At 32.4% G+C, this 280267-nt stretch overlaps 35 protein-coding genes, 1 long non-coding RNA gene and 5 other non-coding genes across 63 annotated transcripts; 22 read left to right on the forward strand and 19 right to left on the reverse strand.

Annotated features, from left to right (window-relative positions):
* Positions 1 to 2913: 2913 nt before the first annotated feature.
* LOC101215834 (beclin-1-like protein) lies at positions 2914 to 10874 on the reverse strand. Of its 2 annotated transcripts, none has more exons than XM_004140483.3 (10): positions 10519 to 10874; positions 9756 to 10081; positions 9475 to 9645; positions 8817 to 8941; positions 8139 to 8187; positions 7412 to 7570; positions 7225 to 7310; positions 6625 to 6693; positions 4369 to 4518; positions 2914 to 3556 (listed from the first exon to the last, which is right to left on the reverse strand). In XM_004140483.3, exons 1-10 carry the CDS (start codon positions 10661 to 10663, stop codon positions 3307 to 3309), a joined length of 1530 nt encoding a protein of 509 aa, XP_004140531.1. In that variant the 5' UTR covers positions 10664 to 10874; the 3' UTR covers positions 2914 to 3306. The 2 variants fall into 2 exon arrangements, with proteins under 2 accessions (XP_004140531.1, XP_011656818.1); XM_011658516.2 differs by having other exon boundaries at positions 9756 to 10073; positions 10519 to 10715.
* A 513-nt stretch (positions 10875 to 11387) lies between these two features.
* Positions 11388 to 13387, forward strand: LOC101222083 (pentatricopeptide repeat-containing protein At1g05600). 2 transcript variants are annotated; one of them, XM_011658517.2, is made up of 2 exons: positions 11389 to 11617; positions 11836 to 13387. In XM_011658517.2, the coding sequence occupies exon 2, from the start codon at positions 11938 to 11940 to the stop codon at positions 13279 to 13281; it is 1344 nt and encodes a 447-aa protein (XP_011656819.1). In that variant the 5' UTR covers positions 11389 to 11617; positions 11836 to 11937; the 3' UTR covers positions 13282 to 13387. The 2 variants fall into 2 exon arrangements, with proteins under 2 accessions (XP_004140638.1, XP_011656819.1); XM_004140590.3 differs by having other exon boundaries at positions 11388 to 13387.
* Positions 13388 to 13452: 65 nt separating this feature from the next.
* On the reverse strand, positions 13453 to 13524 carry TRNAC-GCA. Its single transcript has one exon. It is a non-coding gene; the product is annotated as a tRNA-Cys (tRNA).
* Positions 13525 to 15496: 1972 nt separating this feature from the next.
* On the forward strand, positions 15497 to 18406 carry LOC101215598 (pyruvate dehydrogenase E1 component subunit alpha-3, chloroplastic). Its single transcript, XM_004140482.3, has 3 exons — positions 15497 to 15984; positions 16350 to 17130; positions 17817 to 18406. The coding sequence occupies exons 1-3, from the start codon at positions 15757 to 15759 to the stop codon at positions 18092 to 18094; spliced, it is 1287 nt and encodes a 428-aa protein (XP_004140530.1). The 5' UTR covers positions 15497 to 15756; the 3' UTR covers positions 18095 to 18406.
* Positions 18407 to 19114: 708 nt separating this feature from the next.
* LOC101221847 (conserved oligomeric Golgi complex subunit 4) lies at positions 19115 to 23669 on the reverse strand. Its single transcript, XM_004140589.3, has 2 exons — positions 21793 to 23669; positions 19115 to 19981 (listed from the first exon to the last, which is right to left on the reverse strand). Exons 1-2 carry the CDS (start codon positions 23416 to 23418, stop codon positions 19352 to 19354), a joined length of 2256 nt encoding a protein of 751 aa, XP_004140637.1. The 5' UTR covers positions 23419 to 23669; the 3' UTR covers positions 19115 to 19351.
* A 677-nt stretch (positions 23670 to 24346) lies between these two features.
* LOC101215358 (28 kDa ribonucleoprotein, chloroplastic) lies at positions 24347 to 27323 on the reverse strand. Of its 3 annotated transcripts, none has more exons than XM_011658519.2 (5): positions 26856 to 27323; positions 25719 to 25820; positions 25332 to 25637; positions 25185 to 25246; positions 24347 to 24805 (listed from the first exon to the last, which is right to left on the reverse strand). In XM_011658519.2, exons 1-4 carry the CDS (start codon positions 27249 to 27251, stop codon positions 25190 to 25192), a joined length of 861 nt encoding a protein of 286 aa, XP_011656821.1. In that variant the 5' UTR covers positions 27252 to 27323; the 3' UTR covers positions 24347 to 24805; positions 25185 to 25189. The 3 variants fall into 3 exon arrangements, with proteins under 3 accessions (XP_011656821.1, XP_011656820.1, XP_004140529.1); XM_011658518.2 differs by having other exon boundaries at positions 25167 to 25246; XM_004140481.3 differs by lacking the exon at positions 24347 to 24805 and having other exon boundaries at positions 24828 to 25246.
* Positions 27324 to 29435: 2112 nt separating this feature from the next.
* On the forward strand, positions 29436 to 30974 carry LOC101215113 (protein CURVATURE THYLAKOID 1B, chloroplastic). Its single transcript, XM_004140480.3, has 6 exons — positions 29436 to 29849; positions 29937 to 30049; positions 30134 to 30220; positions 30342 to 30404; positions 30509 to 30546; positions 30683 to 30974. Exons 1-6 carry the CDS (start codon positions 29681 to 29683, stop codon positions 30738 to 30740), a joined length of 528 nt encoding a protein of 175 aa, XP_004140528.1. The 5' UTR covers positions 29436 to 29680; the 3' UTR covers positions 30741 to 30974.
* Positions 30975 to 37594: 6620 nt separating this feature from the next.
* LOC101214878 (protein LHY) lies at positions 37595 to 50959 on the forward strand. Of its 2 annotated transcripts, none has more exons than XM_011658523.2 (9): positions 37595 to 38125; positions 38468 to 38493; positions 38721 to 38948; positions 39057 to 39168; positions 39688 to 39749; positions 48299 to 48511; positions 48587 to 48769; positions 48862 to 50052; positions 50135 to 50959. In XM_011658523.2, the coding sequence occupies exons 3-9, from the start codon at positions 38910 to 38912 to the stop codon at positions 50543 to 50545; spliced, it is 2211 nt and encodes a 736-aa protein (XP_011656825.1). In that variant the 5' UTR covers positions 37595 to 38125; positions 38468 to 38493; positions 38721 to 38909; the 3' UTR covers positions 50546 to 50959. The 2 variants fall into 2 exon arrangements, with proteins under 2 accessions (XP_011656825.1, XP_031743530.1); XM_031887670.1 differs by having other exon boundaries at positions 48871 to 50052.
* Positions 39756 to 46650, forward strand: LOC116404617. The gene is made up of 2 exons (XR_004217579.1): positions 39756 to 43218; positions 43299 to 46650. It is a non-coding gene; the product is annotated as an uncharacterized LOC116404617 (long non-coding RNA).
* A 2858-nt stretch (positions 50960 to 53817) lies between the features above and the next one.
* On the reverse strand, positions 53818 to 60818 carry LOC101221622 (serine/threonine-protein kinase ATG1a). Its single transcript, XM_004140588.3, has 13 exons — positions 60176 to 60818; positions 59957 to 60074; positions 59666 to 59724; positions 59361 to 59425; positions 57197 to 57290; positions 57027 to 57107; positions 56767 to 56878; positions 56533 to 56587; positions 56035 to 56393; positions 55589 to 55938; positions 55105 to 55402; positions 54950 to 55020; positions 53818 to 54532 (listed from the first exon to the last, which is right to left on the reverse strand). The coding sequence occupies exons 1-13, from the start codon at positions 60425 to 60427 to the stop codon at positions 54299 to 54301; spliced, it is 2148 nt and encodes a 715-aa protein (XP_004140636.1). The 5' UTR covers positions 60428 to 60818; the 3' UTR covers positions 53818 to 54298.
* Positions 60819 to 61302: 484 nt separating this feature from the next.
* Positions 61303 to 64582, reverse strand: LOC101221381 (probably inactive receptor-like protein kinase At2g46850). The gene is made up of 3 exons (XM_004140587.3): positions 63648 to 64582; positions 63346 to 63429; positions 61303 to 62609 (listed from the first exon to the last, which is right to left on the reverse strand). Exons 1-3 carry the CDS (start codon positions 64402 to 64404, stop codon positions 61549 to 61551), a joined length of 1902 nt encoding a protein of 633 aa, XP_004140635.1. The 5' UTR covers positions 64405 to 64582; the 3' UTR covers positions 61303 to 61548.
* Positions 64583 to 68889: 4307 nt separating this feature from the next.
* LOC101214636 (soluble inorganic pyrophosphatase 1) lies at positions 68890 to 72423 on the forward strand. 3 transcript variants are annotated; one of them, XM_004140478.3, is made up of 10 exons: positions 68890 to 68982; positions 69933 to 69991; positions 70144 to 70266; positions 70373 to 70401; positions 70956 to 71021; positions 71309 to 71416; positions 71551 to 71616; positions 71711 to 71831; positions 71949 to 72030; positions 72122 to 72423. In XM_004140478.3, exons 3-10 carry the CDS (start codon positions 70146 to 70148, stop codon positions 72162 to 72164), a joined length of 636 nt encoding a protein of 211 aa, XP_004140526.1. In that variant the 5' UTR covers positions 68890 to 68982; positions 69933 to 69991; positions 70144 to 70145; the 3' UTR covers positions 72165 to 72423. The 3 variants fall into 3 exon arrangements, with proteins under 3 accessions (XP_004140526.1, XP_011656831.1, XP_011656830.1); XM_011658528.2 differs by lacking the exon at positions 68890 to 68982 and adding an exon at positions 69681 to 69817; XM_011658529.2 differs by lacking the exon at positions 69933 to 69991 and having other exon boundaries at positions 68891 to 68982.
* A 13573-nt stretch (positions 72424 to 85996) lies between these two features.
* Positions 85997 to 88280, forward strand: LOC101221141 (B3 domain-containing transcription factor NGA2). Its single transcript, XM_004140586.3, has one exon. It carries the CDS (start codon positions 86868 to 86870, stop codon positions 87951 to 87953), a length of 1086 nt encoding a protein of 361 aa, XP_004140634.2. The 5' UTR covers positions 85997 to 86867; the 3' UTR covers positions 87954 to 88280.
* A 13235-nt stretch (positions 88281 to 101515) lies between these two features.
* On the forward strand, positions 101516 to 102770 carry LOC101220906. The gene has a single exon (XM_004140585.3). The coding sequence runs from the start codon at positions 101724 to 101726 to the stop codon at positions 102639 to 102641; it is 918 nt and encodes a 305-aa protein (XP_004140633.1). The 5' UTR covers positions 101516 to 101723; the 3' UTR covers positions 102642 to 102770.
* A 782-nt stretch (positions 102771 to 103552) lies between these two features.
* LOC101214395 (pentatricopeptide repeat-containing protein At4g01570) lies at positions 103553 to 106241 on the forward strand. 2 transcript variants are annotated; one of them, XM_031887834.1, is made up of 2 exons: positions 103555 to 104177; positions 104553 to 106241. In XM_031887834.1, exons 1-2 carry the CDS (start codon positions 103653 to 103655, stop codon positions 106062 to 106064), a joined length of 2037 nt encoding a protein of 678 aa, XP_031743694.1. In that variant the 5' UTR covers positions 103555 to 103652; the 3' UTR covers positions 106065 to 106241. The 2 variants fall into 2 exon arrangements, with proteins under 2 accessions (XP_004140525.1, XP_031743694.1); XM_004140477.3 differs by having other exon boundaries at positions 103553 to 106241.
* A 3070-nt stretch (positions 106242 to 109311) lies between these two features.
* On the reverse strand, positions 109312 to 112324 carry LOC101214155 (probable inactive purple acid phosphatase 29). The gene is made up of 4 exons (XM_011658531.2): positions 111779 to 112324; positions 111135 to 111529; positions 109810 to 110260; positions 109312 to 109662 (listed from the first exon to the last, which is right to left on the reverse strand). The coding sequence occupies exons 1-4, from the start codon at positions 112065 to 112067 to the stop codon at positions 109649 to 109651; spliced, it is 1149 nt and encodes a 382-aa protein (XP_011656833.2). The 5' UTR covers positions 112068 to 112324; the 3' UTR covers positions 109312 to 109648.
* Positions 112325 to 113715: 1391 nt separating this feature from the next.
* On the reverse strand, positions 113716 to 117138 carry LOC105435775 (probable inactive purple acid phosphatase 29). The gene is made up of 4 exons (XM_011658530.2): positions 116675 to 117138; positions 115419 to 115813; positions 114076 to 114529; positions 113716 to 113945 (listed from the first exon to the last, which is right to left on the reverse strand). The coding sequence occupies exons 1-4, from the start codon at positions 116961 to 116963 to the stop codon at positions 113932 to 113934; spliced, it is 1152 nt and encodes a 383-aa protein (XP_011656832.2). The 5' UTR covers positions 116964 to 117138; the 3' UTR covers positions 113716 to 113931.
* A 1295-nt stretch (positions 117139 to 118433) lies between these two features.
* On the reverse strand, positions 118434 to 118963 carry LOC101213913 (major pollen allergen Ole e 6). The gene is made up of 2 exons (XM_004140475.3): positions 118592 to 118963; positions 118434 to 118474 (listed from the first exon to the last, which is right to left on the reverse strand). Exons 1-2 carry the CDS (start codon positions 118815 to 118817, stop codon positions 118446 to 118448), a joined length of 255 nt encoding a protein of 84 aa, XP_004140523.2. The 5' UTR covers positions 118818 to 118963; the 3' UTR covers positions 118434 to 118445.
* Positions 118964 to 123739: 4776 nt separating this feature from the next.
* Positions 123740 to 124516, reverse strand: LOC101213666 (major pollen allergen Ole e 6). Its single transcript, XM_004140474.3, has 2 exons — positions 124246 to 124516; positions 123740 to 124007 (listed from the first exon to the last, which is right to left on the reverse strand). The coding sequence occupies exons 1-2, from the start codon at positions 124472 to 124474 to the stop codon at positions 123988 to 123990; spliced, it is 249 nt and encodes an 82-aa protein (XP_004140522.1). The 5' UTR covers positions 124475 to 124516; the 3' UTR covers positions 123740 to 123987.
* Positions 124517 to 127283: 2767 nt separating this feature from the next.
* On the forward strand, positions 127284 to 129599 carry LOC105435776 (glycine--tRNA ligase, chloroplastic/mitochondrial 2). Of its 2 annotated transcripts, XR_004217684.1 has the most exons (4): positions 127284 to 127806; positions 128763 to 128880; positions 128998 to 129099; positions 129263 to 129599. XR_004217684.1 is itself a non-coding variant. In XM_011658532.2 (3 exons), exons 1-3 carry the CDS (start codon positions 128792 to 128794, stop codon positions 129360 to 129362), a joined length of 291 nt encoding a protein of 96 aa, XP_011656834.1. In that variant the 5' UTR covers positions 128571 to 128791; the 3' UTR covers positions 129363 to 129598. The 2 variants fall into 2 exon arrangements, 1 of the variants encoding a protein (XP_011656834.1); XM_011658532.2 differs by lacking the exon at positions 127284 to 127806 and having other exon boundaries at positions 128571 to 128880; positions 129263 to 129598.
* A 5249-nt stretch (positions 129600 to 134848) lies between these two features.
* On the forward strand, positions 134849 to 139543 carry LOC101213029. Its single transcript, XM_004140472.3, has 3 exons — positions 134849 to 135059; positions 138686 to 138768; positions 139084 to 139543. The coding sequence occupies exons 1-3, from the start codon at positions 134981 to 134983 to the stop codon at positions 139111 to 139113; spliced, it is 192 nt and encodes a 63-aa protein (XP_004140520.1). The 5' UTR covers positions 134849 to 134980; the 3' UTR covers positions 139114 to 139543.
* Positions 139544 to 141999: 2456 nt separating this feature from the next.
* On the forward strand, positions 142000 to 143254 carry LOC101220673 (uncharacterized protein At4g00950). The gene is made up of 2 exons (XM_004140584.3): positions 142000 to 142612; positions 142950 to 143254. Exons 1-2 carry the CDS (start codon positions 142103 to 142105, stop codon positions 143019 to 143021), a joined length of 582 nt encoding a protein of 193 aa, XP_004140632.2. The 5' UTR covers positions 142000 to 142102; the 3' UTR covers positions 143022 to 143254.
* Positions 143255 to 145449: 2195 nt separating this feature from the next.
* Positions 145450 to 146839, reverse strand: LOC101212788 (dof zinc finger protein DOF3.7). Of its 2 annotated transcripts, none has more exons than XM_004140471.3 (2): positions 146609 to 146839; positions 145450 to 146448 (listed from the first exon to the last, which is right to left on the reverse strand). In XM_004140471.3, the coding sequence occupies exon 2, from the start codon at positions 146407 to 146409 to the stop codon at positions 145666 to 145668; it is 744 nt and encodes a 247-aa protein (XP_004140519.1). In that variant the 5' UTR covers positions 146410 to 146448; positions 146609 to 146839; the 3' UTR covers positions 145450 to 145665. The 2 variants fall into 2 exon arrangements, with proteins under 2 accessions (XP_004140519.1, XP_011656836.1); XM_011658534.2 differs by having other exon boundaries at positions 145450 to 146452.
* A 3317-nt stretch (positions 146840 to 150156) lies between these two features.
* On the forward strand, positions 150157 to 156641 carry LOC101212381 (RNA-binding KH domain-containing protein PEPPER). Its single transcript, XM_011658535.2, has 9 exons — positions 150157 to 150649; positions 150834 to 150935; positions 152320 to 152541; positions 153720 to 153778; positions 153958 to 154049; positions 154168 to 154280; positions 154372 to 154434; positions 154584 to 154660; positions 156160 to 156641. The coding sequence occupies exons 1-9, from the start codon at positions 150323 to 150325 to the stop codon at positions 156173 to 156175; spliced, it is 1071 nt and encodes a 356-aa protein (XP_011656837.1). The 5' UTR covers positions 150157 to 150322; the 3' UTR covers positions 156176 to 156641.
* Positions 156642 to 157142: 501 nt separating this feature from the next.
* TRNAT-AGU lies at positions 157143 to 157216 on the reverse strand. Its single transcript has one exon. It is a non-coding gene; the product is annotated as a tRNA-Thr (tRNA).
* Positions 157217 to 158247: 1031 nt separating this feature from the next.
* LOC101220435 lies at positions 158248 to 160050 on the forward strand. The gene has a single exon (XM_004140583.3). The coding sequence runs from the start codon at positions 158248 to 158250 to the stop codon at positions 160048 to 160050; it is 1803 nt and encodes a 600-aa protein (XP_004140631.1).
* Positions 160051 to 160822: 772 nt separating this feature from the next.
* Positions 160823 to 171864, forward strand: LOC101220196 (nucleolar protein 6). 3 transcript variants are annotated; one of them, XM_031887086.1, is made up of 27 exons: positions 160823 to 161271; positions 162003 to 162190; positions 162393 to 162554; positions 162904 to 163069; positions 163322 to 163444; positions 163555 to 163688; positions 163773 to 163923; positions 164598 to 164665; positions 165058 to 165156; positions 165840 to 165955; positions 166116 to 166290; positions 166375 to 166485; positions 166562 to 166640; positions 166762 to 166908; positions 167378 to 167491; positions 167957 to 168081; positions 168165 to 168247; positions 168318 to 168442; positions 168580 to 168664; positions 168739 to 168876; positions 170048 to 170144; positions 170226 to 170351; positions 170681 to 170773; positions 170873 to 170978; positions 171083 to 171225; positions 171310 to 171396; positions 171466 to 171864. In XM_031887086.1, the coding sequence occupies exons 2-27, from the start codon at positions 162062 to 162064 to the stop codon at positions 171595 to 171597; spliced, it is 3114 nt and encodes a 1037-aa protein (XP_031742946.1). In that variant the 5' UTR covers positions 160823 to 161271; positions 162003 to 162061; the 3' UTR covers positions 171598 to 171864. The 3 variants fall into 3 exon arrangements, with proteins under 3 accessions (XP_031742946.1, XP_031742945.1, XP_031742947.1); XM_031887085.1 differs by having other exon boundaries at positions 160824 to 161271; positions 168544 to 168664; XM_031887087.1 differs by lacking the exon at positions 160823 to 161271 and having other exon boundaries at positions 162063 to 162190; positions 162403 to 162554; positions 168544 to 168664.
* Positions 163130 to 163251, reverse strand: LOC116404844. The gene has a single exon (XR_004217942.1). It is a non-coding gene; the product is annotated as a U6atac minor spliceosomal RNA (small nuclear RNA).
* A 1339-nt stretch (positions 171865 to 173203) lies between the features above and the next one.
* On the forward strand, positions 173204 to 177053 carry LOC101212139. The gene is made up of 7 exons (XM_011658536.2): positions 173204 to 173553; positions 173714 to 173783; positions 173971 to 174026; positions 174128 to 174203; positions 174317 to 174353; positions 175920 to 176034; positions 176554 to 177053. Exons 1-7 carry the CDS (start codon positions 173273 to 173275, stop codon positions 176630 to 176632), a joined length of 714 nt encoding a protein of 237 aa, XP_011656838.2. The 5' UTR covers positions 173204 to 173272; the 3' UTR covers positions 176633 to 177053.
* Positions 177054 to 177395: 342 nt separating this feature from the next.
* On the reverse strand, positions 177396 to 182526 carry LOC101211660 (cationic amino acid transporter 9, chloroplastic). Its single transcript, XM_004140468.3, has 8 exons — positions 182173 to 182526; positions 181355 to 181764; positions 180011 to 180187; positions 179650 to 179874; positions 179385 to 179561; positions 179073 to 179297; positions 178309 to 178398; positions 177396 to 177928 (listed from the first exon to the last, which is right to left on the reverse strand). Exons 1-8 carry the CDS (start codon positions 182435 to 182437, stop codon positions 177797 to 177799), a joined length of 1701 nt encoding a protein of 566 aa, XP_004140516.2. The 5' UTR covers positions 182438 to 182526; the 3' UTR covers positions 177396 to 177796.
* Positions 182527 to 184224: 1698 nt separating this feature from the next.
* TRNAG-GCC lies at positions 184225 to 184295 on the forward strand. The gene has a single exon. It is a non-coding gene; the product is annotated as a tRNA-Gly (tRNA).
* A 6-nt stretch (positions 184296 to 184301) lies between these two features.
* Positions 184302 to 184392, forward strand: LOC116404860. The gene has a single exon (XR_004217957.1). It is a non-coding gene; the product is annotated as a small nucleolar RNA snoR114 (small nucleolar RNA).
* Positions 184393 to 184788: 396 nt separating this feature from the next.
* Positions 184789 to 193945, reverse strand: LOC101211893 (COP9 signalosome complex subunit 7). 5 transcript variants are annotated; one of them, XR_004217489.1, is made up of 10 exons: positions 193496 to 193945; positions 191029 to 191104; positions 190668 to 190756; positions 189898 to 189987; positions 188539 to 188583; positions 188385 to 188455; positions 187661 to 187799; positions 185755 to 185843; positions 185369 to 185435; positions 184789 to 185267 (listed from the first exon to the last, which is right to left on the reverse strand). XR_004217489.1 is itself a non-coding variant. In XM_011658538.2 (9 exons), the coding sequence occupies exons 1-8, from the start codon at positions 193652 to 193654 to the stop codon at positions 185789 to 185791; spliced, it is 741 nt and encodes a 246-aa protein (XP_011656840.1). In that variant the 5' UTR covers positions 193655 to 193945; the 3' UTR covers positions 184789 to 185267; positions 185755 to 185788. The 5 variants fall into 5 exon arrangements, 3 of the variants coding, with proteins under 3 accessions (XP_011656840.1, XP_011656839.1, XP_004140517.1); XR_004217490.1 differs by having other exon boundaries at positions 185755 to 185863; XM_011658538.2 differs by lacking the exon at positions 185369 to 185435 and having other exon boundaries at positions 185755 to 185860.
* Positions 193946 to 197429: 3484 nt separating this feature from the next.
* LOC101211412 (protein STABILIZED1) lies at positions 197430 to 200820 on the reverse strand. Its single transcript, XM_004140467.3, has one exon. It carries the CDS (start codon positions 200738 to 200740, stop codon positions 197669 to 197671), a length of 3072 nt encoding a protein of 1023 aa, XP_004140515.1. The 5' UTR covers positions 200741 to 200820; the 3' UTR covers positions 197430 to 197668.
* Positions 200821 to 203301: 2481 nt separating this feature from the next.
* LOC101211161 (elongation factor G-2, mitochondrial) lies at positions 203302 to 215332 on the reverse strand. The gene is made up of 20 exons (XM_004140466.3): positions 214789 to 215332; positions 214109 to 214330; positions 213211 to 213332; positions 212948 to 213098; positions 212492 to 212563; positions 211510 to 211605; positions 211340 to 211428; positions 210665 to 210731; positions 209585 to 209623; positions 209069 to 209129; positions 208676 to 208785; positions 208508 to 208582; positions 208355 to 208423; positions 208102 to 208223; positions 204978 to 205103; positions 204734 to 204854; positions 204465 to 204565; positions 204312 to 204372; positions 204006 to 204059; positions 203302 to 203703 (listed from the first exon to the last, which is right to left on the reverse strand). The coding sequence occupies exons 1-20, from the start codon at positions 215185 to 215187 to the stop codon at positions 203599 to 203601; spliced, it is 2262 nt and encodes a 753-aa protein (XP_004140514.1). The 5' UTR covers positions 215188 to 215332; the 3' UTR covers positions 203302 to 203598.
* Positions 215333 to 216809: 1477 nt separating this feature from the next.
* Positions 216810 to 226581, forward strand: LOC101210913 (leucine carboxyl methyltransferase 1 homolog). Its single transcript, XM_004140465.3, has 13 exons — positions 216810 to 217046; positions 217532 to 217620; positions 217714 to 217850; positions 218143 to 218190; positions 218397 to 218478; positions 220663 to 220765; positions 221168 to 221288; positions 221443 to 221490; positions 222888 to 222971; positions 223437 to 223501; positions 224432 to 224483; positions 225030 to 225068; positions 225936 to 226581. Exons 1-13 carry the CDS (start codon positions 216967 to 216969, stop codon positions 226002 to 226004), a joined length of 1017 nt encoding a protein of 338 aa, XP_004140513.1. The 5' UTR covers positions 216810 to 216966; the 3' UTR covers positions 226005 to 226581.
* Positions 226582 to 235369: 8788 nt separating this feature from the next.
* LOC101219960 (nitrate regulatory gene2 protein) lies at positions 235370 to 241984 on the forward strand. The gene is made up of 4 exons (XM_011658539.2): positions 235370 to 236884; positions 237192 to 237376; positions 238758 to 238981; positions 240856 to 241984. The coding sequence occupies exons 1-4, from the start codon at positions 235630 to 235632 to the stop codon at positions 241637 to 241639; spliced, it is 2448 nt and encodes an 815-aa protein (XP_011656841.1). The 5' UTR covers positions 235370 to 235629; the 3' UTR covers positions 241640 to 241984.
* Positions 241985 to 243679: 1695 nt separating this feature from the next.
* Positions 243680 to 254214, forward strand: LOC101210671 (probable helicase CHR10). Of its 4 annotated transcripts, none has more exons than XM_011658540.2 (17): positions 243681 to 244071; positions 244975 to 244982; positions 245906 to 245984; positions 246090 to 246247; positions 246350 to 246478; positions 248243 to 248423; positions 248851 to 248986; positions 249059 to 249176; positions 249518 to 249607; positions 250209 to 250316; positions 250437 to 250634; positions 251395 to 251520; positions 251596 to 252239; positions 252597 to 252739; positions 253394 to 253552; positions 253750 to 253864; positions 253935 to 254214. In XM_011658540.2, the coding sequence occupies exons 1-17, from the start codon at positions 243891 to 243893 to the stop codon at positions 253957 to 253959; spliced, it is 2598 nt and encodes an 865-aa protein (XP_011656842.1). In that variant the 5' UTR covers positions 243681 to 243890; the 3' UTR covers positions 253960 to 254214. The 4 variants fall into 4 exon arrangements, with proteins under 4 accessions (XP_031743556.1, XP_011656842.1, XP_031743555.1 ...); XM_031887695.1 differs by having other exon boundaries at positions 243682 to 244071; positions 244975 to 245135; XM_011658541.2 differs by having other exon boundaries at positions 243682 to 244071; positions 244975 to 245984; positions 246090 to 246264.
* A 342-nt stretch (positions 254215 to 254556) lies between these two features.
* Positions 254557 to 260996, reverse strand: LOC101210427 (autophagy-related protein 3). 4 transcript variants are annotated; one of them, XR_969727.2, is made up of 11 exons: positions 260675 to 260996; positions 259810 to 259880; positions 259495 to 259611; positions 259260 to 259426; positions 258795 to 258880; positions 257671 to 257722; positions 256973 to 257038; positions 255986 to 256113; positions 255535 to 255637; positions 255046 to 255153; positions 254557 to 254928 (listed from the first exon to the last, which is right to left on the reverse strand). XR_969727.2 is itself a non-coding variant. In XM_004140463.3 (10 exons), exons 1-9 carry the CDS (start codon positions 260833 to 260835, stop codon positions 255538 to 255540), a joined length of 948 nt encoding a protein of 315 aa, XP_004140511.1. In that variant the 5' UTR covers positions 260836 to 260996; the 3' UTR covers positions 254557 to 254928; positions 255535 to 255537. The 4 variants fall into 4 exon arrangements, 2 of the variants coding, with proteins under 2 accessions (XP_004140511.1, XP_011656844.1); XR_969726.2 differs by having other exon boundaries at positions 255520 to 255637; XM_004140463.3 differs by lacking the exon at positions 255046 to 255153.
* A 9173-nt stretch (positions 260997 to 270169) lies between these two features.
* On the reverse strand, positions 270170 to 271057 carry LOC101219717 (ethylene-responsive transcription factor ERF039). Its single transcript, XM_004140580.3, has one exon. It carries the CDS (start codon positions 270997 to 270999, stop codon positions 270358 to 270360), a length of 642 nt encoding a protein of 213 aa, XP_004140628.1. The 5' UTR covers positions 271000 to 271057; the 3' UTR covers positions 270170 to 270357.
* A 6842-nt stretch (positions 271058 to 277899) lies between these two features.
* On the forward strand, positions 277900 to 280067 carry LOC101219480 (transcription factor DUO1). Its single transcript, XM_004140579.3, has 3 exons — positions 277900 to 278413; positions 278835 to 279075; positions 279413 to 280067. Exons 1-3 carry the CDS (start codon positions 278214 to 278216, stop codon positions 279875 to 279877), a joined length of 906 nt encoding a protein of 301 aa, XP_004140627.1. The 5' UTR covers positions 277900 to 278213; the 3' UTR covers positions 279878 to 280067.
* The last annotated feature ends 200 nt before the right edge of the window (positions 280068 to 280267 follow it).

The raw sequence follows: 280267 nt of genomic DNA on the forward strand, positions 1-280267 counted from the left end.
CACTTGCTGTCTCCTTTGACTGGCCATTAATACAATTAGATGTCAACAATGCATTTCTTAATGAAGACTTATTTGAAACCGTATACATGGATCTTCCTTTCGACTATAAACATAATGTATCCTCAAGTCATACCAAACTTGTATGCAAACTTAATAAATCAATTTATGGCTTAAAACAAGCATCGAGACAATGGTTTGAAAAATTCTCCACTACTCTACTACAACTTGGTTTTACACAATCAAAGTCCGATTATTCTTTATTCATTAAAGGAACAGGGGAATCTTTCTTAGCATTATTAGTCTACGTGGATGACATAATAATTACTGGCCCATCAACATTCCATATTGAAGTCTTAAAGAAATACCTCCATACTTGCTTCAAACTCAAACACCTTGGCACCTTAAAATACTTTCTTGGATTGGAACTTGCAAGATCATCAGATGGTCCCTTTCTTTCACAGAGACAGTACACCCTTCAACTACTTGAAGACACTAGTTTCTTAGCTTTAAAACCATCACTTTTACCCATGGATCCCAACCTAAAACTTCAATGTGATTCTGGAGAAGTACTTTCTGATCCATCAGCATACAAATGTCTCATTGGCAGACTTCTATACCTCCCTGTCTCACGTCATGACATTACGTTTGCAATACATAAGTTGAGCCAATATGTAGCTCAATCTCGACAGACACATTTGCTTGTTGTTCAAACACTCTTACGGTACCTAAAGGGTTGTCCCAACCAAGACATACTTCTCAAAAAGTCCTCATCCTTTCACCTAAAAGCGTTCAGTGACGCAGATTGGGCGTCATGCATTGACTCCCGAAAATCTACCACTGGATTTTGCATATTCATAGGAGAGGCATTAATATCCTGGAAGGCAAAGAAACAAACCACTGTATCACGCTCTTCAGCAGAAGCAGAATATCGTGCTCTTGCCACAACAACTAGTGAACTCACCTGGATAAATCAATTGATGAAGGACTTTTACATTATGTCTCCATCACCTGCTGTCATGTATTGTGACAATGATGCAGCCATCCACATTGCCTCCAATCCTATTTTCCATGAACGAACGAAACACATCGAGCTTGATTGTCACTTTGTTCGTGAAAAGGTCCTCCAACATCAGATCAAATTGCTGCCACTACGTTCCAGTCAACAACTTGCTGACATCTTTACCAAACCACTTCCGTCCCATGCTCTTACTCCTTTACTTTCCAAGATGCGTGTAGTCACTCCATTAAGTCCATCTTGGGGGGAAGGGGTATTAGAGTTAACTAACCCAATTAGTTTTTAGTCGTCATCATTATTGTTACACTGGCATATTTTTGTTATTAAAGCAGTTGTAATAATTGTCTATTTATATGCCCTATTCAATACAAATAAATCAGGAAAATGTTTATTTACATTATGCCTTAGTACTTTCTTTTATATATATATATATATATAGTAACTAAAATCTAGAAATGAAATTTGATACATGTTTAATCGTGGGGTGAAGTTAAAAAATTTAAGCTGATAGGCTATGATATAGTTAATTAAATATATTGTTAAAAGAATTGAGAACTAAAAATTTAATAGAAGGAAGATGAACACTAGGATTTAGTTAAGTATTTTTTATGGGCCATGATGTCTCCATTTTTAATTATTGTAAATTGGACTAACTTGCACTCATTATTTTGGAAGATTACAAGATTGGGGAAGTTTTTTCCACCAATAGTTTTTAGGATAGGGATGTGGGGGATAAATTCCTTGACATAACCCATTTTTCAAATCTGTTTTTAAACAACTTATATATCTAATTGTTAAATTAAAAAATTAGTAAAAAAATATCTTTCATGTTTTTTAAAATTGAATTATTTGGACTAGCTACGGAACAGTATTAGTCTACATATATATATATATATATATATATATATATATATATATATATTTTTTTTTTTTTCTTTCTTGTATACAAAATTTTCTACATTTAAGATTTTTTTAAAGGAAATTTCGGTAATCATATCCCTCTTTAGTCCAAGATTCTTATATGATTGAAAATAATGGAGGTTCCAAATTGAGATGTTTCAATTAAGATTACTAAAAATTATTAGAGATTGTTGTGTTTGATTATCCAACTTTTTGATATGTTTTAATAGTGGATGTGTGACCTTGATGAACCCTTTGGGTTTGGCTCAAGGGTCAGCAATCAAATGGCACCACATAAATAATTATAGAAGAAAAGAAAAGTGATTATGATTCTTTTTTTCAATAAATTTTAAACATATATTAACTGAAAAATCCATCTCCGTGTAGATAAAAAAAGTGAAATGAACACACATCTGTTTTTCAGCTGGCTTCAAATAAACCAAAACCTGACTAATAAGTCAAGGTGCTCTTGTCTCTAAACTAGTTTAAGTACTTGTGAGATTCTTAGTCAAGCCCTAGCATCATGTAATCTTTTCAAAGCGCTAACATTGTTGACTCCAATACTCTAGTAAGGACGTATTAAAGTCAATAACATTCTCGCAAGTTGCAACATCGCTTGTTTGTTGCTTTCGAGCTCAAGTTTACATTTATTAGTCAGCTTAAGCGGCACCAAAGGTTGCTTTTCAAATGAGATAATAGAAGAAGCTGTAGAAAGATTCATCTAAAATGATAGCAGTGTCTAATCTTCTAATGCAAATTTGCATTGAATTGGACGGTCAATTAATTTATTTTCCACTCACAATTTCAGCTGCATTTGGCTTCACTATTATTTCTTCCCGGTGTCTCAATCTTCTCACTGCCAAACTTTCTATATAAAGAAGCCCTCATTGTAGGAAGCAATACAGATATTTTTTTATATTAAATGATGAGGGCAGCTCTCATTTACATGTGACTTTATTGTCAGCCAAATCAACATTATTCAATGATGTAGGGTGTAATAACATTAAACATCAAAGCATTATTTATTTCACTAATTCATATTGTGAAAAAAATGGAGTATGTACTACGACAATACTAGAAAATTGTCCCAAATGTAGAATAGAGTTCAGCAAGCTAGAAGCTCACAGAACATGAACATGCACACAAACACACACGGTATTCTTCTAATTCAAAGGTTCTTTTAAATTGACATTATGGCCAATCATTATCTATTCAAAAAACAAGACAAGCATCATCAACCTATTGTCTTGCTATCTAGTTGAATAGTTAGTGAAGAAACAGCAATGAACCTCTAAAAGAATACGACTTCATGTGTGCACGGACACAGAGAGAGAGAGAGAGACTAAATCCTAGACTTCCTGTACAGATTCAGTTATGCTTGCAACTTGTCATCACCTGCTTGAAGAATTTCTATAGTCAGACTTGGAGTCGGCCCCGCGCTTTGTATAAAAAGAGCCAACCGAAGGAACTTTGTCGTGTGATGAGGTGATTGCAGAAAGGGGCTGGAAATTTGTATTGCCAACAAACCAGTAGAGAGCCCATTTCAAATTGCAGAGAGTATACTTGAGAGCTCTTGTCCAATACTCTGGTTTGTTGAAGCTTTGCGTGATGGAATAATTTTCGACCTTGTCGTTCTCAATCCTGCAGCATTGTTCGATGATGATCAGAAAGCAAGCTAGGTTTTGATGCCACAATACAGAGATTAGGCACAAACAAATGAACTACCGTATTGTGCTAAATACATTATGATTCCAGTACTTGTACCTGCATGACTTTTCGATCTTAATTACTTGTACCTGGATGGTTTTCAACCTACTACTTGGGATAAAAAGCCTATTTCGATCATCTCTGTGTCCTCTAATATGTTTCTAACGTTGTTTCTTGTTGTTTCGTACCTTATCTTTGCTGGTCATTATGTGTTAGACTTAAACATGGTGCATTTAACAAGTGTCATGAGATAAACATAAACTCTGTTTATTTCCGGAATGAAACTACTTAATTGGAACTCCATTTATCCCCAATACGAATCTGCTTAATCATCCTAACGTCTACGTTTCATACACAGTTTTCCGAAGACTTTTTCTTTTTCTTTTAATAATAATATTGTGCCTTAATGTAGCCAAGTAATAGGAAGAGCAAGAAACTATACATGCATAAACACAGTAAAGAAATATCGTAGAATAAAAATATATTGAGAACTGAACTACATGATAACTCAAACAATCCACGTCATTGGGCACGTTCACTGAAGTCTAAGTTAAATCAACCAAAGCACTTGTTTATATTTGTTGTTACTTGTGTTAGAAAAATATTGTTTCAGCAGTAAGCACATAGAAGATTCCTAATCGACACCCAAAAATAAATACTACAATTAAACATCAAAACATAATCAAATGAAATAAATGCAATCATACACATGCAGGATAAATGATATCCAAAATAATGGAACTTACTTATATGGCAATTTGAAACATTTCTCATGCGGTATGTTGTTCTCCTGATCCCTAGAATTGGCAAACTCAGCAAATTCCTTTAAGCAAGTCAAGAACAACGTCATGGCTTTATCATAACGTGTGCTCCAAAACAAGTTCACTGGTCCAAACCTATTGAATTACTAACATATCAAATCAAGAGTCCTGAAGAACGTTTCAAAAAATTGGAAACTAAAACATGAAAAACGTGGGCATTAATATTATTTATTGTTATTAAAAATAATAATATTTAAAATAAATAAACATCTATCCTTGTATTTGAGTGTTTCACCAAATGTCTCCAATGTGTCTTGTCCACAAAAGAACGGGAATCAGACTGGAGCATTATAGTAAGAAATATTATTCTTTTTTTCTTTTTTTCTTTTTCAATATATGGGAAGAATATACTTTGAGCCATTCAGTTTCATTGCATTAATGAAACTTACAAAATTAGAACCAAAACACTCTTTACTGCAAGTCTATAGACTATAACGTTTTATATTTTTTTTTTTAAAAAAGAAAACAGACTTTTCCTAGATAAAATGTAAAAGAGGCTAATGCTAAAAAATACATGATACCAAGAAACAAAAACAAAGGCGAATAATAAGATAATAGATACTATAAAACTTAAATGGAGAAAATAAAAGCATTGAATGCAAGAAAATGTTTTGAGTAGAACAATAAGTATAATTATTCCCTTTGGAATTCTAGGGGGAGTATGGATCAGCTTTCAAAGGGAGGAGGTCGCATGTATTCTTCCTGGAAGGGAAAAATGGCTCAGGCTGGAATGTGATAGCTGAAAAAATTTCTAGATTATTGCCCACTTCAAACTCAGGTAAAAGGAAGGTGGAGGGAGATTTTTCCCTAACTATTTTTTTTATGACTTTGATGGCGAGGAATTTTAAATGGACCTCCACAAACTAGGGGTAGGAAAGCTGTAGTATTAGCTAGGGAGCCTCTTTTGTGTTAGACCACCAATAATCCACCAGTATAGTAGGAGGAAAAAGAAAATAGAAAATTAGGAGGGAGAGTAAGTTAGTTATTATGTTATTATGTAACTGAATAGGAGGGGACCACAATGAGTGGGAGGTAGTTTATAAAGAAGTGGGAGAGAGAGAGAGAACATTGAGTATTTTGTAGTGGAAGGCATTTCTGGAAATTCTTGAAAGAGAGAATTACAGAGAGTGGGAGTTTTATTTTCTGCTTGTTTCATCGAATTGATTCTTTTATCAATTTGATTTCTATCTTGTATCGTTTACTATATCAATACAGTGATCATATATTTTTAAACACTCTTGTTGGAGGGTTGAGTTCCAACATTTTGATACTGCAGTTTCAAGTGCTATGTGGCTAGTGATCTTAATGCTGTCAGCTATCCAGGTGGAAAAGGCTTCAGGATGCAGGATTACCAAATCTATGAGGTACCTTAGTTTCATTTACGAGGGTAAACTATTTTACCCTCCTTAGCTGAATGGGAAGTATACTTTAGGCTAATTGAAGAGCACCAACAAAGATGGATAGACCTCGCTTTTAGAAGATTGGATTATTGGTAGTCCTAGACAATCGAGGGTGCTGAGAGTCACTTTGGATCACTGGCCTATTATTTTGACTCAAGGTTCTCAGAGTTTGGCTCCGAGTTCTTTCCACATTGAGAATATGTGGCTTTGGCATCTTTCCTTTAAGGCTAATATTTTTTTTGGTGGAGGGTCTCCATTCTACGAGAGTGGAAAGGTTATTGCTTGGAATAGAATCGAGGAGATTGATCCTAAGGAGCTGGAAAACCCTTTGGAACAGAATCAAGGAGATTGTTTGTGTTTGGAGTCATAATCTTCTTGAGGGTTTTCTCCCGGTCATTCTTTCATTTCTTGTTGGACCCCTCCCCCATTAGTGGGACCCTACTGAGGTTTGGTCCTCAGTAAGATTTCATATTTTCTCTTTGGATTTGCTTTCGAAGGCTTTTTGAAATTACTATCTAGGCAACATTGTACTTAGATAGCCAACCTCTCCAATGAGGTTTTTTTTTAGGGCTGACGTTTTATATGCCCTCCTAAACTTTCATTTTCCTTATGAAAGCAATTATTTCTATAAAAACATAAATAAAACAAAAGGTAAAATAGATTTTATTTTCCTTTTTTTAATTTCTTTTCAATATATAAGCAAGAATATACACTGAAACCCAATCAATTTCATTATAGTAATGGAATTTACAAAAATAAAAATAAAACACTATTTACTTACAGTTCATATGTATTGTTATTGTCCATGATGCGAGGATAGCTTCCCATTGGAAGTATTTTTATCCGATATCTATGAAGTAACAAATTAAAGAAAAGAGGTTCATTATTTAATCTGGATCCCTAAATTAGTTAAGCTGATTCTAGACACCAAAATATCCTATTGGTTCACAGAATGAAAGTTCAAAACAATCAACTGTAAATATTTTATCCAACAACGTTCCAAGACCAGAATGCCGAGTGGAATTCACCTTTCTAAGTCATCTTTTTCATTTGTTGTTGTTAAAGTTACCAATTTAACTAAATTATTTAGAACCTATTTTTCTAATATGTTGTTCATTACAAGAAACAACTCTCTAATGCACAGATTTTTGGTTTTCTTTTCCAAAAAATTTCCATTCTAAAATAGCTGAGCAACTTGCTTTCTCTCAGACCTTGGGTTTCCACTATGTTAAAAGTTTAAACATCCTTTCATCTCAATCAATCCAGAACACCAATGCCAAAGTAATAATCAAAGGACGATTCTCAAGAAAAAGCAACTTAAAGATTGTGCAGAACTGAATATTTCTAAGCTTCACAAAAATTATTACTCAGAAAAGGATACTGAAATCTTGGCCTGAAATACTGGCACATTGTATGAAGAAGAAGGCTAGCTTGTCCCCATGCAGCATTTATTTCATCCCATTCAACCTAAGTGTTTCAACATAAAAGTTAGCAGAAAAAGAAGTTAAAGTCTAATGACTAAAAATTCTGAAAACACAGGTACAATGGAATGTGCTTAGTTTCCATACTGGGATCTTAGGAAGACGTCCAAGCCGGAAATTGTTAATCGTTCCAAAATCTCCGTCATGCCAAATGGGAAATGCATCATTGAGCACATTTGTTCGCTTCAACAATTCCAAGTGTGCTTGTGAAACTTCTATTCTTGCTAAAATTGCATCTCTCTCTTCCTGTTAAAGTCATCATTTATTCAACGATGTAATAAAAAAGTTGCTCAAAATGTCAAGATTAGGTAGAAATTCATTTTTGTTTCAGCACTCAACATTGTCACGTAGAGGATGATTATGAATTAATTCATAGTTGAAAAATTAATCGTTAATGGGATCCAATTATATATATACATATATATACGCTGTAGCTAGTTAAAGCTAGAAAACTACTGCAACGTAGTCTCAATCTTCACAAGGTTAAAAAGATCAGGTCATCATCTAACTCCTTTAATAAAATATTCTGAGAATATTTTATATCCAATGCATGTAACTCCATAATTGGATGATCAAAGTTAGTCCTATAATTAGAACTTAGACATTTGTTACAATCAAGCTAGACCAAAACAAGATATCAGGCCGATTCTACATCTCCCTCACCATATAAGGCTCCATTCACTTCTTTGGGCTTTATTGAAATTGAAATCATACAAGACTTGGTTGAGTCCAGCAACAAAATAGAAACACAATTATTTACACCATCATTGTTCCTATGAAATTTAAATGCTTAGAAAATAAATAAAGGGCATACCTGATGTGAAGTTAATTGAAACTGAAAATTATTATATTCATGCCAATACCTGTCATTCAATGAATACAAGAAGCAGTCACCAACCTAAAAGTATCTCAAGAACTTCTTTGTCAACCAAAAAGATCTAAAAATTGAAAGATATAAACCGTAAGTGGAGGCATGGATGAATCTAAACACCAGTAAAAGAAAACATCTTGACTAGGGGATCAAAGCAAGGGGTTAGGAGTGATTAAGCTAGTAGGAACATTATTTGTAATTTGCTTTATATTGTTTTAATCAGTATTAACTTTTTCCAGCATAATTAATTTCAGTTATTAGGTTTACTTTTTAGCCTAGGTCAAAGGTTGGTTCATCATAGTAATGGTTTCCACAGATTCAATGATCTGACCAACAAATATAAAGGTTGGATTCCCCTCGTATAGTTCTTTTTTCCAAGATTATCAATTACTCCCCACTTTTCTGATAGCCTGAAGGGGAAAATGGGATCTCCGAAAATTGTCTATAGAAATACAAATACCAACGGAGGTTTGGTTACTCTCTTATTGTTTTGAAGATTAAGTTTTGAAATTCATTGGTGACTTAGCACTCCTTTAATATGGTTTGGTTACTTTCTTATTGTGTACATTTACAATAACCAATAAAAAGCTTAGGTTCCTAATAAAACAAAATGGCAATTACCTCTCTTCCAATTCCTTAAATCGAACAGACTTAAGCTCCAGTTCTTTTAGTTCAGCATTTACTTCCGTAAACTGGTTCTCTGTCTCTTTAATGGCCGCTTCAAGCCTTCTCTCTTCTTCCTCAATCTAAACCGGAAAAGGTAGAAGATAAAAACAGCCAGATTCAATCTATCGATTAAAATTCATATGCCCTGTTTCTTTTAAATAACTGATTCAATTTGAATCTTTACCAAAAATATGAGTAAAAATTATGAACTTGACAATTGTTTGAATACAAAAAGACTTCTATCTCTTAAATAAAAAATATAATAACCATGATGCTTAAAATATACAATTTTAGGTATTACAATAATATAATTAAGATCATAATAGCAGAGATGTATGTTTTTTTATAACAATAATATAATAATCATGACGCTCAAAAGCAAAGACATTTTTTTTATCTGCGCAGTTGTATTCTTCCATATGCCTGAACAAGGGGAAAAATACATCTCTGCTATTGAATCTTTAGACAACCACAAACCTTAAACTCAAATAAAATAAATATCTCAAGAAAATTTTGTCCATAACTTTCAAAGTCATGCCATCGTTTCAAAATAAGAGAATCAGCATATGTTGATTAGAAAACAAAATGCCTAAATATATATCTTGAATTGTACCTTTAATTTCTCCTTAAGAAAATCAGCTTCAGAGAGAATGTTTCGCGACTCCCCCTCTAAGCGTTTGAGGCAGGCTTCATATGCCTTAATATCCCTGTTCACATCTTCAACCTCCTTATCAAGTTTATCAGACAAAATCCTCATGCATTCCAGGCACAAAGGCTGATCGACCTGGAAAAAGAAATATAGGCATACAGTTTTTAATCAGTTCCTCAAAACTTTCAAGAAATCTAATCAGAATGAAATTGAAACAAAGTTCAAGTTCCTTTGCTTTAGAGTACCTGAGTTTGAGTTTTCGCAATGTCAAAAGCACGTTTTAAGATAGTTATAGTAGAGTGAAACCCAGAATTATTTGGCTGCATTGCCCCATCAGGTGATGGTATATGCATTCCACCTCCATCAGATGGAGATTCATTCTTATACACAACCACAAAAGATTCATCCATTGCCTTTCCAGTTTGTCCCATATCAGCCTGACCAGCCCCCTCACGAGGACGAGGAATTCCATGCGATTGGGGCCGTTGCTTTGGCAACACAACAAAGGAATTATCCATACGCGTTGAAGCTAACATGCTACTGGCCCCATGAGCTGCAGACCCCTGCATCCCTGATCGTGTTTATCACCAGAACATATTCATTAAAAGAATCATACAACTTGACGTCTAAACATTAAACTAATCCCCAAACATGCCTTGCTACTTAAGACCCCAGAAGGTTAATTGATTGCCCATACGTAAATTATCAAACTTAAAATCATTCACACATCTTTTTCCCTCTCTTTCCGCCGGGCTTTATTAATTTAGGCCACAATCTCTCCCATATGGTTTCTTCAACAACTAAGACAATTTCGCCAAAATTTTTGTAAGTTCCCCCATATCCAGTATAGCACTATCATTCAACTGAGCTATAACGTTCAAATTATCGCACCACAATCTGGAGCGAAGGGCAAGAAATTGCGTAAATAACTACATAAATTCAAAGTACTATTAGACACCAAAAGCGCGAAGATAAAAAACACATTAAATTAAGAGTAGAGAGATTCACCGGATCGAGCAGAAGGATCATTAATGAACTTATCAGCATGGGTGTCGACGCCGACGAAGCATAAAGACTGGCCGCAGTTCTGGCAGCCGAATCGAGGAAGATTCGGGTCCGCCGGCGGGATCCGAACGGATTTTCTGTCACCCATCGATCGTTGGGATTGAAACGTGAAAAATGAGTAATTGTTGTTTATCCAAACCTTTGCGCGGAAGAACGAAGAAAACCAACAAAATGATTAATAATAATCTTTACGTTGAGATCATTCATTAAACTAAAATTAGGGGATAAAAATAAAATTTGTAAAATATTAAGACCCTAATCATTTTTCCTCTATAATCCAAAATTTTAATTTATCTCTCCTTCGGTCTATTAAACTAAAACACCTATATTAAATGTTATATCAATTTATTATTTTCTAGATTATTTTAAAATAAATCAAAATACAAACATATTTTTAAAATAGTAAAATCTACTATTTTTATAAAAATTCTATCAAAATATTTATAAATTTCTAATAGAGTATTATATATATATATTATAATACAATATAAAAATAGTAATATTTTATTATATTTGTAAATATTTTTACAAGAAGTTTTATTATTTAATTATATTTTCTTAAAACTTAAGAATATTGAAGTTTAGGGATAAGAAAGAAAATTGTAAGTAATACCTTTTAATTTTGAAAAATATTTAACTTTGAGATTGATACAGTATGACACTTAAGTTCAATTTGACACTATTTTTTTTTTATTTAACCAATAAAACAAAGTAGAAATAAAGCATTTTCATATATTACAAAATAAAACTAAAACATTCATAAAGAGAGAAATTATAAAAAAAAAAAAAAAAAAAAGTAAATTTTATATATAGCAAAAGTTTAAATTATATGATAGTTTCGTAAAAATAAAAATGATATAAAAGCAAGTTGAAATTGAGTATTTAGGAGGCGCGCCCGAATTCCATTGAAGGGAATCAGCTGAAGAGTTTCCGTCTCCGGGAAAAGGAGAAGGCCATATTCTTAGCCAAATTCGATCCAAGATACCTTTTTTTCAAGCGCTGAAGTTGATTATAAGATAGGACAGATAATCCCACCTAGCTGGTAAATTTCAAAGCTCTCAACTTCCTGTCTGCCCATTAGGTGTTTGTCAAAAAGTCTTGCCTAAAATTCGTCAAATTTCTCTTCATTTTTTATGAAGTTCGATAAGATTTTGGTCACTTGTTTCAAATATAAGTATGTTATTGATTAAACATACCACCAATTAAGTAGGTATGAGTATTAGGTGGCCAAGGATTTTAACGCCCACATGTTTATCTCAGATTATTAGGAAGCAGAATAATCCCCAAACAGCTTACCAACTGTTTAAGGAAGCCAAATGTAGGTACCCAGATTATCGGCACAATGGTCCAGTGTATGCCACAATGATCAATATACTCGGAAACTCGGGCAGAGTTTCCGAGATGAGAGAAGTGATGGATCAGATGAGAGATGACTCTTGTGAATGCAAAGATTCTGTATTTTCATTTGCAATTAAAACGTATGCTAGTCATGGATTATTGGAAGATGGTATATCTCTTTTTAAAAGTTTTGGGAGATTTAACTGTACCAATAGAACACAAACTTTCAATACTCTTTTAGAAATCCTGTTGAAGGAATCTCAGCTTCATGCTGCTTGTCAGCTTTTTCAGGAGTGTTCTTATGGTTGGGGAGTGAAATCCAGGACTCAGTCCTTGAATTTGTTGATGCAATCTCTCTGCCAAAGAGGTCAGTCGGAGCTTGCTTTACATGTCTTTCAAGAAATGGATTACCAAAGTTGCTATCCAAATAGACTGAGTTATTTGATTGTAATGAAAGGACTGTGTCAAGATGGTAGGCTTAACGAGGCCATCCATTTGTTGTATTCCATGTTTTGGAGAATTTCCCGAAAGGGTGGTGGCGGGGACATAGTAATTTATAGAACCCTTCTGTTTGCTTTGTGTGATAATGGAGAGATCGAGCAAGCTGTGGAAATACTTGGCAAGATCTTGAGGAAAGGACTAAAAGCCCCTAAACGGGCTCATTACCGAATCGACTTAGATCAATGCAGGAATAGCAACCTCACCATTGAGGAAATCAAGAGTTTAATCAATGAAGCTTTAATCAAAGGCGGAATTCCCAGTTCAGATAGCTATTGTGCCATGGCTGTTGATCTATATAACGAAAACAAGACTGATCAGGGAGATAAAGTGGTTAGCCACATGATAGCTAAAGGCTTCAGGCCACCATCCTTGATCTATGAAGCGAAAGCAGCTTCATTATGCAAAGAAGGCAAAGTTGACGATGCAGTCAAAGTAATTGAAGAGCAAATAGTGGGAGGCTGTGTTCCAACTATTGCATTGTACAACATCGTTCTGAAGGGTCTTTGTGATGATGGAAAATCAACAGTGGCTATGGAGTATTTGAAGAAAATGGCAAAGCAGGTCGGTCTTGTTGCCAACAAAGAAACTTACAGCACTTTAGTACATGGACTTTGTCTCGAAAATCGATATATTGAAGCATGTAAGGTTTTAGAGGAGATGGTAATCAAATCGTTTTGCCCTTGCTCTAACACATTCAATACACTTATCAAAGGTCTTTGCTCAGTTGGAAAACACTATGAAGCTGTGATGTGGTTGGAAGAAATGATTAGCCAAGGTCAATTGCCTCATGTTTGTGTCTGGAATTCTTTGGTTTCATCTTTGTGTTGCGATGTGGCTGGCATCGATATGTGTTCCAGGGTTTTATGATACTGGAGTATTTACTATAAAAATCTCATTCTGGTTCTTTCAAAATATTGAATGACACTTCATTTTGTTTTCATTTTTTGATATATTGATTAATGAGTTTAGTTAATTGATTTTGCTGTTAGTTTGTAGCAACAAATCAATTATTTAATATATAAAGCAGGAGGAAAAAAAAGGGCCCAACCGGGTTCGAACCGGTGACCTCTTGATCTGCAGTCAAATGCTCTACCACTGAGCTATGGACCCGTTTGAAACTCATATTAATTGTATCATATTTATTTTATTTACGTTTTTTGTTGCATAATTTTAGTGGCCATAATTCAATGCTACGTTTGAAGTGAACTCATTCCCTATCCATTAATTTTTCTTCTCCATTTTATCTAATATTCTATCCAACTCCATTTATATATACATTGTGAAATTTTTAATAAATATTGATTTTGATGAATATTGGTAAAACAATTTCAAAAATTATTTAATTTAGTATTTCCAATTTATACCCTTAAACTTTTAAACTAAGTTTGTATCATTTAAACTTTGAAACTTGAGATCAATTTTAATCCATTTGATATGTATATAAAAGTTTGGAGTCTAAATAACAAATTTGTGGCTAGATAAAAATTTATAATTTATTCGTTGTGATTTTAATATTAATGTATTGCTTTCTTTGTTTTCTCTTCTCGAATTTATTTCTCTTCATTCTCTCAATTTTTCTCTCGATCTTCCTACTACGATTGCTTCCTTGTATTTAGAATTTTATGTTCTTTACTCTCTCTATTTCTTCTCGCTCTTGCTAGGTTTCACTCACTTTGCCCCTTTTCACTTCTCTTATTTTGATAGTTTGAACATTTTGTTCCTTATTCTCTCTATTTTCTCTAATTCTTTTGATTTGCAGTAGCCAGAGCCCAACACACTCGGACAATAGTAACTGTTTTGATAATCTTTTTTAGATACACGAGCAAACAAAAAAGAAAATCGTGTTTAAATTTGCATTGATAATATACCATTTGAGTTTTAAAAAACCATAAACAGAATAATCACCAAACATGACTTTTAGAGACGTTTTTTATTATGAAAGTTGATGAATCTTCTGTGTTTACATAGGACATATGAAACTAAGGGTAAAGATTCGTGTGAAAACAAACAAAAATTTCAAAACCAAATGATTATATTTCGACTTTAAAGTTTTCATTGCAATAGGAAGCTTGAATATCACTTTAAACATAGAACCTTTGTTTTTTAGGGATCTTTTGTTTTATGAGAATCTGAGATTCATATAGAATGGGTATATAGATTATCGCTTTTGTTTTGTTGTAATGTAAGATGTCTAGACATTTGAAAATTTTCGAGCATCTTATAATATCTTTTAAAGAGAATATTTTGACAGTTTCATATGTCTTTATGAAACATGAGTTTTCTGAATTATCATATCAAGAGTAACAACGCTTTTTACCTTTTTAATCTTTTCGTCGATATAATTATAAATTTGACGTTTCTTTATTTTAATTTTATAATTAACGTAAATGTTATCAACTATGCATGTCTTTTGAAATACTCAAATTCAAATTTAAATGGTTCAAATTAGTACATATTATTTGGTCAAGAAAACTATATTAATTTTTAAATATAGACCTTTTAAAATTAATAAAAGCAAATACGTTAAATGAGTTTAAGGTAATTATTTTAAATGACAAAACTGTAGAAGTATTTACAACTATAACAAAATATATCAATGAAGGACTATTATTATCTACCATTAGTAGACGAATATAAATGTTTATCACTAATCGAGAGTAACATTTTACTATATTTGTAAATATTTTACTCTATTTTATCATATTTGAAAATATCTCTTAGGTTAAACTCATGTTAAATTAATGAATAGTCCTAAGAACAAATTGAAGATATTTTTGGCTAGAAATTCCATAAAACAAACAAAATTTTGCAAGTGTTCTCACACATCTTTAAAATATTTGCACAAAACAAACATGATTATCGAAGAATAGTCGTTCTCGAGAAAGGAAGACCCTTGGAGTGTAATGTCAAGAAAGGTTCAAAGTTGGATTTGGAAAAATTAACCTAACAAAACATTACACAATTGTTGTTTGAAGGTAGGAGTAAAGAGTAAAAAGTTTCGATATTTGTGATTTGGTTTGAGAGTAAAATTCTCATAAATACACACACTTTAATATTTAGATAAATATGTGAAGAAAATTAGGAAGTAGTTGGTTTTAGTTGAGTGGCTTTCTTCTTTCTCCTCCGTTTCAATTTCATCTTTGTGGCTTTTGCAGTGAAAAAACGAACACCAAAATCCTCACGCCTCAGAAAAGGCGGCGATTTCCAAGCTCCTTCTCCTCGTTTCCTCCGCCCCTTTCTTCATTCTCTTCCCCTTTTTATATCTTTCTCTTCTTTTCTCTTTTCTTTCATTTTCCCATCTCTCCTTTTTCCCATTTACTCCCTTCTTCTTTCTCACACACAATGTCCTTCTCTTCATCACTCAAAATCCTCCAACCCCTTCCTCTTAACTCCACCAGATCCAATGACAAACCCCTTTTATTTGATCCCTTTAGATCCACCTCCAAGTTTCTTGGATCTCGATTTCGTCTCCCTTCTCTCTCTAAATCCAATACTCGTTGTCGATCTTCCCCTGTTGTTGCCGTTTCCGATGTTGTCAAGGAGAAGAAGCTCAAACCCAGTTCCAATTTGGTACTTTTTTTTTTTTTTTTTTTTTTTAATTCTAGATTCTGAATTTGTTGTATTGATTGATTTGTTATTTGGGTTTTTAATGTCCTGCAAATTATGGGGGGATTTGGTAATGTTGCATGACATTTTAGCTTTAACGATTTTGCTTTTGTTGGTTTTGGTTTCCCTGTTGTTATTTTCTTTTGGAAAATTGGATGGTTTGATTGAGATTGTCTTTTTGAAATTGGAAGTTATATTGTTCTTTTGTCCCATCAGTGGAATTAAAATTTTACTCTACTGAAGCTTTTGTGTGCATTGCTTTGCTGCATGAAGCATCTTGGTTTAAAAGTTCTTCACTTTTTTTGGTTCCTTTTATTGTCTCCACACAGCTGATTACAAAAGAAGAGGGTTTGGTACTCTATGAGGACATGATATTAGGCAGAGAATTTGAGGATATGTGTGCACAGATGTATTACAGAGGCAAAATGTTTGGTTTTGTTCACCTTTACAATGGCCAAGAAGCTGTTTCCACTGGGTTCATCAAGCTTCTTACACAGAGGGATACTGTAGTAAGCACTTATCGTGATCACGTTCATGCTCTCAGTAAGGGAGTTCCATCTCGTGAGGTCATGAGTGAGCTTTTTGGAAAGACCACTGGGTGCTGCCGTGGCCAAGGTGGCTCAATGCATATGTTCTCAAAAGAACATAATCTGATTGGGGGATTTGCCTTCATTGGAGAAGGCATACCAGTGGCCACTGGTGCTGCATTCACGTCTAAATACAAGAGAGAAGTTTTAAAAGAGGCAGACTGTCAAGATGTGACATTGGCATTTTTCGGGGATGGAACTTGCAACAATGGCCAGTTCTTCGAGTGCTTGAACATGGCAGCTCTGTGGAAATTGCCAATCGTATTTGTTGTGGAGAATAATCTTTGGGCAATTGGAATGTCGCATTTGAGGGCTACTTCAGATCCTGAGATTTGGAAAAAAGGTCCTGCATTTGGAATGCCTGGTGTTCATGTTGATGGTATGGATGTTTTGAAGGTGAGAGAGGTTGCAAAGGAGGCAATTGGAAGAGCCAGAAGAGGAGAAGGACCGACTCTCGTGGAATGTGAAACCTATAGGTTTAGAGGACACTCTCTGGCTGATCCAGATGAACTCCGTGACCCAGGTTAGTGCTCTTAAATCCATACCTACAATTGGGTCTGTCATATTCAAAATATGCCTTTGCTTGGCCTTCTTGACATTTATTATTACGGCTAGTCAAAGTTCCTTAATTCATTTCTCGTGAATATGATAGCTGATCTCTTAATTCGTACTCCATCATAGCCATTTAAGGATAATTCATTCAGGGTTGTTAATGAGCTGCACCGCTTGCAATTCACTCATTAGTTAACTCGAAATTTTTTCTCATTTGTTAATTAGATTTTTTGTTTTTCTTTATTTTTTAAATGGAATCAACTAACTTTGATTGAAAAAAAAAATGTAAGAATACAAGGACATACGTCCACCAAAGCACCCCTTCTAAAGAAAGGGCTTCCACAACTGAGTAAGATATTACTTAGAGAATAATTACAAAAGAAAAAAAAGCTTTGAAACTGAAGCACGAAGCGAGACATGAAGACTCACGAGGAATCAAATCTCACTCGTGTTCCTGTTCAAACCTCTAAACACACTAGTGTTCCTCTTCCCTCGAATATCCCACAATAAAGCTGATTCTTCATAGATGATAGAAATTGATGTCCCCATCAGGTTCTTCATTGTACCTTACACGCACAAATGTAGTAGTTTCTTATCTAAGTATAGTAACTCCGGAAAGTACAAAGGATTAAGAATTCCCTGATTTAACCATTGCAGATGAGAAGGCTCGTTATGCTGCCAGAGATCCCATTGCAGCTTTGAAGAAGTACATGTTGGAGAATAAACTAGCCAATGAACAGGAGCTAAAGGCAATAAAGGATAAGATAGTTGAGGTGGTTGAGGAGGCAGTTCAATTTGCAGATGAAAGCCCCCATCCAGCAAGAAGCCAGTTATTAGAGAATGTCTTTGCCGATCCTAAAGGCTTTGGAATTGGGCCTGATGGAAAGTACAGATGTGAGGATCCCAAGTTCACAGAAGGAACTGCACATGTCTAAACTTCACGAACTTTGTTGTCTATCTAAGTCTTTTTATTTATTTTTATTTGTTTTCTTTACTGTTCCTGTTGGGTTATTTTCTGATTATTTGTAATTGAATGTTAAATTAGCTTTTTTCTGAAGCAACTAGGAATTTCCTTCCTTTCTTCAGGTTGTGCTGTAGTTTTTTTTTTCTTTCTTTTTCTTCTTTTTCTTTTTACCAATTTTGATTTAGTGTATGATACAAACATTCCTCTACTAATCTAGTTATGTGGGAGATGGAAGCATTGTTTAATGCTTTACATATTATGATCATGAGCAGTTTAAACGCTATCGTAGTTTTGGAACTTTTATACTTCATACTTCATATTCTGTTTTCATCCTTCTACTCTGGTTTTTGCTCCTTTTGCCCTAAATTTAATTAGGCCGAGGTGTAAAGTTTTGAAGGTTTCAACTGTAGTTTGTCTTCTCAAGTATTTTTTCAAACATGAAAGTTGAAGCACATCTATAATAATGTTTGGATTTGGATTCAAGGGAGAATTTCCTCAGTCAGTGGACGGAGTTGCTCCATATGTAGCTCAATGCATGCACTTAGTGTTTGGTATGCATTCTCTCCTTTACGATTGTACATGTGTCTGAATTGAGAGCCTTTCACTTTTTAGATAAGATTTGAGAGTCTTTCAGCTTTCCAGTTATTAGCCAAAATAAAAAATAATAAAGGTAATTTAACATCCTCCCAATTAGAATCGATTATATGGTTTGACATGATTATGAAATAATTACAATCAATTTTGCACATCTTTAATGAGTCTAGAGATCCACTCAAGCTTTAATTTTTTTGGTTTTAAATGATTAAATTTTATTTTAAAAGATTAAAAACATCTTTTGAGTGATTTTGAAAATAGAAAAATGACTTAACTAATTTTACAGTCCTTTATAAAACAAGTACAGTCTATACTTCTAAAAAGGAAAGAATTATCAATTTTTCTGCAATTGTATATCTGAGAATGCATTATTTATTTAGATAAAATGAGGAATGGATTTGGACCAGAAGTTGCTTTCATAGTTCTTTTCACAAGAAAAACAACAAAAATTTTAGCATTAAACGTCCAAGGTACATCTGCTTGCCTTAAGAATCTGTGATTAAAATTTCAAGTAACTAAAGTTGAAAAAATCAACCAAAAAAAGGAAAAGATAAAGATAAAACCAAGAGAGCTATTTCTTGACATGAAATAACCAAAGAATTATAAGGTAATATTGTGAGTATAGAAAATAAGCTTACAATTTAAGAGCAGCTATTGCTTCAGGTTTAAAATCAACTCGGAGACCCAATACACGCCTAACCTCTGCTGGAGTAAGTCTCCATGTCATAGGTCCCGAGTTCTCTCCCCAGAAGTCTAGAATCTCTGAAACCTTCTCTAAATTGAGAATCGTGGCCATTTGAGTGAGACGAGCAAACTTATCTCGAACTGTTCTTTGAGTCATGCTGGAAAAGTGGCTTACTAATGCCCTTGCATCTCTGTCAAGTTGAAGCCCTCCAAGCTGACTAAACCTTTTCTGCACCATAATCACTTCAAGCCTTTTGACAATAAAGTCGATGACCAAATGCACGAATGAGTCGTAATTGTTGGCAGTCATTAGAGGCTGAAGCCATGCCACATTGGTTTCCACTGCATGGAGAAGTCTTTGGACCCATGGGTCATTCACTTCGTTATCAGCATACTCAGTCTCAGACAATTCATAGCTAATTGTTGCAACCGTATCTAAAACTGGGCGAATCCGTGGTGCTATAGTTCCAACTAATTGTTCCAGGCCAGCATTCAAAGCTTGCTTGAAAGTGTTGCTCATGTCACCCAATTCAGATAAACAAGATTTCACTTTTTCTCTTTCTGCGGGCGCAGGAAATACCTGGCAAAAGTGGTTCCAGACAATTTGTGTTAATTAACATATATTGGGAGAACACTGCAAAATCAGAACAAATTATGGGACCGGGCAGGTTCAGATGGAGCAAAGAACAGTAATTGAAGTATCCCAATCGAGACGTAATTAATTTCGGGGAGAGATGAAATATGAGAGAATAAAAAACACTACATGTCGATGTTGTCAACACACGATTGTCATTCCTTCATTGTGAAACTATTCATCCAGAGCTACTTCATAAGTCCCCATAAGAATTACACATTTCTATGGCTGAAAGTAGCATTGTATAGCATTACCGAATTATGAAGGTCTAGAACAAGGAAACAGACTAAAAAATTAGTGAAGACCAAATTCAGGGACAACAATTTGATTCCATCTTCTGAAGGTAAAAAAACTGACAAAAAGCTCTGAAGCTCTCAAACCTTCCCAAAACATTCCATCTCTCATCTCACTGTTATTAATTGATGTAAAGCTCTTGAAGAGGTCTGAGCTATACTCCCAGAATTCTCTAAACTAAAATTCTCCAAATCCCCTTGGCTTCCTATCCTCCCTAAATTCCATAAACTGCTGTTACTAACTTTCATGTTACTACAAAATTCGGCCTCACATTAGGGATGTCAGGATTATGGCAAGGTAATTCCTCCCTCTAGGTGTCAACGATAAAAAAGTTCTGTACTTATCTTTTGTCTATAAGCTAAATAATTTGAACAATTGAACCCTTTTTTTAGGAGTACTAATTTCATTAATGAATGTAATAAAAATGTGACGTCAATTGAAAAACAAAGAAAAAAACCTATAATATTTAGGGCTGTTTAATAGAACCCTTTTTTGTAACGGCTTCATTCTTTTTTGGCTTTTGTCATAGCTGCTTTGGTTTTAACTTCCTTATGTGATGAGTTGTTCTTCATTTGTTTTATGGGAGTATGATTTTTCTAAGGGCTTCCAGGCACAAAATGGTCCCTTCCTAGAAACAAAATAACTAAGGGCGCTATTTAATCTAATAACATATAATTGGAAACTACAGATTTAACGAAAAATAAAGCTTTATGTCATGTTTTAATTGTTTTTTGAGGTGTTTGGCAGCAGATTTAGAAAGTCCCAATTTAAAAAACTATTCAAAATGTGTTATATTTTGAAACTATATTATCAAATACGTCTCCAATAATATGTTTGGATCGGAAATCTGCTGTGATGGCACATCCACAGTATGAACTGGAAACATCCCCCCTAAGCCATGGATTTTCGGGAGTTTTTAATATTCCCGAATCAAAAGAAGCATCGATTGCTGAGGTTGGAAATACTGGGGTTTGGAAATCAGTTTTGGGCTTTGAACTTCGGAGGGAACCTCAAATATGAGAAGATTGACGAATGGGCCTCTTTCTCTCAGCTCATTCCTAGTCTTGGGTTGAGACTACACTTGGGAGACAAGGAGGGAATTAATGACTTCTACGATGAGGTTACACACTTGATAGTTTAACTACTCTTAAACAAGAATGGAGGATATATCCAACTCAACTAGTGAAACTAAAACAAAACATCAGTTGTGGAAACTGCAGTTTAATAAATTCACACAACAGACGTATCAGCCGTATGATGAGCTAAGTAATGTCAAAAGCAATACTCATTGGCCAAGAGTGTAATGCACACAACAGATTACGAAGTTAACAAAATGGGTTTGTCATCTCCAAGGACCTTTTAAACAATAAGCAAAGAAGGCATAAAACGTGAAAAATGGAAACTAAAAGTGTAAGAACAGCAGTAGTTATCTTTGAAGTAAATGTTAAGGTGAAGTATTATACCTCCGCACATTGCTCCTCAATCTCATGTTTCAGTTTCAAAACATATTCACTACTCACGTCCATGTTATTCAAGGCTGTTGCAATCTCTGTCCCTGTCTTTTGTACACCAACACCCCCCAAAAATAGTTTTGCGCCTAAATTTGGTTCTCGCATTTTTTGTTGTAAGGCCTCTTGGTACTCATTGCTCAATAGACTACTAGCACCACTCAGAACTGCAATCAATGAGCTGATATTCGAAGTGGAAATTGCACGTCTTAAGCAACTCTGTAGAACATAGAACACGTCGTCCACCATAGAAGTTGTAAGACTATCAGGCACCGGCTCATCTATCTTGATTGCTTTTCTCACATTTTCAACCATGAAAAATCCCTCCAGAATCACATAAAATCCTGTGATATCTTGAACTGCTTTACTAAAACTTCCACTTCTGAAAGCCTTTGTAGCTCGGGGAACCAACTCTGGATCTATAGAACTCAAACCCTTGATTTTGGAGACCATGAATTCAGTGTAATCCTCACCTAACTGCATCAACATCAACAATTCTTCCAAGTATAACTCGACCTCCCTAGGATCAGGTCCTTCTGGTCCACCAACAGCTAGCAAATTCTTATTTTGAGCATTGATTTCAGACGACAACTGAGCCAATTTCCTATATTCCATATACTTCTTCAAGAGTAAAGATCCACGCGAATCGCACTCCTCCTGAAGTTCACATATTGCATATACAATCCCATCCTCACCACAAAGACTCCTCAAAATCTCATCATTTTCTTCTATAGCCAAAACAATATCCTTGAACAAATTCGTCAAACCCCCAACAAAATTAATTTGGTTTTGATTGCTTCCCACATTATGATTTTGGTATTGCTGCTCCATCAGCTCCACCAAATTCTCAAACTCAAGCCTAGACCTCATTCCAATCACCTTCTTCAAGTACCCAACATAAACCTGCAACCCTTCCTCCTCCAAACCTAACGGAGAGTAAAGCCGTATGAATCGCAAGATCATTGAATGATCCCGTTGATCCACAGCCGCAGAGAGCTTCTTCCTAACAATTCCCTCCAACAGTTTCTTCGATTCCAACAATTGTTCCCTCTGATCCGACCCAGAATCCTTGTACTTATCATCAATTTGGAGAAACGTCTGCACATACTTAGCCGCAGATTCATAATCCTCGGAATCAAGCGCTTTCTTAACTCCTTCAATACAATTCCCTCTCTCAACAATGGCATCGATACGAAGCAAGGTGGAATTAACCCGCGACTGGGCGAGATCAAGATCGCGAACCTTGGCACTAACCTGGTCAGCAAGGTCACAAGTGGATGTGACATTGGAGAGCATATAATCGGCATCGGCTTCAACAATGCCGATGACTTCAGCAGAGCGTTGAAGCTGGACAAGCTGCTTGTCGAGGTCGGAGCGTTGAGAGAGAAGATTGTCGAGATTGAGGTCTAGGGCACGCTGGTAAGCAATACATTCATGAAGAAGACGAGTCATGGCTCCGACGTCGGTGAGGGTTCGAATGTGTTCGAGTGCTTCCGTTGAGCCGAATTTGATGGAGTCTTGATGATCGAGGTGATGGTCATCTTCGATGGCGGTGATAGAGCCGGTGGGAGTGGAAGCCATATCCTGGAGATCTGGGTCTCAAGGTGAAAAGCCTTCTTCTTCTTCTTCTACAAATGAACTCAAGCTGCTTCTTTAACTATTCCATTTCCATTTCCATTTGCAACCATGAACAAGAACATACAGAAATCGAGTTTCGTCTTACCGGCAGTTTGACGAAGAATAGCTTAAGTTTTTGTTTTGGATTAATGGACCTATTTGAAGAAAAATTGAATTTTTAGATTACATTAAGTGAACCGTGAAGATACAATTTTTACCTTTACTATTTGTACACAATAATTTAATTAGAAGTTTCCTTTTCAAATGTGAATTTGTTGTTTATTTGCTACAATTTATTCAGATTTTAAATATAATAAAAAAAACCACAAAATGTTGACAAGTCCCAAAATGTGTGTGTAAACATTTTGTTAATAATTTTATACACAATTCCTCGAGATTAAATGGGTTTTCATTGTAAATACGAACACATCACACACATGCATTAGTAGTCAATCTATCGAAAAAATTAAAAACGGACCATTTACTAAAAAAATCACAAGTTCTAGCCAAAACTCATTAATCTTCATTAACATGGATTGACCTCATGAATTTCAAAATCATGAATCTCAATCAAAATAAATCATTTTTTTTTTCAATCTTTCCACAACATTCTTTTTTTCTCTATCTCACTTGTATCTTCTCCACTCTTTTTTTACTCGAGCACTGCAAACCAAAATGTGCAATCTAAATCTAAACTTAGGATCTTTTCAAGGTTGATTCTTAAATTTTGGTTTAAAGAAAATTAGAGTTCAGTCTATAGAATTTAAGTGTCCCACTATTTGATAAAATCCCTATAAATTGTTCCTAAAAAAAACTGTATCTTTTTTTCTTGACAGCGGCTTTCCAAAGCAAATCATAAAGTAAAATCAGTTTCTACGTTGGAGCGAGGAGAGAGAGCTAAAACCCATTAGGACACATTGAAAAAGCAATGGAAGAGTACTTCAAATTCTTACATTTCAGTCCTACCATTTCGTATATGCTTAAATTGACTTTCTATGTGTTTAAAAAAAAAATGTTTATAAATACTTAAAAATCCAATCCAAAATGCACCAAGTAGTCCCTTCTTCCCTAAGAAAAAGATAAAAGATTAATATATATATATATATATATATATATAATAAGGGATATTTCTTGCGAGAGGCGTGGTTCCTTAGTAATTTTCTCACATTGATAACGCCAAATTCATTTTGCTTGGAGGGCTCTATTCCGATCGTTTCAGCCGAGCCCTTCTTTCTCCTTGGGATGAAGGAGATTTTCCTAGTCGACAAGATGAAGACTCTTACCATCATTGTTACCTTTGCAGAGGAAGTTTCTGAATAATTCTTCCGTAGTGTTCATTACTTTAGTTGGCCTTCAAAGTTAAAATAAAGAAATGATCTCAAAGAGTGACTTTTTATTCATATACAAATGATCAAAAGAATCAGTCAATTTATAGAAGGATGGCTGCTCAAGAGAATTACAAGTAGCAGAAACCGATTAACTAGCCCACTCTTGTTAAACAATAATCAAATTTAATACAAAACTACCGGCCAAGAAAATCCAAAGTAGAGACTTCTATGCAATGAATCTAAGAATGGCTGCTATTTATGATTGAATATTCCTTATGATAGATTTTAACACCCTCAAAACAAAACTTTGCAAGATTCTAATATAGCTAGATCAAACTCATAATTGATTTAAAACAATTAAACAAGATGAGATTTCTTTCTAACTTGTGCAAGAAGACTAACTGCATTTAAGATTCGCTCCTTTCCAAACCTTCTCTAACAACAAGCTTCCTGTTGTTGTACTCCTACAATGAAAGAGAGGAAAGGGTCAAAACAACAAAAATGGAATTCCAAAGTCGAACTCCAAAGGATATAGAGAGAGAATTTTACTGTTCCATCCAAAGAAATCGATGCATCACGCTCTGCAGCTGAAGAAAACGATAGAAACCCGTAAACGCGGCTTTTTCCAGCTCTACGATCGTTCAAAACTTTTGCACTGACCACAGTTCCAAATCTGCTAAAAAGGTTCCTCAGGTCTCCAGGTTTGACATCCCACGAAAGATTTCCAACATACACTTTGTAAGGACTTTCATATATTATATTCTTCTTGGGTGATGAATGCAAGTTATTAAGGTTCCTCTTTTTGGAATTCATATCAACTGCAAATCTAACGCGCATTTCACGTCCCCCAACATCCTTCAAAATAATAAATTTTATCTTTGAATGATACTGAATAAGCTAAGATTAAAACAAACTTATACTTAATTTGACACTAACAGAACCATCTAATGCTGTAATTGAAACTTTAGCCGAGTTTATTGAACCCATTGTGACATAGCCACATCCTTTGCTTATGCCTGTCTCTGGATTCCGAGAAACCTGAGTCCAAGTTATGGAGAAACAAATCAATACCATTCAAAACATGAAAAGAAATATAAAAAACTATTGGAGATCATTCTGTTGTTTAGTGCAGTTAACTAATTTGGTTTACTGTTTTTGTCAACAAAAAGTGGGTTTTGTGATTTTGTTGTGTATTATTAACTTCCATCTTCAAGAACAGTGTACAGTGCAAGAGGGAGGAAGAGAAAAAACCAATGCTCAAACACATTCCATTTTACTCAAGGCAGATATGCAAATTGAGGCCTGCCTTTCAAGAATAACAATTATAATAACAGTTGGAATTTCGTAAATTTATTTCTATAGTGCTTCGAATGACCAAGTACAGAATCTCGCTAGCAAATCAAGGTCCATGGGCAACGTGCCATAGTGAGAGTTTGGGGCAAACCCCTCAAAACTAAATTATTTATATATTTATCATCTTTTGGTTATCTACGCTTTTGTCTCTAGAGTTTAAAATGCGCACTAGTATAAACTCTCTAATCCTAGAGGCATCTCTTGAATTATTCTCTCTAGTAAAACTGTTTAGTGAATCGACTCTATTGTTTATGTTTTTCTGTTTTCTTTGTTTGCCAACTCCATAACAACATTCAAACTTCCAAATTCGGATAATGCCTTCTGAATTTCAATTCAATTTTGTTGTTTAGTGTAGTTAACTAATTTGGTCTAATGTTTTTATCAACAATAAGTGGGTTATTGATTTCGTTGTGTATTGACTTCAATCTCCAAGAACAATGTACAATCCAAGAAAGAAAAAGGAAAAAAAAAATGCTCAACAAAGGCAGATGAGCAAATTGAGGACTGCATATCAAGAATAATGATTATGACAGCATTCAAAATTCCAAATTCGGGGAAATGCTTTCTGAATTCCAGTTCAATTTACTCTAACTTTCAAACTAATCATTTAAGGAAATTCCATACAGAAATAGAAGTAAATATATTGTTCTGGAAAACTAAAACGAATGAGCAAACCACAAAGACGCGGAAGGAAAACAAAAAACAAAAAATCGTATCTACCTCAGCAGCCAAGACTGTGCCATAAGGTTTAAACATCTCAACCAGCTCCGCAATGTCGCAACTCCTCGGCAAATTACAAACGTATAGCTCACAAGGACGTGCTAGCTTTTTCACTTCCTGATTTGAAAGGCTGCCTTCGCTCTTAACATCACCTTCCACAATGGCCTCCTCCGTAAGCGCAGATTCATTGTCAAGAACAGTGAAAAGCACTGGAAACCTTTCCCCATGGTTATGCCTTAGGGAAACGAGCTTCGTGTAGTCGAAGTGAAAGGATGAATGGAAAGAGTGCAGTTGTTTGAATGTACAGTAACTTGGAGATTTATGTTTGAGGATCCATAGAGAAGGAGAAGGAGAAGAAGAAGAAGAGAAGGTTAAGGAGGTCGCAAGGTTAGCCATGGCGGAGATGAAGAAGAAGCTTCGTTTCCTCTTTCTCTCCCACCGTGGGCGTATGGATTAGCTTTGGATAGCGCCATTGACGGATTAAAACCGGGTCGGGTCATAAACCGGAAGAAATATAATCCGTCTCAATGTTTGAAATGTCATATGACACAAAAATAAAAAGAAGAATCAAATTAGACTTAGAATAGGTGAAAGGTGTTAACCGACGTCGTGGTTTGTTCGACACTTTTTCTTACTCTTGGAATAATGGGTGACTTAAAATAGAGTTGATTGAAACTCAAGGTGTTTGATCAAAGATAAGGAGAGGTTTGATCGGTGTTGATTTGAAAAAAAATACAAACTGACAACACTTTAAAATTTTTTCAAAAACTTCAACTAACTTAAACGACCAGCTTGTAATTGACCATCATTTGTTTGGTAGTGGTTTGATTGGAAAACCGACTCTGACTTATCGATACTCACCTCTACTTGGAAGACAAACACATCAATACTCAAAACATATTTAGTTAAATTAATTCTAAACTCTTTTCAAGCACGTTTGAGTATTCCTTCAACCTCCATAGTTTTTTATGAAATTTTGGTAGATGGTAGACATTTAAAAAAATAGTAGATTTAAAATAATATTGTGTAGTCTAAGAATAATCTTTGTACAAATCAATTTTAATCAACCTTTTGTTTCAATTATTCTAATAATTTATTTTATAGGTTGAACTAGAAATGCTGTTAGCAATTATGTCTACAATATTAGTTGGAGATCAACATCGTGTCAATATGTTACACGTTACATGTATACTAACATATGTATTATATTCGTTTTAAACTTCATCATATGTCTGTCATTATATTGTTGGCTATCATAACATTGGTTTTGATGTTAGTTTATAGTTGTCATCACATATATCAATGAGAAAAGTTTAGTTTTTTTTTTGTGTTAATTAATTACTAACTAAAAGTTGGTATCAGACAGATTTTATTTAGAAAAGTTTACAAATTTTATGATAATAGAATCCATGACACTTATATTTTCAAATTTTCAAAACTATTAAATTTAAAAGCATATTATCTTCACATTTGTTAAATTTACAATATGCAAAAAATAGATTCTATCAACGATTTTTTTAAAAAGAAATTTTTTTGTCATCTAATACAATTTTCATTTTCTTTAATTCTCATTTGGAAACTAAGAAACTAAAGTGTCACTTAAATCAAATTTAAAAAGAAAAAGAGAATAGTAGTTACATTTTTCCTAATAAAATAACAATACAAGGACTAGATTGTTTTTTACTTTGGTACCAAATTTACATAAAGACAATATACTGATTGGAAACTACATTATGAGGGAAGATCAACTGAGCTTCACCTGTTATCAACGTTGAATTTCCATTCGAGGAAGAGATCGATGACTTGCAAATTAAGAGAAATAGTTATGTATCAGTATGGGTGATGGCGGTCACAAGCAATTTGATACTTAAGTCCAGTCAAAAAGCACAACAGTGATCAACAAATTTTAATGTAAGAAGAATATGAATTAACTCGTATATATGATGATATAATTATGTATTTATGATTAAGAAAGCTAAGATAGAAGAGTTTTTGGATTGAACGTAACATGCTCGTTTTTCAAAGTTAGAGGAGAGAATGAAGGCTTATACAAGGAGTAGACAAGATGGAAGGTTAAGTTGCCCTTGAGATTAAAGACTAATAAGTCGAGAGGAATAACTGAGTTGCACCCTCCTTTCACTATTTTACTTGAATGACCCTTGACCAAAGTTTTTAAGCCATCACCTGTTCGTTACAAGCTTTGATAGTAGCTCAATTTTATCTTTTTATAAAAAAAACTAATAAAGTTATTAAATTATATTTTAATATTGTAAATATTATTTTCTTTAACAAAAAAAAAAGAAAGAAAAAGGAAAAAACACTTGTTTTTTTGTTAGTCATTATATTTTTATATGGTTGGAAAAAGGAATAAATAAATAAAAACAAGAGCCATGAAGGAATGAAAGGTAAATGTGTATTTTATTTTTTCTCTGGAATAAGGAGAAAACTATAGAGAGAGAGAGAGAGAGAGAGAGAGAAAAGAGAAGATATTTATCCATAAGCTAAGCATTGAGTGTGTTATTACAAAACCCTTTTATCCAATCAAACACTATCCATTTCAATCCTCTCTCATTTCCTCAACTCTCATAGCATTATCCAAATTGATTGTGAAATGAGTGGCTCTCTATCTTCATAACTTTAACACAATTTATATAACCCAACACACCAAAAACCATCTCCAAAAAAGGGAAATAAACCAAAACACATAAACACCTGTCTACAAAACAAAAGGAAAAAAACCCCAACACCAAAATCTTCACTTTCTTTCTTGCAGAAATTACCTTCTTCTTGTGCGTGAATATTTTGAGTGTGTGAGGCATTCATCAATGGCTTCTTCTTCTTCATCCACATTTGCTCTCTCTTCCTCCTCCACCCTCCTCGATTCTAAGGCCCCTCGACAATCCGCTTCCCCGTCATCCACCGTCCCGCTCCCCACTCTCCCCTCACCCCCTACTCCCTTGTCCCAGATCCGCCCTTGGAAGTCCACTGCCTATTGTGAGAATTATTCTACTATATATATTAATATATCATTTAAATTTAGCAGATCTTAAGTTAACTATATTGATTTTGTACGGATTATAGGTCGGAAGATTGCTCGCAATGTGATGGGGATGGCGACCGGAGAAGTCCCAGCTGAAGTGGCGGCCGGGGAGCTGGCGGAGATGCCTGAAATTGTCAAAAAAGTTCAAGAAGCTGTATGCCAGATTTGTTTTTTTGAAAGACGAAAAAGAAAAGTTAATTACATTATTATTAATGGGTTGGATTTTGTTTTGGTTCAGTGGGATAAGGTTGAAGATAAGTATGCTGTGAGCTCACTTGCTGTCTCCGGCTTTGTGGCCCTTTGGGCCTCCGCTGGCGTTGTCTCCGTAAGCATTTTGATTCTGTATGAGTTGTAAATAAGTATAGTTGATCAAGAGCATAAAATAAGGGTCTTATATTAAATTTTGCAAAATTTGTACATTAATCTATTTTTATATATATCTGCAGGCAATTGATAGGCTTCCTCTAGTTCCTGGCCTGCTTGAGCTTGTGGGAATTGGCTACACTGGGGTAAGTTTCTACATAATTTAATCCCAATTATATACTTCTAAATTTATAGCATACAATTTAGTTTAATGGCCATATTTGCATTTTGTGTATAATTATATGTGCAGTGGTTTGCATACAAGAATCTGATTTTCAGACCAGACAGGTAATAAGTTCTAATAACACACCTTTTTTTTTTTTTTTAATTAAACACCATGATTATATTATATTGAAGATGTTTATTTATTTATTATATTGTTGTTTGATTTTAAAAAAAAATACATTTTGATAAATTTTTATAGGGAAGCATTATTGCAGAAACTAAAGGAAACTTACAGTGAGATAATAGGGAGCAGCTAAAGAAGAGTATTGATGTTGTTGTGTGTGTTCAGAGAGGGGATTTAATTATTGAATAATAAAAAAAATATAATTAATTAATTGCTGTTTTTGCATTGCATTATTGCAACTATATTTGCATGAAAAAATTGTAACTCTTCTTTTTACCCACCCTTTTTTGTTCTCTTCATATATTATCTCTTATGTAATTGCCCTAACTGATCAATATCCCAATCTTTATGTGCTTTCCTTTTACTACCTAGCTACCTCTTATATTGCTCTCCAATTATTCCAATTTTACACAAACACTTTTTCAAGCCACCTAGGGACTACACCCTTTTAGTGTGTATTGTATAAGATTGATTGTTCGGTGATGTTTTCCTTTTGAACTTTGTTTTCTCAAGGAAACAATGTAATTGTTATTTTTCTTAAACATAATTTAAATAAGTTAGTAGAGAGATCACTTAAATGATACAATTACAAACGTCTAAACCTATATAAAAAATTTTATATTTTAAATCGTAAGCAACAAAAGAAACACATTCAAAATTCAAGAAAAATGATGATCTCTCTTAATTTTTCTTCATTGACACACCAATAATACGTTAGGTATGTTTAGCTCGTTTACTTTATAGGTTGATCATAAATAACTCGACTCCATTAAAATTTATACACTATAGGCTGGTTCGAGTGAACAGTCACTCTCCTCCTACTCATAAACTATAGATTATAAATAATGTTAGTTTGGCTAAAACCTAAAGCATTGATGGGCCTTGTGGTTGGAGACTTTGGCCCAATATAATAAAACAATAATATGTTTCAAATTAATTGGGAAATAAAAAAGTGGTTTTTATTTATTTAAGAGAATAGGGTGCTCTTTTTCTTATATAATTATTTATCATATTTCATACCATCTTTTTTATTTTTTTAACAATATTAAATATAATAAAATAATCTATAGCTTATTTAAACATTCTTATATATTTTTTTAAAGATATTTATAGCAAAATTTCATTTAAAAAAAATTATCTAAATATTTATATAAACACGTCATTTTAATCTAATATATAACATATTAAATTTGTTTTAGACCGAATTTTGAATCTCAACCATGATATGATTTTATCTACTTTGGACGTAAATCCTCATTGATTTGCTTTTAGTTTCCCAACTAAAAAGGTTCATGCCAATAAATATTGTTATCATCCTATTTTTTTAATTATCTAGTGAATATAAAACTTTAATTACATTTTCCAATGCATTTGTTATTTTCCCTCTATGCAACTATTTATGATCGATGATAGTTCTTCAATTATTTGTTTTTATTTTTAAATATTTTGCTTTAAGATATTGTGATTGGTTTTTAAGGTAAGATTTAATTTGAGAGTCGGATGGCCATATTGATTGTCCAATCAAAGCATTAAATCAACATTTAAGCGTTGAGTTAGAATGTACCAAAAAAACCTATTGTGTTGTACCCAACATGTATGTATCACACAAATAAGGAAACTATATATCATTGCAATTTATAAATTGTAAACAAGGTACTATATATATATATTGTAGGAACAAAAAAAAAAAAAAGAAGAAGCTCGGAACATCTATTCTAACGAATTCACTTTTATTTGTTTACTTTACTTAGAAACTTTACAAATAACCATCATCTAAAATAGACGTGAGAACTCAATAAAATAAAATTTATTTAGTATAACAAATTAAAACACTTGAAAACTAAAATGAGATTACCAATGGTTGTCATGACATTTTTCATCTTAAAAGTGGAAGATTGTCTCGTTCCCACGAATAGTTGTATTAAAAAAAGAAGTAAAAACTACATTTTTAGTCTCCAAAAATTTGATGAATATGTGCTTTTGACCACTAAGTTTTAAAAATAGACATTTTTAGTCTCCACGTTTATAACGATATACTCATTTGGTTCTCGAGTTTTCAAAATGTATCTAGAATTAAAATGTCATATTATTGTTTAAAATAAAAGTATAAAGTTATTTAAGCGGTCTTCTAAATGAGTCTATTCTTATAAATCTAGAAACTAGAAATATCTATTTAAAACTCATAAATCAAACACACATATTCATCCAAAAAAAAAAAAAAAAACTAAAAGAGTAACCCACCTAACACGCATGCATAGAAAGCGATATATAAACGATTCTTCCAATTTTTAAAAATTGACCATAAAAGAAATAAATACAACCCATATAGATATGAAATAATGGGGCAGATGATGGAAGAGTCGTCACATACGGTTACTTTAACCTATTTTTGCGTTGTGGAAAATGCAAAGAATTAAATTTTAATTCATCTTTTCCCAACATGATGTTGGGAATGAAAACCACATTTTCGACGTTTATGTGTATTACATCGAGAAAAATGTAAGATTTAAATATTAATTTATCTTTCTCGGACGTTAGGACTAGTCCTTTAGGTTGACGCTTAATTTACAACATCGGAAAGTTTCTTTTTTCTGACGTCTCTTTCGCCGACGTCTTTTACTACATTGGAATAACCCAAAATTCTTATAGTGAACCACGGTTGAGATGTCGTAGAAATTATAAACTTCAATCAATTAGATAATTTCTTTTAATTCTTTTTATCTCTTCAATCCATTAAATATTATATGGTGTAAGTTCATAATGGATGTATGAGGAGCTTAATTTTTAATTTACGTCCAAGTAAGATTTTTGTATAAAAGTCAAATTTTCTTAAATATACTACTAACCAATTAATATAATGTGCCATATCTAGGCTACATGTCATGGCTAGGGTGGTGAGAGCATTCTTCTCGTTTCAACACTGTGTCGTGTGGATGAAAACTCAATTTTACTATCAATTTTAATACATACATATTTTTTTAGTACAATTTGAAATAGTCAAATTTGGATCTAGGACCTCGATCTTCATGTTGGCTACCAATTTATTTACCGTTGAGGAGATCATATTAAAACTTGAAAGAAGAAAAAAACACTAACATTTTAAAAAAGAGTTTTCGATGTATGGCTAATTTTTCTCTAGCTTGTATGATATATAGAATTGCCAAAACACTCGCTCTCACTAATTTCACAACTCACTTCCACCATGGTTGTCACCCGGCAACTACTACCCTTTGTTAATCAATTCTAGCGGTCAACTCTAATGATCACTTTTACTTATTGTATTTCATGACGAACTTCTCAACTAATCACGATGACCAACTTTAACATCTAACTTAATTAACCACGTGTTAAAAATAAACACAAAAAATTTAACATTCAAAAGCATTTTTTAGAATGCAATTATGAAATGATTAGTTCGGTACAACTAAATGTAATATTTTAACGATGTTGAAACACTATAAAAGTGTAACAAATAAAACGAACTTGTATATAAAATGTACTTTTTCAAACGAACTAGTGTTTTTTTTAAAAAAATTAAATTATTTAAAAAATGTTTAAATAAAAATGATTTTTTGAAAAATATTTTTTTAGACAATTAAAACAAGGTCTTTTATCAAAGAAAAATGCATTTTTTTTTTTAACATAATGAACCAAAATCTTTAAAGAAGTATTAACAAAAAATTATATTATATAAATGATTTATATTGATATATTTTACTATTATTTCATATTCATAAAGTTTGTGAGTATATATTATTTAATACAATATACATTTTTTCTTATATTTTAGAAATATTTTCAATAGTTTTCTATTAACTAAATTCCATACAAGAATGACAAAAATTTAAACAAAATTTTAAACTATTTTTTTTTTGTTCGTTTTGTAAGTGTTTGATTTTTTATTTTCACTTTTTAAAATTAAGTACGTTTTTTTTTTATATATATATATCTATATGTTATGAGAATTTGTACCTTTTATCTTTACTCAAATGAATTGAATTAAGTCAAAAAGACCCTATTTCATTTATATATGTATATATGTATGTATGCATGTTACGTCCTTCTAAATTTCAGTTCTCTATTTTTCATTTTTTAAAATGTCAAAGTATCTTGTAAAAGAAAAAACCCAATTTCAACGGGAAAATTTATTTTAAATGACAAAAAATTCTAAAAATATTTATAAAGATAAATATCAATTTATATTTATGAATTTTGTATTAATTTAAACTCTAAACTTATAATTATGTATCAATTTAAATAATCCTAAATTAATAATTATATCAATTTAAATCTTAAACTTTCGTAAATGTATCAATTTCATCCATATAAGTCTATGGTTTAAATTGATATGGTTTAAATTGATACACTTGTAAAAATTGATGGTCTAGATTAATACTGTTATTAGTTAGCTAGAGTTAAAAATGATATAACTCTCAGAGTTAAAGATTTAAATTGATACAATTATTAATCTAAGATTTAAATTGATATAAACTTCATTTATAAATGTAGGAAAAAGATGTCATAAGGTCCACACCTTTTGTTAATTTTCCCGATTTACAATAAGAATCTCAAACTTTTGAATTGGAACTAAACCACTGCAAAAGTCTTAAGCTAGACCTTTGGCAAGAACTACGCATTTTTATGAAAATGACTTGGGGGCTACAATTCCACAAGGAAAAATTTTAAGTTTCTTGGGTGTTAATGAGATCCAAGTCTTTGTTTTATATATATATATAAAAGTAGTTGGATTGTCAATGGTTGCCCCAATTATTAAATACCTTGTTCTGGATAGGTTAAAAATAAATGTTAGGAGTTTTCTTACCCATCTTCAAACTATTAGGTAGTATATTAAATTTGCCTTTAGCTAGTTCAATAAATCTCTCATTTCAAGGATAAAATCGAGTGGATAGTTGAGGACGCATGGTGCAAGATAAAATTTACTTTTACCTATTATAGGCTTTAGTCAACAGTCATAGGGTTAACTTTTGACTTTGAAAAGTAAAACTTTGACCGACTATAGATTCAAATGTGATTAGGATTTTGGAAAACAAATATGGATTCAAGCTTGAAAGGTCGAAATTAGACAAGGAGGGGAAATGGTAAAAAGGCAAAATGTTGACTTTTGGTCACAGCTTGACTTTTACTTGAATGATGAAACAACCATTTTACTCTTTGACTCGAGTTAGTAGTGAAATCGAACATTTTGTTGAATGATCCCATTAACTTTTAGTGAGTTATGTGAAGGCTCATGGTGATGAAACCAAACTCATTACGAGATAGTGCATACATTGTTGCATAATTCCATTAACTTATTAGTGGGCTAAATGAAAGTTTATGGTGATGACACCAAGACCACAGGTAGTTAAGAAAATGTAAGTTGCTGGGCCTTTGTGAGTTTAGGCATGTAATAGTTGCGTACTTATTTTTGGTTGTCTATTTAAAGAGTGAATTTTCAAATGAAAAAAACTTTTGAGTCTTATATGTTTTTTACTTAAAATTATTAATCACCAAATAATTAATTTTTCAAACCTTTCACACTCCTTCAATTTTCATCTCTCTCAAATCATTCACTCATCAGGTCCTACAACCCAATTCTAAGTCCAGTATATAGTATATCAACTCTAGTGGTGATTTGGTTTGTGTTCGGGTGGAGATTTGAGCGATTACGAAGCTACGAAGGTGAGTTGTCCTTAACCCTTATTTTAATTTAATTATGTATTTACATGTTAATTAAGTGCAATTATAGTAAAGTTGATCTGATTTCCACTACGCACGCCTTTCATTTCCATAAGATATTTAATATTGATTTCCACTTGTTTCGTCTTTCTTGATATTTCAAATAAGTGAGGGAGATAATTAGATATTGTATTAAAATTGTCTTTACCCACTAGCTTAAGCTTTTGGGTAACTTAGCGATTTAAGAGAAACTGCTACGAAAACTAGTAAATATCAACTTGCAACTTTCACGAATTTGCAATGAAATATAATACTGGTTGTTAGCTAGAATAATCAACAAACTACGTTAAGAAGAGACAATATAGTGCAACAATCTACATAAAAATTCAATTAACATGCTGTTAACTTAAAGTCAAGTCAAAGACCATTAAAATCTATTCCATAATCATGAACTAATTAGAGCACTTTTTTCACTTCAGGTGAGTTGAGCTAGGTTAAAAATGGACCCACACAACAATTTGAGTTGATCTGATTGGTTATTTGAAAGATCTGAATTAACAAGGTCTTCAACCTAACCTTTACAGTTGAGTTGGTTTATTGGATTGTCGATTGCTTTTATCATTATTTCACTAGTTTACAACACTTAAATCTATTAACAACACAAAACTAATAACTATAATTTTGTAAAATTCAAACACTAAACATTAAATGTCGATCATATCTATTACAAGTTTAAAAAAACTAAAATTACTTTTTTATATATTTCAATACATATGTGGTCAACTAAAATATAAACTTATCCAGGTCGAGATTCAATAACAAAACAAACTCAATTAAACCTTACAATTAGAATGAGATAATTAAAATGATTAAGATAATTTGAACATCTCTCCTATCGACTTTTACACGGATTAAAAAAGAAAAAAAGAAAAAAGAAAAACGAAAAGAAAAAGACAAAAGAAAAGAAATCTAACATATGGTCGTATGAGCACCGTACGTCAGAAACGTAACAGTAGAAATACACGGTGTTAAGCTCTCTCCCAATATATTCTAAGGTAATAAAAAAAAAAAAAGAACGTTATCTTCCGTCTCAGCCTTTTCTAGAATAAGGCCACGTAGCGGTTTCCGAAAGCCACGTCAGTCGAAAAAAGTCATAGTCCGTAATCCCATTCCGCACGTGACCGGCAACTTCCGGTTACAATAGACGCCACGTGTAGGACGGGCCCACAGAACACAGCTGGACGAGACGCTTTTACGCACTCAAAGCCTCAGCTTAGAATTTGTGGACAAGATTGGAGGACTAAATAACCAAATTTCAAAATTAATAAAAAAAAAAAAGAAAAAACGAAAAAGCGCATCGGTGGGCTTTATCACTCTCCGCCACTAGTTTTCTGCCACTTGTCGAAATCCAATGCAACGACCTTTCTCTATTGCCTTCTTCACTTGTTTGCAGCCTCAAAAATAAAAACTCACTTGTTTTTTTTTTTTTTTTTTAATTCTTTTAATATTTAATTGTAGCAAAATCCAGAAGAAATTATAGTGGCTGAGATTGCTCCGACGCCCAAAATTGTAACTTCCGGTGCGTTAGGTCTCTTTGAGAAGAAAAAAGAAGGAAACAGATTAGAAAGGAAATACTCTGTGTTGCTACTACTTCTTTCATTCTCTCTTCTTCTTGATTCCTCATCTTTAGATTCTTCTTACCTTTTTACTCCTTCAATTCACCTTCTTAATTGCCGGAAACCATGAGTTTTCTGGTGAGTTTCTGGTGATTTTACTCTCATGCATGATCCAAGTAGCTACTCTTCCTTTCCCAATTACATCTAACCATGACTTCCTTCCAAGGTACTCTTGTTCTTTCTGTTTTCTTAGGGCTTCTTATTGATTATTAACTCTCTCAGTTTCGTTGCCGAGAAAATACGTAGAAACGGATGGAGTTGTTAATTTGTGGAGATTTGTATTTGTAGATTGAATTACTTGGTGGTGCTTAAGTTAGTTAGTTTGTTTATTTGTTTTTTTCTTTTTTAAATTTAATTTTATTCGATTTCTAATGTTTTCTCGGCAGCTAACTGGATAGTTTAACTTGACTTTACCAGATCAGTATTGTTAAGATGCATTACTGTGAGGTGGAGAAAGGAGATTGTTGATTACTGATTAGAATTTTTCTCTCTTTTTCTACATTCTAAGGTTTTGGCGTCTTCCAGTTCGTTTTGGTGAGGATTCTGAATAAGGATTTTTCATTTTAACTTCTTTTTCGGCGAAGTATCTCTATCTTTTTTGTTACCCTGGCTACTGAAAATATTTTTTTTGAAGTTTCGTTTTGTGGTTTCCTATAATATTTGTTTTTTTGTTTTTTGTTTTTTGTTTTTTTTTTTTAGCCCCATACAAGTCTTCTGATTCGATTAAATATGGAACTCTTAATTTTGTTTACATGAAAAAGAGACGGATCGCTACCGATTGCTGTCGCTTTTTTTCTGTCTTGCAGTAGCGTCTAGGAGCCAGGTAACAAAAGCAACAACGGCTTCACCATTTAGAATTTATTATATCCCTAACAATGAAAGGAGGTTTTCATTTTACCCGTTGCTCGTTAGAGAGGATTTGAAGCAGCGGTAGCTGCTCAGGTCCGTTGATGGATCCCAACTCCTCAGGAGAAGACTTGGTTTTCAAGGTGATAATTCATTCCCCTTCCTTACGAAAAGGGAAAAAAAACTTTAATCAGAAGAAGTGAAGAAAAGGAAATTGAAAACTGTTTATAACTGAGGTTTGAATATGATAGACCAGGAAGCCATATACTATTACAAAGCAACGAGAGCGTTGGACGGAGGAGGAGCACAACAGATTTCTAGAGGCGCTGAAGCTCTATGGGCGAGCATGGCAGAGAATCGAAGGTTGTATTTTGATCAAATGTCAGCATTCTTTTTTGACTTTTGTTCATTTCTTAGCTTGTAACCTTGTTTGGATGAATTATATACTCTGTGACATTTGATACAAAATTTAATTACCATGCAGATTATTAATCAAAGTTTTCTTTAATTATAATTTTTTGATCGGTGATACTTTTGAACAAGAGACAACTTTTCATTCAAAAGATGAAAATAGATTATTGCTCAAAGGATATGAACTCCAAAAGTAGTGAAAAGAAAAAGTAAAAAGATACAAATAAATCTGCTGTCGCAAACCAAAATGATATACTTAAAAACATATCAAGAACTAATATGTCAAAATGAATCAAAAGAACTAACATCGAGCTATCACAGAAGGTGGAGTAGAATTCCAAAAGCTCCGTCATATATTAGGGAAGAATCTTAATCTTATTGTTGAGCTAATTTGATCTGGAATCTCTGCTATCAAGTTCATAGTATCCTTTAGAAAGGTTCCTGATTCTTCATTATGTGTTTTATATGCAGAACATATTGGAACTAAAACTGCAGTCCAGATACGAAGTCATGCGCAAAAGTTTTTTTCAAAGGTCAATGGGTACCCTTCTTTACTTGTTTTTATTTTGTTGGTTTTTGCTTCTTCTAGGTTAATTGTTCTTGATTTCAATGCTTTCATTTCTTGCTTCTTCTTTTTTTGGTCCAGTTGTTTGATTTATTATCTTGCTTGCTCATCAGTAGAATGTTTGAGTGTTTCTTACAGGTAGCTTTCCATCTTTTAAGGTAGAAGGTATATTCATTCATTGCCATTATGGCCTAGTTGCATTTATTCTATATGCTTGTTCTTATATGTGTTAATTATAAATGTTGATATATCTTGTAGTATGGGTATTTCTTATTAAAAAAACATCTTGGTATTAGACTAAAATTTGTTTGACAACAGTGATGACACAACAATGATCAAAATGATTTTTCTCTTCGTGGCTTTTACATCTGACCTTTGAGGTAAGCAAAAACGGATGAACGAGAAGACCTTTTCCCCCAAAACATTTAAACCCACAATTATCACTGACTTCTCTTCTTCAGGCTTGAAGGCTTCGTTTGTACTAAATCCTTCTGCTTAGGATGCTTCAGTTCTGAAGCAGTTCTGATTTTTTTTTTCCTTGGATTGTTGGTATTATCAAACGCTAACTGGAACTTCAAGTTAACCGGAAATAAGTACATTTAAATAGGTTAAAGAAAAACCAGATTAGGCGTGCTACCTCATGTACATTAGTATATTGAGCTCTAAATTGCTTAGTTACACAAGTCCACTAGTTGGTTGTTCTTTATTGTAATCTTACCTTCTTTGGTAGGACTCCAATGAATGGAATATGATCGAGGGCCTTTTTTTCAAACCTTTGTTTGTGTATGTAGATGTGCCAGATTTTGTTATCTATTTGTTTGAAATTTGTCTCCTTAAGGACCTGTAGTACATACGATAAATTGATAAATGAAAGATGACCATTTTCATCGGCCCATACTAGTGATGAGATTGAATATATCTTCCCAACACATTCATGGCCTTGCTCTTGTTGTAACATTCAGGCTTCCCATCTTTTTCTTGTTTATTCAAAATTTGTTTCCACAACAATTTGGTTTATAATTTTATTCTATCAAAAAGAAAAAAAAAAAAAAAAAAAGAAAGAAAAGAAAAAAAAAAGAAAGAAGAAGAAAAGATCTCTTTAAGAAATTTGGGGACTTTTAAGTGCTTTATCCGAACATCTCTCCATTTGGATCCTTGTGATGGAGTATCACTTATGCTCATATCAACCCCATATTGGATAAACCATCTTGGGACTATTCCCTGTAATAGAAGCCTTCATTCAGTGAGCAGGAGAACAATGTGGTAAGTGTAAACCTATCCCACATATAAAGTGGTCAGATAGTTAACACCGTGTTCCCCTCCCAACAATATATTCTTAGGTAAACCCACTTTAGCATTAATATACATAGGAACTGGTGAAGAGTCAGTTGACTCTGCAAAACCTGCATACTTAACCACATGATCCGAATGCTTGGCTTGCTTCAATGGTTCATGTGCGATTGATGGGTTTCCAACCTTACACATACTGAAACTCACCGTACCTACTTGCCCCTTATTATTTTGAAGATACCTTTATTATTTTTAATCTTTTTCCTTCCTCCTTTATATGTGAGTATCTAGGCTAGCTGATGCACCTTGACTAATCTCGCGAGGTCATATGCCTAATTCTACAAGAACTGGATGGTACATTCATGCTAATATACTCATGAATACCCTTCTCCTCCTATATTGCCTTGATTTTACTTGCAACCCAACTTAGGTTTTTCTAATGATTCATCTTCTTCAGTAGAATTTGGCATTCTCTTGGTTCATGTGTGGCAAGCAAACTACGGTGCTCAACTTCTGCCAAGGGTGGAGGAGAGTTGAACACCTTGTCCTGCATTTTAAGGTTAATCAACTCTACCACCCATGTACATAGGAAGTGATAAGGAGTCATCTGCTGCCTAGCGACTCCTTCCAGATTGCCCTAGTGAGAGTATTAGCCAAAATGCATTTGAGGTGAAGTACTGATTTAACAAAGACCTGCAAGTGAAGCACAAGCACCTACTTCCATTATGTTTGGAATGCTGAGTTCACCAAATATTATGAAGAATACTTGGCAGAGCAGCCCTTGCTCCTAACCCAGAAGGATGTCTTCTAAATTAAGATGGTGTATCTCTTTGGTCTCCAGGCCAGCAATTACTAGGGAAAATATCCTTTAGAGCTAGCCATTCTAATAGTCTAGGAGAAAATAAATTTTAATGACTAATTACCCATTCAGATATTTTTTTCAAACATGATTGTTCTCTGTTGTCTAATCCGAAAACGTTCCACCTTTCAGCCTTTTGGACTACATGTGGAAATGTGCTTCCATAGGCTCTGATTTTGCAGTTACTGCCTTGTTGATTCTGTTTTCTGCACTTGTTCTATATTGTGTAAGAAACAATATCTCAATGTACGTGTCCGTGGTTTGATCATCTTCAAGAGTTTCCGACCCAATTTAGATACTAGGGTTGTGACACTTCTTTCAGCTTCCTAGGCCAATCCTTACACATTACCATGCTTATCTGAGATTTTTTTTAAGCTTATGAGGTGGCTTCTTTCTTCATCTTCAACTCCTTTCCATTGAAAATCCTTCATTTCTTTCTTTAGAACCTTAACAACATAACTGAGGATATACACGCACACATATAGACTAATCATTCATCAATGAAATTTATTTATCTTTTCAATATACACACATACACGCACACCACACACACATATTTATATATATTGACAAGAAACTGTTCCTCATTATGAGATACATTAAGGCTCTCTAATTCGTCAATTAGGTGAAAGTACTGGCTTTTCTGTTTTCTTGTATGTAAACTACGACTATTGGAGCTGCTGTGTCCATAAATTAGTGGAAGCTTTCTCATAGTTATTTCCAATCCAATAGTTTAGGCTATGTGTTAGGATACCATTTGGTCCTTTAAGTTTTAACATTTGACAGTTTAGTGCCTGAAGTTGGTCCTTGAAAATTGAAGTTGCTGCAGTATTGGTGATACTAACAGAAAGTCACCATTTAGTAATACTAACAAAACCCAATATGTTAAATGTTGACGTGTTAATGCTAGAGATGTTAAATGCTCATATTGGAATGCTTATGTGGTCAATTTTAGATGTGGAAAGTTTTAATAACTTTATCACTATTCTCTTTCGTGGCTTTTTTCCTTCTTCCTCTAAAAGCTATACCTTCCCTTCATCTCTCCCTCACTCTATCATCTCACTCAACTCTCTCTTCTTCTTTTCTGGGGGGTGGGGGCAGATGTCTCTCCATGCCTCTCGTCTCACTTCTGAGAAGACAAATCTGTAGTGAGTAAGAGCTGCCTAAGAAAAAGCTCCCAAAGTTGTAAGCCAAAATTGAGATGTGCAAGGATAATGGAAAAAATGATGTGAAGGATGCTCCAAGTCTGAAAAACAAATCACACAGCACGATGACGTGATGTTGAGAGGTAGCATTCTCCTTTGCAGTCAACGAGCTGTATTAATTCCACTTCTCTTAGTTCCCGTAAGAAGATCTTTATTTTCTCAGGATAAGAGCTTTCAAACCACTGAATAAAGGTTGCTCGAGTTAGGGACAATATTATCAATTAATCACTCATGAGAGATTCAACTATGAATACTTGGGTGGAACTAAGAGGCCATAGCCAAAGTTATTCATCGAACTTCGTAAAACTCACAAAAGAAGAAGGGATTAACTAGGCCATTCAATCACCTCCAAATTATTCAAATTTCAGCAGAGATGTAGGTCCCACACAGCATGAGAAGATATACAAGCCTGTGCAACTGTAATATTTGAACAAGTTAATTGGCTAGCTGCACTTGTTGGAAGTGAAAAACAAATTGAACCCAGGCTTACTCTGCACATTAAAGATGAGCCAAATGCACTTAATCTATTCCAAAGTCGACATTGTTCTTTCCATGAGTGACTAATTTACCTAACACATCACCCACAGTCTCCGTTAAAGGGAAAAAAAAGGGATAAAGGAATCCCCTAGTTCCCAAAATTCTTCATTTTATCAGCAGGATTTTATAGCCTTTTTCTTTCAGAAATTTTGCATCGATTTTATTTCACATACCTTAATAGTTACTTTTTTTTTTTTTTGAGATGCTCAAGTGCATTTGCTGATCCTTAGGTTCTGTTTCTCTTCGTTTCCATATTGTATTTTAAGCTTTTGTCTCATTTCATTATCTTAATAAAGAGACCCTCTTCTTTTAAACATTGCCATTTTTTAAAAAATAGTTATCATTTTTTTTAAAAGTTATTTTAGCACACATTTTTTAAGTTCTAAAATCTAGAACATATTTTTTAACATTGCCATTATCACATTGCTTCAAACATCTTTTCATTCTTTCTTCGTTGGGTCTGTCAGTTCACCCATCTTAGCACCCATCTTAGCCTTGCTGGCGATTTTTACCAGACTGCCTGCATTTTCTCAGTTCCAAACATGTCATCTTCCCAATTTCGCTTTAGCGCCAAGAATTTCAATCTAATTTTCTTCTTTTTTTAAAAATATTTGTGTGGGCTTCCCAATTTCTGTTCATTGTTTTCTTCTCATAGTGAATTTCTTGGACTATCTTTTTTTAAGTTCTTGCAAATGTTTTTTTTTTAAACGGAGACAAACTTCTTTATTAATAATAAAACTGAAAGTAAAAGAGAGTTATGCAATGAGCGTAATAAGGAAGCCTAGAGAGAAATAAGCAAAAGGGGATCAAAAGGTGCACATGGACATCTCAACTAGGTTGACACCCCTTTAGCACTAAAACATGCGTTACTTGTTTTCTTGTATTCACAACTTTTGATAATCAATAAAATTCTCTCATTTGGTATATACGCCATAATCAATAGTTATCAAAGACAATCACTCTATTTATAGAGAATTGGAAAGAAAACTACTCCTAATTTTAATCTTCACTAATCAAAGAAACTAATCCTTTTCCTAATCAATCATGGAGACTAATCTTAATCCTAATGAACTAAAGATTTGAGGAAGATAGCCTAATTTACCGTAGCCTTACTACATCATCCTACCCTTAAAAAAAATTGTCCTTGAGTTTCATGTTAGAATTAGTGGCCTTGGCTCAAGGAAGGATTTACCCTAATATTCTTTCCTTTTTTATTATAAGCTATAAGCTATTTATTTTTCCTTTTGTATCTTTTGTTAATATGAGAAATTAAAAAGAAAGTCAATCGTAGTTTTTCTCTCGGTACTTGGGTTTCCATGTAACTCGGTGTCTACTTTACTTTAGCGCTTTTAACATGGTATTAGAGCGAGGTAAAGACGAAACACTAGACACAAGTGTAGACGAAACCCAAACAGAGACAGCTGCCTTGGGATCGCTGCTGCTATGAAAAAGTTGCTCCACCAGCTTCAGAGGACGTTGGCAATTAGAGTGGGCCTAACCTTGGAATCAGTCGTGCAACCTAGTGGCAGAAACTAACCACACGCGCTTCAATTAGCCTCCCACGCGTTGTCATTACCAGGCGCGTACGCTCACGTACCGCCACCCAATGCCTCCACTGCTCAACCAGTCTACTCCCACCTGTATTCCCAAGTCCAGCCGCAATACCCTTCTGGTAATCCGCATCTCCACCGTCGTCGCCGCCCTCAATTTATGGATGCCATCGTTTCATGCACTGCTGTCATTTGATTCTTTATAGCAGCTGCATGTCCATGGTACTGGGATCTATCAAGTCCATAATGGATTAGGGTTTGAAGTTGGTGAATCTTGAGCGCAATCCAAACCAACCGACTTGCCAATGTATTTCAAGAACTCGGTAACTTCGCTCCTTAACTTGTCCTCAAATTATATAACAAGTTCTCTGATAACATCTATAGGTGCCTTTCCAGGATAGAAGCTGAATGGCCAGAATTACTTTTTCTGGTCTTAATCTATCAAGATGTTTCTCGAGGGTCGTCACCAATTCAGTTTTATTATAGGGGAGACTCTTTGTCCCTCGCTTGGCGATGCCTTGAAACGTTTTTGGAGAGGGGATTATCCAGTCCATGTTGATTAATAGTATGGAACCACAAATAGGCAAGCCTCTGCTTTATGCAGCAACTGCGAAGGATCTATGGGACACAACTTAGAAACTTTATTCAAAACGTCAGAACACTTCTTGTTTGTATACACTGAGGAAACAAGTCCATGATTGTATTCAAAACGTTAGAATTAGTGGGCTTGACCTAATGAAGGATTTACCCTAATATTTTTTCCTTTTTTTAATCATAAGTTGTAACCTATTTATCTTCCCTCTTGTATCTTTTGTTAATATGAGAAATTAATAAGAAACTCAATCGTGGTTTTTCTCCCGGTACTTGAGTTTCCACATAACTCGGTGTCTACTTTACTTTATCACTTCTAACATTTTGAAATGTAAATCACAAGCATAAACCAAACAGTTCCCATATGGCCGGTCGGGAGTCTTTGTTGCTTGCTAGCTTGCTCTTACTTTACCTTTGCCTGAAAAAGTTAAAGATAAGTAGATTAGTAATGACCTAAGCTTGGTTTTGAAAAATTCGGGTCGTTACATTTATATTCTGACATTTGGTTGGATCATTACCCTAAGAAAATAAAAAATTTCTTTTGGGAGTTTAGCATCGGTGCCATTTATATTGCTGATCATTTCCAACATCGTATGTCATATATGTACATCTCTAGATCATTGTGTGTCAAGACCGTGTTGAATCCCCTACCCATCTGTTTGTTCACATTTCTCTTGCCTACCATTTCTAGCATATTATGTTGGATGCTTTTTAGCTAGTTATCCACCTGGTCTAATAATATATTTGTCATCCTTGCATCCCTCTTCTTAGGACATTCGTTTATTGGCACATGTAAAATGGCTTGGTTGGCTATTCTTCTAGCTTTTTTTTTTTTTTGAAAAGAATGACAAACTTCTTTATTATTAATAAACTTAAAGTACAAGAGAGTTATACATCGGGAATAATAGAGAAGCCCAGAAATGGGAGAGAGAGAGAGGATCAATAGGTGCACCCAGACATCTCAACTAGGTTGACACCCCATAGCACCCTTCATATCCAAAATACAAGAACAACATTAAGAACTAACCTGCTGAGCATTGGTTGGGAATAATGGAGAAACCTAGAAATAGGGGAGAGAGAGAGAGGATCAGTAGGTGCACCTGGACATCCCAACTAGGTTGACACCCCATAGCACCCTCCATATCTAAAATACAAGAACAATACTAAGAACTAATCAATTGAGCATTGGTTAGGATTCCTCCACTTCGTCTTGGAATGTTGCTTGACAAAGGTTTTTGAAGGATGGGATTTTAGACTTTCAAAATCTGCTGTATTCTTTATCTAGCGTTTCTCTAAATGATAGTGAAGATTTTAGGTGTTAGCTATGGTCACTTGAACCTTCAGGTAGTCTTTTGGATGAATTCTTGACAGTGCATTTGGCTTCTTCTTCTAATCTTGACAGCAACATCTTTAATGCAATTAGGAAGACTAAGATCCACAAGACAACAAATATTTTTGTGGATCTGCTTAACGGTAACCTCAATTCAACTGATGTCCATAAAAAACTTCGATCTCAGTCTCTCGTGCCATCCGTTAATCCATTGTGTTACAAGACAAGGGAATCTCTTAGCCACATCCTATTCGAGTGTGTTTTCTAGTTGTTATTCTCAGCCTTTTTTAATACTCAATAGGTTTTCTCCAACCCATGGAAGGAAAATGTACATCAGCTTCTTTTTCGTGACCGTTGGAACTGTCTAGCTGATTTATATGGATTAATGTGGTCAAAGTATTGCTTTTTGGGCTTCGGATGGAAAGGAATCGTCGCTTTTTTCAGTAGTCGTCTTAACATTATTCTTCCATCCTTGGCTAAAGTCTTCATCAGGGTGTTGCATTCCATTCAGAATATATATATTGCAATTTGCTTGCTTTTATCAAACCTTTCTAAGCTTTTAATCTTTTATTCTTATTTTGTCTTGGTTAGAAATAGTGGGCTTGAGTCATGTTGAAAGCTCAAGGGTAGTTGAGATTTACTTTGCCCTAATTTTTTTATTATTTTAATCAAGCTCATGTTGCCTCTAAATATTTCTCCCCTTTGTACTTTTATTATCATAAGAAAATAATAAGAAATATCGACTTCGTGATTTTTCTCCCTGTACTAGGGTTTTCATGTAAATTTGTGTTTGTTCTACATCTCTACTTTCAATAGTTCCTATTCTTGTATATTAGTTCCTATTCTTTTTTAGTCCTTGTTTTAGAGTTCCTATTCTTTTTTAGTCTCTTGTTTAAGATTGTTTATGGTTTGTTCATTATATCCTTTTGTATTTTAAAGCACCAGTTTCTGTGCATTCTTTTAAAGGAAAGTTTCGTATCATTTTCTAAAACCAGGCCAATGTACTTGTTTCTAAGATTCTAATGTGCTAGGCCATTTACAAAGTTCCTAGTTCAATATTATTTGGATATACTTCGAAATCTTTTGCAACGTGGATATTGTGCATGTTTTTTATTCTCTCTGAGAGGTTTTTTTTCTTTCTATTTTGTTCCCCAGTTGGAAAAAGAAGCACTTGTCAAGGGGATTCCTGTAGGACAAACTCTGGATATAGATATTCCACCACCTCGGCCTAAGAGGAAACCAAGTAATCCTTATCCAAGGAAAACTCCTATATCAAAGTTGGGTGCTAATGACGGGAAGGTTTTGACTTTGGTGTCTTCTTCACAGAGGAAACAGATCTTAGATTTGGAGAAAGAGCCACTGAATGAGGTGTGTTGCACTCTTCTATCTTATTCCAATGAGTTAATGTTTATTGATATTTCACTTTTCTAATTATATTATTAGGGCACTAGTGGAGAAGAACAAGCAACAATTGAAAAGGATGCCCACGACGACAATTACTCAGAAGTATTTACCCTATCACGAGAGGCCAACTCCATTTCTTGGAAAAACACAAATTGTGTACCTTCGCAAGTTAAACTAAATGACTCATGTGCTTTCAGGGAGTTTGTGCCCTCACTTAAAGAGGTAATTGGGCAATCTGAAACAAATGAATCTTATATGTTCTCTCAATTTATATTGCATTATAATATCATTCTACATTACGTTGATGCAAGCAGCCACTCCAGGATAAAGGCCCGGGCAAAGTTTTAGAAATGGAGATCTCAAGCACTTCACAAGAAAAGTCTATGCCTGCTGAAAAGAAAGAAGCTTTAAGCTGCGTACTGTCTGGAGATGAAATGCAAGCTGCTCATAATTATCCAAGGCATGTGCCTGTGCATGTGGTAGATGGAAGCTTGGGAGCAAATGTTCAAGGGTCAGTAACCGATACTCTGCTGCAGGAATCCACTTTTCATCCAGCAATGGAGGTTCGAGGAGAGCATAATATAATTGGGAATCCATCTGATTGTGTTTCCTTTGAACATCAAAATAATGCACCTAGGTGCGTTTATCAATCATATCCAACAATTCATCCTACTCCATTTACCTTACTTCGCCCTAACCAAGAGCATTATAAGTCACTTCTGCACATGTCCTCCTCATTTTCAAATCTTGTTGTGTCTACCCTTCAACAAAACCCTGCTGCTCATGCAATAGCTAGTTTGACAGCAACATGTTGGCCCTATGTGAATCCTGAAACTTCTGTAGATTCTCCCGTTTGTGATAAGGAAGGTTCTGGAACCAAGCAAATGAACCCCACCCCAAGTATGGAAGCCATTGCTGCAGCAACTGTAGCAGCTGCAACTGCATGGTGGGCAGCCCATGGACTGCTACCTTTGTGTGCTCCTTTTCATTCTGCCTTTCCCAGTGCCGGTGTATCAGCTCCTGTAGTACAATCATCAGATACCTGTCAAAATCTTGAGTCCAAAGACAAAGCAGAAAGTTCCCAACAAATTGTTGCTTTGCAAAATCAACAGCTGGATGCAGAACAATCAGAAGCTTTAACTGCTCAACACTCAGGTTCCAAGTTACCTACTCATTCATCTTCTGATTCTGAGGGTAGTGGAGGTGCAAATGCAAATGATACGGTGAAACCTGCCCATGACGAGAAGACACCTGCTGAGGTTGAGTTTCATGATTCAAACAAAGGGAAGAGGGGAAAACAAGTAGATCGTTCCTCGTGTGGTTCAAATACACCATCTGGAAGTGATCAAGAGATAGATGCAACAGAAAATAATGATAAAGAAGAAAAAGAGGAAGAAAATGATCTTGAGATGAATCGTCCAGCTGTCGAGTTAAGCAATCGCCGCAATAGAAGTATCAGTAACACAAGTGAATCTTGGAAGGAGGTTTCTGATGAGGTAAAAAGGGTATGTTATTTTATTTTATGTATTCTGTAGCAGTTTTCTTCTTATAAAGCTTACGTTTTCTCGTAATGTATATACCATACAGGGGCGGCTGGCTTTTCAAGCTCTCTTCACTCGTGATGTATTGCCTCAAAGCTTTTCACCTCCCTATGATGTAGAAAATGAGAACAAGGCAAGTGAGAACGTTGAGAAAGATAGTCATGTTGTAGATAAAGATAGTGGTGCATCAGTTTTGGACCTTAACGGCAAGACTTGTGGATCTTTTAGTCATCAAAGTATGGAGAGAGATACATCAGCAATAGGTATCAACAATGGAGAGGGAGAACTTCTCACAATTGGACTAGGAAATGGAACCCCCAAGGCTTGTCGAACCGGATTCAAACCCTATAAAAGATGTTCAGTGGAAGCAAAAGAAAAGAGAATGACAACATCCAGCAACCACTGTGAGGAGGGAGGTCAAAAAAGACTACGCTTGGAGCAGAAAGTCACAAATTGACAGTTTGATTCGCATGCAAACGAGCAAAGGAAACCTTTGTCTGCTGCATGTATATCTAACCTTCCTCGTCAATCTATCTTTCCTACTTTTAATTCTTCAAGTGTGTACTATAAAATGCCTACATTATGTGATTGGTACATTCGAACTTATACAACTGAACTGAAGATTACCCTAAATTAGCCTTTTTGTAAGAATTGTTCAGTACCCCCAGTAGCCATTATCTTGCTACCTCTTCTAAAGACTTTAGTCTCTTTATGAAGACGGTACGAATTTAGCGTGTTTTCTAATGCATGTTCCAGTATCTAGGAACCCAAAAGTCAAATCTGTTAATCGTGTAGAAACTATTAAAGCAATGAAGACATTTCTTTGGTGTGGCTGCTGACGATAATAATATCTCCCTACCATTCATTTTCATGCCATATGGCTCTCTCAGTTTATGTTTATAATTCTTATTTTGATTACTGATTTACTGGTTGGATGTTTTTCCAGTTACAAGAACAGAACTCTAGAAGACTCTTGTGATTTGAGTCAAAGTTGATTATTGAACAGAGTCCCATCTCTGATCTCTATCAGGAAGTATTCTTTTGGAAGAACATTACTGGCTGTAAGTTTCTTCAATCCTCTAATGCTTAAGCTATTATAAGATCTTTTTCTCTTTTTCGTTTTTCTTCTTTTAAATTATCCTGAGCACTGAGTAGCTAACAGAGGACAATAAATATTGGGGAAGAAGAACCTGAATCCTAGTTTTAGCTCGTTTTGGCTGTTTAATTGAGAAAATCTGAATACAATCATCTCCACATATTTCGATATTCTCGGTGATTAAACTCTTTGTTCTGCTTTTCAATATTCTGGTGGTTGAAGCAGATCTGGACTGTTTTACAATCTCCAGTTTACTTATTAGGAACTGGAAAGTCAAATGAAATTAGGGCATGTTTACCTATCTGTTAGGAATTTTGGGTGCAGCGTGCAATCGGTATTATATTGGATTTTAAAGGGAATGGGTTGCAATGGTAATCAAGTTGCTCTCTGTGTAATTTGAATAGGTTGAATCGTAATCAGAAATCCATTGGTAGTCCTTACTTTTATTGGTAATCAAATCTGATGGAATTTGTTTCAAATCGCGAAGATGCGAGGTGATGGTGTTCATCCACAGAAAACTATATTCAAAGTCCCAATTTCTAGAATGCAAGGTTAAAAAATATGTTCATTGAGGTAATGAATGAAGTGTGGTAAATGTATGTACTACTTCATGAGAGGTAGGGTATAGGGTGAGTGAGTAGAGAGAGTCGATGAAGATGAAAGAATATGAAGTGAAAAGGACACATGACCTACTATAGAACAGATCCCCTTCAATTAAGGTCGTTGGGGTTTTGTCTTATTAGAATTTTTACAGAAATTTTCTCTTAGTAAACTCACTAGGTTGCCTAATTATTATAGCATCCTTCAAACTTGTAATATGATGACTAATATGTAATGTTAAATGAAAGATATATATATGCATATATACGTGACATCTTATTCCTAGGTTTAACTACAAGTATATACGCATACCAAGAATTATGCAGAGCATCATTTCGCTGATTTGTTAGTTTCACTGCTCTCCCCAATATACTCTCTTTTGTTAGCCTTTATTTTAGTTTAGTTTTAAAAAAAAATGAAAAGTCTACGTGTTTTTTCCCCATCCCAATTTGAACATTCCAATAAGAAAAAAAACATTTTTAGATAGTTTCCAAAATCAAATGTGATTAGCTATTTCTCTAGTTAAAAATCTAAAATTAGTTTTTCTTCTCGAATTGCATATGCAGGGTAACTATGGACAAGTGATATCTTTATAAGTAGGGTTCGACTGTGGTATTAATTGAAATAAAAACAGTCTATAAAATTAGATTTAAAGTTTGGGAGTTTGGTTGAATGGTGTTAGTTACCATATTTTACTTTAAATTATCATATTATTCTTTGGTCTTGAAAAGGAAAACATGAGAACAAAAACCACATTTAACTTGAAGCAAATTTATTTTAGAATGTTTCACATATTTTTCAATATTTTAAAAACATCCAAAAATCCAAAAAAGACAACTATTTAACTCCAAGTTCATTTGAAACCTTTTATAAAACGTCATATTAAAACCAAACAAATTGAATTTTCCATCAATTATCTTCAAATTAAAGATTCAATGAATTTGATACTATTTAGAAATTTCAGCTTTAAAAGTTATAATTGTAAATATAGTAATTAGATTTAAAATAACTAAATATATAGCAATATTTTAAAATTTAAAATAATTATAGATATAGTAAAACTTGTATAGAAGTCTTTGGTTTATTACAGGCCATATTACCGCACACTTATCATTATTATTAAAATTGTACCAAACTAAATTCAAAACCCAATCTTACAACTAAATTAAATTTTATTTAGAAATCCAATTGTGGTTTTGGAAGTTATTACACTTATTTTTTTTTTCATATAAATATTTTGTTAATTTTTCATTTGAAAATAAAAGTGGAAGGAAAACTGACATCGACTTTACTAATTTTAACTTTTATTTTTCTCCACAATTCTCTTATACCAATCCACCTAAAATAAAACTTGATGTGGCTCTTTAAATTAAATCCTTTGAGGGCATGAGAAGTAGCCATTCATGGATAAATGTCGTCAATATATGATGAAGTTTGCAAGAAATGATTGGAGGCATGGTCGTATGAACTTAGCACATACACATAACTGCGTGTATGTTAGTTGAGTGCAAAGTTCAAAGCATGGTTTGCTTTAAATGTGTAGCTAATAAACGCATGATCGTTGAGCACATAGTTGTCTCTGTTTGGAGAATGACTCACTTTTGCTTTAAATCGTGGATTGCCCCTTGCGCACACCACATAAGAAAAGTAGTAAGAAATACATTTTTGGACAACTTAGCATCTCTATTGAAAATCCAGCAAAATGACCCATTGGAGAAGGATAGTGGTATGTGAAAAAGTAGAAGACATGTGGCAATTTTTTGTTAACCACGAAGTTAGTTAATAATCTTCCTATTATATCACTTTTTATATATATATATTACATAAAGAGCGTAGAGTTGAGAAGGATTAGAGAAATGAGTCCTGTACATAGCAATATAGAGAGGAATATAGTTCTTCAAAATATGTCTAATCCTACAACTTTTTTAAATTCACGTGACTTTTGTTGAACATCAAGTCTAACTCATGATGGTTATTTCACAATCATAGATAATATATATATCAAGTCTCACATTTTTCTTCTCAGCATGATAGGAACCACATAATCTCAAACAATTACATTAGAGCATAATGATCATCAAAGAATCACCAGCAGAAGTAATCATATTTACAAAGCTCGATTCAATATTTACAATCCTTAAGACAAAAAATAAACTATTGTATGCACAAAACTCCACCTGATAAAAGCAACAAAGTTCATGTTGGTTCAATTGACTTTCGATTTAAAGTAGCCCTCTGAACTCAAATCCCTCACTCTTACTATTGTTTGTATCCATATGACTTTTTTTTTCTCTTTCTTTTTTGTATAAATATTTACTCTCATGTTTGAGAACCTAACCTCTTAAAGAGAGGGGCAAACAAAACCCCAAAATAGATAAAGGAAAAGAAAATATATTGACATAATTACCAAAGCTGATAGGAGATCAGCTAAACAGTTCCAAACCCAACAGAAAGTTGGAGTCACAGAAGTAAATATGTAGAACTGTACAGTTTACCCAGTTAAGGACTTCCCTTTCATTTACTTGTCGAGGGAGCACCTTCCAATTGCTTTTGCAATTGCTGCGGCAATAACAAGTTAGTTTGAGTCTGCAGGTAATGAATGTAATGTTGAATTCGTTGCTTATTGGGTGAAGTAAGCGAAAATGGAGAGTTAAGGGATTCAGCTTCCCCCAAAATGAATGAAAATAGAAGAATGGCTTTGGAGTATGATGCAGCAGCATTGTCCTTGTTTTCCATGTATTGATCTACCTGGAATGGACATATAGTTGAGAATGACAAACAGGAAGAGCTTTCAAGGAGAAGACAGGTAGTAATAGGATCAAAGTATAGTTAGTTCACTACATTTAATAAGCTTTGTCAATCTCATCCTTAATCTTTAAATTGAAATTATATGTAATTCATACAATTAAACACTATTGAATTATATCCCTAAATAAATGTTGGCTAGTTTAACACAACATGATAGAATACTGTGAACGATTTAATAAAAATATGGAATAAAACAAATTGTTCAACCAAGGTCTGTCCAGTACAAGTGATTATTTAGTTAATGATGTTGATGACTACATATAATTCTATTTCAAACTTCAGAAACTTAGAACTTTTCAAGGTTTAAGAACTACATAGAAATAACAATAACAGTAAAATTGAAGGAAGGATACTTACAGCACCGCTTTTTCCAAGGGCAATTGCCTTTTGGAATATAATTTCCATAGCATCAGGTATGACAGTTGCACCTGCAAATAATTTCGTAAACAAATTGTCAATGGCAAACTTAACAATCAAAATTGAAACAGAATAGAGCATAAGACAATTCAAACCATCAATCTCTTGGATATTTTGCGATAATTTCTCAGTTCGGTCCACTGCAGCAATAAACCCTAGCTGTGCCCACTTAGAAACAGATGACGGCCTATTAAAATCTACATTTCCTTCATCATTTGCAGCGTAGTCAGCATCTTTCTGAGGAGTTGTAGAATCTATTCCCAAACTAGTTTTTGAAGATTCGCGTTTGTCAGAAGAACTCAGCCAAGTACCACTAATTTCAACGGCTTCCTTCCATAAAGCTAAAGCAACCAGTTCAACTGAAAATGATTCCAAAAACATCCCTGCATTACACTGCATAACAAACAATCAGGGCTCCAAATTCATCCTCAAGAGAATTGATATTTGTACACCCATGATTTGATACTCCATCGAATTCCCATAAAAACAAATGCATGAATTTGAAAATTAGAAAATGGAAATAGAGGTACAGAAAAATGAATCCATTCCCGTATGTGTAACAGTCTAATTTGTACTCACCTTTTCTTGTGACAAATCTGAAAGAACATGGAGATACTGATTAAATAACTGGAGCCTGGTAGAAGGATGCAATATAGATAGTCCTTGTACTTCTCTTAACATAGATGCGGCACGTGCCATTGAAAACTGATCTAGGCTCCTTGAGCTTTCTCCAATATCTCTTGTACTGGCAACAAAGTCCTTTTTCTGGGTTTTGGCTATCATATCCTGATCGATATTAAAAGCATGGGAAACTCTCAATGAACCTTGTAATGATGGTTCAAGGTAATACGAAGAGGTCTCCTCCATTGAAGGACAATGAGCATTCACGAGAACATAATCTTTCTCAATTGAATCCATTGAATCAGAAACTGAGGGCAAAAACGGCCAAACAGAGTGTAAAAATAATCATTAAAATTAAATAAAACAAGGTGAAAAGAGCAGATCTAGATCATGATAAAACAGACCTTCAATCTGATTCAGGGAATGCTGAATACAATCAAGAGATTTTCTTAGCTCATCTAGTCCAAGATTGAGAATTGGCTCAATAGGTTGTTCCCTCACCAAACTGCAAATGTTCTTCCCTTTGGATATGCTGCTATGTACGGATGAACTAGTGATCTCTGCAGCTATGTTAGATGGCTCAATAAGTTGTTCCCTGACCGAACTGCCAATGTTCTTCCCTCTGGATGTTCTGTTACGTACTGTTGAACTAGTGGTTTCTGAATCTCTGTTTGATGACTCAATAGGTTGTTCTAAATGGGACTCAACCTTTTCTGCCTCCAATGACTGAACAACAGGTGTTGTCTCAACAGCTTGATTTGATCTACCATATAATACATATCAGTTATGCTATTTCTGCTTCCTTGTGTACCAAGTATCAATCCTTATCATGAACACCAGATCCACGCATACCAAATGCATTGAAAGAAAATATATAATCTCTAAACAGCTGAAAATTATACCTTGGCTCCTGAAAGTATTTGTGATCAAAGAACTCCGTGAATGAAAGCCGTTCTACTGAAAATTGAAAGACTTACGTTTTAATTTTCTATTTCTATTTGATCTTTTTGGAACTTAAGTATAAACATTAATAATTGTATTTACTAGTACAAAATCTCCAAACATAAATCCACCACCTCCAGTTAATTATCCCAGCACCCTTGCACACTTACAAACTGCATCGCAGCAACAAATACCTGGATTTTGACGTAAAAGGCTTCTGCAAAGATTCACAGCGTCAGGATGTAGCACTTCCAAGGCACCTTTAGGAAATTTTAGCTCAGTGGATTCAGAGATATTCTGGAAGAGCTGTATCAAGCATGGGGAGTCAGGCAATGAAACATCATTAAAAAACAATCAAGTTGCAAGCTTCATTAGTTATATCTTTAACTTGATTGTGAATGGTCTAAGCCTCTAAGGTAACCACTAGAGTAGATAAGTATGCTAATTCCCCAACCTGAGCTGGATGATTGCCACTATATGGAAGCTTCCCTGTCAATAGCTGATAAAAAATTGCTCCCACACTCCATAAATCAGCCTGCACATATGCATACGAATGAAATCAGAATTGAAGAATTTAAGCAGAATGATTTAGAATGGGACAGCATTTTGTTAATGCTTTATTACCTTGGCATCATATTTTCTGTTGTTCATAATTTCCGGAGCCATATACAAAGGTGAACCACAAAGTGTATCGGCCAATGTCTGATTTGCTAAGGACCTGAGAAGAAAACAAGTTAGTACACTTCACTCATCTATATATTACACTTCACAGATGTTGAATTTGAATTCTCAATATTAGTTACTGCAAGCAGTAGAGTCGTATATCTTGTTTGTCTTCAGCTTTACAACAGAGCTACTTGCTAAATCCTACAGAATGGACCTGACAGGTTATGATATATATTAGATTACAGGTATTGGTAAGAGAATAAAAGGTTTGACGTCATTTTACTGTTTTTATATCTGTGAATGTCCAAGCCGATTATTCATAACAGTTTGGCCCTCTACTGTATTTGATTGTCCAAAGAAACTCACAAGACATTATAGTTCAAGTGGGTGTTCACCATGAATTGAACTCATATCTTTTAAATTCTTCGTTATTTACATTAACACTAATTAACCACTAGGCTAACTCAGGGTGGTTGATAGAATTTTTCACATTGAAATTTAAAGTTCCTTCTGACAACAGTATGACAAAAATAAAATGAAGTTATGCAACTGAATTGTCAGAGTAAAATGAATGAATACACAAGGACATGAAAGAAAAAAATCCGAACAAAAGAAGTTTAACCTAACAATGTAAAAGGCCCCAACCAATCATGATTACAAAAAGGCCAAGTAGAAATCAATCTCTATACCAAACCAAGTAGAAATAAACTTCACAAACTTTGCCTTTCTCCGTAGATGAAGGATTCAGGTGCACCTCCTCCAACATCAAACCATCTCTATACCAAACCCCACATATACCAAACAAGGTCCTCCAATGAATCCAAAGAAACAAAGCAAACTATTAATCCCACAACAAATGATCAAGGTCCTCTTCATGCCTCGGGCAGAGAACACACCATTGTTGAAACAACACATAGAAAATGCCTTTGGACATGATCCAGAGGCATCACTCTTCGATGTAAAATCTCTCACACAAAAACTTTAACCTCTAAATCTGTGGCCTTTTACAGGGGAAGAAACTAAGGCACCAAGTAGAGAAAGACAACATGAAGAAAGAATGACAAAAGAACTTCCTAGAACGATAGGAGAACCAAAGTTGAGCATCCCTTTTCCCTGGAATCAAAGGATAGTCTTGCAGGATAAAAAAAGGCCTAACACGTCAATCATCCCTCTATCATACAGAAGGATGCTGAAACCCTAAAGAAATCAAAGAAGATTAGAGGAAGGCACAAAAACCCATGATGTAAACTGTTGTCCAAGAGATGATACAAATGAAGATACAAAGCACACAAAGGCTTATCCCTAACCCAGCAATCCTCCCAGAAATACTTGCCCTACAGGACGATGAATAAACTGAAAAAGTTTTTACTAAGGCCCTAGAAATAGCTAGAAAAGGACGGAAATTCCGAGGAAATCACTCTCTAAAGGTTTTTACTAAGGCATCTAGAACCACCACTCGAATGGTTGAGGGTTATACCTACTTACATGATCGTCCCATGGCACAAAGTGTCAAGCTCCACGAAAAAATACACAACCACTTTACCAAGAAAGTCTCATTACGCCTCAAGTTCCAAGTTCCAAGTTCCTAAAGCTCCTAACTCCATAAGCTTTAAGCTTCACCACCATCGCCTAATCGTGCATGAGTCTCTTTGTTACAAGACTCTTATTCTTTCTAACTCTAGGCCAATTGTGGAAAAATGAAGCATTGACTTTCCATCCTTGGCCCATGTTACCTTAATTTTTTGTCTAGAGCTAGGATCCTCCCTCCGAATAAGGATCTTAAAATTCCCCCTTAAGGGAAATGCACTGCCGCTTCAACTCTCTTAGTAAGATCCCCTCCTCCATCACACCTACAGTTCTAATCCTTCACATAACTTTTTCCTTTCCTTCTCTTGAGATTCCCAAACACTGAAAGATTCCACTTGTCTCTCATCCCCTCGATAAGCATTATTCTTGACACAATCAGTAAACTGAAATCTATGTATGAAATCATTGTAAAGCAACTAGGAATAAGAATGCACATGTTGCAAGATCAGGCTTCACCATGCGGAAGTAGAAAATCAAATCAAAAGATGACAGAAAAAGGTTTTAAATGTATAAAAGAAAACGTTGAAACCCCCACCTTGCAAATCCAAAATCTCCAATCTTCAACAGCGGAGTCCCTTCTTTAGAAGACAACAGCAAGTTCTGCAAATTGAGCCAAGAAAAAGGAAAAGGGGAAAGAGCCAAAACATTTGACGTCAAAATCATATCATACTGATAAATTTGACAGATAACCATTCATAAGGTTAAGAACAAGGTCCTCATCCAAAACCACGTCAGGTTGAAGATAAGTTTTGACATTAACAGATACATAGCAGCAAGAAGATGGAAAATATCAAAGCCTTAGAATCTCGACATTTTTGAGTTGGATGAAGTCTGTAATACCTGGGGCTTCAAATCTCTATGAATGACATGTTTCTCTTGGAGAACTTTCAAGCCAGAAGCTGCCATATCCATCACACAAAATCAACCTTACTAAAAAAGAAAGGGGGAATAGCCAAACACACCCATTGATAACAGAAACGCCTCAAATCATTGAAGGCATTGATAATGACAAAAGTACTAATCACCAAAAGCCAAGTACAGCGTACGCCAAATACATTGTATAAGATACTCGTGCACTTTGCATATATTCCCAAACAAAGCAGACCAATTGAAAACAGAGTAATAACATACCCAATTGTCTCATTAAGTTTCTAGAAACTTCTTGGGATACTTTTCCATGGCGATTAATAAAGTCCCAGAGGTCACCACCAGCACAATACTCAAGTATAAGATAAATCCTATCATCAGTCTGCAAACCAATCAGAATAAACTTCGCTTAAAAACATTCAACCCTTAAAAATCACAAGTGTAAACACAAAGGAAACAAAAAGATTTGTAATAAAAACCCACTTGAATGGCTTCAAAGAGATGAATGATATTGGGGTGATTGATAGTTCTGAGAATAGAAATCTCTCTGAGCAAATTGTCACTAACTTGGGGAAGAAACTTCTTTCTATGAATCTCCTTAATAGCAACAACCGTACCCAAGTGCCTATGCCTTGACTTCCACACTACGGCGAACGAACCCGACCCGATTCTGGTCTCCAATATATAGTTACCGATCAAACAGCAGTCTTTGCGGTTTAAATCATCAAAATCCATAGCGGAATTTAATGAACACAGAACAAAAACAACCAGTTGACTGAAGAAGAGCAACTGGGTTTTGTTATGGGTCGGGAAAAAAGACGAAGCACTTGGAAAGTTCCATGGGAAAGACTTCAAATTTTGAGAGAATGAGAGTAAAGATTTGTGGGTTTTATGGGTAAATGAGTGAGAAAATAATTAAGATTATGATTGAAGAGAAGCATTTCAAGAAGAGGGAACTCGTTTCTTTTGAGTTTTTTCTATTGATTTTTCTGTGTAGATTGATGGAATTTCAAAGAAAATTCGTTAAGAGCCAAGTTTTATTGGGTTCAGAAGAAGAAGATGAAGAATTTCAAAGTATCTTTTATCATCACTATCACTTCATCCATATCATGTAATATTAAAAAAATAAAATCAACTCTTTCCAAAATTTAGGTTTGAAAAAATTCTCTATATTTCTTTTCTCCCTCTTCTCACGCCACTAACTTTATGAACAATATATATTGTTGTCTATATTGTTGTCCTCGGCTAGTTCATGTTTCCAAAGGATTTGTTTTTTGTTTGAATATTTGAAAATTAGTTTGAGATGATAATCAATTTCACTTTTTTTAATTTTATTCTTTAAACGAAACAAACTTGAAGAATCTTAAGTGAAATATTTAGCTTTCCTTTATTGAGTTATTAAAAATGTATAATGATCTTTTCTTACTTCAAAATAGATTTTTTCCATTCTAAAACTTTATAATTTGGATTACTCAAAATATATTACTAATCTTATTTTGTCATTGATTAAATCACATTCCTATTTTCTCGAAATTTATTTTGATGACTTGTCATTCTTATTTATGGTAAATAAATAAGGCATAGAAATTGAGAAATAGAATGATCGTCAATTAATCCTTCATAATGTATGCTCTGTTTTATTAGTCCAATGATATGTTGTCAACATTGATTTGTAACAACATTTGCTCTACTATATCATTTCTTATATATAACTTTTACAAAGTGGATACTAAGATATGTATCTTCAAATTAAATTCCAAACAACCAATGCAAAGTTCTCATCACTCAATAAAGCACTTTCAAAGAGAGGTATTTTGATAGGCAGAAACTAGCATGTTTTTTAAAACTAAACTTCTTCATGGAGCAAGGATTGAGTCAGGAGACATTGATATCATTTGAAGGAGGCTTGAATTGGAAAAAGTTTCCTCTATTGAAGGCCCTCTCGTGCTGCCTCCGTCAACAAAGACGACGTTTTCTTTCATTACATGTGTTAACTCCTTTGAAACATCGCTCATTCGCAACTTCCCATCTCGCCCGAAAAGCAAGCATCTTGTGGCAAGATCGGCTACTATCTCTATTTGCTCTTTGCTATGAGGAGGTTTCTCATGATAGTATAAAAGTGGATCTACAACCTCTTCTAACTTTCCGATTCTAATCTTTTGCAATGCTACCATTGGGAGGTCTGAATTCTTTAACCCTGTTACCATTTCAAGCAACACAACTCCAAAGTCATAGACATCATTGTTGTGGAATGATGATGCTTCAAGAGGGTGAGATTTGTCTTCGGTTGGAGTGCTTTGTAACCCAAATCCTAAAATTTTACTCGAGAAATTTGTGTCGAGAAAGATATGACACGATTCGAGATGGTTGTGGAAAATTGGGGGAGACACCTCACATTGTAAGAATGCAAGAACACTAGCCGTCTCAGTAGCAATTTTCAATCTTCTATACCAATCGAGCGTTTGTTTTGTCCCTTTATGATGATGCAAATGTTTCTCCAGCGTATCGTTATCAGGATGCTCATAAACGACCAATAGAGGGTTGTCAGGGTCGATGCAACAACCAAGTATGTGGGCGACATGTTTGTGTGCAAGTACATACAAAACCTCAATTTGGGATAGGACACTCATCACATCATCTTTGTTCTCGCATTGCAATCGATGCACAACTACTCTTGATCCGTCTCCGAGCACTCCTGCAAAGATTGCTCCGTTTCGACTGTCCACAAGCCTAGCATTGTCCTCAAATCCTCTGGTGGCTTGTTGTAGCTCATGGTAAGTGAATAAATGAGTCCTGCAAGCCTTTTGGAGCAAAGCATTGGTATGGGAAGAGTTAAGCGTGGTTTGTTTGATTGGTCGTTTTAGTATGCAAAAAAGTCCAACCAAAGAGGCTATAATAAATAGAGGAGCAAGAACTCCTGCAAATTCAACATATAACAACACACAACATTTCATTAGTAATAATGAATAGACGGGTTCAAATTGCATCATACAACTTTTAACTTTGTTTCTTAAAATTGCAAAAAGTAAATAACAAAAGCAAAGAAATAAACAAAAAAAAAAAAAAAAAAGTGTCAAATGATAATATCAATTAGGGCTCAAACTTTTAGATCTCTTTAGGAGCCAAGTAGTTGGTTACTTGTAAAATGCATTACAAGACATTAATTACTCGAAACAAAGTTAAAACTTCATATATATATATATATATATATATATATATATATATATATATACACAAATGATATTTTAGTTAAATTTCAATCCAAAAAAATCTTTTTTTTTTTCTTTTAGAAGTAGGCTTAAGTTTAAAAAATAAATATAAAAATTCAAATAATTATAAAAAAATTGTCAAAAATGACAAATTTGATAAAAGATAACAACATTTTAAATTCTATGGATAATAAACATTAATAGACACTAATATCCTTCTATAAGTGATATTGATAAACAGTTGTAGAAGGTTTTCACTTTTTATCATCAATAGAATTCAAAATTTTGCTATAATTTGTAAATATTTTAATTTATTTTATCATATTTGAAAATGCCCCTAAAAAATATAAATTCTTAGTCAAACAAAACTCTATTAAAAAAAAAAGAAAGCTTAAATTTTAAGTGAATTAAAAAAAATACAAAAGTAGAATAGACATTAAATACCGGTAAAGATGACAAGTTCCTTCTCACGACGTAGTTTAGTATTGCAACTACTACCATACTCCTCACGTCCATTCTTAACACAAGCTACATCAAAAGAAAGATCAAGAAAGCAACCGAAAACATAAATCAAAAGAAAAAAAATGCACCAATAAACTAACACTTCTAAAAGAATGAGAAATATAACTAAACAAGTTTTACTATCTTTCACTAATAGATTCAAAGATTCAAAGAATGGGATGTATATTTGATATTTGTGAGAAAGAAGAAAAAAAGAAAGAAGAGAGGAGAGTTTGATATATTACATTTGAAGCAGCCAAATCCACTGGCATAGCCATCTCCAACAAAGCCATGAGAGCAAGAACAACGAACACCATCGCTAACATTCGTAGCATTAACAACAAATCCATTCTCATCACAACTCGTCAAGTTCCTCGGAAGTCCCCATTCCAATTTCATTCCTCTTTTCCCCATCCTCCACCCTTTCTCCACCACCCAGCTCGAGAATCCCCTGCATCCCATCTTCGAAAACACTGAAAAATCCTCTCTGTTTCTCCACAAACTACGATCACTCAACGGGTAACAGCACGCCGGCGGATAATTCGTGTCACACGAAGGTAACACAAGGTTTTGGCAACTGGGTTTACAAAGAGATGAATCATTACAGTCGTAAAGAGCGAAAAGGTTGTCGTCGGAGATGGCGAAAAATGGGCTATGAGAAACAGGGGAAAATGAGTTGAAGTCGTTGTAATGGCGGCAGGGAGACGGGCCGGGGAAGTCGACTAGAACGGCATCGGAGAGGAATTGGAGGATGCGGTAAGATTGGAGAGTGAGGTTGAGGAAGAGGGAAGTGGAGTTGAGGCAGTAGAGAAGAAAGGGGTCGGGGATTGAGGGATGAATGGTGGTGTTGAGGGAGAAGGGGAAGGGGATTTCGAGGTTGCCGCAGACGGAGCTGTGGACGGGGCAAGGAACAAGGAGGAGGAGAAAGAGGAAGAAAGAGAGAATGGGGAGAGAGATTTGTAGAAGAAATGGGAGAGAATGTTGTGGTGGTGGTGCTGCCATGGGAGAGGAAGAGAGAAGAAACAGAAACAGGGGGATTAAAAACAGAGTGTCTTTTCCTTTGTTATTTGTGCAAAATAAAACTAGTTGGGAACTTAGGAGAACATGAAGTTAGAGTTGATGGTAGAGATAGACTTTCCCATTTCCGGGGATCCACTTCTCAACTCTATGCTTTTCTTCCTAAATTGTTTTACTTTCTCTTTCTCTTCTTCTAATCAAATTATATCAACAAACAATTCTTTTATTTAATGACGTAATTGACTTTCTAAGTGTTTACTAACAGTAAAAATGTGAATTTAAAAGTTTGATTTTAAAAGGAAAATAAGAAGAGTGAGTTCTTGAAGTAAGGGAGAGTGGGGAGAAATGGTGTCCGTAAAAAGGGATACATTTGGTAGTCACATACTTGTGGGATGTCGTGCTCTTTTCGATTCACTCTCCATTTTCTTCCCAAATCTCTCTCTTTTCTATGCTCCCATGGGTTCCTTCATTTCTTTTCTTTTTTTATCTTTTCATACTATAGATCTAACCTTCCTATTAAACTCTTTCCTTTTCCATCTTCAATATGTTATCTATTCCAAATGACTCAAGCACATGGTCTAGGGGCAACTCATCCTCATGGGGACTAGAAGACTAATACCTTTCAAACCTAATTTATTTACCATTTTGAGTCTAGAGTTTAAAAGAATATCATTCGTAATAATAAATCTAATCTCTATGTCGTATTTATGTAACAAAACTATAGCTATACAATTTGATGGGATGTACATAGAACCATCTATCCATCAATCCGAGTATATATTTAACTTAAAATATAATAAATTTAAAAGTCCAAAATAATAAAATAAGATATTTTGAAACCACATACATATTTGCATCTTTTCTGCTGCCAATATATACTTCTTTTTATGGGTAACCTAAAATTTGTACTTCCAAGTCCAAGACTAAGGTCTCTAAGTACTCCACCTTACTTCTCACCCAATGCATTGCATTAGTGATACTTTGTTTATGATGGAGATTAAAAAATCATATAAACATTCATAAATTAATTTATATTTTAAAGATCTTTTTCCTATTAAATTCTCATTCATTCCTCTTTCTGCCCTATGATATAATAATATAATACTTTAGGGAAAAAAAAAGAATATTCACCTCAATATGATCTAATTGGTTTTATGTTTCCTTTCATGAATAAGCTTTGTCTCAAACTAATTGTATATTTTTTGTAATATAAAAACAAAGTCTAGTTTTTCTTTTAAGTACACCAAAATGTATGATGTATAGTTTGGTGATCAAATTGAATATTTGTAAAATGTGATGAAAAAGAGTGCAACGATTGTTTGATATTGAGACTTGAAAATTGATTTAATTATATAGATGAAGGGTGTGTTAGGATTACATTTTAAAATGTTTAAATTTGAAAAAAAATATTTTTTTTAAGAAAATTGAAGTGTTTGGTAACTTTACGAAATGTATTTTTTAAAAAATGAGATTGAAAAATAATTCATTTAAAAAAAAAACTCAAAACCAAAATTTTAAATACATTTTAAAGAAAGTGTTTGAAAGAAAATGTATTCTTAAAAAACATTTTGGTTTTTTCCATAAATATAATCCAAACGCGCTCTAAATTCACGGATAGAAATCATGTTTTATTTATAAATTTAATTTAAATAAGTTATATGTGTAATTTATTTCGAAGAGTTTCTAAAGTTAATTACAGCCCTGCAAGTAACAATTTATATCTCATAATGCAAATTTGAATCGTTCTTTCGTTTTCTTTCTTTGATCTTGAGTTGGGTTGAAAGAGATTATCGTTGCATTCTGTTAGATCATAGTAGGTTTTCAAGTAAGCATAGCAATCCACATGGAACGAATAATTATTTAAAAGACAATGCTTATTTTTTTAGTTTGAACATTACTATTGTATACAATTTGTTTATTGTAACGTCAATACATTTAGTTCTTATATATCATTTTTCCGAACACTCTTCTCTTGTTTCTAAATATATGGACCCTAACACAACCCTATTATTATTTTTTTTTTTCCTTGGGGGGGCTACAATGAATTGATCAATAATCTTATATGAGTTGTTTCAATCAAAGTGAAGAGTAAGGTACAATAATAGAGAAAATATAGAAAGAGCATATTAGATTTGACAACTTAAATTGATTGGTATAAGTGATCTCCAAAGGAGTGGTGGTTTTTAGTTTTTGGGTTGTTTTTCCACAAGTCTTATTAAAAGTTTTGTAAACTACATTCCAAAATTGTTTCTTGTTTTCTTTCTAGGAATGTGAACTGAATTAACTTACTTCACTTTACCCAAACAATCAACAAAATAAAAACAAATCTCACTCTTCCTTAATTAAGTTTTGTTGTAAATTATTTGATTTCTAAAACAAACCCTAAACCCATAAACTAATACAAACCTTTCCCCATATATTTACATTTTTTCGTATTCAATTAAAAGTTTACACGTGTTTAATATTTTAAAATTTAAAACAAAAGGTTGTTTTTTTGTGGCTAGAAGACGAGGAGCCTAGCAAGTCTTAGGATGGGCCAATAAGACCATATTGGAGCCTAATTGGGTATTGGGCCAACCCATGTGTAGAGTTGATTTTATTAATGTGTAGACATCCTGATTTAAATCATACAATAATAATAATAATAATGAGGTGGGATATTATGATCAGTTTTAGGAGATTTGAATTGAATTGAATTTATAGAGTGAAATAAAAAAAAAAAATGTGTGGAAGGAAAGCGAAATTTAATGCTAAAATGTAGGAATTGGCAGGTGGATATCTGTTATAGATGACTTGGATTAATTTTAGGTATGATTCAATTAATTAAATATGATTTGTTTTGGTTTCTTCCCACTACTTCTAAATTTCTAATTTCTCCCATCCACATTTCATTTCCCCTTTTTCCTTCCAAACTCTCTCTCTCTCTCTCAGATTTATCAAGGGATGGGAGGGATCGGGGCACATGTATCCTCCTCACCTGATCAACTCATCTCTACCTCACCTCGCATCTTACAAACTTATCTAATCCATGTTTGTTTTATTAGTATACTTTCAAAAGTTTTGAAAACATTTCAATATCAAATCCACACCTCACTTCAAACCCTTCGGATAGCATCAAAGAATAATACAGTAAAATTGAATAGTCAAACTTAGCATATATATAGTTTAATTCTTTTGTTTTGGATGAAAGTTTCATATATATCTTTAATTATATCTTGTATATGTATTGAATTAACAAATTATATATTTAAAACTTAGGGATATCTATATACTATCTGGCACTGAGTACGTAAATTGATTTTGAAAGCAAATGAGTGGCATGCAGATTAAATAAAAAAATAGAATCAGATCCTTTTTAGCTTTGGAAAAGATCAGCATAATAATATTATTAAAGTTGGTAGACATGCACACAACTACTACTTTATATATATTGGAAACACTTCCATTCCCATATCCAAATTGGCATCTCAAAAGATATAATAACAATAACAATATTCTTATGGGACATCCAATCTAAGTTATATGATAAACGTGGGCAGTGGCCAAACATGAACTTTTAAAACTTCATTATTTTATAGTAAAACGTCCTAAAATGTAATGACACAAATTTTAAGTTAAACATACATGTATATGTATAATAAAAGATTTTCAAGGTGAAGTAAGATCGGGCGTCGAAAAATAAACACGATTGTTTTATGTTATAGCTCAATGTTGGTGTTCGATTGCAATTTTGTGACCTACAACCACTTTGATATATACCATTGACGTGTTACACGTGATATAAGAGGAAGGAAAGTCTTGAAAATCTTGAGTTTACAACTACCTGCAGACACTACACCGACCACGTTACAATGGTCGATAAATAACAATTCTCATTTGACAACACTTCGAACGAGAATAAACCTCATTTCTTTTGTGTATTTACATATAAACTACAAACTTACTTACCCATCATAAAATGTGATAAGTTACCATGAACATCACACTAACTTGAGGATCCTCAACACATGATAGTTTAGAACTAACCGTGAGAAAGAATTTAAAGGTGATCACAAACTCATAAACGACATAACTACAAGAATAACGAGCATGGGCTAAATTTAAGCAATTTACTAAATTATGATATAGAAAAATCAGCCAAATATAACCAAAAAATCATTAGCGTTAACTTAATATTAATAAAAAGAAATGTAGGCATATTTAACCTTTTTTTTTTTTTTGAAAATTTATACATATTTAACCTAGGGAATAATAGATAAAAATCGAAATATATACGAACATGAATTTTTATTTTCCTTTTTGGAAAAAAGTTTGAATAGAAAGATGTGATAACAATAAGGGAGAAAAAGAGTTGATGGATTAATTTCGATAAGAAGAACACGTGTGATCCACTAGCAAAGGAATGAGATATATACCATTTTAGTATATTGTTAGTACTTTATAACATGTGCCCTATTAATTTCTTTTCAAATATAAATCAATTTTAATACAATCACACCAATAACTTACACTTAAGAACACAATCAACTCATTAACAAAAGTCCCCTGAAAGCTCCGAGCAAGGTAAGATTAGTTGAGTTTTGTTATAATTTTTCTTTTAGACGTTATGTTTTAGGTCATTATATAACTTAACTTGAAACTATTTACGCTTTTGAGGTTTTTGAATTCGATTTTTTATAGCTTGACGATAATATTTTCATTGTTAATCCTTTTCTGAAATCTCGAGTTATGATCACATCCAAAAACAAAAACGATTGTTTGTTTTCTTCTTTATGTTTCATTAGTTGTTTACCATGTAATAGGTATTATAATTGATTTTCGATAGAAGAGTATAATGAACATCAAAACGAGAAAGTAAAGAAAGTAATAAAATTCGAGAATAAAGTGACACGGAAAAATCAAAGTGGTAGAAAAGGAAGTTGGCTTAGGATGAGGCTGAGTCTATCAAAAGGCTTCTCTGAAAGTGAGTTTGCTCGTTAGACGTAAAAAGAAAATTTCAGTCGATAACATTTTTTAGATTAATGATTGAGTGTATAACAAGATCTAAGGAAGTGCAAATATAGAGAAATTTAACACTAAGTTTTATATCTACAACTATCTTTAATTTTAACTTAGTTGGTTAATAGAAGGAGGAGTAAATGATTACAATGAGGTAAGGTAGAAATCTGGAGTGATAGGTCATCCACTGGACTCATGAAAAAAAATGTAAAGATATCCATAAAAGTTTAATACCAATTTTGATGTGACGTTTTCTATATATAGAATTTGTATGTCACAATCCCACAAAGTGGAAAAGAAAAAGAGTATAGTAATTAGGCATAAAAATTACAAAGGGATCCCTTCACCTTCGTGTGAAAAGCAACCAAGATTGAAACGTCGAAGTAAAAAACAAACAAGTGTAAGAGGCAGCTTCCTTCTCTCCCTCTTTCGAATTGACTCGCTCTTCATTCTCAATTCCTTCTTCTCTATAAATCTATTCTTCATTCTCTCTTTTCATTCAACATCTTTTGCAGGTTTCCTTTAAACCCTTTTCCTTAGTCTCTCCCTTTTTTCTCCTTCTCAAATCCCTCAGGTACAGCCCTTTTTTCTTTTTTTCGTTTTTGGTTTTTTCCCCGTTTGATTGTGGGTTTTGTTTGTTACAGAAAATAGTTGTTTTTATATATATATATATAAAAAAAGTTATTTGGAGTGATTTTTGTTTGATTTTTTGTGGGTTTTTGTTAGATATGACTACCGATGAGAATGGTAACGGTGATAAGAATCGAGCACCGAGGTTGAATGAAAGGATTCTTTCTTCTTTGTCTAGAAGATCGGTTGCTGCTCATCCTTGGCATGATCTTGAGATTGGTATTTTTCATATCTGTTCTAATGTTTCTTGTTTTGACTTTGATGTGATTATGAATATCAATGTTCTGATTTAAGTGTACCTTTTTTGTTTTTTTCTTCTCTGTAGGACCTGATGCGCCCAAGATTTTCAACTGTGTATGTTTTTTTTTTCTTCCCCTCATTTTGAAATTTATGCATTGAGATCATGGATTTAAATTTTGATGTAGTTGTTTAGAAGCTATGTCATCGGTTTGATTGCTCCTTCTCCCAAAATAATGGATCTGTGAATGCTGTTTCAACTTTCAACTCCCCATCCACGTAAATGCTGTACTAAAAAAACAAAAAAAGAATAAACTCAAACTGATCTTATAGAAAAGTGGAACATTAAATAGCTCTAGTTTGTGGCCCATATGATTTGTTTCATTTTATCATTGAAACATGAAGTCCAAGGACAATGATACTTGTAAAAGTGCAATAATTCATCCCTTTAGAAGCTTCATCTGTTGAAGAGTTTGTCCTTTTCATTTAATTTAATTGGAATTACCTTTCTAGTTATGATGATTTGGGAAAATATATCTTTGGATTCCATGTCTAGGATTTCTTTTACCAGCAAACCCAGTTTCTGTTTCTGTATTTTTTTTTTTCCTCCTTTCCCTCCAAAGAGGGATTTCACATGTTTTCAATTAGTCTTGATTGATTTAACAACACAGGTTGTTGAGATTACAAAAGGAAGCAAGGTCAAATATGAACTTGACAAGAAGACAGGGCTGATCAAGGTATTGGAACTATCTTATATCTCTGAAATCAATAGATAATAGATATCATCACTAATAAGAATTAGAGCCGTATGTTTGGTGAGAGTAGTTGAGGTGGGTTAAAGTAAAAAACAAAAAGAAATACTAGCGCAACAATGCAAAATTTCTTCTCTTTTCTCACCATGAGCTTTCTTTTGTGTGAACATAAAAAATGAAATGTTTCAGATCTAAATAACGTTCTTCTCTATCAATAGGAATTTGTTTTGATTCTTGTGTTCATTGGTTCTGACTCTGTTCATAACGAACAGGTTGATCGGATTTTGTATTCATCAGTGGTCTATCCTCATAACTATGGCTTCATACCCCGTACGCTGTGTGAGGACAATGATCCTATGGATGTTCTTGTACTTATGCAGGTTATACTCTGAACATTGTTTCAGTCAGTTGAAAATCTTCACAAACTGATCTTGAGAAGAATTTTAGCCTCTGCATTTGCATTACCTTGTTTTCCTACCTAGTAAATCGGACGTCTATTGATTTGTTTGTACAGGAACCGGTTCTTCCTGGCTGTTTTCTCCGAGCCAAGGCCATTGGACTTATGCCCATGATTGACCAGGTAATTTTGAAGCAAATGGAAAGAAACAAAACCTACACTTGTCATCCATCCTCATTCAAACAAATTTTGACAAGATTGTTGCTTTTTGATCCAGGGAGAGAAGGATGATAAGATCATTGCAGTTTGTGCTGATGATCCAGAATACAAACATTACACCGACATCAAAGAGCTTCCCCCTCACCGTCTGTCAGAGATTCGCCGCTTCTTCGAAGACTGTATCCTTTTTCAAATATATTACAAAATCTCTTTACTAAATTCTTCTTGGTCCCAATATACAAATTGAAGTTTGAATATGAGGAATGGAAATTTCTTAACATTATTGAATCACACAGATAAAAAGAACGAAAACAAGGAGGTGGCAGTTAATGAGTTCTTGCCTTCAGGCGTTGCCCTTGAAGCTATACAGTACTCAATGCAAGTTTTTCAGTCAGATGCAATGAATTCTACATTCTAGTTTGATTGCAATCTTTGTTCTTACAAGATTTTGAATTGAATAAATTTGCAGGGATCTGTATGCTGAGTACATCCTGCACACCCTGAGGCGATAGATCAATGCCATTTTTACCCTGCCGAGCACCTTAATAAAAAGGCATCGTAACAATTATATTTCAAACAAATATGTTGTGTTGTAATTTGGGACTCTGCTTATTCTTTTTGTTTTGTTTAGATTAATCTCATGTTGAGGTCTAAGCTGTTTATTATTATTATTATTATTTTGTTTTCCTTTATGAATTTGATCAATATATTGAACAAACGAGTACTCCATATTCTCTTTACAAATTTTTTAAAACAAAATTCTATTGAAAATTGTTATTTTCCCATTTCATTTCATGAGATCTGTCTTTCATTTGGGTCCAATATCCTTGAAACCAGATCCTAATTTTTCTTTTTTTTTTGGGTCAAATGCCCATTTCAAATTCATTCTCTCTATTACTTTTTATTCAGTGTTTCATCTTAAAACCAACCAAAAGATCTATTGTATTCAAATTGGGTAAAGTAATAGTCTGACACCCAATTCATGTAAAAAACAAAGATTTAGATAAGAGTGCAATTGCAACAAGGATTGTGAAAAAATTTAAAAGTATAATTTATTAGAGAGCTCCGTAAAAATAGCAATAAATATATATATATATATATATATATATATATTTATGAATAGAGTTTATCTCTTACTATAATTTAAGATTATGATATCTGTCCGATAGTTGTATGATTGATGTTTGGAGCTGTTTTTTTCTAAATATTTTTGCATTTGATGTAATTTTTCATTTATTAGTCTATTCAAATAAATGTAAATGTAAAGACTAAAAATATATATTTTTAAAATTCAAGAAGTAAACACGTTTGGAGAATGTAAAGGCTTTTTTTAGAAGATTTAATTAGGAAAAAGAACAAATAAAAAAAAAATTGAAGTGTCCTTTTCAAGAAGGAAAAAGGGGAATTTGGTTTATGCTTTACTAAATTGGACACTTAAATGTAGGATTTATATACATTTTGAGATGTTCTCTACACATCATCCATTTCTAACATATTTATGTTGAGACTAATAACATCTTTCACTATTTTGTCTTTTCTTTTAAGTATATTATCTTTTCATCATTTTTCATTCTTTTTAATATATTGTCGTTCTTTAAATCCAAATTTGACACCCGATTATTACTTTTAAGAGCGAAGACTAGGCCCTTTTAGAATGCCTTGGTCTCACTTGCATATCTCATACGCAGTAAAATTTCAATAATGTCGAATTGTTTCATGCTAAACACACTTAACTATAAAATAACATTTTAGTTCTTTTAAAAAAAATTTCACAAGACTTTCATATATCAAGAATTTGTTTAATTCAGATATATGTTTTTTAATTCATTTATGTCTTTCTTCTAAACATTGATCATGACAATAGTAATAAAATCTATTAGTGGTAGACTCAATTACTGATTGAAACTTTTATACTTTTATTGTTGATAATTGTGTTAGCGAAAAGTCTATGAAACGTAACTCTCTCAAAACGTTTAGGTTACTAATTAAAGATATGCTAGTTTTTTTTTGTTTAAAGGAAATTTTGCCTAATTAAACAAACTATATCTAAGCTGGTCTCTTTGGAATTATTTTTAAGTGTTTAAAAAAATTACTAATTTCAAGTGAAGAAATAATTAATTTTCTTTTTTAAAAAAACGTACATGGCAAACAATTAATGTTATTATGGTCCTAATATATACACTTGGCCTCCTAATTAATATCATTTCACCATCAAAATTGAAATTCGTCCCACAATAGAATTTAGTTTCTAATATATATAGTTGAACAAGATAAGAACTCTATAGTGTCATGTTCATGATCATATATACTATATATATTTCATAGTCAAGTTGACAGTCATCTTACGTGGGATTGGATAGGACGATTGGGTTGAATATAATATAGTTGAGCCAGATAAAGACCCTATATCTCGTAGCCCTATCAATAGTTGTACAAAATACAACCTAATTCATAATATTCTATACATGTTTTTCGGTTCTTCCATATGATTTTCATTTTTCCTTTCATAGATCGACTATAATAGTTGTAGTCCTTCAAGTACTATATAAAGATAAAGATGTATTTCAAAATCTTGAGACATTGAGAATAATAGACTATTTTATGATCAATTGCAAACTAATTCTACGATAGATATAAGGACCCTACCTCGTAGCCTCTATGGATGTCACATCCTCATTTCCATATATTGATAGAGTTTCATGTGGGCGTAACATGTGATTTGACATTTTATTGTATCACATATAAAAATATCTTTGAAATGTAACCAAAGTATATAACTAAATTATAAAAAGCAAATATATTACTCCTTTAATTTGTCAATTTAAATATATTTATTTTTTAAAATTTAAAGAAGCAAGTTAACATTTTGTCGACATAGTTCATTAACTACATTTCAATAATAAATGAAATAAATTAAATTAAGGTATAGCTATTGAATTTTCATGGGTATCACAACATTTAAAACCTTAGATATATATAAAGTATGAGAGTTATGAGAGAAGAGAGTAAAACGAGGAAAAAGATGATATGATTTGAAATAATTGAGGCTAAAATAAAGAGAGAGATCATATTGAGGGTATAGGGTTCTCTATAAGTTGGTTAGAGACAGAGAGAGTGGTCACAAAAGGAGAAAGAGAAAAGGTTAAAACTAAAAGGGTATGTATATATATGTGTGTGTGTGTGTGTAGTGTGTAGTGTGTTAGGATATTACACAACACACAACAAGGGCTTTGGTTAAAAGGAAAGGCTATAAAGGTAAAGGAAAAGAAAATAGATGTTTAGGGTTTAGGGTTTTTTAGGGGTTTTAGGGTTTGAGAGAATAGGCAATGAGAAGGGATGGTAATGAGGGGTGGGTCATTGTAATGCAAACAATTGTTTTTAAAAGAAATATACATATATATATATATATATATATATATATATCTAGAGAGTGGGAAAGTGACTTAACAAATGAAATGTCCTTCTCCAAATGGGACACTAAATTAAAATATCTTTTTGCATATTTTAAAACCACTTTGCATGCGTTTGTGTGAAGAATTGGTTTATTACACTCTGCCCTCTTGCTTTTCTGCACATTTAACATTATTATCACTACAACAATTTCGGCTTTAAGGAAGAAAGTCGATTCTGAAGAGGGAGAGAGAAACAGTACACAGTCATAAAACTCAAATTCCAAACGTTTTTTTTTCTCTTACAGACCAAAACTTTTGGATTTTTCGAAATTAATGACAGTTTTTTTCTCTCTTCATAACAACTTTATGACGGTAGATAACAGTCACCAGAGGTGAGGTAAGTAGAAAAAAGAAAAACGAAACAGTTTTGTTTTTCTTTACGATTCTCTGATAATTTGTCTGTGTGTCATCTATTTATGACTCTAATTAATTAGTGTCATTATAGATTGAGTTTTTTTAGAATCATTAAATTGAAAAAGTCTGTTTTTAATTGGTAGAAAAATAAAGAAACTTTAGTTTTGTTTTTTTTTTTAATTTTATCAATAATCTATGAATTGACTTGTATACATTGTCGTTAAAATTCAATTAATGGGAAACCTAATATATATTTAAACACATATTAATTTTTCATATATAAAAACAAATCTAATATATATTTTCTCTTGATGATTTGAACTCATGTTGATTATTCTTATCAGATAAATGGAGTACTCTAGAGTTGATCACCAAGTACTGTTATGTTATGTGTAATTAAGTTTACAAGTTAACAGATTGTTGCATCCAATTACTAATGGTTAATATGGTAGCTTGTTTTGATCAGTTTTAGGTGTTCTATAGGTAGTCACCTCATGATAATGAGAGGAAGCAGAGGGTCTAATATGTGTGTCCACATTTGGCTACATATATATCCATATGTTTGTTCATAGGTTGAATATAATGAGAATTATGTAGACACATGAAGGATTCCTTAAGGAAATTAAATACCTAAGGAATAAAGTTTTTGTAGGAACTAAATGCAGCAGTACTTGACAGGCATGTGAACTTGACACCCCGTGAGTTCCATTCTTGAAGCACATATATATAAAATATATATTCTTGTTCAAAATCGTGTTGTATATTGCTCCTTCCCCTTTTCAATCTCAAATTAACCTTTTCACAAGAGAGGAAAAATTATGCTTAGAAGCATGCTACATTTGGTTTTAGACCCATTAGACCTAAGTGAGTGTGTGTAGGGGGGTTGGGAGGGGTTGTTTGGGATAACATGACTCTTTTACATATCTCTTCATACCATATATGTTAAGAATCAATATATACTTAATAACTTAAAGTAAAAGAGATTGACACAAAGATTTACATGATTTGTTAGCTACTCCTAGGAGCAAAGATCAATAATACAAATTACAAAATTCAGTCACCTTTAGAATTAGAGAGTTAATATAGGGTGTACTTTTCTAAACCTCCTTAGTCGTTGTCCAAATTGTCATAAACCCCCATAATTTTTACTTTGGTTTATTTTCATCTTAAAAACCTTGTAACAAAAAAAGATAATTATTTTCACTTAAAGAAATACCTACTGTCACTTATTCTCTTGTCAAAATGAGTAATACTTTGCTTTGCATTCCTAGCCATCGATCCTGATCTCCTCGAAGAAAGTGTCTCACTTTGAGCATCTTATCACTTCTCCCATTCATATTTTCAATCATAAACTTGCTCATTATTTTGTGTCTACACATATTGTTCAACATCTTTTCGACCAATATCCAAATAGATATATGACAGACAGAAAAAAAAATCTCTTAAAACTGCTGCCTCGTGAGAATCAAGATATACAAACTTATAATTTTTGTTTTCTTGGAGAAACAAAATTAGTCATGTTTTATGCAATGAGATCGATTTTAGCTCCATATATATTTCAACCATGTCACTCGACAGAATAACTATCTTACCCAGCTCTCATCCCAACGAAACTTATCTCGACAAATTCTGAGGTTCAACAAAAAATTTGTAAGAACAACCAAAATAAACAAACAATTGTTCTTCAGACATAAAAACAGTCACATACTGATCTTCATTTCTGCTTATTGGTTATAATTAAGAACTGACATATATATTCTTTCCATCCTAAACATATATATTAATATAATTATATAAAGATGATACCATCTATTAAGTGATTGACTCTCGTTCCTTCTTCATTCATGCAATCAAGATAGAGACCATCTTTGACGTCAACGATTGTCTTAGCCTTCCACTCTGATACCCTTTCCTGACTTTCTTAATCCATTAAAAAAATGTCTGCTGAAATTAGAGGGTTCACAACAGTCCTCAATTTTCTCTCACTGACTTTCCAATTGCTTCTGAACTAACTTTGGGAGCCATTCATTTACACTAATAACATCAAGAGAAAAAAAAAAACCAATTGGCTTTTTTGACTCAATATAATGTGTGCTCTTTTTCACCATGTCCTCCATAATCATCTCATGGCCCAACCACTCCCTATTGGCCATAAAACACAATTCATGGTTTACAATTACCCAAAGAAAAAGAAAAGATTTACAAACCCTATCGTTTTTGTCGTACCAATTTCTAAATTCGTAAAAACGTGATTATTTCATCCATAAATATAGAAATTCAAAGCACAATTTAAAAAAAATCAAAGACTAAAAACAGCTTTAGTATAACAAAATATAGTTAATTAACAAAATTATATAGTAAGAATTGAATTTATTTTCCTTATATCATTTTTCTTTTCATGTACGTATTATATACATTTATTGATTATGTATTTCATCAACAACAAAGTCTTTACCCCTATACCTGTCTACTTAAAGTACTAAATATAATAGACTTTTTGTAAAAGAAAAAAAAAACTAAATCAACTTTTTATTCAATTTGTTTTAATCATATATTTGTAAGTGTATATATATGAACTAACTATTTGGATTATTTGATAGCACTTGAACGAAAATTTTGATGTCTTGAACAATTGTCTTTTTCATTAGAAATAACTTTTTGTTAAATTACTTTCAAAATTGATTTTATTGCTATATATATGCATTAGAAACAAAAAGAAAATTTGAAAACTTTTCCATTATTTAAAAATACTTTTAATAATTAAACTAAAGTCTCATATGAGATTGTTTATTTATCTACGATAGACCGCTTATAGATGTCACATATTTTTATTTATTTTTTAAAATTATAATATAAACTTTTAAAAGATCCCTAAATTATGACCCACATATTTTTTTTCAAAAATTAAGTTAATAAAAAAAAATGATATTTAGGCTTTCCTTATTTAGCTTTCACTATTATTTTTTAAAAGAAAACTTTCAAAGCTAAGGAAAAGACATTTTAGAACTATGGCATCCTATTTCTAGCTCTATTATTATTATTTGATAACTCATTTTTTTTTTTGTTTTCAAAATTGTGGATAATTTTTTTATAAAAAAATCCTTCTACTATATATTTCCTTTAATTTAAAAAAAGTCATTTGAATTATTAGTTAAATTGTAAATCCTAAAAACTATGTTTCCCCAAAACTTTAACTTTGACGTGTGGAATTGAAATATTTTTTCTACATCAAGAATTTGCCTTTCCCCTATAGACTATAGACTATCAAAGTTTGAAAATGATGAAATATAATTGAAACATAATTGATATTGAATAGGCTAATAAATTAGTGATTAACATCACATGTATCAAATTGATCGTCTTAAATATAATCAATCTGACATGTTAATTAATTTAATCAAGTTAATTCAACGGTAATTGATATGACATTTTACATTTTTTTTTGTTGGAGATTGAAGGTTGGGTACATCCTCATCTTTAATTTTCATTTATTAGTCTATGTGTTGATTTTCATAACACGAGTTTAATTTTATTCCATATATTTTCAATAAATTTGTAATTTATTTCCTACTAGTATATAATTTATTTTTCAAAAAGTTTTTGTTATAATTTATTGACATTTTTACTATAAATTTTGAGAACATATTCATTATCATTTTACAACTTTCAATAAAAATTAACCACGATGACTTAAAAGTCTAAAACCGAACAAACTCTCAAAATATTTTAACCCAAAAAAGAAATGGTTGACATCTTCTTTTGACATCGAGATTCAAAATTCATAATATATACTTCAACTTATTAACTTAGTTTTCTTAATTTGAAAATTTGTTGTCCACAAAAAAATGAGCATAAGGTTTGTATTAAATGAATCCTTAAAACCTTATAGTGCCAAAAGCATAGCAAGTAAAAAATAAATGGTCCAATAGAGTACTCTTCCTCTGTTTAGCTACAATGACAATCACTGTATATATAACTTGATAACACTCCTTTCACGTAAAAACTTGTGATTGATCGTTTAAATAGACGATAAAAATGGATACATATCTAGAATACATTCAAACACTTTTAACAAAAATACATGTTTCTCAATATTAAGTCATTTTTAATAACGATCACCAACCAAACCGACTTATCCTTGGATTTTTTTTATTCGTTTTTTAAAAACACAGATAAATTATTATTGTTATTCTCATGGCAATGACTTTGAGTAATTTAAAATTATTGTAAAAGTTTTCCCTCAATTCCAAACCTTTTTCTTATGGTTCATTATTATATGAACAGTGTATAGAGCATAGAGTGAGCCTATAGCTTTCGGCTTTACAAAAAGGCTCTATGAAGTAAATTTATGACTTCAATACACACCTAAATTATTATTTATGTGTATATGTAATTAATATAAATTAAATCAATTTGAACATTGATCCTAAAAGAAAGAGTTGGTTTAGCTACATTCATGGTTCTATCTCTCCACTGTTTCATCAACCATTGTGGTTCTTAATTTTATTAAATATACTTATATTTGAAACTATAACCCTCCATTTGGAATTGTAAAATTAGACTCCAAAAGTTGCAATAATGGTGAAAATAATTTTAAATTTGAGACTCCAATTGTAATGTTCGTTAGAAGATCGTGAATTCAAGTTTTACTATTAAAAGTTTAAAAGCATAGTTATAAATTTATAACTATCATGGGTATTTGTCCAATTTCCTAATGAAATTTTATTTTATAGTTTTAGTAGGCTAATTATTTGATAGCTATTAAATTTCTAATCAATCATATATATATATATATATATATATATATATATATATATATATGCAGTTGATAAATAGAAGATTAAAGAAGATGAAATGATCAACTATTACTTGGGGTACCACACAAATATGTTTTGGACCAACTAAAATTATACCAATATATTAAAATTACACTATTTGTTTGAGATAATACCTATTAATTAATGAGAAAATATCATGTGATAAAAATAATAAGAGAAGTCAACTTTATTGTAAGTAGGTTAAATTATTATTATTATAAGTTTAGATCTGGATAAATTATTTTAAAATGATCGAACTATCACAATTGATCTGTCATAAACTTGGTATGCATCAATAAAGATATTAATCTAATTTAGTCCACTGCAGTTTATATATCATAGATTGACTGTGATATGTTGTTACATATTTTTTAAAAATATTTTGGTTCATTTTATTATACTTAAAAATAGTTTTTAGATCTGTTAATATATATATATATAAATGATATGATATGATGGGTCAGTAGGTGCACTCGGGCATCTCCACAAGGTGGACACTCCCTTAGCACCCTCATCATCCCCGCTTCGTTAATATAGAAAATCGAATACACGAGAAACAAAGAGAACAACCCAAACAAAAACAAAGGGCTAGAGACAAGTCCAAAGCAAGTACAAACAATTAGAAAGCATGAAGATCTATAGCTATATAGCTAGCGCTATAGTTGATAAATAAAGGGGATCTACAATCCCAAAAACCAGATGTTAATGATCTATATAGCTAGCACGTATATCCTCCCAAATGTTAATGATCGAAATATTTCTGCCTTTGAAGATACATGCATTTCTTTCCAACCAAACCTTCCATAAGACAGCCGAGATGGTATTGAATTTAATGATACCTTTTTTGCTTTGTTGTTTTATGGTGTATAACTCAGAACATAGAGATGAAACGTTATAGAGATGAAACGTTGTGATGTTGAAGCTTCTATGATAAGAGGTTTTCTATCTTCAACTATAATTCTTTGACAAAAATACAACTTATGAAAGTGTGATCTACGTCGTCAGAATGTTGGCAGCAAAGGGAGCATCGATTTGGATTAAGGTTAAGGGTAGGAAGTTTTCTTTGAATAACATCGAAAGTATTTAAACACTTGTGAATAAGAGTCCAAATGAAGAATCTCCATTTTTTGAGGATCTAAACCTTCCAAAGCTTTTTGAAGAGATCAACATTCATGTGAGTTGTAATAATCTGATCAATCTTTACAATAGCTTTTTTAACCGATGCAATAGAGAAGCTGTCAAAAAATAGCCTTTAGACATGTGAATTTTAAATTTTGTGTCTAACATAAGTTCTCTTAAACTTTTGTGTTGATGTCTACTTGATTTTAGACTTATTTGATATTCTTGTAAAACTAAGAAATTTATTAGATACAAAATAAATAAATAAAAAGTTGAATGAATATAATCCTCCAAAGCATATTTCAATTTTACGTATAATAAACTATGTTTTAAAATATTGATCAATTTGTCGGACTTAGTAAACAAAAAAAAATTAACTTAAAAAATTTCTATATTTTTAAAATTTAAAGATACATTACATTCAATACTTAACCTTGTAACGTAGTCTTCATTGAATCATAGATAGAATCCTTGTTAAACGACTTAAATACACTACACATATTGTAAGTATAGTAGAGTGACTTTTTACTGTCACAATTCACTAAGATTTTTGATTCGAAAATAATATATATAGCATACAAAGTTAAAAATTTATTGACCTATCATAAGATTTAGAGATCTACTTTATATGTAAAACATAAATGTTTGGGGGACTAAACTAATAATTTAACCTAACAATTAAAAGGAAAAATTAGGAAATAAGTATTTGAAAGTCAATGAGAAGAGTAAAATTTTTCTAATTAAATTTCTTGGAGTGGCGTCAGCCATTGAGATCTTTAATTTCGTAGTTATTAGCCTTTGAATTTTACAATTCTACCGAGGGAAGCCAAATATAATTAGGCCATTTATTATAACTGTTTTTTTTTTAATATGAAAAATTTGAACTTCTAACCTCTAAAAATTGATAGAAATACAATTTATATATTTATTCATTTAGATTTTATCAATGCTCGTGAGAAAAGGAAATTCGAAAGAGAGGTCAGAAGAGAGAAGCGCGACTCAAGCTAAACGAAAGATCACTGATAGAAGCATATCAGTGACTATCAATGTTTATTATTGATAGAATCTAAAATTTTTATTATATGTTATAAATATTTTATCAAATTTACTATTTTTAACCGTTCCTCGATTTGAATCAAAATAGATATAATATATATAGAGATGAACATTCATCTATGTCCAAGAAAATAATTAGTTTATGCATATGGATTCTCAAGACTTCATTCTTTTATGATTCAATATCTATGTTACAAAGGATGTAACCAAAACAATTCTACCATCATTCTTTTCTTTTTCTTCTATTGTTTCACATTCTAAAAATGGATTTGTTTGTTTGTATGATTATGTGTAATTTTATTATTTTTCACATGACTCAATGAATTTAATTTGCATTACAAAAAAATCAAATATGTAAGATGTTATTGGACCGAAACAGATATTAAAAAATAATTGCAATCAGTAGCATTAATTAATTATGTAAATATATAAATGTATCACAACATTCTTGAATCAATATCATTCATATACTTCGATCAATACGTTATATTTACTAATTATTTCAACTTAGTATTATATTTACAACCTCATCAAATGATATAAAATTAAAAAAAGAAGTTAAAGGTAAAGAAAAATACACACATAAATTTCTCACATGTATAATAAACATCAAACATATTTATTACAATAGAGGAATATCTAAACACAATAAGTGGGTATTTTTTTTTTTCCTTCTCGAATTAATGTATTTATTTTTATGAGTATACATAAGATAAAATAATTTGGGTATTCATATCATATGAATTACAATTTTCATTTAATACCATTTAACTTTCCTTTTTCCCCACTTGGCACTATTGCTCCTAAAAGTTTCAACAAATAATTAATTTCTTGTGAGCTTTATTTTTTTGACCAAATAGGTTAATAACTATACACAAAATAATTTAGGGTTTGAAACGTTTTTTTTTTTAAGTTTCTCAAAAATATAATTTTAAAATAAACACTTAATTTTTTTTTTATCAAGAACTTAGCTCAATTGTCTACTTGTATCGAAATATAAAAAAAAATTATAAATTGATAAAACGTGAAAGTGTGAAGGTATTGTTTAATATTTTATGGCTAAATTTGAGAGAGATGGAAAGAGGTCTAATTTATTTCCCACTAAAACTTCTTTATAGATAAAGTACCTAAAATTTTAATGTTAAAAACAGATTAATTTTTACTAAACCTATTTTGTTTCATTTAAATGTCAAACTTTGAAGTTCCCAACCTTTTTAATTAAATGTGACATTAAACTTAAATTACACTAATAATGTTCATTAACAATTACAACGTTAATTTGTAAAATCATAGCACTACGAAATTTATTCCCAAAATAATATCAGTAATAAATAAAATTATAACACCACTACATTTTTCAAAACTTTAAGTTAAAAGAGAAAATAAAATAACATTGATGTCATCTAATCTGCTTAGTGTTGGTAAAACTAATTAACCTCTAGAATTATATGTGCATGATGATAAACAAACCTGTATGAACTAAATTGACTTATAGATTTATTTAAAAGTTTTAATTAGAACTAAAATAAACAAATTTTAACTAAATTAAAGGATATATATATAATTTAAAGCAAAGTAAAATTTAGTGAGGGTTATTATTTGAAATGTGAATGTGAGTCAATGATATACTGTTTCCTAATAATGATGCTCAAAAGAAGTTATCCCCTATAAAATGGGCAGTGAATTAATTAGTGTATAGTTTTAGGGGTTTTGGTATATAGTATTATAGCATGTAATAAGGTTTTTTTTTTTAATTTTTGCATACATGTTAGGGCAACTATATATATATATATATAATTATTAGACATGGCCTAACTTGGCCAAGCAAAAAGATTGGTCATTCTCATACCTTCATAAATCACTTTCGTATGATTTTTGGCCATCTCTAAGTTTTGAATTAAAGCCATTTTAAAATGCCATATATAATTGCCCTACTTTGCATTTAACAACTTTGTTAGGTACATTTAGAGCTTCCTCCTAGATTTTCTTTTTTTAATTTTGTTTTTTAGTCCATTTGATTTTATAAACAATGTCAATAAAGATTGTGATCGTCATACCAACATCAAGTTCAAACAATTCGTTTTGGACTATAACTTAAGAAGAGGGTTGTGATTGTCATACCAGCATCAAGTTCAAACAGATCATTTTGGACTATAACTCAGGAAGAGCTTAGAATAGAAAAACCAACAACTAACAAGAGCATGCACACATTCTCCCACAAATTTATAGAGCTTGGTTATTTTTACTAGTTGAATAATATGGTTGTTTCCTTGTATTCCATGTATCGAATTATTAAAATAATACCAAATGTAGTGTTGTTATGATTTGATAAATCTTTTCATACAAAGTCAAGAATATTTTATTTATAATGATTTTATTAAGCAGGTTTTATCAAATAAAGAGAAGGACTACATTTAAAATCTTTCCAAACCATAAAATTAATTTTTTTTTATTAATTTGAAGACATATTTTGCATGATAATATAAGGAAAACCAAAAACTAAGTGATCACTATTTATCTTAAACTATCATTTCATTAGATAGGAAAATAGCTAAAAACTAGTAATTACCTTTTAACACTTTTATATATTCTTAATTATAATATTGTCTAAAATAATATATATATATATATATATATATATATATATATATATTATTCTAGAAAGAAAAAAAAGAAGAAGAAAGCAATAACACAAATTATGTAAAAGCTATAAATTAATTAACATGTAGATGGCTCAAAAGGGGGAGTCAAGAACATTAACCTAAACCTTTACACTTCAAATCATTAAAAAAGAAAGAAAAAAAAAAAAGAAAAACCTTAACTCAATCCAAATTTGCATTTCTATCAACATCAAAATTCAACTCATATTTTCCAATTGAATATAATAAATATCATCAAATAACTCTAAAACAATTATAATTAAACAAAATTTCACCCATACATATAAATAAATATATATAAATATATATTTATGTTTAATTAAATGTGTACAATCACTTCAAAAGTTGAAAGAAATATATATTATGATTTAAATTATATACAACCCAAATGGGAATTAATTAAAACTTGAGGACATGGAACTACTTAAATGGAAGATAGGTAAATAAATTGAAAGTAAGAATTAGGTATGAGCTAAACAAATTAAAGATACACACACATATATATGTATATATATAGACATGTGAGGTTAGGTGGGGGAAAGAAAAATATAGTTAGAAGGAAACTAAATGAACCTCAAAATGAGTTGATAAATGAAGTAGCTAGGGGGGGCTATAGAGTTAAACCCTAGAGGGGCTATATAGCAAAAAACCCACCATAATATTTGGGGATGGGGGACCAATTTATAAATAAAATAAAATAAAATAAAAAACTTTAAAAGAATCTTTTTATTATTATTAATGGATATATATGTTACATATGGAGAACAGAATTGGGTGCCCTTTAATTTTCAGGGTCTTTCCTTTCATATTTCATATCCTCCACTTCTATCTCTCTTAGTCTTACATTAGATTATTATTATTATTTACTTTTTTTCTTTTTTTCTTTCTTTCTTTCTTTCTTTTTTTTTTCTTTTTTTCTTTTTAAATCTTTCCCCACCCACCAACAGGACCATATAACATTTCAATCAATCATACACATTACCAAAACTCAATAATACACACACACACACACACTATAATGTGCCCTCATAACCCATATCTCTCATTTTTTTTTAAAGGAAAGGAAAAAAACCCTAAATACCCCTAATTTGTTCACTATTACCCATTTTACCCATCCATGACCTAATTTAATTTCAATATAACCTCAAATTCCACCCCCCACCCAACATTTTGTACTAATTCTAATGTCATCCTTTGAGTTACATGTTTATGGGCTCTATCATCTTCTATGATCTTTTGCTTCCCCACTTGGAGATGATGATCATGGTATTTTTTTTTTTGAGGGAAGTAAGAGATTCAAGAGATCTTTGTTTTACCCCTTCTTTAATTAATTAATTGATGTTGTTTCATTTTTTTTAAAAAAAATTAAAAGCTTCTTAGGGGGCTACAGAAGAGGGGTATAGGTGTGTGTATGTAATGTAATAATAATATAGTTTGGATTAATTTAAATAAACTAGAGAAACCCCATCTCTTTTTCTCATACTCTTCTCCTTTTTTTCTCTTTCTTCTCTCTCTTTTTGTGATTTGTGTATGTGAGTGGAGCTCAATTTCCTCTCAAGTATGTGTATGGAAATTTCAAGAATTTAATACCACCAATAAAAAGTAAAGAAGAAAGAGAGAGTGGTAAGAGAATCAACTTGATATATCCTTCCTCAATTACTTATCCTCTTTAGGGTTTTTAGAAACAAGTAGCTCAAACTGAGATATGCTTCTTTTGATCTGATCCTCCCTCTCTCACTCTCCAAACCCCAAAGTTAATGAATTTTCACAAACCAGACATGGAATTTCTTACCAAAAGTACAAAAGAAGATCAAGATCAAGATCAGGAAGAAGAAGAAGAAGAAGACGAAGATCAAGAGCAAGATCAAGATCTTGTTGCATGCAATTTCTTCCCAAATTCTCACAGTACTCAATTAACCAAACAACAAGACCAAGATCAAGATCAAGAAAGTGGGAATTATGAGTGTCAAAATGAGGATCATCAACCAATTCTCATGGATTTATCCTTAAGAATGGAAAGCAATGGTTTTGCTGATGTTGTAGAAAGAGAACACATGTTTGATAAAGTTGTTACTCCGAGTGATGTTGGAAAATTAAACCGTTTAGTGATTCCAAAACAACATGCTGAGAAGTACTTCCCTTTAGACTCATCCACCAACGACAAAGGCCTCATCTTAAACTTTGAAGACCGTCATGGAAAGCCTTGGCGTTTTCGTTACTCTTATTGGAATAGTAGTCAAAGCTATGTCATGACTAAAGGTTGGAGTCGTTTTGTTAAGGAGAAAAAACTCGATGCCGGCGATATCGTTTCTTTCCACCGTGCTCTCCCAAGCCATTCCGTCAACGACCGTCTTTTTATCGACTGGCGTCGTCGTCGCTCCGACGCTCCTACTCCTCATCACCATCACCACCATTTCTCTAACCCTTTTCTCCTCCGTTGGGGCACTACTGCTCGTCACTTGCCACCACCACCGCCTCCGCCACGACGAACAACTCACCACCAACACCATCTTTACCCTAATTACGGGTTTGAAATCCCTAATTTTGGGATGTCTAATATTAATAATACTTCCATGTATTATTTTCGACCGCCTTCCTCATCTTCTTCTCTTTATAGGATGGGAAATGGGGATGAGATTGTTGTTAATAATCAAGGATGTTCTTCGATGGGGATTATTAACAAACCTGGGTCTGGTGCCGCAAAACGGTTGAGACTCTTTGGAGTGAATATGGAGTGTGCTTCACCGGATGGAGAAGGAGGAGGAGGAGGAGAGGATGTGTCGAACGGTGGTGTTCCGAGAAGAGGGAAAGAACCCTTGTCGTTGAATTGGGATTTACTTTAATTCAAGAGACAAACGAGACTACAGAAACCAAAAGGAGGAAGAACAAAAAAAAAAAAAAAGGTTTGGGGAATTTTATATGGGAATCTTCCCTTATATATGAATTTTTCTTTTTTCTTTTTTCTTTTTTTAAACACATTTTGCTGTCTAAATTTTCAATATAAAAAAAAAAAACAAAAAAAATTTGATGAATATTGGAAGTTGAAGAAAAAGAGAAGATATTGAGATAGATCAAATCAATCCATCAAAATTGTTCATCTTTGTAGCCCTTTGAAGTTCATCTTACTCTAATTATTCCTGAAATTTTGTTCATTTTTGAATTATTTCTTATACCCAACTTTAAAAGTTCTTCTGCAAAACATTGTTTTAGGTCAATTTTCACATTCCATTATTCTGGGTTTAATTTAGAACAAGAATAATTCTCCAAATTTCCCTACAGTGTAAAGTCTTATCTCTTTGGTTGATAAGATCCAAATGGTTTATCAATTTTACTGATACACATCAATTTACTATGCGTCTGCTGCGCCCATGTGAATTAAACTACAACTAAACTTAAGCTGTAAAAACATTATCAACTTGGTTCAAAAAATAGAGTTTAGGGTTTAGGGCAAAGGTTTGGATGGGAAGAAGAAGATGGTTTGGTTGGAGAAAAATGGTGGTGATATGGATATTGGTTCCATGTGTTTGTCAGCTTAAAGGGTATAGGAATAATTACAAAAACTTGTGCTATTAAATTCCAATTATTCTTCATATGTTTTTCTCTGTCTATCTATAAAAATTTATGTATTATTATTGCCTTTACTCTCATCACATTTCTCAAAACTGAATCCAAAACCTTAAAAATTATATCCATTACATAATTTAGTGTTTAGCTTTTCATATATTCTTGAATAAAGGCATATATTTAGAGTTAGAATATTATGGTTGGAATTAGTGTAGTAGTTTTTACTATAGCTTACCAAATAGGTCATAAATTGGAGGGCAGTTGAAAATATATCAATTTCGTCCAAAATATATTAATTTGGTTGATAGTATAATGTAAAAGTATATTGAAAAAAACTTAGATCTAGCTGTTGGAGTATGTATATCAGTGATAGATTGATTATATGTCGTTGGTAGGAGTCTATCAAATATAAAGTTTTTTAATAATATATATTTTACTATATTTGTGATTCTTTACGAATGTGGTTATATACTTAATTGTTATTTTTTAAATTGTATTACTTAAATTGCAATTACCCTAAATTTTAATCAAAGAAGTCTTTCAAGTGGTAACTGATATCATGTTGCGTGATATGATGTTTTTCACCATTGTTCGAAGTGACTTTGGAAATTTTTTCATGTTGGCTCTTCTTTTCTCAGTGATCTTTACTTCTTATAGTTATGCACTTTCAGAGACTTTATTTCGTGAGTTTGGTTGTGTTTTATTTGTGTTTTGACCTTAGGATATATTACAATTCAAAATCCTTTTTTATAATTGTTCATTGGTTTAATTTAACAAATGTTTATATATTGAATTTCTTGTTCAAAACTACTTTTCACCAATGCTAACAAAATATATAGTAACGTTTGAAAGCTAAAAGGAAATAGTTTTAAATATTCCTTTTCATTTTTGTTGGACCTTGACTAAGAATTTACTTATTATAATTAAAAAAAGTATAAATCATTCATGATAGTATGATGGTTAGAACTAAATATGTTTAATTTTTGAAAACAAAAAAACGAAAACCAATATAATTATCAAACGAAATTACCTTTTTAAGTTTGGATTAGTTTTTAAAAACATAAACAAAATTAAAAAATAGATACCAAAACATGATTAAAAAACACATAAAGTAGGACCTAGAAACTTAAACTTCAAAACCTAAAAAACACCCCCAAGAAATGACTATTATTGAATTTGTTGTGAAATAGTAATTTTCCCTTCTGTTATATACAGAAGTTGTATTATGACCAAACTACAAACATAAGACTTAAAAAGTTGTAGAAAAGTGAGACAATAGAACACAAACATGTGAGTAGTATGTAATAAGAGAACTATATTATATATATATATAAAGGAAAATGTAAGAGTTGTAGTGAAAGCCATGGACAAAAATAATGAGTAACAATGTTGTGGGATGGCACAGCTAGACATAGGTAGAAAGCCAGAGAGGGTGTCCTAAAAAGTTTGAACAAAACTGGCTAAGGCTATATACCTATATATACCTATCTATCCATCTATATATATATACACACACACACACACATATATATATATATACACCTTCTTTAATGATGTCTCTCTTTCCATATTTCATAAAACAATAATTTATTTCAAACCCCAACCATACTTATTAGTTATTGCAAAGGAATTCTTTGTGTAAGTCAGTGAGAAAATGTTATACTTTCTTTCTTTGCATTATCAGTCCCCTTAAAATTAATAATAATAATAATAATTTTTATTGTAATTAAACAAATGTGAGGAATAATTGTATTGGTTATCATGTTTTGTTTCATTTGATTATTATTACATGAGTGTAATATTATATAAAAATTGTTTTGATCAAAATCACAACTTTTGTTATATTTTGTTTGGAGAAAAATACCTTTTCAATTACCTTCAAAATGTTTTGTTATGTTTCTTTTTTTATTTCTACATTTCTAGATTTTAAGATGATCTATTGTATATATAAAAAATTAAAAGAATATTATAAAGGGATTAGTTTTCACTAAACTAATAAAAAAATTATTACCAATCAAAAGTGAGGGCTAGTGAAAATTCAAGAGCAAAACAATAGAAGTGTACAAAATTAAAATTGAAGGATTAACGAAAAGTTTAGTAAAAATATAAATATCTTGAAACTCAGAGATAAATGAGAGTAACATTTTGAAATTTACGAGGAAACTAAAAATGATTAAAACTAAAAATTACAATTTAAAGATCACATAAGCGTGTTATCGCAAACCCTTTTTTTTTTTTATCACTAACACATCTGTATTCCATTTACGTTGTGCTTTTACTTTGTACTTGCTTTGTCGTTTTGTTAAGTAATATTTGTTGGAACATTTTGAAGAAGAAAGAATAATAATTAAGAATGAGTGTAGAGGACCACTTATGTTTCTTTTTGTTTAAAGTAAAACAAGAAAACGAAGGGATGAAAAAATGGTTTACCCCTATGTTTATTACCATCTTGAAAGAGTGAAAAGTAAAAGAAAAAAAAAATTAATCAAACCATGAAATAGAATAAAGAGAAAGAAAAATGATTAAATTAGCCTATCATATCTAGATAAAATTTTACAAAAAATAAATGCATATTATACCTATCTTGGCCGAAGTAAGGATGAGTAAGATGCATTACATATCTCATATAACAAGAGCACTCTCGTAAAGTTTTAGTATCATCACTCACAACATTTTTCCATTCACAAATTTAGAGTGAAATAAGCTTCAATTTTGCAAAGGACCTCTTGTCCAGAGGAAGATACATGTGCCAGTTGAGCTAAGTTCATGTTGATCTTTCTTAAACCTTTTCAAAGTAAGATAAATATATATTCATCTAATATTTTGTCAAAACCAAATAATTGTATTAAATGTTGAAAAAAATGAACACATGTCTCTCTAGAACTTTGTTCTAAGGGTTATATATTATTGGGAATACATATAAAATGTCTTTTCAGTGTATAATAGTTTTTCTCTATTTGGTACTCTTTAACTTTATTAGTTGTATATTGACCTCATATGGTAAGATAGAAGGAGAGAGAGAATAAATGACAATATCTTCGTAAAAAATATTTGGATGTATACACTACTACAAAACTGGAAATACTTGACGATTAGAGTGAAAGTTCTCCTCACAAACTAACACGAATCTTACTATCCTTAAAGACTTATTAGAGTGAAAGTTCTTCCCACAAACCAATAAGAGTCCTTTCAGCATGTTTCGTCTTTACTCACATGCATCCTAGGAAAATTTTCAGAAGGACACCCAACATAGAATTTGCTCCAAACTAAGCATGTTGCACTTTGAAATTCCTATGATCGATCCACCGAAAAGGAAGATGTACCTTGTTGGTATATGTATTAACTTTTAATTCTTTTAAGTCTTTCTTAACATTACTTTCATGTTTTCAGGATCCTTCTCATTCAGATGTATACAGGTTCATTCATATCTCCCTCTTAATCTTGGACGTTACAAAAATGACTCAATTTTTTTTCTTAAAAGATCAATAAAGTTAAAAATAGATAATATGATAGAGAGATTTCGAGGTGAAAGTAAAATTTAAGAGCTTAATTTTCAAGATTCAAATGTTTATCACACGGAGCTTTAGAAAGTTAAATCTTGTTTGATAATCATTTAGTTTTTTATTTTAAAAAATTAAATTGATAAATACCATTTTTTCGCTCATTGCTTTCTTTATTTTATTGTCTATTTTTTAGAGTTGTTTTTAAAATACAAACTAAAATTTTGAAAAGCAAACTAGTATTCCAAGTATTTCTTTAGAAGAATTCAAATGTGTAATTAGGAAAGATGAAAATCACGGTAAAGATATTGGAAGAAAAATAAATTTAATTTTCAAAAACCAAATAGTTATCAAATAAAGTTGTAAATTTTGAAAACTTTCATTTAAAGGGATCAAGATAAGTATCAGTTTACAATCACTTCACGGAAATTTTACACTTGTCTAGAAGGTCGATATGTGACCTTGTGTACATCTTTCTTTGTGTATCTCCTTTCATCAACCACACAAAAAAGAATAATTAAAATATTTCAAAAAAGAGAAATAACATCACATGTCAATTTATGATTAAATTATTTAGTACAATGGACAGAAAGATAGATACTACACGAGATATACTTAAGTATTTTTCTTTGCACAAAAACACTTTTAGATATATAATACAAACTCAAACAAACTCTAAAATCACTTTTGAAAAATATAACCTAAAACAAATATCGAGGAATACTAACACCAAACTAAAGTTTATTCAAGTGAGATGCATCTCATTTTTATCGTACACGAGAAGAAAATTGTCAAGTGATAAATTATAATGTGACACAATTAAGTGAATGGAACAAAGATAAATGTAGTTTAATTAGATTTATATTTATCGAATCACATTATAGTTTAATAGTCCAAAATTCACAAAGGTTGCCATATTTTTAAAAAACTGATAATAGCTAATTAATTGAGGAAATTTCTCCTCAACTTAACCTTATAATTAATTTTCAAACGATTATATGAGACATTGCAAATCATACACAGACAACAATAATGGTCACATGGATTTTTTAATTTAAAAAGAAAAGAGTTTAGGCTGTGTTCATCATTTAAATATCATATCATATCCTAAAATTCTTTAGTTTTTCTTTTATGGTTATATACAATTAAGCTTAAATTTAGAAGAAGAAAAAATCAATGATATTACACAAAAGCACACACAAAAAATTATGGCTAATTATTATTTGGTAGACAAAAAAAAATAGACAGAAATAGATTACAAATTAGTGAGAAAATAAAATGTATTCAAAGACTCAATATATATATATCATCAATCTAGTTACTTCTTGGTGTTAGAAATCAAATTATTTTTTCTATTTAGTTATTTTGTAACCACAATGCTCCATCTTTGATATGTTTGAGTTGAAAAGTTTTCCTCTAAGCTCTCTAGCTCGTTTGTTGCTATCTTGGAGCTATTTTGACAATAAGAGGGTTTTTGTTTGTGATATTATTCTCTCCTTTGCAGTGTGACGGTGGTGGTCCTGATGGTCCTCTTCTTTTTCTCACTACCGCCCTATGGTTTGTTTATAGTTGACTTTCCTGCTTCTATGAGCTGCTTTTCGCAAGCCCCCTCTGAGGTGTTGAAAAAGATGTCAACTTAGTTAAAATTCCTCTTCATCCTCTAGTACTGTGTGTTATGAACACATAGTAGTTAACATTGATATTAAGATGGCACTTGAATCAAATTATCAAGTAGATCACAGTAGATGAATAGAGAATAATAAAAACCGAAACGATGTAAAAGCAATATAAAAAAGGACCGAAAATTAGTTTGAATAATAATAATAATAATATATAATTGAAATAGTGTGCTCTCACTTTGCATGATTGTACTTTGAACAGCATCTCTATATATTAAACCCTAAATAGACACACACAAAGAAGAAGTTTTGATGAGATGTTGAAGAATGGGCAACCATTTTGCATTAACACATATCACCAATAATACCCCATGCATCCTTTTTCTTTTTCGTTGGTTCACCCCCTTATTCAACTAATATGCATAAATGTATTGGTCCTATGATATGGTATTATTTAATACAACACACTAACTTTACCAAACCAAAAGGGGGCTCCTTAGAAAAGTTAAAATGTTGTTATTATTATTATTATTATTATTTAAATGTATGGGATAGATATATATAACCAACAAAAGCAAGGACAAGGATGCCATTCAACATTCATTATTAGATGTGTGTATAATATATGTGTGAATATATATGTGTGTGTGTACAAATTTAATGGGTCATGTTATGTTATTATGTCACTAGGTTCATAGCTACTTAATTAATGAGGCCTATACTTAATTAGTTCTATATATATATGTGTGTGTGTAAACTTCTTTATTACTTTGGGAAATGTTCCTCTGCAATTCAATTACTTGAAGACAACTGTATTTGTATCGATAATTTACTTTCTGCTTTTAAAATTATGAACATGCAGCTTTATGTATATATATATATATATTTGTTAAAAAAAATGATTTTCGTCTTTCAAACTTTTAATTTTAATCCATTTTAAAATTAATAATAATTATTACTAGTTTGTATTATTTTTTTAAAACATTTTTACTATAAATTTTAGTAACTTAGGGAAATTATTGTGAATGATACTAATTCTGAAATGGTTCAACAGGTTTATAAAATATAGCCAAATTTTAGACTTTATTTATTTATTATTTATATTTAGAAAAATTTATATTGATAGAATTTGAAATTTTAATATTATTTTTTTTGTTTGTTTTTCTATCTTTGAAAATAAAAAATAATTTTAAATAATGTATTTTTTCTAACATGATAGTTATCATTTATTTACAAAACAGAATAATTAATAAACTAAAATTTAAATTTAATCGACATACACTAAATATTTATGAATATAATAAAATATCATTATATATATTATTTTTACTAAATAGTAAAAATTAAATGAACTAAAATGTTTTTAAAATTAATTTTCTATAGCAATTGTGATATTTTACTCTATTATAAATATTTTTAATAATTTTAACCTATATATTAAAAAAAAAAGTTAAATGAGCTAAGATTGAAGCATAGGATTCTCACTAAACTGTTTTCAACTTATGGGAAGACGTTTATTTATTTAGACTTAAACCTTAAGACTCTCATACAATTATACTCATTGAAAAAGAAAGTACATCGTTTGGTTGGTATAGACAGTAACTTTTAATATTTTAATATGACTTTTTTAAATTATATAGTTTTAAATTTTCAGGATCTCTGATCTCGATTTATTTTATGTTGCCTTTTAGACTCAAAGCGCTATACTACTTAACGTTGTTGATTTTTTTATTTTGAATAAAATATTATCTTTGCATGCATTCACTTTATAAATGGTTAAAATCTATTAGAATAGTTACTCGTGGATGATATATCTTTCTACTTAACCAAATAACTAAACCTAATATTGGATAATTCCATTATTTAACACTTCATTGTGATTTTTGGAAACTAAGTTAATAAACAATTACTCGTTTGTTTTGTTATATCTACTATATAGAACCTAATTGGTAATATTTTTCTTGAAAATCATGGTTGTAGACATTATATTAAAGTTTCATTTTGACGTACGTCATTTAACTTTTGTAAGTGTGTATTAAATTAATGAATCACGCTTTGAAAAATTCAAAAGTTTTAAAATTTGATTAAGTGTTTGGTTAGAAAGGATGAAAACCTTTCGAAAAATAATATGGTGTGAAAAATAATTACAAACTTCCAAAATAAAATCGAGTGGTTATCATATGGAATCAAGGGATCAACGTAGGCATTCAAACACGTTGGATTGATTTTTTTAAAAAAAATTATGCGTAGTTATAAACATTATTTCCAACTAGATTTTCTTTTTATTCTAAAAAGATAAGCTATTGCTGCTTTTAAAAGATGTTCATATTTATGAGCATCTTTGAAATTTATTTTTCCAAGTTTTTAGATTCTTATAGAATTAGATTTCATTTTTAGTAATTTTTTTTTTCAATTTTCAATTGTAAATTTTATTCTTCAAAATTATATGTATGCATGTATATACTTTTCAACTATTCAACCAAAATCAGTGTCATCGATTTTCATAAGTGCAATATTCTTTTATTTTAACTTATATTATGGATCATTTAAAATGATTTCCCACAATAATTAACAAATATTAATTTTAGAGAGGAAATTAAATATAATATTTTAAACCATTATTTAAAAACCAAAAATATCAACCATTATTTTAAAGAGTTTTTTTTTTTCAAAAATAGAAACCACTATAAACAGAATTTATTAAACTTAACTTTTTCTTTTATAAATATTTTGTACTTTGACAAATTTTCTATATTTTTTTTTGGAAGCTTTTTTAAAAATAGCAAAAATAAATTATGATAATAGAATTTATGTCACAACATTTTTTAAATTTGTAAAAGTAGTCAATTTAAAAGGAATGACTCACTGATAGTTCTATGATTATTTTATGATAGCCTTATGATTACCATTTGATAGTCGTATGATATAACTAATTTTTTCATATTCGTAATATGCAAAAAATTGGTGTCGTGAGTTTTTTTTTTAAATTTTTGTCATTCGAAAAGACAAAAATTTAAAAGAAGATCTTAATTAATGTATTTAGAACCGTTCCAAAAATTAGTAATTTTTAGAAACATTTTTTAAATAGCAAAATAAATTAAAATATTTACAAAATTATAGCAAATTTTTTGGATTCTATCACTATACCACGTCAACGACTATCTATGATAAAATTTGTTATAGGTGGTAACTATTTTGTAAAAATCTATTCTTTTTTTAAAAAATTCTAATTTTTATTTAAAAGATACTTTAAATATAAAGTTTTTATATGTTTTTCTCTTTTATTTGGTTTTATAAAATTGATGGTAATAAAAAGTGCTTAATAATGAATAAATTTGATGTGGTTCTTTTTGGTACCAATTTATGGTCCCTTGTTAGGAAATGTTATTGAAAATAAGCATTTTTATTCTTCTAGCAAAAGTCTAAATTTTGAGCATTAAAGTAAAAAGTTCTTCATAACAAAAAGCCCTCTTCTCTCTAATATTAGTTCTATAGCATTATAAGTGATTATTTATGTACTTTCTGCCCAACTCTTTGGGGCAAATAATACTCACTAAAAAAGAGTGCTTAATTAAATGTTTCTCTTATACTTTTCTTTAAAAGTACTTCTATAGTTTCTTTTAATACAACTCATCTTTTGTAGTCTCTCATGATTGAATTAATTTTAGCCTTCAAAAGTATTCAACTCTCCTAAATCTACTAAAAAAAAGTAGTATTGTATGAACAAGTTTGGATGGGAGAGAAAGCATATATTAATTAGTAAATTAAACACACATATATATATGTGTATGTATATATATTCATAGTGCATGTCCACATGAGCATATAACTTAAAAATTATTAACATGTAATTCACAACTCGATTATAAATTCAAATCTCTATATCTATATTTTGTAGTGTACTAAGAAAAAGGAATAAATATACAAATTGGGTAGATAGAGAAATTATTAAACTAAAAGATACCATAAAATATATACTTTTAACAATAATATTTTAGGATTTTACTTTTTAGGCTATACTAAGTGAATTAAAGTGCTTAAACATCTAACTTAAACCTCTAAAATTTGTATTAATTTTATGTTTAGGTTAATTAATCTTTTCAAAGTTGGTTAATCATGGTGTTTAAAGTTGTTTTGGGTGAGGAATAAAAGTGGTCTCACATCAATCACTTGGTAATATTTGATTGTAATTTTATTATTTGTTTCAAAATGATTATATTTTCATATTAGAACATTTTCAAAATATACGAAAATCTATAATAAAAAAAAAACAACTTTTGCCATATTTAATTTGTAAATAATTTGTCTTCGGGTGGAAATTTAAACGATACAAATGTTAGTTAAACTAAGTTTATGTTGACAAAATTAATCAAATTCTTTATAGTTTATTTGAAAATTTTACTATATTTTGTAAACAGTTCATTTTTTTGGATCAAAATATTTACAAAATAATATGACAAATATTTCAAATTCTATCAATAATAAATATTGATAAACACCAATCTAACTTTTATCCATGCTTTTAGAACTGTTCAAAATTCTATAAACACTATAGAAGTGTCTATCCTTCATCAAATAAAATCTTTTATTCGTTTTAAATTATATAAAAACTTTTTAATTATATTTTGTAAATATTTTTTGGAAAGTTTTATTAGTTTAAATTTTCATATAGTACAGGGAAGAACAATGAATGAGATTTAAGTTAAAGCATGCCATGATTGCATGTTGATTTAGGGGGATTATTTTATGTTTTCTTTAATTAGTCAAAAGATTTTCAAATGAAGTAAAGCATAAAGGCTAATTATAATTAGAAAACTAATAATTGTCTTTTTTTCTATAAAAAAAAAACCCTAATTTCAAATTTCAAAACGAATAAGCCTTTAATTTGTAGGCTAATAGGATTCAAAAGATATTTTTTAGTGAAAACATTGATTTCCACACATTTTAGGATATCTATACATTTAATTGACAAAAAAAAAAAAAAAAACTCAAAATAGTTTTAAGGAAATGAAAATATGATTACATATTAGCTAAAGAAAAAAAAAATAATAAATCAAGTAAAAAATAATAGAGAGGTTCTAAAAATAAAAAATTTGAAAAGAGTGCATAATATATATATTTTTTTTTAAATTATGGATTATCTCAATTCATTTAAAATAAAATTGGATCTAAAAATGATGTTTCCATTCCAAAATATATAACGAGTGTTATATACAAGATGAGTAAAAGGAACGACTCACTAAGATAGAAGTAGAAGAGCGAGGGTTGAGATCAAAAGTTTTCCAAATTCTTTTGAAAAAAGACATGTTTGGTTCAGTAGATACACCAGAACATCTTCACCTCACCGAATAAACACATCTAACAATCCATAATAGGGCTAAAGGTAAGCCCAAAACAAGGCATAGGAAAAATAGTTCTTACAAAAAGCATGAAGATTAATGGCAATGGTAGTAGATGATTGTAGTTTTTGTGAAACCAACAATTAGTAAGAGTGCAACCATCTTTCCAAAGATTAGCAGAGTTTTTGTTGACATCAACCCTAGAAGTACGATTGTTTATTTCTTTCCATAGGGTCCATAAGGTGTTAAAGATGATTTTATTTTTGTGGCTAGGAAGTTAACTTCTTAATCATATATATAGGTCTTTGGATATCCTCTCTGCTAGTCTGCCAAATGAGTTTTGTTGTTCTACGATCCTCCCAAAATGAAACTTAATTCTAATCTATTGTATATCTTTCTAGTTATAATGGATCTCATAATTAATTAATATGAAATTCAAATTTTCCTCAAAAGAAATGACTTGCTTCAACGTTTTTCTCACTAAAAATGGATATATTCATTCATATATGAATGAATGATAATAGATATCATTGAATCAATAAATATGATGTAAATCTAGAAAAAGATGGACAAGGGATTCAATAAATGATGGTAATCATTTGAATAAATATTCATTATCTATCGATGAAACTTGTCAAGACTAAAAATGTATATATATAGTTTGGTAAGCTTCTAGACTAATATATTGAGTTAGAAGGGTTGATAGGGAATCTCAAATGATTACACCCTTCACTTTTATATGGTTAGAATGAAATTTTAGTTCAAATTATGGTTGAATCTACCACTTTGAATGATTAACTACGAGACATTGCTAATTGCTATAGGTTAGGGAGCAACGTATATTTGAAACCTAAATTTTATGATTATGAATCAAAAGTTTGGAAGAATGAACTATAGAGATCTCTCTAATACAAATTTATTCTTTTCAATGAATTACTATATTATATTATTTATGCCACATATAATATATATGATTATATGTCGTTCATAATTTTTAGGTCATTCAAATGAATTATACCATTGACCTTTTTGTTAATTTCCAAGAGAAAACAAAAAAAATTCATTTTGTTGGTTAAGAAGGCCAATAAGCAAAAGGGCAGATGATGAGTTCCATCAAAACATTGCAAATGAACACTTTATATCTATACCTAACAATAACCTATCCCTTTGAAAACAAGGCACCCTAAGCCTTAACCCTCACATTTATCTCTCACACCCACCCTTTCAAAAAAATTACTTATCATTTACCCTTCTTTTCTAATCATTTATTACACTAAATAACCTACCAATATTCAAACTATCATTATCATTTACGTTAAAGCTGTCAAAGCTATCAACGTAGCTTAACTTAACTGACATATATAGTTATAGTGTTTTTTTTTTTTTGCGTACTAAGTTTGTATAACAATTAAATGGTAGAAAGATTCAGATTACAGACCTCTGTCGGATGTCAGTTGAGTCAAGTTGAGTCAAATTCTTGTTGACATGTAGTTTGTGTTCGCAACAGAAAAAACTATGCAGTTTAAATTTTCATACTTCAAAGTATACGTTAGTAATTGATAGAAAAAATATTTTTATAGTCGTACTAAGAGTTAGTTTTCATTTTGTTTTTAAAGAAAATTAATTTCACATAGAACTAACTTGAAAAGTTAAAGAAAAAATAGGACTAATTAATTGTTTTTGGCTTAAAACTATTCTTCTCAATCTTTATAACACAATCACATTTTTCTTACTAATTAACTTCTTACTATACACATGAACTTAATTCTATCACAAAATTTTCTTCATACATTTTCCTCACTAATCTCTCTCAATCAGCACTCTCTCACTTATTTTATTTATTATTATTCTTTAATACAAACTTATTTTTATTTATTTAATAAAAAAGTAACCCATAACTTTACTATTGGTTCCATAAACTAAAATATCTCGTACTAATGAAAATATTATTGTATTCACTCATATAACAATAACCATCTTTAGAACTTTGATCGTAGTTGCAACAATTAATTGACTGCATATTAAATCATTCATATGAAAAAAAGAAAAAGAAAATACTACCGATATGTACTATATCGTCTATCTCTTTGAGCTATAGTTCAATGTTTGAATAAAAGAATTGACAAGTTTTGAGGGGGTCGTGACCCTCACTCCTTATTTGATCCAAAACGTCCATTAGAGCCACATAACTAAATAACATAGATTTGATGTGTTATTAAGTCCACAAATCTACATCTTACTCGAAACATCCCGTTAGATATTTAAATCAAGGTTCCCACTAGTTGCACTAGTTGTATTGAAGAAGATGTACAAATAAATAAAACAAAAAAGTCATACTCAGGTGTGAGTACGTCACACACACACACCAACAAAGTTACCATTATTTAACAAAGACCATTTCTTCCAAGGAAGAAACTAAAAAGCAAAGCCATTGTAAGATATGTAGTAGTTGAACACTCCTCATCCCCATTCCTTCTTCCAATGGAAACATCTCATCTAACACCAAATCCCATTTCCCCTTTTTTCTATAAACAACAACACAGCCGATCACCTGTTCGATCAATTGCTGCCCACAAGCAAAAAAAATCCAAATGAATTATCCAATAACTCTCTCAAACACCCGCTTAATCTTCTTCAAATGTACTCGATGGCAACTAGAAGAAACCTTAGACAAATTCTCCTGCCCATTCCATTACTACTGCGACACCATTTACCCTGGCGATTACCCTCCTGCCATTGATTTACTCGTCCTTATCTTCACAGCAACCACTTACCTCTCCACCCTTTTGTTCATGCTACTCGACATGTCGTCAAATCGTGGGAAATTCTGTTTTGATCAACCCAAGAAGTTCCTTTTACCATCTGGGCCATTTTCACTTCCGGTTTTCTTATTTGTATTAGCTAAAGGCCATCGCATCAACACCCTTTTCCCTCTATTCCTAATGGGTCCTCCAATTCTTCAATTAATTTACATCTCTGCTCTCACATTCGACAATGGAGCTGATAAAGATATTAAGTATGTGTTCTTTGAAGCTTCAACAATGTCGGGGATTCTTCATGCTAGCTTGAATTTAGACTTTGTGATTCTGCCTTATTACACAGGTTTGGATGCTTTGATCGGGAGTAACTTTTCTGGGGAATGCACATCATGTGTTTGTAGAAATGCCCCACTAGTAGTTGGAGGTAGATTTGTGTCTTATAGAGGTTGGTCGAGTACTACGTTTGTGATTGTTTGTGTTTTGTGTATGAGGATTGTGAGTCGGGTGGCAGGGAATGAGGTGGTGAGGAAAGTTGTGGCGTTGAAATGGTTGTTGGAAGGGTTGGGTTGGGTTCTGATTACATGGGATTGTGTTTATTTGAGTGCAAATTTGGGAGCGGAGAGAAGGGAATTGCAAGGGGTTGTTTATGGTTGTGTGTTTGGTTTGGTATTCATTCATGTGATCAAATTGTTGAGGAGGTGGCAACTGATGTATTGTATAAGGAACTATGATCAATTGGATAAAGTGTAAATACATTGGTGGGTTTTCTTTTGTTTGTATATAAGGAGAATGTTATTGTTTTGGTTGCTTTGTGAAGTTGTTGAAGCTCTCCTTGCTGTTTTCTAAATTCATTAAAACAAAGTCTTCCTCTTTTTTTAATTTCATCATTCGAATTTATTCCAATTCTATCTTTAGTTACACGAACAACTAGTTTCTAGTACGATTTTCTTTGAGTAATATTACTAATTATGATTGAACAATTTTATAGACTTGATTATATAAATAATACTCTTAACTTTGTACTAAAAATATTCCGAGATTTTAAAAGTTTCTATTAAGATACTTGAACTCGTAAAAGAATCCTAAAAATACTTTTATTGTAATATAGGTAAACAAAGAAAGTACATTTTTTTTAAATGTATTTTAAGCATGAATATATGGCTTAAGGTTTCCAAAAATAAGTTTTATAAAATGTCATTACCGTTAGCATAAGGATCAAAATATTTTCACTGCTTTACACCTCACCACCTCCGTCGCTCTTTAAATAAATATTCAAGATTCTCGACAGAAGCAACCAAAATAAAAATAAATGAGTGTTTATTTCGAGAATAATAAAAAGAAAAAGGTAAAAAAAAATAGTAAATTTAACCAAATATTTACTAAAATAAGATTTTGCTATAAATAGTTTATATTTTTTTATTAGAAATATTTTTTAAAATAGTAAAATATTTTTTAAAATAGTAAAATAAATTAAAATATTTAGTTATACTAAAATTTTGAATTCTATCTATAGTTAGATACATATTATGAATATAAAAAATATGACAAGTAATTAGTGATGATATATGATTATTAAAGAATTATTAAAAAATTATCGATTTTTAAAAGATGAATGTTGATTAGTAAAGAGAGAGAAAAACCCTAAAACCCGAATGAAATGAATCCAACTAATAACATATTTCTTCCAATTGCTTCTCTTCTTGATTCATTTCTCCAACTTCCATTGAATTTCTTAATCCTCCATTGTCTAATGCCAATCCAATGCGCCATGGAAGAACAAGAACTTGCTTCCTTTCCATAGAATCACATTCAAGAACAGCTTCAACTCTCTCTCACTTATCCCATCTCCTCCTCCTCGCTTCCATTACCAAAACCCTTTCTGAATCAGGTACTCGAACTCTCCAACACCATTCTCTTCCAATATCACATCCTCTCCTCCTCCAAATCCTCCATTCCCGATCTCTTAATCCCTCCCACAAGCTCGATTTCTTCAAATGGTGTTCTCTCGCCCCCAATTTCAACCATTCTCCTTCCACATATTCCCAAATCTTCCATATCCTCTGCCGCTCTGGCTACCTCCATGAGGTTCCCCCTTTACTCGACTCAATGAAACGAGACGGTGTCTCTGTTGATTCTCACACTTTCAAGGTTCTTCTCGACGCGTTTATCAGGTCTGGTAAATATGATGCTGCCCTTGAAATTTTAGACCATATGGAAGATTTGGGAACTAGCTTGGAACTTAACACCTACAACTCTGTTCTTGTCGCTCTACTAAGGAAAAACCAGGTGGGTTTGGCTTTGTCTATTTTCTTTAAGCTGCTTGATGGGTTTAATAATGGTGGGCAAGTTGACTCTGCTGCTACTACTTTTCATTTCTTGCCCAATTCACTTGCTTGTAATGAATTGTTGGTTGCTCTTAGGAAATTAGACATGAGGGTTGAGTTCAAAAAGGTTTTTGACAAGCTTAGAGCAATTGAATCCTTTGAGTTTAGTGTATATGGTTATAATATATGTATTTATGCTTTTGGATGTTGGGGATATCTGGATACTGCTCTTTCCCTGTTTAAAGAAATGAAGGAAAAGAGTTTAGTTTCGGAGTCGTTCAGTCCAGATTTGTGTACATATAACAGCATTATTCATGTGCTCTGTTTGGTAGGGAAGGTTAAGGATGCACTTATTGTGTGGGAGGAACTGAAAGGGTCAGGTCATGAGCCTGATGCCTTTACTTATCGTATCATAATTCAGGGTTGCTGTAAGTCTTGCCGAATGGACGATGCAACTATGATTTTTAATGAAATGGAGTACAATGGATTGATCCCAGATACTATTGTGTATAATTCTCTCCTCAACGGGCTATTTAAGGCTCGGAAAGTTACTGAAGCATGTCAACTTTTTGATAAAATGGTGCAAGAAGATGTAAGAGCTTCTCCTTGGACATACAATATTCTAATTGATGGATTGTTTAGGAATGGAAGAGCTGAGGCTGGCTACACTTTGTTCTGTGATTTGAAGAAAAAGGGTCAAATTGTGGATGCTGTTACTTACAGCATCATTATATTGCAGCTGTGTAAAGAGAGATTGCTTGAGGAAGCACTACAATTGGTTGAAGAAATGGAAGCAAGAGGCTTTGTTGTTGATCTTATTACTATAACATCTCTTTTAATTGCAATGCACAAGCAAGGCCAGTGGGATGGGTTAGAGAGGCTGATGAAGCATATTAGAGAAGGTGATTTAGTCCCCAATGTTCTCAAATGGAAAATTAACATGGAATATTCAATCAAATATCAGAAAAATAAAAGGAAAGACTTCTCATCTCTGTTCTCTCCAAAGGAGGACTTGAGTGAGGTTATTAGTTCAAGAGCTTCTTCTGCTGCAAAAGTTAATATTGACAACAGTTTTGAAAACACAGAAGAAAGAGATATGGATAGTTGGTCGTCATCCCCATACGTAAATCGTTTGGCTAATCTTGCGAATTCTACCAGTGACATTTTGCAACCATTCTCTATAAGGCAGGGGCGACGAATCCAAGAAAAACAGGACAACTCATTCGATATCAATATGGTTAATACATTTTTGTCTATTTTTCTTGCAAAGGGAAAATTGAACTTAGCATGTAAGTTGTTTGAGATCTTCAGTGATATGGGTGTCAACCCAGTGAAGTACACTTACAATTCAATGTTGAGTTCGTTTGTGAAGAAAGGCTACTTTCACCAGGCATGGGGTATATTTAACGAAATGGGCGAGAATGTATGTCCAGCCGATATAGCCACATACAATGTGATAATTCAAGGACTCGGGAAGATGGGGAGAGCGGATCTTGCAAGTTCTGTTCTGGAAAAGCTAATGGAGCAGGGTGGCTATCTCGATATCGTAATGTACAACACCTTGATTAATGCACTGGGGAAGGCAGGTCGAATGGATGATGTAAATAAGCTTTTTGGACAGATGAGGAACAGTGGGATAAACCCAGATGTTGTCACTTTTAATACACTCATTGAAGTTCATAGCAAAGCAGGTCGGTTAAAGGATGCTTACAAATTCTTGAAAATGATGCTGGATTCAGGGTGTTCCCCAAATCATGTCACGGATACAACTTTGGATTTTCTAGGGAGAGAGATGGAGAAAGCGAGGTATGAAAAAGCTTCAATCATACGTGATAAAAACAGTTCTTGATTTTCCTGTGTAGATTAGTCTATCTGATTTTGTTGTGAATTAATAAGTATAAAAGTCGGTCTAATTTATTTGATCGAGTAATTTTCATGTTCTTGTATGTTCTGTTTTGACCTTCCAATACAGGAATAAGAAAGGGTAAGAGATGAGCAAGTTCAGAAATGCTCATGTTTGGCAAAACTAAGTTTAAAAAACTAGGCTCGTAGTAAATAAATCTCATATAATATACCACAAGACATACTTAATACGCTACGAATGTACTGTTGATATTCACTTTGATACATTAATAATCACTTGATACTCTTCTAATAAACACTTAATACACACTTGATATACACGTAATATACAACAGATTTTGAATATTTGTTAAAGGATTGAAAAAGTAAATTATATATTTATTGTGAAAATATAAACTAGCACAGGTTAATGCAACTCAAACTAAAATAATATACAACTAAATTACAAACTATAATAACCTAATGCTATAATAATTTACTTGTGTTTTTTTTAAAATTTTAAAAGTTGATAAAGATTAACTTAATTACAAAAATGTCACATTGTATTGTTTCATTTATTTAAATGCCAACGAGCATATCTATTTAACTGTCGTTAAATTAAATATTTTTAACGTTTTGTTATTTTTAATATTTATGTATATAAATATGAGGATTAGACGTATGTAAAGTGTATCAATTGAGCTAGAATTATATTTTTAACATACTTACAAAATGAAAAAACATGTGAAACTTTTAAATCCCTAAATTCAAATAGTGACTAATAATGTTGGTGCCCTTATTGCTACAAGTCAAGAAATCCCTATCAAAAGGAAAAGATAGTCAACTAGAATCCAAATTATTTCTTACCCTTTTTTCTTTTAAAAAAAAGTTGATTGCATTTGATTCTTTGTCTTAAGATTTAAACTTCTAATATGATATTTCACTGAATTCTCAAATTTAGCCTTTAGGTAATGTATAAAAGAATTTTAAAAAATATATATAATTTTTTGCTAAGTTTCCCTGGCTGTTTACAATTTCTCTCTTAACTAAAGATTGTGTTAACAAAATATTGATTTTATTTAAAATATTACAAATGTCATTGTTACTAATATACGTTTGATACACCTTATACATATCTAATACACCATTTGATACACCTGATACTTCTTGATACACCTAATACATCTAATTGATACACTTGATGTACGTAATACTTTTTGATACAATTGATACCGAAACATTATTAATATATGTTTGATACACTCGATACACTGCAGATACATTTAATATTCTTCACTTATACAATCGATTGTTTAAAGACACTTGATATGCTTGAAGTCCTACTTATACACTTGATATACACTTGTAAACTTGATTCATATACTTGATAATGATTCACTTTACTGATATGCTTTGAACCTTAAAAAGTGGGAACATAAATAAATAATGAGTAGGACATTAAAAAGAGAAGAGAAATGAGTTATTGAAGGGTAGTTTAGGAATAATATCAAATTTAAGATGAAGAAGTGAAAATTTTGCCATATTTGCACAATTCTAAAACAATGTGCTATGATTGTTATATCATATTCTTAAAATGCTATCCTATGCAATTTTTCTTCATTTTTTTCTATCTTTTAAAAGACCTCTTTATATAAAACTAATAGAACTTTTTTTTTTTTGAAAATGTGGAAATGTTTAAATATTTTAATTGTAAAAAAAAAATTGAGATTTATCCAAAAGAAAATAATATAATTTAAAATAAAATAAAATAATTTGATTATCTTTTCTATTTTAAATATTGAATATAATTAAAATAAAATAAGACAATTAAATTATCTTTTCTTTATCATTTCCCATCTTTTACGAATTAGATTTTTTATAAAAAAAATACTAAATGTCATTCATAATCTTTTTAATAATTGGATTGTTGGTCTTATAAATAGACCCACACCCTAATTATTTAACAAAAGAAAGGTATGAAAAACTTAATTCTCTTCTCTCTTTCTATTTTTTTCAATCGTTTGTAGGTGTGACTCTGCCGTCAGCGATCCAACTTCTACTATAGAATAATTGGACATTTGTTGTCAGATCCACCTCCCTAGTAAGAGCAATCGGGCTTCTCGATCTGTTTCGCCGTGTGTGACAAATCCACCTCCCTAGTAAGAGCAATCGGGCTTCTTCTTCTTCTTTACTCACCAATTTTTTTTTCTTTTTTGAAGGAAAACTTGAAGATGGAACACCTCGACCTTGATTGAAGATGAAAGTACACTTGACTTTATCATTATTTTGACTTGAACTTTATGATGGATCACACCAAGCTTGAAAATGGAGAAGCATATCGGTTGCAACACATGAAAGATAAAGATGATGATTTTCTCGGCTGCGACACATGGGAGAAGATGAACATGAATTCTCTCTACTACAGTGGGAGAAAATGAAGATGAATCCCCTCAGTCGTAACACATTGAAAATGAGGCAGAGGCAGAGCTTTAGCATTATAGGCATCTTCTTAGAGAGGTAGAAGTGGTGCTACACTATCGTCATCATCTCTTGCAAAGGCAGAGCTGCACTATCGTCTTCCTCTTGAAGCTGCACCATTGTCATCCTTTTGGAGAGGTGGAGTTGCAGCATTGATGAAAGTTTTCAAGCTTGAATATAAAGGAGGTGTCAAATTAAGACTTCGAGCTTGAATATGAGGAATCATCGATGAAGCCTTTGAGCTTGATTTTGAGGCTCTCTTTTTTACATGCACTCCACTTGTATGAAGTCTTGCACAAATTAGTGTACATCAATTTATTGCATTACATTATTACTAGGGATGAACATCTTGGATTTAGGGATTTCCCCCCAATTTGTTGTGATTACCTAGTAGAGATGAATATCGTTTGAAGAAAAAAAATCAAGTCATAACGTTGTTCAATTTTTTTTTTATTGGCTTAAGTTGCCTATGTACCATCAGCTCATATTTCCATCAGACAATTTTTTCGTAATGTGTGATGGAACATGACTGAAATCTCATCGTTCTTGTTTTTTTTTTTTTTTTTTCTTCATGAAATGGTAATGCCTTCAAGATTGTCGAAAAAATTTACAAAACACACTCAAATTTCATATTACATTGTCATTGATAAAATATGTATAAAAATTTGATTCACTTTGCTATATCTAAAAATTCGTCCAACCTTTTTTTCTAATTTCTTTTTAATATGTATTATCCAAAGAAATTAAAGTATAGCATTTCTTAAAATAATTACAAATATAATAATATACTTTTTTATAATTCATAAACTATTGCTTTATTTAAAAATACAAACTCAATAGGAAAGGTCACACTTTTTGGGGAAAAAAAATACAAAAACAAAAACAATTTGTGAAATTTTAAGTACCTACTGCAATTAAAAACAAAAACCAAAAATTGATCCAACTTTAATTCCCCTATCTCACATATAGTAAAAAAATGTAAAAAAAAGAAAAGAAAAGAGAAGAGAAGCAATTGTTTCTATTACATTGCCTTTATGATAGCTTTCTTTATGAATTTGATGCAGAAAAGCGCTATGATTTTCATAGCAGACCGGATCTTATTATATTCACTTCTCAAAGATCGCCACCTTCACAAGAAAATAATTCAGAATAAGTAACCACAATTACATATAATTTGGCTATTACAATTTGGCTGAAAAAAACAAACATCATATGTATATATACACATATATATATATAAGGAAAAGAAAAAGAAAAAAGAGTAAGAAGCTTACCAAGAGAGCTCTTGTTCCAAAGAACTTGACTATCAATGCGTGTGAGATGTTTATCATCAAGGCGTTTCCATGTCCTGATAGATTTAACACTTCCCCAATTTCCTTTAGCTGTTCTTTCCAAGTTAGCTACCACCACTCTAGCTCTCCTAGACCACCCAGCCTTCCCATAAGCATGGTACCCGAATCCTCCACCATAGCAAAGGTTAATCCCAGTAAACAACCCACAGAAATCATTGAGATGATCATGGCCTGTAAATACTGCTTTTACATCTCCTGCTTCAACCATGGCGGTAAAGAAACCAGAATTCACAGGAGGAGAGCTGATCTCTTCTTGTCGAACACCTGTGTAATTCGATGCATCGAAGTTTGAAAACTCTGGCAATGGTATGTGGAAGAATGTTAACCCAGGTGCTGCAGTCTTTTGAGGGAATGGCTTGTCCATGTATGCTCTCTACACCCAACAATAGAAAGTATATATGTACTTTATTTGTAATTTGAGGTATTAAATGAGCAAGTCATATAAAACATTGTGGTTCCCAATGCATCATTTTTCAGTAAAAAAGTGAAACATTCGTAGAAGAGCAAAAGGCAAACATTTCACAATGCAAGACATAGTTTCTCAGAGAAACACCGCAATTTTACCCACCTAAATACTAGGGGTGTACGAGAAGCCCAACAACGCAAAAAAGCTAACCTGAATTATATGGGTTGAGTTGGATTGAAATATTAAAAAACCAATCGCAACAGTTTGCGGGTTCAAACACCAAAATTTCAGTTCAACCTGATTCGAACTTGCACAGTACACACCTACGGTTCTCTCCCTCTCTCTCTTGTTGGTTCGTTCTCCTGCTCTGTTGTTTCACTCTCTCCCAACCCAAACTGCTATTCACTGCTTCTCCACCCTTTCTCTTGTGTCATTCTCCGGCAGCAATGCCTCTCTCTCATTGCTGCCTGGAATAGTGAAGTTGTGGGCCTAAAAGTGTAAGGAGGTAATAAAACATGAATCGACGTTTTTTAGTAATCAGACCAACAAACTCCTTGGAAGAAACAAGTTTCCGCTCCCCCAACATTAACTTCTTAGAACAAACACCCCTAAAAAGTTTGTCTATAATAGTAATAATCAGTTTGGCTCGGGTTAGTTCAAATAATTGTGTTTGAATCCACAAAACCGAAATGACCTGTTCTTTAAAATTTCAACCAACAAAATTGTTATAAACCAACCCAACTTTTATAATTCAAGTTGGGTTAGTTGGGTGTTCTTTTTAACACCCCGACTCTACAAAGTATAACACATTAAGATGTCGGTCAAAAGCAGATATATGTACCTTGAGCTTGGCAGAAGTAAGCTGAAACCAAAACTGTTGAGAAGGTTTAATCCAGCTATAGCCAACAATCCTAGGAACTGTGGAGTAATCACCACTGTCAAGGAAATATAGATTTAGAACAGATTTGTTCTCAAAATCAGATCCCTTCACCCCACCTACCTCAAGATTGTAGTTCCCGAATCCATCAATTGTCTTCACTTCTGAAGGATTAACCTTAGAAAGAGTATTTTTCAACCCAATAATATGCTTCATTACTCCTTTCCTAGAAAGAGTAGATTGTTGGTCATGGTTCCCCAGAACAGCAGCCCAAGGAATGTTGGAAGCAATTGCTGGAGCAAATGCAGCATTTAATGATTTTGCAGCATCCGCTGTATCGAATCCAAAGATATTGTCCCCTAACATTTCACCAAACGGACCTTAACTATCAGCAAAACATGTTTATACCTCTTTTCACCAATACGAAATTGAATCTCCATAACATAATAACCACTCCAGAATTTAAAAACCCATTTTCAAATAAAAAAACAAGATACTGATTTCAATCTCAAACATAAAGTAGAGAAAAGGCAAACAAACTAAGAACATAAATTAAATCCCACAAGACCAACAGAATAAGAGAAACAATGATTAGAAGAACGAACTACCAGTAAAAACAATGAAATCAGGTTTCTCAGCAAGAATCATCCGGCGAAGAAAGGCGGTGGTGTTGAGGTCAGAGCAAGAAGAAATCTGTTGGGGAAGAACATCCTCACACGGGGTATCTTTGCCATTAGCGTAATGCATATCCGCCACTTGAAGTATCTTAAACTCCCCATCTTTCCCAAATGTCAGTCGCACCGGGTGGTTCCGTTGAACGGCGGTGGATTTGGTCGGCGGAAAAGTGAGAGAGAAGAGAAGGATCAGAAACAGGGGAGAGAGCACGGGCATAGACATTTTTGGGGAGAAGAAGAAAAGGAAGAAAATTAAAGGGAAATGGGGGAATGAATTTATTGGTATGAGGAACGAAAAACCAAATTGAGATTAATGTGGAGCAATGAATTAACTATGGTGCTCCTATGTTATAGTATTGTATAGTTGTGGAAGACAGAGTGCTGGTGGAGGAGTGGGATAAGCAATAATGAGTATGAATACATTTTAACAGTATTCTTTACTTTGTAGTTTAATATTACCAAAAGTCACTCATCCATGACTACTTTTCTTTTCTATTTTTGAGAACAGCCCATTCCTTTCAATTTTTAAAAAAGAGTCTGAAGAATAGCAATAATTATCATGTCACTTCCATTTTGTAAATTACAAAATTTAAAAGACTGCTTTTCCCTTTAAAAAAATTATTATTTAATGCAAACATACCTTTTCAAAAGGTGCCCCACACCTTCATTCTTTATTATTATATATATAATATACTAGCCATGTGCTACACACCTTTCTTTTCTCATTATATAAATTTCTCGTACTAATGATATAAAATAATTTCCTAATATGATTAGGTTTTCTAGTCCAGGACCTCTTGTCCCCAGGACCTCTTGTCCACCTGAACATACAAGTATCAGTTGAGCTAAGCTCATGTTGACTAATTCTTGTTTTTTTTCTTTTTCTGTAAACATTAAGTTTTTTTATTCAATTACGCACATGTGTAATGGGCATTGATGATTTCAATTGTTTTTATTATTTTATTAGAGTAAGCTTCAACTTCTCTCCATTATTATTATTACTATTTTAACTTGTTTAATATATATTTTTAATAACCTTTTTTTTAATATATGTGTCTTTAATAAAAGTTGAATTTTTTTAAAAAAATATGTATCATTTTAGTTAAGAAATAATCCAATTAAATTAGGAAACATGAATTAATAAGAAAAATTAAATATTTAATAGTGAGATATTTAATGTGTATATATATATATATATATATATATATATATATATATATATATATAATAATAATAAAAAAAAAAATACGTGAGACCCATGCGTAATATATATATGGGATAGCTGCAAATTTAGCAATTAAATTCAAATTAATTAAATATATAGCACAATTTTAAAAAATTTGTAAATATAGCAAAATTTGTTTAATTCTATCAATGATATAAGTTTATCACTAATAGACTATGTTGCAAATATTGGTCTATCACTGATATACCATATGAAATTTATCAGCGATAAAAGTCTATCGGTAATAGTTTTGCTATATTTACAATTTTTAAAAAATATTGTCATATCCTTAATTATTATTACTGAAATAGTCATCCAGTGTAATTTCTATATATATATATATATATATATAACAAGAAAAGGAGTGAGACCCATGTTGATCTATAAATTTACCCAAATTCTATTTTTATATTAGTTTCTAAAATCACTTTATTTTTTTAAAAAAAGTTTAAGTTCCCAAATGAGGGAGGATTCAAAATCAAATATATTGTTTTTTTAAAAAAAGAATAGGTTGAGACCTAACTCTAATTTGTACAGCTTAAATACTAAATCCTAAAATACAAATTGAAACTAGCTCGTTTTTTTTTTTTTTTTTAATTTTTTAAAATGTATGTTAGAAGATCGAATCTTGATTCCCATAATAATATATAGTATAAATTTATTTGGTTCTTAGCATTAAAAAATGTAATTTTGATCCAACTTTAATTCCCCTATCTCACATATTGTAAAAAAAAATGTATATATATATAAAAAAAAAGCAATTGTTTCTATTACATTGCCTTTGTGATAACTTTCTTTATGAATTGGATGTAGAAAAGCAGTATGATTGTCATAGCAGACCGGATCTTATTATATTCACTTCTCAAAGATCGCCACCTTCACAAGAAAATAATTCACATAAGTAACCACAATTACATATAATTTGGCTGAAAAAAACATCATATGTATATATATATATATATATATATATAAGGAAAAGAACAAGAAAAAAGAGTAAGAAGCTTACCAAGAGAGTTCTTGCTCCAAAGAACTTGACTATCAATGCGTGTGAGATGTTTATCATCAAGGCGTTTCCATGTTCTGATAGATTTAACACTTCCCCAATTTCCTTTAGCTGTTCTTTCCAAGTTAGCCACCACCACTCTAGCTCTCCTAGACCACCCAGCCTTCCCATAAGCATGGTACCCAAATCCTCCACCATAGCAAAGGTTAATCCCAGTAAGCAACCCACAGAAGTCATTGAGATGATCATGGCCTGTAAACACTGCTTTTACATCTCCTGCTTCAACCATGGCGGTAAAGAAACCAGAATTCACAGAAGGAGAGCTGATCCCTACATCTTGGAGAACACCCGTATAGTTAGATGCATCAAAGCTTGAATACTCTGGCAATGGTATGTGGAAGAATGTTAGCCCAGGTGCTGCAGTCTTTTGAGGGAATGGCTTGCCCGTGTATGCTCTCTACACCCAACAATAGAAAGTATATATGTACTTTATTTGTAATTTGATGTATTAAATGTGCAAGTTATATAAAATATTATGGTTCTCAATGCACCTTTTTTCAGTACAAAGGGATACATTCGAAGAAGAGCAGAAAGCAAACATTTCACAATACAAGACATAGTTTCTTAGAGAAACACCACCAATTTTACCCACCTAAATACTAGGGGTGTTCAAGAAGCCCAATGACGCGAAAAACCTAACCTGAATTACCTGAACTATTTGGTTTGAGTTAGGGTTGAAATATTAAAGAAACAATTGCAGCAGTTTGTGGGTTCAAACACCAAAATATCCGTTCAACCTGATTCGAACGAACTTGCACAGTACACACCTACGATATGCCTCTCTCCCTCTCTCTTGTTGTTCATTCTCCTTCTCTATCGTTTCACTCTTTCCCAACCCAAACTGCCATACTGCTTCTCCCCCCTTTCTCTTGTGTCATTCTCCAGCAGCAATGCCTCTCTGTCATTGCTGCCTGGAATTGTGAAGTTGTGGACCTAAAAGTGTAAGGAGTTAATAAAACATGAATCAACGTATTTTAGTCATCAGACCCACAACCTCCTTGGAAGAAACAAGTTCCCACTCCCCCAACTTTAACTTCTTGGAACAAACACCCCTAAAAAGTTTGTCCATACTAGTAATAATCAGTCTGGTTCGTGTTGGTTCAAAATTTTGGTGTTTGAACCCACAAACCGAAAATGAGCTGTTCTTTAAAATTTCAACCAACAAAATTGTTATAAACCAAACCAACTTTTATAATTCAAGTTGGGTTAGTTGGGTGTTCTTTTTAACATCCCTACTCTACAAAGTATAACACATTAAGATGTCGGTCAAAAGCAGATATATGTACCTTGAGCATCGCAGAAGTAAGCTGAAACCAAAACTGCTGAGAAGGTTTAATCCAGCCATAGCCATAAATCCCAGGAACTGTGGAGTAATCACCACTGTCAAGGAAATACAGATTTAGAACCGATTTGTTCTCAAAATCAGATCCCTTCACCCCGCTTACCTCAAGATTGTAGTTCCCGAATCCATTGATTGTCTTCATTCCTGAAGGATTAACCTTAGAAAGAGTACTTTTCAACCCAACTATATGCTTCATTACTCCTTCCCTAGAAAGAGTAGATTCTTGGTCATGGTTCCCCAGAACAGCAGCCCAAGGAATGTTGGAAGCAATTGCTGGAGCAAATGCAGCATCTAATGATTTTGCAGCATCCGTTGCATCGTATCCAAAGATATTGTCCCCTAACATTTCACACATTTAACTACTTTCAGCTTTATTGATTCTCATTGGATAACAGTTTGTCTTTTTCCACTTGGAAATTAAACTTATAGATACTACTAGTAATAAAAAACACAAAGTCTCAAATAAGATGTCCCTTTGAGTTTATCATTCTTGAATCTGTATGACTCTAATACCAAATTAGATAACATGAGGTTCTATCTCTGCAAAGTAGCCCATATATCATATAAAAAACATGAGCTGCATTAAAAGTTTTGACGTGGGATCCTCAACAAACTGCCCAACACCCACTTGTACATATAAGTTTTCCTTGTTTCGTTATTCACTCTCTACTGATTTTCTAAAAAAACTTGGCCTATTCGATAACTATTTGTTTTTTCTTTAAAAGAAAGATTATGAAGACTACTCACACCTAAAAGTGTATGTTTAGCTATTCACTGTCTACTAATATATTAAAAAACTAAACCAAGATTAGAAAACTAAAAAAATAGTTTGCAAAATACTTCCTTTTGTTTTTAAAATTTGACTAGGATTTCCAGTGTTTCTACAACACTCACGAAGGAAATAAACATAAATTTCAAAAACAGAAACTATCAAACGGGTCCGAATTTAATATGTAACAAAACGCTTATCAAACGGACCTTAACAATCAGCAAAGCATGTTTATATCTCTTTTCACCAATACAAAATTGAATCTCCATAACATAATAACCACTCTACATTTTACAATTTCAAATCAACAAACAAGATACTGAATGCAATCTCAAACATAAACTAGAGAAAAACAAAACAAACTAAGAACATAAATTAAATCCCACAAGACCAACAGAATAAGAGAAACAATGATTAGAAGAACGAACTACCAGTAAAAACAATGAAATCAGGTTTCTCAGCAAGAATCATCCGGCGAAGAAAGGCGGTGGTGTTGAGGTCAGAACAAGAAGAAATCTGATCGGGAAGAACATCCTCACACGGGGTACTTTTCCCATTAGCATAATGCATATCCGCCACTTGAAGTATCTTAAACTCCCCATTTTTCCCAAATCTCAGCCGCATCGGTTGGTTCCGTTGAACGGCAGTGGATTTGGTCGGCGGAAAAGTGAGAGAGAAGAGAAGGATCAGAAACAGGGGAGACAGCACCGGCATAGACATTTTTGGGGAGAAGAAGAAAAGGAAATGGATGGTTTTGAAAAGGAAGAAAAGGGAAACGGGGGAATGAATTTATTGGTATAACTAACCAAAAACCAAATTGATTAATGTGGAGTAATGAATTTACTGTGGTGTTGCTATCTTATAGTACCATCTAGTTGAGGAAGACAGAGTGCTGGTGGAGGAATGGGATAAGCAATAATGAGTATTCACATTTAATAGTATTTTCAAGTCTTCGTTTACTTGTAGTTTAGTGTAGGAAAAATCACTCATCCATGAGATCATGACTTACTTTTTTTTCTTTTTCCAAGTCTAACTTTAGAATAACAACTTAATTTAAATTTTCAAAAGGTAACCATTTGTAACATGCTTTTCATAGATCCCCAAACATGAATAAGAACTAATTACAAATACACAAGGGAGATGACGTGTGAAGTTCAACCAAACAATAGTTGACTTCTCTAGTGAGAAAGACCGAAATGGCTCAAGTGGCTCTCACACGGTAATGACTACTTGAGACTCCACCTCTAAAACTATGATATATTTGCCAAAATCGACCAAGAGATGAATTTTGACAAGTTAGGCAAAATGAAATTAAAAAAAAAAAGGAGAAATTACACCATCCTAAAGAAAAAAGAATGTGTAGGGTTCAAACTCAATTATGTTGTTTTTTGATTGTGTTAAAAAAAAAAGCAAGGAGAATTAGGGTTGAGAAGTGATGATGAGATAAGGATGAGTTTGAAACTAAGATTTTGGAAGAGAAAACTAAATTTGCCTATAACTATATATGATTATAAAGTAGAGCACGTGAAGCTACATATTGTTATAGTTTAGGTTTAATTTAATTCAAAACTCTTTACTGCTTCCATATCATTACTTTTATTTTGTTACTATTAGGCTGTCAACAAGGTCACGAGCAACAACTCATTTTTAATTTCTTCTTTTAAATATCAATTAATTCATATGGTGTAGCTTGGAGGGTTTGTGCATCCTATTTTTATAATGTTTGCCCATGCTTAAACTAACTTAAAACAAATGAATAGATAACAAGAGCACACTATAAAAGAAAATTCACATTTAGTAAGAGTATAAAATGTATTGTTAAAACCCAAAAAACACTATTAAAAATATTAGCAACCTTTAATTATGTATAGTTGATTTAAGCATTAGACCATCACCAAGAATGAGATATTGAACTTCTAACCTCGAAAGTTGATAGTATATACTCTCATGTGGTGTTGATTTTCGTGTATATTAATATCATTAGAGAATTTGTGTATAAAAAATAGATTGGTTAGATGGGTTGACACAAAAAATTAAAGAAAGAAAGTTCATTATAAATAGAATCATATGATTGTATAGAAAGGAGGGTTTATCATCATAAACTCCCCTCACATGAACTCAATTTCAATACAATGATATAGCTCTCTCATTGATCCTCCATGCATGAGAGCACTTATTTTTCCTTTAATTCCCCCATTATTATCAGTGCTTGATTTGGATGTGCAACTTCTCTGTAAAACAATCATACAACAATTCAAAATTAATCCAAGAAAATAATTAAAATTAAACTCTAAATAGAATAAAAAATGAGGTTTTAAAATTAAAATAGAGATGAATTTGGGTAGTACCAGCAACTTCTTTCTCTTCGCAATCTTCGTCACATTTAACTTCGCAGTAGCCTCGGCCGCTGAGCCTTGCAAGGCATATCCTCAAACAATTTTCATAGCAAGACACATATTTGGCCTCATATTTAGCCTCATATTTCTTAACCTCTTCGTTGGTGGCATTGCCAAATTGCAAAGAAGCCATCACTACAATGCACATAAAAAACACTGCAACAATCTTCTTGGCCATTATTATTTTTTATGTGGGTTTTTACTTGCCTTTGGTGACGCTTTTAAAAATCACTTTGGATTTAGCGTCTATCGAAGTGCTCCCTTTGGCAAGTGGATGAATGTTTGAGAAGATGAGAATGTTGCTTTATAGCCTTCTTGTAATCCTAAAAATAGATTCTTCACTAAGAAATTTAAGCCGATATAGAAGGTTAAACTAAGTTCAAACAAAAACTGTAAGCCATTCATTTATAACAAACACTCTATATATACTCATTATATTTTAAGAATGCCTCTAAATATATTTAGCATTGTATCGACTACATGTTGTTAAAAGGTATTTATGATTATTTGGTTAAACATAATACAACTAAAACTACATGCATATACAAATAAAAGTAATTAAAACTAGAATTTGCAAACATTTTTGTGGGAAAATCAATCTATTTTTCATTTGATAACAAATATATATACTTATATTTTAATAAAATTATTTTATATAGAAAAATCAAATAAAAAATTATTATGTTTATTTTATAGAAAAATATATCTACTTCACTTTAAATAGAGATTTTTTTATTTAAAAAATCATATTTTATTTAACTCTATTTCATGTTAAACAAAGGGGAATTTTTTTAAAAAAATCTCTAACTAATATCTATTTACATTAAATAAAAAATTATATAAAAAAACACATATTATCTCTTATAACTAATATTTACTTCGGGTTAAATAGTCTAAATATTTTTTTAAAAAATCACATTTTATCTCTAATTAATATCTATCAAATAAATGAATTTTTTAAATTTTTGTAAGCCGACAAAAGTAGTAATACATTTTCACAAATAATAAATTTTATTATATTTAAAAAAAATTAGTTCATTTAGTTTATATTATTTAATTAAAAACAAAATTTTAAAGAAAATATAATCTACTCTTAAATAAAAGGATTTTCTTAAAAAGTTGGGCTTGTTTTCTGCTTTTTATTTACTTATTATTCTTTTACTTTTTTAAAGGTAAATAAGATAAGAGGATTTGAACAAGTATAACATTTAAATTTTTATTAACTCATAATTTTTTTCATTAAAAAGATTAAATATATAGATATATGAAATAATTTCTTTTTATTATAAAAATTAAAATCATTTGTAATCCCTTCTATCTATTTTTATTTTAAATATTAGTTTTTATTTTTAATGTTTTTATTAGGAGAAAATAATGGTAAACATCGAACTTTATTTATTTTTTTTGGTATAGCATTTTTTGGGAGAGAATATTAAAAGATAATGTGAGGTAGTTGAGATATTTTAGTGTATTTATTGATCTTTCTGACTTGGTATACTTTTTATAAAAAAATATCTATCATATATTTATGTATATCGTCTTTCAATCAACTTCAATATTTTCTTTTGATAATTTTATAAAAAAAATATTTTTAATTAAGAGCCAACTGTAACATAATTATTTTTAATTTTTCTACTTTAGGTATTCTTTTTCCATGGCTTATTTAGAAAGAAAAAAAACTCTATTGTTTATAAATTAAATTGATATATACTATTAATCCTTTGTAAATTAAGGTAAGAAAAAATAAGACACAAGATGTATTATTTAGTACGTCGTAGTGCACCAAGTGTGACGCTTTCGATTGTTGTAAGTGTGGTTTAATTTGTAAGCTTTTTTTCGAGAGAAAAATGAGAGAATGTTATTTAAAAAAAATGAGAGAAATCATTGTTAATATTGTAAATTAACCTTTTTATATCTTTCTATTCTTTCATTGAGAACCCTATATCACGGCCATGACGTATAGTTCGGACTAAGTGAACATAAATCGAGTATTATCTCTCTTTCTTCTTCGACTTTACTTTTGTTATTGTTCTTGTTGCTTGTCCGTGTAAGTTACTTTATCTACATTTGAATTCCAAAATGTTTATAATTTTGTAACATTTTGAGAATAAAAGAAGATGCGAATGGTGGGAGGAGTTATACTCAACGATCATATATAATAATGTTTGTGGCATTTATCGAACTATTTTTTTGTTTCTAAATAAAAATTATTAAGAAGCACAAAAATTATTCCTTGAAAGAAAAAGAAAAACATGAAAATGGTGGATTCACCTATATTAATGACCAAAAAATTGAATGTTAAAATTACATATTATTAACTTCCTCTCATGAACTAATTTGATCCTTCTCAAGAGCCTCCTCTTTCCTTTGTTTTTCATTCCTCAATTCACTTCAACGTGCAACTTATCTGCAAAACAAATACAATAATTTCAATTTAATTATACTAAACAAAATTTGAGTTTATAAACATGTTCAAACGATTCTCTACCTTGAGTTCGTGTGAAAATATTGAAAAAGTAATTTCTTAGTAAGAAAAGACAGAGAAGGAAAAGAGATCGAGAAAGAATACCAGCAACTTCTTTTTCATCGCAATCTTCATCGCATTTAACTTCGCAATAACTTTGACCATTTTTACCATTTGTAAGACATTCTTTCTCACAACTTTCATAGCATGATTTGTACCTAGCATCAAATTTGGACTCGTATTTGTCCTCCTTCTCTTCTCCATTGACAATGGAAAACTCCAAAACAGCCATTATTACAATGCATATCAACAACACTCCCATCATCTTCTTCGCCATAATTTTCTTTTCTTGCTTTGGATTGTGCCTTTTTACAAGTGCTTTGTTCAATGAGGATGAACAATATCTCTTTTTATAGTATTGTATCATGGGGCTAAATTTAGAAACAAATGAAAAATAAAATAGATTTTCTCTTTCATTACAAACTTTAGATCCATATTAATAGAACAAACAATGGTTGGCCACTCATGTGTGCTAACAACAAATTAATATTGCACGTGGTGAACAATACTAAAAACTATACACCACTAAAAATAAGTTTTCCTCCCACTAACTCGAGTTCGAAGATTGTTCACTCGTTACTCTTTTCTTTTCCATATAGGATAACTGGGATTTCCTATGCTAACTTTAGAACTTGAACAATGGTCTGCACCATCAGCTTATCGATCGTATAGAAACTTGATTTATGGTTGGAGCTTAAACAAATTGTTTATTAAAGAATTGATTGGATTTAACGATACATACGTGATTACAAAAGTAAAACGAATATTTGATCCAACTATAAACATGAACAACTCGTGCAAGATCGATCAACATATAGTGATCGTTTATATATGTTAAACAAATTGTCCTATAGAATGTAATAGTGAATTTATGAGTCAATGATGTGGTTGGTTTACCTCGAGATTCATTCATTAAAGAGTTTAAGATATTAATATTGAATTATTGAATTTATAAATTATAGATTCATAAGGTTCTTCTCACAATAGATTATTAAAGACTAATATTGAAAGAAAGTTTTGAAATGTTAAAATTAATTCATGAGATATATATTTATAGTTAAATTTGTATACAATTTTAAAATTATTTATTTAACTAAATAAGATAAATTTAATTAAATAAATTAGTCTTTTAAAAAAAATTAACAAACTATTTACATTAATTATTAAAGAAAAAATTTATTACATTTAATTTTTAGGAAGTGTAAATATTTTGTCAAATGTTCTATTTTTTATTACTTCCTTTAAATTAAATAATAAAGTATATGAGAATTATTATAAATATAGCAAAAAGAAAATGAAACTATTTACAAAATACAACAAAAATTTTTTTTAATGAGTATAAAGAAGTTTATAAATTTTACTATATTTTGCAAATAGTTTTAATATTTTGATATTTTTTAAAATATCCAAAAGAAAATATAAAATATTTAACTTGATTTAGTTAATTAATTAATTAAATTAAGACTATTATAAATGAAAAAATATAAAAAAGTATTTATAAAATATAACAAAATTTCATAAATTTATAAGTATCTATCATTGAAATATAATTTTTTATTATATTTTATAAATATTTTGGTTCCATATTTGAGGATTAAAATCTTATTTGTAACATTAAACTAAAAAGCGAATTCGAGATCTTCCCACCATCCAACATGACACTTTATCGATATCTTCATCAAAAAAATTTGCAAAATTAACCTACAATATTGTTGATAAAAATCAACATATGATAGAAGTACGACCATGATGCCAATTGTATCTATAAACTATAAACCATAAAATATTGACATTAAAAAGCTTCATGTAACACAATTTTTCTTTAAGTGAAAATGAGATGTCAATTTTGTGTGTATTTGATTATTTGATCAAAAAATCAATTGATTGATTGACTGTTAATTAAGAAGGAAATAAAGGTTTAAAGTATGATTAACTCTATAATAGCAATTTCTTAGTACGTTGTTTGGTGCACATAGTTTAGTTATAATAAGAGTGTGTGTGGTTAATTGTAATTTGTAAGGTTAAAATAATCGATAATGGAGTTGAATAGCGAAGATTTTAGTTTTTATAGTTTGAGGTACAAATTAGAAAGCTTACAAAGGGTGTTAACTATTTTAGTCCGTGTTCATTGAGTTGTTAATGTTTAACGCATGCATTTTTCTTAAGTATTGAATTTAGGGTTTTATAATTAAAGTTTTTTTTTTTTTTTTTGGTATTATACAAAGTATATGTGTGTACCTTAAGTATTTGTATATCTTAAATATTACATTGTAAATATAAATAATAAAAAGATTTGGTTGCTTAAGGTGGTCACTAGTCACCCGTGTCGATCGTGAAACGTGGTCATCAAAGTCCATCAAGCACATTAGGTCTCATAGGAGTTAGTTTTTAGAGATAGTAGTCGTCAAAGTCTCAGTTATGAACTACGGTTTGTTGTTGAAGGTACCCTCTCAAATTAAAGTTAGTCATTGAAGACGGTCATCCAGAAACGATTGTCAATAGAGTTAAATACAAGTTTTTTCTTTCATCATTAACTTCTTAAAGTTCTTTTGTTGGTATTCTTTAAATAACTTTAGCAAAAACTATATATTCTAAGTTTTAAATAGTCATCTCTAGTTAATAACCCAATTAATTAGAGATGTTGACAATTAGTTTAGAAAATCGTTACCATGTGGATTCACATATCAATAAGTACACCAAAGACCAAAAAACTTTATAATCCCAATATTGGAATCACATTACAAGTTTAATTTCGATATAATATTAATTACTACTTGATCCTTCACAAGAGCTCTTCTTTCCTTTTTGTCCATATTATTCAATGCTAATGGATATGCAACTTATCTGCAAAACAAATACAACAATTAAAATTAAATATAGTGAATAAATTTTATTTACAAATCTACAAGAATAAAGAAAAAATGTATATAAAAGATATTGTAAATTTTGTTAATATATCGTCGATTAATTTTCTTAAAACGATAGAATGGAAATATAATGTTAGTACATTCTAAACTTACATCATAATTTAAATTTAACATGTTAGAAGTAAAAGAAAGATAAGAGAGGATGAGATGAGTACCGGCAGCTTCTTTTGCACCACAATCTTCGTCGCATTTAACTTCACAATAACTGTGGCCACTTCCACGTTCAATGCATTCTTTCTCACAAGTTACAAAGCAGGCCTTGTACTTGGCATCAAATTTGGCTTCGTAACTGGCCACTTCATACTCCTTATTGGCAGTGGCAAATTGCAAACTGGTTACCACCACAATGCACATCAAAAACACTGCCATCATTTTCTTGGCCATTTTTTTTTTTTGTTGTTTCTTGGCTTTGGTGATTCTTTTAGGTCTTGCTGTGGATGAAGTTCTTGGGCAGATGAGAAGCCTTTTTATAGTAAGGGTTTACCTAAGAATGGAATGTCTATTTTTGTTAGAAATTAGTTATAAAGGGCCATAAAATATATGGTGTGTGTGTGTAATAATACATAATAGGAATGTTAATTGTAGGCCATGCTTTCATAATGAACATAAGGAACATTTGAAATTTGATCAGGCGGAAATCATGATGAAGGACTCTCTAATTATGATCACAAGTCTAATTAAATATAGGGAAGAGAGAAAAAGAGAGATTGATTTCATTGCATAACACATCATCTAGTTTTGTCAAATTGCTTACTTTTTTTCTTTAATTATATATGTATGTTATTTTTGTTATTTAATAAGTGATACATGTTGTAATGGAATAAAAATAATGGTTCATAAGATAATAAACAAACATAAGTGTACTTGAAGGAGAAATGTTTGGTATTGGAATTTGTGTGGTGTGCATGCTAGCCATCAAAAGATAAATGAATTTGAGACTTTGTTTAAAGATTATAGATTTGAAGTCCAAATATAACATCAGAATTTGAATCCAATTTGAAGTTGAAAGCCTCAAGAAGTATCTATGTCCAAACCAATATTTAAATAGACATGTTTAGGTTGGTTAGTAGAAAAAAGAATAGAGTATTTAATCCTATATCTAAGTAGTCTTTTGTTTCATCAAAAGACCTTCATACTATTTTGTAGAGGACAATTGTCCTTGCGAGCTCTGTGGAGAACGAGGACACTGCGGCTGCCGTAGACTTGGAATTCCGTGCACGGAAAGGTGAAGAGGGTGCACGAGAGGTTACTGTGAAAACCGTTTTGGGTATATGTAATCATGGTAAATGTAGGATGGGTAATGCATAGTTGGGGGTGTTAGAGCACCGAATCAAGTTCAGTTCATAATTACTATGAGTCAACCAAATGCATTCTTTCATTTTGCAAGTCAATCGAAGAGAATATGGCTCTTTAAGGAAGTTAATTCTACCAATGGAATAATTACTGCCCCTCTTGGACTGTATGGTCGACTTGTCTCTTTCATTTGTGATGTCTCTACACTGCCTAATATGTAATTGAATTTACATATAATTCAATATTATATGTCTTCTTTTTTGTATAAAAATAATGACATATAATTCAAAAACTATTATATATCACTTTTTTCCCCCACACAGTACTACATCCAATTTTTTCATTCCTTATTTGATATAATTTCCTCCTTTCTCATTTTCTTCCAAATTAAGAAAATGGACATACTACTAACTTAACTATTTGAGCCACCAATGGTGATGATCAACTTGGTATATTTTGATAGATATCAATTAAAGATCATGAGGACCAACTTGGTGGAATGATTAGATCATATATACCATGGTCATTTTTTTAGAAGGTTTTTTTTAAATACAATTCGTGGATTAAATTTAAACTCGGACTCTTCCAAAGTTAAAGATACAAATGTTAATTAAATTAAGTTAATATGGCATGGTTTTATTTCTAACATGGAAGAGGATTCAGTTGAGACTTGTAATTTTAATAATTAATTTCCAAACAATAACTCATCACAATTTAATTTTATATTTTAATAACCAATATTAGACTATAATTTTAGAAAACCTTGTTTAATTTAAAGTACAATATATATTTGGAAATTTTGCCCAAATAAAGGAAACCCATACTCAAAGCAAAATAAATAGAAAATCATTTTGTTCATTGGAGTGGAAACAGACAGAAAACAACTTTAAATCCTTTTCTTTTTTCTTCTTTCTTTTTTGGTTAACCAAAAGCCATAACAAAACCCTAAACTCCGAGAGAATGATATATATATATATATATATATATATATATATATATATATACTTTTATTCCTTGACAAAACCAAAGTATATAATATGATATTCAATTTGTTTTTTTCTCATTAATTAATTTATACAATTTTTTTCTTCCTTTATTGCTCTCTTTTTCCAATATTCTATATCATAAATACGTTATTAAATCATTGCTTCATCACTCTTAGTTCCCTCACTAGCTATTATAGTTTCATTCCTTTTAGCAAATGAGAAGCTCAATCTCCATTCTCTCATGCACCTGCTCTCCTCCCTTCTATCAACTCTCCGCCATGCTCCACCTCCAGACGGAAAATTGCCACTGTGTGAAGGCAATGCACTCTGTCATCTGCCACCGCAATAACACCATGACGAAGAACAACAATGTGGGTCATAAATGGACTGAGTACCAAGGCATTCATAATCGTGATGGTTTGCTAGATCCACTTGACCACCATCTTCAAACCGAAATCCTCCGTTACGGTCGGTTCGTTGAAGCCGCATACGACTCCTTTCAATACAACCCCATTTCACCATTTTATGCAACATGCCGCCACTCGAAATCATCGTTACTAAATAGAACTGGGCTGAGTAAATGAACTCAATGTATCTTTTTCAAAAGAAGAAAACCACATTTTTCAATCAAAGCAGAGAACTTAGCAGGAATTATGGGTGACAATTCTACTTAAACACTTTCACCCTTCTCAAATATAGTATCAAAATCATCTGCAAAGTAAACCTCTGGAGTCTCCTCAACAACAAAAGTATCTTGACAACTCCAAACTGGGTTTTCCATTTGTGTTTGATTCATGTTGTTGTTGTTGTTTATTTTATTTTTTTAAAAAAATAGTGTTGCAACAATGTTGGTAAAATGGTGATGTCAAGTCATTCCTTGAAAGTTGAGGGAGTTAAGAAGCTAAGAAAAATTCTTTAAATAAATAAATACATATATTTTGAATGGGTACTTTACACTTCTTAAATTCATTTTTTTGATCCGGACTGCTCTTTCAGGTACTTGGTCCTTGGGGATTGGGATGGGAAATCTGGATGGATGGGATGGAGATTACACAATTCACTTACTACCTGGTCATTTGTTTCTGATAAGTATTATCGGTGTTGTTTGACAATTTAAGTGAAGAATTCCACAAATGCAGCTATGTGTGAACATGATACGCAATGCAAATGTGGAAGAAACTAGTGTAGCAAAATTCACTTCAAGTTGAAAACTTTTTTCCTTTGGTGGAAGTGGCTATCATATGATTGGATATTGTTTCTTCCTGTTTTAGGGAAATTTACTGTTTTTATGTTTTGAAATTCGTTGCATAGATTCAGTTATACATCTTACTTACTTTGTTGATCTCTCTCTATTTTCAGGCTGGAAGTCAAAAAATATTGCCTGTATCTGTTGAAATCACGCCTTATGGTCTTGAACGTATTCTCATGTTACTGCAGGTGATACAGTGTCTTTGCTGGCCTTGTAAAAATATTTTGAGTTTAATAAAACAGGATAACTACGGATGTACAAGAGTTTAATTATCATTATTCTTGTGTGAGTGGGAATTTGAAGTCCTCTTTGAAGAAAGCTGTTTGTCATAAAAGAACAAAATTTAAATTGCTTAATTTTTACATTTTAGTGGAAAAGAAGATGAACAGTATGTAAATTAAAAAATTTCCCTTTTACATTCTCCTATTATCAGCATATTCTCATTTCTAAACTTTCAAAAGCCTCGCTCCTTTTATAGTGTGTCTTGATTCTTTATTCTTTGTCGTTGGTAAGGCCTAACACTTCTTAGTTCTACATGAAAAGATTTTATTTTTCACTGTTGTTGCCCGATTCTGTATTATTGTTATTTTGAATCTAGCTTCATTCTTTAAACAATGGGCATTTTCTTAAAAAGTCTCTTTCTTTTTTTCCTTAATATGTATATTTTTGGCAAGAAATGAAATTGAATTTGTTTGGAGAAGTGATTGTGAAAATGAGATATTTTTCTTCCCCATGACATGAAGGAGATATTTTTGGAGGAGTTATGTTTGGAAGAACGAAAGGTTGAAAGATTTTTATTTTTATTGAGATGTCCAACTACCGATTCTTATTTTTTGTTTAGCTCTTGGTTAACCCTTTTGTAGAGCTACTGTCTTTTTTTATCTATTAACAAAGAGATCCGTTTTCCTTTCAAAGAAAAAAAAGTACTGAATAAAAATAATTTTGATTTGTGGAAGTGACTGTGATCTTTATTCATATGCGATCAAGGTTTCTTTATTCTAGTTTATCTGTTTATCTTTCACACAGGATTAATAAATATATAGTAAATATAATGTGACCTTCACTTAAACTTTAAGGTTTAGTGATGAGTATTAGGAGTAAGAGGTTCAGTGATTTTTATTGTACGTCTTTCCCTCTATTTCAGGAAGGAAATGAGTGCATATTATTTAGAACATGGCAACGTTCACCAGGTTCAGACACATTTCTAACATCTTTGTGGAAGAAGCTCATTTGTTTCTTCCTTTAGGATTACCAATCCCTGCGTATGTTTCTTCCTTTAATTGTATATGGATGCCCAACTCTTTTTTAAAAAAATTGATTAAAAATATTATTGTTTGTGTAATTATTTTTTGACTAGCAAATGGCATAAGACATAATAGGTATGATCAGGTTTTGAAGGCATCTCATGCTTTCAACATATTGGACTCAAGAGGCTTCATTGGAGTAACCGAGCGTGCTCGTTATTTTGGTCGAATGCGAAGGTTAGAGCAATAGCTTTAATTTTTCTCTTTCTTCATTTTCTTTCTTCTTAAGATAGAGACTTGATGCGAAGTTTTTTGTTTTTCTTTTTCCCCAGCATTTGTTCTTATTGGTTGATTTTAGTTTAGATTTCTTTATGTGCTGAAATTAATTTCATTCCATCAGTTTAGCTCGTCAGTGTGCGCAACTGTGGCTGATAACCCGAGAATCCCTAGGTCATCCACTTGGTGTTGCTTCTGATCCTGTTGATCTTGTTATGTCCTAAAGAACTTCTGGATGCAGCGATCAAAAAGGTTAATATATATATGTTGATGATTTAGTTCGTTATCACTATTGCTAATAATACCACTTCAGAGACACAACAGCCAACAGCCAACGTATGTAGGAGGTTTGTCTGTGCATGGTAGGATTAGATGTGTTTGATTTTGAAAAATTCTTTTAATTGTTGTATCTGTTGTTTAAGGGGCTTCTTTCATTTGAACATTGCCATATCTTTTCATTTATTAATGAAAACTTTGTATTTTATTAAAAAAATAAATCTAAGTCTATGTATTTCTGTCATTTACCTTTTTTCTTAAGCTGTAGCTTTAGTATTAAAAGATATTAAAGTTTACTAAACTGAAAAAATATGAACAAAAAATATGCGGAAATAGGATGGAGTTGGGAAGAGGGCTTCCACCGCATATTGTTGGTGAAATCTTGTGTAGGGTTGTCATCTCCAATTTGCCCAACTTGAGGCTTCTCTCTAAAGCTTGGAATCATTTTATCTTACATAACGCTCATCATTTCTTTTTTACAAACGCAAATGATGCATTTCTTCTCTCCACATGTGATCGAACTCCCAATAACAAAGATCTTTATCCTAAGATGCATTGTATCCGTTTTGATACTACCAAACATTTGGGTTTGGATTTGGAATCGGAATGGACTAAATCACCCTCCTTAACCCTTGATGGTGATTGGTTATTTATCTATATGAATGATAATTCCTGCAATGGTCTTGTCTTTATTTGTAAATGTGCTTTTCGTTCTCGTTGCGATGGCATATTCAATCCTTTGACTAATGAGTTCCTCCAAGTTCCTCGAGGTGAGTTTGACGGTGATAATTACTACTTTGGATTAGGTTTTAGCCCTACAACAAAACAATACAAATTGTTTCGAGTTACTGACTCATTCTTTATTGATGGTAACTTTGACAATAACTCATCGATAATGGATGTTTTACACTTTAGTAGAAGGAGTGAAACTAATCACAACTATAACCAATGGAGGCAACTCCACTCTATCCCTCCTATCATATGCAGTCATGGTGCTTATTTGAATGGTATCATCTATTAGATTGGAATAACAGAATTAGATAAACAAGATGAGTATCACGTATATGCTCTCGATGTTGAAACTGAACAGATTAAATTGAGTGCTGTCTTGGATCTTGGTTGTCCTTGCTCCATCTCCAAATTATCGTTGCAGCAATTTAATGGCAGCATTTATGCATCTTTCCTCATCAATGTCATTCAAGTGTGGAAGATGGAAGAGAAAGATTTGTGGATTAAAGAATTTGTTATTGATGACATACCAAATAATTGGAGCTCCTTTACCCTTATCAAGGCCTTTGAGAATGGAGAGATATTGTGTATGGTTAATTTTGATTTTTTTTGTTGGTATAATTCTTTCACGGGGAGGAAGAAGATTGTGCCTAAGAATCAAAAGAAGGGTAGAAATGTGTGTCAAATAGAATATTTGAATTTTGGTTTGCTTCAAAATATTTTGACAGGAAAAGAGACAAAAGAGTGACAGATCGTAGATAGCAGCTACGTTTCAGTATCCATTGTTTATCCATTGAAGGTTGGTGAAGGGGAAAGGCAGTGATTGAGAATCCCATAAGCTTTGCAGAGATGTATAAGCAATGAAGCTGTTCTTGCAATGTTTAATCATAAAGGACACAGCAAACTCAATCCTTCTACTTAATTTATTGCTTTAGTTATAATTATGTCCCTAACATTTATGACCTTTTTAGTTCTCATTTTTGTTCTATCATATTGTGATCTTCAAACCTTTTCATTTTCATCTCTTTTGTGTATTTTTAATTTCTTTCATTAAAGTACATTTATTATTATAGTTTTTTTTTTGCTTTTTTCATAGAACGTCTCTCCACCCTTTCGTTTTGCTTCTTTCCTTTCTTTTCTTTTTTACTTCCCTTTCTTTCTTTCTTCGTTCCTTTTCTTTTTTTTACTTGAATTTTTAAAAAAAATCAACTTTTCTCCATGGAAATTCAGCAACATTTGTGTTCTTATTCAATAGAAAAAATATTGTTGTGTTCTTTATGAATAAACATTGCAAGAACAGCTTCATTTTTTCTTATAAGAATTGAGTTTGGTGATTAGATTTAATATCTTACAATTTGTTTTACTATCTCAATGTTGTGAGAGTAAAAAAAAAAGTTGTCCAACATAATCAGATAGCATGTTTAATATGTTCCTACATTTGAACCCCTTGCAAATTACACCATGTGTCATTTGAGTATATCGTTGAAACTGGATCTTGGTCTTTGCTCTGCTTCCTATGTATGCTTAAAGCAATTTAATGGCAGCATTTATGCATTTTTTTTCATCAACCTATCCACTTATAACTCCACCATACAGGTGTACTCAAAGATGCAAGAGAAAAATTTATGGATTAGAGAATTTGTTATTGATGACATACCAAATGATTGGGGGCTCCTTTACCCTTATCAAAGCCTATGAGAATGGAGAGGTTTCAATGCCAAAAGAAAGCTTTCAGTAACATATGGCAATAAGCAATATCATATTTGTTATCAGCAGATAGAAAGACGATGAAATGCCAAAAGAAAGCTCCTGTCAATGGCATCTTGGAATGCTTCGTCATTTGTAACTTCATGACCCACATCAAGAATATCCTCAATCGGAGTTTCTACAAAGACATCCAAATTGTAAGTATATTGGTTATCCTTGATAACTAGATAAAGGAAATGTAGAGAGAGATTTAGACAAACTCAATACCTGATACATTCTCAGACTCTAAAGTTAAATCCAGCGCAGCCTGATATCTATCTACACATCTCCTGGGATTAAAGTTACTTCCTAGTTTAGTTTTTAAACGAATGGACAAATGCCACGGCTATAGCCCATTGAATAGAATAATACCTAAAACAGATTCAGTAAGCTTTCCCTTCATATGTGAATTCTAAACAACCCCGATTTTCCCCTTCCATATGTCACCAAGGGTACTCTGCATGAAACAAATGATGTCATGATCAGGATATTAATTAAAATTTCCAGTATATTTAGGGAAGAAATGCATGGAACCGCAAATCCAAAGGTAGATGAAGAAAAAAGAAACGGTATGAATTGTTAAAGAAGTAGGAAGGGCAAGGAATAAAAAGGCGTACTTTATTATTTCATGTGGTTGAGGTGTCTGAATTGTTAACAGAAAGAAGATATAGCATTCTTTTTATGAGTGTGTAATTTGGCAATGACATGTCGTACTGCTGACTACTGCTATGATATATTTGCATCAAATAGGACATTTTAACCATGAATTCAATATGATTGTTAAAGCATAGTCCAGTACCATGAATGGTGGAACTGTTGTTGCTTGTCCACTTTGACTGGTTTAATAGTATCTTCCAGTATTTTACATGTTGTAGAACATGACCAGAGATTTGCTTGTATATTAGTGAAGAATTGAAATTTTTTACTCGGAGGGATAAGTTTTCTTTTCAACAATTTTTGAGCTATGAGGGCTAGGTTGTTTTTTGTAGAGGTACTTGTCTCTTGGAAATCTAATGGATGCTAATGTCCTATTTGATGAGTTAGTAGAAGAACGTGAAGAACTTGAGCTTCCATGATTCAGAACTGATTGAGTTTATCATCTATCTTTTGCTAATGTAAGTAAGGTCCATTTGCTTTGTCTCAAATAAACAAGGCAGCAATATATATACTCAGCAGATATAGTGTGTGTGAAGCGTGAAGGATGATGGCAATAAAACAGTTTAGTGAGCAAAGATTAGCTTTGAAATGCTTAAAGAACCATCAAGTTGTGCATGATGTAAGAAGGAATCTTAGAATCCTCGTAAATATATACTATATATACTTTTAGTTTAGTCAGTCTCTAATGTCACTTTTGGGAGTGTTCTTAGATAGTTAAAGTCATATTTACTATGGTTAAAATCACTATGAAAATGTTTTAATAATTTAAAACTAATTTTAGTTTTTCACTTAAAGTATGAAAATAAACCACTTATTTCAAAAACTCTACATTGTTTGTCCAATAAAACTATCTAACACATATAAAGTTCCTAAAATTTAATTTTCTTATTAAACATAAAATTTAATTTATAATTCATTAGACACAGACGAAAATTCAAGTATTGAACACAAAAAGTCAATAACTTTTAGTAAAGAAACATGCTATGCGCTTTTTAAACACCAATAATATATTAGACACAAAATCATAAGTTTATACTGACTTTATAAGTTCATGGTTTAAAAAGTAAACACAAACTTGAAGGTTGAAAGATTTAAAATATTGTAGTTGGATCTCGTTTTTCACAATTGTAGAGTGGATTCTGAAAGTAATTAGGGAAGAAATGCTTGAAACTAAAATGCTTGAAACTGTGAATCCAAAGGTAGATGAAGAAAAAAGAAGGCTAGAGGAATTGTTAAAGGAAGCATGAAGAGCAAGGAATAAAAAGACAAAGTCATTGCAAATTTTGCTTGGCTCTAATTCCCCAAGGATGAAGAAAGAAGTAGCAAAGAGATGGACTGATGCCTTAGTTTTGAACTTTGAAAACATCATGTGATTTATTCTATAATTTTTACCACATTTATTTTCAAATTTCATACTATAGTTAAACATTCTCTAGTGTGTGACATTTTTTTCAATCGTTGAATAGATCGTCAAAGTTAGATTATCAATGTAACTAACAATTTTTAAAACGGTCACGAGTAATTTGTAATATATATCTTGTATGGTATTGGTTATTGTTGAAGTTCGACTACAAACTTTGGTTAACGTCACTTTTGATGATCAACTTCAACAGCCATCTTTGTGCAAGCACTTTTAGGCTCCAACAATCACCTCCAATGACAAATTTTAGGGACCAACGCCAATAATACCTTCATGTGATCAACTAATTTGGTCTCTGACAATCACCTCCAACTACAAACTTTGGTGATTTTTTTTTTATATCGATGATCAACCTTAATGACCACCTCTAGCTACGTGGCCAACTCCAAGCTCTAAAAATAACCACCTCCAATAACAAACTCCAATATATACCGCCTTTAATGCGACCAACTTTCGTGTTCAAGCTTCCACAACCATAATGATTATAAACTCTACGTGAAAATTATCTTCAATAATAAACTTCGACAACCAACTCTAACGGTTATAAGGCATACCGATGATGGTTACAAAGTATATATTGTAGAGTTGTTTGAACAATATTTTTCGGATGTTAATAATATTAACCGAGTGTTAAGAATATAAAATATTTAGAAAATTAACAAAAATATCTGGGAATAGTTTTTAATATAATATGTTATTATTAAATTAAAATGATAAGAAAATGAAAATTAGAGTTATCTCTTAATTGCTATATTTGCAAAGTTTAAAAAGAAAGACTATATTTGCAAATTTATTAATGACTTTTTCTTACTCTACCCTTACTCGCGAGAACGATGGTCGATGAGCATCAAAATCGGGTCGGTCCGGTTTAATTTGTATCTATAAAAACCTTGCAATAGGCTTTAGTCCGGTTCGTTAGAGAATTGGAAATCTTTTCACTCAAATAACTTTGGACTTTGAAGAATCAAGCCACGAACACGAACGGTCAGCGAATCAGAAGAAAGTTTCGAGAAAATGCCGGTCATGGAGAAGCTGAAGATGTTCGTAGTTCAAGAGCCCGTGGTGGCTGCATCTTGTTTAATCGGAGGAATTGGTACTTAACTCTTTTCTGTTTAGAAGCCCTAATTATTGTTCAATTTTCCACTTCTTATGATCCATGACATGAAGCCATATGCTTTGTTTCAATTGTCCCTCAGATCCATCTATTCGGAAGAGCATATTTTAAGGTTTTACTTTTTGTGGGTATTCTATATGGTTTAAGATGCGATGAAACAAGGACGATTGAAATCTCCTTATTTGAGTAAATGGATTTTCGTATTTGAATATTTTTCGTCGGATTTAGCTTTGCCAGTAAATATTTTGTTTCGGTTTTTTTCTAGTTATCGTAAATAGTTAAGATGTTGGGATTATTGGCTTTAATACTTATTATTGTTCGAGATAGGAATTTTGGAATTATGAGCAAGTTACCAATTGAAAGTAGCTGCTAGCCTAAGGGATATCTACCTTTTTTTATGAGCTTTTTTAAGCTTCTATTCAAGCTGTGGCAATGAATCAGTGAACTTTATCAATGTGTTTCAGTTTCAATATTAGCTGGTGAGATTCCCATAGGACCTTGGTTTTTCAGACCTCTCTATTTTGAACCAAATATATGCTAAGCAAGGTTGCAAATTTATCGAGGTTTCTAGTAGTTCGATTGTTAAAATTCTGAGAGGGAAGAAAGGAACATTTTTCTGAGTAAAGGGTCGTAGTAATGTTAACCCTTCCTACATCTAGAACAGTGTGTTACGGGGGGGGGGGGGAGAACTTTCAAAAGGGGAGATTAACTCAAAATTGGAACGGAATGTTAGTTAACATGGCCTCTTGGCCATTGGATCTGTAGAGCTGCTAAAGCAAATATTTCTGTTGGACCTCCTAGCCAATTTTTGGAAAGCGTGAAGTGCAGTAATTTTTGAGGACTTAACCCAGAACCACAAAAAAGGTGAGAGCTTCCGCAAGGTAAAACTTACAATGTATGAAAAAGGTCCCTTAAGTATGAGACAGAGAAAAATAAGGATAAACTATTAAAGATGATCAATGGTTCGTGAACAAAGAATCTACAAAATCTTACAAATTTAATTCTAAGTTACGTTGTGGGAACCCTAAGAAGAGACATGTCTTCACTAAATAGGTCCTCAGTTCCATTTCTGCCATAACTTAGTCTTATGTGATCCCTAACCCTTTGACAAGACATAGGGCACACTTTGGGTGGGATGGATGAACAAAGGAGAGCTGCAGGCTTTTTCTTAAACTTCTTTCTCTATCTAATTTAACTGTAGTTTATGAAAAGAATGTTGCTTATCACTCAGCAATATTAGATGCTTCATCTGGCTTTAGCATTAAATGTGCAAGCACATGGCTTTTTTGAGCTTTTTAGAAATGAAAACAATGTTCCTAGTTTTAATGGAAAAACAGTTGCCAGTTGCCACATCCCAGCCTGTTAAATTATGATAGATTATGATATCGTTCCTAGCTATTTCAATTTGAAAATGAAGGGTTTATAAATTCATCCTTCACAAAGAAACTATGTTCTATGCCATTTGGAGATGTTTTGCAAGTTAAATTTGGGGAAATGTGTGGATTTAAGTTCCATCTAGAATATGATATCACTGAGAACTAGGCCCTGCAGTTATCTTGGAATGGCTAATGTATAGAATTTTTGTTTGATTGAATTGGAATAGCAAAAATGGACTTTATATTTTGGGGAATAATGCCAAATCAAATTTGAACAATGGATAGATACAGAAATTGGACCTAAATCAGTATATATACATGCTTTTCATTCAAGATATGTTACTCTGAGATAGTGCCTTCCACATACTGGGATGTTTTACATGAACGGGAATGCTGCTATGTTTGAAAGAAAGATATCAACAGGTTAGGGTGGGCTGGTTGAATTGAATGTTAACCATTCAATCTTCTCCATAAAACAAAACTTTTAGAGGGGTGGGGAGTTTTAGGAGGAGATCTAGTCGCTTCAGGTTTCATGCCTATCTTTTGGCTTGGTTATAAGGATTTTTGAACTTTTCCTTCAGGTCTTGTTTTTGTTAGATAACTTAGATTGGAGTCTGTTTTTGTGTTGTGCATTTTGTAGGGTTGTCTTTTTGTACACTTGTATTCTTTTATTTCTTCACAGTAAGATAACACATGGTTTTGCACTTGAACAAAAAAATATCTTTAACATACTATTTGCTTTGCCTTTCGTCTTGCTGCTTCCTTTCCTCGTGATTTCTGGTGTATTCCTTGTCTCCTGTGCTCTCAAGTCCCGACTTCAATAAATTGATTTTTAATAACCCCATAACTTCATGAGTGTTGAAATTAAATATCCCCTTATCCTTATTTGTTAAGGAATTTGTCTCTGCTTTGTTCAGACCACTCAAACAGAGCTATCCTCTAACATGCCTGATGGAACACAACACGCCATCACATCAGAAGCAACCACTTATTCCACAGTTTTTACAATGTTGTGTCTGTCGGCAGATTTTCTATTACCTTTTGACTCAGCAATCTTTTATTTCGTTCTATCTTTCAAATTCTTGCCACCAGATCCAACTTCAGCCAATAACCCCTATGCTCCCCAACATTTAGCAACCTACCAGAGTTTGGAGCTACTACTTGTAAAGTATACCAATTAGTCACAAGTTGCCAAATGAAGTACAATAGATAGAAAATTTATTGGACCCCAGCAACAAAAAATATTACATTAGAATTCTAATGCAATGTCACAGAAAATGTATAACAGTGAAAGTCCTTTTTTGAGGACTCTCGTTTCCACAAGGCAACTAATTCTCAAAGTTTTGCCAAACTTAAATCTTACTATTATTGCTCTGGTACCTCGTCTGAATCCAAAGTCTTCTTCAGCATGCCCCTATCTCGGTAGGTTCATGCTTCCTTGGTATGGTAGTATAGTTGGTCATTACCTTCTATCCCAACAACTTAGGTAATTACAAATATGCCCATGTTAACTGAATATCCTTAGTATCATTCTACTATTTCCCTACAGGTGTTGTACACATGGGAACAAAAACCACCATCCCAATTCAGAGTTGCCTTCACTTTAGTAGTTTATGTCAATATCATTTAATTCTCCATCATTCCAGCAACTTCATCCTCTTATCAGTTCTAGCAGTCGAAGATATTTTCTAATTTTTCACCTTCCTTGATCCCATTCTATTTGTTCTTGAAGCATTGCTGATTCGTTTAGCATTTTCATTTCCGAAGTGTAAAACATAATCAAATTTTTTACATCAGCCATCACCACTTGAACCACCAAACTTCCAATATTCGGAATTTAATTTTAATATTGGATGAAGCTGCATGCCTAGGATGAAACTCTATCTAGATCCAAAATTTCAAAGGTTTCTTAAAGGTAGTGCAGTATTTGGATTTTTTTGGGTTTTTTAGCATTTCATATTTCAAGTTCAGTCTGAAAAAACCAAAAACTGAACTGAAACTGAAAAAAGACTTATTTCTTCCCTACAGCTAGTGAACTCCCCCTTTCACCATCTTGGTGAAGTGAGAGAGTGAGACAAGCACCCCATTACCTCCTTCATTTGTCGTGATGAAAAAGACAGATGAGTTCAATTTTTACACGGATTAACTGTATATATATACATTATGCCTTGACAACCACGTAGAATATATATCTACTTTTTTGTTTCTAACCTGTTACAACCCTTGTAGGTCTTTTCCTTCCAGCCTTCGTAAGGCCAATTCTGGATTCCTATGCAGCATCTAAGCAAGCTCCTCAGCCTGTATTAAGTGATGTAAGTATCATATATTGACAAGTGCTAGAAATTCATGTTTTTCTGATTGTGTGGTTCTGATTGGATCATTTGAACTAAATGCACTCGTGAGTTCCTTTTCCTCGTTAGAATCCTCACTTTTCAGCCTCTGGCAAGTGAGATTTCTTGCCTAACCTAAAACATATGCCATTCATTATCTAACTTGGGAACAATCAATAAAACTTACCTTAAAAAATTGAAGTTTATTCTCATTTTAGTGCATCTCAAGTTTGGTGTCATTAATTATTCAATTTCTTACAATGTTCATTGTAAATTTTTGTATTGTCAACTTTGCAGGTGGTTGCAGGTATGACTGGAAAGAAATAAGGATGATCTGTATCAGTGACACAAGAAGATTGTTCTTAATGTATCACTGCTTCTCTTTTTTTAATCAATTTTCATTTTCTTCTGCCATAAAATAAGCATGTACAATGTTTTTGGAAATCAAGCTTCATAGCAATAGTTATTATCATACATTGCCTTTGTTTTATTCCCATCCATAAGACTGATTTTCAAGATATTTAGCTTTAATCAGTCCTTTTGAAGTCTGACCATTAATCCAGGTCTATAAACTCGTTTGGTTCTTTTAAGGTGGGATTCAACAATTAACCTTTGAGACGATATCCTCCAAGCTATAAAGTCATTTGGTTTGTATTGCTTCCGTCAATTTTCCTCTATAGATTTATGCTGTTGTAGGACTTCTTCAGAGACAGACCTGTTCATCCATATGGGAAAATGAGGAAAGTTTGAAGTAAAACTTGTTTTGTTTTTCTTTCAGGAAGTTACAAGGTTTACCTTTTTTAGTGATATTTCAATATTAAAAGCTTTTGCACTTCACACATTTTCTTTTTCATTATTTCAATAAGCTCACAAGTGATATCAAACATTTTCATTATCCTTGATATCGATGTTTTCATTATTTCAACAAAAATATAAAATAAACTATAAAAAAGTAATAGTGTAGATGTAATATAAATAGTTGATATTTTTACTTCAAATAATTTGAAATTTTTATTTATAAACTTAAATTAATATTAATATGAATTTTTTTATTATTTTTATAACTTTTTCCTTACATGTTAGTTGATGTTGACATTTTCATAAAATTGGAACTTTTATTGCTGAAATTTGAAAATAAAACAGAATAATAGTAAAATTGATAAAATATTTAAAAATTAAGTGTAATAGATTTTTGTCAAATATTTTTTAAATTGTAATTGTAAATAGTTGGTTTTTATTATTTTTTAAAAAAAGAATTCTATCTTTTTAGTAATTTGTCCATTTGGAGTGGGTAGTGTTTTAGGTTTTGCCATCCTGTCTTTGTCTTCTATATTCATAAAATTGAAAGCTATGGCACATAAATATTTTGACTTGTCCCATCAAATAAAAACATACATAAATAAATAAAATTTCATCCAAATCTTGATGTCCATATCCCATCTTTTCTTTTGGAACTTTATGATAATTGAATAAAACAAAATTCTTTTGGAACTTTTTCTTTTCTTGCGAGAAAAATGTTAAAAGAAAAATTCCCCTCTTACTTTTTTTTTTATAATAGTGTGTTGAATTAGAGTTTGATAATATACAGAAAGAATGTTACGGAAAGAGAAAAAAATTGGGAAACCTAAACAAATATAAAGTAGAGCTTGTGGGAATGCAAGATAGTTGATATATACATGTTATGGATATTGAAGTTTGAACTAATAGAAAAACTTAAAAGAGATAAAAGAAAAGTATGGACAAAATCAAGGCAAAACAAGTCGAATGTCATCAAATACACAACGAAATTGTATCTTTTACGATAAGACTCCTCTTCTTTAGCCTTCCCGTTAGTGTGAGACTCCCTTTTACAGAGAACTTGAGAGTAAAGTGGATGTCGAAGGACAATCCAAATGACAAGATAACAATTGTCACATAATTCTTATAAAATATTGTCAAAATTAAATCTTTAATGCTTTCTATATATATAAGAGAGCTAGTATAGGAGTCTTTTTCGTTCCTCTCTTCGATTAAATTCGAATGAGGTAAATTGGCTTGGACCAAGTGGTTGAAGCCAAAGGTGACCATTTGTGCAAAAAAAAAAAAAAAAAAACTCATTTTTTTTCTTCGTCCTCAAGTTATATGTAAACCTAACCATCTTCGTTAAACCCATTTTGGCTTCCTTTAATATTTGGCTTCAACTGTCCTTTCTATTTTTTCATTTTATTTGTTTATTCATTACAAAAAAATCTTTATAGAAAACAGAGTTATTGAACTTAAAAAGAAAATAAACTAAAAGTTTCTATGTTTTTCCTAAGGTCATTCACTACCATATCTTTTCTTGATCTTGAAAGAATGGAAGAGAATGAAGTCAGAAGAGGAACCAAAAAGAAGTAAAATGACAGAAGACTTTTTTCTCCTTGGGGTTCACAAAAAGCCACAAAAAAATTGTTTTCATTGTAAAATTTATATCTTTTGACTTATTCACTCATGGTTTTAAACCCAGCTGGCTCACACTCATTTGTCTTAGTTCATTGTTATTCTTTTGTCATTTTACCCGCTCTTACTAATCTAAAAATTTCCTTACCGAACAATTTACCGTTTACGAATAATAGTTTTATCACTGAACTAACTATAAAATTGAAGAAGTTCCAACTGTATAACTTTTAGATTGATTTGGCTAATTTTTCGGTACCTACTCCACCAAGATGATCGATATAATTACTCATCATTTTCTCCACTTAACTAAGTGGGTTTTGGATAATTTCACTATCATCTTTTTTTTTTTTTTTCTTTAAGTTGTTTCTTAAAGATTAACGTGACATTTACTTCCCAAAAATGAAAATTAATTAACTTGTAAAATTATTATTATTATTCAAATTTCAAAACTTTACTAAAAATTAGTGGTCTAACAAATTTAGAGATAAAAGTAGTAGGTGTTATAACCTTAATTTTTTTAAATTAATAATAAAAAATCAAATAAGTATATTATTAAAACATTAAGGATACCAAACAAATCTCAAATAATTATGAAATGAGGTTTTAAAATAACATTAATTAATTAAAAAATTGACACAATGTAATTAAATTCATAAGAAATGTGTATATAATAAGCTGATAATATCTTTATAAACAAAAAGATGTAATATGTTCAATAATAGCGACAATATCTTTTGCTAAGTCTTTTTCAATGTCAACCTTTCCCCTAAAAATGCCAAAAAAAACTCAAAACCTTTTTTCATATCTTTGCAGTACCCTTACGATATCCTATCTCTTTTGCTTTCTCCTTTAGTCCTTTTTAACACAAATACTAAAATTTCTCAAAACAAAGAAACATATGTTAACTATGGAGTGTAAACCACAACAAAGAGACCACAATTCTTCGTTTCCAAATCTACCATTATTTTCAATCCCACACCTATCGCCAATGGACTCACCACAACATTCTGGGATGCTAACTCCACCAATCTACACCGCCGTCTCGGTCCCGTTCTGGTGGGAAGAAGAGCCAGGCAAGCCTAGGTTTAGTACCGCCGTTTCCGTCTCTGCCTCTCCCAGCCTAGAGTTGCCTCCTAGGCTTTTGGTGCCAAGATCGGAGTGTAGTTCTTCCTTTAGATTTGATGAGAAGAGTTCTTTGTTTATGAAGAAAAGAGGATGGTTTGGTTCATGGAGAAAAAGGGGTTTGAATTTGAGAGGGAAAAGAGAGCAAATTGGAACTGGAGGGCTTGTGTTTCCATCTTTGGAATTGGAAGAGAGTCTTAGTTCAAAAGTGGAAGCTTCAAGGTTTAGAAGGAATGGGAGCTTTTCAAGCTTGATGAGTAGTACTCAAATTAAGCCTCATTTTTGGGTTAAGTATTTCCTCAATTAATTGTGTGTTTGATTAAGTCTTCCTATAGATTCATTTTGATTTTTCAAAAAAGGTTAATTAGTGTTCGATCTCACAAATTAGAAAAGAGTTAAAATTTAGTCCATATGATTTTAAAAGTTAAAATTTACAATTCGTTTGATAAAAACCTATCTCGTAATTAAATAAGTTTTTAGAGTTTCATAAAATTATCCATACATATCAATTGTTTATAGTGGCTAAATTCTAATTATAAATTATATAAAAAAATCTAAACTTTTCTTTTTCTTATGATAGGTGGCTTAACTACTTTATATATGTTAACTTTTTGGTGTTGCAGGAAAGTGTATGTGAAGGTTTGAAGCATATAGTTCCATCATGGAGAAGCAGAAGGATGAAAAGAGAGACTTAGTTTGATTTTGTGTTGTTAGATGTAATTTTCGACCCATTGCAATAATGGAAGTTCCAAAGTCTGTTGATATCTATGTGCTGCTATTTGTTGTGCACATTCATATATAATGCTAGTTTAATTAGCAAGTTGTGTTTTAATTTCTCGATGTGTTTTCAAGACTGTTTCCATAACATATATAAATGGTGTAAACTTTGCTCTTAGCCTTATCTATAACATATGGGCTCTTTCTCTCTCTCTTCCTCTTTTGCTCTCTGATTTAGCTTCATATTTTCCCTATTATTTATTAGTTTTTTACTGCAAGAACAATAGGATCGAAGAATTTGACCCACGTACCACGATAGTTGAACTAAACTCTTGTACTTGACCGTATTATTTATTAGTTGGTTTATGAACCATGCATTGTCTAATTGGTTGTGAGGCGAAGTATTAATTTTAATAGATATCATGGAGAAATGAAAGATTTTAACCACACGTTAAATCTCTCAATCGTTAAAATTTAATTAAGTTATACTTGTTATGACATTTTAGTACGTATTGAAATTGTATATAATTGTCTTTCTAGTGTCAAATGATTTTAGTTATAAGTTTTCCAATATATATATAACAACCTAAACTAAATTATCTTTCCTTTATGACTTTAAATCTTGTTGTATTGTATTCTCAAGGCATGGTATTAAAAATTGAAAGCAAGATTGAAGAACCTAGCTAATGCTCATGTTCGTGTTAATAATACTTGTAGCGACTCAAAATTATATGGTCATAAATTTGTTAATTGTCCTACGATGAAGTACACATCTTTGTCACGAGCTTGGAAATGTTTTGTCTACTCAACCACCCCACCCTCAGCCGTGTAGATTCACCATCTTGAGTTTTGGATATGCTTTTCCTCATGAACCAACTAACGAAATGATTCTTGATTGCAAGTGAGTGTTTAAATCAAAGAAACTCTTATGAAACTATATATCTCCATACAAACATGGCTTGGTTACAAAGAGTTTTTCATCAATCACTTGATCTTGATTATCATAACAACTGTTTCTGTCCTCTCTTAACCTTCGTCCCCTGGTCTATTGGGCTTGATTATGTTTTCTTTTCCCTTTCTCATGTAAAATGGTTCAAGCCATTTAATCACGGTTTCTTGATCTTGGCTCGCCCATGAGTGCATTTATTCAAATTTTGGAATTCAAAGGGGAGGCACATGCCCCTAGTCTCTACATAGATTCGTCGGTGCATGAAAATACTTAATTCTGAAATATTTACTTTATGAAGTTGATAATATGTTGTGAGTTATGCTGGAAAATATGTTATGTATGTATATACGGATAATATATGAAAGCCAAAGGGTAAAGGTTTTTTCTTGCAATCTTCTTGCCTTCTCTTCTTCTACGTTTTTCTTATTTTTCTAGTTTGTTTAGTTGTATATAATATATATTAATTTGATCAACTCATTTAATCTACATGATACTTTATAATATTTAGTCACATTTTTATGAAAAAAGTTAGAGATAATTGGACAATTATTTAAAATGGCGTTAATGTATTTTAAACCATCTTTATCGAAAGAATTTATTTTTAAATGAATCCAAACAAATACTTTATTTAATTTTGTTAAAAAGAAAAGTGATTTTTGACCTCACTTGAATCCACTCTCTTACTTAATTTTAAAAAAAAAAGAAAACAATTAAAGAAAAGAAAAGACTTTATTTGTTAGTGGTTTTCCAAAACTAAAATCCTGCATTAAAAGCATGGAAATAAAGAGAGTGTGATAAAAGTGGACACAATCATCAATCATCGCATTACGCATTATAGCCTTTTATAGGTCACCTTTTTTTTTTTTAAATTCTACTTTCTCTAAATCTAATTTGGCTCCTTTTGACCTCCATCAAACACCCTTTCATATATGTGTGAAAATTATTGTAAATAGAAGAACTTCTAAAAATATTTATAAAATATAAAACAAAATTTTATATTTTATCCGGATATGAAAATATAGATTAATTAAGCTTTATTAAAAATAAAAAGTAACATTTTTGTAAATCGTTTAAACAAGGTAAAGTTTAAACAATGTAAATGTAATGAATTATTATGAACAATATGTTTGGGAGTGATTTCTACCCTTGTTAATATCACTTTAATTATTGACTCTTAAACATGTTTTAACTTAGTGATATGGAAATTACATTCAATAGTGTGTAAAATTAAACATTAAAATACGATAAAAATGGATTAACAATTTCAAAACCACTCTCAAATAGGAACTTTGGTATCTTATCAAATTTGAATGTGTTTGCATGCATATACCACTTGTTTTTCTTTTCTTTGTTTTAGTTTCTAACTTCTTGCAAATGTACATTTGAGCAATTGCCCAAATCTTATTGAATATGATTCAAAATGGTATTTTTATTAGTATATAAAACAAAGAAAAAAATCAGCAAATTAAATAAGCACATATATGTATATCTAATTTTCATCACAAAAATTTACAAACCAAAAGGCTCAAGTAAATTCTTAGATCTCTAGTAATGAAAAGAGATCCACCATGTACGAAACATTGTTTACTAGTTCATTCCATGAAACTTCATAATTATCATAGGAAAAGGATATCTAGGGTTTGAAATTAAATTTTTTTAGAAAAAGGACATTCTTACAATGATCCACCCCCAAGCATCTCACTCCAATTTTGATGATCACCTTCATTTGGGGCAGCAGATTGTTGGTTCAATTCTTGAAAAGGAAGCTGCAATAAGTTTCTTCCATCAACAGAATTGATTCCAAAACTTGGCTTAAACTCATCAACGTGATCACCCAAAGAAAACCCACTTGATGGATATTGGCTATTACTATTAATCCCCAAATTACCATTATTATTAATATGATTGGAATTTGGCATTAGATTAGGGATAAAAGAACTCAAACCCCTAAAACCAAATGCAAAATTATTATAATTGACATTTTCAACCTTAGGGAGGTGATCATGATCAGCAAGATTAAGATCTCTTAATCCAACTGGGATTTGAGTAGAAATTTGAGATGAAGAAGGGTAATTTGGTAATTTTTGGTTCTTGTTATTGTTACTGCAGAAATAATCAGATGAAGAAGAAGTACTTGTTGTTGTAATTGTTGTTGTTGATGATGACTTTGATCTGTTCTTTCTTGAAGCTCCTCCAATGGGGACATTTCTGAGGGACCCTCCTTCAGTCCAATACCTTCTACAAGATTTGCAAAAGTATCTTGGTTGATTGAGGCTGTAATTGTTGTAATAACAAAATTTGGTGTTGTTAGACTTGCATCTTGGGCAATCCAATTGCTCTTTTGGAGCCTTTGTTGTTGTTGCTTTGGCCACCTTCATCTCCAATTTGCATGGATAATTAGGGTTTTTCTCTGCCATATTTTGTAATAATTTAACACCGTACCACCCCCTAGCTAGCTAGCTTCGACAAAAATAAACAATTTTTAGACTTTGGTGATGGCATATGTATGTATATGTATATATATCAATAATAAAAATTGAAGGGAAAAAGAAAAAGATGTATAAAAGAGAGAGAGAGAGGGAAGAAATGTAGGAAAAGATTATTGCTTCGTCCTACCTAATATATGTTCAATGATAAGCAATCTCCATGAGGGAAAGAAAGAAGCTCAACAGATGAGTTGAGATCAGAAGGAGATCAAATATTGTTCTTTTTCTCCCTTCTTCTTTCTTTCAATTGAAACAAGAAAGAAAGAATATGCTCTTGGGGTTGATCAATGCTCTTGGGTTGGTTTTTATATGGGTGTGAGCTTTGCTTTAAAAATGGTGGGAAAGGGAAAGAAAGGGTGAAAAGTGTGCCCTAATTAAGCTAGCTTCTTTTGAATGCACATTCAATGGCATGTACTATGCTTTATATGTATATATATTATATATTTGGAATTAAACCATTTTTATATAATTTGGATCATGATAATATGTGTTGGGACGCGGACAATTCTAGTATAGGTTATTAATTTTAAGAAAATGGTTACAAAATAACAAAGAAGATAGACAATGAAGATTTTCAAATAGTTTTAACTGTATATAGCCAGAGACATGTGTTTTAGTATATAGTTCCATGAAATTTCGACTTTATTCCGTTCAAATTGGAGGCACATAACACAATTTACCATTTTTGTAAGGGTGTGAATTTGTGTTTAGTAATAATGCATCTAATTAATTAGTAATGTTTATATGCTTGATACCATGTTCATTTTATTGGTGGAATTATGAATGTGTCTATTGTGGTGGGTTTCTCACTTTTGACCTCATAATTAATTGGGTGAAGTCATTGATTGTTGCTCTTTTTTCATTGTTTGGTCACCTCTTCTCTCTTTTTTGCATGATGACCATTCACTCTCTTAGAAGCCTTTACTTTTTTGTATGGGTCATAGATTAGATATATAGGGAAGAGAGAAAAAGAGAGATTGATTTCATTGCATAACACATCATCTAGTTTTGTCAAATTGCTTACTTTTTTTCTTTAATTATATATGTATGTTATTTTTGTTATTTAATAAGTGATACATGTTGTAATGGAATAAAAATAATGGTTCATAAGAGAATAAACAAACATAAGTGTACTTGAAGGAGAAATGTTTGGTATTGGAATTTGTGTGGTGTGCATGCTAGCCATCAAAAGATAAATGAATTTGAGACTTTGTTTAAAGATTATAGATTTGAAGTCCAAATATAACATCAGAATTTGAATCCTATTTGAAGTTGAAAGCCTCAAGAAGTATCTATGTCCAAACCAATATTTAAATAGACATGTTTAGGTTGGTTAGTAGAAAAAAGAATAGAGTATTTAAACCTATATCTAAGTAGTCTCTTGTTTCATCGACTTCTTACTATTAGATATTGTTGTCTTTAGTTATATATCATTGACGATCTTCCTTTTCTCATAACCAATGTGAGACTTCACTAATCACACTCCAACAATCTTTCTCTCGGACAAATAATCACTAAAGTCTCCCATCAAATAGTCATATATCTATTTGTGTTTAGACAATCATTCTTAACCAAGTCAACTTCTCTATATCAAAACTTCATTTCCTTGTTTGATTAACGCAACAACGGATTACAAGAACACTATGTTATTGAGACACATTGAGAAAATATAATCAAGTATAAGAAGCATGACTCTCGTACTATTTGTTAAAGATAATGAGTCTCTCTAAGCATCGACCATAAGATACATCATTGTATTTATATTTAGAGTGTTGCTACTCGTACTTATTTTAATTTAATTTGGAGTAAGTTGTTTAAGTACACAGTAAAGGAAACTAGAAAAAAAGTAAAAAGTAACAATTATAGATGGACGAAGTAATGAAAGTAATGCATGATTTAATTAGAAATATAATATATTGTATGGTTTTTGAATATTATTACAAACAGCCAAATTAAGACCCACCCATAGTCTCAGTGTCAATCTTCTTATGGAAATGCTTAGTTCATGCACTCATTACTCAGCTCCCAAATTGATAGTCTTCCTTTCTCCTTTTTCTTCCCTAATTAATATATATACATATGATTTTAGAAACAGAATAATTATATAGCTTTCCATCAATGTGATGTGTGATTTTGTGAGTTTTTTTCTTTTTTTCCTAATTTTTCAAGTTGGTGCCAATACAATTATAGCACCTCCCCTCCCTTTAATTATTGAAAGTGTGGATTATATTAGTAATTCTTAAATTTTTATTACTTTTAAATTGGTGTTAAATATTAAAAAGCTTTTGGTAATGTGCTTAATTAAGTAGTTATGTTCTAAAAAAAAAAACACTGAATTGTAAATCTCTACTCTTCTTTTTGTTAAAATAATTCAACGTATTTGATTAATATTCATTTTATACTTATGAATTGAAAGTATAAATATGTCAATCTATAGACCAGTTCGTGAAAATTGTGTAGATTTTCTAAAGTTTTGAATTGTGTATGTATTTATCAATTTGGTTGTACACAATTACTAAGAAAACACTTTAATATAATTAAACAGTAAATAATAACAAAAAGGGGAAAAAACGATTGAAAAACCCTTATTTGCCATAAGGGCCATGAAAGTGGAATTCCAATTCAGCCCACGAGCTGGATTTGTTGTCCCACGAGAAAGCCCAAAACTAGGCCCGCACCCCAAAATGGGTTCTACTTATAGTTGTAGTTGGGTTGTAAGGAGTTCAGATTCAATCTCTTGTTTTTAGTTCGTTGAATTTAGGATTAGTTGGTATGAATTGTAAAATATTTACAAAATTAATAAAATACTAGAGTATATCATCACCATAGGCTACTAGTACATGTGATCTATCGAAGATAAACGGTGATGTTTTGATATATTTGTAAATATTTTGGTTCATTTTGTTACATTTGAAAACAATTCTAAAATATAGTCCAGATTTCATAAAAATATGGCTCAAAAGTCACCTTGTGTTTAGGTCATATTAGTATGAAGTTACCAAAATAAAACATTGTGCATGTGGTAAGAATATCACTCTTGCTTCATATGGTTTAGGTTTTCTACTCCCCCTCTCTCAATATTCTCTTGCTCTTGCTCTTGTTGTTTCCATTCAAAATAAACAAATAACAAAATAGTAAGAGTATAAGGTAAAGGTCGAAAACAAGGATGTATGCTAGCAAAAGTATAAGACAAAAATAGAGGTAAAATGTAATGATCGAAAACAATAATGTATGATAACAGTGAGAGCAAGAGTCAAGAACAAAGAGTTGTAACACATGTATGCACACTAGTTTCAATCATTTCTACTAAATCCACGATACCAACAAAATTTTAAGAAAAAACTCAAAGTTATTTTTTGGATCTAAAATTTAGATAAATCTTAGAAACCAATTTGAAAAAGAGATATAGGGATCGTTTGAAAATACCAACTAGAAGTTCGTGGAGTGGATTATTGTTGTCCACCATAGGTTTGGGACACTAAGAACAAATAATTTACCTATATAGTCACATCCGAAATAATATTACAACTTATTCACTATCATGAGTAATGACTTATAATAATCGAGACTATAAGGACAAATCGAAAGTCACTTTTGAAGATTTTGGAAATTAAACCAAGAAAAGAACTTATGAAGAGCAGTACATAAGAGTGCAGTATGCTAAAATAGTAGTATATATAAAACTAAAACTAACCCTTTTCTTCTAGCTCTCCTCTCCTCCTCTCTTTTACCTTGTGTGTGTTCTTCTCTATGGTATCATCAACTATACTCATTTCTCTTCTCCATTCAAATCTTCGCACTCCGCCATCTTCCATATCTCACTGCCCTGAACACTCCTCCTAATATGCAACCAGGTGATATTCCTCTATACCCTTCCATGCCCGCCATGGCTCCTCTTCCTGTTTCCATGCCTTTACCCGGTACTCTCCTGGTCTCCGAGCCCGGACATACCGTCACCGGGAAACGCCGACGAGAGGATGACCTGATCGTTTCCAATTCGGATGCCTCGGATATATCGGCTCCTAAAAGACAAGCGAAGGCCCACGACGTGCTTTTCAGAATCGTTGTGCCATCCAAGCAGATCGGGAAGGTTATTGGTAAAGTTGGTTGTCGAATTCAGAAGGTTCGTGAGGAGACTAAAGCTACGATTAAGATTGCGGATGCAGTCGCGGTATTGTTCTTGTTATTTTTTATTTTGTGCGCTTTGGGGGTTAGGGTTTTCGGTTTTGCTATGGAGGAAGTGCTAATAGAAAACTTAATGTACCGGCGTGGTTTTTTCTTTTTTCTTTTTTGTCCCTTGAATCTTTTGCTGGTTGGTGGATTTCTTGGTGACAATTGGAGGTTTTGTGCTTCAGCGGTATGAAGAACGTGTCATCATTATAAGTTCGAAGGACAATGAGAATTCGGTTACTGATGCAGAGAAAGCACTTCAGCAAATTGCAGCACTGATATTGAAGGTCATACATCGCTAACTGCTAGACATGCTTTAGAGATGTTATATTTATTTTCTTGTGTGATGTTGTCTCAATTTTTTCTTCTTTGTTTATATTGTGAAAAGGGGAATTTCAAAGAAAATCAAGTTATGCGTGGTTACTTTAGGAAGGTTAATCACTGGGGACATTGTCCAAAGATCTTCGTCCATGGTTTTTGGATTTCCTAGTACGGTAATGCATATTGTGCAGGAAAGCCAAAAAAAATTCCTACTCCCAAAATAAAAAGAAAGAGAAAGGAACCGATTAAGAAAGTGACAAGAATTTGAACCAAGAATTGAGGTTGTCATTTCAGTTTCGTGTTTACACGTATTCATAATCAAATTTCATTTATTGAGTGACATATCTGTTTAAGAGCTTTCAGCTATACCACAGTGATGTTGGAGGAGGTTCTTGTTAATAGTTCTCTTTAAGGAGTTAGGTTCGTTTGGCAATTGCTTTTCTTTCTTTTTGCTATTGCATGGAATTTGTGGCTCGAGAGAAATAGGATGTTCTTAGGGATACATAAAAGGATTAGAGGAGGTTTGGAGTGTGACAAATTTAAATGCCTTTCTTTGGGAATTTTTGTTTTAAAGAGTTATATGATGCATCATTTTTTGTTCTTATCAATTAGAGCAATCTTCTGTATTTTGCTTTATGTCCTGTTTTTTATCTCTTTTGTTTGGAAGTTTTTTTCAGTAGGCTGTTGCTTTCTACAGAAGTTGCGTTTTAATATATATTAAACGAAAACACATTCTTTATCTGCAATTGTTCATATGTATACATATAAAAAGTACGCCTTATTCACAATGGTTGAAAGCTTCTTCATGAATGTTTCTATGCTGTATTGACGTGTATAATTAAGTAGGGATGATGGAGGTAACTGGTGTTATTGACTCCAATAAGGCTAGCAACTATAGTCCTTTTCTTTGACTGCCTTAAAAACTTTATTCTTTTTCCGTATAAAGAAGTAAAATATCTAGATGAAAACAAAAAGAGAATACTTGAAGTTATTGATTTTCAAGGCAGGGTAAGTAACAGCACTTCCATCATGTGATTGGTTCTTTTTTATTTTTTTACGAGCAACAGTGTGCAATTGAGCTAGCTTACCCTTAAATCCCCTTGACGAAATATCCCTCTGTTGTCAAGAACTTATCGTTGTTTTAAGTTTTAACCTGCAAGTGTGAATTGGTATGTTTTTGCCTAAATTATCTGTCCATACTTGACCAATTAAATTAGTCCTCTTCTTGAGGTGCAAATCCTCGTGTGGTAAAATAGAATGATAGCTTCATATATTTATTTTAGATCATTTTTTTAAAATTTTGTATCTGCTACTTCTTTTATTTTTATTATACTTATCATGATTTTACAGGAAGATGGTTCGAGCATTGAGGAACTAAAAGTTGGAACAGGGCATGTGGCTGCTAATACTATAAGGCTCCTAATAGCAGGATCTCAAGCAGGTTCCTTGATTGGTGCCTCAGGTCAAAATATTGAGAAATTGAGGAATTCTTCTGGTGCATCAATTACGATCCTTGCCCCAAATCAATTACCTCTTTGTGCATCTGCTCATGAATCGGACCGGGTGGTGCAAGTGAGTTTTTCCACTCTGTCAGAACTTAGAACATATGTAGTGTATCATTCTTTTTAATGACAAACAAGTATTATAGTGTATCATTCTTTCTTCCTTCCTATTAAGTTCATCACTATTTGTTTGAATCATAACGATATGATCAACGTTACAGCTATGCTTGATGCTATTGCAAGTAATGAGGTGAAAAGGAGTTTTGGTTTTACTTTTCTAACTGTTTTCTAAATGTTTGCTGATAGAAAAGATTGACTTTCATGAGTAGAGTGCATCTAACTAGAATTGGGTGATTCTTGTTATGAATATTGGCCACCCAAATACATATCCCTACGTTTGGAATCTCATTGGCATGGAGTGGTAGGGATTGGATGGGGAAGGTTTTATCATCTCACCCTTTTAGGGAGGACACTTTTCTTTGGGATATTCACACCTAGTGAATTTTGTAATGCCCAGATTTATAGATCAATGAAATTCAGCTTATTGAAGTGTATGCATCATTGTTTCTAGCCATTTCTGAGCCTTCTTTGCTGTTTGTCTCTATTACTCCTCCCTAGTTTGATTTGTGACGAATGTTTTCATATAATGAGAAGGAAGTTGTTAATAGCTTTTGTAGTTGTACACCTAGATAATATTTCTTAAACAATTCATTCTACAAGTTCTTGTTCCATGGGGATATTTTGATTTCACTCTGTAATCTATTCCAGACTATAACTATTTATACATTTTAGTGTGCTATCGTTATGAGAAATTGGAGTTTCAGAGTGGTTTGTTTCTTTGAGAAGCAGTTTCGTTTTGGAACTTAAGGTTGGCATTAGAAGATAAGTTACACTGTTTCTTTCAAGAGTGGGATACTCCCTTGCTGCTCTCTTCGATTCTGCTTTCTCCAGCATTTTTTTAAAATTTCAAGTTCCTCAATCATTCTAAAATGTTCACTTCACATGATATTTATCAAATCATCTTTCGAACCTTATGCAAATGTTTTGAATTTATCATGCCCATTTTCACATGCTACGCTACTTTTTTCCATGTCTTGTTATCACATTGTGTCCCATCTAGTTTCATTTTTGGAGATGTCTTTGTCTTGTTATCACATTGTGTCCCATCTAGTTTCATTTTTGGAGATGTCTAAGATCATGTTATGAGAGCTGGCACTAATGATCGGTTATGTTTCTTTTGGAACTCAGATATCAGGGGATATTCTGGCAGTCTTGAAGGCTCTTGAGGAGATAGGCAATCAACTAAGGTCCTAAATTGAACCAAGACTGAGAGTTTATCTGATTCATGCATACTTCTGTAACTTTTACTTAAACTTTGTGTAGTACAAGATAATTGCAGCAGATGTTATCAAGATCAGTCAAATCTTGGCGTCCTATTTTTCTTTCTTTCTTTTTTTTAGTTATTTTTGGTTGAATTCAATTTCAGGGTAAATCCACCTCGGCAAGTCATTTCAGTTAGCCCAACGTATAATTATAATACAATGCATCCGCCACAGTCGTATATGGATCCAACCTCAGGTTATTCAGTGGTTTTCTGTATCAAATAAATCATTTATGATTCTGTCTTTTGTGTGTCTGTGAAGTTTTAATATTTTTTCTTCTAACCACATCATCTTTAGGAAAACCAATCTTGCAGTTAATTATGTAACCTTCGAGATGTTGATATCGGAGACATTGGTGGGTGGGTTGATTGGGATTGGTGGCTTCAACATATCAAGAATCAGAAATGAATCTGGGGCTACCATCAAGGTCAGAAACCAAGCAGTTCTATTTCATCATGAAAGATCTTGAAATTCTATTCCTAAATCAATATCATTACAAGTTACATTATTCTTTACAGGTTTGTGGTGGCAGAGGTGAACAAAATTACAGGCAAATACAATTTGGTGGAAGTGCTGAACAGGCATGAGCTTTTCTCTTATTTTAAGTATCATCAACTAGAATGTCTTCAGAATATCTAGAGAATGCCTTGATTTTCTCCAACACCTTTTCTCTCGCTTTTCTTTTCTGTGAAGGAGCTTCAATTTGTATTGTTTTGTGGATGTTTATCAGGTAGCGTTGGCAAAACAAAGGGTTGATGAATATATTTATTCTCAGGTGATCCGACAAGCTGGTGTTCAACAGACAGCGTAGGTTTTCTTTCATAACTACTCTCCCTCTCCCTCTCCCTCCCTCCCTCTCTCTCCCTCCCTCTCTCTCCCTCCTTCTCCCTCTCCTGTGCGAAAAAAATAAAAAGAGAGAATAAAAACTTTCCTGTGGTTAAGCCATTGTCCAAGTTCTGGGACCTTATCCCCAAAAAAAGAAAAAAAATCAGAAGTTTCATCAAAATCATACTACCATGGTGTTGGTAACACAAAATTCAAAACGTTAAGTTGTACTCGGTGATGCAATTTAGAGACAAGAATGACCTCCATTCGTGCTTGAAAAGAAAAATGATATACTGAATGGTAAGACTCCGTCAAGTTATAATATTTGAATATTTAGCTTTTGTCGGCTCAGGTAGGGATTTGGAATCATTTCATTTCATTCGGATTCACAATCTTTAGAAGTAGAAAATATCAAATATCTTAGAAGACTAATCACCTTTTTTCTCTCCCAAAACTTACTAATCAAATGTTTTGAAAAATCTATAAATACTAGAAGAAAGAATCCCAATCTGTATTCTGAAGAGAGAGCACATATAGTTATGGTACTTTGATTTCACATCTTGAGTAGATGTTAAATAACTCAATTTTAGAGGGTAGAATATCGAACTCTATACAAACTTGAGAACTTTGTTTCTTGTTTCAAGTTTGTTTCAATTGTTGTGGCTACTATTGTTTCATCTGCTTTATTCTATTCAACTCTTCTAACACATCCTATGAATGAACTTTGTTTTCTTTTTTACCCTCTGGGTTCATGAGTGAGTTCCCACCCATTCAACCATGAAAGTATCGTGCTATACACAAATTGAATGAGAAATTGTCTTATAAATGGTTAGGTTAAATTGCAATTTTAATCCTCATGCTTGTGCTTGATACCTATGATTTGGTTCAGTATGATTTTAGCTCATTACCACTATTAGTCCATATCCCAAAGAAAGTACATGTAAAACAAGTTGTTAACTAGTTAAAATCAAAAGACCTTGACTCAACAACAGGAGGGAATCCAATGAAATCCTAGAAAAAGACTTGCAAGGGAAGCCCTGGAGGGTAGGACTCCAAACACCAACATCCTTTCATCCAAACCTAAAGTCAAAAAACCCTTGACATCAAGGAGAGAAGAGAGGTCACCTCCGTCAGTTTCCGGTTTCCTATTGGACAAGGGTTGACGGAAAGCTGAATTCTTCAACCAAACCAAAAGGTCTCAACACCCAACAATTTTTTAATGAGGACAAATGATCTAATCAAACGCAGAAGAGGTGTCTATGCCCACCCAATTGGAAAATCTTACTTGGAATACGTTTTTGGGCTTGCTTTTTATTCTTTCATTTTATTTTTTTTCAAGGAAAGTCAGTTTCTTTAATTTTTTTAAAAAATGATAATATATAACCAAAATATTAAATGGTTCTTGTGGTAACAAAAAGAAAAAAAATCAGAGAGGGAGATCTGTGGTAGCTTGAGCTCTTATTTGATACAATATTGTTCAGTCTGCAGATGTGGTAAACCTCAAACAGAAAGAGAGTTGTTTTGATTGTAATGGCAAACATCTCCATGGGAAGCTCTGAAGGACAGCTCCTACAAACTTCAACCTGATGAATGCATGGATATTGATGATGAGTATTACTACACCTAATCAAGTGCTGCAGGATTTTGGAATAATGGCTTCCTTTTTCTTCTTCTTTATTTTAATTTTTTTCTTTTTCTTTTTTAAATGTGACATATTGTAATTGTGGCAAATAGTTGTCTGAATATTTTCTATATTAACTACTTAAAAGAGTTTCTATAGCTATTAAAGGCTACTAGGAAAAGTTTGGCTTCCAGCTCTGAGTCTTGAACTGAACTTTGATTTTTTCTCATTTGGTCGCTATTGATCGTATTGCTTTTTGTATGATCATTTAAAGTGCAAATGTAACTTTTTGTCCTTTTTTTCTTTTTGAATATGAAAATGCCAAGGTAAGTCGTTTCTCTATAGCCATATAAGTTGGTGAAGCCAAATTTATCTAACAATTTTTGTGAAGAGACAGTCCTAAGAGTTTGGGGAATAAATCATTTTATTGGTTTTTTCTTTGAAGTGAATGTAAAATTTCAGATCCTGTTTGAACTTTTTTTGTTACGATTCCAAATAACATTTTAAAGCAATTTCTGTTCAATCACAATATTCAATCTTTGAAACTTGAAAACTAGTCCTCGATGCTTTATACACCCTAAAATGACATTTATTATATCAACTAGGTCTTGTTTAGTTTTTGTGTTTTGAAAATTACTGTTTTTTTATTTTTTGTCCATATTTTAAAAAATGTTAATTGTAATTCATTAACAAAAGAAAAATAATGCTTTTATTTCGAGAGTTGAACTCAAGAGATTATTTCATTTACGAATATCATTTACAATTCTAAATTATATGGTCTGTTATATTTATGTTCGTCTTTAAAAAAAGATTAATTGTAATAAATTAACAAAAGGAAAATGATGCTTTCATTGAGAGTCGAACTCAAGACCTCCCGCTTACTAAACGGGTGCTCTAACCAACTGAGCTATGAAAGCTTTGATGTCCTACAACACTCCTTTACAAAATATATTACAAATACAAAGGCAAGATTTTTTAGAACAGAAAGTAAAGAATTTAGCTTTGGGGGCAATTGTTACATAAAATAAAAATAGATTTAGATTGTCCCAATACTTAGAAACATTATCTAGTTTTAGCATTGGAAATCAATGAGTGAACTTATAATCATTTTCATTTTTAGATTAAGAGTCAATATTTACATACACTTATTTAAACATTTAGAAAGTCAATCCAAACATGTCATAAGTTTATAAATATTCGGATTTAAATCCCTTATTCAAGTAGGAAACAAGCAAAAAAATGCAAATTTGTCATGTTGTCATATGTTATATGAACATCAAAATTTATTATTAGTATATATTAGTTTTCAAACTTGTCATCGACCATTGTTGTATTTAATTCAATAGCATTCTTAATAGAAAGACTTGCTGAAGTTTGTAGGGTGTAATTTCAATTTTTCCTTTTGTTATACTTTTTTTTAGGGAACTTTATCTTTCATTTTATCTCTATTTTTCATATTTATCAAGTTGTTTCGTTTCCTCTCTTTCTATAATTGTTAGGTTTATCAAGAAACTCATCTCATAACTCTACACCCTAAATAAAAATTCATCTCTACTTAGAAGCTCTTGGCTCATCAAAGTGGATTGGACGGATGGGTAAAAAAGGCTCACTCAATGGTTTGGTTTGCTAACTACTGAAGATGTTTATTATTGTTGTATGTGTAAATTCACCATTTTTGCATAGTTATTTGCATCAACTATTCTAATTATTCTTCTCAATGACTCAGCTCACCATTTTCATGTGGAAACCTCAAAGTGAATTTTATTATTTCAATATGAACCAAGCAGTTGCAAAGGAGAAGATAGTCTTTGAATAATTGAATTATTGTATTTATTGTAAGCACAAACTTTACCTTGTCTTCAAGTCTTCCTTTCTTCATCCTCACCAACATTTTCTCTCTCAAAATTCTCAAAATCCCAATTCCAAAGCTCCACAACAATCATCATCAATGGCGCCTTCACCTTCAACCCCTTTCACCAAACCCCATTTCCCCCATTCTCCACTTCCACCAACTTCTACCACTCGCCATTCCAACTCCTGCACACAGTTCATCTGTAAATCCCTCTTCTTCTGCATTTTTCTCCTCCTCCTCCCTCTCTTCCCTTCCGAAGCGCCAGAATTTGTCAATCAAACTTTTCTCACCAAATTTTGGGAGCTTTTTCATCTCATGTTCATAGGCATTGCTGTTTCATATGGTCTCTTCAGCAGAAGGAACGTCCAGGTGAGTGTAGATTCAGACGAACCTCGCTTCTCCAATTTTGAAAATCCACAGTCGTATTTGTCTAAGATGTTTCACGTCGCTTCGATTTTTGAAGATGTTGACGATTTTAGTGTTTCTGATGAGAGGAAATTGAGTGAAGTTTTGTACATTCAGCCGAATCTTGGATCTGTGAGTGGTTTAAATGCTATATCTCGTCAGCAGGAAAATTTTCATTATTCAATACCCAAAAAAAGGTATGAAAATTCTCTTGAATTTGCTGAGACTGATAATGTCGGTCATGCTTGTAAATCGAGATATACTCGTGGTGGATCTGTGGTAGTTGTTGCTGAAACAAATCGTAGTAATTCTGGGGAATGGTTAGAATCAGGAGCTATTGTAAATTATAAACCTTTAGGTTTGCCTGTTAGGAGTCTGAAATCGAGTCTTACTGAACCTGATGATGTTGAATTCGATTGTGGTGATGAATCTTGTTTGAGTTCAAAAAGTTCATCCAAGAACTCTGAGAGTAATTGTGAAAGAACAAGTGAATTTGGTGATAATTGTTGTGTAAATTTGGAGGAGAAGTTTGATGAAACTGTAATTGCATCAATGTCTCCATTTCAATTGCGTGAGAAATTTGAAAAGAATATGATGAGAGAAAGAAGAGTTAAGAATGCTGTTCTTCGCCCTTCTCATTTTAGACCTTCCTCCATTGATGAAACTCAATTTGAATCACTGAAAAAATCAACGTCTCTTCATTCCAATCTATCTCAGTCATCACAAACTAGTTCCCTCTCTTCTCCCCTTTCATCTAGGACAAGAAAGCACCGTAAAATGTCGTCCCTCGGTAACATATCTTACAAGTCGTCACATTCTCGACAATATAGTTTGAGTTCTCTGTCTGAAAACAGTCGAGGGAGCTCTGAAGACCCTTTGATTGATCCAGAAAATTCATCAGAATGCAATGAATCCGTCGTAAGTTCCCCACGTTTGGACAGGAATTTTGCAAATACTCCAAAAGCTTTATCCCGAGGAAAATCCGTAAGAACAGTTAGAGCAAGTACAAGTGCCATAGAAGAAATGAAAGCTCAAGAGATGTATAGAAATCAAGTTGAGCATGATGACAATGTAGAGAATAAGTTTGAAGGTGGGATGTCACCATATATGAGAGAAGATGAAACAGGACACGGATGGCCTGGGATTAATAACCTGAATGCTGCTTATTCTAACCGTTATTCGAAGACGACGGCGACCACAACATTCTCAGGGATTGAGGAGCAAAAGGAAGACACAGAGAGTCAGGTGACAGATGATGGTAAAGATAACTCTGAAAGGGAGGATGATAGTTTTTTTGAGAGTTCAGATGAAGAAGCTGCTTTGAGCATGACGGGAGATTCGGAATCAGGGGCTCACGAGGTGGACAAGAAGGCGGGGGAGTTCATAGCAAAGTTCAGGGAGCAAATACAGCTTCAGAGGATGGCTTCAGTAGATAAAAGGTTGAGAGGCGGATGGGGATCGTTCAGCAGCACAACCAGTAGCTATTTTAGTTGATTGGCTAAGCCTTTTAAGCCTTCAAATCTTTAAGATTTACTTCTAAGCCATTTATACATTTAATGCTTAAATATGTATTTTGGTCCCTAAGATATATTCATTTTTTTTCTCCTTTTTTTTAATGTATCAATTTCTTTCCCCTAAGGCCACATTTAGCCAACTAGAAACGAAATAAATCCTTAAATGAAAAAGCGCCTATTTGATTTTTTTTTGTTTGAAAATGTCTTTTTTTTAAGTACACCATGGGGTGGGGATTTAAATTCGGATATCTTGTGCTCGTAATATGAAAAGTGGGCAATTTTGATTTTTTTTAAAGATCTTTTTTAAGTGCAATTTAGGGAGAGAGATTTGAACGTGCAAACTATTGTCTAATCATAATGAAATATGAGACCCATTTTTAAGTTTATAAAAAATGTCTACAATAAGGTAAATGAGTCGAGGATGCTCAATTTGATTGAAATACTAACTATATGCTGAAAGCTTCAAAACATGTTGTCGTTGCACGTTGATAAAATCAATTGGAGTGTGCATAGAGTGGTGACTACCTTTCATAAAATAAATTTGGTCTGACAGAGTAACATCCCGACTTTGAGGTATTTTATTTTAAACAATTTGTCTTTTTATTTAAAGATTTTAAATTGTTGGGGTGTTTTTTATTACAGAAATTTTGGGAGAAGAAAAGAAATAGGATAAAATGAAGTATATTATATTATAATAGTTATTATAAATATTATTATTATAAAAAAATAAAAAATAAAAGGAAATTAAAATTTTCCTTTCTTCTTCTCACGGGTGCTACGCCCTCTCCATCTCCCTCTTCCAGTAACTTACCCAGCGGCCACCATTTCTTTTTTCTTGTTCGTTCACCTGAAGCCGAAACCCAGCCGACCATCCTCTGTTTCTTTTTTGTGCAAGCCGTTCGCCGGGCGTCAAACTCGCAACCGCCGCCGCCCACCCTCTTCCTCCCTTCTCTTTTCCGTTCCGACGAAGACAGCCGCCGACCGTTTCCGACAGCTGCACGCCCTACGCCGTCTCTCCGCCGCGAATCGTCTGTTTGCAAGCTGCCGGTCTCCGTTCGTGAAGCCCAGCCGCCGCGTCAGATCGCCGGTCGATTTTGAGGCAGCGCGCGTTTCCTTCCGGCCACTCATCACAAATCAATTTACTCTGATCAGTTTGCACGAATTTTTTGTGTAGATTCGGTCGCTACTGCCTTGTTTTACTGTGAGTTGTTGAATTTTTATTGATAAAAATTGAAGTTGGGTTGTAGTTGTTTCCAAAACAAATTCAAGATTGGTTGGATTAATTGTTGACAGTTGTGCAATCTTAGGTTGAACTTGAATTCCTTGGGTTCACAACAAACATTAGATTTAGTTGGAGCATACTGTGTTTGACTGGAAAAACTTATATATATATATGTATTTATTGATGTGGACTTGTGGTTGAGTGCATGTTGTGACGGACTCGATATGTATATGTACAAACATAAGGATGTGGAAATGACTAAATCTCATAGATGTTGCTTATATAAAGTGTGGATTGAACTGGTAGATTGTTGTTTAGACTGAATGTATGACATACTGATATGGTTGCGTTCTTGTGAATGGAGGAGACGTCATGGTTGTGCCCTTGTAGACTGAGGGGATGTTATGATTATTTAGTTTGTTGACTGATATGTGCATCATTTGGGGTGTTTGAGATTTAGTGTGGAGGAACTCGAGGAGTTTGAGATGAGATTTAGTACACATTAAATGCTACGTCGATTATGTGTTTGGTATGTTGTAACTGTTATTTACTTTTCATGTTTATCGAGTAGCAAGTATGTCTAATTGTATAAATGATGCGGTGTGCAGTTCTGCATGATGTTTGCCTTGGTATCTCAGTTAAGCCGAAGCAAAAAAGCATTGATTTCATAGTTAAGCCTAATCACCATATTCTTTTTTTTTCTTTTCCAGAAAAGCATTGGTTTCTCAGTCAAGCTGAAGAAATAGATTCCGATAATCTTCTAGATCCCATGGAGATGAAGGTCAAAGAACTTTTAAAGGAATTTCAGCTTGACTACTCCCCTGCACTGCATAAGCTCGTCGAGAGCACAGTTTCAGATATAAAAAAAGCAATTGAACTTATTCCTGATGACTTGAAGGTTGTTTTTCTCTCCATTCATTACCTAAATGTCAAACGATGAATGACCCCTATGTTCTTTGCTCGATAAACTGCTTCACCTGGTGTCATTAACCAATGAATGGCCTTGGTGTTCTTGTCATGTTTAACCAAACTAGAGTCTTGTTTTGTTTTTCCTTGAATTTCTAGATTCTGAATTGAATTCAAAGCTAAAAACTTTACAGGTTACTGCAGCTGCAGCTCCGGGTTTTATCAGGGATATTGGCGCAGACAAAGTGGAATTCAAATTTAGGAAACCAAAATCAATTAAGATTGGTGGCAGTTATGCCTTTCAAGGCATTGCAAAACCCGATGTAAATGTGGATCTTTTAGTTGGCTTGCCAAAGGTATTGCATATTTAAGTTGACGAAGTTCAGGTATTTCTTAATTTGGTGTAGTAGTAGTCTGAATGTCTTTAAGGAGTAACCTTAAAGTTAGGTTAGGTTTTCTTGGACAGTTGGCTTCATCAAATGTTCAAGAGTCTGACAGTAGTCCTAGCTTTAACCATCTGACTTGAGAAAGCTTTGAGGACTTGTGATTATTGAAATGGAACAAATGTTCAGATATAATATCTGTAATTGCAAATTTAACATACTTGTCTGTATGTTCGGAATTTTTTTTCAATATTTTATGCTGGTAGGGTAGTAAACTAGTAGTTCTCTTGGATGTTTCTTAGACTACACTTCTTGGTGGCAGGAGTGCTTCCATGAGAAAGACTACCTGAATTACCGGTACCATGCTAAAAGGTTCCTTTACCTTTGCACAATCAAGAAGTATTTGAACTCATCTTCAATGTTTTCAAAGGTTGAATATTCTACACTTCAGAATGAGGCTCGAAAACCTGTTTTAATCATTCATCCAGGTTGGTTATGTGGGAGCTTTGCAATTACTGCATCAGAAATTTAGTATTCACTTTATCTGAGAAAATAGATGTTGGCATTGCACTTGCTTGCACATTTAATCGTATGTGTTAAAAGGGAAGCCCGAAGGATGTTCCCGACCCTATCAGGCGAGATGCCAACCATCACTCCTATAATCAAACACACTTGCTTTCACATTTAGGCCTTAATTACATTCATAATATTAACTTTGAGAAATAAAATTTCGGTTGTAGCTTTGGAGGAGCTGAAGGTAGCTCCTGGATTTTTTGTCAGAATAATTCCAACAATAGAAGCATCCTATTTTAGCATTTCAAAATTGAATCTCAAGCGAAATAACATCCATGCCTTGAACCAAGGTATTCTCATCATTTCATTTTTAGTATGTTATGTTCACCATACTTTGACCATCTATTAGTTAAGTGTGTCAACCAACTTTTCTCGTTTCTTTTTTATTATTTGTTTCAAGGGAGCTTACTGCCAGCTACACCTAAGTATAACTCTAGCATTTTGGAAGATATGTACTTCGAAGATACTGCGGAAATGGTTAAGAAGCCTTTTCTTGAATCAAAAAGTTTGGTAGAAACCTTAATTCTACTTAAGGTATGCTCATGAGTCACAATATTGTCTTGTACTGACCTGATCACTTTAGATCTTTGATATTTTAACATCTCATTTATGTTATAGGTTTGGGCTCGGCAGAGGGCTCCAATATATGTTCATGATTGCTTGAGTGGATTTTTAATAGCTGTAATATTATCATACCTCATTATGCACAACATAATAAATCATTCAATGACGGCGATCCAGATGTTTCGTGTTGCAGTAAAATTTATAGGCAAGTTTCTCTTTTATTTTGCTCTATCCTCTCACTCGTTAGTCAAAACAGCATTCGGTGATGTGCATGACAAAGAAAAATAAGAATGATTTTTTAATCATTATTTCTTTTTCCAGTTTTAAATATATTCTCTAAGGAAAAGAGATATGAATATGAGACATGGATAGGACACGATTATTATAGTATACATTTTTAAAAATATACCATTTTTATGTCAAAAGGAAATTCATAGTAAATCAAACAGATGCCTTTATATGCTTAAAAAGCTTAGTTCAATGTATCTCACACTCAATTTATTATTATTGTCATATATGTGCCTTTTTAGTCTAGTCAACTAATGTTCTATGCATATCTATCATATTTGTTGCACTACGAGTGTCAGATACATATCCAACAAATGTCCAAGTGTGGGAAATGTGTACGACACGGACACACTAGCCAAACTAAAGTGTTCGTGCTTCTTAGGATGCCTCCTTTATATGTGAAAGTTTCTGTGCTAGAGCAATGCTAGTAACAAGTGATAAATATATTTGATAAATGATGGTTTTAAATCATATTATGGTTCAATTGCCTGAAATTAATAGTTTTCCTTGAGTTATATAGAAGTTGTCATATTCTTCTGTTTAAGAAAGGAAATTTGTAATTATTTGGAAAATTTTATCCTGTGTCTGCAGCCTCTTCAGATTTATGGAAGCGTGGGCTCTATTTTAAGCTTGGACCTCAAAGTATTATTTCAAAGGAGGTTTAAGTTTTGTTTCTTAATGCTTTTTAAAATGTATTTATTTGTATGAGTATCTTTTTTTGTGTTGGGTGTTTTTCCTTTTTTTTAATTAAGTTCCTGAGGTCAACTTCAGGAGATAAGATTCTTTTCATTTTTTGGGTTATGTTCCATCAATGATGAGTCCAAAAAAATTTTAGTTTACACTGTCAATTGCTTTTCCAGATTATCGTATAATCATTATTATTTACTTTAGTTCTATCTATTTAATGATACTTCACAGAGTATCTGTGTTTTTTTATAATTCTCATTGATGATCAGTTATGTCGTGGGAGATCTCTCATGCAATCATTGCGTTTCTAATATTTTTTCCTTGCAAACTCTGTGTTAATGTTTGATTCAACTCTCTCATGCAGGAAAAGAAGCAATATAAAGATCTGTTTCCTGTGGTTATATGCAATCCATCTTCCAACTTTAACATTGCTTTTCGAATATCGCAATCAGGTTTAGCTGAGGTACGGTTATGTAAAAAATTTATGCTCAATCAATTCTGACTGTGTTCATTAATTTCTGAAATGTAATTAAATCCCATTTTTATTGCTATGTTGAAAAATATTAGGGGATTAATGAGAATTCAATCCCTAGAAAGCTTACAGAAAACTTACTCTTGTTTGAGTTAACTACAAGAAGTGGTATAGTTACAAAAGGAATTTAATTAAGGACACCAACACCTCATCCCAATAGCTGTTTTTGGTTTATTATTTTTATTTTTAAAATTTTCTTTAGCCATTAATCCAATAAGATGCGTTTTACTGAACTTGAACTTTGACTGGAGTATCTTTGTGTTTTTTGAATCGCTGTCAGTAAAGGAGTTATTCCATATTATTTACTGTTGAATTATGATAAATCTGGCTGGCGGCTTAAGTTCAACAAACTTAGAAGGGGTTTCCCTCAATTTAGACTGAAGTAGTATGAAAAGCAGAGGTGCACATGATTTTTCTTCTGTATTCTAACAGAAAATATCAATTCGAACCATTTTGGAGTCATTTCATTTGCATTTACTATTTATTGCCTTTAAACAAAGGAGGGTTTTCCAACTTACGTTTTTTTAAAAAAATTATTTATTACTTTTTATACTTTGTTCTCAGCTGATATGTTAGCTTCTTCCTTTTTCTTTTGTCCATTTCTCAATTTTCAGCTTCAAGATGAGGCTGCAATGGCACTTGTATGTTTGGACAAATGCAGTAATGGTGGATTTGAAGAGGTTTTTATGACCAAAATTGACTTTGCTGTTAAATATGACCATTGTATTAGGTATAGACCGCAACTCTTCTACATTTCCTTTTTTTCCCCTGCATTATTGTACATTATGGATGGTCTCTGTCATTGATTTTCATCCTATTTAATTATGGGCATCTACGTCAAAGTAAGATTTCATTTTGCTCTACATCATGGTCTGTATTTATTTCTATAGATTGAATTTGAGGGGACAAGATAAGCTATATGCATCAGGCTTTTGTATTGATGATGAGTGCTGGAGACTATATGAGCAGAAAATACATGGGGTTTTAAGTCAAGGCCTGACTGATAGAGCAAAATTCATTCGTGTTTCCTGGAGGAACACCGAGCCTGGATGCAATATTGAAAATGTATGGGTCATTTACTGAAACTTAGTGTTTTATGTATATGTATTATTCTTTAATCAAGTGTGCTAATCGTCCTTGTGATCTCAGGGATTATCAGCATTTGATATGCAACCATTGCTTGTTGGAATTTCAATAAGCTCTGTGGAAAAAGCCTTTCGTGTAGTTGATATTGGTCCGAATGCTGATGACAAAGAAGATGTATATAACTCCCCAAGTTAGAAAGTTTCCCCCCTTTTAAAATACATTTACTCATCAAGCTTTTATTCCATAACAGGCCCTAAAATTTCGGAGATTTTGGGGTGAAAAAGCTGAGCTCAGGAGATTTAAAGATGGCAGAATTGCAGAAAGCACAGGTTATATAATATCTTTTCTTCTGCTAGATTATTAACTTTGTTGATAGGAGTATTGTGGCCTTACAAGTTGCATCTGAGACCACCCACAAAAGGTTAACTTGGTTATTTCTAAATTTCGTAGTTTGGGAAACTGATCAGTGGACAAGACATCTCATTTTAAAAAGAATTGTGGAATATCTTTTTGTTCGACACCTTTCACCAATGTCAACCAACTGTATTATGCATGCTGTGGATCAGATTGATTTCTCCCTGCTTCATGGTTCTCGAGGTATTCTATGACCTGATCTTTTATAATATTTTCTTTAAACAAGAAACGAACTTTTAATTGTTAAATGAAAAGATAGCTATGACATGTTACTATAGTTCATGAACCAACTTTCACAAAATGCTATTTTTGTATTTGTTTTTCCATAATTTATGCATAATTTTCTTTCAACCATAATCTTTTCATATTAAGTTTGATTCTTTCTATTTAATATTCACAAAATTTTCTAATGCATTTCCTTGTATTGCAACCGTGTTTACAAGATGCTTTCTGCATCTAGCCCCCCTCAAGTCAAACTATAATGCTATTTTAAGTTTATAGCAGCGTATGACTTGGAAGTTACTTTTTCTTACATAAACTAATATTTACATATCTTAGTGGGTTCAAAAGAAAAATTTTACACCATATGCTGTATTGAAACAAATGCTAAGGCAATATTTTCTTTAAATAAAAGGTTTCTTTATTATTTCAGATCCGATAACATTTTCTGGAACTTTGCTTGAGGCATATGAAGTTTTATCGAAGCGTTTACGGTCAATTGAAGACATTCCTTTGAAGGTGTCTGCTGTACAGCCTTTAGACTCAGGTATTACTCTTCAGAGGACACAATTCCCTTGGCTCTTGATTATTCCTGTCAATTATAATTTCATTGTCCAGGTTTAGATTGCAGGGATTTGGACTATTTACCTTTTATCATTTATATCAAAGAGTGTAGGGATCTGTACTTCTTCATCATATCTTTAATTGACATCATTTTGGCAATGAAGTCAGCAGAGTTTACCTCGTAATAAGTGTGATTACTTGGGAGTTAGGAGATGCAAAAACAAAATAAGAAAATGCACTAATGTTTTAACTGAGCTGTAGTCCTATTTTTGAAATGGTTTTCTATTTATCTGCCCTGAGACAATTTTGGTTATATCAGCATAATAATTTAGTACTATCAACTTTAAATAAGAAGGAATCTTGGTTATATCAACCGGAAGTTCAGGAATAATATTTCCCCTAGACACAGGGTTAAGAATAGCAGACTGTATGCTTATCATATTTACAGCCTTCAGGTATACATCTGTCTATCCTCCCGAACCTCACCCACTAGCTGAAGAAAAAGCAAGTGATCGGCGAACACTGAAGACATTTGCTCCATCCTGCATCAAGCCACTCGAAGTTATGATTCAGGCATGAAGTAACCCTGAACTCTACGTTTCTTTATTAGCATTTTGGAAATAACTTTTGACCAGATCTTATCCCCTTATTTTCAGTTGGAAGGCTCTGGGAACTGGCCTACTGATGAGGTTGCAATTGAAAAAACCAAAACAGCCTTCCTTCTTAAAATTGGAGAGAGGTGAGCAAATTTTGATTTTGTAATGACAACATTAACCTCGGATGTCAAGCTGATGGTCTCAATATTGCAGTCTACAGAATGATTGGGGTATGACATGCATTGCTTCAGAAGATTCTGTTAATGTACTTGTTTCTGGTTATGCCTTCCGTCTAAAAATTTGGCATGAAAGAGGCCTGAGTTTGTTGAGTAAGGAATGTAAGCCGTCATCTCTCTGACATATTTATGAGGTCTTGGGTCAGGTGGTATTGTGGTTTTCTTGAACCATTTAAATGTTAACAAGTTAACTTAATTTTCAGCTGGAAATGATTTATCAAATCGGACCTCCTTGACAGATAAACAACTTTTTATTCAAAGCCAGCATTCTAGCATGATTAGTGGACTACAGGCTCGTCACTCAATATATGGACCGGTTGTTAGGTGTGTACTGATTGCTGTGTATGTTATAGATTTCAATAATGCACTCCTCACAACTGTGTTGTTGTCATTTTAAGGTTGGCCAAACGATGGATAGCCTCACATTTCTTTTCAGCATGCTTGGTAGAGGAAGCAGTCGAACTGTTGGTAGCTTCAATTTTCCTAAAGCCTCTACCCTTCCATGCACCACTTTCTCGAATCACAGGTTTTTTAAGGTGTGTATATACTAATGGATGGTTAATGCATCTTTGTGGGGAGCCTTTTCTTTTTCTTTTATCTGTAATTTCATGGGAGGAAAGTGAAACGGAATGGTTATAAAATAACAAAAGCCTAAAACAAAAGTGAATGGCAAAAATATAATAAATTAGCTTTTACAGAAAGATATTCCAGTTATACGAAAAAAAAGAATAAATAAAGGACAATTGCAGAAAAGAACTTGGACGTAGAAACCAAAAGTTAGGTATTGGAATGAGCCATGTTGCACACTCCTTCCTAAAACCTCTCTACACCCTTAAAGGTTCTCTTCTCTCTCTCTCTCTAGCCAAATAATTCTTTCAATAGCAAGGGAAGTGGCTTGCGAACAACCCTTTCTTTCTCTAGTTCCCTTTCCAATGGAAAATATTAAGAATTTGGAATGCGAGGCAAGGCCCATCAAATTACTCATCTGCAAGTTCCTGGTTATTTATCGTTATTATTATTTTAAATTATTTGTCTAAAGAGAATTCAAATTTTATTGAGGAAAATGAGATAACAGTACAAGGATATACAGGAAAGGCCAACAAAATAAGTCCAAACAAGTCGTGGCAAAAAAAAAAAAGAGCAAACAAGAACTAGCAGAAAGGGACTCCTATCTAGAGGAATAAGACCTAGCACATTATTACAAAACTCCTTAGATCCGAAGCTCACAAAGAAATATAAAGTCTAGCGACAAATTTATTCCTAGGACAATTTGCCCTATAAAGATTCGGTTCTCTAGTCAAGTAGGGAAAAAAAAAACTCTTTTAGGCCTCAATCATGAAAGTTTCTGATAACTATCCTTTCGATCTTATTTTATTTGATTGAAGTCATTTTTTTAGTTTCGCTCTCTTTTCTTTGAGCCTTATTTTTTTTATGCTCTTGTATTCTTTTTCTTTTTTTTTTTCCAATGAAAATTTGGTTATTCATGAAAAACAAGCTTGCTGAAAGATTATGCCTTTATCCTGCCCTACTCATATGTACTTGCTATAACCTTATGCCACGAAGCATCAAAATCTGAAGTGATTTCCAACCTTACCAAGATAATTGAATTTATCATTAAATTATTATTATTTTCTCATTTGACATCCTTCAGTGCTTAGTTTGTTTGCAGCTCACTTCATTTGTTTCTGCTTTGTGACTTCTTTATAGGTTCTTAAGATTATTGTCGGAATATGATTGGACTTTTTCTCCATTGGTTATTGACATAAACAATGATTTGGGTGCAAACGAGGAGAAAGAAATAGCTGTAAGAATGTGTTAGCAAGCAGTTCCTATTATACTTATGGGTGCCCTTTAATTGCTATTTATTCTCATCGATTTTTTATAGGATAAATTTAATATGACACGAAAAGATTTGCAAGAAAATCTACAAAGTGGAATTCCTGCCATGTTCTTAGCAACAGCTTATGACAAGGCATCCGAGGCTTGGACCAAGTTTTCACCAAAAGTTTCGGTATGAAAATTTAAGCTCTTTTCTAATGAGTGCCTTTAATTCAATATCTTTTCTTATCAAAAGAATAATGAATTAAGTGCCTTTCAATCTACCTAGGATATTAATTCATAACTTTTTCTGTGCCAAAATTTATAAAATTATATGATTATTTAGTTGGATTAGTTGAAGTGTGAGTAGGGACCTATGATTTCGTTACAAATTTCTCTGCAAGATGTCACTGCCGCCCGAGACTTTAAATATAGAGCTCTGTTGCACATAGTATGCATGACATCATTGATTGAGCTTTGTTATTCTTTTGTAATTGACGTTAAGTGCCCTTAATGTTAAAGGAGCTCAAAAGGTTGGCTGCTTATGCTAGAAGCAGCGCAGATTTGTTGACAAGACTAATGTTGCAGCATCAGGTCGATTCTTGTCTGTGGGAGGTAAGGAAGTATCCTAGAACCACGATTTGATCGTTTTATTTTCAGCTTTAGACGTGACAGTTCCTGAGAAACCCAACTTAAACTTCGTTCCGTTTGCAGTCCCTTTTCCGAACTCCATTGACGAACTATGACGCTGTTATTCTTCTCCATAGAGACAAATTACCTTACCCACAACACCTTCTCTTCCCATCTGAACTTAACCAAGGTAACCTTCGTGAGCTGGCTAGTGACAGTCTTTCTCGATGTTCCCTTTTCGTATTTGTCGGAGCTTTTGATATTTGAATTTTAATCACAAGCATATTCTAGCAGGAACCCATGTCGCAAAAGGGAATCCTACCAAAATCTTCACTCCATTCTTATCTCCTAGAAACTTGAAAGCAAGTTCTGAAAACATCAAGGACAGACTTTTGGTAAATTTTGATCCATTAAGGTGTTATATCGAGGATCTGCAGGCAAGTAAAGTAACTCAGGATGCCTTGATATTTCATTTTTTTAATTGTCGATTTCATTGCTTACTCATTTTTATGAAAATGTAGAAAGAATTCTCCAACACTTTCAACTTATGGTATGACTCTTTGGGAGGTGATGCAATTGGTGTAACATGGGGACAACGCAGTTCTAAGGTAATATTTTACTGCCATTTGAAAACTTATCACCACAATTTAAACCAAATTCTTTACTCTCTCTTACAGAAGCGTGAACGTGACGACGAAGATGTGGCGGAAGAAAAAGAACCAGCTGAAGTGCTAAAATCTGCTGGTGAAACTGGTAAAGGTTTAATGAGGAGTATCTACCTACTCAAAGCTCCAAGGCTCACCACCTGAGCTTAGTGCCAAAGAAATAGTATACTAGGGTTTTCTCTTCAATTAAGTATCATTAGATCTGTTGTTATTTATCCAATCATGTTTTACCCCATCTTTCAGTTGGAATTTTCTATGCCCATGGAAGAAAGGCTGCTTACCAACTGAACAATTTTCCCATTATTACAATGTATATTATATTTGATTATTGATGTATTAATATTATGGAAATTTTGGGTGAGGAAAATATACATTAGGTTTTACATTAAATTAAATCAACTTTTACTCTTCCTTCAGGACTTCACCCAACATCTCAAAATTGTATTGGTAAAATTCCAAACAGGGAGTTGGTTAGTCTCTCATCTTGATAAAATCTGTTGATAGGAAACTTACATTATGTTACATAACATAATATTTAGGAAATTGACACACCTTAGAGGAGAAAAAAATGCCATATATTCCTTCAAGTTCCGAATAATTGTTGAGAATTCCAATACTTCTTTTTTGTGGAACTTCTAAGTTCTAATTCACTAAAATATTATGTTACATAAATTTATGGTCAATTTCAGCTTGAGATTAAATAAAAGGGAATATTATACAATTAGAGCCTAACCCAAGAGTTATTTATGTGATTTTCTTAGAGTAAAGGTTAAAGTTTCTTAAAAAGAGAAAAACTTGTATCTGTAATAATGTTTTCTTTTCGTAAGACCCTCTTCAACGAGTGGTGGTGTGGAAACTTGGATTGTATCCAAATGACTCCAACAATAACAAGAATCAGTCTAAAGAAATTGCTGAGTTTAAATTCAAAGTTGTGGAACCATTAGAAAGTGTATTGTTAAAAAATTTCTGAAGTTTTGAGGTGAAATTGCTCTCACGTTTGTCTGTCATCAGTCTTCTTTCATCACTTGTTTTCAAAATATTTGTCCTTCTGAACATCTATATATTAATGCACTTTCTTACTTTCGTCTTAAAGTCATTAATTATATAGGTTGTGTCCTTCCTTAACCTCGTTAACATGTCAAACTTGAAACATGTCTATATTCCTTAATCTATATGTTAATGCTCGTCTATATCGCTTTCTAAGCTACAACATTGAGCAAAGTGACTTGTTGGGATCCAATCTCTAAATCTACCTTCTAAGTCTCCTTTTCAAATCCCTTAACTATTCTTCACCAAGTCCATTTTTTTTCATCAAAAACCTATTGGGTGTAAGTAAAACTATAAGGTCAAAACTCACTTTGATAAATCTAAAACATTATACAACTTGACTTGCTGCAAAAGGCTACTAGCAAGAATATGGTATTGATTACAAAAAAGATACATATTGTCAATATGAACTTAGCTCAACTGGCACCTGTATGTATTATTATTTTTTGCAAAGTCATTTGATTGCAAGATTTGATATATGATTTAAAAAATGAGGTGATATTGGATATAAAATTCAAAAAAGTTACATTATATTTGGAAAATCAGTAGAATTTTGATGTTAATACTGCTGGAGATTTCACTAGCAAAAAGATTTTTACATACGTTTCTAAAAAAAAGTGCTATTTTTGAAAAGTAAAAATTTGAAGAGTTATTTCTCACCATTTTTAACATTTTTTGTTCCATATTGAAATAAAACAGGAGATTAGAAATCAAAATCCTCCAGAACTCGGTGGTTCGTTTAGACTTCTACAAATTTCCTTCAGATCTTGCAATGGACAAGGTTGCGGAGGAGGTGAATCGGGTCAAAAATGAGTGGAATGAGGCTTTTCATCAAACTATCGAGCGGATTAAGGCAATCGATTCATACGATAAACAAAGTGAATCAATGGGGAAGAATTCCCTCCCCAGACTCAATGCTCTTGCTCAAGATGGATTGAACCTCCTCTCATCGCTGGAATTCAAGCTCGATCTTCTTGCTCCCCAGTTGCTCTCTGATTCTGAAGTCGAAGCTGCTCAATCGCTGCTTGAATCCTGGAAAAATCAATCTCAAAAGTAACTAATTTTCAAGCTCCTTTGTGATTCATGTAGTTTAATTGGACTGGAATTGTTAAATTCTATCGTTCTTAGCCAATAGAAGTGATGGGTGATTGTCGTTTGGTTGTTACTTGAAACGGGGTTCCTTTTTTTTTTTCCTCTTTTGTATGTATTTCAGTTTGCGATCGAGTCTGAGAAATGCTAATATGCAAGCAAAAACCAACATGAGAAAGGCTGCTCAGGAGGAGGTAATTAATTTAAACTGATTTTTGTAATATTTTCCTATATAGTTTATATAGATTGGCCTAGTATTCTTAATGCTTAATGTTGCATTTCTCCGTTATTTCCTGAATGTGGAAATTTTTTTGAGATAACACTATTTCTTCAATGTCAAACTTTACATTATACTCAGGATGTTGGTGGCTTTCATTGTAGAGAGAACGACTTCTAGGTGGAGGAGAAGAGTCCACAATTCGCAGACGGAATTTACAGTAAGTTTTCAATACGTGACGGTTTTCAAAAGGTTTATCTAATTGTTTCAAAATGTCCATCTCTTTTGTAATGTTGGAAACCTCGTTTTCCCCATATGCAGAACTAAGGCTGGAATGACATCTGCTGCAGAAAGCATCACCGAAAGCCTTCGCCGAACCCGTCAGCTTATGGTTCAGGTCTGTTTCTGGTTTTATATATCTCTCATTTTTATTATATTTAATTTGATCTTGATTGAATTTTAAATTTCGTTTCACTTAGTTATGTAATGTTCTTGAATTCTGACCTGTAGGAGGTGGAAAGAACTGCAAGCACAATTGAGACTTTCGGTATGTTTTCTAAAATCTTTGTATGGCATCTCTGTTCGTGTTGTGCTTTCCAGTCAATTAGTTAGCTTTACTTCATCTTGATGGTAGAATTACATAGCATAGCAAATGAACTTGTTAGGATATACCGTACACAACATATAGAAGTGATATCCATGATCTTATCTTAAGCTGAGTTATTAAAAAAAATTCCACTCTTGCAGATCTCATATATGCCCTCAGTTGAGGGAATTAGAAAGTAAGACATAACTTAGCGTTTATTTATTTATGAAAATATTTGTTTAGCAGGTAGTATGAGTGGTATCTCAGGTACTGATTGAAAACACCGATCATCTTGATCTTAGGGGAACGACAAGGAAATGAGTACTATCTTCGTTGCCTTGTTGTTTACAGAATGTTTAAATAATTTACATAATTTTTAGAATAAGCAAAATGGTCTGACTGGCATTTTGATTCCATTTACTCATTTTCATTAACATGGTACTTGGGTCGGACCATTTGAAGTCCACATTAATTCCTGTTGCTTTGCAGTTTTGGATATGCTAGGGTTAGATTACGGCTTATAAATTTATGATATGTGTAGATGCTAAATTATGATCACGATGTCTTGAACTACACGTCTGCTAATTTAGGATCGCATTCAGTTCTCATTGTGCTGCAAAGTTGAGGTTTCCCTCTTCTTGTCTACCTGCAGCCTGAACATTCTAATCAGATTATACTATTATTATTATGAGGTTTTTCATTTGCTCGCCTTCCTCTACTCTTCTCTACTTATTTTGAAAAAATTACATGACATGATAGTTTTTCTTGCTACTTTGCTGGGATTTTTGGAAAAGTACCATGTTCTTGAGGTGATCTTAAGCTGATTGTAAATGGAATCTAGTGAAGATAGTTGCATATCACTAACAAAAGGGTCTTCAAGTTCAAGTTGATACTATTCCCAAAGTTTAGGGATATAAATTGATATTTTCCCTTGTTATTATCTACAAGGCTCCATTGTTTAGAACAAAAATAAACATGAGAATTTGATAAAAGTTTATTTATAAAAACTTTTAAGGAAAACGTTGAGATGTGCCGAGCTCCAAACCTCTTTTCAAAACACCTCATAGTGGTAATGGGAACTCAAAACAAAATCTTCCCTTACAGCACAACAGTCCTTGATGGTGCTTATCAACTCTCCTAGCGTCTAGTAACCATAATGGAGCACAAGAACACGATATTTAAATCATTTTGGGAAATTGTTTTAAATCTCAAAACTGCTAAAAATATTTGAAAATATAGCAAATTTCAGTCTATCAATGATAGTGATAGAACTGATAAACATCTATCAGCATCTATTACTGATATTTATAAATATTTTGGCTTATTTTACTATATTTGAAAACAGTCTAATCATTTTTAAGCTCTCATATATATATATATATATATATATATATTATTTTAGACTAGTTTTTTGAAATCATGTGATAAAAGCACTAGAAGATAGAATTGCTTCTTGGATTATCTTTGTGTGTTATTGGAAACCTGGCCAACCTGTGGAACTTACACAGGAGTATTTGGTTCTTACAGATGAATCAACTGGAGTGTTAAAGAAGGCCGAGAGTGAATATAAGGGGCATCGCTCATTGTTAACACGAACCAGAAACTTACTTTCAACAATGCAACGACAAGATGTAATGGACAGGTAAATAGATGATTAATTGCCTCTTGTTCTTCAAATATAAATTCTTTATATGTCAAATCTTGGAAGAACAAATACTTTGTTTTAGGCAAAGTGGCGAGATGTCTGGTCATTCTCTAGATTGCTACGTGTTCGATATGTGTGTTTTAATTATATTAATATTATTTTTCTAATTAGAGACATGGCATGGACACAGATGAACACAATTAACCTAAAAATTAGAGTAAAAAAGGGGATCTTCTTATAGACTGAATCCTTATAGATTGATCAATCCTAAAGTATTGTGATGACATTTTTCCTTTTAGCCAACTAAATCTTTCTTCTAAGGTTTTAAATGATCATTTATTGACTTTACTTTGTGTGTTACAGTGAAGTACACCGTGTTTTAATTATAGGGAAGCATTAATGAAATTTCACAGTACTTCATACATCAATGAAATTCTTTTATTAAAAAAAGCATTAATATGTCAAACCACCTTTACGACTTAGTAAATTCTAACAATGAGAGGCTAATATGAACAGGATTATATTGGCCGTTGGGTTTTTCTTCTTCTCTCTTGCTGTTCTTTATGTCGTCTCAAAACGCATTGGGCTACTGTAGTTACAGAGGATGGCCACTGCTGCCATTAAAGCAGGGATGGCTAAGCAAGCAAATCAAATACCTGGAGATGTTATTAACCATGGTAGAAATCCAGTTCAAGCCAAGGAGGATTTAGTTCACAGAATCGAAGATCCACAGGAACGACGTATTTGGGATGAGCTTTGAACTGTAGCATTTGTGTCGGAAAATGAATGGACAAATGGCACATCTCTAGAGTTGTGTAGCTTTTTAAACACGTTTTAAGGTATACATTTCAGTCTAACGGTTTCTTGTGCAGAAAAATTTGGAGTTCAAGTTGTAATTTATTGAAACAGTGTGCATCTCTGTGGGAAAAAAACTAACAACAACTAGAGAGTACGTTTTTTGGGTGTGTTAAAGACTACATTAATACAAGTAAGCCAATCATTTTCTTCTCTATGTAGATCTGATTTAGAGCATGTTTGAGTGTAATTCTATTATTGTTAAAATCACTACAAACATATGTTCAGTTATTAAAATTCAATTTTGATGATATGAAATTAAACATTAAATTAATTTTAGAGTGATTAAATGCATATTTGGAAGTGATTTTGGACTTGACAAAAAATCGTTTTTGTTTTGAAAATTTGAGAAAGAATTAAATGTCTTTTTTTAAGAAAAAGGCCCGTTGAGAAAAAGAAAAAGAAAAACTAAGTGGGTGTTTAAATAGCCTAATAAAAAGATGTAAAAGAATAGTGGAACAAGCAACAGATCGTCTCTGAAATTCAATTGGAGAAAGAAAACATTCAACCCAAACAATCCAAATACTTCATTATAATAAAAGTGGAAGACAATTATTCAGATTGTAAGGACTATAAACTGCATTTTAAAATTTTACTACATCACTGTATTTGTACTTTTCATAAGAATATCGATGACTTTATTTCCATACAAATCACTTCTAATGTAACAAAAATAAAACACACTTGTACCGGGAGAGTTGCCCTGTTTTATCCAAGGGAGTTCAACTGTCGATTTCATACCTTATTAACTCTTACATTGTATGTTCCACAGCTGAACTCTGCCACTTGTCCATAGCTATTATACCAAAGTATAACACTAAGGTGCAAGGCGTTCGATTGACGAGATTAATTTATCCATGTGCCTAATAAGAAATGGCATTTAAGAACTAAAAATGGAGCTTACCTAACCTGGAACCTGAAAATAAAGGTCAGAACCTTGGGGAATGGGATTAGCATGATGCTGCCCATAAAATGCATAAACGATGATCATAATAATACTGACCACCACAAATCTAACCCACGCTTCTTGGTGTAACTGCAACCAAAATAAAGTGTTAGTCAACACTAACCCAACCATAGCTTTTGTTTTTTGTTGTTTTTTCTTCCATATTGAGATCTCTAAACGCAGATATATTGTCCAACATCTTTACATCTTATACTAAATGGTAAGAATACTATTTTAAACATGGTATTTTAGAATTTGGTTTTATTCTTAGTTGTCTAAATTTGGCCTTTGTCAAATTGTTATTTCTTTTAAAGAGATATTTTTCTTATCGTTATTTTACCAAGTTAATTTTTTAAGATTTATTGCAAGTATAGAAATTAAAATTAGATATTTGACGGTAGTAAAATAAGATTAAAGTAGGATTTAAACTTTTAGCATGGTGAGGATTTAGGGTATAAGATGAGTAGTACCTGAGCAAATAGGAACATGTTGACAAATATGCAAAGGGCCGGCACAAAGGGAACTCCCGGACAAGGAAATCCAGCCACATCTCCATAAGTCTGAGTAAAAAAGGATGTCGAACATAAGAAAGAAGTTAAGAACTCAATGTGAAAATTGGTTTATTTCTACAAATACTTAAGATGAACCTTTATATCATCACTTGCATACCAGATCGAAAACAGCCAAATTTCATTCTCGAGAAAGCTAGTTGATTTCGAGTCATAAATGCAATTAAAGCTAAATCGTGAATCAACCTTAAGCAACAAAGAAGACAATAGGTACTATACCTTCTCCATTGATTTCTAAATGTGTATTCCGATGGAAAATAGCGTTCGTAGAGTCAAATTAGTATTAAGGGTGGAAATATAGAGTGAAGAAATGGACCAATTGATGATAATGAGAAAAGGTTAGGATGAACAAAGATTGAAAATATAGAGCAAAAGTTCACACTTCAATCAATTGGAAGAATGGTTCATTCAATTTCAATCAGATATTCACAATTTGCCTCCTTGCTAGATTAAATAGGATTCAACTGATCGAAGCTTGAATATTTAAAACTCTTCTTTTCTCATCTTATATTCCAACCTTATGATTATTACTTTCTCTCGCTCCCTTACCAATTTTCATAATTCTCCATGCTTAAAAGAAACAGAGAATACTGTTGAGAGCAAATGTGAAAGAAAGAACTTATTCTTTGGGCTTCGTAACAAAGCTAAAGGCAAATTGAACTCACATGGCGAAGATAAAGAGCGATCGATGCAAGAAGTGCAAGAACAGCAGCTACAACAGAAACCCACAGCGAACCATACCGATAAAACACTCCAGCACCAAAACCACTGCAGGCAACTACAATAAGACAGATGACACCTTCTCGCCAGGTTGAAGAAGACACCTGACGGGTTGTTTTGTCTTTCCACCGCAGGGTGATAACACAAGCCGAGACAACAGAGTAGCCGGTCTAAACGAAGCAGCAGCAAATAGAGCTCAAGTTGCATAATAGGTTAGTTAATGAAGCAATTCTAGGATCAAAGATTAGCCAACATACCAGGGTGCCAACTGAAAGAATATGAGAGAGTGAGTGTATATTAAACAATCCAGCCAATACGCCAGCGATAATACCAACCCAGACTTGAGAAATGATAGGAGTGTGGCGTTTGGGGTGCACATCGGAAAAAAAAGAAGGCAGCAAACCATCTCTCCCAAGCCCAAGATATAGACGTGACTGTATATCACACATCCCATCAATTGGCACATAAGATACAAAATGTGAAGTAAACACATCAGTAGTTATTGAGTTAGAAGTAAATCACCTGAACATAAAGACCAACAAGAAGCGTTGTTGTAAGTCCAGCAATTGCACCAACACTTATCAAAAAAGAAACAAATTTCAAGCCTTTGGATGTAAAAGCAGCAGCCAAGGGAGCCTCTTCCCCAAGAAGATAATAAGGAACCATTCCAGTTATCACTAAGCAGACACCAATATATAGAGCAATGCAAATGAGAAGACTTCCGATTATGCCAATTGGTAAATCCCTCTGAACGGAAAAACATAAAAAAGAGAACTGATCTCTTAAAAGCTTTCAAAGGGTAGATTGCTATTTGAAGTTTTGAACTACAAAACTTATTGAATCATGGTAATCGTGTAATCATAAAGGAAGTAAATTAGTGTACCCTGGGATTTTTTGATTCTTCAGCTGAATTTGCAACTGCATCAAAGCCTACATATGCGAAGAATACTACAGTAGCTCCAGTTAACACTGCATGGAAACCATTTGGAGTAAAAGGAGACCAATTTGAAACATCAACCTCAAAAGCACCAGTTAAGATGACACACACCACGATGATGACCTGCAGACAAGTTCCAAACATCAAAGGTTCATTACATATATTTTTCATCATCATCAAACCTTTTTCTACTTCTTGATATCTAAGATTTAACACAATTCAAAACAAAAATTAAAAGTAGTATTGGATAGGAAAGGTTTTTCCATTAATATTGTGTGTAACTAAATAACAGGTAGCTGTCCAAATATAACGGATTTTCTTTCTTTTCTTCCAAAATGTTTGCTAGTATTTTCTCTTATAAGAAAGCATTGAATATAAATTGTGAAAGAATGAACCTCAAGTCCCCCCCCAATATTGATTCTCTGTACAAATCCTTGACTTCATGATGATATTTTCTTTATGCGGTCTCTAATGTACGGATGTATACCAAAGGGAAGGGAAGATAGCCTATCTTTCTAATGGTAAGAAAGCCCCAGCATTAGAATATCGTACTTTTACAACTTGGAATGCAGAAAGTTCAACGGGTAATGAGGAGTACTATTTTACTTCTAAATCACATCACATCCTTGCTTTCTTTGAAGCCTGTCGGGCTTGAAAATAAATAGAGGAAAGTATCATATCATTGATGTTTATAGTGATCTTATTAAAGTGAGCAATCGGGTCAAGTTGGTGGAGTGTGGGTGAGTTCCCAGGGCTGGGCTTCCTCTCGGTAATAACCCTTAAGAGTTAACCTTTCGGAGTCATGTGGAGGACAATGTGAGGGAAAGGTTGACTCTTGGAAAAGAAGTGTTTCTTTTTCTAAAAAGGAGGAAGGTTCTCTCTAATTCGGTCAGTTTCAGGTGATATTCCTATTGTAAAAACTTACGAGGAACTTTCTGTGGGATTGAAAAAAAACTGTCTAACCTACATGAAGCAACACAAATCCAAATATTCGACCAAGTAAATCTAGCCTTGCCAAGAGGGAGATTTAAAATATTGAAGTGCAACGACAGAACATAAAACTATAAAAAGCTCCCACAGGTTTAACTATGGAATCTTTTAAAAAACAAAAAAAAAAAAAAAAAAAACTCAAAACCTAACCACATTAGAGTCCCTCCCTTGCTAAGTACCAACAAGACCCGCAAAGACCAAAATATTACCAATGAACAAGTACTGTACACATTGTGAAAGAATGAGAATTCGTACTAGTATTTTCCAACAAATTAATAGGTTGAATAAAAGCATATGCACCTTCAATGAAGTCATGATGGAGTTTACAGTAGAAGACTCTCCAACACCCCAACAAAGAATAAAGGTCAATAGAGCTAGAAGAACTGGAGCCAGTACATTAATAGAAATAACTCCTCCCAATAACTCTTGCCCATTTCCAAGCCAATTTGGAATGTTGTCTTTAAAAAGAGGAAAGATCTCAAGAAATGAGATTATATAACCAGCTAAGCTCCGTGCTATACTAGCTGCTGCAATATGATAGTCAAGCATCAATTGTGCAAAAACAAGAAAAGCAGTGAGTTCATTAAATGCTGCATATGTATACAAGTATGCTCCGCCCACAACAGGAGGAAAGCGAGTAGCCAGTTCGGCATAACAGAGTGCATTTAGGATACATGATACTCCTGCTAGCGTGAAACTAATGGTGACTCCTGCATCAAAATAAAACACTTGTAAAAGTTTCTCATATAACAGAAATAAGTTCACCAGCAAGACAAATCCTCCAGAGGTGTTCCTTTGGAATAAAAGAAATAACATCCTCATCTACTCCCCTACCAATCTCAGCAATAAGAGCGAAACCAAATCACAGTTTAAAAAAACTAACGAAACAAAATATAGAACATCAGTTAAATAAACCGGACGTCCACTAAAAATTCGACAAGTAACAGTACAACTCAAAAACTCAGAGAATCCGAAAACGACAAATCCAGAAATCGTACGGCCGAATACAAAACGAACACATACTCCGCCAGATCGAAAAATCGTAGCGCACACAAAACTAAGCATTCATATAACGATAAATACACATCAGAAGCATAGAAGAAGGAGAAATAACTCACCAGGACCAGCGTCATGAGCGACAGTACCGGTGACAACAAAGATTCCAGCTCCGATGGAAGCGCCGACGCCGAGAAGAACAAGATCGATGACGCCGAGACGGCGCACGAGGCCATCGCCGGAGTTGGTACGATTGGAGGAAGCATCGGAGGGAGAAATCAATGGCTTGGTTCTCAAAGCAGAGGAACAAAAACGGGAGAAAAATGAAGAAGATGAAGAAGAAGAAGAAGAAGAAGAAGAAGAAGGTTGTAAATTTCGAGCACCCATGAAATGACGATGCCACGTGAAGTTCCAAAAGCGGAGACTTGGGAACCGTAAGAAATATCGATAAAATGGTTACTACCAATATCTTTGTTCTTATTAGTTATTCCTCACCCAATTGTTGGATTTTCTTTTATAAAATATCTTTTTATTTATTTTTGTTATGTGTTTGATCATATAAAATTAATTTTAAATATTTATATTTCTTTCCAAAAATTGTCTGCAAAAGTATAGACGTTGGAAGAACGACGTTTTGAAAATGTTAGTCATTCTTATCGGACATATCAAACAATATACATATATATTCATGCTAACCAAGCTATACTCGTTTTGTTAACAATTTCAATATATTATATTATGTGCTATTTGAAAATATCTTTAGCTCTATATATTATTTGCGATTATTTTGCCTAACTTTCAATAATACCTAGTTGTTGTTTTTCTGTTGTCAAAGTAAATTTAGTTTAATTAGATTTGATATCTCACATTCGATATTGTATTTAAAATAAAATATTTTTAAAGAAAACATGACATTAACTAAATTAAACAATATTCTACCCTTTCATGAGTAGGAAATGATTCTTCTATGGGAAAAGGTTAAAAGAGAAAAAGGGGTGTAAAGAGAATGAAAGAAAAAGATTTTGAATTAATGCTTATAATCTTATATTTTATTTAAAACAAGATAGAAATAACTATGAAGATAAAAAAAAAAAACAATAGACTAAAAAATGAAGATTAGGGTTTGGACTGCAGAGTTGTAGAGTTGCTACTAAATAATAATAATGACTAAGAAAAAAAAAAGAAAAAATATATAAACATTTGCTAATTGGATTTGAGATTAAACTTCGTTTGGTTATCGAAAAATTAAAAATAATACTCTCATCCACAAAGATCGAAAAATAGTTCTAATTCTGTTTTTTTTTTTTTTTTTTTGTGTGCATTTGGGTGCATATTGACTACATCAATCTATTATGTAGTCTCTTGCTACACTGAATTAAAGGTTGCCGTATGATCACATTTTGTTAGTTGAATAAAAAATCTTCACTAAGAAGTTTCGTAGTTATAGTCAAAAAGGAAAAAGAAATGTAGAAAGATGCTGATATATATGGTTTAATTGTAACATTTTTTAATTTCTTTTCCATTCCCCTTTTTCTAATAGTTAACATGTAGAGTTAGGGACTTTTTTTTTTGTCCTTTTTCTTTGCAATTTGAAAAAAAAAAAAGTTGGTAGGTCATAATATTATTTTAGTTCTCTTGGTCTATATGAAATTTTACAATTTTTTTATTGGATAAAATATTTAACTGAATTTTATGAACTCTTATATCATATTTGATAGTACGAGTTTTCATCTCAAAATCAATTGAAAATGAAAGAAGTAATTCATCTATCTTATAAAAAGTTTCTTAGTTTTTTCAATACGAGAGTCTCAATAGATGAATGCAACCGACTACACCAAAGTGACAGAGAAAAGAAAAAGAATGATAATCAATGCCTTATTCATGATGTTATACCATAGTTTGGCTTTAATCCAAAATACTAAACAACTCTTAATTTAGTTTCCCTCTAACTAGATCATTGTTTTATTTTTGACCTTGAACTTCTAACACGATGTTGTAAGTTTTTGTTTGAAATATACACACATGTATACGTATAAAAGTATAAAAGTTACTTGAACTATTTCAAAATCATCAAACTCAAACAATACACTTTAAATAGATTAAATGTAGATTATGGGTATGAATAATATATTCAAATGAATTAGATAAAATAAAAATAAGAGTAGCAACAAGAAGCACCAGTGGTCTAGTGGTAGAATAGTACCCTGCCACGGTACAGACCCGGGTTCGATTCCCGGCTGGTGCAAAGAGTTAGCGATGATGAAAATAGCGTTGATTGTGAGGACATGGGTCTCTCACGACCGTCTGATCTTCGGACGAAAATCAACAACGCGACGGAGCTCTCTATTTTATTTTTATTTCCCAAATTTACATCAGGACAATTGAAATTATATAAATAAATGTGCTTTACCAATACACATGTTTTCATCATGTCCATCAGTTATTATAGTTAGAAATCGAGATGTAGAAAAATATTGATTGATTGGATTTATAATAACATTTATCTTTCACTTAAAGTTTAGGCGCCTCAAACACTGATTATTTCTTCTATGGAATAATAGAACTCAAAAACATTTTTTAAACAAATTTATCAGGCATATATTCATAGAATACACAGAAGAAGAAGAAAAACAAACTTGGAGAAGAAACTGAATTATTGGACACAATTTCGGAACTAGTGAAAAATGAGAAACTGTAAATATGAACACTTTGTTAAAGACGTTTTTAAACTATAAATATAAACCAAATAACGAGAAACTGGATTGTTAAACACTATACTAGAAACAAGAAACAGTAATGTTACCAAATGACTCGTTAACACTGGATCGTAAACCGAATAATAGTATCATAAATCATAACATAAAATAGATTTCCAACCCAACCAATGCATACACGAAGAGAACATGGTGTATGAAAAATGGGCAGCGTTTCTATGACTCTTTGGTTCTCTAATAAACTCAATAAAATTAAATTGAATTTAAAGACAAGCTATTGTTATGAGACAAGAACCTAAAGCAACATGTTCATGGTCTAAGAGATAGGCTCAGAGAGATCATCTTTCTCCAAAATCCAAAAATCAACATCTGTTTAACTCTTGTACTTCCTTTTTTTCTTGCCACCAACAAAAATAGGCAGTTGTTTGGACACCCGTCTGACAGGAAGTTGTGCTGTTCTTCAACTCCCATATGCATATCTCTAAGAAATTGGATGTCGTCTCCTGTACCATACAATTTTGTCAAAAGTCAGAACTGTATAATACGTACTTTTATCTCTCCTACTATAAGAGTATACAAGCAGAGATAAACATTGAACCTTCACCTTCCAAAGAAGTCCATGCCAATTACGTTGAGCTACCTCAGCCATCTCTCCTACTATTTGTCACTTTCTGTTTAATTTATTGGGTTTACCAAGGTAATCTTACTAAATTATAATTTGGGTAGTTTTTCGAACATCTCTACTATTTGCAATATATTGAGTCTAGTACTTCAAAAAGCTTTTCATAATATCTAATTAATCCCCCAAGTCCTAAAACTTTTTGTACAAACAAAATGGGCATTGGCGAAATAATGACTAAAGAAATTAATGGCAGTGAGCAATCAACCAGACACGAAATAGAAATGACCCTCCCATTTAAGTAGTTAGACACGAGTTGTCCTACATATTTTAACATTTCTTGAATGCAGAAAAAGAAGGCAAAATACTACCTCTTTGGTCGACTTCGATCTTCTTCGTAGTCCATTACTCCACCAGGTTCAGAGTAGATCTCCTCATGCTCTCGGATGTCAATGTTGGCCTGCTTACAGTTTGTAACTTCTGCCACAATGTAAGTAAGACACATCGACAAATATATCCCAGTATTCGAGTAAAGAGTCAGTGGGTTTTATTTCAATGTTTTAACCACTGACGATTCAGAGGTTATAGGGTGGTGTAATTTTGTTCTAAGTTCATTTTTCCATTAAAAAGAAACACACAAAAATGAATTCATTTTTCATCATCAAGAAAGTTTCATATGTTTGTAGGTCACTAGATTATGCCAATGAGAACCACCACTACTTCAATGTTTCCGGTTTAAAAAAAATGTACTAACGAATAAAATCTTAGAAACAAAATATTCTTTTGATAACCATTTCATCTCTAATGTGAACACCCAACTGAAGAAACTAGGATTAGTTGGGACTTGAAATTTAAAATATGCTTGCTAGTTTCTAGTGCAAATTATATGACCACTTGCACAATAGAGGGAGATGTCAAATGACTGAGAACAGGAGATGTAGATCAAGGTGGTCTTTTCAACTTCACGGCAAAAACGCTTGGAACTTCTCCTTGAAAATTATCTACCTATCTGCTACAAACCCTTTCAGAATAGAGAGAGAAGACCTTCCCCCCATAGAACTTCAAAACTACACCCCAGCAGTTTTTCTAGCATTCGATATCAGTTATATCCCAACACCAACTTTTCCCAAGGGAACTTCCAATGTGGTTGTCAGGATGCTATTGGAGATTAGGCTTTTGAAACAGATTGTGGGTTTTTTTTATTAGAATGAATAATGTGCTTCATACAAGAAGAGAATACTCATAATTATAGAAATCTATTACAAATAGGGGTAAAAAGGGAATTAACCCAGAATATTACTTAATTACCCAATTAACCCTTAAATCTTCTTACATCAGTAGTTCTGTTGGCTTTGGCTCTCTAGCTTAGGTGCTCTAGTTTTGTTTTCCTTGCAAGAGCTGGTTTGTTAGGTTTTAAGTGTTTGTTTTTTGTCTTCCCAACTCCTTTTGTTCTTTTTGCAATTTTATCCTATTGACGATTATTGTATCTTTGAACATCAGTCTCTTTTCATTTCATCAATGAATAGTTATATTTCCTTTCTAAAAAAAGAAACACTAAAGACGAGAAACTGAACTAATTGTAACAAAGAACATTTTTTTTCTATTCAGTTAAGGTTCAATTTGTGAGGATGTTATTGAAAGTTAGGCTTTTAAAAGAATCAAGGCAAGTTAGAAGTGTGAAATATCAGCTCTACGTTGAGTTAACTAGTAAGAAGCAAACAAATTTCATAAAGAACAAATAAGATGAAAGTGGAATTTGTGGGTACTGTTCTACACTTTATAATGGGCAGAGAACAAAACTTAATGAAAATTTCGGATTAATTGGTTTACCTTCGCTTCAATTTATACACCAATTGGCTTTTATCAATGTAGTTATCTTTTTTTTTAAGCAGAGATATGTATTAATCACGAAAAGAAACAACCCACAGGCAGAGAGCATATAGGGGGTGAAATTGTGAGAAGCATCTCCCCCAAAAGAACTAAATCATCAAAGCCTCCCAAAATAAAGATATGTCATTCTCTTTTCTGATTTTAGTTCTCAGACAATTGCTCATGCATCATCCGTGTAAAATAATTCTCAACAAGTATTGGTAGGAGAAGTGTTCAACCACCAAAAGCAATAAACAAAACATATTTCAAGTGACCTTCAAAGAAAGTGAGTCCTTTACTTTTTCCATCCTATCCGTATATTATTTTCTCAATAAATATTGGTTTTCCATTAAAAGAAAAAATAATTAACCATCAATAGCAATTAAGACAATACTTATTTCAACTGACCTTCAAGGAAAGTGATTTCTTAACTTCTTCCACCCTATCATCAACATCCTTTCGGTGTTTCTTGTCCAATTCACTCATATTATCGGCCCATTTTATCTTCTCTTGAATGGAGACCAATAAATTGTCTGATGTAGTCAACCTAGATATACACAGGAACTGTAAGATTTCAAATATATGGGTCAGGCAACAAAATGCAGAAGACAAGAGAGAGCAATAGAACCAACTCATTGTTAATTAAGAAGATTGAGAAATCATCTCAACAGAAAAAAACATGGACACGTACAACTGTGGAACTACAGATAATTAAAAGAATGTGAAATGAAGTTGCAAACTATATACTAAAATAGTTGAGGGGGAAAAAGAACTAGTATCTCAGCAATTTAGGATAAAACTTGCTAAGGTCACAATTGATTGCTCCTGGCATGCAGAAACCAACTTCTTGAGCAAGAGTTTTCCTTAAAAGGGTCCTGTCCCTGAAGAAATCTTTTGATAGCCGCCCTTAAAATAATTATTTTCAGCACATTTATTTCATGCTGTGATTTGGTGCAAGTGTCTTCTTTCTACAGCTCTTACAGTCTTTCATCTCTTTTGACCAACAATATAAATCTTTAGTAACTCCTGTGGTTTGGACTCCAGTCCCTTTTTATAAATTTTATACATCAATGAAAGTTGTTTCTTATTGAAAAAAAAACCCTGCCCCATGAAACTTAAAAGGGTAAATTACCAATTTGATAGTGTTCGTATCATATTTCCAAGTTGCCCCGGTCTCAAATCTCTCCCGGCAGCAAATTGGACCTGCATGTGCATATAAGGACTTCAATGGTTAGAATTTATAAAGCCCATATTCACAGAGCAGGTCTACCAAGACTTGTACAGACCTCAAAGCACCTTCGCAATTGATCCAACTTCCCTCTAACTATACCCTGAAAGAAAATAAGAAAATTTTCAGGGAATATACTCCTTGTCCATCATATTTCAAGGGCGTTGCTTGTCCTCCCTCCCAAAAAGATGAGCAACCAATTCGATAAATTTAAAATCCTAATGTCTAGCAAGTTATGCAAAACCCCTTCAAGATCCAAGGATGAGGGGAGTCCCAATCCTAAGATAGCAGTAAGTAGAAAGAGCCACTGAGCCTGAGGGTTTCAGCACCTCTAAAATATCACGTAATTGACATCATGACAATGTTACAAGTGTTGTCCATACTACGTGGACAAACGTCTAACACTCATGAAGTGACAATAAATACATGACAATATTTGGTAAACATAAGAAAAACTAAACCTTTTCTCAATTAAGGCAAAAACAGAAATATAAGTATTAAAAAACAAATAAATATTGAGAGTAAATTACATCAAACATGTTTCTTTAGAGTTCAGATATAAATGCATCAACTTTAAATTACCTTCTTGTATGGAAGTAAACCAAATAATGTATATCAGATAAATACAACTTCTTGAATTTTCAATTTTGTATCTATTTGGTTCTTAAACTATAAAAAATATCTAAAAGATCCCTGAACTTCCAATGTTGTGTCTATAAAGTCCCCAACCTTGCAATTTTTTAGTCTAATATTCAATTTCCATTTTAGATAGATATAAACAATTCTTAAAAGAAAAAGAAATTGATCAATAATTGTTCTATTAAATGTAAAATTGAATTTATATCTAATGAAATCCTAAATTTCAATTTATGTTTAGTAGATATGTGAATTTAAAAATATACGTGTGTCAAATAGATCTAAGACCAATTAGATACAAAATTAAAAAATTTAGAGATGTACTGAACATAAAATTAAAAGGTTTTAAATTCAGAAATTTATTTGACATAAAAAATGAAATTTTAAAAATTGTTAGCACTTTTTAAAATTCAAGGGCCTATTTAGCACAAAATTGTAAGTTCAAATATCTATTAGATACTTTTGAAAGTTCAGGGACTCAATAGCAAGCCCAAAATCTCAGGACTAAACTTGTCAGCAAATCATATGTATTTGATAAATGTGTATTTTAGGGAAGCAAATGAAAAAAAAAAAGTTGATCGAGCACATGTATGGGTTACTAAGTTCAAGGATTTCTTTTCCATATACTGACCATCCTAATACTTGTCAGAAGAATCACTTAGGTCGCATTGGTACTAATATCATAATACTGCCAAAGAAGAATCAATTAAGTTTAGTCTAGTACTAGTATCCTAATACAGGAAGTAAGAAGAAACAATCAAGTACAAGCTGTAGAACATACCGCATACATGCATTCATTAATAAGAAAATCCTCCAGTTCCCGTACATTTGTAACATCTAATTCCTGCATTAGTTGGTCATAGGCCAACACCTGGGCATGAAATCAATAGTTACAATAGAGAAACAATTTAATGGTGAATGAATGTACATTTCATCATCAACTAAAAGCGTTTTTAAGAAACCTATGAGAAATGAAACATTGAGTATACAACAGTTGGCTACTAAAGAGAGACTGAAAGGAAACAAGAATTTCATTAGAAACTATCCAGAGCCATGTTTAATAGAACAGAGATTAACAATCCTTAAACAAAGATCAGGTTGCTTTTTTTCTTTTTACCTCATAGTTCAAAATTTTATATTTTACAAATCACATTTTCATTGTTTCTTATAAATATAAAACAGCTCACTTCACTGATGCTCATACTTACGCTTCAAAGTCTGAACCCCTCTAGAAAAAATTATTTTTTATAATAATTAGTTCGCAAAAGTTTGAAATAATTTTCCAACCAACATTTTTTTTCAGAGGTTTTTAATTTTTAAACTACCAGATTCCAATGTACCCAAAGACCATCGCAGACCACTGAATCCAACTCAATGGTGCGTTCTCAGGGAATCAATCAACTATAGGCAAGCAGCCATATTTTGTAACAACTCCAACAAATTGTTAGATCCTCAAAGATGAGGCGGAACAGAACCACAAATCAATTTAAATCAGCCAGATACATCTGCAAGTGGGTTCAAGAAACATGATCAAATGTGGAGCATGAGTACCTTGTTTGTCTCAGCCAATGTGAGGACAGTAAGTTGCTTTAGTTTGAGGGCTTGATCAGAGCTCAATTCTGGAAGGCGGCTGGAATTACCTGCAAAATATACCGTTGACAAAATTGAATTGTGCATGTAGTTCATCAGCAGTGCATACTTCGAGGTTGAAGTATAATGACACCATACATTATGATATCTCCTTTTAATGAAAATACCGAACTTTCATAGAGAAAATGAAAGAAATCATGAGCATACAAAAAAGAAAAGGAAGAACACGTTGATGAGCCTTTGCTGATGCTGCAAACAGACCCATTCAAATAACGATAACATTCAAGTTAAACCACGAATGTAATAAAATTTTAACTCTTACTCTTGTAATCACTCCATGTTCCATATGCAAATAAGCGCAGCACGTCAAGATATATAGAATGCTCAGTTCCTTCTAACTGGAAAGGAAGAACATCAAATAAAATAACTTCACTTTACAATTCAAATAAGTAAAAAATCCACTAAAACAACAAAACATTTGATTAACATTACCAGTCTAGCAAGCCAAAAAGAATATTATCAATGATTTCATTTTAAAATAAATAAATAACGAATACAAATAATAATCTTATTTATTTGTTTTAAATAAATTAATAGGCACCACCATCACCACTCTAATAGCCAAAGCATTAAAAAGAAGAAACCAACAAAATTGGGGAGTAACTACCTTGGGTCCATAAAGATCACATTATCTTAATGAGGATGAGAATAGCAAAGAATAAAAAAAAAAATCAGGTGAAATAAGTAGAATTGAATTCAACAAAAAGTCGAAGACAAAAAAACTTAAGCACCCCAAAAGGCTTATAACTCAACACATGTGCTAGAAGCTGAGTTAATATCTATCATTTTGGGCCCACAACTGACTGAATGTCTAACACATTACCACTTGTTAGGGATGGGTAATGTGAATGTCTAACACATTACCCACCCTTAACAAGTTAACATACATCATCTTAAGCCCACAACCTCTAACCATTATACACGATCATCTCCCATCTTTATTCACATTGAACACAGCCTACATTGCACCACAAAACCCAATCATCTAATGTGCATTCCTCCTAAAATGATATGTACGCTTGACTTAAGGTTCCCATCAATACCCACTGGTCCAAACTTAAGCTTGCCTCCTAGACGAAAAACGTAGAACAACCATTGATGAGATTGAGGTGGTGATTCCTACAGCATCCTTCGTTTATTGTTCTACCCACTAAATGAACACCTATATGCCTTGCATTAGAGCTACAGTGACAGGTGAGTTCCCATACAGGATGTTAGAAGTTCAAACTTAGAACACATTTAAGTTGGTAATCATTTCAGCCATAATTCATAACCTTTGTTTGCTTTGAGTTGGGAGACATGGAGTATTGAGTGTACTCCTGACGTAGTTAGTGGTTGCAGCTTGTATGTCACCTTTCAAGAAACAAAAACAAACAATGATCCTACGACTGTATGAGCACAAAATAAAAGAATTACCAACTTGATATTCAACATCTCTGTGGTGTTTACCAGTCGTATTCTTTCATTTTGTCGGGGTGTTCACCAACTTGAAATTCAACATCTCAGTTGGAAGCCCTTCCTTTGGTCGGGGTATTTTGGTGGGCTGGCGTTATGTATACCTCTTGTATTCTTTTATTTTTTCTCAATGAAAGTAGTAGTTTCCATAAAATAAAAAAACAGTAGAATTGTTCTTTAACCATTGAGCTTATGTAAGCTGAACATGGGGCAACTTAAGATTGCATCTCCATTTTCCAGCAATAGATCAAAAACGAAAGAGGATGCTGGCGAGGAAGATTGACTACAACAATCCAAGTGTGGTGGTGGGTACCATACAGCAACTAAAATGAGATTTATTTTTCTCTCAGAAACAACTATACTGATAAATAGCAATTAAATAGATAATTAAAATAGTAAGGATTAAAGAACAATTTGTCTCAATTCCTAACAACTTTTTTTTTATTTTTATGAAAAAAACCACTTTCATTGAGGGAGAAAAATGAAAGAATACACAGAAAAACAAAAAACCAAGCCCACAAAAAGGAAGCTCCCTTTAAAAGGAAAAAATCCACCTATACAAGAAAGTATCTGAATAGTTACAAAAGGTCAGCCCACAAAGAAACATGGTAACGGACTAAGGAGCAAATATCCTAAGGATCCCTCCCCACACCCAAAACATCCTACTATTACGCTCACCCCATAACACCAAAAGGATTGCACACACCCCCGTCATCCGTAAAAAGCTCCCCTTCTCTACAAAAGGCAAGTTGAAGAGGAACTTATCAATCATAGCACTAGCATCTTTGTGACAAATATGAATCAAACCAATGTCTGGAAGAAATAATCCCAAACACTACACGCACAATCATAGCATTAGAGAATAAGGTCGAAGTCTTTCTCCGTTTTCCAACAAAAAGACCCAACAGTTACAAAAGAGCTTCGAAACCCTTCCTTTAGCTGGAGTGTTTCGGTGGGCTTGTTTTTTTGTATGCCCCTTTATTCTTTATTTTTTTTTTCCTCAATAAAAGTTGATGTTTCATATAATAAAAGGACCCAACAAGCTAAGGCAACTTCCTGGCAAGCCAATCCAACATATTAGCACCCTACACCCCAATTGAGAAATTAGAAATTCAGATTTTTTAGCTTACTTTCCTTGTAACATTCTTCCCCAATCAAAAAGTCAATAGTTACAGAGCATAAAAAAAACCCAACAATAACACGCGCAAAATAAACCTGGCAATCAAAAAGTAAGAGAAGAAAAAAAAAGAAGAAGAAGAATCTGTACTACAAACCTCGACAACGTTGGGAACGGCAAGAATTTCAGAGAAGGCGAAGAGGGAAGGGTGAGAAGTGGCGTCAGTAACAACGGACCCAAGTGCAGAGCCTTTCAGAGAGGAAGCTTGTTTTACAAAGTGATCGATGAACTCGGTTTGCTTCTGCTCAATATCCATTTCTGAGGAAAGGAAAAATCGACAAAAGCAATGGTGCGACAGATAGAAACGAGAATGGAGACTGAAATCAAGGGGAAAGGACAAGAAATTGGATCATGGAGAAGAGTAGAAACAAGAAGAAATCTGGGGGAGAAACTTGAGAAAATTGATTTGAATGGGGTTGGCTTAGGGTTCTTCTTCAAAACAGTGAGTTTTGCGCGCACACTCCCAAAAGTTGTTACGTTATTTTGGTAATTAGCTCGCTGCCTCCCGCTTTCCCTTTCCCTCCCGTGGATGTCTTTACTCGCAAGGCATTTATTAAATTCATTTACATCGAATGTATATATATAAATCCGGAAAATATAATGGATCTTAGCATTTATGAATTTGTTATATATATTTTTGGTTTGATTTTAAAATCCATTTTAAAATTTAGATACTTTCGTTGATTTTGGTTCTTCTAATTTAAACTTTCATTCATTTTAACTCATACTTTTTAAAAAATTTTAAAATTTCTAGTTGGATATTAAAAATGAAGATTGAAATTATAAAAAGCTAAAATAAAGATTTGAATTTTTAACCTATTTATCTAATTTGAAATTAAATACACCAAAAATTTGTTTGTAAATATAATTTGTTTTCTTCAACGTTATTAATCAAGAATGATACGAATATATCAAATATATCGTATACCGTTTTGAGGTAGCGTAGGATGAAAATTGTATGCTCACTGAAAGCATAACTTTGTATGCGTTTAATTGATAAAATATACTTAATTGATATGATATATTTTTAATGAAAAAACTCCTTTTTATTATACAATTACAAGTTATGCAACAATAATAGAGATGGAAAGTTCGATTCCCATAATAATAGAGATGGAAAGTTCGATTCCCATCTGGTAGTTGTATGCAACAATAAATAATAAAACCTCAAATATTATATTTTGTAAAAATATTCTAAAAAATATCAAAATATTGAAACTATTTATAAAATATAGCAAAATTTATCAAAACTCTATATACCTCTTCAAAATGTACCCATATTAGTGAACTTTCGAAAAACACATGAGGTAACATTACAACTCAAATTTCATCACTCTATGGTCGAATCGTCCACCATGTAAGGATGGTCCGACATTATGATATGTTTTGATATACTTGTACTAGATAGTATCATTTGCCTAGGAGAATGGCATGTTTCCCTTCAATAACCCGAACACCTTCTCGACCTCGTTTCTTGAGGAAGAATGTTTCAATATTAAAATAAATAGATCTCACATGTAGAGTACGTTCTGATGATATTGTTCCACACTATGCAAAGCTAAGAAACCCTCCATATTAAGGTACCCTGCATCACAGAGATAATATTACCATATCATATCAAACATTCAACCATTTCAAATATTGCTACCTTTAGATGCCATATTTTGTAAATAATAATAAAAAAGGATTTATTCAATCAATCTATTCAATCAGATGTATAGTATAATGCCATATTCCTCCAATAATCTACTCGACATTGGTTATTGGAATTCTAGAACTGAGAAATCCATGCTATCGCCCGCTCTCTGGGTCTAATCCAACCCTGTAAACAGAGTCCTCTCTTTAAAACCAATTCAAAGCCTTTAAGAACTATTCGAAGTATCCAAAATAAAGGTTTAATTTCCAGTACTGCCACTACTATAATCACAGTCACCCACATAGAGGAGTTATCATAAGTCTCACCTGTCCTCCAGGATCTCTTGAAACCGGTTGTACTCTCAATGACATCGCTGGCTCAGGGACTGATAACCCAAACAGTTCAGAATATCATAAAAGGCTCAAATAGGAAACAATTCAACATCTCTTGTCCCCATTCACATGATGTAAATTGGAACTTGCACAGCAGCACTATGATGCCGGAGCTTAGAACTTCCCTTCAAGACAAACCAAACCAATCTAAATCAGTTTAAAAATTAGTATATGCAACTAATAATCAACCACAACTATATCATATAAACATAATGGCCAATCCATACAAACAAATATCAGTATCCAGATCGATACAAATTTGCCAAGCATTTTGCTTTTTCTTGGGGGTCAACAGATTGCATTCCGTATAAACAGTACAGTTTGAGTTGAGAATCAAGTATCAAGAAATCGTTTGAAAATTTCATCTACATGTGCATGATAAATATAAGACCATAACACTCCACCGGATTAACTTCTTCATTAACAAGGAATTTAAATATTCACTTGCAACTTTCCCGTAAGAACAAATATGAAAATCAACCATCAAAATAGAAGCAGTCAAAATTAATAGTTAGAAACGATAACAGTTGAATAACAAATAAGATAATTTTTTGTGAATGAAAGGAGAACACAGGTCACTCAACAACATAAGGGAACCGGACCCGCAAGAATATATTGCCATTCAGCTGCCTCCAACTTCATGATCTTCTCCTCAGAATCCTAACTTGGTATGAAGCTAGGGATCTATATGATTCGACTAGCTAAAGCAGGCACCAAATGCTATGAAGAAGTTCAACTCATTTCTCACTGCTTTATTTTGGATAAATGGTTCCGACTATAGTACAATCATGCAGATTCTGAAAATTTGTAATTCGTACAAACCAGATTGAACTCTCAACCTTGTTCCTTCCTCTGCATGTTTCAAAGTAACACATGACTGTGGTAGAAACTAACCATACCAAGTAAACGGTGTTAGTTTCAAATTTTCAGTCATGCTCCTAAGTTAAGCAAAAATAACAAGAACAAACAAATCATAACTACTAACCGGAATGAAAATAAGAAGAGATTTTAAGGCCAGGCCTAGTAATGTAAAGAATTGGAAGTAATGTACAACTTGTAAGTACTCTTTGAAGAAACTGTTAATCTTTAAATAACAATAATAATAAATTGATAATATTTTTTTATATTCGTGAGTATCCAAGTTAGTAAAGGTGTATCTCGACTAATCTCACGGGACAACCCGCCTGACCTTACAACATTTGGATGTCAATAAAACTCATAGAAAATTACTTTTCAGGTAGGTGGCCACCATGGATTGAACCCATGACCTCTTTGTTAGTTATTGAGACTATGTCTACTTTTTTACAAGTAGATCAACTCATGATCTTTTAACAATCAATTAACAATAGATATGAGATTTTTCATTAAATAAATGAAAAGTGACCGATGCTCAAAAAAATACAGAAAAATGAGCAACAAATTGAGATAAAGAAATGAAAAGAGGGAGAAAATAATACCTCAAGAGAAGAACACCAAGACCAAACCAAATGAAAAGTAAAAATAGCAAACCTAAACAAAACACTAGGTCAGTGAAATAAAAACATCCCAGTTTCAACAAACCTGAAGAACTGCCAAAAATCTCAAAAGAGAACACCAAGAGAAGCTTTAAGACAAGCTGAATCTAATCTCATATGATAAGAAGGATAAGAAGAAAATCCGTTGATTTCTTTCAAGTCATGATTTGAAAAGCATCTGTGGAAGATTTGCCATAGTGCCAATGTAGGACAAGACAGAATTTGATAAACAAAAGGACCATCGAAGGAAGAAGGCACCGATGAAGAATCATCTTCTGCAGAATTTTATCCAAATTACGACCTATATAGGTTGTACAACTTAGTTATAAAGAATTTCAACCAAATTAAGACAAGTCAATCACATGCTTCTAGTAGAAAGGTTAACAAACACGGGATATTCCTGTTCATTAAGAGAAAACAAAGATATTCACGTACCTTCTGCCTTGGTACATTAAAGTATAATACGAGTAACAGTTGGGAGAACAATCATTGCAGAGGAATGGTGGAAAACTGATCGATTAGTGAAATAATTAAGAGAAGTTCTGACCACAGATCATTGTGAAAGATCGACACTCGTGTACAAGGAGTCATCAGGTACCAAATAACAATCTTGCATAAGACACAAATTTCAGTCATTGATCACATAATTTGACAACTGAACTCAGTCTCTTACAAATAATACATGCCTTAAACGGCCAAAACCCTAAAATATCTGAACTACGTAGAAACTAATTTTTGCTACTCTCAACAGCGCCCTCCTCCTTGCCTAATGCAACAACTACTTTTTTCAAGATTGACTCAGTTGGCTGATGGGAGTTCTCCACAGCCTTTGAAATTGTTTGCCATTTCTCACCATGTTTGGGTTCAGCAGCAATACATCTCTTCAGTACGTCCTTCTGATTCTCATCACCACCATGCTGAAGTTCGAATTTGTAATATAAAGCCCAAAAATCACCAACATCTGGAGCAAGAGTTACTGCCCTGTTCAGCCAATTTCTAGCTTTGTCAACCTTCCTGTCGTACCAAAACAACTTTGCCACAGCAGCAATAACATGAGGATCATGATCACATTTTTTTATTGCATCCATGCTCTTGGTTTTACGTTGTGGACGTGGTACCATCTCTATTGAAGCTGCCCACAAAATGCCACTATTTGGACACTCTTGCAGTGCCTTGGCCATCAAAATATCAGCTTCCTTCTTATGGCCATGCCTCAATTCAGCTCGCACTGCAGAAAGCCAAAGTTCGGGGTTTTGAGGATTCTTCTTTCTGGCCATGGTCAAAACTGCTCGAGCCTTGCTCAACCCATTCATTTTCTCTTCTAGGTGAGCAAGAGAAAGCCATAGGGGTATGCAGCTGGGACAGTGCTTCAAACCAGACTCATAAGCTTCCTTAGCCTTCTCCAAGTGCTTAAGACGTTCCTCTAACTGCCCAAGCATTAACCATAGTTTAAAGAAAGATGGAAAACGTTTAAGCCCTTCAATCAGTAACTTGCTCTCTTCCTCAGCGTTGCCTAGTTCTCTCTCAACAATAGCAGATTTCATCCAAACTCGTTCTGTACCTCCTCTTTCCCGAGCTTTAGCTAGAAGCATTCTAGCTCTTTCAGGTTCATGATTCTCAAATTCAAGCTTGAATGCTGCAAGCCAAATCTCCTCAGAATTGGGTATGGCTGCATAGGCTTCTTGAAGAATTGACCTAGCAGCTGGGACATCCCCAGCAAGCCACTTCTCTTTGGCACCCATAAGCCACAACACCTCAGCCTGTGGCCGATAAGTGACAGCCTTACGAAGTAATGCATCGAGAGATTCCCTGGAACCATGGCTCTTTTCAAGCTGTGCTGCTTTAAGCCATATACTTTTCTTAGTCAAGAAGACAGTAAGAGCATGTGCATAAATTGCTCTTGCTGTTTCAATCGAGCCCCTCTTCTTACACTCTTCAGCATCAGCAACCCAGGTTCTCTTCCTATCTTCTTCCTCAACCCCAACCCCTATAGTATTATGAATGATGGCTTGGCAAGTAGCAACAGACCCTGCACGTTCTGCAGCCTCAGCCTCCTTCATCCAAGCTTCCCTATCAATCACCACACCCACTCTCTGTAAAGCTCTTATACCCTTCTCTATAATTTTTCCTACCATGGCAGTATTCCCATTGGCTTCTTCCAACTTGGCGGCTGTTATCCATATAGCCGGCTCCTTCGGCAGCTTCTCCCTTGCGCTATTAAGAACCTTCTTTGCACGATCATAAGTTTCCAGTCTTGCCAATGCAAGCCACAATTCAACATGTAAAGGACAACATTCAACAGCCCTATGAAGCAAAAGTCTGGCATCCTCTTCATTTGCCAACTCCACAACTGCCTTCCACAACCTAACAGAATCTGGAATATGTTCCAGACCTTTCCTAAGAACCCGACTCTTGTTTGCAGTATCATGCTCCAGTTTTGCAGCCTGCAACCATAATTTCACTGAATTTGGTATTGACTTTGCTCCCTTGGCGATCACTGCCTTTGCCTCATCTGGGCTAGCCAGCCTACAAGCTTCCAACCACACATCTTCATTCTTGGGACACTCTTCACATCCTTTTTGAATCAATTGCCTCGCTGCTTGAATCTTCCCTGCCACTTCCTCTAACCTAGCAGCTGCAATCCAACCAGGGGGATGCTTTGGATTTGTTTGAGTAACACTCTTTAGCAATAATCTGGCCTTTTTGATATCAGAAATCTCTGCATCACTGGTTATCTTCATACTCTTCAAATCAGTGAGATAACCTTTTGGGTCTACAACAGTTAATCCTGATACAGAATCAGATAACCTATCCAACTTCAACGACAAAACTGTACCTCTACCTTCACCGACGGCAGTCAAATCTGTAACTGGTGTTTGTGCCCATGGCGTCTCCGTCCCGCCAGCTGCTCTACTCTTTGGATCCAACGCTGTCACATGTTCTTGTTCTTGCCTGGCCTTCTCAAGTAAGGTATCAGGAACAGGTACAAAGCTTTCAAACCTCTTCTTCTTATTCCTCAATGAATAATCCCCAATTTCCGGAATGCTTTCCCACTCTTGCGCCGACAGAGTATACAATTTACGCTTTAGGTCTGCAAATTGCTCGGTGATTTTCGGATTCGAGGCTCTGTACTTCTCGATCTCCTCCTTCAATCTAGCCTCCCTCCTATCCTTTCTTCTCGAATCCATCCGCTTATCAATCGCCTCCCATACAGCATCAGCCTCCTTATCGTCCTCGTCGTATTCAGCCGATGCGAACAACCCAACATCGTTGCCTTCAAATTCATCAAACTTCTGATTCTCATCATATCCTTTGTCCTCACCTTCATCTTCTTCCTCTTCCTCCCCACCTTTCCCACGGCCTCTACCAGGTGGAGCGGCGGCAGCACCGCCAATAGTCGTGGCCGACCTATCAGGAAGGTCTGGAGCAGCCCGAGCAGGACCAATATCAGAACGAGTAGTGAACCCAGTGGCACCACGTCCCAACCCAGCAACATAATTGGGAGGTGGCTTAGAGTTCAAGAAATCCAATCTGGGTTTGGGGATAGTCGGAGCTTGCATACCTCCAAATAAGGGAACGTGAAGGGTTAGGGTTGAATTGGGTAGGATTCGGAGATGGGAAAGAAGTGTGGAATCATTGAAATGGGATAATTGAAAGCTTTGGGATAAGAACAAACGCTGAAACGAGATGGGTATGTGGGAAACATCTTCGATGGCTCGCTTTAGGTTGAGGATGGAAGTTGTGGAAGGGTTTAGATTGAGAAATAGGGTTTTCTGGTTTGGGATCGAAAGGAACACCATGAGTGATCGGAGAGATTAAGCTTACCACGAATCGCTTGAGGAAGACGGTTTCCCTTATTTTATTTTTGAGGAGAGTTCCCTCATTTAAAGAAAATTGAAATTAAATCGAAATGTTTTTTAACTCTCTCTATATTTATTTTTATATTTTACAAAGGACTAAAATTGAATTAAGATCGAAAGACTTTTAATTTAAATAACAAAACTAAATATAAAACCAAATCGAACTAAGTTATTTTTTCAAAAAAAATATATACAAAAACCAAAGTTGAAGCTGGAACCGTTTTCACGTCTAATTAATACCAATTCATTTCTATCAAATAGTGTCTATTCATCGATATATATAGACGTTCTATCGATCTCTATTGTAGAATCTAAAATATTGTCATATTTTTTTTATTTTTTTATACCTATATTTGAAAATGTCCTTTTACCTCTGTGAATATATATATAAATTGTACAAAACAGCTATAGTCGAATAATAATCTAAAATTAGAATAAGTTGGATAATGAGTTTGAAATTTTATTTGAATCTGATGTAATTCAAGTAAAAGTATTTTTTTCTCAAATGAATTCTCCGTCTATTCTCAGCTAGAGAATGACTATTTATTGATGAATTGTATGTGATAGTTACGATCAATTTTGGTAGTTTGGAATATAACTAATAGTTTCAACTAACAACAGAATATAACAGACTAACTATTTAACTGTCTTGACAACAAACTAACTATCTTATTACATCATTCCACCCCTAGCATCAAAGTTGTCCTGAGTTTGTCATGAAAGTTGAAATCCATCCAGTATAGTGGAGTATGACCAAACCAACATCCTACATTTTGGACAAAAATATTGTGATCGAAGGGATAAAATCGAGACAAAAAATCAAATATGGCCACTAAAAGATGAATCTCTCTATCGGTCATAAGCCCGAAAAAGACATTTCCTTCAATCTCATTTAAAGCCGTCTTCAAAGAATCAATTTCAAAAGAATAAACTCTTGAAGAAAATCCTTCTAGAATCACATTTTCTTGATTTTTCACTTCAAGTTCTTTGATGATTTGAAGATTCATTTCCACCTCAACCAATGTGTCCTTGATCTTTTGCTCGGTGTTTGATATTTCATTTTCATCTTCTTTGTTGGATTCTTCTTCACTTGTGACCACTTCCAAGTTAACATTTTCAAATTCTTGTTCTTCAATTTTATCTTCATGATTTTCTATTTGAAAAATTTTCAATCGTGATTTATTTGTCTTCTCTTATGTATATGAAACCAATCTGTTATTGGGCTCTTGCAAACAAATTGATGGTTGATCTACGTGTTGAGTATTTTTCTCTAATGAAGGATGATTTATTGAAAAATTAGTTTGATTGGATCGTTGAATCATTTTTTGATATTGTCTATTTCTTATTATGTCCCAATCTGTTTTAGAAACATTATCAAAGTCGCTAGAATCATTTTTTCAATTTGGGTGATAATAGGTTCTTTGAGAAAATCGAACATAGCCAAAATTTGAATGTTGAAATTCTTCTTCCAAATCACTTGAATCAAAATTCCACCATTGTTTATGGAAGTACAATTGACTTTTTTGTTTATACCAACTGCTGGTCCTTTATTTCAAATGAATGAATTATCTACCCTATTCTCAGCTTGAGAATGACTATTGATGAATTATATGTGGTAATTACAATCAGTTTTGGTAGTTTGGAGTATAGAAATTAGTTTTAAAACAGCATATTAGCTTCAACTAACAACGGATTATAACAAACTAACTATCTTAATCTTTATGAATTACCAACTTATATACAATGGAGGGTCATATTTGTTAATTTTTTTTATTTTTTCTTTAATTTAAATATTGTTTAAAAATATTCATCGTACTTTATAAAACAGGATCATTTTGACACTTTTATTTCCATTCCTCGCCGTACATAGTATCATTCCTCTACGACTACATCGCATATATAATAATATCATATCCAACCTTCACTATTTAAAACAGGACTGCCCTAAATGTCATATGTTGTAAATAGCAAATATTTATAACATCAACTTTTGAGATTGTTTTGGATCTTAATTTGACCAATAGTGTTGGCAATGCACAAAATATAAGAGCTGGAGATCTTAGGTAATTTTGCTTCATCAAAATTATAGGACAGTGAATTATAGTATTAGTCTCAATTAAAAAAATCACTATTAGTTAAGCTCCAACCTTGAACAAAAAAATTAAAAACATTATAAACATTTCATATCAAACCATCATTTAGATTAAAAAAAAATTGTATACAAAAAAGGTTTTAAAAAATTGTTAGACTAACCTTGAGAATAATAATATCATGACTTGTTTGAATGTTTTCCCCAAATTGAACCTAAACTTTTTCCGATTAGAAACATTCTCAATCAAACTTACGATAAGTTATCGATTAGTTTGGGGACAGTGCTTTTACCTTTCTCTGGAGAATAATAATGTAAATATTTGTTAAAATATATTTGTCAATTTGATAAAACTAGAGTTAAATTATAAAACTAAATTACTGAATTAAGAACGTAATTTAAGAAAACGAGATATCCAAAATGCAATAACTATTACTTTCAAAAAGAAATACAAAAGCTCAAAGGAAGACCCCATATATATATTTTGATTCAATAACTATTACAAGCCACTTCATGCCATGACACAAGATAAGGGCAAGGATTCTAGTGAGGAAAAAATAATAAAAGAGTTATTATTCTATTTAGTTGATTCAAAATTTATTGCCTATCATCAGACAAATAATAACGATGACAATAATAAATGAAAACAATAGGCTTACGTATCTTTGGATATGACAAGAAACAACACACCCAAATGTATCCAAGTAGTCTACTCAGCTGGCTTGCTGCCTTTGTAGTTGCTTACTAATTGCATTTGGACATCATTAGAAACTGGTGAATGCTCTTTGTACTCCATGGTGAACTCTCCTTTGCCCTGAAAATTGTTTCAATATCAACAATACTAACACCAATATGTTTACGGAAATGAATGATGTTCAATTTGGGAGATCTAGGTCCTCGGAATCAGCTATTTACAATGTTTTCTGTTTTCTTTAAAAGTACAAATTAGTCAGTTCAAATTTTCTTGTTGCAAATAGGAGGAATCTTTTATCTACCCTATAAACGAACCTGACTGCTTTTGTATATCTTTGGATATATTTTTGTTCCCCCCCCAAAAAATAATAATAATAATAAAAATGTACACCAAATAAATAGGTGTAGTTATATATGAAAAACCTGAGTCATCGAGCGGAGAGATGTCGAGTACCCAAACATGTTATTTAACGGAACCTGCAATGTAAAAATGATTGTTAGTGCATCAATTTTGGAGAGAATGGACTAATAAAGGTCTTCGCTTGCAACACAGAATTGTTTGGAGAAATCGAGGTGTATACAAAGGTGGTTAACAGAATTACAGGAAATGGTGCATATGAAAAGCAAATTTAGAAAAAAGGATCCAAAGTACACTAAGAATCGGGTGTTTATATCTTCGATGAGATTGTCATAAAACCATCCACACAAACAAAAAGAAAAATTGCTTACATGTGCCGTAATTATAGAGTCGTCTCCATCCTGGTCATTTCCAACAATAATACCTTTTCGCCTGCCATAGAAAAGTGGGACAAATACTTCAGAAAAGTAGAAAAAATGGTAAAAAAACCTGGACTTCTTGGGTTGAAACAATAAACCACTCACTTGTTGATGTCACCACCAACAGTGCCTTGAAATTCTGTAGGTACTTTTACTTCTACCAGCATAACAGGCTCCAATATCACCGGCCTAGCAGCTGTATAACACTGGCATAAAAAAACGATGAAAAACATTTTGAGGTCTTGTTTCCTCCCATGGTAGTGGGCTCAGGTAATAAAATAACTGACGAATAAATAACTATAATAACTTAAGGACAAAAAGTTTCCAGATCAGGAAAGTATCCTTGAATAAAAACATGGGATAAAGAAACGTACCTTTCTAAATGCATATATAGCAGCCAACTTAAATGCAAGTTCGCTGGAATCAACAGCGTGAGAAGCACCATCAGTCAAGGTAACACGAACGTTCTCAACAGGATGCCCAATCAAGGAACCACTGAGCAAAGTATTAACAAAAACAAATATAAGATGTTGCAAGCAAGTACAATATAATCTATTCAATCAGATGTATAATATAATGTCATATTTCTCCAATATTTTAAAAAAAGAAAATGCTTACGAGTTGGCAGCTTCCCTAAAACCCTTCTCGATTGCTGGGATAAAATTTGACGGTATAGCTTGTCCTACAATTATGTTCTCAAACTCAAATTTAGCTGTTGATCCAGGAGGAAGTGGTTCAATATATCTGCCATTACAGATAAATAAAAGTGATGTTGAAACTACCACGTCACTACACCCAAATAATACATAAGGATAGACAATGTAACTGCCATTGCAAATTGTAAAACAATAACATAAGTTAACCGAAATTTAACAATAAATGAAACTTTCCATTGATGGCACGTGATGTGTCAAAATGAAAGACAAAAATGTGTGTCAAATCCGAGGAAAAATCAATACAAAACTGGTAAAAGTGACGTAGCCTAGAATCAAACTATAGAAACTTTATTAAGAACGAGATGTAAAATAAAAGAGGGAGAGCACCTATCCTACCTAGGTTAATTCTCCCTACATCACATCAATTATATCTATCCTTCATCCTCAATTTTTTAAAAAATTATAATAATGATATTGATAATAAGGTAGCTTCTTTCTGGGATAGGAAAAAAAACCCAGAAGAAATATTCTTGAACCACAACCAAGAAAAAATGATCCAAAATTCCACATAAAAACCCCTCTAAGGGCTAGATCAACCTTCAGACATGACTGCTTGGTGAAAATTAGAAAATGAATGCATTTAGTTGCAATTACATGTCAGGAGATATTCTGTTCCTCCTTTACATATGTGACAACATAGAACACTCAATTTGAGACACACTGGTAACAGATTGGAACATCCCATGGCTCGTGAGAAGGGGCAAAACACGCAAAACTCTTTCCTTCCACGCCAATCATACTGATTCTTGTTAAAAACTGCATCATCCATCCCCTACCCACCTTCATCCTCTTTGTCTCCTATTTCACAAACAACTACACTTCGAGTTCTAACTGCTTCGAATCTGGTAAAACCGTCTCCAGGTTGAACGCACAAAATTCTCCTTCAATTGCTGGCCTTTCCTATACATTTTGCCATCTTTTTCCAAGTTGTTTTAAATACGAGTTTCCTATAAACCATAAGTGGGCATTCTCACTCTTTCATTTTATTGGCTTCTTTACACTTGGATTCACTGCAATTGTTTGGGTGTTTCTAGCATTAAGGCGAGTTCTTAATTTCCTTGACTTCTCTTCACATAATTTTCCATTTGACAAACTAAATTTTCCAAAGCAAGGGTGTAATGTCTTTCAACTCATTGATTTCCTCCATCAAGTTTCCAATTAACAACAAACAGTCATAGTTTGGAATGTCAAATTGTCAATTTGATTCAAAAGGACTACATTCTTTGGCTGCAAACCATATTTGAAATAGGAGTTTGAGTCTAGGAGTTTTCATGTTATGCAATATAATTCTGTTCTTGGCAATTTTCTTGAAATTCTTCTCTAAAGATGCACATTGTTCAATCATGGGCATCACAAGGCTCTTCTTGCAATCCGAGCAGCAAGAGTTCCCAGTCTTCCACCAACTGCGACCATCATTAGTCCAGAAAACCGTTCTGATATCAAATTGACCCTATTTATAGATGGCGCACTCCCTAAAACATCAGATTTTGGAAGTATAGCTGCTGCGAGGCTCAACCTCTTTCGCTGAAATTTCCAGATCTTTGAATAAGGATGCTTTTGTTGCTGATTGTTGGTGCACCGTCAACCACTCCTGGAATTTGGGCCTCATAAGGGATGTGTCGGACAGTGAATTTGGCAATGTGGCTGCCATTTTCGAAATTCTTCACTCTTGGGCTCTGAATGGTGAGTGTGACAGTCTTAACTGGAAGCTCAATGCTTCTAGAATTTTCACTACAAAGTCTACCTTCCTTGACCGAACTCCCACTATCTTCCCCCTGGTGCGCACCATTCAGAAGGTTAAAGTCTTCTTATGGTACCCTGCTTATAGAAGCCTTAATACTCACGTTAAGCTCCAATGAAAGCTTCATTATGCCTCTCTTAACCCATTTATGTGCTGCCTTTACCTTAAAAATGAGGAGACTCTTGACCACTTATTTTTCCATGGTGACTTCGCAATGAAAGGTCGGTCTCTCTTGTTCACAATTTTCAAACTGGACTTCTATCTTCCTAGTAAGACAGATAGTTGGATGCTTGATGGGCTCGATAGTAAAGCTTTTTGTCCGAAGGGGAACATCCTGTGGAGATGCGCTACTCGATCTCTTTTGTGGAGCATTTGGAATGAGAGAAATAGTAGATTTTTTTTTTATGATAAAATATGATTCTTTTTGGACTGTGGTTCAATGCTTAGCTTCTTGGTGGAGCAAGTACACCAAATACTTTTGTAATTATAGCCTTTCTATGGCTTTTAACAATTGGAAGTCCCTTATTTGCTAGTTTTTCTCAGAGAGGGTCGCCTCGTCCCTTGCCCTTAGGCTGTCCTTTTGTCCTCCAGAATATATTTGTTTCTTATCCAAAAAAAATATATTTGTTTCTTATCCAAAAAAAAATATGGAGCACTCCTATTTGTAGGGATAGATTGACTAGTTTTTACCAACTCTCCCTACATCAATGGGGATGTACAATTCATAAGTGGAGCAAAGATGTGTAGATCTCACTCACACATTTCAACAGTTTCAGAATTAATTTATTAAATGGGAGAGAAGATTGATCAACTAACCAAGATATGATTTGGCTTTAAATCTAAAGGTAAACAAAGCTTTGGCAATCATCCAAACCAACCAAATTAGCTCTTTTCAATTGTTATAATCAATTGTTTTTTCATTCTCGACTATAACTTGCATCAGTAGTTTCAGTGATCTTCCAGAAATAAATTTCTTTGAACTGTTTTTCAAACTATTCTGATGCCAGTCTTTTTTTTTTTTCAATACAAAATACTTGGATATTTGAATGAATGGATCTAGAGGTGTTCAAATGACACGACAACCCGAACAACCCCAACCACCCAACCCAATTTATAAGGGTCGGGTTGGATTAGTTTAAAATTTGGGTTGGTTAAATTTTACTTTTTGAGTTGGGTTGGGTCTCGAGTTACATTTTTCAAAAAATCGGATGAACCCAACTATGTAATTGGCAGCAAGTGTAAGATCTTTAAAGTTATGCAATGAAGGAACACAAGTGGCACTTACCCACATACTCGTCCATACTGCCCTTGGCCTCCTGTCTGTTTTTTATGTAAATAATCAAATTCAGCACGTTGAGTGACAGTCTCTCTGAAGTTGACACGTGGCTTTCCAACAGTTGCATCAACCTATAGAGCATATCCAGCCAAAAATTTCCCATTTATAGATTTAATTCCAAATACAGACAACAAATCTTCTTTTCTTTTCAATTAACTAAAACCAAGAAACCTTGAAGAATAAATAAGACAAAGAAGTAAACCTTGTACTCTCTCCTGATGCGTTCAACATAAATATCCAAATGTAACTCACCCATCCCTGAAATTATTGTCTGCTCACAGAAATAGTTAAAGAAAAAGCATTAAGATACACATGAATAATTATTGAAATTCTAGAACTGAGAAACTTATGGTACCTGCCCGCTCTCTGGATCTAATCCAACACGGAAAGTAGGGTCCTCTTTTTGAAACCGATTCAAAGCCTTTGAGAACTATTCAAAATATACAAAATAAAGGTTCAATTTACAGTACTACCAATAGTATGATCCCAGTAACACTCAAAGAGGAATCATTTCAAGTCTCACCTGTCCTCCAGAATCTTTTGAAACTGGTTGTACCGCCAATGACATCACCGGCTCCGGGACGTTCATAGAAGTCATGGTGTATTTAATTGACCCATCCGTAAATGTATCTCCTGATAATCCAACGGTTCAGAATATCATAAAAGGTCCGAATAGGAAACAATTCAACATCTCTTGTCCCCATCCTCACATGGTTAAACTCAATACCCCCTCAAATTTCTCTAAAAGACATCCTGTGTAATATATCAATAGATTACAGGATCATTGATTCTTGAATTATCAAAATTTAGAAGTGTTTCAAGATGACTCCATCCTCAATGCAAGATTACTCTGGTCATGATACAAACTGAATTGCCATAAATTACCAATTGGTGTAAGTATGAATATGAGACACACCTGATGCACAATCTACCCCAAAAACTGCAACTATTTGCCCTGCATGTCCCTCTTGAATATCCTGCAAGCAAAGTATATCTTTAGAGAGAGAGAGGAACTGGTGGATAGGATTATGAAAAAAGCTTTAAATACAATAAAACGACAAAACACATATATATATTTTTTTTAATCTGAGTGTCCGGACCGGCTTATGCGCATCTCAACTAATCTCACGCCTGACCCAACAGAGTGTCAAGGAAACTCGTAGAAAATTAATTCCTAGATAGGTAGTCACCATGGACTGAACCCATTACCTTTTAGTTAGTTATTGAAACTATGTCCCTTTTTACCACCATGTCAATCCATGATGGTTACATATTATTATTTATTATTAAAAGAACTTATGCACAGATAAGAAGGATCATCCCCTTCATACCAGAATAAAAACTAGAGGTCAACTACTACAGGAAAAGGCTTTAATAATTGTTTCATATGGTTCATTTAAAAATTGCGAGAATGGATGTTAAAGAAGTCAACCTCCATTTCATTAGAATGCATCCGGACCAAGCGAGGAACCTGCAGAACATGAAGATAAAATTAAATCAAATATAAAATAGTCATCCACTGTCCATTTTGGAAGCAAAAAGACATGGCCACATCATCTTTTCTTCGTTCCAATATTTAAAAGATTGCCAAACAGAACCCTAATTTATTTTAATTTCTCCTTTGATAGTTTTTTTATCCTTTCTAATTAAGAGAGACACCATTTCAAGGTCTTGCAATAAGGATAGGTAGGATATAACTTTGCCAGTAAAATGCTTTCTTCCTAAATATTCATTTCTTCTTCCTGTAGGCTTCTTTCACTATAAATTAGAACACAAGGACACCATAATACAACCTATAGAACATATCTTGTTCAAATAAGGTCGTTATAAATAACTCGATCATTGCACTTTCCTTTATAATCTCCCACAAACTTGCTATTTGTCTCCCTTATTTTATAAGCAATGGAAAGGTTGAAGGCACATATACTATATAGTACATTTTTATGTATCACTAACAGAAACTAAAATAATTAAGAAGTATCGAAGATAAAAGATAAGACAATACAATAACTCCCACAGATACTATGGCCCTCTCCTTGCTTGAGCTCACTCAAAAGCGTAAACCAAGCCATGAACTTTAACTCTCTTTTTTTTAACACCTTACTACGATCGCTCTCTCAGTGTACATTCTCCCCACATTTTTTTAATTATACCTGTACTTCCCTTTCTTCATGTTGGCAATATTTTTAGTAGTCATGTTGGCAATATTTTTTAGTAGTCACGTTGGCACCTTTGCCTATATCGTAAATTAGTCTCATCAAAATGATACTTGTTTCTCAAAGTTAAATAAATAATTCTAAACAATTGTCAATCATCATTTCATCCTACCCCATTCATACACAACCAATTTTAGGTAATGTTAAATGTAGAATATACCATCATCTCATCCTAGTTTCGTTTTTCATTTCGAATGTTACTCCTAATTACACTAATAGCATCCCTAATAAATGTAAATCCTTAGCATAAACAAGATGAAAAACATCAATTAATATTGCATGCCTATAAAACTGACCTTAATCCTCTTGCCTGTGTTTACATTGACAATGAACTCGCCCTTCTTGATGACACCTTCATAGATTCTTCATTCGAGGGTGAAAATATGCTAGCATCAGTAATCAAGCATTTAATTTACGAATGCAATTATGTACAAGTATTTATATAAATTAATACTCACATAAACTAAAACCAATGTTTTGTATTTTAAAAGACTAAAGTTGGTCTCAAGCCTTTCCTCTAAAAGGCCAACATGTACGCCTCAATCTTAATCATGAATGTTAAACAAATCATAACTTGTGTGATCGAAAATAACAGTTATGTAACCTCACAAAAAAAACAGAACAATTTTAAAAAATTATTTCTTTTAGAAAACTAATCAATTGGCACAGCAATCTTTAGCATCACTACTGTTATCAGTAGACGATAAGAGTAACCAATTCTATAGATTTTTATCTTTGATTCAATCGTATTTTTCAAACCTAAGAAGTAAAGTAGTACTTAAGCCAGAAGCATAATATACACATAACACATTACACGACAATAAGTGACCTCATTTCCCCTGTCCTTTTCATTTAAATTTTCTACCCACCCGTCCATATTTCTTAATTAAAATCGAATATGAATCTGTGTATCATGGACTTCCGAACTATTCCCTTATGCTCTTTTCACTTCAACATAGCACATAGAATACCTCAAATAAGTTAGCTGACCAAAACGACCTTCCTCCAATTTAAATGCTAATGCCACAAGCCGTCCATCTGGAGAACCACTCAGTGCAATCTAAAATACAGCAGATATTTCAATTCTCAAATCAGCATAGGAAAATATCTAGAACACTAATTATTTATTTAGACCAGTAACCTTCTCTTCATTCTTTGTTTGGTCCAAAGCATAATTGCTAACTTCAACTGGACAAGGCAAATAATTAAGTACTCCATCTAAAAGTGGCTGAACTCCCTGAAATCCATACATAAGAAACATGAAAATACTATTAGCAAACAGCTGTAATACATATAGTTTATTGGTAGTGGAGTATACAAGAGCAAATTGATCAAGCAATAAATTTGAGAATATATATAATTAATAAGAAGAAGAAAGGAAGAAAGAAACTAGTGAGAGAGAGGCATACTACATAAAATGAATAATTAAACTAGGAGTCTGTGTTTGCTATAGGTTAAAAGAAATTATAAGGTACAACTCTTACTTCTGCAATCATATTAATAGAATTCCTAGGTATCCTAAATTTAATGTAAGAAAAAAAATGAAGAAAATCAGCTACTAATAATGAGTAGCTTGGAGGACTGTGTTGGCAACATAGTTATTGTGTCTTAGTTGCACTTAGCAACTAATAGTAGTTAAGCGATGCAACCAATGAGGGAACTCAGTGTACTTATTTTATTGATTTACAAACTGATAATTATAACTTTAAAAATGACAATATGCCGTTAAATCTAATTTTGGCTACATATATGTTCCTTATGTTCGGATATATATTTTTTTAAATTTAGTACAGAGTAATCTCTCATCACTTTACTACTCTTCTTGATGCTGAAAGTTTTGTCAGGGACCTTACCCTTTCTGCTGTTAAAATATAATCCATGACTAAAGGATAGAGAAATGGTTTTTTTACAAGAAACAAAAAAGTATAGATAAATGGTTGTTATAAGATAGTTTCTAAAATTGGGCTGGCTGTACCCTTTGCGTCCTCCATGCATAGAAATTTAAAATCGGTTCTTGAAGCATGGAATATCAAGCGACACTGCTTGATTTAAGATAGTGTCAAACCTATTAAAACTATAAACAAAAACTCTAAGACAGCTATCATCTAAAAAAGCATGAGTACCTTGTTTTTAAATGCACTACCCATGAATACAGGTATAAACTTCCGTGCAACAGTAGCCCTTCGAACTGCAGCCTATTTAAAAAGAGAGAGATGGTGATTAATGAAAGCTACAAGTACCTATTGAAAATAACACACAACAGTCTCATTTTTTTTAATAAGAAACAACCATGAACATATCATATAACAGCCTCGTTAATTTCATTAAACAACAAATTAAAGGAAAACCAAAACAAAACAATGGATCTGCATTTACTTTAAATTCAGTTTAGAACGTAGGCAGAATAGACACCCCTCTGGTGCTCCCATGAAATAGAACATGTGGAAGTGGAAAACATGAGTGTGCATGTCGTTCAACAATCAATATATCAGATTATAATATATTCTTTTGTATCTCTACCCTACCCATCGTTATGGATAAAAAATATATTGTTCCTACTATATTCCTTGAATAGGCACCTCGAGATCTTCAGGTGATATAGGTTCATCACTAAGAAATGCTTCAGCAAGTTTATCATCGACTTCTGAAACCATTTCAATTAGTTCACGCCTCTTTTCTGTGACTAAAGCTTCCATGTCTGCAGGAACTTCTTCAGCGGTAACTTTCTCACTGCATTGCAATAACCAACCCATGAGAAGAGGAGGATTGGAAATATGTTTTCTTCTTTTATCTTATGAAGGGTTGAAAATAAATATTGGATGAAGAAGGTTTGGAAATGTACCCATTGGATCCAAGAAAATAGTAGGCTTTAAGTTGTACAAGGTCAACAAGACCCTTAAATTGCTCTTCCAAGCCGATTGGAACTTGCACAGCAGCACTATGATGCCGGAGTTTAGACCTTGCCTTCAAGAAAAACCAATTTAATTCAGTTCAAAGATTAGTACTCAACTCATTATCACTACCAACATAACTGTATTATTGACTAACTGCAATTCATTAACTCCAAAGAAACCACCAAATCTGCAGTGAACTTTCTATGACAAGTAGCAACACCGAGACCAGGCAGTCAGCTGAATGAAAAATACAAGAATTCATCCATCTTCATTATGATGAGCATGAAAAAATTTATGTGAAAAAATATATTGATAACATTTCTTAAAATTTTATTTATAAGTAGTGATATTATATAAAATTTCTTAATTAAAATGATGTGACCTCCTAGGGCGAAAACAACGATAAAGTATTTTTTATCAGACAACAGATGAGGTAAAATTATTTAGTGTTCTTAGGTTTCTGGACACGAGGTTGTTTCTTTCTAGCATAATTAATCAGCATGGTTCTGATATTGATCAAAACTGCATCAGAATGCTTTTCTAATTTAGTTACGTTTGAGGATTATCTATAAGTTCTCTTACATTTTTCAAGATGTTTTGGGGTGAACCTGACGACAAAAATTAGGGCAATTATAATTTTGGAGGGGGAAAAGACAACACTTGTTTAGTACCAGCATGTTGTTAATTCTATTTAATGTATCATCTGCAACGACATGTATGGGTGTCTGTGTATGAAGAAAGAAAATAGTGAAAGAGATGGATACATTCAATAATTTAAAATTTATAAACAACAATTAGAAAATACAGCAAAATTTAACAGTATACTACACTCCTTTTGATAGTCACCTGGTTCAAAACCTTCCACGGATCAGCACCCATCCTATCAAGTTTATTGATAAATGCAAGCCTAGGAACTTCATATCTTCTCATCTGCCGATCAACAGTAATAGACTGACTCTGCACACCACCAACACTACAAAGGACGAGAATGGCACCATCAAGAACACGCAAAGCTCTTTCTACCTCGATTGTGAAATCAACGTGACCAGGGGTGTCGATAATGTTAATCTGAAATAAAATTGTATAAAAAAAACTTCACGTAACATGTCACCACGCCAGAAAATTTTGATAATCACATATAGATGTCCCTACTTACGTTCATTATGACTCCAAATTATAAAATGAGACGAATATTTTTAAACAGAAATGAAAACCTTCTGTACAACCTACCTTGTCGAGATGCATATAAGCTGTATGAATATCGTTGTTATTGTTACCAAATATATTGTAATTAAAAAAAAAAAAAAAAAGTCTCACTATAATGTTCTTTGAACGCTGGAGTTAGTATCGAAGCTATCTTAATGGAAAAACGAAAAAGTATCATTTCTCTCTCTTGCGTTTTATGCAAAGCAGAATAAAGTATCAATAGACTCTGATCGCATCCTATTAGCTTCAACATCTAAGGAAGATCAGCTCCAAATTAAAAAAAAAAAAATACACATTTTTTTAGAAATCCATAATTGCACCTGATAACCATTCCAAGTACAGTAAGTAGCAGCGGACTGAATTGTGATCCCCTTCTCTCTCTCCAAATCCATAGAATCCATCTTAGCACCAACCCCATCTTTTCCTCTAACCTCGTGGATTTCATGGATTCTACCCGTGTAATACAAAACTCTCTCAGTCAGCGTCGTCTTACCCGAGTCAATATGTGCGGAGATCCCGATGTTCCGGACCTTCTCCATGGATTCCTTCCACCATGGTTCCTTATCCTCCTTCACACGGGCAGCACTGGAAGAATGGCGGAGGTGGAAATTCCCAAGGAGGAGAGCGGAGGAGGGTGATGGAGATGAAGAATGGGTGAGGGTGGAAGAGTAAAAAGAATAAAGAAGGCGCGGTGTGGAGGTTCTCCGGAAGCCGGCCATGGCGACGGAAAAGAGGGGTTTAGAGCTAAACCCTAAACCCTTTTGTATTTAGCCGTGTGCTCTTGTGGACCTTCGCGGGGGCTGGAACTGTCTTCCTTTCTTCTCTTTTATTTTGTTGTTAGACGAGGAGAGATTGTCTCAGTTTCAAACCTCCACTATATATAATATATACAATAGGGTTCTTCTCAAAATGCAAACCACAATATTTTCATATAGTACAAGTTTGATATATAGCATTTGTAACGAAATTATTTCTTGATATATATCCATTTAATAAGTATTTTTTTTTGTGTAAAGCAAGCAGTTGAGTCAAACCATAAAACTATTGATGCAAACAAGTTCACGCTTCATTTAAACTATACATACTTCAACACTCCGAATAAGTTTTAAAACTTTTGACTTTATATTTTGTAAGTCTTGCACTTTCAAATTTTATCTAATTGTAAGTTACAAATTCATCACGTAATTAAATTAATTTATATCTAACCCTTTTGTTTTTTTTAATTGTGACTCGATTCTTTTTATTATCCGTGAAATATTTTTATAATCCTTTTTTATGAAATTTTAATTTGATGTCTAAATTATTCACAATTTTATTCGTAATAGAATTTTCAACTGTTAAGAAGATTCACAGACTTTATCATGCTCGAATTACATAAAATAAATTTATATTTTGTATGTTATTGAAATAACTTTTGGTTAAATTTTGCACGTACATTTTAGACATACAAAATACTCTTAAATTTTAAGATGTGAACAAATTAAAAAAAAACCACTAAATCAATTTGGATGTTTTCAGAAACTAAAAGAGTGTTTGAAAAACTAACTTTGGTTTCAAGTCTTGAATTAGGATAATAAAGCATTTTATTATCAAATGTGAATTGAAGACATTCAAATATACACACGTTTAGATGATCTTTTTTTTTTTTTTGCCTGCTTTTATAAGCTTTTTATTACCAAACGTGCATTTTCATTACCGCAATATTTTGCAATGTTTAGAGGAATTTTATCATTTTAAATATTTTTTTTTAATTATAAAAAATGGTCAAAAATAGTTACATTCATAAATATTATAGAAAGGTTTATATTTTAAATTATTATTATTAATCATAATGTTAAAGCAAATTATTAATCTTCAATTTTATAACATTCCAATTCATAAACTTAAATATATCATAATTTATTTATTATATTTTAAAGTTTCTAATGAATTAATCTTTATTATAAAAATTAATGATAAGATTTTTTTAACATAAACAAAATCACAAATTAATTATAAATTTTAGTTTCACATTGTTAAAACAGAAAATTGCATAAGATAAAAAAATAAAAAACAATATATGTATTTTTTTTTCATATTGATTTTAAATATACTACTTTTATAATTAAAAAATGTGGTAACATGAATATTATTATTATTTTTTAAACAATTATTATAAAATAATAAAAATGATTATATAACATTGATTTCTTATTAAGTTGTTACAAATTAAAAAATTACAAAGACTAATTTAGATTAAGGATTAAAATCGTTTGAGACAAAATTGTTACATAATTGAAAATAAAACATTAAAAGGTGACCAACTAAATTTTTAGGAATAAATTGGGGAAAATTTGTTTTAAAAATAAAATGGGGAACATTTCTTAATTGGAAAGAAGAAGGCAAGGGTTTTGTTCAAAGCGGAAGGGAAGTGTCGCCGGAGTTATTTTTAGCATCACCATCCTCAACTTGCTTCATCTCCATCGCGTTAACCTCGAAGCTCTTCGGCAGATTCAAGAATGGCGAAAGCCGCTCCCGATTCACAGAGTAACAGAGCAGCAGTGCAGGCCACCAACGACGATGCATCTGCAAGTAAACTGTGAGCAAACTCACCTCAAAGCATTATTCTGCCACTAAGTTACACGTTTGCGATCCATCCATCGCCTTTTCCAGTTTCCAAACTGGACGCTTCAAAATTTTCTTATATAACCCTTTTTCCTGCGTTCTCAACGCCGTCGAGGTGGTCTTTTGTTTTCATGAGTCGATGTTGATTGGATGAATACACTTCTTATCCTTTAAGGAAATTTCCAGCTGGAATACACGCTAAGATTTTGTTATTTTGTTTGGCAATCGGCGAATTCTTACTCTTTGATGCGATATATCCTCACTCTGTCATATGGGATTCAATCATGCTAGAATTTACTGTAGTTCCATGCTCGTAATTGGATTTTGTTCTCACAAGGACAGTTTCGATCCATAATTTGTTTATGAACATTGAATCTGGTCCATCCTTTGGTAGAGTTTAAAAACGAGTTGGGTTTATACGTTAAGATGTAACATTAGCCTCTCCTGTTTGGTTTACAGATCATGTGTTAGAAAGGGATATATGAAAGACGATTACATACACCTTTTTGTACGAAAGCCTGTCAAGAGATCTCCAATTATTAACCGAGGTACAATCTTGTTACTTCTCTTAAATATGTCACTTCCTTAGAACTTTCTTTTATTCACTCTGTAGTAAATTTATCCATGTTGTTGCTAATAAGGCTATTTTGCCCGGTGGGCTGCGCTGAGGAAGCTCCTCTTTCAATTCCTCAATGTTGGAAGCAATACAGAGGAGCACACAAAGAAGCAGATATTGTCGCTTGGAGCTGGATTTGACACAATGTACTTCCAATTGCAGGCAAGCTGCTTAATTAGGTCACGGGCTATAACATCTTTAGCATAGACATTCGTTCTTCGTTTATATTTAAATCTCATTTTCTGTATTGTCCTATATTATATATGGTGTGTGCCTGTGCGTGTTTCCTACCACGTGTAAACTAATAATAGGTTGGGATTTGAAGTTGATCATTTTCTATGTTTTCTATGCTTGTTCCAATAATGTTAAGTGGGTCTGTCCTTTGCTTACATTCTCTGTTTTCCCCAATTAACATCCCATTTGGAGTTGATGCATTTGTATTATGCTTTTACAGAATGAGGGTAATGCACCACATTTATATGTGGAATTGGACTTTTTGGAGGTGCAGTTCTGAAACCTTATTTCTTATTCTTTTTAATCCGTCACTTACTATTGAAGCAACATGTACACATTGTTAAATTTTAATGCAATAGAAGAAAATTACGTCAACTAACAATAGATTGTGTCAGTGGCTTCCTTTGTAGCAATGAAACTGGTCTCACTGGAATTCTGGGTTGTGCAGTTTTTAATCTATCTATTTTTTTCTAGGTGACCAGTAAGAAAGCTGCAATAATTGAATCCTGTAGTCAGTTGAGAGAAAAAATCAGTGGAACTGTATCTATATCCCTGGGTAAGTGGTCTGTGCTATCATTTCAACATCTTTCATTTTCATATTAGCAGTTGCAGGTTTAAATCCAAACCCTGTAAAATGCCATCTATTCATTGTTGCTCTTTTTCCATGTCATTTGACATTTTTATGGCTAGTTTCAAGGTCTTTCCTCGACCATAGTATTGATGTATAGTTCTCTTTCTGATTTTTTATGATGCATAGCTTTAGGCTACATTAAAGTTCCATCTCAATAATATTGATCCTCCCCCTTCTTCTAGATTGATTGACTAGTGAACTTGATTGGTTGAATTCCTAAATTTTGTTTCAGGGATTACGAGGAACATTTGGATGTTTGATACTTGTTATTACACTAATTTTTTTTTTTCAGTTTATAATTGGAGTTCACTGATTATTACCATTAAATGAATATGTGATAGATCAAGTGATGTAATTATGTTTTTGTTTACATTCATGTAAACAAATTTTAGTTGATGCTGTATCTCTTGTACTTGTTACTTGTTAGGAAGCCTCTATGCCTGGCTTCTTTTTTAAATATAAAAAGATTAAAAATATTGAGAAACAATGTCAATTCATTTCATTGAATAAATGAAATTACTAAAGGTCAGTGCGGCATGAGAATTATAAAAAACATCTCCAATGGGCAGTGAGAGATAGGATAAAGCAATGCCAATTAATTTCATTGAATAAATGAAACTACTAAAGGTTAAAATTGGAAATGTTTTAAATTTAGCCGAAGGGAGGTGTTGAACTAAAGGTAAGAAGTTCAAAAGAATGATAAAAATTGATTGCTGAGAGGCGTTGATTGTGCACACAACTGTCAAAAGAAGCTTTGGTGAAATTTCACCGAAGGGACTTCCTTTTCTTTGTTGTAAGGATGACCTGCAAGGATGCAGTTCAACAGAGTTGAATGGGTCTTTTGGAGAAGCAATGGACCACTGAAGTAGGAAAAAGATTTCAGCAAGTGGACAAAGAACAAAGAGAAGTGAGACAAATACACCATCTTTGAAAGAAGTATTTCGCAGCCAAGAAGTCTCAAACTGAAAAGGGCAAGGACCCAAGCAACGTCACCACAGGTTAGTCAAGGGGTATTGGTTTGAAGTGACTCTTTCTATACATGTGGGACATGCCGGACCAAATTTATTAAGCCAATCCTTGGTTAGCCAAAATCCGTCTAATAGTGAAATAGATGATAAATCAATGGACTGCTTTGATCGTTCTGATATAGCACACAGAAATGCCTCCTGCTGGTGCACCCTCTCAAAGATCTTTTTGGAAGCTACGACATTCAAGACCTCAACTTAAATTGGAGAGCTTATATTTTTCCAACCTGATTTTGTTGCTACTATTCTGTTTTTACTTTCTTTTTTATTTCTTCTCATTACTTTTCATTATACTAAATTCTTTATTACTCATGACCCAGTGAAGATCTATTATCATGGCTTAGCATTGAGTTTTGTTTTCCTTCTTGCTTTTGTTCTTCTGAATATGATAAGGTCGTTAAGGGGTGTCAACCTAGTTGAGATGTCCGGGTGCGATTGCTGATCCCTAGTATTTTTTACTTAACCCTCTTGTACTTTGAGCTCATCTCTCTTTTTGACTATCAATAAAGAGGTAAAATCACATCTAACACATTTAGCAATTAGATATCTTGAAGGTGATAGGCAACAATCCACTCATTGAACGTTTTCATACTTCTAGTAGTTGAGTGATCATGAGATTTCTCCCAAGATCAATGATTCACACTAAAATCACGTTCAAGAACACATCAATCACCCTCAAATACAGCCAAACCATGAAGCCTTGCCAAAAATATCCCAAATGACCTATAGATAGCCAAAAACAAAAACCATCCGCCATAAATATATGAATAGAGAAAGAATAATAACCTTGTATTATCTCCTGAACTTGTGAAATTAGGTTCACTGCACATAACGGATGCCTCTAGTATTTTCAGCTGTCTCAAGAGAAGGCCATCCACACCACGGGCCTGTTAACCTTTCCTGCCATTTTAGTTTACTTGTTGGCAACATGCTTGTATTTTAACAAATGGTGGTTTGATTATAGAGTATTACATTTTTTTTATGGAAAACAGTGGCGAATGATATCCTACTTTGTTTTTTGATCATTTTCTTGCTTTTCAAAATATATTAATGTATGTTCAATTTACCTATAATTTCTTTGCAGAAAAAGGAGAAGTCCATAGTGATCATTACAAGCTACTCCCTGTTGACCTGCGTGAAACCAATCAGTTAAATGATGTATTGGTTCTTGCTGGTATGGATCCCAGGTATGAATACGCAGAAGTTTTTCCTCCTCGTGGTCCAGTTTTTAGAGTGCTTTAAACATCCTTAACTATTTGGTGGATCATTTGCGTCACTTCAGGTCATAATTAAATCTTCATCATTATTTCAACATTGTCATATTTCATTCACGAGAGCTCTTCTTTTAATGTCTTTAATGATGTGGTGACTCATCTAGTCATCTCTGAATTAGTTGGTCTTACAATCTTTCTAATTTTGGTGTCCCTGAGCCTGTGGGCTCTGGTGGAGGTAAGGGGGAGGGATTTTTGGATGTGGATGAGTGGGCTGTTTTGAGAGTGGGTTTGAACATCTGATGAATCCGACATTTTCCCTACTTTTTGGTTTCACATGGAAATTATTAATAGATTTTATCCTGATATTGTTATCAGTTTGCCGACATTTATAATTGCAGAATGCGTTTTAATATACTTGGATCCAGATTCGAGTCAGGCTATTGTTGGTTGGGCATCAAAAGCATTTTCAACAGCAATATTTTTCTTATATGAGCAGGTTTTTCTTTCTTTTTGAAATCATACAAGTTTTTGTTCACATTTCTGGTGGAACTTCTTTCATTTTGAATTCATGTGTATCCTTCATATCTCCACTGGTAGATGTTTTTGTTTTAAATCATGGTTTGGCAATTTGTGACTAAATCTTTCAACAGATTCATCCAGATGATGCCTTTGGCCAGCAAATGATCAGAAATTTAGAGGTACAACTGTTTTTGATAGTCCATGAACAATAATTAACCTTTTTTGTAGTCTATTCCTCCATTTTTCTTTTATTTTTTGAAGGACAAGCTTTTGTTGATAACAATGAAAGAATACTGAAGGGCATACAAAAAAATATTGGCGAACAAAAGTTGAAACTTTTCATTCAAGAAATGAAAAGTGTAATGCTCAACCACTAACTACGTATGATATTTAGGGGGAGAGCTGGATTGTAACTAGGATTATTGAGAATCAGAGGAATGTTGGAATACATATTGAATTGAGGGCGGAACAAAAATGAAATCATAAAAAGTGTAAATGATGGTAAATAGAGTTTAATTGAAAACTTTCCGAAACAATTTGGGCTCAAAATGCTCAATCCAAACATGAATTTTGGATTATATTACAATGAATTTCAATCCCATTACGAGTGTCCAAATGTCCCCTTAAAAGCATTCCAATTAATTAAAATATCCCTACAAGAAAATCCAACACAACCTTTGAGAGAGAACACCATGAGAAGTAAATGAATACAAATTGGAAAGCAAAAATACCAGCAAAGAAGAAACAAAACTTTTTTGTTGAAGAAATAAGAGAGTAGTGCTCAGCTACATAAAAATGGTTTATTTTTTTAAAGAAAAGTAACGACTTTCGTTGAGAAAAAATGAAAGAATACAAGGGCATACTAAAAAACTTACAACAACACCTCACCTAAAGAAAGGGGCTCCAACTAAGTAAAATGTTACTAAATGAATGATTACAAAAGGCCTTCAAAATCGAAGCCCAAAGGGACACATGAAATCTTGCCAAAGACCAGACTTCCTCACCCCAAATATCCCAAACAACAACACACACGTAAAACCACAAAAACTGGTCTTTCTCTTGAAAGACGGATGGAGAAGAAACTCCTCTATTGTCGCACGTACACTTCTTTGGCCAAAAACATATTGGCACATTAAAAAACTGAACAAGGCAAGGGTGTGCTCTATTTTCTGAGTGGTGGGTTGAACAAAATAATAGGGTTTTTAGAGGTTGGAGAGGAACTATTGTGAGGTTTGGTCCCTTGTGTGTTGTCATGTTTCGTTGTGGGGCTTCGGATTTGAAGGCCTTTTGTAACTATTCTTTAGGTATTATTTTGCATAATAGGAGGCCCTTTTTATAGAGGGTTGTACTCTTTTTTGTGGGGCGGTTTTTTCCACCCTTGTATTCTTTATTTTTTCTCAATGACAGTTACTTTTTTTATATTAAAAGAAATAGTCCGTAGGTATTTGTCTTCCATTTGTGGTTCCAAGATTGTCTCATCTACTCATTCAAATTAAAAAAAGGTTTAATATATTTTTATGACAACTTTCATTAGTGATTAAAGAATTTAATATAGATGTGAACATTATTGATGCAGAGTCGAGGCTGTGCTTTGTTAGGTATCAATGCTACACCATCATTACTTGCAAAGAAAAATCTTTTTCTCGATCAAGGATGGCAGGTAAATTTTCTGTTTGCAATAGATAAATCTGAAATAGTGCACGATCCCCTTCTTCTCTTAACAAAGTTCCTTTTTTTATTCAATTAGCTTTGTGATAGAAACTAATTCTGTGGTTAATAACTGATTTTCCCTTAATAGCCTAGTAATATTTAGGTTTAAATACCATTTAACGGAAACTAAACAGAAACATATTATCTAATGCATATTTTCGGATCTACAATGGTCTACTAGTAGTCGTGAATATGGTTTTTCCCCCCTCTCCTGTGGTTATTAGCTATTCATCTTGTTTTGGATGAAGATTGTGATATGTGGGTATTCTGTGATGTTCTCTTTAGTGACAGTATGTTCTACATTCCTGTAAATTATTATATGTGTGTATATACTTATTCCTGACCTATTTAACCTGTTTTTTATTTTAATATTTAATGAAGACTCTATTTGAATATTGTCTCTTTTGGCTGATAGACAGCTGCTGCATGGGACATGCTGAAAGTGTATCGTAACTTGATCGAAGCTCAGGAAAGACGAAGGTTTTTGTTTAAGAGTGGTTTTGGCCATTTTCCTTTGTTTATATATTGTTGTCAATCTGATGCCATGTTTTGTTTAGTGGTTCATTTCTATTATGATTGATGCATTGACAAACTTGCTTGTCGAAGAAAAAGATGGAATCAAATAGTTGAAATGTATGAATGAAGCTTGCTCTTTTTGTGGGCTTGTTATTGTATGCTGTTGTACATTTTTTCATTTTTCTCCAATGGAAGCTCAGTTCCTTAATCAAAGAAACAAGTTTTTTCAACAACAAACTTCTTTTTTACTGGCTATATTTTAAGGTCATGGGTCAATCCATGGTAACCACTGAGGAATTAATTTCCAATGAGTTTCCTCAACACCCAAATATTGTAGGGTCGGGCGGGTTGTCTTGTGAGATCAATGGGGGTGCGGTAAGCTGGTCAAGACATTCATGGATATCTTTATATATATAGATAGATAGATAGATAAAGCATGTCTCAAGACTCAAAGTCTCAAACTAATGTAGCTTTTACCTGTAATTATTTTAATCACTATTTTTGTTTGTTTCAGTAAGCTTTCTGGTTACCTTTGGCCAAATTTTGTTTTGCCTCAGAATTGAAATAATGTTGACTGAGAATTGATATTAGATATATGACGAAATATATGCACGTCTCTCCTGGACTTGCAAGGTCTTTGATGTGGATGTGGTTATGTAAATAACCACTCCTAGGTACAGTAATAAATCTTGGAATCAGACTACTGTCTGTATCAATTTTTTATATAGTCTGAGTACTTAACTTATGTCATGCATTCAGGCTATTCAGCATCCGCTTTTGTGAAGGTTTTCTTTCAAATTTCATATGATTTTCCTTCTTTACTTTGATTTTGCCAATTTGTTCAAGATATTTTCCTGGGAGTATTTTCATGTTTGGCATTTTTTTTTCCTTTAGGATTGAACGGCTGGAGTTATTTGATGAATTTGAGGAGTGGCACATGATGCAGGCAAGTTTATAACCTATTGTTTAATGAGAAAAGGTTCAGGCGCTTGATTTTCCTTTTTTCTTTTCTTGTGTGTTCGCTGCACAAACTGTTGAGATTTGAGCTTTTTCGCTAACTTATTGTCAGTTTTTTTCTTCAATGTCAAGATTTATTTTTCTATTTGTCATCTGTTGACATTTCAGCAATGTTGTTTATTAGTTTTAAACTTTTAACTTCGTAAATCTTAAATACTTCTAAATTCTCATTTGGACAAGAGTGTACTTTGATGTGAGCTTGTACCTCCATTTTTGCATCACTTCAATTAGAAATTGTTTCGTTCCATAATTGGATTTCACTCTAATTTTTCTATTGAGATTTTCATTATTGCTTCTGCGCTGTTTCCTGCCGGCATCACTACTGGTGATTGGTAGTTTTATTTTTTTCCGTCCTTCCAACGGTGGGGTGAAAGTTAATATGAATTAGACTATAGCTTCTATGTGTCACGCTATTGCATTTTTAGATCTTTAATCAAATTATTTTTTGAAACTTTTTAATTGGATGGTTTTTCAGGAGCATTATTGCGTGGCTTATGCTATCAATGATTCCCTGGTACGTTTATTTCGTGGCCATGTTTGCTTTAATATTTTCTTTTATGATTCTTTGTTAAGCGACTCCATGTTCTGGACTAACTTATGGCTATACCTTGTGAAGTGTAATGATCTTGCAATTCTTAATTTTGTCTCGTAATGCTGGTATTAGACATATTTAATCATTTCCAGTCCAAGCATTTTAGTCTTTCCTTAAATTCATTTTGTTTATTCTTCTGGTCCTATTTACTTTCGGTCCGGTCCATATTCTTTGTGAAAGTGTTTCTTTTTAAAAAAAGTGGTTGAAAAGTCTGATCTTTATTATCATTAATATTGGGTCATAAGTTGGAGCACATGCGCAACTGCCCTCCTTTTGTGACCCATTTTACTAACATAGGGACTAATTCTCTTGTGTGGTTACTTTTCTTTACATATGTTGTGACCTGGCTTATCATGGATCTGTTTGTCATTACTAATGTCGGCTATAAATTCCACATATCTCCTTTCTCATGTAATGGCATTTTCCTTCCAATCTAAACATTTGTGATTTGAGCACCCCATGTCAAAATGAAGAAAATGTTCAAAATGATTGAATTCTACCAACATGGTTTTTTAATTTTTAATTTTTAAATTTTTCATGCAACTTTAACACGTTGGCTTTGATTATTTAATGATGAAAGCTTGACAAACATGTTATGTAATGTACTGTCACACAGTGGGCAATGTGAATGGCTTAGCTAGATATTTGTGTCTTCTTGTCTTCATTTCATTTACTTCTCTTTCCTTTTCCCGTTTGAAGGGGAAGAGGAAAACTGATACCACAACAAGGACATACACGGTATCTTATAACTACAACTTTTCATTTGTTACTTTCCTTTCTTGACCCCAGGGGCTTTTTGGGAATTTCGGCTTCCCCCAGGACCAGCACGTGCTTGACCCCCCCCTCTCACCAGCATGAGATGTAAAGAACACCTAGCTGCTGCCTGCTGCCTGCTGCCTGCTGCTACTATTGACTTGACTCTTCCAAGATTTGTTGAAGAATTTAATACTTGGGAGTAGAACGTGCTCTTCACACGTGCCATTACCTACACAAGCTGGGGAGATTATTTGCCAGGCTAAAAGATGAAAAAGGTATTTATTCTAAAGGACTTGACTCTTGTAACTCTCTATAACAAACTATTATGATATGAGCCTCAATTCCTCCTGGAAATTGCATCTATTCATATTTGTTTGTGTTTAAGTTGGTGTAAGTTTGAGATTGAAATTAATCTTTTTCTTTCTTTCCACCCTCTTGTGCTTGATTGTGTTAAGCCAGCTGTCTGGCAAATAGAACATGGTGGGTCCCATTAGTTGAAGAATGTAGTAATTGCCTATTTTGACTTGTGGGGACTAATAACCATGTGCCATACATAATTTAATTTGCATTGTTGGCCCCTTTGCTTTATTACTCCACCATTCTCTCTCTCTCTCTAGTTTTGTTGAGGGATTTGATCATCATCAAACAAATGGGTGCTACAATATCACATTTGTTTATACATGATGCTTTGATTATGCTTACATTTCTATATTCCCTACTCTTTTTTTCTTTTTCTTTAAGTCTATATACACTTTGTTTAAAAGTCTAGTTTGGATTTTTGTTGTTGTTGGACTCATATCTTGTGTTTCGTATTTGCTATTTGTTTTCACACTTGTGATAAAATTAAAACCGACTCACAACAATAATGTATTTGAGATGTCCGGTAAGATTTTGGTGCTACGTAATTTTAAAAGATGAAAAGAGTTTGAAAGCAAAACTAGACCATATGATGGTATAAAGATAAAAGACAGAAAGTCGAAAGTTCAAAATTTGCCATCCAAAAGGGTGCAATTTTAAAGGTATTCTTTTTCCTCTTTATTTTTTGGTTTGTAGAATGGAGTCAGAAATCTTTATAAGAAAGCAATTTTTCTTAGTAGATGTGTATTGTAAAAGTATGTTATTTGTATTAATATTTAAATTGATTCCACATAACTTGTCATTAGCACAATAAATTAAATGGTGACAAGACAAATGTTGGCGAATTAGCTTATGACGTAAATAATACATATAAAGTGGCATTTTAGCAACAAAAAGGTTTGTGATTTGAATCTCTATACTTTTATTATACTAAAAACCATCTACATTCTCTCTTAACAACGTTTTATAGTAGAGACTAGATGGTATTGTTTAAAACAATTTGTTATTAATGGGAAGCACAATTATCATCAAAATCTAAGATAAAAGAAAATGGAAAAAAAAATAGAGCAATGGAGGAGAGGAATACATTTTGTAAAAAGTAGAAGAAATAGATTTCTAAAAATTAAAAAATGAAGAACAAAAAGGAGTCTTCCCTTGAACCTACTTTTTCCACAAAAGAAAAGAGAAGTTTGGTGAAATGAAGTTGCAATAATTCAGGATGGACTGTTCAGTAGATTTTGTTGAGGTCAGAATAAGTCTTTTGTTTTTCCTTTTTTCTCTTTTAATAATAAATAATTATTATGTTGAAGGATATTATGAAGAGAAATTGATGAATTTGGGTCCACATTTTTAATGAAAGTTTGTTGTTATTTATTATTGTAATTAATTGATTTAGGGGAAACAATGGAAGTAGAAGTCTTAAGTATAGGGACCCACTAGTTTGTGTAGAAAGGTAATAGAAAACACCTTTCTATGTATTATTCATTGTTTATTCCCTATGGATTGCTGCCAATCTTGTTTACATCCTCTGGGGTTTGTTGCAAATATAGCATTATTCATTTTACAATTTTGTCAAATTGAAAAGAAAATCAACAATTAGTATATGGTTTTTTTCTTCTAGAAATCATTTTTCTCTCAAATCAGTGAAAGTATGTATCGAATATAACAAAATTTTATTTCTATCCATGTTTATAAGGTTGGTATGTAAGATTTTGCTATCGTTTGTACCGGTTGTTGACCGAAACATGGTGGTTAAATCATTACTATATGTCCTCATTTGAATTGTAAGTTTGTAATATTGGAAAGAGATGGGTTTCTTCAAAAAGTAAAAGTAAAATAAGTGAGGGGTGTGTTCATATTAATTTTTGTCTTTCTTTCAATTCACCCTACCGTAGGGTAGGGTTCGTACCGATAACAGGGATAATGGTAAAGGTAATTTGCAATTTCATTCTCAAATTTTCAATTGTACAAACTACGCTCTTTAATTAACTTTTCAATGTTGAAATTTGATTTTGAACTTTATAATTTTTGTAGAAATTAACTCGAGGATGATAAAAAATGTAAAGTTTAATTTGAGAGTCTCATTTCCACACTCGTATAAGTTTGAGAGTTCAATTTTTCACATTGAAAATTTGAAATCGTATAATTGTAATTGCAACCATACTTCACTGATAACTTTTACAATTTCCCTTAGTAATAAATATTTTATTAAGTTTAAATAAATTTTTTATTTACAATACATGAGATGAGTAAATCGAGTCTCAAACTTCAAAGTCAATATTAAATGAAATAGAAGTTAACATTGTCCAGTAACCTCTTAGAACACGTTATAACATATAATCATTGTTATTTTTTTTATAAAGAAAACGTTACATTGCATATTTATGGAAAGTGAGAACACATTCGAATATATCCGAAAAAAAGAAAAGAAAAGTAAATGTTGATTATTTGGTTCGGGCATGTTTGGTAGGGCACACATTCTTTTAGATCTAAAAGTAAAAAAGAAAATAAAAATCTCTTCGAAAAAGTAAAATTAACAACAAAAACAAAAGTTTAAATAGTTTATTAAATAGAAGTGATAAATCATGGTCATTATTTTTCATAACTTCCACAAATACATGAACGAGAGATCAAACTTCTAATCTATTAAAAAAGTTAAACATTTTATGAAGTTAATTTGATCCAATTTATAATTAAAATTGATTGAAAGTTGTAATTATATTGAATGGGTCAACATGTATATAGATGTAGGATAAAGATGAAAGATTCTTGTCCTAACCCTATTTGTTCTTAAGACATAATTATTCTTTCTTAAGAAAGCAATTGGAACAATAAATAGCCTTTGAACTCAAAAAAGAAGAACAATAAAGAGATCCATTTGGCCATTTCCCCCCTAAATTAAGACATCAATCAAATCTATTATTTTACTTCTTGGGTTTTGATGGCTTCTTCTTCTTCTTCCTTATTATTGTAATTAATCATCTCCATTAATAAACCTTTTCAAATATCTTAAATGATCTCATTAATTAGTTAATATTAGAATCTTTTCACATTCACGAATAAAATAAATTTCTCTTTTAAAAGTATTGTAATACAACTTGAATGGAGAAGATTTGAACTCAGAATCATCTCTTATCCTAACTCGAATACATACATATGTCAGTTGAGCTAAGTTCAGATTGACGTATAAAATGGATTAATTAAGTCATTTAATTTCAATTATCTACTCTAACTAGTAAATAATGTCAAAATTAATTGGTTTACTCTTTTATTATATCCCCTTTCGATCGAGTTAGTGAAAGATAGTTTAAGTCATTAACATTTTTCTTAGGTTAACATTGAAAAATTCTCTCGTAAGCATCTCTAGGTTTTGCATCCTTTTTTTCTCGTTAGGAAGGAAAGGAATCATACGCAAAAGAATTACTTGAAGTTTCTTCGTCCTACTTCATGTTTGAGTTGATCTTTTTCTTTTTCTGAGGTGCAAAGAGAATAACAAAATCACGGTCTGACATCTCGAACTTAAGGAAGAAGTTCTTGGTACATAAACACAACAAATCGTCAACCAATCCCATTTGAGTTGATTTTTAATTGAATACATTGAAGAATAATACATATTAAATGTAATTAATGTTAGCGTTCAAGTGTCACAATAACATGACTAGATTAATTAACTCAATTAATGATCATCATGTAGGACCTTAATTGTGTAATTATTTAGTTACATTAATTTAAGTCATCTAAGTAAACCTAGCATAGTCTAATTGGACCAATTTACATCATGATCATGTAGACCCAATTTAATTTGATGACCTAATTAATCAATTGTCCATAAAACAAAAAGATATAACACCAATACTTTTTAAAACCTATTTCTCAAAATTCAAGAACTATACGACTTTGAAAAATTATCATTCCAAAATTCAATTGGAACCAAAAAAAAGATAATTATATTTTTTTCATAAATTAAATCATCCTATGAAATCAAAATCAAAATTATTTGATTGTAAAAAGAAAGAAAAAAAACCCAACATCATTTTCCACACCTTTTTTGCTTTTATCAAGTAGTTCAACAAGAAAACGTCGTCGTTTGAGGAACCACTTTTCTTTTTTCCTTTTACAAAACACACAGAAGTGGGGTTTTGATTGGATCCAACTTCTCTTTCTCTCATATATTTATGAATCTATTTCCCCCCTTTTTCTTTTTGGAAATTAAAAAGAAAAAAAAAAGAAGAAGAAGAAAGAAACCCTAAAAATCAAAATCAAAAGCAAAAAATGATTAATAGAGAGAGAGAGAGAGAGGATATTCTTCCAATAAGTGGAACCTTTTGGTTGAGAAAAAAAAAATGATAAAAGCAAAGCTGCAAAGCATATATGTATTTATATATATAAAAGATTGGGAGGGAAAAAGAACGAAAAATATATATTAAAGCAACGTTTCAAAATCCTCTCTGTCTCTAAAAATGCTTCATTCTTATATTGCACATTTATCAAAAATTCAAACCTATTTTAACTAACTTTTTCTCTTTTGCCTCTATTTCATTTTTGACTATTTATATATATACACACACATTGATCTTCATCTCTAGGGTTTCTTTTAAAACACACTGTTCATAATATAGTTGTCGAGTCTTATTTATATCACATTTTTTGATGTCAAAATTCAAATCGAAGACGTGTCTTACCTTTCCACACTCAATAATGTAATTCAGAATAAACGTGTGACCTTCAAAGTAAGAAAGATTTTTTACGCTACTGTGACATTTGACAAAAGGACTTTGATGATTAAGTTTCACAAAGAGAGTTTTTGTAGTAATAAGAGTTTGTAGGAATAAGAATGAACTTATTATATAGGCTAGTTGACTTTAGGTTGTTTTTTGGAATCTTGACGTACTCTCTCAAAATCTCTCTTCTCAATTTTTAGCTATGGGTGTAATAGGTGTGAATTCATATTCGAGTTAAGTGGACTACCCTAATTGATCTAATATATGATCGACGTCGATCGTGGAGGGACTTTCATGAGCTACGACTCATGGCTGACTTGATTCATAAGCTCATTTTGAGCCTTGAACTTTGGTTTTTGTTTAATTCAAGCTCAAAGCTAGTGAACTTAACTCAAACCTTCTTATTCACACTTACCCCAGTAACATCCCCGAGTTCAAACTTATTTACAAGAAATATATACTTTTTCGTTTAATTGAAATATACAAAATACTTTATTTTATATTTCAATGAGAAATTGGAATTTCTAAAAGATTACAGGCAGATAAAATCTAAAAATGATATAAATATTATAAACTATTATATATATAATATGAACTTTTTCTTTTTATCTCAACAAAAAAGGGTTAAAAATTGGTGTGAAATAGAAGATTGGAATATACCTCTAAACCTTAAAGACAGAAATGCTTTGCTCACCAAAAGATGTGATTTTTATTGTTTAAAAAAAACCTTTTATATTTCATTATGCTTTTTTCCAAGTCATCTTCACTCCTTTTCTTAAAAATTAAATTAAAAAAAATTCCTCAAAGGCCTAAAAATATCATGGAAAAACAAACTTTTTTTTTTTTATATATAAAAATATAGATAAGAAAAAGAGAGAACAAAACTTGGATTGGTTCATATATATTGCTTAGCATCTGATTCTTCTTAAATCTTAAAAATTCCATGCAAAAAAGCTTTTCTTTTTAGTTTCTTTTTTTACCAATGAATTATTATAAATAATAAAATTATTCAAAATATTTATAAATATAACACCAAGAAAAGCTTCACTGTAAAAACATATAATTTTATTCTAAATCTCCGAAAACATAAAAACGAAAGAATAAAAGAATAAATAAACATATAGATATATGAATATTATAAAAGTGATAACTATTTTCCTTTCTTTTTTAAATAATCGTTTATACTCATAATTTCTTTCTAACAAGTTTATCACTTTTATATATATATAAAAGTGATAACGGGTTTTCAATTCTCACCGTTGTCACATTATTTATTTTTTTAAACAAAAAAAAAAGATTATATTTAAGAATCAATATATTTATAAACATTCTATGGTTGGGTGTATTTACTATTTACAAATACATTTTCTTGTCAAACTAACTTAGAAAAATAAAATAAAACTATAATAATATATTTTGTTAGCTAAATGATAGCATAGTGAACATTGTTACAAACCTTGCCCTTTGTTTGATGAACAAAAGTTATTAATTAAACAAAAAAAAGCACAAAAGCTTGAATTGGACACCAAGAAAAGCAACTTTGAAATTTATAGCCTTAAAAAAAAAAAAGTGGTAAATTTATGTAAACTAAAAATTTATTTAATTTTTAAAACGAGGAGACTAACTATTTATTACAAATAAGAGAAATAAATTAAATTATCTTTTGAAAATCTTCTTAAATAATATTTGTTTGAGGATGGCTCTAAATAGCTTTTAGAAAAAACTTTTTTCAATTTTATTTTAATTTTTCTTAATCATTTTTTCGTTTTTCAATACAAATATACTCTAGATTAGTTAGACGTGGAATGGAAAAAAAATATTTAGAGATATAATTTTTAAAAAATTAAGTTTATAATTAAAAGGGACAAACTTTAAAAATATACAGAAAAGAAAAGTAAAAAGTAAATTATCTATTAGTTGAATTTAGTTAAAATATTATACTTTGATTTTTCTAATGTTAATCATTATATTTTTCTATTGGTCAATTTTAATCCTTTTATTTTCAACAAAATTTAAATTTATTATCCAATATTAGTTTATTATTATTATTTTTTTAAAATAGTGTTATTAATAGCATTTTTACTATTAACTTTATTTACATATTTTGTTTTCTTACACGACTAAATTTATCATTTACTACAACTAAAGTTAAACCATTAAAAATATAAAAAATTAAATTAAATAAACAATATCAAAATTATACTTCAAAAATAAATAAACCAAATTCCTTATAATAATAAAATAGTTTAATATCAATAAAAATATGAGATCTAAATTAAAAGGAAAGTTTGCAATAATAGAAAAAAAAATTATGATAATAAAGTTTTAAAAAAAAAGTGGTGTTATGAGTTGTTTTTTCTAAATTAAATTTTTTAAATTAAACAACAATAAAACTCAAATATTCTTTAAAAAACAATAAAACTCAAATAATTTCCAATATATACAGAGAGAGAAGGGTTTTTAACAAGAAGGAGATTGGAGATTGAAGATTCTCTTTCCAAATATTATAAAAAAAACAAAAAAAGAATCACAAAAATAAAAACAAAAAACTTTTTATCTAAATTTATTTTTGAATGAAGAAGAATAAAACTAAAAAGAAATATTCCATAAGCAAGCACAAAGGAGAAAGAAAAAAAAGAAAAAAAAGGCAAGAAGGTCACAACCCACAAGGGTCATTTTAACACTTCAAAGCCCCTTAAAAATAATCAAAAAGTCTATGGACCCCATCTAACTTGTTATCTATCATCCTCTTATCCCATCTTCCATACCTTCTAATATATATATATATATATTTATTAATGTACTTATCTTTATATAATTCATAAACTATTTAATCATAAACTTCTTTTATTTTTTTACTTTTGAAAATAATGTATTGATATTTATTGTAAATTGGGTTTCTAAATAGTTTTTGGAACTTATTATCAAGAAGAATGGTGAAGTTAAAAGACAATATTAGTAGTAATATATCATGATTTGCTTTATCATCATGTTTTGTAATATAATAAATGACAATGACATTATCATGGTTAATTTGACTTTTTGTGTATTATTAGATTACAATGGGCTGAGAGGATAAATTTTTTAACTTTCCTCTTTGCCTTGTAGCTCATTCCTAAAGTACTCCATGATCCTGTTGCCTCTCTATTACATCATTTAATTAGTTTTACGATATTTAGGACTTATTGTTGATTGTGTTTGGCTACACGAAAGTGTTTTTTTAAAAGAATATTTTTGGTACAAATCGGTTAAAATAAAAACGTTCGGTGTGTTTTGTTACACTTTTGTTCAAATATTTGTATATGTTGATGTCAAGTTAATGTAAACGATGACTGTGGACTAGTGATTTGAAAGCTCAAACTATTTTTCGATTGATTTAGTTAATGTGCAGAGTTAGTTATTAGGGATTGGTTCCTAGAGTTGGATATTAGAGGGTGTCGGGCAGAGTTAGTTATTAGGAATTGGTTGCTAGAGTTGGGTATTAGAGGGTGTCGTTGGAGTTCACCACCGGAGTTGATCGTTGGTGGAAGTTGGTGGTGATGGTCGTTTGAAGTTTCATGGGAGTAGGATGTTGGCGAGAATCGTGGTGGAGAACCATTATTCAAATAAGAGAATGAGAGGTTAATAACCACAAAAACACTAATTTTTTTTTTTTTTAAATGATTTGATCGAGTGTTTCTCTCAAACCAATATATTTCATAAGCTTTTTTATCTAAAAACTATTTCAAGTGGCTGCTAAATATTATAATCTTTTTTTCAAGATTAAAATCTTTCGAAAGTTAAACCATACACATTTTGAATATTTCTGAAGTGACTCTTATTCTTCTCCTCTTTAACCCTTACAATCCCCTAACAATCCATGAACTAAATAGTGCAACTCCAATTGATAACCCTTGCAACAAATATTACCTCAATAATAGAAATTAAAGACGACTACTAGATCGGTTTGCTCTCTTCCAATCCCAAAGCTATAACTGTGCCAATGCTTGACACTCTTACTTTAATGGAAAGCTTCTTCACTCCATAGTTATCTTTCAACTTTAAACATTGCAATCAAATCTAAAATCCCAAAATTTAGACAAGTTTTAGTTAAATTAGAAGTATATATACAAGCAAATAAAGTCCTTTTCCTAGAATAAAACAATGAACGATATTTTTTATGATAATACATGAAAGTAGTAATCCAACTTATATCTCAAAATTGATAGTATAAGTCTATACTAATTGAATTATGTTCGTGTTGACAAATAATTATGTTCGTAGTATAGTAAGAATGTGAAATAATAGGAACTAAAATCTAAAACATTCGAAAGTATAGAGACGAAATTAGTAATTTTAGATAGTTTAGAAATTTAAGAGGGGAGATATATATTAAGTAAGATATTCCCCCGCAAGTTGCAAAACAAAATGGTCCAAATTTGATGATCTCTTTTTAAGAGGAAAAAGAAAGGAAAGAAAAAAGGGAGAGACCCAAAATGGCCGCTGGAACAGCGAAAGAATCGCTTACAAAATTAGTCCCATAGATATATTCATTCACTTCCCACTCCCCACTCTCCACTCTCCAACAAAGCAACACTCAACTCTGAACTCTCATCCCCCACCGCCCTCCGCCGACTACCACCCTCCGCCGTCGGCCCTTTGAGTCGACAATGGGCTGTACAGCTTCAAAGCTCGACCAAGAAGACACTGTTCGGCGCTGCAAGGAGCGCCGCCGTCTCATGAAAGAGGCTGTCTATTCTCGCCATCATTTGGCCGCCGCACATGCCGACTACTGTCGTTCTCTTCGCCTCACCGGTTCTGCTCTCTGTGCCTTCGCCGCCGGCGAACCCCTCTCTGTCTCCGACCAAACCCCCGCCGTCTTTCTTCACAACGCCCAAAATCCTCTCCAGTCACATACTCCACCGCCGCCACCTCTGAGGCGAGGAGTTTCCGGTACGAATTCTGTCCGGTCTAGTGTTCCGTTGCCGTCGCCGTCGCCTTCTCTCCATCCTCCTCCGGCGCCGCCGTCGTTTTCTATTTCTCCGTCGCGTACTATAGCGAGTTCCAAGCTTCCGCATATTCTGTCTGCGTCTAGTATTTCGTCTTCCGTTTCGCACCGGCAACATCGCCGCCGTAAACAGACGCCGAAGCTCCCTCATATTCTCTCGGAATCGGATCCTTCTTCTTCTCCGAGGAGTGAGAAATCTAGCTTTTCTGCTTCTTTTCCAACTGCTTATCCTAATTCCACTTACTCTAGTACTCCTTCTCAAGCTTCCTCTGTCTGGAACTGGGAGAGTTTTTATCCTCCATCACCTCCTTCATCCGAATTCTTCCAGAGTCGGTCTCAAACTCAGATACAACCGAAGCCTCATCCAAACAACGATTATCATGATTACGATGACGAAACTGAGCAATCGGAGTATACCTTCTTCCACAGGAAATCGGAGAGCAAAAAAGATGACGGTCATCAATTCCAGCAACAGAAGCACCATCTCGACGACACGGAGACAGAGAGAGAAGAGGTTCAATGCAGCGATTGGGGAGATCACTACAGCACCACGAGCTCATCAGACATTGATGAAATTGACGGTACAGATGCCGATTTGAGATCAGAGGCTGACACTCGCTCAAATTTCGAATCCTCGATCCGAACAGAGTCCGTAGCGCCCGAACCAGTGACTCCTCCTCCACCGGCCAAATACGCAACGCAGATGGAGAAGTTCGACGACGCAGGCTCCTCCGCAGGAAGCTTCCGAACCGGTGAGATCTCCGACCTGAGAATGGTTGTGAGGCATAAAGATTTGAAGGAAATTGTTGATGCTCTCAAAGAAAACTTCGAGAAGGCGGCTGTTGCAGGAGATTCAGTTTCGAAGATGCTAGAAATTGGTAAAGCAGAATTGGATAAAAGCTTTCGACATCTAAAAAGTAAGTTCAAAGTCATCTTCATTTTCCCTCTCTTAAACTGCTTAGAAATTTCGGTTTCAACGATCAAAATACTGAAATTCTGAATCAAATTCTTGTAGTCCAAAGACTTCTCATAGATCAATTCAGCTATTTCAGATCACATTAACTAAAATTATCATATGAATTGGAAACTCTCCCAAATTTTCTCTCAATTTCTCAGGAACCAAACAAGAAACCTAATTTCTTGATTTTCAACTGAAATTCTTAATTCTTAACTGATCTTCTCTTCCATCATTCCAAATTGAAATTTGATTGGTTCAATTTGCAGAGACGGTATACCATTCGAGCAGCGTGTTGAGCACCTTGAGCTCGACCTGGACCTCCAAGCCGCCATTGTCGGTCAAGTACCGGCTCGACACCGGTTCGCTCGACCAACCTGGCGGTTCAAAAAGCCTCTGTTCGACATTGGACCGGCTTTTGGCTTGGGAGAAGAAACTCTACCAAGAAGTGAAGGTAAAGAAGAAAAAAGAAAAAAGCGATAGAGAGACCTTTTCTTAATTTCTAACTTTCCTTTTTCTTTTTATTATTAATTACTATTTAATGTGGAAAAAAGTATTTTATTTTGTCAAAAAGGTGTTTTTAGAAATATGACTCAGCAATGTCTCTGCTACATGTTAGCGTGAGTCCACAGCAGAGATCTCAAAATGACGTAAATGCCACTGGGTTTTTACCTTTTATGACGATAATACCCTCCGTGGCGTCGCAATTTGACCATAGGGGTGTGGTATTTTCGTGATTTGAAACGTCGTCTACTCGTCTTGTCTGAATAACAAACATCTTTCGGTGAAATTATTTTAATGACCATATTACCCTTTAATATTTGTCTTATTGACAAATGGGTCAGCCTAATTCACTGTTTTTTAGGCCTTATCCTTCTTGGCGGCTGGCTAAGTGAAATGAATTATCGACACGTTGTTATAGACAACAGTTTTTTTTATTTTAATATATTTGTTTTGTGATTATACGTGCGGGTTTGAATATTTAGAAGTTGTTATAGGCTTATAGCTAGCCAATTTTTTAGAAGCTTGATCTTTATACTTTAGTATTTCATAGTCATTTGTAATTGTCTTACGCCAAGTTACCAACTCCACTTTATTAACTAAAATGAGTTTGTTTGTGGAGTTTTTTAGAAGCTTTCTTTAAACTATACTTTATTCTTTTAGTCGTTTGTAATTTGTGTCTTACGCCAAGTTAGCCAACTGCATTTTATTTTGTAAAATAAGTTTGTTTGTGAAGTAATCTAAAAAAATTTACATTTTATTATCACATGGCCAACTTTCTTCTATTTTTATTTTGCTCCGTTCTTATTTGTATGTCAACTCTTGTAATGTAAGGAGTTTTTAACTGTTTAAAAATGCCCCTTCAAAGCACTTTTCAAAACATTTAGAAAGTCTTCCAAAACAGGCCTTTAACCACTAATCAGAGTGTAGATCGTTATTTTCTGTTATAATATATGGTTTAGGGTTGAATTTGTAATGGGTGCGTTGATGTTCTAGTATTTAATTCATTGTTGAAAGTATGGTATAATATGTTTCCGTAACTTCGAAATTCCGAACACAAAGATAGAATGGAAGAATACGTGTATGTTTTTTTATGGTGACTATCATTGTGCCTCCTAGACTATTCATTATCTCGCTCTCTCTCTCTCTCTCTCTCTCTCTCTCAAAATGTGATAGAAAATGATAGATGTCATTACTTTTTATTCCTTCAAAGCCCCCCCTTGTATATTACGTGCTTCTTATCCTTGCTTGGTTTCACATTTTGATTATGTATAGAAACTACATTAGTGTTGGGTGTTTTTGATGGTTAACGCATTCTATAAAATTCTTTCCAGGCTAGAGAAGGTGTGAAGATTGAACATGAAAAGAAATTGTCATCGTTGCAGAGTCAGGAGTACAAGGGGGATGATGAAAGCAAGTTAGATAAGACGAAGGCTGCTATAACTAGACTGCAGTCACTAATTATTGTCACATCCCAAGCTGTCAATACAACTTCTACTGCCATAGTTGGTCTAAGAGATTCGGATCTCATTCCTCAGCTTGTTGAACTTTGCCATGGGTAATTCCACTCTCTTCAGCTTGTTTTTGTGAAATTGTTTTTGGTGCAAAATTATGTGATGAAAACCGTGCAGCAGTAATATTGACAAGATATTGCAATTCACACATCCCTCCATTATCTGAATTTCAAATTTGATGGCATCAGCCACATTCCAGACTAGGATAACTATGTCTTTTGAAAATAGGCTAGTCTTATGATTATGAAGCTTTCAATTGGATAGTTTCGTTCCATTGATGAAATTATTTCTTGTCTTTTTTTTTAAAAAAAAGTTTTACTAACTCACAAGTTCTATTAACTTGAATTGCACCATTTAGAAACTTTTTCCTTGCATGTGCCAATGATTGTCACTCGTGTATCCTAGCACTATTTTGCATGTGTTGATTGTGTCGTAATAATTGTTTACTTGATGTTAACCTAATAATGTGTGAGAGTACTGATAAAAGGAATACATTGAAAATATTATTAGGATTGTAGTGAAGGAATTTTGGTAATTAGCTCAGTGGAACTTGGTTATAACTTTATAAATAGTGGGAGATGAGGTTTCTAGGTAGGTCATATTTTGGGATTATCCATTATGGGTACTTTGTGGCAAAGAGATAATCCTCTTGAAAGAATATTGTTATATTGTGATTTCTTTTTAATATTGCAATTTATTTGTATCAATAATTGCGTGTGTGTTTGGGATCCGATTCCTAACATAATATCAGTGGCCCCTATCCCGGTACTGGCCTACTATATAGATATTATCATATTTCATTTGAGCTATTGACGTCATTGATGGTGTGATATGTTTCAAGCTGTGCAATAGGATCAACTGTTCCACGAATCCAATGTTTTCTATTTTGTGGGGTGATCTCTGTCTAACAATGTCAAGGAATGGCAATGCTTGTCTAGTGACTGAATTTTGTCATTTGGCTCTTTGGAAATAAAGGAAAATAGCCAATTAAAGCCCCCACCACCAGCCTAAGCGTACATTATATGCAACGGCTGGAGTAATCCCGGAATGTCTTTTTGTCTCGGTTTTGCATTGTGAGTTGTTTCTCTGGAGTTGAGTCTTAATATGGCCCCAAATCTCTGATAGATACTCATCTGAAGAGAGCGTTCATTAGATGTCAACTCTTATCATCTGAAGGGTGCGATATTTCTATACTACAGTGTCCATAAAGTGATTGATTGATCGGTGGCTTCCTTTTCTTCACAGTTCAAAGATAACAAAGAATAATTTTAGTGTCGCATTTTGTAGCCACCTCAAAGTAGACTTTGATTTTGGCTAAAGATACAAACTACCTCATGGTAAGGGAATCTGTTACAATTTTGAAACCTAGAAATATGCACTGAATGTGTGTGTGTGAGGTATCAAGGATTGAAGAACATTGGTCTTCATCTATTCTCTTTATTATGAAATTGAGAAATAAAGATAAACAGAAAAACGTAAGAATTGACACAGAGTGATTCACTAATAGAGTGTTTGCTACGCCTGCAAAGATAGAAAACAATTTTATTTGAGAGAACTATTCAGAATATAGAATAGTGGTGCCTCTAGGGTTAAAGAGTATATACAACACAATTCTCTAAAGTCAAGGGTCAGCCTCATGTTCTTCGAAGCGCCAAATAACATGTTCTAGACATTCCAACCTTCGTTGTAATATTTTATGAGATATGCAAACAATTTGTCTCTTGACATAGAAATAAGACTCGTCTTAGTTTTTCCTCTTTCTATTATTTATTATTATGTTTTTCACTTCAAAGCCATGGACTGTATTTGATTTTCTATGAAAACACGAATTCTGCCATTCGATTCTGTCGTGTATCTGTGTGGGCTGTTTTAACAAGACACTGTAATTGTACTTAATTTTCTTCTTTTTATGATGCAGGCTAATGTACATGTGGAGATCAATGCACCAATACCATGACATCCAGAACAACATCGTGCAACAGGTTCGGGGTCTTGTTAACCAAACAAGTCACGGTGACTCAACTTCTGAATTGCACCGTCAGGCAACCCGTGATCTCGAATCCATGGTCACAGCTTGGCACTCTAGTTTTTGTCGATTGATAAAGTTCCATCGTGACTTTATCCGATCCCTCCATGGTTGGCTTAAACTCTCCTATATTCCAGTCAACAACGACAGCTTAACTGACAACAAGGAACCTGCTGAGATATTTCTTGATCAGTGGAAGCTTGCTCTAGATCGTGTCCCCGACACGGTTGCTTCCGTGGCGATCAAAAGTTTCATCAATGTTGTTAATGTGATATCTGCAAAACAAACCGAAGAGATTAAGATTAAAAAACGAACCGAATCAGCATCAAAGGAGTTTGAGAAAAAATCTGCATCAATCATGCACTTAGAGAAAAAGTTTTACAACTCTTACTCCATGGTTGGCATAGGACTTCCAGACACTGGACCCGCCGACAATGGCCATATATTAGATGCTCGGGATCCTCTAGCCGAGAAAAAAATCGAGCTTGTCGCTTGCCAAAGACGAGTCGAAGAGGAAAAGATAAAGCATTCCAAAGCAGTAGAAGTGACAAGAGCAATGACACTTAACAATCTTCAAACTGGATTGCCTGGGGTTTTCCAGGCCTTGACTAGCTTCTCGGCCTTGTTCACAGAGGCGCTCGAGTCGGTTTGTACTCACTCTTATTCTATCAAATAGACACTGTTTCCCCCCCATATGGTCTTTCCTTTTTTTGGTTGCAGAAAGAATGGAGTTGGGTTGGGACAAGGCTGGAGGAATTTTCTTTAGATGAGGGGAGGAGGATATTATCGTTATTGGTAAGTAATTAGTAATACATTTTGGAGAATTTTATTAATCTGTAAATATTTGGAATTTTTGCACTCTGATCCTTCTAAAAATTTTCTTTTCTTTTTCCTTTTCCCCATTGTTTATTGGGGGGTTAAACAAAAATATTTGCCTGTATAGGAAATTGCTTGGATTGTTGTATCAAATTCACATTTTCAGTCATATTAATAAATACAAAGCATCTTGCTTTTCTTACCATTCACCATTCTCCTCCTCCCCTCTTAAGAAGCTACTTTTTTTTTTTTTGATAATTTTGCTTTTATTTATTATGGTATGCTCCTCTTTTTTGCCTTTTTTGGGCGACACCTTGGACTAACGCGTTGAGTTGTTTATTATAGTGAGGGGTTAGTAATAATTTGTTTACCATTTAGGTTTATGATAATATAATACGTACATGCGAACTTTTTGTCAATTGGTTGATGTCTTTATTTGATGTATTCTCAACTAAGAAGTTGACGTTAAATTAACAACAAATGGATCTTAAAGATTCAAAGTAGAGACTAAACAGAAAAATATCTAAATGATTCTTTAACCTAATTGTGATCACTACACCATGTTGAATTAAAAAGGTATTTTTTTAAATTAGTTCTAAATTATAGTAAAAAAATTTAGAAGTCAATTTTTTTATTGTTAAATTATTAATTTAGTTGATAGAAGTCAAACACAAAATTTAAAAAAATTTGAACATTTATATTACACAACTCTTAACCTACTACTAGGCACACCAATGAAAGCTCAATAAAAGATCGATTTGAAAAATGGTAAAAAATAGACAATATTTAGATCATATAGCAAAATTTTTCAGATTTTATCAAATAATAGACATTGGTAGTTATTGATATGTTTCTATTAGTGACATCATTGATAAAATTCAAAATTTTGAATTACTATAGCTTCTAAATATTTTAATTTATTTTGTTATTTTGAAAATGTCCCGTCAACATGTCTTAAAAAGTTGAAATTGATTTTTGTAAAGGGGTTGGGATAAAATGCATCTATTATTGTTCAAAGTTCAAAATGCGTAAAATTGACATGAAACATGGGTAGGTGGGGTCTTTTAACTCTTGAGACAAGAAGCAGGGAAATAGGATCACAATACAGAAATGAAAAACATTTATACTTTTTAAAAAATGAAATAAGAGACAATGAAGCAGATACTGTTTTCTCACTGTTCAATGTTCATTATATTAATATCTTTTACTTATAATTAATAAACCCTCAAACTCAGCATAGGGTTCTTACTTTATATATATTGTTTATTTATTATATTTGGAAACATTTGTTTAAAACTAATTTAGTTAGTCACTAAAACTTATTAAATAATAATAAAAAGGAAATAGTAAAAAAAAAAAAACTCATTAAGAAAATTAAGTAGAGTTTACTTCTAGCTAAGAGATGAAATAAAGTAAGCCATGATTATGAGTATTTTTGAACATTCAATTTAATTATTAATTATGTGAAATAAATAATTTATAAGTAATAATGATTTCTATGCTCTTTTTTGTCAAATATTTTTTTAACATTTACATAGTAATTCAGTCACGAAAAATTTAAACTAATCTTTTTACCGAAATTGAGATCGAAGGTTCAATCCTTCGTTCTTAACTTTTTTTTTTTTAAATTGTATTAGTTTTTTAGTTCTTTTTACTTTAAGTTGGTTCAAATTTGGTTAAAAAGTGGTTTGAATGGTTTTGTTTTAAGGAAATGGTAAATTTAGTGGTTGAATAATAATAATAATTTACCTAAAAGAAATGCATAGTTAGGTATGTTTTCAAAATCTATAAGTTAACATTTATTTAATATTTTAGAAATCAAACATGAAAACTAATTTTATAAATTAAAATTGAATAATAAAAAGAAAATCAAAATATTTATATAAAATAGTTTTAGAAAAACGACTTCTTGCGAAGAAAGATTTTTCCAACTTTGGCGCGCAACGTGCTGGATGAAATTTGATCTCCGTACACACTGACACACACGTGTCCTTCTCTATTCCTTCCTCGCCACCTTTGATCGGAGAAAACTTCGGGCGCCGTCATACGGCGGTTAAATTCACAGTCGATTCTTCATCGGCAAGTTTTCTTTTGGTGAGGACTTGAAGGAGATGAATTACGAGAGAAGGTTAAAAGCGGCGGCGAAGCTCATACTTCTCCACGATTCTGGCTCCGACAACTCATCGGAATCCTCTCCAGATTTCGGAGTTACGGCGACTCTGAAACCCTACCAAATCGATGGAGTTCAATGGCTAATTCGGCGATATCATCTTGGGGTCAACGTCATTCTCGGTTACACTTCCATCTCATTTTTAGGAATTATTGTTGTTAAATGAGCTGATGATCCCCGATTTTCTTATCGTATAATTTGAACTAGTTTCTTCTATACTCTTTATGTTTTTCTTTTATTATCTCTTCATTTTGTACTTGTCGCGGAAGGTTGACCAAATTTTTGTTTAGAAGTCGTTGATTTGAATAGACTCTACTTTGAGTCCACTAGCCAACTAACAATCTCAGAATTTTGAATTTGCTTCTTTACTCTGTAATTCATCATTTCTCCCATTTGCATTAATTTTATAATCACTGAAAATTTACTCTATATTCGTTTCCGAATCTTGAATGCAACTAAAAATAAAATTTATGAAAGCCCTATTGTGGTTTCTGCGTTCTAGAAATTTACTATTGTGTGTTTCTTCGACTCAAATGTGCTCCGTTTAAGGCCTTAGACGCTAAAGTTTCTGCACACTTTACCCTTAATCCATGCTTTTCTATCTGTTTGTAATAATATTGATCTGATTCTTGCAACTTTGCGAAACAAATAACCTATTTGAATTTGGAGTTTTGTTGGCTCGTTGAATTTTGCTCTTATTTTAAGTATTGGTGCACTGTAAAGGTTAACCATATCATATAAACTATGCGTGGATAATCTTTGTTTACGGGTTCTTTTCTTTGTTAATGCTTGCATCTTCCCACTTTTCGGATTCAAGCTGTTTTGGCACCTTACTGACTTAGAAAGTACTGAATTTTCCAATTCATTATAGAGTTAATTTTTTTGGACGTATTCTATATGTTTCCAACACTCATACATTAATCCCTTTCCTTTTCATGGTTGACCTCACATTCATCTATATGCAGTTATGACATATTTCTTGGTTGTTAAACTGGATTTTGATAGTGAACTTTCCCCCCCTCCAGGTGATGAGGTATGGTTTCTTTACCATCACGACGTTGGAGTGCGGTTGCATTAAACTCAAAGTACTTTATGCTTGAAAATAATCCTTAAAGTCTAGGATTGTGTCTGGGGACTTTTGATGTGCATCATTGATTCACGGCTGGCAAACTTTAATTTTTTGGTGGTGAGGAATGCCCAAACTATATCCTTAAAGTGAAGTGAGACGATGTTAAAATGGGAAAATTACTGTAATTAGATGATATACCGTACTATAACATCATATGAAATTTATGATGTTGCATACACTCATTCCTTGGCGACAACATGACAATCCAAGAGGATATTTTAATAAACTTCCTCAATTATGTGATTAAGCATTAATTTATACTTATCATTAATATCATATTTTCGTACCCTTCGTGGGAAGAAAAATTAGAAAGGTTGAGCAAAAGGAGGGCTCGTTAAATGCGTGCAACGAACTTTGTTGGCAACCCAGACTGGACTTTCTTTCACTGTTTGTCACATTACCTCTCATTTCTCTCCCTCTTCACTGTAACAATGCTGAAGGATGATGATTGGCAGTAGTAGTGCAGAAAATTTATTTTTGTTCTTTTCTAGTACTCTAGTCTTTTGGTCTTGTGGTGTTGAGTTGAAACTAGAGTTGAAGAGAAAGTTCACATTTTTATATTAAACTACTTTTGTAGCAAGTACATTGGCTGGAATGATCTCTAGTTGAGCTTTTTCAATGTCCTTCTGAGTTTAGGTTAGTTGAGTCTTAGTCAGCTCAGATTAATCCATCTTAAGTCTGTTTTTTTTCTTAAATCATACTCTCTTTTATCATTTTGGTTAATCTGTTAAAATTTTAAAACAGAATAGTTAATTTTTCTTTTAAGTCTTATTCATGCTGTTCTTTCCTATTTCTATTCTATACCTCTTTAAATGAATTATGAACAGATGGGGTTGGGCAAAACCTTGCAAGCCATTTCTTTTCTTAGTTATTTGAAGGTCCATCAGATATCACCGACACCATTTTGTGAGTTGAATACATTTTTCTATTATTGATTTTCAAAAACCGTGGGTCAGTTTCTTTTGCACAAGTTTGGACTGATACTTTTTTTCGTTGTCATGTTTTTCATAGTGGTATTATGCCCTCTAAGCGTGACAGATGGTTGGGTATCAGAAATTGTCAAATTTGCTCCATGTTTAAAAGTTCTTCAATATGTTGGAGATAAAGAAACCAGAAGAAATGCACGCAGGCGTATGTGTGAGCATGCAACTGAGCAACCAGTATCTGATGTGAGTTTAATGACATTGTATGTGTTATCTTCTCGTTGAGAAGTTTTTGTTTTTTGAAGTGGTTCTGTTTTTGATGTGTGAAGTTATTGGAAATTTTGACAGGCGTTGTTTCCTTTCGACATTTTGTTGACAACATATGACATAGCATTGATGGACCAGGATTTCCTTTCTCAGATACCTTGGCAATATGCTGTCATTGATGAAGCACAGAGACTTAAAAACCCTTCAAGTGTATGTAAAGGCATCATATGCTACCTCTTTTACTTGTGAACATATACTATTCCTAATTTGCAAAAGGATTTATGTTAAGGAACCAAGGAAAAGATATTGTGAAGGGAACTCCATTTTGAAAAAGTAGGCTGGTATCTCTAGATTGCTTCTCTCTATTCATTAATTGTACTGTAAGCAACAAGCATAAAACTTACTCTTGGAAGACAAGTGGCTAGGGGACTATCATCTTTATGTGGCGTTCTCTAATCTTTATCATTTGTTAAATACGAAGTTCTCTTTCGTGGCATCTAATCCTCTCTACTTCTAGAAACTCTTCCTGAATCTGCCTTGGTCTTTGTTGTTTGCCGTATGATAAGGAGGCTAACGATGTTATAGCCCTTCTGGGTTTAATTGGTAATGGTGATGTCACTTTATCCAGATAGAAGTAGCTTTCGGTGTTGGAGCCCTAGTCCTTTCGATGGATTTTTTTTGTCGGTGGCTTCGTCCTCATCTCAAAACTTCCCAATCTTCTCCATTCTTTGGAAGAGGAAGATTTCAAAGAAGGTTGGTTGTTTTGTGTCGCAGATTCTCCTTGGCAAGGTGAGAACTATTGATCGTTTCTAGAAGTTCTTGTCCAAGTTCATTGGGGGTCAAATTTGTATTCTTTGTGGGGAAACTTTGAGGACCTTGATCACCTTCTTGGATGTTTCAGTTTGCTAGGTCTCTTTGGTGTAGATTCTTTGAGGCATTTTCTGTTAGTTTGCAAGCCCAAGGATTCTTAGTTTCATGTTGGAGTTTCTTATCCATTCCCCCTTCCAGTAAAAGGTAACGTTGTCTTTGTGCCATTTAGTTAGATCTTTGGGGGAAGGATCGATAAAATTTTTAGAGGTATTGAAAAACCATTGGGGGAGTTGTTTCTATAAGTAGAAAGCCATTGGTGGAGTTGTGGTTCCTTTCTAGATTTCACGTGCCTTTATGTTTCTGTGGATTTTTTTTGTAGTCACCCTTTATATCTTATTTTGCTTGATTGGAGCTGTTCCTAAGACTATTTGGGCTATTTATGTTGTTTATTTTCTTGCTTTTTGTGTAATCCTATGTATTGAACTGTTTCATTTTTTTTCCACAAGGAAAGCTTGGCCATGCAATATAAAATCTACGCCCAAAAGAATTTCTGGGACAAGAAATGTAGCTACATAGTAAATCATACTATATGTCAAAAGAACAAATAAAATCTCCAATCCTTTAAGAAATGGAAAAATACAATGGAACTAATTCTCCTATAATTCAGACCTAGAAGGAACTGTTGAAGAAAACCAGTCCTATACACGCCAAATATTCTTACCCTTTTATTTAAAGATGTTCATTTTTTGCTCAAATTTCCAATTGTGTAGTTATGTAAATTTTAAACTCGTGAAGTGAAACTTGTTCTTTGTATAATTTTACATTTTATTCGATATGTTTCCCATGTGTATGTTGAGTTAATGAAATACCATCAAGGAGTTTCTTCTCAAATGTCTCACTTATGTAAGATTGTGAACCAAACTTAAATATTAGTTCCTTCAATTCATATGATGTTTGTTTGGCTACTGAATTGGGTTCTACTATGCATGAAATGTGATCTTGTCATGGTAATCTGTCTTGCCTTTTCATTTCGAGTAGACAAGTTCAACAATCTTTTGAGTATCTAATTTCCGGGTGTTTAAAATTACTTGCTGATTGGAAATAAAGCGTTTCCTCTTTTGCAGTTCTTATTGCATAAGTGTATATAACGTTATGTGGAAACAGGTTCTGTACAATGTACTTCTAGAGCGTTTTCTTATCCCAAGGCGGTTATTGATGACTGGAACTCCTATTCAGAACAATCTCAGCGAACTTTGGGCTTTATTGCATTTTTGCATGCCTTCAGTCTTTGGTACACTTGATCAATTTATTTCTATATTCAAGGATTCTGGAGATCTTACTTTAGGTGATCTATCTTACCTTCTGTTGGAACACTTTTTTTTTCTATTTTTTTTGCCTCTTCTTGCAAGCCCTCTGAGATGTTAAAGAAGAACGTATATACTACTCTATAAGTTTTGACTGTTATATAAGTAATGACAGAAGTGTAAATGAATATTTTAGAACTTTTCTTGGTATTTTATCTCTATTTGTGCACAGATGGAAAAAAATTTGGAACATAAGAATGACTAACACTTACCTAAGTTTACATATCTACTTTCCTGTTGCTTGAAGTATTGGAAATTCTAATTCTAACTGAGGCCTCTTATATTTGTTTGAGCTCTGTTTGTAAAATGTTCACGATACTGTTTCAATTTGGATCACAAAGTTGTTGGAGGTAAAAAAGAAACAACGCTCTTTCTCAATTCATTAGTGTGTTGTATTATTACTTACAGGTCATGGAAAAATGAATGGACATGAACATTTTAAGAGTTTAAAGTATGTACTATCAGTCTTTCTTCTAAGAAGAACAAAAGCCAAGCTTAGTGAATCTGGAGTTCTGTTGCTACCACCTCTTACTGAGACAACGGTGTAAGCACTGTGCTAACCACTTCTATTGATACTCATGTAACTAGTTTAATGTCTGATTATATTTCCACATAGGATGGTACCTTTGGTTAACCTTCAAAGGAAAGTCTACATGTCATTATTGAGGAAGGAGCTGCCTAAACTACTTGCCGTTTCGGCTGGATCCTCAAACCACCAATCTTTGCAGAATATTGTATGTCATTTTTCTTGAACTTCCATGCTTCATTTTGGGTATCTATCTGTTATTGTAGGTGAATAGCTGTTTTTAGTGACTGATTTCTTGCCCCAATTTAGGCGTTTTCAGTTGAATTGAATTATCCAAGGCAACAAGTTTTACTTGACTGACCTACTTTACATTTAACAAAGCACCTTTTATTTTGTTATTTATTTACAGATTCTTTGGATTTCATAGTTTTTGTTTTGCATTTTCTAATCTGTGGGAATACTTTTACCGACCAGACATTGGCAGACTCTATTGCTGGGTCCATCTGTTACTGCAAATATTGATTGAATATTTTAGCTCTTGCTTGGCAGGTGATTCAACTTCGAAAAGCTTGTAGCCATCCTTATCTGTTTCCTGGTATTGAGCCCGAACCTTACGAGGAAGGAGAGCATTTGGTTCAGGTAACCTGACCTTTCTTTTGTTAGTATGTGTTTTTTCTGTAGCTTCTTGGTGTACCTGCTCTTCCATTTCCATTAATAGCTTGGCCTCTCTGAATGATTGAATTGGAGATGCTTTTTTGTAACTCCCTTTGATTGGGGTTCTCCCCCTTTTAATGTTTTATCATTTTATCAAGAAGATTGTCGTCTATAAAAATAAATAAATATATATTTTTTTAATGTCATCTCAGCATTATTCATATTATAAAAGTAAAAAAATGTTTGGTAGGCATTTCGCTCTTGTAGATAAGTGTAGTGACAATAAGACAAACATGAAAGTTTAGAACTAAAGGTATAAGTTGCCATTTTATTTTTTAATCTCATTAATGTGAGTGATTGATCTTTATAAAGTAATAGTTGCCAATTTCTGCATACCGTTTGTGCTTTGGAATTTATTATATCTAAAAATGAAAAAGGAAAAGGGTGTATTCTTATTGTCAAAATACATTTACCTGATTGTGAAGGAAGCAGTCTTTGAGTTCATAACGATCCAAATATTTGAGAATTTTCATCTTTGGTTCCTGTCTTTTCTGACTTTCCGATTGCTTTTCATTAATCTAATCAGGCTAGTGGCAAGCTTGTGGTTCTTGATCAATTACTTCAGAAACTGCATGAATCTCAACATCGTGTCCTCTTATTTGCTCAAATGACTCATACGCTTGATATATTACAGGTTTGAGGTTCCTCTGAACATCTTCACATAGTAATGTGCATTTTTATTTAGCAAAAGAAGAAAGTAAGAAAAATTCTTAGGCTTAAAGTTGAACCATCTATCATGTTTCTAACATATTAGGACTTCCTGGAGTTGCGGAACTTTTCCTATGAGCGTCTTGATGGATCAATTCGAGCTGAGGAGCGTTTTGCTGCAATCAGGAGCTTCAGCTCGAACAGTGTTGGGGGAAGTTCTCAAACTACCCGTAATGATGCTTTTGTTTTTTTGATCTCCACAAGAGCCGGGGGAGTTGGTTTGAATCTAGTGTCGGCTGATACTGTGAGCTTCAACTTTATATTTGTTTTATATGAGCTTAGAAGTAGTAATTTTTATGAAGTCAAATTTCTATAAAATTTTGGTTTAAGTAAGTTACTCCGTGTTTGATTTTGTTTTTGAAAATTAAGCTTACTTTCACATAAAACTTTATTCCTTTGTTATCTACATTCTACCAATAGTTTAAAAAACTAAGCCAAAATTTAAAAACCTAAAAGATTAGCTTTCAAAAATTTGTTTTTTTCTTTTGAAATTTGGCTAAGAATTGAACCATATTATTTTAAGAAAGATGCAAATCATGGTAAGACATGGAGAAGAAAATAAACTTAATTTTCAAATACAAAAACAAAAAACAAAAGGGCTACCAAAAGGGGCCTAATTTTTTCGGTTTTTAAATTTTGGTTTGAATTTTTTAAAATACCCCTAAAAAGTAGATACCAAAACAAAGAATTCAATATGTGGAGTAGTGTAGAAGTTTAATTTGAAAAATCCAAATGGTTATCAAACGGGACCATAGTTTTTCAAAATTTAAAATGTGATTAATTTATTGGCACTTGGCATTATTCTACCTTAAATTTTCAATTAACTTGTTAGGTAAACTAGAAGCAGAACGATCTCATCCAACCATATACTTCTATAATTGTTATTACTTGAATTTGTTTTATCATCAATGTGCATCATGTAATAGGTCATATTCTATTAATGAACACAAGATTAATTGTTATAACTCAAGTTTGTTTATTCATTAATGTTCATCGTGTTGCAGGTTATATTCTACGAACAAGATTGGAATCCACAGGTGGACAAGCAAGCTTTACAAAGGGCACATCGAATTGGTCAAATAAATCATGTGTTGTCCATAAACCTAGTTACATCCCAAACTGTCGAAGAAGTAAGATTTGCCACTTAATGTATGAAACAAGCTGAGGTCACCTTTCCCATTTGTGAATTTAGTTTCTTTATGCAGGTTATCATGCGAAGGGCAGAAAGGAAGTTGCAACTTAGCCAAAAGGTTGTAGGTGAAGATTATATTGATCAGGATGCAGAAGATATTGCAATGAATGAAACTAGTGACTTGCGATCTATTATATTTGGGTTACATGTTTTTGATCAGGACCAAGTAGACAATGAAAAATCAGGAGAGTTTGAGGTGTCAAATGTCAGTGCAATGGCTGAAAAAGTTATTGCTCTACGACATAAAAAACTATCAAACAAGGATGATACAAGATTTTTGGTTAATCCAACAACTTTTTCAAATGGTACTACCTCTCTCAATTTTGACCCAGGCCTTGATGAGGTGTCATATCGCTCTTGGATAGAGAAGTTCAAGGAAGCAACTCCTGGTGCTAACCAAATCAAGGAGTTGGAAGACCGGAAAACTTTATCTAGAGATAAGAGTTTAAAACTTCAGGCTGCAAAGAAGAAAGCAGAGGAAAAGAAGCTATCTAAATGGGAAGCCCTTGGATACCATTCATTATCTGTTGAAGATCCAATCTTACCTAATGACGGTGATCTAATTTCAGATGCTGGCTCTGTTTACTTTGTCTATGGAGATTGCACGCATCCATCAGCCACAGTGAATTGTATATCCGAGCCTACCATCATATTCAGGTTTTATATTTATGCCTTTACAGCGAAGGCAAAATTATTTGTGATGCCCCTTATCTTTGTTTCCATTATCACGTACAAGGTGATCTTGTTGCCTTTTTGCCTCTTTGCTTTCTTATCTTGTATTGTGCGTAAAGTGAAGTTTTCCAAACCAGCCGTTACTTGCAATGTCTTACGCCAGATGTACATCAATTAGAATCTCACTACTTCCATTGTTGCCCAAGTGTGAAGCTATTTTTTAATCATTACTTTATTTATTGACTGATTCATTATTATTATTATTGTTATTGCTTGTATTTTGTGGGGGAGGCGAGAAGGGGGAATGATCTCATATGTTCCACTTGATGTACCTATGTACAGTTGTGTTGATGATTCCGGAAGCTGGGGGCATGGCGGAATGTTTGGTGCGCTGGCAAAACTTTCTGAAAGCGTCCCTTCTGCATATGAACGAGCTTCTGAATTTGGGGATCTACACCTTGGTGATCTTCATCTCATAAAACTTGGTTAGTGTTCTCTTTTGCTCTCTCAGTACTGAGATTTGTGATGAATAAAGAAACGGTATGGGGTTTTTATTTATTCAAACTAAGCTTTTCTTAAAAGGAATCATATCTAAGGAGCAATCCACTGTTTACAAGTAAAATAATTATACTCTGAAAGTTACGTCCACATTAGTTGAATACATCGGGAATATTGGTAGTGGCATTATGTAGAACTTAGTGAATGTTTCCTTGGGGCATGTGGATAGTTTTTTTTTTTTAATATATTAAATTTATATTCACCTATCCCCTTATGCTTTTGGGTCATAGTATCAGAGTAATCCAGTGTTTAGCTAGTGAGCTTACCCTTCTCGGTCAGTTGGTGATTTAGTAGTTATCAGGGATCAGTTCAGGAAGCATGGGTTGTGGGAGATAAATAGCCTTCTAAAGAGGCTACCTTGATATTGATTATTTTCTTGATTTGAAGTATAAGCTGAGCGGGAATTGTGTCCTGGATTACGCTTATTGTGGACTTGATGCAAGTGACGTAACAGCTTTTCCATTACCGTTGCATTGAGAAGCTCATAGAAGGAAGCTCAATCGAATATAACTGTAAATAGTTTAATGGTGGGAGGTAGGACTACATTCCAAAAATTGTCCTCTCATTCCTGTTTGATGCAGATGACAACAAACAACAGAGTGATAATGCTCCTCAATGGGTTGCATTGGCTGTTGTACAATCTTATAATCCAAGGCGAAAAGTCCCAAGAAGCAAGATTTCTCTTCCAGATTTGGAGAACTGCATATCAAAGGCATCATCTTCAGCAGCAAAACATTCTGGTAACCATTGCTACAAAATATGGTTCTTGTTCAATTCCTTGCCACTGATAATGTTGCTTTCAACCTTTACTTTCATGTTTTCGTCTCTTCTGTTCATTTCATCTGATGGAAATTTCTTCACGATTCTGAAAAACCTGTCAACTATTGTTTATCTGTCGTCATACTACTGAAGTGGTTATTCATTTCTTTTCTAAAAGCTTCAATCCACATGCCACGGATTGGTTACCAAGATGGATCAGATCGCTCCGAGTGGTACACTGTGGAACGTCTTCTCCGAAAATATGCTTCCATCTACAACGTTAAAATCTACGTGTATGTTTCTCTTTGCTTGCTTTTCACACGACGGAGTTGTTAGTGCTGATGTTATTTGAATTTTGTGCAGGTACTACTACCGAAGGACATCTTAGGATTGGACATTCTTGGCAACTGTTATGTACATGATTTTGCTGAGTATCTAACAAAAAGTTTTCTAGATTTGAATGTTCACTTTTTGTATTTGGGTGTATGAAAAAATTATCTTTTCTTATATTAGGAACTAACCTTTCCCATTTGGTGTATGAAATGTTGTGTATGTGGTTTGGAGCAAAAAGTAAAGACTTTATTTAGAGAAAATGTCGTGCATTAATCATTTACAAAATATAACAACAAAAAAATTTACTTTAGAGAGTTTCTTTGGAGAATTTGATGAATTTTACTATATTTTGTAAATAGTTTGAATGGTCCATTTATATATATTAATTCAAACACATTATCAAACTTAGTTTACACTTCTAAAATTTTGTTAAGTTAAATCGTGTCCTCTCCATTTAAGAATATTTTACAATGGTATGTTTTTAAATCCTATTTTAGCATAAAAGAATGTTTTATAATACCATAACGAATGCAAAATCATACATAAAAGACATCCAACAAATTAACAAACACAAGAGTGTATTCTTAAAAAAGAAACTAAATGTGAAGGTTAAGATTTAATTTGCAAACTAGCCAAATAGAAATCCATAACCTGAAGAGAGATTGTTAATAGGTAGGTATTATATTGCAATAATGGCATTCAATCAATTTTTTTTTTCCCAACAAGATGAAAATGAGTTTTTGCTGCACTAGTTTAATAGCAAACAAATTCCCATTGAATAGTAAGTTGTGAAGAGCAGAAACTTTCTGCTCCATGTTATGTTACAAAGAACCACAAATGATCTTTATGCCCAAACTAAGATTTGACAGAAAGCAATGGCAAGATTAGACTTCCAAAACACAAAATATGCCCAAAAGAGGGTAACTTTTAGACCCCATGTTGTGTATGTACAAAGAGCGAGGGGTCAGCCTGTATTTGCAGAAACATCAGATGTGAAATGTCCCACACGTATGTATAACCGGATCTGCATCAAATATATTCAAACAGTCAGGCTGGATTCAAGCAACGAACAGCAAAGGCAATAAAGAAATGCCTGCCCATTACAAGGTGGGCTATATAGTCATGGATCAATCAAACTTACAAGTGTTCCTACTGGCAGTAACGCGATGAATGATTAAACAAAGAGAGAATTGACACTTCATGATCTCTGGCTTTCAGAAATTTTCAAAACGACTAAACTTCATCTAAGCTGAAGAAAAAGTTTGAAGTAAATATATGAATGATTGAAAAGTACATGAATTTTCTAAAGAAATAGACTTATTTCAACACATGAAAGCAGCTGGAAGATCAACAACATTACAGTTACAACTATTTTTACAATGATGATGAGGATGAAAATATTATTTAAAAGGTACTGAGTGTAGTCTAAGAACATTGTACGCAACTACTATTCCTAAGAAAAGAAACCTAAATAATCTGTACAGAATCTATCAATGCATGCAATTTCTCCAATAAATAAATGCTAAAAAGTAATAATAAGCAGCAATTTTGATATACACAAGCATGAATTTAAGATGATGGAAGCTGAAAAGGAACTAAGATCAGCTGTTCTCACAATGCTTATCAATACCAGTTATTGACTGCTAGGGCCGCCGAGATCGAAGTCCATAGTATAATCATATTCAATAGTCGGAATAACAGATGCAACAAATTTTAAGAACAAGAAAAGATACCTACAAAAAATACAAGGAAAAATATTAACAAGTAGAGGAGATTGAGATACTTAGGAACAAGGATAATGAGTAAATCCAGAATCTTTGTAGACAGAATCAATCATTAGTTCCCAACCATAGAGTGAATGGAATCCTATACATAAATAAGTTAATAAAAGAATAGAAAAAAGTTTTTGTTGTGTCGCTTGGAGTGATATAGGAACTCTTGAACCCAAGAGTTAAAGAATAACAGGTTCTTCATTACCAAGAATAGAATAATCACTTAGAATAACAAAACAGATTATATTTGTCAAGAAGTGCAAACTTGTAGGGAGATCTGTTGTTTTAAATAGAGACTGAAATAATTACTTGTGAACTTCAGGTTCTACACCTCGGGACATTAACACATCGATGATCTTTTTCATCACAGCCCCGTGTCTGCAGGGATGTACAGACGCATGCTTTCCAGGTAGGTGGGGATGGTCCTCAATGGTCACCTGTATCCCAAATATTGAATTTAGAATGTATTTGGAAATTCATGTTCCACATGACACTGGTAAGGACATTCGTAGACAATGAAACAAATGTATGGGTTCTCCAGACTCCCCCATACTGGTTCAGCATACAAAAGCAAAAACAGATTCTTGTTGGTAATCTTGGTTTTGTTTGGAATACATTCAGGTCTTTAATTTAAAAAATAAGTCACCTTCCACTCAAAATAGTTTTTGAAGTGTATTTTAGACAATCTTTTTCTTAAGTCAATCCAAATAGGGCCTCTTATCTAGGTGTAAAATTATGTATTGTCGCATCCACAAGGATCGAAGTCCATAATCCATACTATCTGAGAACTTGAACTTAGAACAACAATTCAGTTGATGGACATAACTGAACCCAACCATATTTTGGTTCCAGGTTGTGCATTGGGTGTCAATATTCTTTCAAAGTCTCGCTCCACCTGAGAAGTTTAATCAAAATATTATGTTTTCATTGCCAAGCCTTCATTTCTGGATATGATATTACTGTCATTGTAAATCTGGATTTTTAGCTGCTGCAGAATAAAGGAGGCAAAGGCAAAGGTTACTAGCTAACTAAGAAGTTTTTACTTCTTTCTTTCTTTCTTCTTTGTGTATTTGTTGTGTTCAAGTTCTCAAATTTTATAAAGTCTCGAATTTAGATGTAAGAGCTAATTCTCGATTATTAATATTCTTTTTCCTCTTTTCTTTGAGTAGTGTGGCATAGCAAAAGGTACAAGAAGAAGTCAATCCTAAGCATACAGATCAACTGAAAATAATATAGAACAAATAATTGGGCCTCATATAGATGGCAGAACTACATTATTACATATTCACAACTTACTGTTTTTCGAGCATGATCTTGACTAACATCTTCAAGCACAAGTTCCGGCTGTAAGAGCATCCTTGACTGTCATAGTTCACAATGATTCAAATATGTATGTGCTAAAAGAAATTGGGTAAGAAAGCATTAAAAGAACTTGCAAATTAAAGCATCAGATAACAAATTGTTGTCCATGTAAAAAATTTGTATTCTATTGTGGAAAAAAAAACTTTTATCACAATAGAAAGCAGTGTTGGTGTCAGTGTGAGCATGCAGAGTTAGTGCCGTATTTTCTGTAGCTTTGAAAAGAAAAGATAATTTATGAAACAGCATTATTAAGCAGTAATCAAACATAAACCATGAACTATTGAGGGATAACTAATCAAGAAATAAGAAGAAATTTCAATGGGCAATATGCATTTGAACTAGAAAGACAAATACATTACAGAGAAGTACATAGAAAAGTGATGATAAACAACTGCCACTCGTTGAATCCTCTTTATATTCACACCAATTACCATTCACCAATGAAGAACTAAAAAATCAATTTCACTCCATTGCATTCGTTGTCTAGATCTTTTTCAAAGTTATAATATCACACAATATTCTACCTATACAACCCACTAACAAGATGTGTAGTGTGAAAATTAAAATATTATAATTAACATTTTGTTATCAGTTAATCACATTTAAATACATATACACATAAACATACAAACCTCATCATATCCTGTAAGCCAAACACGTGGTGTCTGATAATATTTATCATACCTGATATTAGAAAAGAATAGCATCATTGTCAAACTTGTAGTCAACTATCTACTTTTGAAATCTGGAAAAGCATTATTATAGAACATAAACAAACTTCCTTATTTTAGGTCAAACATGACATGATACAATTTCCTCACAAAGATACATGGTGTATCATAGGATTAACTATTGCAAAGATATTTTTCGTATATTCTTTTTCTCTGGATATTCCCTTGTTTAATAGTTATTTCATGTACATATACCATTGATAAAACTTAATTGACCTACAATAATCAACAGGAAAATGTCTCATGGAAAGCTAAAACTTCATTAATAACAATATTTCCCAGAGTCCTTGAGATCAAGTAGGTTTTAAATGAGATTCACCAAAAGGACTTAAGAGTCAGGAACACTGGTTGTAGCCAAGATCACTACCACTACCAGTTGTACCAATGTGGTAGTGAATTTTGAAGATTTAATTCACGACCACAATGTTTAAAACCAGAAACATTTACCTATATGCCTAAACCCTTAAAAGTTGTAACTAATGACCAGTTATAAGATAACCACAAAATTGATAAGGAAGAACAAAAAACAATGGAATAGGCTGCAGTTCAATTCTAAACCATAAATCCACACTTCCTCATTTTCTACTCAAGAAAAATGGCAAGGGCTTCATTCTCCAAGTATTGCACCAATGCTCAAAATAATGAACCTAATAATAATTACCAAAAGTTCCTAATGATAACTATCTTTTCTCCTGAAAAACTATGAAAAACAACTAGAAAGTAACCTGCATTTGGGGTATCTGATGCAAATATTTTATGACTCTACCCCTAAATCCATTCTTTGCAGTACTTGGAGATTTGGAGTCAAAAAAGTGGAGGATTTCATAGAAGGGAAAATTTTTGTGGGATATCTCGAATTGCATTACAAGTGATATTTATTCAATTGCATCTAGTTTTTGTTTGCTAAATAGAAGGATTCTTTCCTCCTAACTCATGAATTTCGATCCATTTTTATTCAACACATTACATACGATTCTTCATAAGTAAAAAAACAGCGAAAAGAACAACAAGAGAAATCTCCTTACGTGATGCTGACATCATAAGTTCGTGTTCGTAGGATATTATCGTCATCAGGTTCGTGGGCAATTTGGTAGGTCAATGGCAGGGTGGCCTACAATGAAGTAGTAAATGCGAACATGAATCTCTCATCAAAAAATAACTGCCGCAGGATGTGAGGATAAATATTTTTCTAATTCCAAATGGTTGTTAGTGTATATGATAAAAGAAAAAAAGAACCAAAAGCTTTCTCTGTGGAAACCAAGAAAGTTTTTTCAAGATCAGATACCACAGAAAAAATCCAGATTATTCTCCACATTCTATGCCTAGCAAATTAAGAGAGCATGGATTAAAGCTCAAACTTGCAAAACATAGATATAGCTGAAACTCCTGTTAATTTTGGGGCGGATGAGGGTGGGCAGTGATTATGCAGGCCCTTTAGTAAAAGGAATATTCTTAAGCCACAATTTGCTCATAAAATTTAATTTACATACTGGATCAGTTCCAACAACATTGTCAGTTTCTTCGATATCATCCAGGTCAGGAACATCATCTTCATCTTCACCACCAAAATAGTTTGGAATCGACTTAACAACCTTGGTCCTGCTGATTTCAAGAGTTTCCAAGGAAGGCAAATTTTCCTCTTCGTCTCTTTTTTCTTCTGCATGAAAGAGCACATGTTATTTACCTAATGTAAATCCCTAGCTTCAAACTCATAGATAAAGGTACCCTTTGGTTTCCCATGGGTCGCCAGCCAGCCATCACCATCTTCATTATCAAGAAGAACTTCACCACCTGCAGCTTCATACTCCTCTTCAACAGAGGCAGCCCGTCGCAGGCAAGGAACTGGAAAGAAAGTGAACTATTACCTTAATTGTTATAATGGCTCAACAAAGCTCAAGTTTGAAGATTATTACGCAAAAATTCATTTAATTCTTATTGAATTTTTTTTTGAAAAGGATACGAGACTTTTCATTAAGGCAATGAAACGAGAATAATACTTAGAGATACAAAACAATGAAGTTAAGGGTTGTGCTGTTATACCATTTCTGGTAATCAAGAATTGCTTATCTGGGGGCAGATATGATTTCCTCTTGTTCAGATCACCCGACTCCCTAAAATCATGAACAAGGAAAAGATATTTTAACACATAATAGACAAATTTTAAAACACTTCCAGAACTTAAGGAGTTAAACGAATAGAGGAGGTGAGAACATAAAAAGTATAACTGAACAAGTGAGCCACTAATAACGTCAGTTTTCATGGGATTGTGGAAAGACCCACATTGTCCTTTGCCTGAAAAAGAAATAGGATGGGAAGTAACCAACATATGCGTTATGACTTACGACTGTCCGTCCAACCACGAAGAGCCTAAAAGTAAGTTGGAAAACACAAACTATGATTTCTACTCTAATTTCGTTCCACTAAATTTTATACTTCGAAAACGAATAACCAACTTGCTTCTCAAAGAAGGCTATAAACATAGTTTCAGAAGAATATGAAAAACCAATGGGATATCACTATTTAACCACTCTCCATTTAAGTTTCTGAAGAACTTCTGACCGAAATGGCATTAAGGATTTTTCTCAACCACTCCAAAGCTCTACCATCCACTAAAAGGGAGTTAACTATATTCCTTCAACAACGTCTACATTGAAAATTTGGAAGGCTTTCAGTTCGACACAGACCAACTGACCACAATGTCCTTTGAACAACCATAAACGACCTCCATCCACTATCTTGAAAACAGAATTAACAAAAATGACAAGATTCACAAAAGAAAATTGATATACCGAATCTAATAATAAAGATAATCGTTCAATTCAGCAGTTGAATAATACGAAATTAAAATATCCAAGAATTATAACGAATAAAGAAAACAAGACGATGGAAATGGAGAAGAAAATACCAAGACCAGGTGGGACACTTGGAGACGAGATTATCACCGGCGATGACGAACTCAGAAACACTGAGAACGCCTTTCTCTTTGAAAGCGGAGACGGTTCGAGGTCCGGTGATCCTCTCAACAGTTCCTTTGAAGGCCTCGTGAAGCTTCTGGGATAAAACCATGATCTCAAATCTGGGTGGGATTGATAAATCGAGATGAGAAGAATTGAGAAATTGGAAATTGGAAGAGAAGATTGAAATCCCCAGCAGAAGCTTGACTCTGATCGACCACCGAAATTGGGCTTCAATGGGGGAGATGACCCAAATTTGGGCTTCAACGGAGAAACGTAAAGTTTCTTTTAAATGTTTTTAATGTAACGATACTATCTAACGGACCGTTTGGTGCGCATCCCCTTAGTGGTAATAAACTTATACTTAATATAGTCTTTGATTAGTAGTAATAAAATTTTGTGTTATTGTAGTCTTTGTTAGGGATATATATATAACATAATCTTACCTCTAAAATATATTTAAAAACCCTATAGATTAGGTGTAGAGAACTAATCTTTCTTTTTTTAATTTAGTTTCTTAACTAGAAATTTTACGTTTTGCCACACAAATTTGCTTAATTGGAGATGAGGGTTATTATAACCCTTAACAACTACTCTTTTACTCCCCAACTCATCCATGTCTTAATTAAATCATCCAAATCAAAATAATAATAAGAGATTTATCATTTTAAAATAAAATCAAAATGTTCTACAAAATTCTAACCTCTTATTTTCACAACTATATCTCTTTTTCTTTTGTTAACCCTAACTCCCTACCTTTGTTGCTTCCATTTTTTCTTTCTTTGGTTAACCATTCAATTAATATATGTATACATATACACACTAAATTTCGTTAATACCACATATTTTCTTTTTCTTTTTCAAGGAAGAGTTTAGTTGTTATATTTCACCTATCTTTTCTACGTCCAGAAAACTATAACTAAAATTAAAATTCTAACTAACAGTTAAACCTAAATTTTAAGAAAACTTTAAATTGATTAAAATGAATTTAAAAAAAAAAAAAATCTATACCATTTTAAATAGCTCTGGAAAACACGTTAAAAGGGAAAATTATCGTCCAAAAGGTATATGGAAAATATTTATTTATAGTATACGAAAAACCACTTTCAAACAGAAAATATTTACCTTTGATAGAAAATTCAATTGAGATTAATTATACGTTTTTCAAAAGAGTTAAATACTTTGTGTCTTAATCTAATTGTTTCCCTATTATTTATAAAATATTTCTCTATCATATATTGTTAAACCCTAATTGTTTCAATGTTAATATCTCAATTTCTTTCTAATTTTCTCTTTTATTTATTGTAATTTCTCGGATATATATATATATACAATAAATTCCAACATAAAATGAAATGAAAGAAAGAGATGGGAGACCGAAATTATAATAATTTCATAAAGAGATGAGAGAGGACAAATAAAGATGAAAAGTGAAGCTATGGGAGAGGGAAAGCTGTGAGTTAATGAATAATAATGATTTTACAAAGCTTAGCAGCTTGTTGCATAATCACTTCCATTAAATGGTCTAACAAAACTCTAAAAACTAAAATGTGGGGAGGAAAAAAGAAAGAGATATTCTAGAGTTTCGAAACTTGGCTGCATTGCATCATTTTTGTGCATTAACTAGTGTTAGAGATTGGCCGATACAATTCATCATATGTATCGATGATCGAAGGTTGGCTAGCGACAATCGATAGAAATGATGGCTAGAGTTGGCCAATGACGATTGTTGGAGGTTGTGAAAGTCAACGAAAGTTTTTCATTCTAGTTAGGGAGAGATTGATCATTAATTTTCTATGTCTAATTTTATAAATTCATTTGTTTCAAAATTCATTTTAGATTATTGTCATTGTTTATTCAAAATAACTCGCTTTTTAAAAGAACATTTTTTAAAATAGCAAAATAAATTAATTACAAGTTATAACAAAATTTTCGATTTAATCATGATAGTCTTCTATCGCTATAGCATATCAATGACTATCAGTGATAAAATTTGCTATAAATTGTAAATATTTTGTAAAATCTATTATTTTTAAAAATTATTCTTCTTTGAATTAATGGTACGATGATTTTTATTAGTTTCGCAATCGAATTTTAGGTGATTTTAAACTAATTTTGAAAAGTAATCTAAATTGATTAAAAAAAACTAAAGTTTTTAAATTTATACCATTAACATTATTTTAACCTATACCATCTAAATCTAAAAGGTTTAGGACCATAAATTAATATTTGATTTAAGTATTAAATTATAAAGTTTAAAGCAAATAACAAAACAATAACATTATTTCACTAATTTTGCAAATAGTTTTTGCCAGCACATTTAATTAATTAATTAAACAGAAACACACACAGAGGGTTGATTTGTCATATGAGCAATTGCCAGAAAGCCAAAGAAAGCATTTCAATATGCATTATTGTGCCCTTATATGTTTTAATTATTGAGATTATGATTTTAATTATGTATAATATATAGTTCAATAATAACATAGATCTTAAAAACTAAACTATAAACAGTAAGATTTGACCAGATTGTTCTTATTAAGTAATCAAATCCATAATAATAGTAATTTTAAATCATTAGTGCACAAATCTCTGACAGTATCAACAACTAACAACTATCACAACCTCTATAATTATATTTAATTTGTGAGACCATCTTAATTTTTAATGAAGTTTCAAATTTGTCACTTCTTTCAAAAAAAAAAAATTGTCAATCATTACAATTCATTGTATAAATTATGCTAATATAGTACAACTTTAGTATCTTACTTTTGAAAATGGGTTGAAAATATTAACAAACATACAAATTGTTTGTTCTGAATGTCTATATAAATTAGTAAAATTTTGGTACAGTCGAAAATAAATTGACTTATTTGATTATATTTGAAAACTTTCTTTTTAACCATTGTTAAATAGTTTATATACAGGTAGAGATTATTTACGAAAAATTTATCAAATTATAGAGTTAAAGTCTAGCTTTTAAAACTATATGGATCAAATTTTAACTTTCTCCGAATCATATGATGAAGTTTTCTCTATTAAAGTGACACAAGAAGAAGAGGAATATGCATGAAGAAAACAATAATTGATGTAGTGACGACGTTTCTCTCGAAAACCCGAAAGTTGGATCTTTATCTTTACAAATTGTATTATAAAAGGAAAAAAAATTATATACATACTAAAGTATCTCATTATTTGAGTTATTAAAGTACTTCATACCCTTCTTTTGAGCTCTTTCTTTATTTTCTTTTAAATAATCAATAAATTATAGGTTGTATATATATATATATTGCTCTCCCCATTTTAAATTAAAAATTAAATCCTATATTTTATAGAAAGTAAATCATGATTTAAGTTCTTTTTTTTTATATAATCTTTGATAAGAGCAAGTACATGTCATGTCACACTATATGATTCTTCTTCAATTAATCAAATAATGATTAATAATAGATGAAAAAAATCATTAACATTGTACTTATTCCAGTGAGGTGATTTTAATTTTAGTTTTTTTTTTCAAAATTTTCCAATTAAAATGCTTAAATTAAATAAGAAGTGCAATTTAATATTTTAAACCTAAATTAGCATCTTGATTCTTGAGTTTAATTTGTTTATAAGAGAACTGTTGGTTATCAATTAATCTTTTTAATTAAAGTGAACCAGCACCTTATTTATATATATTATAAACCAAATGAAATTATGGCAAATAATTCAGAGACATTTTTCAAAAAATTGTTTTAAATGATATGCTAAAAATACTTACATATATATATATAGAAAATTTTCATTACATGAGAGAGAGATATTGCTATTGATTTTTAAAATTGAGAAAAGGAAAGGAAAAAGATTGAAGAGTATTTTTCAATAAAGAAACTAAAAAGTAGGGAAAAAGCCTAAAATTGAGTGAAAATCAAATATATATATAAACAATGCCCAAAGAATGTAAAATAAGAAATAAGAACTCTAGAATTATTAATTTGGGCTAGAGTTAGAGACTTGCAATCAATCAAATATGTCATCTCACAAACAATATTGAATGAACACATTATCTTTCATTTCTGTTAAAACATTGTATCAACTCAATGGAAACAAAAATACATATGTCTTGGGCTTACACCTATGGCTAATTTGCTTTTTAGTGGCAATAATTGATTTTATCAACCTACAATCACTTATTGAGATTATTTTTTAACATTGTCTTACATCAATTCATGCATTCATACATATATAAATCACCTTATTTAGATTCCAAATTTAACAATATGAACGATAAAATCCAAATGAGAGAGTCTACGATACATATATATTTAAAAAAGACCTACCATTTTTCTTTCAACCGTTTCAAATGACTTTGTAAGAATTACCATGCAAGAAAATTAAACCAAATTAATGGATAGGGACTCAAATTGATGTTAATCTTTAACCTTATATTATATGCATGAACAAAAACACATATACAAACTATTGAATCACATGTGCATATGTAATATATATTTATAATGCATATATAGATTGTCAAAGGAATGCTGGATTTGATTTGTATGGAGGAAAGTGGACAAAAGATATTTGAGAGAGCAATATATATATATACACACACCATAAATGCTAGTTGACACACACATTTGAATTATAAGTCCAAGAAATTAACAATAATAATAATGAGATGATCAATATATAATGGCTGAGGTCACTTGCCACTAATTTTCTTTGTGGAAATAAAAAAGTTTGGTTTTGTGAAATGTAAATTGATTGGGTAACATTTATTTATATATATATATATATATGGATAGAGATATATATAATTAATATTTTAAAATAATTGTCATTGTATGATCTTTGATCATTTTTAAATATTATAAGGAAATCAAGCACATCCCTCATGGGCAATAATTAACAAAATTTGTTACTTATTATATACTTCAACCTATGCTAATAAGAATTCGAAGACATTTAGCCTTTGATGTATTGGTAACCCATTTAGTAATAATGGGTGATCTTGGCATTTCTCTGCAACCTGATCGAAAACATCATCCTTAGGGTTTTATAAAAATTAACAGTGTAAATTCTTTTAGCACGTGATTCGTTTATCATTCCACGTGTATTTCAAAAAAAAAAAGTTAAATCATCTAACATAGGGTTGTTATAAATTAAGCATGCTTAACTAAATCGGAATTCGTCTAGAAAGAGAATGCATTTGTTGGTAAATATAAATAGCAACTTTCAATTTTTTAAAGTCCATCAATATATTTTATGTTCTCGGAAATATCTCTCTTATTCAAATATGAATAACAATTCATTTACGTCTCTTAAATGTGGTACGTTGCAACCAACTTTTAAATTTCTTGATTTCTTTTTCTTTTCTAGAGAACATTTTCAAACGTTGCAATGTTTTGTTGTACCCATCACTCCCATTTGGCCAAAGTATGTATATTAAAATCCAACTTTGCCAATAGCTTCTTTTCTTCTTCCACTCCATTTGGTCACATTTTTTCTCACTACATTTTTTCCTTTTTCTTAAGAAAAATATATATGTGATGATAATAACCTTTACTTTACTCCTTTAATTTAATTTTTTAAAAAGATTTTTTCTCCCAAATTGGAACCACATCTTTAAAAATTCACAGAAAACAATTAGAAGATAGAGATCTTAACCATCTTAGTAAGTGGGGGACAAAAGATAAAGTTGGGTTACAAAAGAAAAACAATATTCCACAATACCTTTCTTCCCCTTTGTATATATTAATTGAATATCAATGAATAGTGAATTCCTAAAACATTTTTACTATTTTTTTAAAAAAATTAGACTAAACCCTATAACTATTTGATCAACTTTGAACTATTTTCAAATTTTATCCCATATTATAATCTTTTGAAAATTTCAATTTGATACATTCAAATCTAAACAAAAACAAGTATTCAATAAAAGAATATAATAACATATCAATGTTTAGATCGATTTATTTCAACACCGTATTAACATTTTATGATTTTTGTGGAAGAAATAATTTTGTATAGGAAAGAAGAAATTAATTAAAAGTTTAAAAGGTGACTTCATTAATATATGAAGACTTCTAATGAAAGAAAAGAAAGGAAGAATGGGATGGAAAGATTTGGTCAAGAAATTATTGTTATTGTTATTGCACAATTGAAGCACATTATATGATAATTAATATATATAGTGTGAATTATTTAATGAGCATTTGTTCTTGAGGAATCTTTTTGGGAAAAAGAAAAGAAAAGGAAAAAGAAAGGAAAAGAAAAGAAAGTAGAGAGAAAATAAAGGAAAAGTAAAAAGAATATCTTCATATGAATTGAAATAAAGAAAGTATAAGGTTTACTGTAATAAAATGTGTAATGGTTTGGCTTTTTATAGAGTCAATTTCTCTTCAAAGTTTCTCCAAAATGCAAGGCATCTTCACACAAACCCTATGTCACATTCTAACGTGGATTTCTCTTTCAAAATCTCTACACACATATATATTTTAATTCCCATCCATCTAAATTAAATTGGTTTTAATAATACACACCATTTAATTAGTTATGAAATTTCCAAAAAAGTTTTATTAATCACGTTCTAAATAAGATTTATTTATACTCGAGTCATGTTGTTCACATTGCCACGTGACAAATATTCTATATACGATGCTAAAGTTTAAGTTTACTACTTTCTAATTTTTCAAATTGATCATTCTTATTAATGATTAAAACGATATATTCCTCTATTTTCAATAGACTTCTAATCTTCTATTATTATCTTGTTTTAGATGTGAAGCAACTTTTCTTCGTTTCCTTCCTGAAATGAAATGAATTAATTAGTCTAAGGAGGGTTAGAAGAAGGTTTATGTATTAAAGTAAAACCTAATTACAATTGCATACACTATTATTATTTTGTTAGTATTTATATAAAGGATAAATTATTTTAAATGATAAATTTCTTAAAATATTTAAGAAATATATAATAATAAAAATGTCACAATCTACACCATTCTTTTTCTTTATTTGATTAAAAAGGTAATGGTAAGTATTCTTTTTATAATAAACATGTGAAGAGTATGGTAAATTAAAAAGTTATACATAACATTATTTATCATAGAATCACACACATATATATGGGACTAACTCTCTTTATTTTAGACATGCACAAGCACTATAAAACAAAGTTGTTTTTTTCCTTTAATTTAATGTAAGACAAACTAAGGGAATTAATTACTAAATTGTCCTCCCCTCATGTCATCCTTAAATAATAGCATTGGAGCCAAATATAGGAATTAGGATTAAGAACTTTATATGAATATACGTGGAAGAAAGAAACAACATATATTGTTTAGATATCAAATTCCAAAATGTTGAATATCTACTCTGCATGCATACAATTATAATAAAAATAAATAAAGTATGCATATACATAATAGACATTAAAAATAAACTATGCTAGATTTCAAAACTTATCATATTTATCGTACTTTAATGGTTGTATATTGACATGCATGTGTGATATTAATCTATCGGTGATAATTCTTAGGTATATATTAAATCTCTCTATGATATTTTTTTTGTTATATAAATTAATTCAATATTATAGATGTGTTTCTTTAGCTAAGTGTTTGTATATACAATCTATTAATTATAGGGTTCAATCACAAATAAAACTAAACACGTTTTGATTGAATTCTGTCATATATGTGGAAAATAATAGATAGATCACTTTAAGCAAATTTATATATATGGCAAGTACTCACAAGTATTTATAAGTGTAGACTTCTATACTTAGGTGATACATTTTTTTGCCAAATCAATTATATGCATACAAAGTATATTTTATTAGTAATGTGTGATAATAACTATATGCAACGTGTCGTTTTCATGCCAATAGAAGCATATCGAATTCAGAAATGTGTAGACGAGATGATTGTAATGATTGTAAACGGAAGGCAATACAGTAACTTTAAGAAACTAATTTTGCTAATTTACATATGTAGGTTTAACTTTTTAAAAAGTTAATTTGGCTAGATTTGCCATATTTTTATATTAGGGAAATGGGTACAATAATAATCCAATGTCACTTTTGTCTACAACTTTAAGCATCATGATTATGTAACATTTAAAAAACCATATCATCATTAATGATTGGAGAGCAATTGATCCACTTTTTTTTCTCTCCAGGTGTTTAGTAATTAATAATCAAATTCAAGTTTACTATCTTTTAATTATATATAGGTTAAAATTTGTGTAAATATCAACTTACATACCATTAAACTTAGATGGTATCAATTTAAACCTTAAATTTTTATAAATGAATGCATTAATTTAAACTTCAACTTTTATGAATATATTCAAATAAAACATAATAGATTATTTAAATTAATACATTTATAAAATTTTAGGGTCTAAATTGATATAGTTACAAGTTAATTTGGAATGTAAATTGATACAATTTTTAAAGTTCAAAATTTAAACCGATACAAACTTTCAAAGTTCAAAGGTATAAATTACAATTTTTTTTAAATTTTTTTAATTAACTCGAGCACATATTGTTTTAAATAGAAAACTTTTAGAATATTTCATTTATAAAAAAATGTCAAGTTTTGTTAGTAGTAAAGTGTAGAGTAGACAACTAATATAATCTATTAGTGATAGACACTGGTAGGTATCAATTAGAATCTATTGTTGATATTTGATAGAGAATGACATTTTATTTTGTTTGTAAAATAATTAACTCATTTTGTTATAAAAAATAACTTTATATCTTTTTTATTCTTTAATTTATATTTTTCAATAATTCTTAACAATTTGTTAGAATGGGTTGAAATGTTGACGAAAACATAATGATTTTACGTGTTCATTTACCAACTTAATTAAAGTACACTCTATCCCAAAATATTATTAACCTAAACCTAATTTAATTAACTATGACAAAGACTGTTAGAATCGAGAAAAATGCCCCATTGATTTGTAAGTTCCCAAAAGCTTTTATAAATACACAAAAAGATAAAAATCCTCCCACCACTTTGACCAAAATTAATAATGACCATCAGCTTTCCATAAATCTAATCTAAACCAATAATTAAAAAGAACATCAAAGTGAAAGAATTTGTAAAAGAAAAAAATATAAATTTATAATGGGTTAAAACCCTATAGTTTATTCACTAACCATTCAACTCCCATTCTATTTTAATCCATGCATGCATTCACTATAATCTTAATATTAGTTTACGCACATTAATTAAAAAATAAAACAAGTTTTCAAAAAGCAATTTTTTTAGAAGAAAGTAATTATATAAATGGATTTTGACTAGCTTTTTGAAAAGTAAAAATCAACCATAAAATAAACACATTAATTAGAAGAATAATTTAAAATCTATTATTGAAATTTAACCACATACACTAAAATATTAAAAATGTAAAAAAAGAAAAAGAAATATATATTTATATTAAAAGGAAAAAATAACTTACCAAAAGAAGAAAAAAAAGTATAATATAAATAAATAAATATATATATAAGTTGTCCAAGCAAACAAGCAAACTCAACCAGCCTTCTTTCTTTCCTTTTTTTTTTTTTTTTTGTTTTGGTAATAGAGAATATTACAAAAAGCAGAACTTAATTAATTCAAAAAGAAAAAAAGAAGAAGAAAAAAACTCAAACAGGAAAAATAGTATGAGAAAAATCAGAGTGCCATTGAAAATGGTTGTCCTCATGATCATCTACAAGAAATTGCCAGGACGAGGAGGAGGAGGAGGAGGACGAACATGACGAAGAATAATTCTCATCAAGACCCAACAAGAACCCATTGCTAACTATTAGATCCGGCAAATCAAACCATGTACTTTCTTCTTCTTCTTCTTCAAGTCCTTCTTCTAGACACGATGTGGGCGTTTCGGGTTCGTGTTTGAGCGCAGCGGCTTGTGCGGCCGCGGCTTGAATATCTTTGGCGGAGAGGGAGGCAGGGCGAGGGAGTTGGTGTTTGAGTTGAGGGAAGTTGAGGAAAGCACGGTGGCCTTTGATGGCGAGTGCGGCTACATCATGAGCACGCGCCGCCATCTCTGCAGTCGGATAAGTGCCAAGCCATATTCTTGATTTCTTTCTCGGTTCTCGGATTTCCGACACCCATTTTCCCCATGCTCTTAGCCTTACCCCTCTGAATTTAGGGGTACTTGATTCTTGATCCGATTCGCTTTCCGTGGCAGAACTCGTGCTACTCCTTTGCCTTTTCCGGCTGGTTGCTGTGAGGCAGGAGACGGCGGAGGAACTGGTGGTGGAATGGTGGGAGTTTGTAGTCATTTTTTTTTTTTTTTTTGGTTTGTTGTGTTTAGGAATTGAAGAGAAGAGAAGAGACAGTGTGTGTTGTTGTTGTGTAGGCCTTTTATGCTTTTATTTTTTATTTTTAATCTTTAATTTTGATTTTAGTTTTTATATTAATTGGGTAAATATGACGTGGAATATTTTAATTTGCTGTTTTCTTAGAGAAGGGGTATGGTGGGGTATATATGATATAAGAGGTAGATTACAGTTCAGCAGCCCTAGCTAGGTTATTTGTATCCCATGTGGTACTACTTGTCATAATATAATCAAGAATATTTCGGTGCAATCCCGAGTTGGCATTTATTTCTGTGCAACTTATTTAACTATTCAATTAAAAGTTGACACGTGATAAACCATTTTTTTTTAAAAAAATTGATTCGATATGTATAAACTAATAGAGATGAATATAATCTATAGTATTACTTTAGTATATAATACATATTCCATACAATCTAATTTAATTATATTATTTGGACATAACTAATTTCTTTTTTTCTTTTTCTTTTCTTGAACTCTTTCATTGCTTTCTAATTTTGAACCATTTATGTTTACCATGCACTAGAAATGATATAATCAATATCATAAGTGTAGTTTAAAATGTGGATGTTGAAATGAAAATGTCATTATATGTAGCCTCTCAATTTAATTATATTAAAATGGATATTGTGGAGGGATATTCGTTGAAAATTTATAAAAATTTAAAGCTAATAAAACATTTCAATTAAAAAATAAACATTAGTTTTAGGCTTTTTAAACCAATTAATTAAAACCTTTGTTATTTATATCATATTCACAGTGATTCCATTATTTTATTTTGTCTTTAATTTTTTAAAAATCTTTGGTAGTTTTTCTAACGGTAAAATGGAATGTAGAGTATTTCAATTTGAGTTATAATAATATATATGTGTGGTGTCAACCTATTTTAATTTAAAAATGTAACAGTAAACATCCTAACAAAAAAAATAATCATAAATGTAAAATAGTGAAAATGTAAGAAAATAAAAAATTTTAAATAATAGTGACTATAACAAAGAAGTAGTTATTATTTGTCATAAACACTCTTTATTGTTTTAGGAGAAACAAGATAAGAGAAAAGTGAAAAGTAAAAAAGAGATTCTTTTTCTAGCCATAGAAATTTAAAAGTACGTACAACATTTTTGGTGTCTTGTCAATAAGGAATTTTTTAAAGAAATAATTTAGAGAAGTTGGAAGTTCATATATTTTATGTTAGCCAAGTTAATTATACTCCATTTGAAAAGTAAAAATATGTTTTCACTTGCCAATAATTAATTTTTTACCAAAAAAATTAATTGTAACATACTCACACACATATACATATACGCGTGTATATATATATATATATATATTCAATTTTTTCCTCTTGAAGAAAGAAAAAAAAAGCTACAATCTTCTAAGAAGGTAGGCCACATTAGTTTTGTTGCATTGTTAAAAAGTCTACTAAAAAATAATAATTAATGAAATGGTTTATCCACGTGGAACCAATGGATGTTATTTATTAATATTATATTATTCTAATTTTGACTACTTATTTGATGCTATTTAAATTATACTCTTCTCTACAAAAATAATTATTTGTAACACTTGAATTCGATCAAAAAAACTTCAAAGTTGCGTGCTCAGCTTTGAAGTAGTTTCATGTTAAATGATCTACTTAATTTATTTTCTAAAAAAAGCATACGACTGAAAGGCAAATAAAACATAACAGAGAACTTGCGTATTGGTTTGTGAAGATCATATAGTCCTCTTATAAACAATTTTAGAAAAGTAATAGCGCGTGACCAAGCTGTCCTTTTAGAAACAACTCCAGAAAAGTAATAGCGCGTGACCAAGTTGCAAGAAAATGTTAAAGCCATTACGTGTCAAATCTAGATTTCAAATTAGTCCCGAGTATGAAGCATACCAAAATGCAATATTTGAAACTTTACACCAACCAAATAAAGGAGAAAAAAGGGGCAACATGACTTCCTTGAAATAGCCTTTTTTTTTTTCTCTCTTCACTATCACTAGTTTGTATTACTTAAAAATTGAGGTATATATATGATAAATCTTCTTAGTTTAAAATTGCAGTAATTGATTAATTTAATTTAAGATCAAGATCATGAAGAAATGCACACACATATATATACATATAAACCATATGGAATCATATAAAAAAATAAGAGAGAGTATCCAAAGCTTTGTTGATATGTCTTCTTCAACTTGACTATTTATGTCCCAACCTGTCTCTGCCACATCTCTGTCCTTCATGGTTTTTTCTTCTTCTCTTTTAATATTTTTAAATCCTCAATTAGTATCAAAATTATTATTTCTAAATAAATAAAAAAAACAGTTACCAATTTATTTAAAATATACAACTTCACACCCTAATACTTTAAAATATTATTTAATTACTTCTTCAATTTAAAAAAATTAATTATACAAATCCTTCGAGATAGTTCGAACACATGCGTGTTAGTACAATATTTGAAGCTACATTATTAATTCCTCTAAAAAAGATTAATATTGAAATGATATAGTAAAATTTATTATGAAATAACGTAAAAAAAAAAAATTGAAGACTAAAGAGTTATATTTTAATTTAATTTAATTTAATTTATCATTATTAATGATTTGTGAATTTAATTTAAACAATATTTTCTTCTATTTTGGTTTAACCATTTTGGATTATCTCAAGTTACTTAAATTTTATTTTAATTTAACCATATTAATATAAGATTAAGTATGGCATCCATCACATATTTAACGCATTTCATATAATCATATATAAAGAGAAAAAAATCTAAAAATATTGAATTTGTGTTTAGAAAAAGTCATATATGACCATAGGTGTTGTCAAACATTTTTTGAATAAGGAAGAGGTCACAAAAAATGAGATAAAAAGAAAGAAATATAATAGAAAGAGAAGACGTGACAAAGAGGCAAATCCGGCGGGGAACAAGTTTTGGCTAATCCCAAACCTCTCCAATTATTATTATTATTATTACTATTGTGTATTTTCTGAAAAAGACAACTTCAAACAACCAAGCACACTCATCTTTTTATTAACCCTAAATTACAATTCCATATTTCAATTATATGTATAATTTAAATCTCAATCAATATAGTTTAAAGAAAAATATGAAGGTCAAGAATTAGTAAAGCAGTATTTTAATTTTTTTTCATAATTTGAAAAAATCGTTATTAGCATTTTAAGTTCACATAAGTGATGAATGGGTTAAATATTTTTTCATACAATTTTAATATCTTAACGTTTGAATATAGAATGAATAATCAAAATCTTAATCATTATTATATATTATGATTGTCGAGAAAAAAACAAGTATCCCAACTTTTTATTAATGGAATATATATATATATATAGTAATGGAAACATTATATAGTACTATTATTGGTGTGACATATGAACATACTTCTAATTCAATAGTGTTATAAGTTTTTAGCTTTTAATGTGTAACTCTGTATGTAAAATATATAATAGATTAATGAGTTGAATTAGGCTTAAATTAATCGAGTTTGAATATCAAGTACACAATCGTTAGTGTAAAAACATAAAATTAAGTGAATTTATACTATAAAATAAAAATATTATTATTAATAATGTCATGGAGGAACTTATTATTTGTTGTTTGTATGCATACCAAATTTATCACTAACACATCGATAAATATAGTAAATATTTTAATTTTGAATATTTCTATTTACAATAATTTTAATTTATAAAAAGTAGGAGAAATCTTGTTATAACTATATTATTATTATTTTTTAGTTTAAAGCAAGTGCATAGCTCAAGGTCCAAAGCTATGTTTTTTTTCCAAGGAAAAAGAAAACCATTTATATATATATATTTATAGGTGTAACACTCAATAATTATAAAATTATTTCATAAATAATGTGTCAATAATTGATAACAACTATTTAAATAATGAATTTTTAAATTTAAAAAATAAAAAAAGGTTTCCACATATGTTTTATTTTGTGAATTAAATCTACAAGTAATTATTAAATTATCTTTTAGAGTACTAACAATATAATTAAATTGATGTGATGAACAAAAAGTTATTTGGCTTATTTGATTTACAACTATATATCTTATCTTAGTTATTAGTTAGGTTGTGTAAATAAACTTTAATAAATGTAATAATATATAAATCTTATGTGTAATGATTATATATGGAAAGTATATACAAATATGTGTTTTACACACACACTATATATATATATACACACGCATCATTTTCTTCTCTTTATACACTATATATATAAGTACTAAAGCATTATATTATACCAACTAAAGTTTAAAAAGTTGTTTAATTTTAAGAAAAGAAAAATATGGAGCAATGAATTTCAAAATGTTGATAGAAAGTTGGAATTCATGTAAGGAGTTAATATTTAGTCCTATGGAGTCTACATATTCTTTGAACCAAAATTCATATGACTTCACATCTTCAAACTTCCGGCTATATATATACCAACTTCTTTGTCCACTTAAATTGTTCAAGTAATGATCTTTTTTATTCATAATAATATAGTTATAATTAGGTTTTATGGTAGATTAATTAACCACTTATCAAATGTGTTTTTGTGTTGGTTTAATTCTTCTATTAATGACAATATTAGGTTGTATTTAGTGATTTTGGAATGTGTTGGGGTTGTAGTGTTTCACATGTGATGTGGTTAAGGTACATAACATTCATGTTACTTTGTCTATATTAATAAGCTTCTTTTTAAGTCCTTACCCAAATTGTTACAAAGTAAGTCCATGTGATATATTATTAATATGAGTAAAGAGGAGCATTGTTTGTGAACAAGAAATATATATAGTCATGTCATTGCTTCTTAAACTTTAATATATAATCAAACTTTACAATCTTTTTATGAGTGTGAAAAGTTAAGGAAAAGATCATCACATTTGCTAGTTCGATGATGCCTTTGACTCATGTTTTGATTTTTGATTTTGAGCAGATGATTTGTAGAGGAGAAAGTAGGTTGAATAGTTGTTTAACGACTTATATATATGTATGTGTTTTAGTTAGTTAAGTTGATTCATATATAAATCCATAGAAAAGAGGTTTAAGTTCTAGTGAACACTTTTAAGTACTAAACATTAAAATGGAAATAGTTGTGTATTGTCTAAAGTACAATAGGACACTATATAGGTCACACTCAAAATATTTGTATCTAATGCAATTTACTATTCAATCTTTTAATATATTATTCAATGCCCCAATGTTTTTTCTTGAAAGGTACTGTAATTAAAGTATAAGATACGAAAAATGAACTTGTAATTTTGAGGTTGATAGTACAAATACTATCAATTACCAATTGAGCTATGTTTATGTTGGACCATAAAACTGCAATATTGCAGTATATATTTTCATGATATTTGTATTATTTACTCTTTTTTAATTAGTCAATCTATCAAATATAAGGTGGAATAGATGACACTTAATTTACTTGGTTGATACAGTTATTATATATATATATATATTTCATCAAATTTTCTATATTAATTGTCATATGTTTTGAATTTCACTCAAATTTGATAGGAAACTTAATATGGGTTTTACAAAATTTTCTTAATAATTAATATGAGATAAACACTTAGATTCTTTGAAATCTAAAACAGTAGAAGTGGAGAGAGAAAGGGGTGAAAAAATGAAATTATTCCATAAATACTCAGATTGCAATAATAAATAGTATTGAAGTTGATAGGGTAGAATTATTTGATAGTGAGTTGTGATGTAAGTGTATCAAATTGTAAACTCATTCGAACTGGATTATTGGTCATGAGGTCAAACATCCCTAATATTAATTTTCCAACTAATACAAGATTGGGTAGACACAAATCAGTAGGAAAGATCTTGAAAATCTACCAAAAACATAAACTTTGGTGGATAATTGTCCTAATTTAATTGAGAAAAAGATGAAAAGATAATTAGAACATTAAAGTCTTATAATAGAAATGACCAAAATGAGAGTAATTTGGTGGTCTCTCATGAATAACTCCTTAAATAATTATGCTAATTGATAATTGGATGTTTAGTCAAAAGCAAAGGAGTTATAGTAGAAAAATTATGAATAGGAACGATTTTTAGTGATAATAATTAGGTGTATAACCCTATTTTAAGAAAAATGTAAATAAAATCTATCTGAAATAAACGTTTAGTTGTTGATAGATTATTATAATCTATTAGCGATAGACTACAATAGTAAAGTGAAATTTAATTTGTTTGACTAATATTACAACCTTCCAAATTTTGTTTTACTAATATCGAGTGAAACTTCTCTTTTGAGTCAATTAAACTCTTAAATTATTTTCGAGGTCAAGTTAGATTATTTATTAGAATTACTTTTGAAAACCACTCTTGCATTAATTCTCAAACTTGTATAGATTTTTTCAAATCTCTCTTAGAAAATGGACAATTAGAATTAAATGCATAGTCGATTCTAAAAAAATCAAAATTTTCAAGCAAAACATAGTGGAAGGGGTAAATTGTTATATACTAACAAAAATTTAAAACTTGACACAATTATTAGTTGATGCTTAAATTGATACATCCCTTAAAGTTTATGGTTAATTATAAATTTGCTCTCGTTCTCAATAAATAAATAAATAAAATTAAGAACCAACAAAATAATTAAGTAATTAGAAATTTCAAATTTCTAAAATCTCTCCAATATTGTTTATAATTACAAACCCACTAAATACCACCTTTTATAAACAATTTAACAAGTATGGTAAATTACATTTCACTAAGTTGAATCTCGTATATACACATGACATTGAGCGTTGAAAGGTCGATAGAGAAAAATCTATATGGCCACAAGAGAGACCCATCTATATTATTATATTAATATTTATAATAAAAAGTTTATAGTGAAAATGAGATATAAATAAAAACGAAAGGAAAAGGAAAAATGAAGAGAACGTGGGGGTGAGGGGGAAATGCTTGAGGAGGGAAGTGGGGAATAACCGTCTCAACCGCCACATCGTTTCAAACAAAATTAAATTGAAAAAATGAATCCAAAATCTTCTTCTTCTTCTTGAAGCATAAATCCGCAAGAACAAACCCCCTGCATCCTCAAACACAATCTCATTTACCAACAAAATATTTGAAGATGGATTTCAAGAAACTCAGTGTTCTGTGAAGGGAGAAACCAGCAATATAATAATGGAGGAAAGAAGATCACAATCACATGAAGTTTTAAGGAAAGGGCCATGGAAACTCGAAGAAGATGAAGTACTTTTGAACCATGTTAACCGTTTCGGTCCCAGAGACTGGAGCTCCATTCGATCCAAAGGCCTTCTTCAGCGGACTGGCAAGTCCTGCCGTCTTCGTTGGGTTAATAAACTCAGACCCAACTTGAAAAAGTAACTAATTTTTACTTAACTGCCATTCATTGCCTTCATTTAGTTTTTCTTGATGAATTCCAACGTGTTTGACGTGGGTTTTTTGTGTTTAGTTTTTGTTGTTTGTTCTTCTGCTTGCTAACTGTTTGACAAAATGACTGATAGAGTAATTTCTAGATTATGATTCCTCAAATTGCGGTATGGGTTTTTCTTCCTTGAGATTTCGATTTATTGCCTTAGAATATGAATTGATTTGTTTTGTTTTTCTGTGTTCCCCTAAATCCGGCAAGTGGGTTGTTTTTGTTGACTGATGACTGTTTGTGAAAATGTCTACAAGAGTAATTTCTTGACCATGCTGCTGCTATTCGTGGTTTTTTTTTCAATTTCTTTGAATGTTGTGTTTATCTGTTGGGTTTTCTTGTGCTTCCTCATTTCCGGCAAGTGGGTGCAAGTTCACAGCAGAGGAGGAAAAAATGGTGATAGAATTGCAAGCGCAGTTTGGGAACAAATGGGCAAAGATAGCAACCTACTTGCCTGGCCGGACCGATAATGATGTGAAGAATTTTTGGAGTAGTAGGCAGAAGAGATTGGCTAGGCTTCTGCAGACATCACCTGCTCCATCCAAATTGCAAAGAAGTGCTAAAAAGGAAAAGCCAATCGATTTTGATATTCCCTCCATGGAGGTATTTTCTTTGCTAATTATCTTAGATCTTAGATTTCTTGCAGTTTTGTAGTTTTTTTTTTTAGTTTTCTAAGAGTGTTAGGACTTTTAGTTTCGACTGAGATGCAAAAGGTTTCCAAATTAGGATGCTTAATGGTCATGTCAAAGACGACATACAGGGGCTGTTTTTTCATTTGCTAAATGCATTATGGTGATTAATGTTGTTGGTTTGATCTTTTATTAATTTGCTGACAAAATTTTTTGATCAATGGAGGCATTATGATGCTTCTTTTTGTTGAAGTTTCTGTAGATTTTGATGTTTAGTTCAATTTCCATAACTATCTTTTCATACTTTCAAGGCACCAAAGCTGAGCTCTGCATCAGAGGGAGAGTCATCCTTAAGGCCAATGTCGTGTTTGTCGTCTTGCTGTGCCGAGAATGTTGAACCTCTTAATATGTTCTGCTCGGTGCCAGATCCGTACAGTCCCAAATTACTTGGTTTTGGCCAAGACTTTCTTCAACCTGAATTCAACTCGATCAAATTCGAACAGCAAAGCAATTTCCACACTCAGTCTCTAAGTTCAACATTTTCATCTCAAGGACTCCATGATCCCAACTTTGATGTTTTTCTCGAAACTTTGGATGTTTCTCAATTAACTAACGAAGTTCAATTTCCATCGGGGCTGCAATTCTACGAACCGATGGAATGTTGCTCAAGTCATGATGTTGTAAGGGAGAACGTTGACAACCCCGAAAGCTTCTTCAGCGAGTTTCCTGCAGACATATTTGAACTAGAGCCGCTTCCGAGCTCACCGGAGAACTGATACTTTGCCTCTTTCATTTCTGTAAAATTGTTTGAAACTTTGATTTTGCATCTGTATCTGTGAAATTGGTATGTGTAATGTTTTGCTTGCCTACACAATTGGGGTATACTACACAATGTGTTTGTTTTCTCATTTTTACTTAGAAAAGTGAAAAAGTAATCAGATTTTAGCTGTGTTTTCGGGTTGCAAATTGGTGTATACTCTCAACTAGTTAGTTGATTGAAACTTAACTAAATATTGAATCAATTTAAAAAGGTTTATCAACTCCTTACAATTTTGTTTGAAAAATATCGTAGAATACATTTTAAACCTGATTTGATAACCATTTTTTTAAAAAAATAAACTTGTAGACACAATTTTCACCTTTTACTATTTCTTTCTTTGTCATAT

Source organism: Cucumis sativus, chromosome 6, assembly GCF_000004075.3.
Source record: "Cucumis sativus cultivar 9930 chromosome 6, Cucumber_9930_V3, whole genome shotgun sequence".
NCBI classification, from domain to species: Eukaryota; Viridiplantae; Streptophyta; class Magnoliopsida; order Cucurbitales; family Cucurbitaceae; genus Cucumis; species Cucumis sativus.

Excerpts from the sequence above, each read along its gene's own strand:
- LOC101215834 (XM_004140483.3), bottom strand. The coding sequence starts at position 10,663 with ATGGGTGACAGAAAATCCGTTCGGATCCCGCCGGCGGACCCGAATCTT. Across the intron at positions 9,646-9,755 it reads TTGCGAAAACTCAAACTCAG|GTCGATCAGCCTTTGTGCCT; the intron begins GTACTCTAAAGC and ends TTCTTTTTCCAG. Across the intron at positions 8,188-8,816 it reads TTTAAGGAATTGGAAGAGAG|GTATTGGCATGAATATAATA; the intron begins GTAATTGCCATT and ends ATTGAATGACAG.
- LOC101222083 (XM_004140590.3), top strand. The coding sequence starts at position 11,788 with ATGAGTATTAGGTGGCCAAGGATTTTAACGCCCACATGTTTATCTCAG.
- LOC101215598 (XM_004140482.3), top strand. The coding sequence starts at position 15,757 with ATGTCCTTCTCTTCATCACTCAAAATCCTCCAACCCCTTCCTCTTAAC. Across the intron at positions 15,985-16,349 it reads TCAAACCCAGTTCCAATTTG|CTGATTACAAAAGAAGAGGG; the intron begins GTACTTTTTTTT and ends GTCTCCACACAG. Across the intron at positions 17,131-17,816 it reads AGATGAACTCCGTGACCCAG|ATGAGAAGGCTCGTTATGCT; the intron begins GTTAGTGCTCTT and ends TAACCATTGCAG.
- LOC101221847 (XM_004140589.3), bottom strand. The coding sequence starts at position 23,418 with ATGGCTTCCACTCCCACCGGCTCTATCACCGCCATCGAAGATGACCAT. Across the intron at positions 19,982-21,792 it reads TTGAGGAGCAATGTGCGGAG|GTATTTCCTGCGCCCGCAGA; the intron begins GTATAATACTTC and ends CACTTTTGCCAG.
- LOC101215358 (XM_011658519.2), bottom strand. The coding sequence starts at position 27,251 with ATGGCTAACCTTGCGACCTCCTTAACCTTCTCTTCTTCTTCTTCTCCT. Across the intron at positions 25,638-25,718 it reads TTACAGCATTAGATGGTTCT|GATGTTGGGGGACGTGAAAT; the intron begins GTTAGTGTCAAA and ends ATTATTTTGAAG. Across the intron at positions 25,247-25,331 it reads CGATTTCTTTGGATGGAACA|GAGTACAACAACAGGAAGCT; the intron begins GTAAAATTCTCT and ends CTTTCATTGTAG.
- LOC101215113 (XM_004140480.3), top strand. The coding sequence starts at position 29,681 with ATGGCTTCTTCTTCTTCATCCACATTTGCTCTCTCTTCCTCCTCCACC. Across the intron at positions 29,850-29,936 it reads TTGGAAGTCCACTGCCTATT|GTCGGAAGATTGCTCGCAAT; the intron begins GTGAGAATTATT and ends TACGGATTATAG. Across the intron at positions 30,221-30,341 it reads CCTCCGCTGGCGTTGTCTCC|GCAATTGATAGGCTTCCTCT; the intron begins GTAAGCATTTTG and ends ATATATCTGCAG.
- LOC101214878 (XM_011658523.2), top strand. The coding sequence starts at position 38,910 with ATGGATCCCAACTCCTCAGGAGAAGACTTGGTTTTCAAG. Across the intron at positions 38,949-39,056 it reads GAGAAGACTTGGTTTTCAAG|ACCAGGAAGCCATATACTAT; the intron begins GTGATAATTCAT and ends TGAATATGATAG. Across the intron at positions 39,750-48,298 it reads CGCAAAAGTTTTTTTCAAAG|TTGGAAAAAGAAGCACTTGT; the intron begins GTCAATGGGTAC and ends TTTGTTCCCCAG.
- LOC101221622 (XM_004140588.3), bottom strand. The coding sequence starts at position 60,427 with ATGGATTTTGATGATTTAAACCGCAAAGACTGCTGTTTGATCGGTAAC. Across the intron at positions 56,394-56,532 it reads AAATACTTTCAGGAGCCAAG|ATCAAATCAAGCTGTTGAGA; the intron begins GTATAATTTTCA and ends ATTATATGGTAG. Across the intron at positions 55,939-56,034 it reads TTCCCTGAATCAGATTGAAG|TTTCTGATTCAATGGATTCA; the intron begins GTCTGTTTTATC and ends TTTTGCCCTCAG.
- LOC101221381 (XM_004140587.3), bottom strand. The coding sequence starts at position 64,404 with ATGGCAGCACCACCACCACAACATTCTCTCCCATTTCTTCTACAAATC. Across the intron at positions 63,430-63,647 it reads TGGATTTGGCTGCTTCAAAT|CTTGTGTTAAGAATGGACGT; the intron begins GTAATATATCAA and ends CTTTTGATGTAG. Across the intron at positions 62,610-63,345 it reads GGAACTTGTCATCTTTACCG|GAGTTCTTGCTCCTCTATTT; the intron begins GTATTTAATGTC and ends TTGAATTTGCAG.
- LOC101214636 (XM_004140478.3), top strand. The coding sequence starts at position 70,146 with ATGACTACCGATGAGAATGGTAACGGTGATAAGAATCGAGCACCGAGG. Across the intron at positions 71,022-71,308 it reads AGAAGACAGGGCTGATCAAG|GTTGATCGGATTTTGTATTC; the intron begins GTATTGGAACTA and ends CATAACGAACAG. Across the intron at positions 72,031-72,121 it reads GAAGCTATACAGTACTCAAT|GGATCTGTATGCTGAGTACA; the intron begins GCAAGTTTTTCA and ends ATAAATTTGCAG.
- LOC101221141 (XM_004140586.3), top strand. The coding sequence starts at position 86,868 with ATGAATTTTCACAAACCAGACATGGAATTTCTTACCAAAAGTACAAAA.
- LOC101220906 (XM_004140585.3), top strand. The coding sequence starts at position 101,724 with ATGAATTATCCAATAACTCTCTCAAACACCCGCTTAATCTTCTTCAAA.
- LOC101214395 (XM_004140477.3), top strand. The coding sequence starts at position 103,653 with ATGCGCCATGGAAGAACAAGAACTTGCTTCCTTTCCATAGAATCACAT.
- LOC101214155 (XM_011658531.2), bottom strand. The coding sequence starts at position 112,067 with ATGTCTATGCCCGTGCTCTCTCCCCTGTTTCTGATCCTTCTCTTCTCT. Across the intron at positions 111,530-111,778 it reads TGATTTCATTGTTTTTACTG|GGGACAATATCTTTGGATTC; the intron begins GTAGTTCGTTCT and ends GTGAAATGTTAG. Across the intron at positions 110,261-111,134 it reads TTACTTCTGCCAAGCTCAAG|AGAGCATACATGGACAAGCC; the intron begins GTACATATATCT and ends TGTTGGGTGTAG.
- LOC105435775 (XM_011658530.2), bottom strand. The coding sequence starts at position 116,963 with ATGTCTATGCCGGTGCTGTCTCCCCTGTTTCTGATCCTTCTCTTCTCT. Across the intron at positions 115,814-116,674 it reads TGATTTCATTGTTTTTACTG|GGGACAATATCTTTGGATAC; the intron begins GTAGTTCGTTCT and ends GTGAAATGTTAG. Across the intron at positions 114,530-115,418 it reads TTACTTCTGCGATGCTCAAG|AGAGCATACACGGGCAAGCC; the intron begins GTACATATATCT and ends TGTTGGGTGTAG.
- LOC101213913 (XM_004140475.3), bottom strand. The coding sequence starts at position 118,817 with ATGGCCAAGAAGATTGTTGCAGTGTTTTTTATGTGCATTGTAGTGATG. Across the intron at positions 118,475-118,591 it reads CGAAGAGAAAGAAGTTGCTG|AGAAGTTGCACATCCAAATC; the intron begins GTACTACCCAAA and ends ATTGTTTTACAG.
- LOC101213666 (XM_004140474.3), bottom strand. The coding sequence starts at position 124,474 with ATGGCCAAGAAAATGATGGCAGTGTTTTTGATGTGCATTGTGGTGGTA. Across the intron at positions 124,008-124,245 it reads TGGTGCAAAAGAAGCTGCCG|ATAAGTTGCATATCCATTAG; the intron begins GTACTCATCTCA and ends TTTGTTTTGCAG.
- LOC105435776 (XM_011658532.2), top strand. The coding sequence starts at position 128,792 with ATGGCAACGTTCACCAGGTTCAGACACATTTCTAACATCTTTGTGGAA. Across the intron at positions 128,881-128,997 it reads TTAGGATTACCAATCCCTGC|GTATGATCAGGTTTTGAAGG; the intron begins GTATGTTTCTTC and ends AAGACATAATAG. Across the intron at positions 129,100-129,262 it reads TATTTTGGTCGAATGCGAAG|TTTAGCTCGTCAGTGTGCGC; the intron begins GTTAGAGCAATA and ends TCATTCCATCAG.
- LOC101213029 (XM_004140472.3), top strand. The coding sequence starts at position 134,981 with ATGCCGGTCATGGAGAAGCTGAAGATGTTCGTAGTTCAAGAGCCCGTG. Across the intron at positions 135,060-138,685 it reads TTGTTTAATCGGAGGAATTG|GTCTTTTCCTTCCAGCCTTC; the intron begins GTACTTAACTCT and ends CAACCCTTGTAG. Across the intron at positions 138,769-139,083 it reads CTCAGCCTGTATTAAGTGAT|GTGGTTGCAGGTATGACTGG; the intron begins GTAAGTATCATA and ends TCAACTTTGCAG.
- LOC101220673 (XM_004140584.3), top strand. The coding sequence starts at position 142,103 with ATGTTAACTATGGAGTGTAAACCACAACAAAGAGACCACAATTCTTCG. Across the intron at positions 142,613-142,949 it reads AAATTAAGCCTCATTTTTGG|GAAAGTGTATGTGAAGGTTT; the intron begins GTTAAGTATTTC and ends TTGGTGTTGCAG.
- LOC101212788 (XM_004140471.3), bottom strand. The coding sequence starts at position 146,409 with ATGGCAGAGAAAAACCCTAATTATCCATGCAAATTGGAGATGAAGGTG.
- LOC101212381 (XM_011658535.2), top strand. The coding sequence starts at position 150,323 with ATGCAACCAGGTGATATTCCTCTATACCCTTCCATGCCCGCCATGGCT. Across the intron at positions 150,936-152,319 it reads TTGCAGCACTGATATTGAAG|GAAGATGGTTCGAGCATTGA; the intron begins GTCATACATCGC and ends ATGATTTTACAG. Across the intron at positions 154,050-154,167 it reads GTATATGGATCCAACCTCAG|TTAATTATGTAACCTTCGAG; the intron begins GTTATTCAGTGG and ends CCAATCTTGCAG.
- LOC101220435 (XM_004140583.3), top strand. The coding sequence starts at position 158,248 with ATGGCGCCTTCACCTTCAACCCCTTTCACCAAACCCCATTTCCCCCAT.
- LOC101220196 (XM_031887085.1), top strand. The coding sequence starts at position 162,062 with ATGGAGATGAAGGTCAAAGAACTTTTAAAGGAATTTCAGCTTGACTAC. Across the intron at positions 170,774-170,872 it reads TCGATTCTTGTCTGTGGGAG|TCCCTTTTCCGAACTCCATT; the intron begins GTAAGGAAGTAT and ends TTCCGTTTGCAG. Across the intron at positions 171,397-171,465 it reads GGGGACAACGCAGTTCTAAG|AAGCGTGAACGTGACGACGA; the intron begins GTAATATTTTAC and ends TCTCTCTTACAG.
- LOC101212139 (XM_011658536.2), top strand. The coding sequence starts at position 173,273 with ATGGACAAGGTTGCGGAGGAGGTGAATCGGGTCAAAAATGAGTGGAAT. Across the intron at positions 173,554-173,713 it reads TGGAAAAATCAATCTCAAAA|TTTGCGATCGAGTCTGAGAA; the intron begins GTAACTAATTTT and ends TATGTATTTCAG. Across the intron at positions 174,204-174,316 it reads CCCGTCAGCTTATGGTTCAG|GAGGTGGAAAGAACTGCAAG; the intron begins GTCTGTTTCTGG and ends TCTGACCTGTAG.
- LOC101211660 (XM_004140468.3), bottom strand. The coding sequence starts at position 182,437 with ATGGGTGCTCGAAATTTACAACCTTCTTCTTCTTCTTCTTCTTCTTCT. Across the intron at positions 179,562-179,649 it reads TTGTTGGTCTTTATGTTCAG|TCACGTCTATATCTTGGGCT; the intron begins GTGATTTACTTC and ends TGTGATATACAG. Across the intron at positions 177,929-178,308 it reads ACATGTTCCTATTTGCTCAG|TTACACCAAGAAGCGTGGGT; the intron begins GTACTACTCATC and ends TTTTGGTTGCAG.
- LOC101211893 (XM_004140469.3), bottom strand. The coding sequence starts at position 193,654 with ATGGATATTGAGCAGAAGCAAACCGAGTTCATCGATCACTTTGTAAAA. Across the intron at positions 188,456-188,538 it reads AATTGCGAAGGTGCTTTGAG|GTCCAATTTGCTGCCGGGAG; the intron begins GTCTGTACAAGT and ends ATGCACATGCAG. Across the intron at positions 185,268-185,754 it reads GATCGAAGTCGACCAAAGAG|GAGACGACATCCAATTTCTT; the intron begins GTAGTATTTTGC and ends TGTATGGTACAG.
- LOC101211412 (XM_004140467.3), bottom strand. The coding sequence starts at position 200,740 with ATGGTGTTCCTTTCGATCCCAAACCAGAAAACCCTATTTCTCAATCTA.
- LOC101211161 (XM_004140466.3), bottom strand. The coding sequence starts at position 215,187 with ATGGCCGGCTTCCGGAGAACCTCCACACCGCGCCTTCTTTATTCTTTT. Across the intron at positions 209,624-210,664 it reads ACACAGGCAAGAGGATTAAG|GTTCCTCGCTTGGTCCGGAT; the intron begins GTCAGTTTTATA and ends CATGTTCTGCAG. Across the intron at positions 204,855-204,977 it reads TTTAGGGAAGCTGCCAACTC|TGGTTCCTTGATTGGGCATC; the intron begins GTAAGCATTTTC and ends TACTTTGCTCAG.
- LOC101210913 (XM_004140465.3), top strand. The coding sequence starts at position 216,967 with ATGGCGAAAGCCGCTCCCGATTCACAGAGTAACAGAGCAGCAGTGCAG. Across the intron at positions 217,851-218,142 it reads CAATGTACTTCCAATTGCAG|AATGAGGGTAATGCACCACA; the intron begins GCAAGCTGCTTA and ends ATGCTTTTACAG. Across the intron at positions 222,972-223,436 it reads TTCTCGATCAAGGATGGCAG|ACAGCTGCTGCATGGGACAT; the intron begins GTAAATTTTCTG and ends TTTGGCTGATAG.
- LOC101219960 (XM_011658539.2), top strand. The coding sequence starts at position 235,630 with ATGGGCTGTACAGCTTCAAAGCTCGACCAAGAAGACACTGTTCGGCGC. Across the intron at positions 236,885-237,191 it reads AAGCTTTCGACATCTAAAAA|AGACGGTATACCATTCGAGC; the intron begins GTAAGTTCAAAG and ends TTCAATTTGCAG. Across the intron at positions 237,377-238,757 it reads AACTCTACCAAGAAGTGAAG|GCTAGAGAAGGTGTGAAGAT; the intron begins GTAAAGAAGAAA and ends AATTCTTTCCAG.
- LOC101210671 (XM_011658540.2), top strand. The coding sequence starts at position 243,891 with ATGAATTACGAGAGAAGGTTAAAAGCGGCGGCGAAGCTCATACTTCTC. Across the intron at positions 245,985-246,089 it reads GATATCACCGACACCATTTT|TGGTATTATGCCCTCTAAGC; the intron begins GTGAGTTGAATA and ends TGTTTTTCATAG. Across the intron at positions 246,248-246,349 it reads CTGAGCAACCAGTATCTGAT|GCGTTGTTTCCTTTCGACAT; the intron begins GTGAGTTTAATG and ends AAATTTTGACAG.
- LOC101210427 (XM_004140463.3), bottom strand. The coding sequence starts at position 260,835 with ATGGTTTTATCCCAGAAGCTTCACGAGGCCTTCAAAGGAACTGTTGAG. Across the intron at positions 259,881-260,674 it reads AAGTGTCCCACCTGGTCTTG|GGAGTCGGGTGATCTGAACA; the intron begins GTATTTTCTTCT and ends TCATGATTTTAG. Across the intron at positions 255,638-255,985 it reads GTAGAACCTGAAGTTCACAA|GTATCTTTTCTTGTTCTTAA; the intron begins GTAATTATTTCA and ends TATTTTTTGTAG.
- LOC101219717 (XM_004140580.3), bottom strand. The coding sequence starts at position 270,999 with ATGACTACAAACTCCCACCATTCCACCACCAGTTCCTCCGCCGTCTCC.
- LOC101219480 (XM_004140579.3), top strand. The coding sequence starts at position 278,214 with ATGGAGGAAAGAAGATCACAATCACATGAAGTTTTAAGGAAAGGGCCA. Across the intron at positions 278,414-278,834 it reads CTCAGACCCAACTTGAAAAA|TGGGTGCAAGTTCACAGCAG; the intron begins GTAACTAATTTT and ends ATTTCCGGCAAG. Across the intron at positions 279,076-279,412 it reads TTGATATTCCCTCCATGGAG|GCACCAAAGCTGAGCTCTGC; the intron begins GTATTTTCTTTG and ends CATACTTTCAAG.